This window comes from Phalacrocorax carbo, chromosome 9 (genome assembly GCF_963921805.1).
Source record: "Phalacrocorax carbo chromosome 9, bPhaCar2.1, whole genome shotgun sequence".
NCBI classification, from domain to species: domain Eukaryota; kingdom Metazoa; phylum Chordata; class Aves; order Suliformes; family Phalacrocoracidae; genus Phalacrocorax; species Phalacrocorax carbo.
In genome coordinates, this window is record NC_087521.1 from 20977281 (window position 1) to 21203645 (window position 226365).

The 226365-nt window shown below is 43.5% G+C and overlaps 2 protein-coding genes and 1 long non-coding RNA gene across 4 annotated transcripts; 2 read left to right on the plus strand and 1 right to left on the minus strand.

Annotated features, from left to right (window-relative positions):
- Nucleotides 1-34398: 34398 nt before the first annotated feature.
- Nucleotides 34399-48223, plus strand: CHGA (chromogranin A). The gene is made up of 8 exons (XM_064460611.1): nt 34399-34620; nt 34987-35033; nt 39043-39136; nt 39568-39636; nt 41831-41929; nt 43571-44077; nt 44525-44988; nt 47675-48223. Exons 1-8 carry the CDS (start codon nt 34413-34415, stop codon nt 47756-47758), a joined length of 1572 nt encoding a protein of 523 aa, XP_064316681.1. The 5' UTR covers nt 34399-34412; the 3' UTR covers nt 47759-48223.
- Nucleotides 48224-51125: 2902 nt separating this feature from the next.
- Nucleotides 51126-210079, minus strand: ITPK1 (inositol-tetrakisphosphate 1-kinase). 2 transcript variants are annotated; one of them, XM_064460612.1, is made up of 11 exons: nt 209920-210079; nt 209418-209596; nt 171351-171375; nt 130222-130347; nt 116811-116928; nt 73385-73483; nt 71453-71493; nt 66586-66751; nt 64285-64352; nt 62652-62814; nt 51126-57048 (listed from the first exon to the last, which is right to left on the minus strand). In XM_064460612.1, the coding sequence occupies exons 2-11, from the start codon at nt 209510-209512 to the stop codon at nt 56726-56728; spliced, it is 1224 nt and encodes a 407-aa protein (XP_064316682.1). In that variant the 5' UTR covers nt 209513-209596; nt 209920-210079; the 3' UTR covers nt 51126-56725. The 2 variants fall into 2 exon arrangements, with proteins under 2 accessions (XP_064316682.1, XP_064316683.1); XM_064460613.1 differs by lacking the exons at nt 116811-116928; nt 130222-130347; nt 171351-171375; nt 209418-209596; nt 209920-210079 and adding an exon at nt 73745-73832.
- Nucleotides 210080-210215: 136 nt separating this feature from the next.
- Nucleotides 210216-211883, plus strand: LOC135315024 (uncharacterized). Its single transcript, XR_010374461.1, has 2 exons — nt 210216-210583; nt 210931-211883. It is a non-coding gene; the product is annotated as an uncharacterized LOC135315024 (long non-coding RNA).
- The last annotated feature ends 14482 nt before the right edge of the window (nt 211884-226365 follow it).

A 226365-nucleotide genomic window follows, 5' to 3' on the forward strand; every position in this document is an offset into this window, starting at 1 on the left:
GGCCGTGTGATGATCACACTGTGCTTCCATGAGTTGGTGGGTGAAGAAGCTGGTGGCAGCAAATCACTGTTGGATGCAGTTTATGGTGCTGAATCTACTGGCAGCTTGTATCTGGAGGTGCCCACGTGAGCCCCCGCAGCAGGCGGTGAAGCAGCCCTGTCTCAGGATGGAGCTGAAGCATGATGCCCAACACTCAGGTCTTGCAGGAAGAGGGCAATGTTCCTGAGGCACTTTCTGGTTTTGCAGAGATGTGAGGAAGCACCATAGGGCTGGTGTAGGAACATGAATATTCAAAGGGACCATCTCTTTCACAACTCTGCTGTTACCTGGATTGAAAGTCTGCATAACACAGAGGTCTGGGAACATTTTGGAGCCAGTCGTGGGGGAAGCTTCCTTCTGTGAGCTACTCCTCTCTCTTTTATGTCTGGCCTAAAGTTAGGAAAAGCCCCACCCTGAGTGATTTCTGCCTTCACTGCTGTGATGTCTAACCTAAAGGCTTGACAAAAAGGTGGAGCAGTTGGTGGTGAGCTGTGACTTAAGTCACACAGTCACCTGTCCACATGGCAGCTCATAGCTGTGGCCTGGGACAAGCAGTTTACCACTGCATCAGCTCTGGAAAAGGCTTGGCCTCCAGGGCCAAGTCACCAAACAGCTCCAGTCAGACTGGCGGTTCCTCCACTCCAAAGCCAACAGACAGAAAGATCAAAGAAACAACCCCCAAACTCAGAGCAGGGTTCTGTCCCCTTGCTGTGCATCCCTATACTTTCACCACCATCTCTTCACAAATCAGATCGAGAGGACAGTCTGCCCAGCCACAGGTGAAACAGGTTGCGTAGCTGCTCAAAGCTGAAGAGTCCCGGGCTGCCTGCCACTCACCACTCTCTGCCAGGCTCCTGCCTCCCACTGCCTAGAAGGCAGATGCAGCCATGGAGCCATGTGGCAGACTCCCACATGACTGCATCATTCATCATCCAGCAGCAGCAAGCTGCCCACTTTTGGCATGGCTGGTTGTACAAGCTGCCTTGTGGCCTCCTAGCATGAAAGGGTGCAGCACATTGCTAGCAGAAGCAGTAAGTGCTCTGCTCCCTTCCCTGTTTGCCATGCCCTAGTGTCAGGTATTACCATGCTGTCCCATCCCTCACTGCATGTATCCCATTAAGTACTTGCTTCTGGCAGACCTTAGGAAGCTGTTGCACAGCAGGGAAGTGGAGGAGGTAGGAGGGTGTGGGTGAAGGGTGCAGCCATCAGGCTGTGCTCTCAGGGTACCATAAAACTAATGCATTGCTTTATATGGCTGGGGAACCACTTTTGACCTTAAGAATTAAGAACTGGGATGCTGAAGCGAAGAAGAAAACTCTCCGCCATAAGTATGAGCTCATTAGTAACTTACTGATAGTAGCTCAGCCACATTCAGGGCAGAGGATGGTGACCCTAGCGTGGCTTTGAAGGGACCTGAGTGATTGGCAGCTCATATGAAACACTCAAATTCCCCACATTAACCAGCACTCTAGGTCTGCCATGCTTTGGGTCCCATGCTCACCTAGCAAAGTCACTGTACCAAATTAACACAGCTGCAGAGATGAATAAAAATGTGGACATTGATGTGCCTGTATTGTAAAAGAGTCCAGTCAGGCCTTGGAAATCACACTCCAGCTGATGTGCCAGCAGCCCCTAGAAGGTCAGAGATGTCAATGTGAGCAGTTGTGACTGTGACTTAGCCCTTCCCTGGGTATTTTAGACTATTTTATTCAACTGTTCACTTAGCTGCTGGAGCTCTTATAGGAAAAACACCCAAATGAAATTCCACTTCTGCAGCAATGACTCCAAGATAAGAGCAGAGAGGCCTATTACTCATGTTGTTGGGGAAAACAGGTAAAGACAATTTGCTAATTTGTGGTGTCCAGCTAAAGTGCACAGCTTGAGTATCAGCATTACTGCACAGCAGAAGTTCCTGCTCATCTTCTCTGGACTTGTGGCTGTCTGGCTCTGCTTAGCATCAAGCATAACAAGTCCTGGACATAGAGTCCAGAGATGAGGACACCCAGAATGAAGGCTGATTTTTAAGAAATACATGTTTTAAGCTATATTAACCTATCTGCACCATGTTCCCTAGCTGTCAAAAAGGAGTGTAGTAGCTGCATGCTAACGATGTGATTAATTCTTGCTGCTATTACATTTGAATAATGTAATATTCAGAAAGTTTGGAAAAATGGCATTTTTAATTTCAGGTTGTTTCTGTTAGGCAAGGAACTGAGGATGGAATTGTGCATTTCTCTGCCATATCCCACTGCTTTGCCAGTAAACCCAGTTCCTGCTTCCCACAACACCAGTGACTCCAAACCACAGAACAGAGGTTTCTCGCTGACAGCTCCTGGTCCCTTGCTAACAAGCCCTCTGCCCAGAGCTTCTCTTTCCTGCCTGATCCTGTAAAGATCTCCTTACTGGTCTTGCTTTACTCTTCTCCCACAAGGATCAGAGTTCCTTTCTGACTCAGACAGCGGGGTTTCCCTCCTGCATGCTCCTGGATGGGGAGGTGGAATGGGTTAATGCATGTCCCTGAGGCTGAGAACTGAGAAATGCTCTCAGTTACAGCATTTTAGGTGTTGTCACTGGCTGCTGCACTACTGAAACTAACCAGCAGCATGCAGTATGCATGTCCTGTCTTTCTCAACCCTTTAACAAATTCAGAGGCAGTTGCACTGCTCCTATCTAAATGGGGATGTAAAAGGGGATGGGAGCTTTAAGTGTCTTTTGAATCCCATAGACCTGCTAAAACTCTTTGGATAATCTTAGAATATTATCAAAAATATATTCATACAATCAGCTAATATCTCTACCAGTATGGATGGATTTTCCCCCCATTCTTCTATGTGTGATTTAATCTCCAAATATAGTATTTATCTGCTGTGGTGGGAAGGAGCTTATTCTGATGTTTTGACTGAGTCTAAAGTCAGGCATGTTTACCTTTACCTATTGTTTCCAATAATGCAGTGTTCCAATATTTAGACCTTTTCCCTAAGAGGCTTTTCACTTCTCCAGAGTTTGTTCCTGCAGCCTCACTTGTATTGTCAAGATGCACAGAATGGAAAATACACAGACTCTAGGGTGGGAAAGAGCCATGTTTCCTCTCCAGTCCTTTGAGCAGCCTATTCCCTGCCCTTTGCTTCAGGTGACATTTGATTTTAGCCACCAGCTGATACTGTTTCCTACCCAGGCTCTTCTGTTGGCTCTTGTGACTGAGACTCTCTAGAATTTTCCCACCATGTGGTTAATTATTTGATTTGGGAATCCTGAATGTCACAAAAAGCCCCCAGACCTCCTGCGTTTGCAGGAACTACATTGCGTTTCCAAGGAAGTGCTAAGCCCAGTTTGAAAGCTATGACTGTTCAATATATTCATCAATGACTTGGATAAAGGGACAGAGCGTAACCTCAGCAAGTTGGCTGATGATACCAAGCTGGGAGGAGTGGCTGATACACCAGAAGGCTGTGCTGCCATTCAGTGAGACCTGGACAGGCTGGAGAGCTGGGCCGAGGGGAACCTCATGAAATTCAACAAAAGCAAGTGCAAGGTCCTGCGCCTGGGGAGGAACAACCCCATGCGCCAGTACAGGCTGGGGGCTGACCTGCTGGAAAGCAGATCTGTTGAGAAGGACCTGGGAGTGCTGGTGGACAGCAAGCTGACCCTGAGCCAGCAAAGTGCCCTTGTGGCCACGAAGGCCAACGGTACCTGGGGTGCATTAAAAGGAGTGTGGCCAGCAGACCGAGAGAGGTTATCCTCCCCCTCTACTCTGCCCTAGTGAGACCACATCTGGAGTACTGTGTCCAGTTTTGGCCCCCCAGTTTAAGAAGGATGTGGAACTCCTTGAGCAAGTCCAGCAGAGAGCTACCAAGATGATCAGGGGACTGGAGCATCTCCCTTATGAGGAAAGGCTGAGAGACTTGGGTCTCTTCAGCCTGGAGAAGAGAAGACTGAGGGGGGATTTCATAAATACCTATAAATATCTAAAGGATGAGTGTCAGAATGATGGGACTGGACTCTTTTCATTAGTGCCCAATGACAGGACAAGGGGCAATGGGCACAAGTTGGGACACAGGAAGTTCCACCTCAGTATGAGAATAAACTTCTTCACTGTGAGGGTGCCAGAGCTGTGGAACAGGCTGCCCAGAGAGGTTGCGGAGTCTCCTTCCCTGGAGACATTCAAAACCCACCTGGACATGTTTCTGTGCCCCCTGCTCTAGGTGTGCCTGCTCAAGCAGGGGGGATGGACGAGATAATCTCCAGAGGTCCCTTCCAACCTCTACCCTTCTGTGATTCTGTGAATCTCTTTTTTTGAGAATCTCTTGAATCTTCTCTTTTTCACTTGAATTTCCACCTGCCTTGGACAGGATTTGAACCCATCTGGCTGGGTCCTCTGGCTGCAGCACACACATATACCAAATTCTGCTGGGAGCAATGTTAATATGCACTCATTTCAATGGATAGATATCAAGGTATTTGCTGGAGACATGAGTGTTGATGTCACTGTTAATTCATGCACCTCATTACCCTACTCAGAGTGCTCGAACTGCACTGGGAAATGTTGCTGTAATTAAGACTCTGGAGCTTTTTGAGAAAAAGTAGTAGAAGCAAATGAAACTGAAGGGGAACTGCTCTCAGCTTCTGTAAAAAGCAGCAGTTACATTTGACTTTTCTGCCAAGCCAGAAGAGCAGTGTTCGACATATATCATTGATTGCTTGGAAGCAAATTATGAAGCCAGACCCAGAGTGGTTGTGTGAGTAAGTGTTGGCTTCAGGGGGACAATACAGCGTGCAACAGCTGAGGCCTTGAAGTGTTCTCTCAAGGAAGGGATGCTGTGCCAGCAGGATGCTCTGGGGCACGCCAGGTACTGTGCCCATGCAGCCTCCCATAATATGTCACGGTGCTGCTTTCTCTGACATTCTCCTATCACAAAAGTGATATGCTAACTTGACAACCCATGCTCCATTGCTTTAACCTGGATATAGGTTAAACAGGTAAATATACAAATACTCAACCAGAATCAGAAGAGGAGAGGATGCATCCCTTCTCCTCCATCCTAAACTCTTTCCTCTAACCTTCGTTCGTTTACTTATTATTATATTAAAGATCAGTTAGATAAACCCAGACTTGGTTTTGTCAATAATCTCTGTTTACATGGTCAGAGAGCAGCTGGAGATGGAGACCAGGAGGGAAAAAGCTGTTTTCACTTCCCTATCAACATGAGATGGTCAGCATTAAAGAGCAGAAATTAAGATCTGTCCTGACAGAGCTGGCATAAGGGTCACACCTTGGCAGAGATGTCACCCATCCTGTAGCACTGTCATGTAACTGATAATCTCCTGATACTATTACACGCAGTGCCATCATGACTGTCAACTTTAATTAAGCACACTCCCATTTGCTGTGTCCTTCTAAACATCGCTCCAGGGCCACTGCTAATTCAGTGTGCAGCCAAGTTTCATCAGGAGGGTTTTTTTTTTTGCCTTGTTGAAATCAGATTTTGATCATCCATGGTTGGATTAGCTCAGCATTTTTGTGCCTGCAGTGAGAAGACTCTTTGCAGTGCAGCAGAGGACTGTGGTGGGAGTGGGTTATCCGCATTCCACCTTCCCCGAACTCTCAGCCACTGCTGGTGCTGCTCCTGTCCCAGCTCTTGTGGGGGCTTAGAGGCAGAGCCCCCTCCCTCCTCCAGGCAGAGATGAGCCATGTGAAGGGGTGCTGGGCACCCTCCAGCAGCTGAGCTGTGGGGACATGGCCACCACCAAGCATCTTTGCATAAAACCTTCAACAACATTTTCAGCATTTGGTGTCTTTCAGCCTTTGCCTTCACTTTATTGTGCAAACATGAATTAAGCATTAGGACACCTCTGTTCTGCAAGGACACCAAGCACTGATACAGCCCTGTGTTTTATTCATTATAAAGAATTGAATCCTATTACATAAAAAATTCAAATATTAAACCGTATTATATGGACATGTAGGGGATATATGTCTGTGTATTGACATATCCATTTATATATCCATATATATATATTATCCATTTATATAGGTACAAAGAAAGCAAAATTAAGTTACTCACCCAGCCTCGTACAGTAAATTTGCAGCTGAGTCAGGAGAAGCACTGAGGAGATGTTATTAGTCTCTGTTGGTTACATGGGGAAGCTAAGAGCCTCCATCCAAGGGTCAGTTTATGTCTGCAAATTAGAACTGTTTTTCTGAGGTGAGGTTTTTCTAATATTTTGAGAAGTCCCTCGTCACCTGATAAGAAAAAGCTGTTATGTCCTCTTTTTCATTCTTCCATGCAGTTCTTTTTCAAAAAGTCATCAAATGACTGGTCCTGCTCTTCTTAGCATGTGAGCTTATCTGACTTTTCCTAAGCTGGACTTGGTCCTGCTTGAATGGGTGCCTGGCCCCTGCTAGCATAAAGACCGCAGCTGGAAAAACAGATAGGGGGCTGGCAGGAGAGCCGGGTGCAGGGTCTCACCCCCCAACCACTTTCATCCCTCACTGTAACAAGCAGGAGCCAAATTGTGCTCTTACAGCCTGCTCCCCTGGCATGAGGTGCAACCAGGGACACCTTGCCTCTTGGGTTTTGTGAAAGCCTGGATGCACCTGGCTGCCCAGAGTAACCCTGGGTGTGTTTTTTTCACTTCTAACCCATACTTTTGGGATGGTTGAACAAGGTGTTGTCTGCTCTTCCAAAGCATTAAGGAGTCAGGCAGAAAATGCTACTTACTTAAAAATTCAGCTTCCCGCATCCCAAAGATTGGCCCTGCCCTTCCCTGTCCAGAGTGTAACTTTTTATTTGTGCCAGAAAAACTCCTCCACCTCTGGCTCCAGCCGAAGTTACACTAGGAAATTTGCCCTCAGCATTGGCCTGAAAGAGCTGATTTCTAGAGCAACATGCTCTGATTGGAAGATTGCTAGCCATTAGCGGCTATATTAGCCCTTAGTTAACTCTTCCTAAAGACCAACCCTGGCAGTGATCTTATCTCTCCTGGACACTCAAGTGCATATTCGTGGAAAATACTCAGAGGGTAGATGAAGGTCATCACTGTCCACAGCACTTAATTAAGGAAAAATGGCTATAAGGGCAGTAAACAATACATTACAGGGCTAATGGCTTCAACAAAGTGTCACGTAACTGTGAAGGGGAATGGCTGGGAGAACATGGGCTTTGTAGGGAAACATGAGCTGGACTAGCAGTGTAGTATTCTCTTAGCTGAGATCAGGCCCAGTCAGCCTTTGAAGGACCAAGTACTGCATATATCTAAAGGCTATTTAAATGGTGCATTGACAACACCCTTGTGGTGTTCCTGACACCTGTTGAAGTTGGACAACCTTTTGCAGGGAAAACACCTTGCTGAAAAATGTGTATCCAAATACAGTGAAGCTATTCAGAAAAGGGCAGGCATGTAAAGGATTCTCCAGTGCAGTGTTGAGTTTGGCAGTTTAACAGGCTATAGTTGGAGCAGCACAGATGGGGTGATATGGGGTTTGTCCTCCAGAGGCATCTGTAAGAAAGGATGGCATAGTTGCAGCCCAGTAGTCTGAGGATCCCCTTGTTTAGCCCACCTTTTTTTTTTAATACCACTCACATTCAGCCAATAGAGTGGCTAAAAATTGGTGGATCTGAATGTAGAAATAGGGTCAATGGGGGCCCAGTTTGGATGGAGAGGTCTTTCTGTTTCCCCAGCCATGAGACGAGGAATGAGGTATAAGCTCTTTGTTTCATGGAGAGCTTCAAACTTCAGACTGCACAGCTGTGGGAAAGTGCAAAGGCCTAAGTACCATTGCATTACAGCACTGATGTGTGAGAACTTGTTCCATTTCAGAAAGCACTCAGGAGACAAATAGGCATTTCAAACTTTAAAGAAATTAGAAAGGACAATTTCAGAATAATAAATTTAAAATATGACCTGAATCTTTCATGGGTTCATCACGTGTAGCAAGAGCTCATTCTGTGTTGCTTAAGAAATATAGATTCCTGCAGTGCAGGGATCAGCACAGTGGGATAATCTTGAAGATTAAGGAATGACTTGGTTTTTCGTTCTGCTTTTGTAGTCGTGACATTGTGGCTTGGGTGAAGTATCCAGGCAACAAGCCAGTCTTCATGATCAGCAGTATAATACCTGGCTAAACAAATACTTCACACACCCAGATCTAATGAGGCTGGTGCTAGGCAAAATGAACATTAAAAATTTAATTAGTATATGCTTTTTGAAACACCTTATTGCTGCTGGTGTATCACCTGCTACACCCAGCATGGTTCAGGGAAGGCTGTAGCCAGATATAGTTACAGAACATCTGCTGAAGAACAAAGTGTGAGTGTCCTCCGCAGGGCAGTTGCACCATGCTGAAGGGAGATTTGATGCAATAGGAAGAGCCCTGGCTATAACCCCACATGCAGCACATCTTGCATAAGAGTGTGGAGGTCAATGCAGTGTATCACCAGAGTTGAGGGCAGCTCTAATCATCTAAACTTCTCAGGGTCAAATAAATTTAATCATGTGTAGCCCTATTTTATCCCTCCCTCTGAAAGGCAGGTGGAGGAATACAGTTTTTCTCCAAGAGCATAGTTTTGATGTTGGCACACCTCCAACCACACCACCTACACCTGCATGTGAGCCAGGAGGCACAAACATTCCCAGGCACTGGCTTGTTTAAAACATCAGCAGACCTTCCTCTACTTGCTTGTCACCTGGGAAGGAGCTTCACAGCCATACACTGCAAAACCACTATTGTAATAGGCTTTAGTTGTGGTAGATAATGTTTGATCAAACTAGTTACTCACCAAGGTGAGTCTTGCCCTAATTTCTCAAAATCATTTTGTGTGTTTGCTTGACCATAAGTGTATGGTAACTATTGAATTTGAAAGGCTTGTTGGGCAAACATGCCCTGATAGAGCCTGTACAAACTGCAAAATGTAGCTTAAATCAAGTGATTGCGTTTGAAAACCAATAAAGTTGCTATGTGTTCTTTGTACTCCCCCAGTTCATTTCACAGATACTCATAAAGCAAAAGATTTAATTAGATGGTCCTTTTTGTTAGTTGATATTTACTGTATATGCAATGGAAAAATAATGAAAGTGGATGTACACTGAAAAGACCCTGCTCCAAATATCTTATTAGCAACAAAACAAAAGCGAAGCTACTAGGCTGAATTTATTACTGGTGTAGTTATATTTAATGCCATGAGGTTATAACGACTCTGCACCTGAGCCACTGAGCCTCAAAGCTCTTAGTGTCTAAACTTTGCAGCAAAGGGAGTGATTGTGATGCAAGTTTCAGAACCTATTTCTATGGCTGTTTGGGTGATTTTGTATGAACAAAGGCTTTTTCTACAGTTTTCACGTGTATGCTTCAGAAAGGTTGCTAACATGCCTGCCCAGCTCTCTGCTTTCCCCCCAAGAGGTGCACTGAGCTTTGTGATCAGAGGTGCAGGGACTGGATAAAAAAGACATCTTGCAATAAATACTCTATGCAGGTTTCCTAATGAGGAGCGTTGTTAGTCCTAGCTGGAGTGTTTTAAACCAGGGAGCCTTTTCTCAGATCTGTAGCTATAAATGCTAAGGAAGGTTAGAAATCCCAGTAAAATTTGAATTTTGTGACCCTCTACCAAAAGGCTTCAAAATTCTGGTGTGAAGCTTGGAGTCAGAGTGTGCCCAGAGCTGAGACCTGCCTTTCTGTGCCTGCTTCTCCCCCAGGGGAACTGCTGGTGTGCCTCTGCCCAGAAACCACAGCAGCTCTCACAGGGAGACAGATGTGCTCAGAAGCCAGGCTGTGGGTCCTAGGGGAAAGTGGGCTTGTTTCACTCACCTGCTTAAATTGGTCTTGTTACCTCGACAGAAGTAACATGACTTGCTTTCACAATAAGCAAGCTGAAAGGTACAGAAGTATTACAAGCCATACAGGAAGGTGAGAGCCTCCATCACCACCAGAAACAAAGGTACCAGAGGGTGGTGTGAACCAGTGGGCTGCAGCATCAGACTGGGCTCAAGTCTTGGGTTCCTGGTGATATGATCAGATGTAAACTCAAGTTTCCTTTTTGCCTGTCACCCAGTGACCTTAAGGCATCTCAGCTGTTGGACCTGGAGGAATGACTCACCTAATCAGTGTTTCTTCCCAGAGTAATTTTCCCTGAACATCTGTGCACCTATACTCATACCTGCCACGGCGTGGTAAAAAGCAGCAGATCCCTCTGTCCCCTCTTCTTGTTCTTAAATCCAGCTCCTGCTGCTTTCCCAATACAGATATCATACATGCAGGTTTTCTCCCTCTGCTGGATCTTCTCTGAATTTATACACCCTCCCCATTCCTCCATGAGCAAATTCCTTCAAGCTCACATGACCTGCCTGATAAACCCAATGTTTTCATAACTGGCAATGTTTTCTAAGTCCCAAAACTTGTTCATTGTACTTATATCCACTCCACCTCCCAGGTTCTATGTAACTGTTGATGCTCTAGAGGGCCCATTCATGACAAACCAGTACCATAGATGGCACACTTGGCATGAAAGCAGCTCAAGCCACCTCTTCTTGTCTCCTTCCCCTCCACCCTGCACACAGACTTCCACATCATCAGTTCTCAGGGTTCCTCAAGTAATTTTTGGACCCAAATTGTCTCAGTTTTGATCTTCCACAATTCACCTGTATATACACATAGAATCATAGAATTGTTTAGGTGAGAAAAGACCTTTAAGATCATCAAGTCCAACCAATAACCTAGCACTTCCAAGTCCACCACTCAACCATGTCCCTAAGCACCATATCTACACCCCTTTTAAATACCTCCAGGGATGGTGACTCAGCCACTTCCCTGGGCAGCCTGTTCCAATGATTGACAACCCTTTCAGTGAAGAATTTTTCCCAAATATACAATATAAACCTCTCCTGGAGCAACCTGAGGCCATTTCCTCTTGTCCTATCGCTAGCTACTTGGAAGAAGAGACCAACACACACCTGGCTACAACTGCCTTTCAGGTGGTTGTGGAAAGCAATAAGGTCTCCCCTCAGCCTCCTTTCCTCCAGACTAAACAAACTCAGTTCCCTCAGCTCCTCCTCATAAGGCTCTAGACCCTTCTTCATGTTTGTTGCCCTTCTTTGGCACACAATCCAGCACCTCAATGTGGTTTTGTCCTCTTGAATTTTACCATGCAGTAAAATAAAACAAATAAAAGTGCAAAATCAAGTTCCCTGTGTTAAATAACCTCCACAGTGGTATTCCTGCAAAGAAATGTAACTTACCACCAAGTCATCTGGTGTCATACCATGCATTGGATACAGCTTATTTTAAGGCATTAGACCTGAATGAGGCCTGGAGGTGGCTCCTGTTTCACTCTGAAGTGCTTGAGGAGCTCCTGCTCCTGATTTAGGACACTGAAGCTGGCACCTTTCTTTGAAGTGGTAAAATCCAAACCCAACAATTTCAGAACTCTAATTCAGAAGACCATGCCCATCCTCTGTGTCGTAGCTTGAAGCAGCCACAGTCATGTTCACAAGCTGAAGAAGGTCAAGCTTATTTCTCCCATCCAAGTGCCCCAAAGACCAGGCTAAGAGTACATTCTGCCTTGCACTCATTCACTCAGGCTCCAAATTCATCAGTGCCTGCTCAGAGAAAGGTGAGGTTGGAGTGTCCCTGGCCTCCTGTGGCCAAGAGACTCTCAAGGTTGTGGGAGTCATGGCTTTGAAGTCTATCAAATGAAAAGAAGCATTAAAACAGTGCTTTCATTTTTTTTTTGGAGGAGGAAGTGGTCTAAATACTTGTAGGAAAGAGGCACTGCACTACTACTTGCTCCTGTTTTTAACATGAAATTGTAATTCTTGGTCAGTCTTTTCCTGTGACAGATGCACTCGACCCCTTAACCAAACTAGCAGTAGTTTGGTACAGGCTCCAAAGGAGGTAAAGGCCTGAGCCATAGCCAGGCCAAGAAATCCTCTAGTTTCAATCTGTTCTCTAAAAACCCACAAAGGAGTAGAGTGACACAGTAAGCATTGATGCATATGAGCTTGGAATACCAATCATGTAATTAACACATGAATAGCAGTTGGCTTTTCCAAGACTCATCTATCAAGGAACAAAGTTGTAGCTGCAAGGAGTCTTATGCATACCTTTCCCACTGCATGTAATTTGACCACAAGCCAACCACTTCATTCCATAAATATGACAACCTAAGTGAGCCTTCTTTGAGCTCTCCCTGCTAGGCAGCCTGGCTGCATGGCAGTGATCTCCCCTTGAGCTGGGACACCTCTCAGGGTTGTTCCCTGAGTCAGAGAGACCTTTTACCAACAGCAGATCTTTGGTAAGTGACTGACAGCATGCTGAATTAATACTAATGAAACATTACTAATCCATGTAACAATTAAATATTAATTACTATAAACTTTGTATAGATAATTCCATTAGACATAAACCATTGTCCAAGTCCGAGACTGAGATTGGACCTAGCTGCACCTAAGCTCCATCAGGAGTAGAAAGCATTCCAAACTCCAAAAGTCCACTCTGAAACTCATGACTCAGTTGGAGGGTCTTCCTTACCCTTTTTGTCCCCAGTCTCTGTGTGAATCATTCTAACTCAATTCTAATTCAATTTCCCTTTGTATGTTTCTTCCATGAAGTAATTAATAAGGTGAACCTTGGCATCAATTGTTGAACCTTTGCAAACCCATGTTAAACTTTGTTAAATTCCATCAAATTCATTGAACTCTGTCAAATTATTATTTTACCTCAATAAAACATATTGCTGTTTCTCTCTTTTGAGTGAGGTGCATTCCACTCATTCGTGACAAACTGGCATAGTCAGCAGGATTCTAAATCAGGATTCACAACACTTCCACCTTTCTTGAGGAGATGATGCAGGGTCTGAGGCCCAGGAAGGTAGCGGGTCTTGTCCTGAGTCAGGTACCCAAGCTGTCTCGGGGATGAGTCTCTTGACAAAACTTTACATCCCTGTCTTAGACACCTAACCCCCACCCCATACATTATTATATCAGGAGCCTAGCTTTATCTTCTGGCTTTCATTCTGCCTTCACCTAAATCATGTCCACATGTAGCTCTGAGCTTATAGACAGGGAGATGAGGTGCATTAGCAGGGATAGACCCTCAGACTGTTTAATCTTTTCCTGAATTGTTTGTGTTAATAAAATAATGGATTTCTATTGCATGGCATTAACATCACACCTTTCCTAAGTCCTGAGATCTGAGAAAGCTATAGAGAAAGGGTTAATGGCACCACAGTCTACAATGAAAAAGAAGAAGGAGGTTGTGTTATAGAGAGGTAATGATCCAGCAGAGACTGAAACATCCACTGTCATTTTCCGTTTCAAACTTCCTGGAAAGGTTGATTATAACCAGATGTTGAACACAGTTAAAATATATAACAAAAGAATTGGAGCCATGGAGTGGAATAAGGAAAGAAGAGCTTAAAGAATATTTAGATTAGAGAGATGTGTTCCAGCCTGCAGAACCAGACAAAATTCATCTGCAAGGCTTAGGGACCTGTCCAAAGCCATTCCTGAGCTATTTGCAATTGCTTTTGAGTAGCTGGGGAATAAGAGGGACAGGAGAGGAATAAAAGGGGAGCACTTAGTTCCTGTCTTGCAGGGAAAGCCAAGGAATCTAAATCAATCTGCTTAACTTTAATTCCTGGAAAGATTGCCAGAAGAAATTATCAAGCCCTCAGTTTATGATCAGCTACAGGTTAGTCAGCTGATATGAAACACATTGCAGGGATTTGTCAAGAGGAAACTGTGTCAATCCAGTTAAGCCTTCCCTCTTTGGTCTAGTGGTTAAGGGAAACGGACTTAATTCTAGGAAGAGTTTGGACACTTTCCTACAGAACATGCTCAGGTGTGCACTAGGGAAACATGGGCTAGACTTCACTGTAAGAACAGACCCAGTTAACTGATAAACTGCAAGAGTAAAAGGTGGGCCAAAGCACTGTAAGACCCGGGGGATGTGCGCTCAGACCATGTCTGACCAGTGTGTGAAAGAACAGTTTTCATGATGGGTAAGGGAGTGCAGTTATAAGATGTCTGAATAAAGCCAAGCTTTTAGAGCTTGCAAGATATCTGGAAGGCAGGCTTATAATTCAAAATTATCTTGATGACTAAGAAAAGTGCTCAGAAATCCTCAGGATGAAATTGAGCAAGGAGAAGAGCAAAGTACTGCAAGCAGAAAAGAGAAATCAATGCACAACTACAGAGAGATCCACAAAGAAGGTTCAAGCAAAATAGTAGCAAAAAACTGGATATGAGGGGATGCTGTGCAGCTATTGCAAAAAAAATCAAAATGGGTTTAAACTGTTTATGAAAACACTTGGGCTGGAAATTAGAAGAATATCTGTGTCAGAGGATGAAATTCCGAAACAGCTTTCTAATAGATGTAAATAGGTAAGGAAATTCTTTCTGGGTTCAAGACGGAAATGAGCAATTTCTGGCAGTTTAATTGTCTGTTGTGGTTTAATGCCAGCTGGCAACTAAGCACCACCCAGCCGCTCACTCACTTCCCCCACAGTGGGATGGGGGAGAGAATCAGAAGGGTAAAAGTGAGAAAAATAGTGGGTTGACAGTTTAACAGGGAAAGCAAAAGCCACACACGCAATCAAAGCAAAACAAGGAATTCAGTCACTACTTCCCATGGGCAGGCAGGTGTTCAGCCGTCTCCAGGAAAGCAGGGCTCCATCATGCCTAACAGTTACTTGGGAAAACAAATACCATCACTCCAAATATCACCCCCTTCCCTCTTCTTCCCCAAGATTTATATGCTGAGCATGACATCACATGGAATATCCCTTTGGTCAGTTGGGGCCAGCTGTCCCAGCTGTGTCCACTCCCAGCTTCTTGTGCATCCCCAGCCACTCACTGGTGGGGTGAGTGAGAAGCAGAAAAGGCCTTGACTCTGTGTTAGCACTGCTCAGCAATAACAAAAACATCCCTTTGTTATCAACACTGTTTCCAGCACAAATTCAAAATATAGCCCCATACTAGCTACTATGAAGAAAATTAACTCTATCCCAGCTGAAACCAGCACAAGGACTTACTAGAGGTGGCTGCAAGAGCATGGGCCCAGGCTGGGTGACCCAGGAGCTTCCTTGCTGATGTCCTTCATTTGCTTCTCTGTAAGACATAGTGGTAGTTACATTGCTCTTGTAAGGCTTTGGATGGAGCTGCTGTCTTCAGCCTTGAGAACCCGACTTTGTGGAAGACAGAGGAGATGGGAAAGACCCAGGACACAGCAACAAGAATGAGAAGTTTGGAAAAAAAACCAACATGAGTGTGAGGAGACACTTGGTTAATTTACAGCAGAGAAGGTTGGGGAGCAGGCTGGGGAAATGGGATAGCAATCTTACAGCTGCACAGGATAGCCAAAGAGCAGGCAGTTGTCACCAGTTTTCTATATCCCATGCTTGACAGCCTTATCTGAAGCAAAAAAGATGGAAATTAGGAGAAGAAGGCAACTTTCAAAATTCAAGCATAGCTAAACTTTCAGATGAGTTCCTTTGAGTGTAAGGCCCTGCTGAGTGGAAGATTTCATGTGTCCATTAGCCATGCGGCTGTCAAGCATGGCTGGGGTACCTCCTCTGGCAGGAAGGTCCTGCAGTACTTAATCCATCTTGAAATCAGGGACAGGTTCAATGGTCTTTGAGAGATCACTTCAGCCTGGTGATTTTGTGAGTCAGTCTTGTTAAAATTAGGGTGAGGTTGTGCGATGTGTACCTGAAAACATGACAGTGCCAATAGGAGAGACTTTAGTGAACTTGGAGTGCATCTTTCACCTTCTTTGGATCCCCACAGCTGCATCGGGTGGTATTTTCTTGAAATTTGCTCACACACCAGAGGTGCACGGGCAGTGAAAATCCAATATGGTCTCGGTCCTTGGCTGAAATAACTTCTTTCACCATTTTCTTTCCAACATAGTTTGAAGAATTATTGTATTTGAAATCAGATTCAGAGCCACATCAACCTTAGTCCTGCCCAGTACCTCAGGGTATCTTTTTAGTTTGCAGGCCTGAAACAAATTCTTCTGGAAGGATAATAATTGGCACTGAAATGAGAGGGGAAAAGGTGATGGGTGCAAGGAAGAGGGTACACCTGGTGAGCCCACGGTCAGAGAGCTCTGCCACTGTCCCCGATAAATTCCCACACAGAGGCTAAAGCTTGAGGGGACTATGAAGTACCTAGGATCTAACAGTAAATGATGGCTAAGAGAAAACTATTGTTTTAATGTTTGCAAGAGTGAAACCACAGTGGGTGTTAACACCAAGCTTCAGAGTTTAATGATCTCTGGTCACTCTCCTAATAAATAATTTTCTTCAATTAGCCTGCCCTGTGAAATGGCTCTGACTTGTTGGACCCTTTGAATGGGCTGATGAATGTTCTCCCAGCTTAATGACTGCCCATAACCTTGCTGCTCCCTCAACCAGTTGTTCATCACTGCCAGCTCTTTCCCCCTTCGGGAGGGAGGCCCTGCTACTGGAGCATTCTAAAAAGATTATTCTGCTAATTATTCAGAGGTCATTAATTGGAAGGTGAAGCAGGCACCGGCTCTCTGCTTTGAGCTCCCCGATACTACAAGAATGTTCCTGTTACACAAAAAGCATATTTTTTTCTTCCCCAACACTTAATCTTGTAACAGTCTTTGAAGGAAGGTTTCAGCTCCAGCAGATGTGCTTTGTTTGTAAGAAATGGAATTTTTCTTCCTTTTAATCAAGGGTATATTCAATAACCTTAGCAACCTGAAGACATCTCTCCTGCCTTTTCCCATGACAGGCTGTGTCATGAGGGGGAAAAAGCAAAAGCAGCTGCCCAGGAGATCCCAAATGGGCAAGTCAGCAGCATCCACAGGCAGACACTGCAACTACCCACTCAAATACAGGCAGGTTTTGCCTGAAAAACTTGGATTTTTCTTCTTCCCTAATAATCTCAGGGGGTTGTAGAAATAGAGACAGATTAAAAGTCACCTGTGGGCCGGATAGAGGGTTTTAGAGGAATCATGGACTCTGAACATGCCCCTCCACTTGTGCTCTCACTCAGAGCTCATCACTTTATGGAGAAGGGGGCAAATCCCTGCAGTGCAGACCTCTTCTGGAGCCGCTCTGCTTCCCTCACTGGTTTTGTTTTGCTCTGTACAGAGCTGCACCACAAGCAGCTGCAAATATATTGTTAAAGAGTTGATGAGGAAAGGCTGAAACAAGACCCCAAATGAGTTGCACACAGATATGACAGAAGGTGAAACTGTGGTTGCAAACCAGTTTTGCAGGTGATAACTAAGCTATTCTGGGTAGTCAAATGTTATGCCAATGGCAGGGAACTTCAGAGGAGCCTCACAGAGCTGGTGACTGGGCAAGAAGGTGGCAGATGAGCTCTGGTGGATATAAAGCAGGTAATACAGCTACGGGAAAGATAATCTAAAAGTGACAAGCATCTGAAATGATCAGTGGGACAGAGCACCTGAGAGAGGCTGGAGGAGAAGCACAAAGGTTGGGACACTTCGGTTTAGAGAAAAGAAAGCTATGGGAAGATATGAGCGGGATTACAAAATCATGAAGGTGGAGGATAGGGCTGATAGTTCCTGTAGCACTAGAAGTTAAGCATCTCTAGATAACCAGTGGGAGACTGCATTAAAGCCAGTCTGCACAGCAGGCTGTGAACTCTCGAGCTTGCTGCCATAGGAGCCTGCAGAGGCAGACAGGACCAGCAGGGTCAAAAAGGGACCAGGTAAATCCCAGGACAGCAGGACCAGAAACATATATCAACATGGCAACAAGAAAAGATAAAGTTAGGGATGTGCCACCTGCCATCCATAATCCATCAGCTGGGAATGCTGGGGGAGCATAAAGGGACCACAGAGAGCAGCTGCTTTTCCTGAATAACATCTACTGCCACTGTAGTTTTGGAGTTTCTTTTAAATTACCAGGAGAACAAGTGGTCAGCCTCCCTTTGTCACAAACTTTGCAGTCAAGACTCCTGCAGCTGGGTCAGCACAACCTAAGTGCCAGGGCTGAGCCCCATGAGGGGAAAATAACATCATTTGTGCCAGGCAGGATAGAGGCAGGAGGCTTGGCCAAAGAAGCCCTTTGCTCAAGAGGTAGGACATTTCTTAGGGACTTCTGTTCTTACAACAAAACTCTCCTTCTGAAGAACTGTTTCATTTTTAGTCCCCAAGCACAGCAGCCTGCAGAAAGTCCAGCTGAAGTAGCCACGACAGTCTGATGTGAGAGTCCTGTTCACCACACATACGTCTTCTGCTTCTCATGATGGGAGTCAAGAAGTGGAGAGTCCTCAGGAAGAGATCTTCAGAGAGACAGAAAGATGGGACATCTGCATAGGGGAGTGAAGCCTCCTCCAAACAAGGGATTTAGCTCTGTAGTGCTTTTGCTTAATACAGCCATTGGTTAATCTTAGCCTCTGCTGAATTTACAAAGAAACTCAAAAGCTACATCCCTTTGGTTAAAAAACAATCCATCCTTTCCTCCTTATTTGATATATAAATGACTTCAAATATGTATTGTTGGATAAACTCAAATAATGCTGACTAAAGGAAACCTATGTTTATTTAATAAGGGAAGAAGTAGATGGCTACAAGAAACAAATTACAGAGGAGGCAAGGACTATTTGTAATAAATGCAGGAGTACAGTAGACACTGTGGGTTTCCTGATGCTGTGAGCTCTCTTACCAAGGAAATATTAGTTTAGACATACAAACAGGGCCTCCCCTGGAGTCTGGGACTCTTTGTCCCTAGACTGGCTCTGGCAACTCTGGTTGAAAGCACTGCCTAGAATTCAGTTTGCAGTGGGATTTTATTGAGAAAAGCTGTGTGCCTGGCTTCATCTACTGCACAAGGCTCAGGTGAAAACCAGCAAGTTTTATTCCAGCAGAGGTGTCAGTTCAAAGACGGTAAGATTGAAAACATGGTTCCCACAAAACAACATTAGAAGACGGATTTGGGAAGATCCCCAGCATCTAGGTGTCACCCAGCACATTTCTGAGTCTCCTTTGGCTGCAGGACCCCAGGGGTAAGACAGAGGTTGGTGCCTGCAGAGGGCTGGCTCTCACAACGCACTGATGCTGCATGGGCTCATGCAGTGGCAGTGCTGTAGAAGCATTTGGACCACTCACATCATCAGTGACAAAAACTCTGGAGTCAAGACCACGTGGTGGGGCCGTTAAAGGGGACTAGGAACCCCAGGTTTTGTTAACTCCACTGCTCACAGAACAACTTGTTCAATCAAAATGTGCTGTGGGGAGCAAGTCCCTTCTGGAGAGGCACCGAGGAAGGTGCGTGACAGTTGTCCTTATCAGCACATCTCTTGTTGTCTGGTCTGAGCCTGACAAGACCCATCATTCTTTAAATCATGCTGTTCGCTACTAATTCCATTTCCAGCCCTGTAATTGCTAAATATCGCTTCATGCACATATTTATTTGCTCCACAGTTACTACCAGGCCAACAACCATTAGCTACCCAAATGCTGTTTGCCCAGGCTCTGGACCACAACCTTGCAAATTCATCAACATTTGCAGTTAAAGAATGTAAGTGAAAAAATACTCAACCTCAATCATAGAAAGTAAAAAGCAAGTTATGGCTCCCTGAGGACTTGCAGAGTGCTTTGGCTTAGGTGGTTGAGACTCCTTTGTTTACTAATGGAAGACAAGGGCCAGGATTGCAAACATACTGCCTCTGACATGGGAGAAGGCCTTTGCCGTGGGAGCAGGTGTTTTTGGGGTGAAAGCCAGGCCTGCCAGAAGCCGAGCATTTGGGGAAGGGTAGGATCAACTGAACTTTACATTTTCCAGATGCTTCAGCCGATGTTATTGCTTGTAACACAGAGGATTTGGAAAATAATGAGTTGTGTTTAAAGAAGCCTGGAGAACATATCCAAAGTAAGAAGACAAGGAGCAGCACGCCAAGGAGTAAAAGGTTTCTATTTCATTTGTGTATCAGCTCTCTATTAATGATAGCTGTGTGGAGAGATATAGCTGTAGTTCCCAACGACACAGAAATCCCCTCTACCCCTTTTGCTCCGTGTAAGTGAGAGATAAGATTATATCATGAGCACTAATGCATTCCCACAGCCCCAGGGACTGCTTTTGTCACCATTGAGCACCGCTGCTTTTTCAGCACCTTCCCTGCTGCCATTGGCATTGTTGATCCATTTTGTACGGTTGTAGGGAAAGTCAGTCCCTCCCTCTGCACAGCAAAACCCCCTCACCAGCTTGGAAGGCTTGGTTACAAAGGCATTATGGAGACTGGCTGCAGACAAATTCTTGGCACTGTGACTCCCAGCTGGAAAGAAAGGTGTGATGGGAGGAGCAGCTCTGATTGATCCCACAAACCACAGGCTGGAGGTTGGCCATGTTGTCCCAAAACATGAGAAGAGTGGGCTGAAGCCACCAGTGAAGTGCTGGGTAGATGTTTTGTTCATTAGGGAAAGGTGGAGCTGTTTGAGGCACTCAAGAAAGACGCATACTGGCCACCAGTATCTCAGAGTCAATTTGGAAGAGCCTTTCTGCCACCCCACAGGTAAGCCAGCCCTGTATGCAGAGTGGCATGGTCCCTGTGCACAGACTGGGACCTACAAGGGGCTTTTTTCCTGCTGTTTGGGTAACAGGTGATGCTGACAGTCCCTGGAGACTCGCCACCCTGTTTTAGAGACTGCTGTGGTCCTGCCTCGTGGCAGCCTCTGCCAGCAGCCCCCACTGCATTTTATTCAAACATGTTTCCACACACAGAGGAGATGCTGGACCGGAGGATGCTGAGATCCTGAGACTCCTACAAGAGTAGTTTGTACCAAGAGCTAAGCGTGGTCTGCAACAGGGACTCCCATCCTTTGAGCAAATTGCACTGTGCCCTGGCTGGTGGCACCCTGGGAGGCCCTGCTTGCCTCTCCACCCCACCTTTGAACCTGCTGGGGAAACCCAGAGGGCTGACCACATGCAGCACTGCACACCTAAATGATACTATGGTCTTAACTGGTGCAGGCAACAGCTCCAGTGAGGATGGTCATCCCTGCCACGGGCACCCCATGCCAAGCAGACTTAACAGACACCAGCAGCCTTGGCACCACCTTTTCCTCCCTACCTTTCAGAGAACCTGGCTGTGGTGAGAAGTATCTCCAGCTCTTCACCTTTTCAAAGTAGCTGTGATAATGCAAAGCAGTGCTACTATGCAGGTAGAGCATCCCATCACTCTCCCTTCAGCCAAACAGCATTCACACTTGCTCTGCAGCATCTGCCCCCGAACAACCTGGGCCACTGCTCTGCCAGAGGGAACTTGGGCCCCTTGGCACCTTCCAGCACTAGGAGACGGGTTCCCAAAGTGCATGTGCTTCAGTTCATTGCTTCAGGGTTCACTCTTACCCCAAGCAGCTGATTAGCAATTCTGCAGCAGAGAAACTGTGCTGCTGCATAAGCTGGGTTTAGATGGTGATCCCTTTAAAAGGAATGATCTGTCAGAACAGCTTTCTTAAATCCTGAGATAGATGCTGCTACTTGCACTAAATTGTTTTTCTGTGTATTAGCTATTTAATGGCATTAGCATAATATGCCTCCCATTTACAGAGGAAGCGTTTATCTCTGTGGTTTCACCAAAAAGAGGGCTTGAGTAATTAAAAAAGGACAGGATTGCTGTGAGGATTTGAATGTAAGTGCACTAGCAGATGCTTCCTGATCCTCCCAACAGAGTACATCACTTTTAATAAACTCAGAACAGATGGCTGACTGCGGTGGCAGAGATGATATGTATGAAAGTGCTCTGTGCTCCCCAACCAGCCAACTCTGTCCTCAAGCTTCAAAACCCAGAGGGGAGGATCCTCACCTGCAGTCTGCTGCAAAGCTCCCTTCACCTCAGGGGTGCTGTGCTTACTCATTGCAGCTGAGGAGCCTTCCCAGGGGTGTGCAGGGCTTCTGCTTCACGAGTCCTGTGAAATGCGATAGACCTGCTTGCTGGAATGCAGAGCCCATAGTTAGATTAATTAGGCTGCACGAGAAGCAGCAAGAGATAAAGTACAGCTAGTTAAAAGTTCAGGTGTTCCTCTTCTCTCCCCTCCATGGGAGCCAGGTCCTGCTGATGGCAAGCAGGAAAAGCTCCTCTCAGTTCAAAAAGGTGTTGGCTTGAGCCAAACCTGCAGGACTGACGTGACCTCTCCCTGAAACATTTGTTGTACCAAAATTGCCACTAAAACTGTTTATGTGTTTGCCTTATCTCTTGACCAAAAGACAAGATGAGGAATCCATTTAAAATAGGAAAATTATAGAAAAAGAATGATCAATGCTTTCTTGGGGTTTTCATTTCTGGGCCCCAGAGCCCTCTCCAAAGACATGACGTAACAATGGGATTTTGTCTAAGGAGCAAACTGAGGCACAGAGCTCTTAAATGTGTTGCAGCGGTCATGTGGGAGGGAAATAGTAAAGCTGAGCATAAAAACCAGGTCCCTCAGCTTTTATTGCAAGATGAAATGTTTCCCCAATTTAATCATGTCCGTTACCTGATGCATCACCAGCTTAGTTAGTGCTGGTTCGATCCAAACTGTGTAATGAGTCACCTGACTCCTTCACACCTATTTGCTGCCCGATGTTGCTGCCGCCTGGTCTCACTGCTGGCAGTAATTGTAGGAGTTGCCGGCTGGCAGGTGAACAGCAGCAAAGTCCACGTGACTACTGGAAAGGAAAAACGAGCTGTATGATTCACTAGAAAACAGAGGGCAATTTTCTGGCAATGGGGAGATGAGTTAAGTAGGTCTTTCCCTGGACTATTACTAGGAAGAGAGAATATTTGTCTTGAGGGACTGAGCAGCTCTGGTGTTTCTAGCAGCTATTTCAAAGGCCATAGAGGGAATTAGGTTAGCAGACTGACTTCTAGGTATCTTTACCAATCTGCAGCTCAAGCAATTTAACCAGAGGCAAATGCAGACCCAATTCCATAAAATGAGTTAGGTGTCATGACCAGTGCTGCAGATGGGGAACATCTGGGATCTAGCGAGCAAAGTTTCCAATGTGAAATCCTTATGAAGTTAAGGGCTGGCATAGGAAGCTGTGCCCTGCTTTCATAGTAAGAAATCTAGCCTTGGTGCAGCCTAGCAGGAAAACATAGGGGGATGAAATACTAAGTGGAAACAAAGATCTGTGCTGAGACTGCTATTAAAACATCCCCTTTTTAGCCAAAGCACAACAGAAAAACACTTGGATATTCAGCATAAGGCGTGACAGACTGGCAATGGAGTCCAAGGGAGCCTCCTGGAGAGGGTGTTAAACCTGGAGCTCAAGAAATAGTGATCCAGGTCCCTCTTTACACTCCTACAAAGGCTTGGATGAGCCATAGTGGGTCTTTGCATCTACTCTTCTGTAGGTTAGAGAGGATACCTATAGCAGGCAAGCATGTAAAGCTGAACATCCCAAGTTGCACATTAAAGCAGATGAGACTTCTCTGGTGTCAGCGAGGATGGTGTGGGGACATAGTGTTCAGAGCAAACACAGGATGCAGTTAAGCCCTTCGGAATTAAAATCAAAGAACCGAGTCAGTGGTTTTAAGGAAAAGTGGATGGGTAGTAGGAAGGAGACAAATAAAATGTCAGGTGGGATATTTTGGATACAAGAAAAGAAAGCATAGGTAATGGGCGTTATTGAAAGGAACAGAGAGGTTTGGATGGTGTTGCCCAGGGTGTGTGGATGACATGGTCCTTGGCCAGCACAATCCCTGGGTATCACACAACCTCTGATAGCACTGAGCATAACCAACAGCCAGCCCTTCCTGTTGCCCACTTCAGTAGACATCTCCTATAAAACCCTGTGTTCTCTCATTTCTTGTTCAAAAGTAAAATATTATTGCATATTGGAGGTATGAAATTAAGATAACTGCAGTGTGATTGCTACTGGGGGGGTTAAAAATACTTCATAAAACTTAGTGTCTGTCACTAAAATGGAGGCTTTGCTGTTGGATGAATGCCTGTCTTGGGAAGTTCTTTATTTTAAGCATCCATTTATCACTGTAGCAGGGACCATTGGCTGCAAGAATTCAGTGACTACAAAATGAACTTTCCCATGAGTACATACTCATCATTCAGCTCTAATTATCCAAAGAAAAGTTTCAAACTAATCCATACAAGAAAAACAGCAGTGTCACCCCAGGATGTTAATAGGAATAGAAACGCCAGGTCCCCTGGGTAATATGGAGGAGCCCTGTATTTTCTTGAAGCACATAATATGTTTCTAAGGGTTTTGAAACAAAGCCCGTTGCTCCTGCCTTTGGTCATTCCAAAGTCCACATGAATCCTAGTGAACTCAGGAGTGGATGTGAGGGTTACAGTTTAACAAAAAAAATGAGATTAAATGAGACATCCAGCTTCTTGTTATTCACCTGATGATCTTGTCACAATAGTAGTAAAAATATTCCAAGGTCATTTCTGGTGGTAAGGGGATACTTCTAATATGGAAGATGAAAATGAAAATATTCATGCCCCTCAAAAATGGGGAAGCACCTTCTCTTGTTGGATGGGGCAAAGTGAGGCATAGGTGTCAGCCTCTGGGCTGGGTAAACAGAGCAGCTGGCATAGCTGAGCCAAGACTCCTGCTCACTTTTACTCAGTGCTGCCATTGCCTTGTTTTGTGGTGGTTTTGTTTTACCCCTGAGGGTCTGACTTCTCTAATTAGCTTTTTTTTGTTACATAGGAGTGATACATAAAGATTTCCTTTTCTCATCTCTGGCTAAATAGAGGATAACAACTTCATTAGACAATTGAGTGCTCTTCCAATCAAACAGCAATACGTTGTCCCCTGGGAGCTTTCTTTAACCACAGAACACAAGCAGCTGCTCTAATTGTGCTGTACTTGAGGCCCCTGCAAGGGCAACCAGGGCTGCTGCTTTTTTCTGATAGCATCTTCAGAGCAGAGCGGAGGGAGCTCAATAAATTTCCAGTGGGCCCCTCTGCTTACCCACCTCTTCCAATTAATGGAGCTACTGTCAGAGTATGAAAAACTATTTTTCTGCTTAAGTCAAGGAATAAACCCCAGAAGGCTGATGATTTGAAGCACTCAGATGTCAAATTTTAAAATAAAATTAAATGAAAAACTGGAGTGCTTGTGGTACCCAGCAGTGTGTGAACAGAGGTGGGAAGGTCAGGACTGAACACCTCTTTGTGGCTATTGTATAGTGTGTACCTGCTGTTTATAAAGGGTTAACAAATCATCAATAGATACAATAAGCATATTAAAAACATGAGTAGCCTGTTATCCAGATGGCTATAAACATACCAGTTGATGGTAGTATAGATGGTCTTCAGCACAGTTATAAATAGAACTGATCAAAATATGGAAAAGTGTTTCTGCAAAATATTTAAATGAACTGAAGTTGTTTTCAGTTGAAAGCTTTTGATATATGTGTTTTTGTACTTTAAAAAATGCTAGACAAAAATATCCCATTTCACTTCTGCTTTTATTTGTTAAAAATATAATCAAAATAGATAATGACACTTTGTACAATGAATTTTCAAGGAGGGAGCTGAGTTGCTCTCTGATGCACTGATCCTGCAAAGAGTTTCTACACCAAGATTTGGGGCATCTTTACCACTGTTGGGTTTACAGCTCTTTCTCCACTTTCACAAGAAAATCAGTGCAAGTCAGGTCTGCAACTACATATATTGTTGTTTCTATTGCTGTGACACCTAAAATACCAGGTTTTAGTCTGTAGCATCACCTGTTCAATATTTCATAGCTTCAAAGCCAGAGAGGCATATGGTTTTATCAGGCTGAATCTACTGAAATGGACAATAAGCACCATCCCTATGTCTGGCAGCAGAAGAAAGAGAAACTGGCCAACATGTACATTGACAGCAGTGTTAAGCCAAAATAAATCTCCAAAATTATGGAAGAGTTCCTAGGCAGATGTGTGATTTGTTATGGTTCCTTTCAAGGAGGAGGAGATTCCTGTTAAGGTTTTGCAGGAGAACGTGAGCTGCCACAGATGCCATTTGTGTATAGACCAGAGTGAAAGTGAGTAATGGTATGTCTGTGACAGTGATGGAGCTGAGGAAGGACACTCAGATCCTTCACACTGGCTTCCTGCTTTGATATCTTCAAGAGTTGGAGAAAGCTGTAGCTGTCATAAAATGTAGCTTAGGTTTATGTTATTGGAGCAGGACCCATATGATACAAAGAAAACAGTGGCAGGCAGGGAACCTCCTTTCTCATGAAAACTGCTAAGAGATTCCCCCCTTCTGTGCAAGGATGAAACTGTGGCAGAAGGGCCCTATCTCAAAAGTAAAGGGACACCTGGGAAGAGCATGATCTTCCAGCTCCCAGATGAACACAGTAGCAGTATTTTTCAGCAAGAAAGCTGATTTGTTGACAACTGATACACCTAATCCCTTGTGCTAGATCCCACAGAGGCAGCTGTGTGGAGACATGGCCCTCTGAGGCTCTCTTCCTCCAGAGGGTTTCTACACAAGTGATCCTGAGCCCACGGACAACCGGGGAGGGACCCAGGCAAGCAATAAATGTCCTTCTCAACTGCTGGGGTGGCTGAGGGAGCACTGGGGACCACTATTCTAGTGGCACTTTCAACCAGCCTGAGACAATGGGCCCTTTGACCAGAACTGTTTTATACGTGTTGCTTCTGCAGATCTTTGACCTCTGCCATGTGTGAACCCTCGTCACACAGAAGCCTGCTTCAATCCAGAAACTATTTCATTTATTCATGAAATACCACTTTAGATGAGCTGTGTTTCTTAGCTGGCTGTTTGCCTTGTGTTATTGGACCTCTAAGACCACAGGGAGCATCTGTATGACTTGGCACTAAGTAAAGCAAGTTGACAAGGTGCAGGAGGTTCCTAAAATCCAAGGAGCCCACACATCCCTGCAGGGAGGTCCAGAAGGACTTACCTTGAGAGGTCAGCTCTTGCAGCAGCTCAGAAGAGCACCTATACCTGGCTCTCCCCATCCTGGCACAAGGCAGAAGTTAAGGCTGCACTGAAGCTTCTAAGCACAGAGATGATGCAAAGCCAGTATAGGCAAAAGGAGAGTCATCCCTGATGCCTGACAGTCCCTTTCAAAGCAAAAGTAGGTCTTCTACTTTGATCCACCTATGAAGTGTTGCTCTTGGGTTTTGGAAACATTATAAATTATTCTAGCTTTCCAATATAAATAAGGGTGTTTCCAGTATCTATACCTACAAGGAGTTTGCTCCTGTAGCATTCAAATTCAAACTCCCATCAATGTGACTGCATGAAGTCCTGAAGCCCTCTTTCCAAGAGCCTCCCAAAGGAAGAAGGGCCAGACCATGCTCCCAAGACCCATAGGTGTGTTCTCTGCTGCTTGCATCTTTCCACAGAAGAGTACAGGAAACCTGGAGTAAGGATCTAATCAGATGTTTTGCAACCATTGCCAAGATTTGGGTCAAGTAGTCTGCTCACAGACAAGGAATTATTAGGCTTAATAAGCAGTGGCTGACATGACCAGCATTTCCCCTTCGAGTGACCCAGGAGAACTTACCCTTCTCAGCCACCACGAGATGCAGCTTCAGTAATTAGGAGACTGCTTCTGCTCAGGATTTGTCTGGGCAATCAGGAGACTTTCTAGAGCTTTTCACTCTCCAAGATTTTATATTAGCACAGGTTTAGGTCTACAAAAATGTCCAGCTGAGCAAAGCAAACCTGATCCGTTTTTGGTGGCTCACCCCATGGATATTCAGAGGGAATAAAATGTTGAGTCTGCTATTATACATGGAGAACTCAAACTGATTTCCCGTCTTTATTTTTGGTTAGGAATAACATTGACTGATATGTCTTTTTTTCAAGACTTCCTTGGAACAGCAGTTATTCCTCCTTGTAGCTGACATCCTCACTATTACCTTTACTCCTTGTCTGAGTACACTTAAATTATATCATTGCCTCTAGGAAATGCATCCCAAACTCAGAGAAGGAAGCCATGTCAAGGACTCAGACCAAAACTCACTGAAAAGAGTAAGAGCCTTTCTATTGGCCTGAGTATGTTTGGGTTCTGGCTCTTAATGCACAATTTGTTTAGAAATGCAAATTACAAATTTGTTCCTTACTCTTCCAGTAAGTGAATACTCTTCTACTAGGTGATTCTATGTCAAGCAAAACAGCTGCAACGTTCCCCTCAGTACAGAAAGTCATGTACTCACTGCAACTTTAAATACAAAGTGAACGAAGCACGCGTTTATCTTCTCTGCCTGGGGGAAACCCTTCCATTTCTGCTCCCCTGGGGTTATGCATGACAGCAATTGCCTCTTACATGGCATGAAATACGTACAAGGATTTCGCCATGTTTGTGGTTGTCTAGCTGCATCCATACAACAAAAAGCTGTTGAGAGCCAGCAGATGTTTTTTTCAGTAAAAAACCCTGAAAAACAGAGAGAAGCACAATCAGGATTTTCTTAGGTTTTTTTCATCCCCAGCAGAGTAGAAAGCATGGCTTGTCCTGAAATATTCCCACAAGCAGTAGCAGAGTCTAAACTCAGCTGAGTACAAATGAAGAGATCTCTGCAAGGTCGGCGGTAGAAGCCCAAATCCATCCCCCCATACAGACGAAACTAGGGGGACAGAGAGCTTCCTCATGATCCCCCAACTTTTCTTTGGGCTCATCTTGCAATGCGGAAGAACCTGTCTGGACCATTTTGTCTGCAGAGCATGTGAATGGGGCAGGCTCAGCAGAGGCTCTGCTGCATTTGAAGGTGCCTCATGCTGCTGTCCCTTGCTCTGCAGAAGGTGATTGCTGCTCCCCAAGGAAAGGCACTGCAGCCCCTGGTCTCCTGTCAAGAAAAAGCGTTGGTCAGGAAAGAAACCTGAGCTCCTGAGGGGTGAGGTAAAGCCCAGTAACAGTAATTTAAGGTTCTATGGCTGTTCCTCATGCTGCTCTGTGCTGATACTCTCAGGCAATTTAACACCTGAAAGGCTACCTCCTCCTGTTCTCTGCTTAGTATAGAAGGGAAAGGTTTGCTTTGCCTGTAAAGAGAACATTCATTAACTGGCATTAACATGCAATTTGGTGTTCGAAAACTGCCTTATCAACAGAACATCTGAGGTAAGAGCCATCTGCACTGCAAAGGCTGCCTGCAGCTCTGCTCGGGCTGTGTGGAGAATATTCTGACCCTAACCAGGGTGAATGGTTGGAGGGAAGGGACCAAGGTGCCAACTGAGACCAACGAAGCCTCAGTGGGAGTCTTTTTGCTTGCCTCATCCAGGCTGAGTCAGATTGCCTAAGACAGGCTGAGACCACTCTACTACTGGCTTACTGCTGGAGTGTGTCTAAGACCTCCAGTCATCCTCCCTACCATCTTCACCGTGTCTTTTGTATGAGGGAATAAATACATCTTGAAGGATACTGACTCCCAAGACATCTGTGTATGGTCATTTCTAAAATGAAAAACAGGTATTTCAGGTATCCCCAGAAAGTTTCTGCGACACTAGTAAGTGAAGACTTAAAAAGCCATAGTGAGAGCAGGATATACCTGCAGTTCTTTGGACTACACTATCGGTAATTATATGCTGTAAGTAATTAGGTTGTGGGACTCACTGGCTAGTAGCCAGGTTTTGAGGAGCCAGATGAGATCTAGATGACTGGTGTTGCTTCTTTTAGAAAGGAGATGAGTAAGGGAGAAATGTAAATATCTATGAGATCCTCACTGGCCTAGGGAAGACAGAGTAACTTTTTTCCAGCTTTTAGCATGAGGATAAGAGATAATTTAGAACAACAGATGAAAGATTTTTGCAGTGTTTAAGCGAGCCGTGGCACTTACTGCTGTAAGAAGTCCTCAGGCTGAGCAGGTTTGAAAAGAGACTCTGTTCAGAGGGTCATGCAAACTAGCTACTTCTAATTAGCACTAAAACATTGTGGACCACTGTTAAACGTCAGGGCTGATGCCCAGTTTAGGATCATTCCTAAACTCCGCCTTTAGAAAAAAAAGTCTTTTTAATTGTAACTGTTTTTTAATTAGGGATTTAGTCACTTAATCTTCATGAATTGGGAAAGTTAGCACAAGTACATCTAACTTGCATCTCAACAAAAACCCCCTACCATGATCAGAGCATTTAATCAGTATGCATGCTCTGGCTGTATGGGGAACCCAGGAGACCTACATACCCCTGTGCCTCACTTGGTGTTCCCTGAGCAACAGGCCTAGAGTGGATGGACAGCTTGGAGCACTTCAGGAACGAAGGAATATAGGTGTTTAAAGGCAGAAGATGAGGAATAAGATTAATCTGTACAAATCTGACTACCAGGCAGTCATTTAAGGTACAAAATCCGGGATGATGCTGGTGCTGATTGAGGGTCCATGTGTTAGCTGTGAGCTGCTGGCAGTGTGGAGGTGGTCTGGTGAGCTTACAGACCCCCAGAAGAGAAGTGCAGGTCCAAAGACCTGAGTCATTCTTGACATTTTTCTTTCTTAGCTCTCATGATTCCTGTTAGTGCCTGCAAGGCAAGAAATAGGACTATCTGTCTCTCACTTTGGAGGTAAGTAAACATTAAGCGCTATCAACGGTCTTCTCATTAACTTGTTTTAGACCATTTTCAAACTTAGAAAATTGTTTTGTGTTATTTACTATGTACAGAAGCGTGACACAGACTGTGTTGTCACAAGTCAAATAAAACCATAGCCATGGGCATAATCAGTAATTTCCTGAGGGGACGGTTTGAGATCACTCTGGCTGGAAAGTACCTCCGTCTCCACATCTTTTCTTACTGATTCAGTGGGGCTCACAGGAATCAGCGAGGGCTTTCCCTAAGTGCCAGGTGAGCTGACCAAGACATTGGAGAGGTATGATGTTTTCCAGAGTGGTGTTTGAATAACGTTTAGAAAATTTTTATTGAGATCCAAGCTCAGGGTGCCCAGATGGTATTCTGTGATTGCTACAGAGGCGTCTCTTCTCCCAGTAGAGAACATACTCCATCTGCCCCAGTGAGAGCTGTGCGTTCCAGGCAAGGATGGAAATGGATAGGCAGAGCAGTAGCTACTGTCAGGATTGGGCACAATATTGGGCTTTTTTATGGGGTGTAAGTAAACCTTTGAACAAGAAAATCAATTAATTTCAGGTTGGTGCAAGCACAGTCTAGACTAAGAAAATCAAAGCAAGTCAACATCTATTTGCCTCTGACCTGAAAAAGAAGAGGGAGGACTGCCTTTTAACAGCATAGATGGATATTCACAACAGCAGTCTGTGCTTTGAAGCTCCTTTCTATTTACAGGCAGACAAGCAAGGCTTGTAAGAGGGAACTGAGAGGCAAGTGTGATTGACTAACATGTGGGAAAGAAGAAAGGTGTGATGTGGGGTTTTTAATAGACCTTGCTACTAATTTGGCAGCGTGCTTACATTCAGGTTTTCAGTCAAAGAGTTATCAATTGATTTCATATTCAAGAAGCTAACTGCTGCCTATTTTTTGCTTAGTGATCTTTTTTGTTAAGGTGTGGGTAAAAGCTGTGCCTTGGCTTCAATCTTTTTTGATATCTTCATGAAAATTACACTTTTTCTCTTTTTGTGCCTCAGTTCCCAGACCTGTAACATGGCAGCAGTCTGAAATGCAGTGCCAGTATTTCCAAGCACAGGAGAGGGGTGAATTCTTAACCCAGTTTCAGCCAAGAAATTAGAGAACAAAGCTCTCAAAGTAGCTTAGAGCTATACCCCAGATCCTTTGGTTTTAGTTTCTAAAGTCTGAAACAAAAAAAAGTGACTCTTATGTGTTGACTGAGAAAAGCACTTAAGCCATGTGACCTCTTGAGCAAATGGCCTTATGCATAGGAGGATATTCCTATACCAATATTGGCTTTCAGGCTGGCCCTCTTGTTCGCTCAGCTCAGAGCATGGGTAATGAAACAGTGCTGGGTGTCTACGTCCATCCATCCAGCCATTGCCACCTTTTTTTCAGGCTAAGAAGGTAAATATCTTTTTCCCACCACATTAACTCATCTCTCTCCCCACCTGCACATGTTATGTTAGTGACCACAGGCATATAATGATATATGGCTCTTCACATTCTCACCACAATTCATGCACTAGAAATTGGGCAGGTATAAGGAAAAATGGAATCGCTCTCTACAGACATAAATGCATTTTTTGTAAGACTGGAACTGGTCAGAAATGTCCATCATCATCACTTTGCTACCCACTAAAGATCTACTCCTATTCTCCATATACTAAAACACAAGGTACTTCAGAGACTTACAAATCTGATCCTCCCTTGAAGTCTGTTTCTGGCATTGCATTTCTCTGAGTGGAATACCTTCCACTTCTTTATTTGATCACTTTTACTATTTGACACAAATCTTTCCCTGATATGCTTTACTTTGACAGTTCCTAATATAGCTGTGCCTAATGAGACAAATTCCAATAGCAGAAGTACTGATTGCTGGATTAACAGTTTCATATCCATTTTCTTGGGGCAAGAAATAGAAAAATTCATCATCCATTATATGCTGCTACAGTGGGAGAATGCATGTCATACCTGGAAAACATTTAGTTTCTCCATTGCAAAGAACTGTATGGATGTGAGCCCACATCTTGAGAAAGAGAGAAAAAAATATAGTCATGGACGCTACATAGCCTGTGACATTTCTTAAAAATGGGCTCGAGGGAAGAAACTGGCTTCATGTAAGAAAATGGATTAGAACTGAGATAAATTATTGCCTCAATAAGATCAACATTTATATGTAAGTATAAGTAAATATTGACTAAGTAAACATAGCCTCATAAGCAGATCAGTCTGTTTCTCTCTTAGGAATACATAGGAATTAACAAGCTTAATAATGTTCAGTATTTCAGACTCAGAGACTAAAATGCTCTGGTGTATCCTGAAGGAGTAAAGGGCCATTGTATGTGACACACTCCACCCCCACACCCCCCAGTAAATAATTCATCAACACACACACAAAAAGCCCCAACCCAACAGCCCAAAAGAAAGGACGTCTATTGTTTCTGGAGGATGCAGGTTCCCTGTGCAACAAGAACTGCCATGGGTGTTCATTTCATGGTCTTGTAAACATGTAACTGTCAATCAATGCCATCCACAAAGCACTGTTCAGAGGATTGGTTTATTTCCAGATCTCTGCTATTAAAGAGAAAATGCAACAGACAAGGGGAGCTTTGGTTTTGTATGAATGGGCTTTTACAATTCAAATGTGCCTTTTGAAGCACGAATTAAAATCCCATATTAGAGGACATTTGGGAGCACATTGCCATGTGCATATGGAAAGAGACGGTGAAAATCTAGAGCGAAGTCTGTATCCCCTAGTCTAATAGAAAAGTTCTTGTCATCTTAGAACAAATATGTTGTCCCTAGCTCCTTGGGTGCAGGACTCCCCCGTGAGCAGAATAAGGAAGGGGGGGGACGAAGGACAGCGCATTTTTCTGATTTTGGTTTTCTAGTATAAGTGCCTGGCTTTTGTGACCTCTGAAATTCATTGAGGGATAGCACGGAATAGGAGACCATTGTCCTAAAGAAGCACTGGCGTCACTTTTGAAAGAGAATCCAGCTGTCTGACCTGACAGACTCTCCATCCAAAGAACAGACAGACATTTTGTCAAGGGCATGGAAATGCTTGTGACTAAGAATGGTACAATTTTTTCCTTCCTCCCTCTCCTTTGTCAATGAAAACTGGTGACGAGGTAATCTTGGTTGCTCCAACTTCAGAGTGCTTAGGGTGTAGGGTGATGCTATGGGTTGTTATGAACCACTGAACAAAGGAGAGCAACCTATTAAAATTTGTTGCAGATTCACAATAGCTGAACAAAACACCCACCAGCCTTTGCTATTTACCCCAAGTGATGTCCTACTACTTAAAAATCTTTCATAAAATAGCTGGGACTCATCATGTCCTTTGGCAAACCGGTTTCATGGCGACCAGTTCTCTGGTTCTTGAGCAGTCTTACAGACACTCCTATCCTCTGTGGAGATGTTTAACAGGCATCTAAAAGCTTCAGTATCTGTTCTAGACTATTTGTCTAGGTATCTTCTGTGGTCAGCGAAAGACAAGGGCACCCCTAGAGGGCAAATCCACCTGCAGGCGGCTCTGCTGGCTGGGGTGCACGAGGTGACTCTCACCATTGACTACTGGAACACACAGAGAGGGCACATATGCGGAGGTGCTTGAGGACTGCCAGCGTTGGGTGAGGCACTGGGAAAGCTATAGCGTGGAAACACACCCCACAGCCAGCCCTCTCCTGCTGAGTGTGAGAAGAAGGAGCGGCTGGAGCCCGGCGCTCTGCTGCTGGAACCCTTTGCCCGGGCAGGCGGGGGGGGGTCGGGAGGATCCCGGCGTGTGGCTGCTCCTCCAGCACCCGGCGAGCCGTGGCGGCTGATGGGAAGGCTCTGTGCGCGGGGAGGGGGGAGAGAGGAGGAGGTGGCTTCCTCCTGACGCCATTTCCGAGGGGCTGAGATATATAAATGAGCCGGTTGCTGCAGTGCCCCATCTGGGATCCTCAGCCAGGGCACTGCCGTAGGCACGCAGGGTGCTGGTCCCACGCCGGCGCCTCGCCTGGAGCCCCCGCGCCGGGACTGACGCACCTTCGGGCCCCGTCTCCGTCCCCCCTCCGTCCCGCCCGCACCATGAGCCGCCCCGGACTGCTGGCCGTCCTGCTGCTGGCCGTGCCGGGTAAGTGCGGCCGGGCCGGGGCCGCGACCCCCGCTCCCGCCGCCCGGAGACCCCGGCAGCGCCGCCCGCCTGGCCGCGCGCCCGCCCCGGCCCGTCAGCACCGCGGACAGCGCCCGCCGCAAGGTCACGGCCCGCGGCCGCGCCGGCCTGGGGACTCCCTCCCCTCCCCTCCCCTCTCCTCCCCTCCCCAGGGAAGGCTGAGGGGGGCACGATGCACACATTCAGCTGCCGCACTGAAGGACCACTTCCAGCAGAGAGAAATGCCCCTCTTCACCATTCCCATTTTTAGCAGGATAGGATTTCTCAGCTTGTCTCCCAGTGGAGGGGAATAATCTCTCTTTTTTTTGCCCTCCCCTCATTTTACAGGCATCTCCCTTCCTGTGACAAACGACATGAATAAAGGGGACACTAAGGTAAGGATGGGCCTGTAGTGGAAGGGGCAAGTGAAGTTGGAGATGTGATGTTTAACCTCCATGTAGCTGGCTGGCTTTTGGCTGCCCCTGCAGAAAAGCCCTGTAGGAAGTGCCAGGGATTTGCATGAGATCCCTGCAGCAGGATCCATCTGCCCCCTCTCCCTCCTACTAGGATTTACCCTTTGTGCATCCACCTGTGGGCACCTGGGCAGGAGGGAAGTCCCTCAGGATGTATCAAAGGGACCAAACAAGCTTGTCTGGAGAATGGTGGGGCTGGGGCTGGAGGTTGGACACTCCCCAGTCCTCCTACTTTCAGCTTTTCAAAGCTCCCAACAGGAGGTGACTCAGGTTAGAGTGGGGGGAGGCATGATTCAGGAAAGGGCATCACTGGAACTCTGTGCATTTGGGGGGGTGTATACATCTGTGTTTGTATGGCTGTGGGGTGTGTGTTACTTAAACATGCATGTTACTGAAAAATAGGCAACTGGCTACTCTCAGATTGCTAATCTGTCCTCAGCTGCTGCTCAGCCTGTCTGGATCTCTACAAGCAGTGTGGGACTTGGCTGACCTCTCCAGCCTTCTTTTATAGGCTTCTGTGCATACACCTGTGTCATACCTCTCTGACATTCAGAGCTGCACTTTGCAAGTGTGGGCACTCCTAACAGGCTTTTGGCACCTTTGGGTAGGTGTGCTTGCCTGTGTTTACCTGTGACAGACCTCCCTTTCCTGATATTGTAAAGCCTATAATCTTTCAGACGTGCTGAACTCTTAGCTGCCCAGATCAAGATTTCTGCAGAAATTAATGTCCAGAAAGGAGACACCAGCCTTTCCCCCACTACCTCTTGAATGCCTTTGTTTCTTGAAATCTTCTAGCCACATCATATTTTTCCCCAGGGAGTAGTAGGGGAGGGCACTTGTACAGTGTCTCCGCCTGTTACCTTCAGGGCAAGCACCATGAGATATGCTTCCCTGTATCCTATCAGATGTGCCTGGGCCTGGAGACCTGTTGTTTTGTTAAGAACTTTAGCCTGCTTAGCCCTTGCTGGGACTAAGCCATGATCTGTGAGCCACTGGGTGCCTGCTTCAGGCTGTGTGCTGCTAACTGAGAAAGGGGCACTTGCCCCTTCAGCTGGCCATGCCAGAGTAGGATGCTCATTCGGCATCTGGTGGGACAATCCATTAATTCCACAATTTTCTTTGTGAGATCTATTCCCCAATATGCTTTGTACATAAAACATGGCACTTGCCTGCAAGCCACGTTTAGCTTTTGTGGAAGCTGGTGCAACTCCATGGGTTCCACATGGGTTCCACTTCCACTGAGGAAGAACTGTCTCCCAAGCCTGTCTCCTCCCTGGGTACTGCACTGACACAGGCTCTAGCCAAGAGCAAAGTCAGACCACACCTTTCTTTTGAGTTTTGCTGCAACTGGAAGAAGCCATTAGGGCTTTTTCACCTTCACCACCCTCTGGGACACTGCATTTCAGTGAAGGAAGTCCTGGTTGCACAGGACAGAGCAGGGCAGGGGTATCATTACCTGGGTACAGCAGTGAGCACTGCAGCACTTCCTACACACCACACTGCTTTCAACATGCTCTGTGCCACCTGCATTTGCGGGTGGCTCAGTGCTGTGAAATGGGTAGTCAGCATCTGCAAGCCTTACCTGAGCAGGTCATCAGACTTTTCTTCCACCACCAGCTTTCCATGGGGAGTGGAACACGACCAAAGCAGTTACAATATCTCTGGTGCTTGCCCGCTCTTGTGCTTGAAGGACGCTATTTCCTACTTAGTGGCATACGTTTCAGAAGGGCCTGAGCCCTTCACCACCAGAAGTGGTGAAGTTTGTCCTTGTAAGGACATGATCCTTTGGGGATTTCTTTGTAGGGACAGTATGAGCAGCTCTTAAGGATCTAGTTACATGCTCACAGTTAGAGGATAGTTATGGCAAAATTCCAGTCCAAGTTCCTGCACTGGATTAGTTACATTCATTTGGAAAAGATCTCCTTCATTTTCTGATGCAGGCTGTTATTTCATGACCTTGTGAAGTCTCAGTCTGCAAGACTTGCTTTTCCAAAAAGTCAAGGAGAGTGTTTTAAAATGACTGCACTCTGCATTTCATTATGTTACAAAGTTCCTCTGCAGAGCTGGCCGTATTTCTGTGGTGACTGATGTGTTTCTTTGTGTTCAGACAAAGACCTTAAATCAGCTTAGAAGTCCTCAAAAAGCTTATATAGAGTCTTTCACTGGACCAGGTTTTTATTTCTCATGCTGAGAAAGTCCTTACTTCTGAAGTTGCATTGAATACAGCTGCAGTAAGTGGCTCCAGAGATTGGGAAACATGGGAGGAAAGTATCAAAATCTGGGGTTTGTTCTATTTAATAGTAGAGTGAAGTTACTCAAAGTCATCTAAAATCAATATTAATGGCTTGCTTGTGGTACAGAAGAATGATACCAGGGAAATTTCCCTGCTTCCTTTTTGTTAGATCTTTCCTGTAACATTTTTAATCCAGCAGGCAATCCCCTCAAACTGTGAAAGAGTTAAGAGTTCAGCATTTTATGGTTGTGATCTGCAAAAGCAGAATTCTCTTCACACAGGTTTTATTTGCCCATTCCAGATGGTCAATGAATATATCCAATTGCTTGAATGAGCAACATTGTAGATGACTGGGAATTGCTGGCTTGTGTTTAATTTCTACTGCAGCCGCAATGCTTTGCTCTCCTGAGAATGGCACCTTGTGAGGGAGGTCAGGGCTCTTAGGGCTGCCTGCAAAAATCACCAGAAGAAAGAGGTTTAGTCGGTGAACTTTTGGCCCCCAAGGCTTACTTGTATCCTTTTTTTCAATGTAGCCTCTTTTTTTTTCCTCAGGCATTTGTGAGCCCTGCGTGCTTTTTGGGCTGCTTTATAAATAACCATCCTTTTGAACAAAGCAGCCTGATTCCTGCACTACTAACTGGCACTGGACTGTAGTAAATGCTGCTTTCCCTCCAGTGTGACCATTTGGGTCTACCATGACCACACAGCAGGGATCCTGGTGGTGTGTCTCAGTGTGGCAAGGGTGCCTTCACCCCTGCCAGAGGTGCCACCTTGCCTTTGTGCCTCTGGGTTTCATTCTTCTACCACACACACGGCACTAGGTGATCCCTGTGGTGCTGCAGTTGCATGGGTGAAGAGCTAAGTCTGCAATCTCAGTATAAGTGACAAACTAGATAAATAATGCTTCTTATTTCACACCAAAGCAAAGGGCTGCTGGAAAGGGCAGGCCCAGAGTTCATCCTGTCTGGGAAACCGCCTCAGGCAATTAATTGCAAATGCTTCAGAGGGAAGTGTGGGAAATTCCTTGCTTTCAGATGACCTGCCTCCATGAACAGCTCTTCCAGTCTATAATAGATGGCTTGAACACTCAAGTGCAAGGTCAAACACTTCTCCAGAGTGTATTGTCCTTCACTAGGGCTTAAGAGCAGTATTTCTCATCCATGTTCGAAAGTACAATTTGCCTCATGTCACCTGCCATGCCTGGCTGCAGACTGTGGTGCCCTTCTCAGGACTCAAATAGCTTGCAAGATTTCAAGGCCACCTGTTGAAGAGCTTGACCACTTGTCACTCTCTATAACCTCTCAATGAGCCCTTTTATGAGATGCAGGTTGAGATATATTGACTTAAAAGAGGATGTTTTTCAGCTCTGTATGTATATACCCACATCACCTTTAATCTCCTGATGTGCCCAACCTCTGCAATGGGCTGGAGTCATGAGATCCTCAGCTGAAGTGTGTGTCATGTTGAAGAAGCTCTTTCCATTGCCACATGTCATTTGCTCACCTCTCAGTGTTGGGAGGTACCTTCTGTTCTTGCATTAGGTTAAAAAGGAACTGAACATTCAGTTCTGGCTCAACCAGAAAACCAAGAGGATCTGTGCCATCATCTGCTGCATTTTAGCCTTGGTAACAAATAGATTAAAAAAAAAAAAAAAGACAATAAAGCAGTGCTTTAATTTGTATTTTTGTCTCTTTCCAGGTGATGAAATGTATTGTAGAGGTCATCTCTGATACTTTATCGAAGCCAAACCCCCTGCCGATCAGTGAGGAATGCCTAGAAACACTCAGAGGAGGTACAGGCTCCGATTTAATGCTGGGTATCAGCAAGAGCAGCTCTGGCAGAGACACAAGCAGGGGCTGGTCCTGCCCTTACACATGCTCTAGCACCTCACAAAGGGTCCCTGACACACTCACCTTCCTTGTGGTCACCTCACCAGTCAGCACCAGGCTGCAGAAGCAGGGATGGAGTTGCTGCTCAGCCCAGGCCATGTGTCATGCTGGCACTGCAGCTAGGGAAGGCACTGGGTGACATGAAGTTGCCTGGTTTTCACAGGACCATCTTGTCATCTTAACCACATGGTTAAGAGATCTGGCAGCAAAGCAGGACAAGGGAGAGAAAAGAGTAAACAAAGAGGGAGGTGGCATTTGGGGTTGTTTTTCATTTCCTGGGGCTGGGGGGAGGTTGTCTTTGACCACCTTCTGTACCAAGTCTCCCCTGTTGCAGATGAACGAATCATTTCTATCCTTCGCCACCAAAATTTATTGAAGGAACTTCAGGAAATTGCGGCTCAAGGTACGTTTTCACTGCAGTTATTTGGGAAGAGGGGCTTTGTCTGTTGTAGCTCCTTGCACAGTTTGTTTTTGGTTTGTTGTTTGGGTTTTTTTGGGTTTTTTTTTTTTTGTATTTTACAGTAATTTGACATCATATAAATGTGCCCCAGGAAATCTAGTTCTAGGATTTCCACTAGAGACTGGGTGAGTGAGGACAGGAATTTTCTTATAATAACTCCAGTGTGCATCTAATGATTTAAATGACTGTTAATGTAACTTGGTGGCAATGCAGAGTATAGGCATTTTGGGGTGGGAGAACCCTAAAAGGAAACACCATAATTTAATCCAACAAATAACCACTAGCTCCCAAGCTAGAATGAAGGACAAGAACACCTTTGCTGTTTGCGCAGCTGGAGTCTAGCACTAAACCCAGGTGTGGCAGAAGGGAAGCCTCACTGTGCATTGAGCAGGACTTGCACCTAAAAGACTCTGATGAAAGCCCCCAGTGGGGGTTTTCCTGTTGGCTTCCTTAGGTTGAATGCACATTCCTTCGGTTTGCAGGGGTGTGGGCAGCTCACCACTCAGTGTGGGAGCAGCAGCAGCACAGAGCTGGACGAAGGGGTGTGCAAAGGGGAAAAGGGCTATTCTCAGGTGCCCAGGTCCCCAGAGCTGGTGTGCAGGTCCCAGGCAAGGCTACTTCAAAGCCAGTGCAGGCCCCTCTGCCCAGGTGGCCTGGCTGAAGCTGCAGTAGGGCTCTCCCCAGGCTGCAGGAGAGCAGGTCCCAACCTTCTCTTGCCCTTCTCCTTGGAGTAACCCAGCTGGCAGCCCTCCCTCTCCAGGGCATCCCTGTGCCCTGCTCCTGTTTGGCAGAGCTGCCAGGGATGGCTGGGAGACAGTGCCACCAGACTGCTTTCAGAGCAGGGAAGCCACACACGCAACAGGAAGAAAGGAGAGGGAAAATTCAGGAAGTCAAGATTAGGAGAGAGCCCCATGTAGCTCTCAAAGCAATAGTTTGGTCACTGCCCAGATCCCACTGGTGGAGGGGCTAACTGGGCAGTAACTGAAGACAGGCTCTGGGGATGCTCTGAGGATCCAGAAGAAAGAAACCTGTGCCTCTTCAGTGTGCTGGGCTGCTGCTGCCCAGGCACGCCAGAGCTGTGAGCAGGAGCGCCCAGCTATCAGACAGGCTGTGCCATACAGCACGGAGTCCATGTGTAGGGACTCGTTTCACAGAGGTGCATCTTGCTCCACTCTTTCCTTGGCTTCAGCCCATCATACCATTTTGTCCTGGAGTAACATGAGCTCTAATCTACAGATAACAGTGACTGGGGATGGGAGAGTTGTGTAGCCTGAGGGAAAAGCAAAGGTCCTCTCTGTGCTGGCTGCAGCTGGCCCTGCTCAGGCTGGAGAGGCCACACCATCTAGCTCTGCCCCATGTAGGGCTAGAGAGGCCTGGGCTGGCAGTGCTGGCTCTTACCTTTTCATTAAGGCACAGAAGCAGGTCATGAGCTGGATTAGGCAGGGCTTGCTTGGCTTGCAATTCCTGTGGGATGGGGCTGCCTGGGGAGTGCTGGTGCCTGGACAGCTGAGCTCTGACCTCCAGCTTGGCCTGCCTTCAGACAACACTTTCTCCAGGGTGCTGTTTTTGTCATGCTGGCTCCATAACCCCAGAGGCTAAGGTGTGGGGCCCTGGGGCCCTAGACCATCCCTGGAGCGGGAATGAATGCTGCTCCTCCCTCCCGGGGATTGGTGGGAAAGCAGCGCCTGGGGAGACGGGACCCCATGACCAGGCAGGAGGGCACAGGGTCTCTCAGTGCTTGCCTCAACAGGAGTATGTGGGCAGCATCTGGAAGGAGGAAATTTTTATCCTTCAAAACCCTGATGTTTAAGTCTTTTGTTGGCCTCAATATGCTGCAGTTCAGCATCTCTTATTCCCTAGCTCTCCATCAATATTAGTTTTCCTAGCAACCCTGCTTCTCTGTTTGTTTAGAGACCTTTTTCTTTCCTGCAGGTGATGTTTTTGATGGTGTTTTGTTACTGCAGTTGATTCGCATACCCTCCAGTCTTGTTTCTCTTCCCAGCTCCCCTTTGGCAGATTTGTCCATTGTAGAAAATACGCATATAATTATAAAGGAAACAGAACTATTTTCCTACCTCTACTTTCTGAAACACAGGAGGGGATGTTGCCTTTCTGTACTTTTTGTCACTTGACGCAGGTGCCAATGAGAGAACTTGGCAGCAGAAGAAAAATAGTGGTTTTGAAGATGAACTTTCCGAAGTCCTTGAAAGTCAGAATGACAAGAACAAGCAAAGAGGTCAGTGTCAGCCTCCCCCCACCCAGGAAATCCAGGTCAGGCTGTAAACAAGGATGTTCTTTCTAACAGCCTTGATATGTCCATCTGCTTCTCATTTAGGCATCTTCTTTGATGCTGCCGCTGACACACACAAGCAACCCGGTGTTTGCTTTGTTCTTACTTACTAGCTTAAACAACATGTAATTTCTGAGCTATAGTAACTGCTGATGGTCAAGTTACCAAACCAATACTGATCTTTTTCACCCTGCTGCCAACACTGTCACTCACTCCTAATGCTTAAAATGAGTCACAGCCAAGGAAATCCCATGCTGAAAGACTCAGTGATACAGGCAGGAGCAATCCGGCTCTGCTCCCACCACCCTTGTTTCCAGGCATCCACAATATTAGGTTACGGGTCTCTCAAGAGAAAATTGAACTTGGGATAAACACAGTGCACACACCCACAGAAAACACCTGCATCTTGGAAAGACCACATTCAGCTGGGATTTCCCCTTGTCACTACGCTCCTATGGCCTGGATAGAGACAGGCAGTGCAACAGAAAGGAGGGATTGGCCCCTTCCCTTTCCCACATCAGGAATAGATGATGCCAGTGTGGGGTGAGGTGATTTCTCATCCAGCAGCAGTACCCCTGCAGAGGGTCTTGAGCAGGCTCTGGGCTGTGTGGCTGAGCCATGGCAGTTCAGCAATGACACGCCATCAGCCCAGATCTGCCCAAAGCGACAAGGATCAGTACCCCCAGGGGCTGCTGCTGCAGCCAGCACAGCCAACAGCCAACAGAGAGGACAGGTGGCACTGGGTCTCCCTCCTGCCAGGGCAGACCTGAACCTTTTGCACCAGCAGTATGGAGACTGCACAAGGATGAAGCATGGCACATTGGGCCGTCCAGGCCTGCAGGCAGCCCACTGACACCAGCGTGGTGTCACTGGTGGTCACCAGCCCTACATGACCAACTCGCTGCATCCCCTCACCCCAGCACACTCCTCAGCCCTCCTTGAGGCTGTGCTCGCCTTTCCATACCCATCTGGCTTTTGCCACTGCTCTTTAGCTCCCCATCTTTTCTTTTGCAAAGTGATTTCTATGGCTAACTGTGTTAAAAGAGACCAGTCTCTGACACGGACAAGAGCAAATACCCAGCCTCCATTAAGCTCCTGCCGAGTAGCTGCTTTGCAGAGCAGAGCTGGCCCCACCCTCCCTCTGGCTCACTTGCAAACAGCCCTGGCTCCCTCTTTGACCTGGTGGAAGAAATAAGGATGCAATGTTAGTGCAGCACGCAGAGCAGGGAGAGTTGTGCAAGTGCCGTATTATGCTCCTAAATAATTCCATTTTACATGCGATCTGGATTCATGTGGGGCAAGTTTGTTGCTTGCATCTCAAGAGAGGGTGATGAGGACTGTGCTGCAGCAAGGCACTTTGGCATATGTTTAACGTCAGCCTTGCAAGTCTCTCCAGGAGAGCAGGCACCAGTGAGAGCACCGCATTGCTTGAACACAAGCATATGTTGAAGTGACTTGCAAAAGGATCCATGGGCTGGTTAAGCAGATTGCTGAGCGGGGCTGAAGCTCCCTGAGAAAAGCACAGGCTTTGCTGTTTGTGAAATGAGCTCTCAGGAGATGTGTCGCTTCTCGCTCCTCCCTCTGCAGATGCGGCAGGGAAGCGCTCTGAAGAGGAGCAGCCCACGGGGTCGCTCGCTGAGCTGGCAGCACAGCAAACCCAGCAAAATGAAGATTCGAGAGAGGACAGAAAAAACAGCCTGGAGGAGAGGGACCCCAGGTCACGGGATGCCAACCCTAGTGAGAAGGAGGATCAGGAGGAAGCAGAGAGCAACGAGATCAGGGACACAGAGGATGCCCGGCGAGATGAAGCTTTGGACAATCACATCAGTAAAGACTTCAGTGAGGATGAGCAGCAGCAGCGAGGGGATGAAAAGGAGCAGCCCAGAGGCCTCAGGGACAGCCTGGAGTTCAAGGATGAGGGAGAGGAGCCATCCAGAAAGGGCCAGGAGCAGAGCAAGGAGGCAGCAGGGGAACGTGTGGAGCGGGAGGATGATGGAGGAGACGATGCTGCAGAGGAGGACCCTACCGAAGCAGAGAGGTCACTTGATTTGGCTGAGGAGGACGAGGAGGCTGAGGAGATGCAGGGAGATGACAGTACGTATCCCAGACGACTGCACTGATACCTACCCCGGGGTGAGCTGAAAGCACTGAGACAGATAAGAGGCTTTAAAGCCTAAAAGTTCAGGCAGGTGCTTACCAGGTTTACAGAAATACCCCCGCTGACAGCCACCCAGGCCCCTCTGCAAGCACCCGACTGTGTGGGCCCACGCACAGTGGGTAACACAGGCCCAGCAGCTGCCTCGCTGCCTGCTGCTCAGTTTTCATAGCACCGGAGGACAAGTAATTTGTTTTTCTTGAACTTCCTGTATGGTTTTTGACTGCTGCCTCCATGCCTTGTTACTGACACGGTGATGTGAGAGTGGGTGTTTCCAGAATGCTGAGAAAATGGTCCTAAGTCAGAAAACCCACCTTGCATCATCCCTGAAGGCTTGGTTCAAAGGTTAACATTTGTGCTCACTGTTGTGTTTAATGCTCTTTCAGATAATGATGATGCTCTGGGATTTGGCAAAGATGGGCGGAGCTCTGAGGAGGAGGAGGAGGAAGAGCAGCCCGGGGCACTCAGAGGAGGAAGACATCACCTGGAGGATGAGGGGATGCAGGAGGAGGAGGACACCTTCCAGCTCAGGAATGCCAAAAGTGAGGAGATGGAGGAGGAGTCCTCCAGGGAGTGGGAAGCCTCCAAGAGGTGGAACAAAATGGATGAGCTGGCCAAGCAGCTGACATCAAAGAAGCGCATGGAGGAAAATGATAGCGGGGAAGACCCAGACAGGTCCATGAAAATGGCATTTAGGTCCCACAAGTATGACTTCAGTGGTCCAGAGGAAGATGTGAGAAGGTCATGGAAGCATCACTCAAAGAAGGACAGCAGTGAAGGAGGCTTCCCGCTTGCTCCCATGCCCGAAGAAAAGAAGGATGAGGAAGGCAGTGCTAACAGGAGAACAGAGGTTGGTGTACATAGGCTTAAGAATAAATCCCACACAGTTATTACTTGGGAATCCAAACTATGCTTGGAGATGTGGATGGTACCTTGGTGTTGTGCAGCCAGCATTGGCTCTCTGTGACATTAAGGAGATGCTTTGTGACCTTCTAGTCATGCAGCCCTAGGTGTTATGGAGATTTGCAAGTGGCTGTGCCTTTGGTTTTTATACAGTTCTAGTGACTAGTGCAAAAACATGCCCTGCCCCAGAGTCTTAAAAATGCAACAGGACTTTAGCACTGGCCTATGTTGGACATGGTGAACAGAGCTATATCTGGAGCCTGGGGGTCGGTCTTGTGTCCCAAAGTCCCTCCAAGTCAAAGGGAATGCTTTCCCTGGCTCAAGGACAGAGTGAGTAGTGTTAGACCTCCTACAGAGGTAAGCCAGGGGTGCAGCTGTGGTGAGAGACCTGGGGCATTGGAGTGGAAATGGTCGACAGATGTAGGAATACATCTAAGCCAGGTTTCCAAAGTCAGAGACCTCCTTCCCTGGTATGTTGCATGGTGCAATGTGGTAGCTCAGTGCCTCCCTGGCGGCCAGGAGTGGCGGTTTCAACTCTGTGCTGAGATATTTAGGACGGTGCAGGGGGCTGAAGAGCGGGGCTGGGCTCTGCGGGTGTTTTCTCTGAGACAAGCCATGATCAGGTGCCTGGGAACAAACTCGGGAAGCAGATGGGTGAAGCCAGTTTACTGCAGCTCTTTTGCCTTCAAAACACCCCTCTTGCCTTAGTTACGCACCAAGACATTGCCCAAAGTTTGACCATCGGCATCCCTTCCCTTGCTGAGAGGTCATCTCCAGTTGTGATGGTTCAAAGCAAAGCCAAACACCGAGCAGGGATGCAGCGGGTGCCTGCCGAGGAGGTGGACACCTGCCCCATCAGCACCACCTGCTCATGCCCCAGACCTCTCCCCCAAGAAAGCTGCTCCCCACCCGCCCCTGCGAGTGGCTCTGGGGTGCACCTTGTCTGCAAGGTGGTGGACTCAGCCTCTGACTGGGAAGGAGGTTGCTGAATCTGTAAAACTGCTATGTTTACAGTTGCAACAAGACTTTTTGGCTTGTTTTTTTTTTTTAAACTAGATCAAGGCTTCTGGCAGTCAGTGAGGAGGTGTCAGATCAGGCACCCAGCAGTGAGGGAAGGGAAGGCACAGGCTCCAGCTCTCCCAGAGCAGCTGTCATCCTGTCCCCTCTCCTCACTTTCAGGCCACATGGCCATGTGGCTGGGCCAGTGAGGCCAGTGTGGGCACAGCTAGGGGCCGAGAGTGCTGTCCCCTGCACTTGCTGGGGCTCAGCCTGAACGGCCAGGCAGGAGCAAGAAAGCCAGGGCACATGGGCACAGTGTGAGGCAGTGGTTTGGGTCTGACCTCTCCTCTCTTCAGGTGCTGTGGAGGGCAGAAGAGCACAATTTTCTCTTTCTGGGGGCTCCGGTTGCAGCCAAAGCTCCCCTCCAGCAAGGCAAGCCTCAGCCAGCTGCTCCCTGACTCGCTTCAAACAAAACACACTGGAACAGCCGCTTGGGCTCAGTCTGGCTCTCCTGGGTGCTGGTGGGCACCCCAAGCTGCTGGCACACTGCTGTAGGTGGAGCCTTCCCAGGGGCTGAGCCAAGGGCCCTGTGGAGGGGCAGGGTGACTTTTTCCTTATTCAGGAAAACAGCTTAGGGATGAGAAAAATTACTTTTTTTTAAACATACTTCATTTTTTTCACACCAGCCACATACGCAGTGCAGGCCAGTGGCTCAGCGTTGGCCTGTGCTTGACAGCTGCTGCAGGCGGCAGCAAGGCTCTTCTCCCTCTGCACAGGCAAGGGGCCGTCACCTCAGCTCTGCGGCCAGGAAAAGGCACTTTTAGCACTGACAGCCCCAAGTTTTTTCCCACAGAGGCTGCTGCTGCGCTGGGCAAAAGTGTGATCTGCAGCGAGCCCCAGGTGATGGCAGCTGTGAGGGACAGGCAGAGCTGGGTCTGGGAGTGAGACAGGGCCTGTTGTGTATGACCAGAGTTCAGGCAAAACCGTGCAGTTACCAATCTGAGTACCCATGCTAAATAAAGTAGCTTCAAGTAACAGCATAGAAACACAAGAGCCACTATAGAAAGGCCACCAAGCAATGGACAGCTTGAACCTTTATGGAAGCCTGATAGCTTCCCTAGTCACTATTTTCCCAAATGGAAAAGCCTCTTCTGGTACTGGAGGTGCATGTGGACACCCAGCATGGCATGGGGAGAGGGAACACTGCCGTCCTCTCCACAAGCAGGGCACAAGTGCAGCATCAACAACTGCATCAACACAGGCACCCAGTGCTGCTGGCAGCGCCCACCCCGGCCCCAGCTCACTGGCAGCCGTCTCCCTCCAGCCCCACACTCTGGAGGGAGAGACCTGTCAGGGACCGCCCTGCATGGCAGTGGGGCTGGGGAAGGACAGTGGCTGCATGTCTTGTCCCCATCACCAGCTGCAGTGATTTAACATTAGGACAGGATTAATTAGTTGCGCACAGACATCTGTCCAGAGGGGCAAATGCAGGAGTGGGCTGAGGGGATGGGGCGAGATGGGACTGTGCTTGTGCCACCGCTGGCAGCTAGCCCCAGGCAAGGCTTTCTGTAGCTCTGGGGCACGAGGGCTGCCCACCCGTGGCTGCTGACGCATGTTGCGGGCTTTCATTGCAGGACCAGGAGCTGGAGAGCCTGGCTGCCATCGAGGCCGAGCTGGAGCGCGTCGCTCACAAGCTGCACGAGCTGAGGCGAGGCTGAGGGCCCCAGCCCTCCCCACGCAGGTGAAAGCCACCACCGCCACCCTCCTCCCTCCCCACCACATTTTCATGTCCTGATTTAAATGCAATTAAGCTGGAGCAGAAGCATCGTGCCTAGGAAACCGACTTTGCTAGCACCCAGGCCTGCCTCCCTCGCTGTAGTATTGTGCCCATCGCCGCTTCTTCACCTCACGCTCCCATCTGCACGGACGCCCACCCGCCCGGCTGGGCACCGGTGGGCACAAAGCGCAACTTACACGTGTATTTTCTGTCCGGGTGGGGTTTTTTTCCCTCTGTTTTTTTAAAAGACAAGACAGCTTTCTAGAAAGTTCTCCTTCCACCGGTAGTTTCACTGGGTAAAAAACTGCAATAACTTGTTATCTTTTGATTAAAAGCTGAAAACTCTGACTGTAATATATTCTATATAAAAAATTTATCTAAGGAAAAATAAAACTGCAGTGGGTTCCTTCCTTTGTTTTGGCAGCTTCAGTCTCGGTCGTCAGCACACTGCAGGGCTGGTACGGTCCTGGTGGAGAGCGGGGGGATGGAGGCCTCCCCTCACCACAGACACACTGTGATGGCGTTTCCCGCCTCACCCACGCTCCCCTACTGCTGCCTGCCGAGGCCCAGCATTGAGGACACCTCCCTGAGCCCTGCAGGGCTCCCCCCGCCCGCCCGGGGACCAGCAGTGCCATACAGCCCAGCCCCGCTGCTGGCTGTCCCGGGTGCGCTTCAGTGAGACATGGGTCACAGCTGTAGTGCATTGATGAACACGGAGTTGACCAGAAAGAAAACACTGGGGCAATGCTTGACCAAGACAAGCTATTTGGACAATGCACGAGTGGGTTAAAAAAAAAATTAACGCACGCCCCTCTGGCGTGTTGACTCGCAGGAGCCATGGTGGCCTGCCGGCACAGCACTAACGGGCAGAACCCTCCCCATCCTTTGGGCTTCACGCCACACGGCAGCTGGAGGACTGGGCAGCGCCTGGGCTGGGGAAGCTTGCCCCAAAAGTCTCTGAACTCCAGTCATAAGATTTTAGACTTTCTGTGTGTATTGGCAGGAGAGGAAAAGAGTCTCCCGCTGCCAGGGCTGTATCCCACCCCCAGATTGTCTCCCATCACCTGCAGCCCACAGAACAGTTGAGATGCTCATGGAATGGCTGCCAGGCTTTGAACTTGACATATTCCTTTATTCTGCTAAAAACATCAGTGCTGTTGTCCTGTGGAGTGAATTGCACTGGAGGTGGGCATGTGGGGTCCCTTTGGCGCAGGAGGTGTTGCATGTCCTGAGCTGTCCCCCACACACCAGGTGAGCTCCCCCAGGGAGGGCTGGAGGAGCTGCAGAGCGGGCAGTGCCCCTTGCCCCCACCCTGGGCAGCCATGCAGCGGCAGAGGAGGTGGCAAGGCCAAGGCACAGCCTGAAAGCTGCCCTGGCACAAGGCACGAGCTGGGACAAGGCACAGGGCAAGACCCTGGCTGGGGAAAGCACATCCGAGAGAGCCATGAGTCTCCCAACCCCATCCTGAGATTGCACTCTCGTTAACCTCAGGGAAACACGCGTAGGAACAGGAATGAAACCAAAGCCATTCCACAGAAACAGTACTAAAGTGTCAGTTATTAGGGAGTTAATCTAGCTGTGAAAGTCACGTTTTACTTACTGATCTTCATTTAAATTTTGATTTGAATATCGTATTTAGTTTCTCCTCTTTTTTTTGTGGCAGAGTTTCTGCTGGTAGCATCACCCATAGAACCATTCGCAACCTCAGGACACATCACCATAAATCCAGAGAAACCCTCAGCCACCCACCCCACCCCTGCTAAAACAAACAAAAATATCCAATTCAAAAAACCAGTCCCAAGCCCAAGAAACCAAACAGCCCACCACAGAAATGCAGCCATCTTCAAGGGAGTTGGACAAGTTTTTCCACAAAGGATGGTGGCAGCAGGCAGAGCTTGTCTATTGCCGCTGCAAAATCAACAAGAGGAAAAATAATGTTACTTGATGGAGCTACAATAAATACTGACTTAACTGGATTTTCAACTAATCACAAACATTTGGGACCCTAGGACTTTCTCCAAAGGGAAAGATAGAGTTCAAGGCCTGAGCACTGGGCCTGGGAAGATGCCTCACCAGCTGGTAAATGCTGCCCCTCTCACCAGCTGTACCTCTCTGCTCTACTGTGTGCCTCAACTCGCCACTGCAGGGCTTGGCCTTGGGGCTGACACCAAGCGCTGATCCCCAGGTGGTGTTTACATGAGTGCCCTTGCTGAGGGCGCTTGTTGCTTAGCAAAATTTAATGCTGCTGGGTGAGATATCTATCTTTCCTGCACTAGCCAGAATAGGGTCCCGATTAAAAATGCTGCTAGTTTTAGAAAAATCAAGAATTCCCTATCCAGGATGATGAAGGAAGAATCAGCCCAGAAGTCTATGCTAGGAATAAATGCCCAAGTACAGCAGTGGCCTAAATCCCAGTGATGTTTAGCTGTGTTATATAGTAAGTTAAAACCAGCTGACTTCCCATTAGTGTTAGATGAGAAATCAAATAAAATCCTCCTGGTACAAGGTGGTCCAAAGGAACTGCAAATAACTGCACTGGGGAAGGATGTGAAAACCAAATTCTCCTGAGAATGGGCTTCCCCCAGTGAGCTGCTCACCTTGCTGCTCTATCCGCTCATAACGAGAAAGCAAAGTAGAACTTGTTATAAGGCATTTATTTTCATTATGTGTTGGAAAGGGACAATTCTGTCTTCAAAACAATTACAGAGATAATGCCACAATATCTACTGCATATTGCTTTACTGTTGAAACCAAAATATTGTCTAAAACAGGTGCTTGACAAATGAAAATTAATATATTACTATTGAAATCAATGCTGTTAGATGAAAGCACCATCTTCATTGTCAGATCTGATCAGTCATGCAGCTGAAGATGCCAAAGAGCAAGTACTTTTGGTTTTTACAGTAAGCCATGATCTTTTAAGGGTTTATATAATTCTATACAAATTTAAGTACAAAATGGGAATTATGTTTCAGAAATCAGTGAACAGGGCTGAAGCGCATCACAAGAAACACTTGTTTACACTGTACAGCTGGATTTGAACACAGATCTCAATGAACTTGCAAAACCTAGCACACACACAAAATGGTCCCCGAGATTCAGCCGTGCTTAGGTCGGGAGCAGTGCTGCAGAGTGAAGGAGAATATCCAACACCATTCACACCTGGAGGGCCAGTTTTCTCAAAATTGTCGGGACTCCAAGGAATTGTTGTTACTCAATTTTAAGAGCCACTGCATTTTAGTATGCGGTTCTCACAAGGCTATACACAAGATGTATCAAATATTGAATCAGAAATAAATAATAAAAGATACTTCTAATACATCTTTTATTTTTAATTTTTTTTTTTACAGCACTGACTTTACAAGAGGATAAACAACTCATTTTTAGGGGCTGCTAACATCTGAAACAAAGAAGTCACTATTTTATACTCAACATATACTCAACCTTTTAATAACTTTATATATGTATATATGACTTTTCACACAAAAAATGTTAAAATAATTTATATCTAAAAACTACTGTGTGAAGAACAAAGGAGGAAATAAAATGTGGGTTTCCTTAAAAAGGGTGAAAAAGGAAGACCTGATTTTCATTAACTCCATTCACTGTTTCAGCTATTCCTGGAGCTTCAAGAGATTTCCAGGCCATCAACAAAAATCTTCCCAGCACATCGGGAGCCCTCTGCAAACTCATGGCACGCTGGGCAAGGTCACCTGCTAAGGAGCTCATGTGGCCCACAGGCATCTGCTAGTGTCAGCCCCTCTGGATTCAGGGTAAGAAAGGTGGAGAGAAAGAATCTTCCCAGAGTGCTCTTAAAAATACAGAGTGAAATTCTGGACCACTGGTATCACAATGTCCACTGGCCAGGATTTTACTCCCAAGCCCTACCTCTCCTTGCCCTCCTTCTGCATCACAGATACAGGACATTTTCTTACAGTGGATTTTTTATTTCCACAGGAAAACTGCCCCCACAGCAGAGCTGGGCCAGACCCCAACAACAATCTGCACACACAGAGTGAGAACGATTCCCTTTCCTTGCTACAGATGCTACTGTGCTTGGGTTGCTGAGGAAACGCTCCGACATCTCCAGTTATACCTGGATCCTCTCAAACTTCAATCATCTTTATTAATTTTTGTGGCCATGTAAACATGACAGAATCCATGGAGGATCTGAAACCCATTCAGTCAAAAGCTCAGGTGTTGATGGCCTGGATCCACACACAGTGAACAGGGAAAGAAAAGGTAGTGAAGATGTGGAAAGTACTTCTCTCGTGGTTACAATCCTCTGAAACAGGTATTAAAGCAATATTACAAATAAAATCAGCAACGTGATCTGCAACGGCGTGTCCTTTTATCTATGAAAGCCAGCGGAGATTATATTAAAGGAAATATTTTAACTTACACAAAGCATTTTCACATACTTCTAATTACAAAACACGCAGTTGCAACACCATAAAGTAATTGTATACTGAATACAGAAATCAATACATCTCTTACTAAAAAGGAGAGAGGAAAAGAAAATTAGCAGGGTAATGCAAGTGAACTCCTGCGAGTGTGCACATGGAGACACTGCTACAAACTCAAAATAGACTTTGTTCACTAAAAAACCAAAATCCAAGATTTTCCGCACAGCTGTGGAAGGCAAGGCTGCAAGCTAGTGTGAAAAAGCTTGACTCATCACTGCTGCCAATCAAAGACTTTGGGAAACCAGTGTTAGTGAGAACTGATATGCCTGGTTGTTTTTTTTTAATTCAACGGAAACAACAGAAGCATTTTTCCTTTGTTTTGCTCTTTTTTGCCAGCTAATTCATACACCTCTGGCCCCACTTATTCTGTTGCCTTTGGACTGTATCCTGCTTCCGTTATCTACCCACTACTCCACCTGGTTGTTCCCTGGCTGGATACAGCCCGCAGTTAATCTGGAGAACTTGAGGCTTTATCTTGAGCAATCCTTGTTACCTTGTGAAGCCTCAGGGTCAGGTTCTTAATTTGTACTCATCTATAAAAACAAATTATACTGGCAGTTTTCCACCTGAGCAACCTGCTACGTACCTCCTCTGCACAAACATTCCCACATTGAGGATGGAGATCTTTAAACAGCTTTATCATTCCAACAGTCTGAATAGTATTCATAAAAATAGCGTATGGCATCTACCAACCAGCCTGGTCAATCAGCTCCTACAGCACAAAGGCTGAACAGTCAGACATGTGGTTAACCAAAGGCAAAACAGCATTGGCCCAGTGGTAGTTCTGCGTTACACAACCACAAGTGTCAGCACCGATGCTCCTACTTAGGCTGCATTTCTGCAGTTGTTTTTCACATGAGAATCAGGATGTTCTGGTACAGTCATTACAAACCCAAGCATAACGTGGCAAAGTCAGCTGGCGGGGAGGAGGATGGTGATGGCTTTACATTGCAGGCAGTAATAATATCACTCAAGTTCTCTTCAACAGGGAAAAACCTTCACCTACTGAAGCTGATTACATTACAGTGGAAACCAGAGTCCCACCTCCTCCATCACATTGACACAAAACGTGGAGAAATTCCAGTCAAGCTAATGGTGTTCTTGTGGTTTTCTAACAGTGAAGCAGAACAGAAATATATCCCCAAGAAGCTAACTGGCGACCATGTAATTTTAATGTAATTGCTCCCATCGACACAGCAATAATAGCTGTGCCTCTGACAACACAGCAGAGCCTTTTCTAACCCACTGTGACAGAATTCAAACAGACATTATGGAAAATCTCCCTCAGATTGTCCGCAATTTTAAGAGCAAGGGCATTCTGGTATGTCTATTATTACTAGACTCCTCTACTTTTACAAAAAAAGACGAGACTGCAGAGTATTAACTAACTTACTGTGAAGCTTATCTTAAATCAAAACTATCCTGAACTTACCAAAGGAGGCAGCAATTCAGAAAAGCACTTTAGCACAGGCTTAATAACATATGCATGCTTGAACGTTTTGCAATAATGTAATTTTATGTCTGGATACTTGGTAATTTACAGTTTTGGCTTTTAAAAGTTGGTCTCCTGTAATTTAGCAACGTTCTAGTATAAGAGCCATAACAACAATTTCTGCAAGGAAGTATAGTAGTACAGCACTTGCATGGTAATTTATGCGAAAACTCTATTGTAATGCCACATCACAACAGGTACCTGCATATCTGCACCTGGTAAATTAAAGTGATACCGATACATTTGATAAATAAAAAATAAATTACAGACTAGGGGAAAAATGTCACTGATCACACCAATGACCTAAATCTGTTTTCTAGTTACTGCCAAGGTCTGGAGTAATATTTAAATATAGTATTTCTGCAAGCCTCCAGAGAATTAGAAAATAACTTCTAACAATCATTTGTAAACAAGTTTAAAATGCACAATTATATTTCAGTAGTTTATTTTGGAGAAATAAAGCAGTGCAAAATAGGCCAACCAAAAATCAGAAGGCAGCCAAGAAAATAAAATTCTTTGATGTTCTAACTAGGAAACAGCATACAGACATTTCCATTGGATCCAACACTCAGATTCATGTAAACATACTTATTTTGAAAGGTCTTGAGTTACTAACCCAGTTTTAACATCATTGCTTCTTCCTCACCACCCAATTAAAAAAAAAGCCAAAAAAACAAAAACAACCCCAAGCCATTGTAATAAAGGGAGCAAAAGGCAAGTCTACAAACACTCTACCAGCTGGTTACAAGAAAGTACCATACAAAAATATGCACTGGCAAGTTCCTTCCTGAGGGTATCTTTTGTTACAGGTGTAACATAAAAACACTTTTTTATTTTAAACAAACAAAAACAAACCCCAAACTGTAGATGCCAACTTTATTTCAGTCATGGCTTTACGAAAGGTTTGGTCTAACATGAATTCTTCTATAAACCCTTACCTATGTACATCTGGCTCACTCACACCGCAACCACCTGCGAGCTGCAGACAACGTGGGATCCAGCAGCCTCAAAACATACAAGGGTTGTGAAGTGTGCCCAGCTCAGAACTGATCTGCAATAGTCGAAGTTGGCTGCAATTATGGGCACCCTGGAATTTGACAGACACCACACTCACATGGTCCTTCCAGTCCCTACAGAATTATCTTAAAGTTAGTAACCCCTCTAGAGATGGAATAATCTTCTCTTGTGTAAATCATCCTCAAAAATCCAATCCCGGCTACAGGAAATTCCCAAGAATGCAATTTTGGGCACAAACCCAATCTCTTCTAAGGAAAAACCACTGTTTGCACAAAATAATTGCTTCACAAAACTCTTCAAAACTTTTTCCCCTCCAGGACTGGTACCATCAGGTAGGGCGGTGACATCTTTTACACAGTTTACTCCTCTCTCCATGGTCTACCTGGGCTTTAAGCTCTAGATCCTTTCCTTTTGAGTAGGTATCTAACACATGACACTGACCAAACAGGTACTAAATGCTGCAGTGATGGATGCTTTACAAATACCTGCTATAGAAAGACAGAAATTCCTATATCTGCAAGCTAGGAGCTTAACTAAGGACATTTTCTTAACACCACCCCTCCTAAACATATTTTAGGGCTTATATGGGGAAGGGAAGGCCACTCTATCTACCAAAATAGTGTCTCCATTCTCAGCACTGACAGACTTGGATACTTCCAGTTTAGTGTTCAGAATTGGAAAAAGTTGCGTGAATTTTCAACAGCAAAAGCTGCTGCCATGCTAGAAGATGCAATAGAGGGTGAACACTGTGGATTTACTGCATGTCTCAAGAGATACAAATTGGCTGTGCTATAGTTTACCAATAGTAAAAAGCACTCCTGTAAATTAACACACGCCTCAACTGGCAGCTTGCAACAAAATAATGTGGTCTGTAAGCTCGAGCTGTCATGTACTTGTGCCTCATACAAAGGTACACAATTCTGCTTATATTTAATTTGCAAAAGAAAAAAAATGCACCTCAGCATGGATCTGTGGAAGGCAGCAATGGTGTTGCCCCTTAGGATGTGCAGATCAGGTGTACTGCTTCAAGGAAAATGTGTGGCTCTGCCAGCCTTTTTCCAGAGCTGTCCCAGAGTCCTCACAAGTGCAACAGAGGGAGAATTAAATTCTCTGCTAAGAGATGCGCTGCTTCCATTAACTCTTCTAGGATTTCACCACTACCAGACTATTGAAAGGATGACATTTCATCTACTAAATCAACCTAGCTATTGGCACCCTGTCTGGATCAAATGTGTCACTGCTGGCAAGCGTGGTTAGAGGCTGCTTTTGACTGAAGCAATGACGGCCAGGGGAAGAACTGCAAAGCTGGAACCAGGGTGGTCACCTCAGTTCTGCACCCTGAACAACCGGTCTGCTCTGCCCCAGTCACAGTGCCGTGACTCTCAGCAAGCTACCTGTCAACATTTTGACTGGTCAATGTTTCAAGAGATTTGGTTTAGTGATGCTGAAGTTGTCTTAGCTTTCTTTTGCAATGGCCTACCTGGAAAAAAGGGAACAGGGAATATTTTAGGCAAAAATCTCTAGTACTGTTACATTCATACAATCCATTTCAATATTATTATCTTCTTGATACCATGAGGTCCGATTTTAAAATGCTGGTCACCAGTGATTACAAAGAACAATAGAAATGAAAGAGCAACCCTCCTGCAATGAAAGGACTAGTGTTAAAACCCACGTGTGTGTAAACTCACTACAGATTTGCAACTGGAATCCGATGAAATGGATCTGAATCACTTTCTTGCTCTCCCCCTTTCAGTCCATTTCATCAGCAAATCAGGTTAAATCAAATGAAAGGTTTTTTTTTTTTATTTTGCCTTTTTGTGTTGGATTTTTTTTTTCCATTTTTTTGTAATTGTATTGTTACAGCCTGATCTGGTTCTGGAACCACAATTTGTATCCCTGCAGCTTTTTCTCAGTCCATGGCATTGGCAAGTTATTGAGAAGAAGCTTTTGTTGCCAACGTAGCGACGCAGTGCTGCTGGAAGCTGGGTGATACTGCCGAGTTACAGCCTAGTCTCTGGTGTTGCAGTTTTACTGAGTTGTTGGTCTCGCTTTCCACAATCCAGGAGGAGTCTTTTCCCATGACGCTGAGACAGCCTGTGCTAGCGCAGCATATCCGCTCGTCCATGATCCCGCCGGTCTGCTCTGCCAGGAGCTTGCTACGGTTGAGCTGGGTCACCTCAGGTGCCTGACCCTGCAGGACAGCAGCTATGTGGTTCAAGAGATCAGTGAAAAATTCAGAAACACCCTCATAACCTGAAAAGAGGAAAAATGAAGGAGAAAAAAAAAAGGCAGTTAAGTAATTTTCTAAGTTCTTCGAAAGGCTTCTTCTGCCAGTTTATTTCTTAGGCTGTCCTTGCCCTCTAAGTTATAATAAAAAGGCTTCTTTTCCATGACATCATTTCGAAAGACTGCACAAGCAGGTTAGCATAAAGAGGAACAGAGACCCTTGCAAAAAATACTCTTGTTCAATGAGAAAAACTGTCACCTTTCAGATTTTCTGTTTCTTTTTCCTCCCTAGTATGTATGTGTATATGTAATTTCAGGTATATTCTATCATTTGTTGCCAAATCCAGGTTCTTCCAAAAGTTACAAACTCTGTGGTGTAACATTGATCCTTTCCATCCTGTTTTCAGGTTTACTACCAAAAGTAGCTCTAATGCAGTTTCCCTGAGGGTCTGGACCCTCTCTGGAATTTGCCTAGCAATACCCTCAGGGAAACCTCAGTGGACAGTGGGGCTGGCTTTATACCCTACAGAAAAGGCAACTTCCCACTCTGTAAGAAGCAATGTGATGCTCATCTAATCTAACCTAACTTAGCACTTAAAACATGTTCCCCACTATGAGCAATGTCTGAAAAAACACTCAAGGGACAGTAAACATACATCAATGACAGAGTGTTTGGTAGAAACATCGATCTTTTCTTTCAGTACTGAAATACACAATGCACTTTCTGCATGCAGAGTTTAACAAGTTTCCTGGTTAAAACAGTTGCTCAAATACCAGAAGACACGGCATTTTTGTTGACACAAAGGGTGGCAGTAGGTGTACAGAGCTTCTGGATCTATTTTAAATACTCTGGTACAGGCACAGTTTTATCACTGCATTCATTTTAAAACTGAACCAGACAAGCAATGTATCAGTACAATGTCCTGAAATGGATCTTAACTGCTACTTCATTACCTAAAGTTGTTAATTTGATTTAGTGTTTAGAGGTGACATATGACATTCAGTGTATATAACGGGCTAGGCTGATTGTTTTAAAATGTCTATTAAAAAATTCTGAAGGTGATCTGGTATTGATACGGGAGACTGATGCAATAAATAATAATTTAAAAGTCCCATGTGAATAGCACATATTCACACAGCAGCACATGAGCAGAACCAGAGACCACAAAGTAAATGCACATTTTAAAACACTTTTAGTGATGTGATCACAGGGCAGAGGAGTCCCTCAGATCCATAAATAATTAAATTTTAATCTGCATTCTCCTGTAAAGATCAACTTCCTTAGGCGATAAAACCCCAACTTCCTGAAAAACATAAGGGAAGGGGATAATTTCACCTTAAAATAAATGTAGTGTTTTTATGGTGTATTTATAACCCATTCTGTAATGAATTAACTCTTACTTAGGCTGCTACATTGCTTTGCATTTTATTGTACTTGGTCACAATTCTCCTAGATACTTACCAGGTCACACAAAACACTAGCAATGTGAGACAGCAGCTCCCAGTTTTCCGTTCTCAAAGGCCCTTAAACACATTCACTAAACAAATTGGCCATTTCAAAAAGTCAGGTTTCCCAGTGCCCCACACGAAAATCCACTGGTCGGCAGGGGGCAACTAGGACTCTTAGGGCCGGTCATGGGATCCAGAACAAGATCTCCACCCCTTTGACAGAGGTGCTTGTTACGCTTCCTTACTTATGTAAAAGCCACAGGATTAGCCTTCAAATCTACTCAGACTGCTTCAAACATCCCAGGAATAAGCCATCTCCATAGTGACAGCTTTAATATTCAGAGAGGAGATCCATAGTACCTAGCGTGTTTTGTGTCTGCCCACTGAAAACAAACCAGCCTTGTTTGAGGGCACCCGGCAAACTCAAACAAGTTGCTTTAAATATTTCATGGGAATAAGACGGCCAGTTATTCAGTCCTGAAATCAGCAGATGTTACAGTGTAAGGAAGCTGTATGTATCAGGCAGGCTCCCTCTATGCAAGCCCTCTGTGCACTGGGTGGAAAGGTCCAAGTAATTCTGTCTGGTCACTCAGAAGAAAGTTGACACACTTCTAAAAAAAAAAAAACCAAAGAGAAAACCAAGGAAGGAAGGGAGGAAGAGAACCAGGGTGTCTCAACTTTTGAGCCACATGATGCCTGGGGAAGGCTGCAAACTCTGTGGATATTGCCTCATTTTGTTCACTGGCTGCTGCTGCAGGCCTCTCAAAAAAAGGCAATTGTGGGACATCACTGTACCGTGATGGTAACAAAATCAAGAAGGGCAGATCAAATTACACCTTCAGAAACTCCTGGCAATGAATTCAGGGTTTATGTCACACAAGGAATCAGTGGGAGGATATAAGTTTAGTACTCCTCAAAGCACAAGTTGCATGAATCGTGCTCCGTCCGGCAGGTACTATCCTAGCACCACTCACTGAAACCATTTTGGAAATGCCCGTCTACAAGAGGCCTGAATTTTGCTATGTTGAAACAGTCTCCAGAGCCCTCTGGCTGAGCATGGATAGGAAGGATGTCCACTTGGCAATGTACCCAAAAACAAGTACCTGTCCCCCTGAGCTTTGTGGAGTCAAGAAATGCCTATGAGCATTTTTAAGTTACCATTAGAGATGCTACCTGCCTGATTTTTAGGAAACCCTCCCTGACCTGGCACACTCTCTGTTTTTCTGCATCTTCCCTTGGGCAGAGAGAAATGGACAGCCCATGTCCTGTGTTTGTGGCAGCATATTTACACAAAGTGCACATCTAGATCTGATGCTTCCCGGTGCCACATATATGCACACAGAACCAGCAGTTCATCTGCACTCATGACAGGCTGCAAAACATGCACAGCAAGCTGCTGCTCATGCTGGATGAACTCAGCCACGGCCACCCTGCAGCAGGCTATGAGGAGCCTTTTCTCTCAGTTACCTGAGGTCAGGCAAATATAAAACCCACATGCTACATGACTGTGCCTAGAGTTAAATATCTCTGCTGGTAACCACAGCTAAATATAGTCCCGGTGGTTTTCCACAGAACAGGAGATGCAATAGACATTTATCTTAAAAATCTTTTTGAAGAGTTGCTGGTGCTAATGGAGCAGATAACAGGTGATATACTCCTGCAGGTACATCTGCTCTCAATTCTGATGTTAAACTACTCTCAAGATGTCACCCATGGAGTGGTATGTGCAAATGAGCTTCAAGCCACAAAGGACAGCACACAAGGAAGCCAAACCTCTGGGCAATTGGACAAGACTTTGGTCCGGCTTGGCCCCAAGCCATAGCTTGAGCTCCATGAAAGAGCTGTGAATACTCCTTAAAAGGCACTTCTTCCTCTCCCTTCCCCATAACAGTGGTGCAGAGATAAAGTAGCAGGTCCCTGAAGTGCCTAACTTGACTCCAACTCGGCTCTACTGCAACCCTTGCAGGACAAGATGACTTGAAGAAGAGGAGCAAGGGAAAGTCCCTTCGTGGGACTGCACTGAGCCAGGAACAGTGAGATCCCACCGCTGACACAGTCCATCAGTGACTCATTTGAGCAGGGCTGAATTTTAATTTCTGATTAGCAAGGTACTGGCTCCATCAATGAAAGCCATCCCTTGAAGCTGCTCAGCCTTTAATTGTATTTAATTGGAAAAGCAGCTGCCTGGGCTGAACATGCTTTTAGGCAACAGAGTATTCTGTGTTGAGATGTAACTTTTCTTCTGTTGTACTTTACCCCATTGCTTCTTCTCTGACCTCAGCAGCCCTTGAGAGCAGCTCACCTCTCCCAGTTCTGTACCTTTCACAAATTTGAACGCAGTTTGTCACCCCCCAGCATTTTCTCTTCCGTATGTCTGGTCCCTGCTGCTATCTCTAGACTTTCTTCAACTAGTCTTCAACCTATCCCATGGCGATAAAGCCAGTAGCTACCTTCACTACCCACAAGTTCACCACCAAAAATATCTTGTGTCAGACACAATGTAGACCTGTGCACAAGAAGCTTCCCTGTGCTCTCAAGCCTCTTGCAAGGACTAAACTACTATTAATTCAATGTCCCTTCAAAAACCAATTGTTGTGCAGACTGAAACACAGGACTTGGGCTGAATATCAAAAACTATTGCCTTAGGGTAGAAGTAGAGCAGAGCATGAGGCTTAAGGCAGTTCTGCAACCTTCTGCCTCAACAAGAAGACATTACTCCTCTTTAAATACTTAAGTTTGCCGCTAGTTGTTCCCCAATCTGGACTTTTCAGCATTTCAGGAAAAGGGGAAGTTCGGTCTGTGCAAAGTACCAAATCCAAAACTATGAAAAAACAAAACCCCCAAAACACCAAACCAAAATGCAGGATACAGGATTGCAAAAGAATATCCAGCATCACTGACTTCAAGACCCAGTGTCTGAAATATAATCCCATTCATAAAACTGATTTGGCTCCACCTGACATCCAAATTAGGTTGTTTCACTACTCTTGGCAGAAGACTCTTTTCATAGGTCTGCAGACTGCATCAACACCATATGGTAGACCCAAGCTGCAAAGTGGCCTGAGAATAGCAGGGCTGGAGTTTTTAAAGGAAGCCAGTCACTGTGGAGACAGACAGGCCAGGCACTACAGGGCAGTAGGGGGACTGAGGACCTGGACTGAAAGATTAAGACTGGGGGCTCACGGCAAGATGTCTAGATGTAAAGACACCTCAGCCATATTGAAAACTCAAAGTCTTCAATGACAAGTTAAACAAACTGTAACAGCCTGTGCATGTGTCTGGAAACAAACTTCACTATTCAGGTAATGAGAGGAGGTTCTCAAAGAGAAAAACCCCATGCGAAACAGCATCAAATGAGATGATGTATTCTTTTCCTGTGTTAGGATACTGAACTTAGCACAAGCGACAGACCATTATTGCCTCCCATTATACACACTTAGAACTCTTTTTAAGAATTCCAGTGGTCAAGGAACTTTTTTAGTTGTTCCCAAGACATATACCGCACTAAAAAAAGTGGAGGACAAATCTACTGGTTCTCACATGCTCTATTCTATCGTTTTACTCTAGGATCCACTTATGAGGACCTGCAAGGATATCTAACGCTTTACAGCAACTTCTGTGCACCTACAATTTTCTCATCTTCTATCTGAAGATTCTATCCTGGTGTTGTTGATTTTGTGCATAAAATGTCTTCTCATGGGGAATCAATTTGCACAGGAAGAGATTTTCAAGGGAACAGTTTGCTGCTTCCACCCCCTCAACACTTTTAATGGCACAGAGTCTGAAAAAAAAAGAAACCTTAAAACGCTCTCCTAAATAGAATTTAGTATTCTCCTTTTCATCTTCGGAATGAGGGACGGGTCCAGAAAGGCCAGGTCCCAGCACACAGTCCCATGCCTCAGTTCCTGGGCATCCCTTTGCAGGGAAGAGCATGGCAGCCATGTTACAGCTGGCCACTAAAACTTGATCTCCTAAGAGCTAATATTTTAGTAGCACATTCCATATTCAGATTAGGGTTCTACCCTTCTCAGATTAAACAGTATCTGCTCTCAGAACAATTTGGCTGCTGCTCTCCTGTCGCCTACCTCGGAAGCAATGATGTGAGACACCAGCAGTAAAACTTCACACTAAGCAGGCACTGAACGGTTTCCACAAAGCATGAATGGAAAGGCCTTTCTCACCTGGGAATGCATTTATATCAATGACTGCATGCTGCCCAGTCTGATTGTTGATGATGATATCAATTCCAAAGAGGGAAACTCCCAGAGCTTGCCTCAGCGCCTTAGAGATTTCCCGGATGACGTCGTCATTTGGCCGCTCAAATACTCCTTCGATTTTATCCAGCTACAGTGGAAAAAGACACATTACTAAGGGACTCTGATACATTCTTTTTATAGGGGCAAGATTAATTTTCAGAGGTTTCCAGGTGCATATCCACCAGATCTAATTGCAAAGAATTGGTGGCATGAAACAGAGAAAGACACCAAAGAGAAACTGCTTTTGTAATTCAGAATCCTACCTCTATTGGAAGTTCACCTGCTCTAAAGCACCTACTTCTTCATCTTCATACTGGTGCAGCTCCTCAAGAGCAGTATAGGAATGAATGGAGAATCAGACTCGCTATTTTAAGTGCTAGATCTACACCTTAAAAAACCAAATACAGCTGACATGTTTAACCCTGTGCTGCAAATATTCTGGATATCATTCTGCTGTTTCAGTGTAGATTAAGGCCTATGTTAAAGGACTGATAAGCCACACTCTGCTGTTAGCTTTATTTGAGTTATACTACACAACTCAGCTTATATATTCATGGCACAGGCTAATTCAAAGGGGATATTTTTACATGGGTTTTCATGTGTAAGTTATTCTACAAACATTTATTAGGACGAGTAACTCTGTTTATTTAGGTCTGGAAGATGTAATTTTTCTCACTTTTTAAACAACAGGTTATGCAGCAGAAGTACGCTGTTATGCCTACAGAAGCATGTATGGAATATGTATGTGTATGAGAGAGATGGCAGGTAAACCACAGGAGCTCTAAGTTTGAAAGTAAATTTAGCCATAAAGGAATTTATGACTAGCACAATTACAGTTTTAATTTTTAGCATGCCAATCAGTGTTGCACACAAAATTTAATCATTGCCAACTACAAAACTACTCCCCAGTAGAGCCTGTGAAACAGAAGAGAATCTGAAGACTCAGAGATTGAAAGGACCCAGTCCTGTAAAGTGACTTTCTCAGCAGTCTAGCGCCTGAGAACTTGCTAGGATTCATATACACAAAACTTATTAAAAGGACTGGCAATGCAAGCATGAAACTGTGCAGCACTGCTGGACTTGGAAGAGACCCAGAAATGGTCCCATAGTCACAGCTCAGGTGCGTCACACTACAGACAGCTACTGGCCCTCTGTGGCCCTGCCCAATGCAATTTCTCTGCTTGAATTTTCACCATTTGTCCTTCCTCACAGAACTGAGTCCCAGCAGGATGATTTATGCTTATTAAGCTCTCTGGACAGGAAAAGGCCAGGTATTTGCATTCAGAATCTCCTTCTTCCCTTTGCCTAGATTAGCTCTGGGGAGTTTAGGCCTGGCAAGCAGCACAGGCCGGCTGTGTCAGTGCTTCCTCACCGGAGCTCGGTAAGGAAAACCAGAGGGACACACAGTTATGCTGGTTCGTTGTACCAAACAGACCTCAGCCTGCAACACAGAAACAGACAACTTGTGAAGGAGAGTCACTAGCTACTAACACTTTGATAAGAAAGGACAAGATAGTTTTCCAGCCGCACTAGAGGAGAAAAGATCAAGTGTACTTACTGCTGTTAAGACTGATGAGGATTCTGGCTTTGAAACATTGTGGCTGTTGAAAAATATTGATTCTCTGTCTGTAATTAAAAGAAGGTTGTAAATAACTTCATATCAGATTTTAATTTCCAACGGATTAGTGCAAGGAACAGTAGATGGCACTGCAGCCCCAGCAATCTAAGTCTTCATCATTACTAGGCAGTCTCCCACCACCCGCTACACTCACAGGGTCTCTCCTGCCTGGCACTTAGCTGCCTGCACAGGCAGGGACCCATCGTCGGGTCACCCACAGCTTTTGTACCTCAGACCACAAATACATAGAACTGCACAGGATTAACAGAAACCAGTTTCCTTTCCTTCACCAGAGCCAATTAACTAAGTTCAGTAAGATTGTTAATTTCTATGAATTTGCTATACTCAGAGTGACAGTTCCAATGGGAAGGCATGTGATAGAAGGGAGAAGCTGCATTCACTGCAGGCGGTAAGTAGATCGATAGCACCCAGGCTACACTGAGATCCCTCTGAACCTGGGGAGGGCGCTGACACCATGAAGGAAAGCAGTGAATTTCATGGTCAGGACCTTCCCTCCCTTTGGAGGCACCACAAAAAAGCAGGAGACACCCTGAAGTGACAGAATCCACTAACGAACCACAGTAGAAACCATGGGGAGAACTGTACCAGCACCTCCTGCCCCACTCTGTGCTGGAGATTTTACAGGGAGAAATCCACCACAGCAAGTCTCCCCTTGGCATTCCCACCACAGCAGACCAATGGCATCGTACAGACAACCTGCATGGGAACACCCAGACCAAAGTCTCAGCATGCAGGTGGCACCAGCAATAGTATTTCTGCTATGCTGGTCTCTCTGAGTGGACATTTAAGAGCAGCCACAGGGCCACATACGATAAATGTGGAGGAGTTGTGAAAAGCAAACCTAAATCCACTCAGCAGTCTGGCACCACCATATACTCTTCTTGCCTTTCCTCCCATTTATAAAGGCCCTGTACTTCCAAACAATCAGCTCCTGGAATGCCTCACTGCCAGCAGACCTGCTTAACTGTCAGATCTGCCTAGTCAGGTGCCTGTAGCACAGCCCCCTTAAACTCTCCCAGTGAGGGTAAGAAAGCCAGACACTTGTGCTAATCTGCCCACAAAACTTATTTTTATGTGGGGCTTCCAGACAACTTTCAAGTCTTACAGTAATGGATGAGACATTAGCTAAGGCATTTTTAGAAAGACGCCTTAAAACGTTCTCTTCTACCAAAAGTACAGACCAACTGTCCTAACAGTTATACAAACACAGATTCTGGCCTACTTAATTTGATCAGGACATAAAGCAGACCTAAACGTAAACACAGGCATACATACCTACAGACAAGGATTTTTGCTGTGATTGTCCTATACATATACACTAACAAAATACATATTTGTGTGCAGAATGCAATGGTGAGCACACACGGACACGCTAAGATCAGCAGAAACCACTAAGAAAAGTTACAAGAAACTGGCACTTGTTCATTCACCTCCTTCAGTTTGTTACCTTCTCCCCTCCCATCCCCACCTCTTGGATTTGCCCAGTTGCAGGCAGATCATGCTCCCATCCATGCCCTGCTAATTCCTTCTTGCTTCTGAAGGCGTACAGAATGCAGTCCTTGGGAAACCAACTTTTTTTTTTTTCCCATAAAGGAAATTTTAGTAATCTTTAACAAAAACCCTTGAAGTGCTGCTGTCTAGTGTCATATAGGAGGATCACTGTCCTCACTGATAAATCCATTCTCCCTTCCCCCAACGCAGCTGGTATCTACAAACCAAAGAACACTTCCTACCAAGGTTTACAACACTGAGCTTCACATGAACAGAGCGGCTCGCTTAGGGGAGAGCACAAACGATCTTTAAATTAAACAGATACATAATCAAGGTAAAAATAGGGAAGGGAAGTTTTGAAATGGTGGAACCCAGGAAATTCTCTCCAAAGCACATTAATAACAAACCCCGGTACAAATGACATATGAACTTACTGTGAAATTAAGAGTTTCTCTCCCTCTCCCCCTTTCCATACGACGTAAAATACTTTCTAACAGGTAAGACTCAGGTTACCACTGCGTAAATATTTACTATACAAATGTCACTTGTATGTATTTCAGAACAGATGAGTTATCTCCCTTCCTATTGAAATAATACAGAAGAGGAAACATGGTATATAAGAACCAGCTGCCTTCGCTTCAGCAGCCCTTTCAAAAATATTTTTCTTTTAAGCTGTTTGCCGCCAAGGCTCCAAAAACTGATGTTTCCTTTTAAATTGGCACTATGTACCTGAGATTCCCGCAGAGAAGTTCTTTAAAGATGGTCTTTTCACCACTGTGTAGGACTCCCCGACCACGAAGACTTTATACAGCACGGCATTGTGATTGATGAAGCTCTGAATGACGCAAGGGGGGTGGACAGCTTTCAGGCCCTCCTGGTTGAAGATGATTGCCATCTGGAAACACACACACAGTTGTGCACAAATCTTTCAATAGTTTCACGCTTACCCACCACCTGACTAGGAGCAAGGGGGAATATCAACTGGTGGATATACATTGACCACGTGTGAACTCCTTCTCAGCAGCTAGTCCTATTACATTACATTTCATTTCACTGACACACAACTCTCCAAACACTATTGGCAGTGCAGCTTTCATTTTCAAACAACATTTTCTTGTCAGTTCTTTGCAATTTAATTTGCTGCTTTTAGTTAGGAAGCTACTGCAACTGCAGGTGCAACAAAAGGGTAAAACGTTTGACCAACACGGAGGACAAAGTTTGTATTGCATACAGGCATGTAACATGAGAACAACAGAAGGAATAGCTCTGCGTACTAACTATATGAGTTCTTCCCCACAGCTCTATTACCTGTGGTTTGGTTCAGTCCAGTTGCAATGGCCTAAGCACCAGGGTTTCACCCACATCATCAGAGAACTTCCTCCAGACTCTAGTAGTTCTTACTGCTAGTAAATGGTGGCCTAATTATTTTCTTGGCTTGGTTTCACTCCATTACTCCAAATGGATAGTCCCCTTGAGAGAAGGGACTGGAACAAATATACCAAAAAGGAAGGTACTTATCGGGCCTGAATGATGAACAACAGCTACCTCAAAGAGCATGGAAGTGATGCTGGTAGGTGCGTGTAAGTACTTTGACAAGCCAGCATATCTTCAGCACATGTTACACTGCTCTTTCCATTGATCCCTCCATTACCATGCCTACATGCATATATAATTATAATAATCACAGTGCCCCATTTTGCAGGTTTGCTGTTGGGAGTATGGATGCTGCCATGGCTCCTGTGCAGAACTGGCAGCAAGCACCAATCTGTCACAGGCTGATGAAATGACTTTATACCAGGTGCCCCTACACAGCAGTGAGGGTAAGCTTAGGTTTGCTCTCCATCCTAAAAGCCCTGAAAAAACTATGGTCTAGTTATCTGAATATTGACCTCTCTTCATTACTCCAGTGATGCTGGGCCTTATTATCCATGGTGGCAGAAGGGCATGTTGACAGTCAGGTCAACAGTGAGGACTGTTCAAGACCAGAGAACCTGACATACGTTTTACCTTCCTTTCTTCTGGGCAAAACTCCCTCCCACAGGTAGGCATGCTCTGGTTAGAGCACCTTCCCCCTCTGAAGAGCCTTGAAGACAACAGCTAACCATCCATGTCTTGAGCCTGATGCCTACCTCAGCCAGTGCAGGATGCACATTTGCCAAAAAAGTTCCTAAACTCTGACACAAGATTTGTCTTATGCCTGTTAATATTTTCACACTGGCCTCCTTGGACCTTGTATTTTACTTTGGGATGTAAGGCAGTCTGGAGAGGTTAACAGAATTCCTGTGGGTCCCACAGTGACTCCACAGTGATATACAGAATAAAATCGGAGCTTCCTGCTGCAGCGTGGTGCAGATGAGTTATATACTGCTTGTTCTCTCTTTCCATATGCCTTCTGTCAGTTTTTTGTGCTTTCTGAGATTAGCTGTACCTTAGTTAAATCAGGATCACTGGAAGGATTTTACAAAGAAACTTTACCACTTTTTGCCCTCTCTCATATTATATATGATCAGCCACTCATTTGATGTACACTGTACTTTCAGACTGAATTCTCGCTAACATCTTAGTTTGTTCCTGTAATAAATGTAGTAAATATAATAGGCTTTGCTGTTCAAAAACATAACCATGGTAAATGATGTACTGATTACATGTTCATAGTTAAAAGTCTAAGCACAATTTTGCCCTTACTCCTCCTTATCTGGTAGACCACATGAGATCACATAATTGCACGCATGCACAATGACTCAGTAGATGAACATTTCTGAATTCAAGTCAATGTGTGCATTCAATACCTACTTGCAGCTGATATTCTTACTCTGTCTCTGTTATATCAGATGCTATCTATCTGACAGCACAGACTGAATTTGTGAGTGGTAATAACCTGTGCAAGAAACCTACTCTAACCAGCAGAATCCTCCATCATGATGATTCACAGCAACATCACCATCATACCTCACTTGTCTCTCACTGGTGGCAAGACTTCCTCCTGTATCGACTGTTGGCTTTATGATATCTACAGCATCATACAGGCAAAAACTACGCTGTTCCTATCCTTCAAGTGCTCTCTGCAGATACTAGTTAATTAATCCCCACAAACCACTCTTTCATAAGATGAGAGGGTACTTATCATCCTATTTATGAGTTTAGAGAGTTTATCTTCTTGGCACACAACTGACCCAGGCTACTGGAAACCATATGAAACCTCTCTTCTGCAACGCTCTGTGCCGAGAGCCCCATGGATGAGCACACAAACCATATAATTCCCATGGTGTTGCGTTATGCTGGTTCACTGCGATGTCTCACGGTTTTTAGCATGCATGAATACAGCTCCAAGATTTCGCTTGCAGGGTGCACAGCTCTTTGTCGTTTAGCACAGACCTGCTGTGTCTAGCATTAACATGGGAACAATACTTTATATGATAATTTCCAAATAGCATTCCTCATTATAAATGCAGAACTCTTTTGAAGGCAAAACAAAATATTTTGCACCAAGAATTTTTACTGATAATGTCCTTAAGGAATTCAGTCTCAAAATCCACAGTGATTCTCCGCCTTTTCATTCCTGTCTGCTCAACATCTAGAAAAAGTCATTCTGGACACATTTCTTCAGTTTACGGGTCTCAGTGATGCCTCAAGGCAGCTTTACCAAAGGTCAGCTATGTTCTGATCGGCTGGCAGTGAAAGAGGACAACCTTCAGGCACCACCTCCATTCAAGTATAACGAACAGTGCTGGCAAAATGGGGTTCAAGTGCCAAGCTGGCCAGTGTGACTTGACAGTGCAGAGGCCATGTGAATTGTGGGGCACCACGAGAAGACTAACAGCATCTTGGCTTAACTGGCTTGCGTTTTCAGAGCTGGCACCAAACACAAATTCAAGCCTGCACCTTCAGTTGTTAGCCAGTACTTGAACCATCTGAATAGTCAGCTTGTGAAGAAAAGCACGTTTCTGGCTGGGCTGGGCTCTAGTTCCAGTGCCAGCTCTGCAGTGGGACTATCTCCACAGAAAATGAAACAATTACCAAAAGCCAAAGGAGGAGTCATTAATAAAACAGGTAACAATTTCTTGCTTCTAGGCCTATGCTCCGACTTTTAGACAGCCTGTACTGTAAACATAGTATTTATTGTACACTTCCCTTGCCATTATAGACCATAAAATACCAATTACAAGACAGTTCCTCTCTCACCATAAATACACTTTTGGATCACTCCTGATAACACAGCAACTCCAAAAGTGACTACTACTCCTAACTATGTAAAGTACCATGCAAACCTTTAGGCTTTTTTCCAGTGGTCCTCCTAAGCTCTGGTCTTAAGTTCCTGTGATAAAGTGCAGCCTACAATTGTATTTTAGTCTAATTTTTGCTCAGAAAATGGAATTCTGGCAAGAGGCTGAGGTATGTTTGCACGGTACAAAAGAACAGCAAAGATTCACCAGGGGAACCAAGTCCAAGACTGACTGGGCAAGCACTGAAAGGCTCGTGCATTTCAGGTTACAGCTGCAGAAGAGCCCTCTACAGAAAAACCAACAGGGAAGCTGGAGTCTTAAATTAATTCACAACTCAGTCCCCAAGTGTTCTTGGGAATGATAGCAAAAATTTATAGCAGCTGCTCCGGCAAACTAACATGACTGACTGTCATGCTTGTAAAATGATCCAAGCCAAGGCCTGCATGAAAAATCTAGCTGCATTTTTAAAAGGAAGTGTCGGTCATTCAAGATTTCTGCTGTAGACATTCTGCTCGTCTAGATTTACGTTTTACTTCTTCAGCTCTCAGAGATGCTGCAGCAACATACTGCATGTTTCAGGAGCAGCTGGGAAACCTGGACTGATGACCATGTTGTTAACAAAGGAAGCCAGGCGTTATGAGAGCCAGCAGCGAGGGCTGGATTCTCAAAACTGAGCTGTGGTGAGCAGGAAGGCAGGAAGCACAAATGGAAAAGAATTAAAACAGGATTCAACTCGCCTAAATTTAGAGGAAGCTAGGCTCACAGGGAATGCACTCCTTCCAGGAATACACAACCTGCAATTGCCTTACAGGAAGGAGGGAAAGCAGATAGTTCTACCAATCCTGTTCTTCCCACAGCTCCAGTTGTGTTATTACAACTCAACATGCCTAGAAACTGTCTCTATTTGCTATTCCCTTCCCCTCAAGGACAGGAACCAGCTGGCCTTCACTCATACTTCTGCTTCATCTGCAGCACAAAATCATTTCTCACCTGTATCACATACATATTGGAAGAGAAACATGGTCGGGTAGAAACATCACTTAGTGTGACCTCCCACCAAAGGAGAGGCTGAAGGAGATTCCTTGCAGACAGACCTGAATGAAGACTACAAATTGCTAGAAGCAACTAGATGATAGAAGCTAGAAACTGTTAGAAAGAACCTCCACGTCAAGAGGTTAAAGTCATGTTCAACTCAATTTCAGATAAATCTGAAAAAAATAATGGTACAATTAAACACAACAGACAGGTGGGGGAAGGGAAGTCATCTGGGCATAACCCTCATTCTGCCTATTACAGGATCAGAAAGCATCAGCCAAACCACCATGGGGGGACTGGAAGCAGGGGGATGATGCTGCAGAAGTTTTTTAACTCACCTCATGAGAGTTGGTTCCATGGGCCACTCTGGTTTTACAAACTGGGTAAATAAAAAAGAAAAAACAATGCACCACTGGAACAGTACACACAAAGCCCTTATAAATCTGTTCCCACCCAGACATGCAAACACTGGAGTTCACCAGACCAAGGCATTGACTATACCAGATGCTAGTCACAGTCTCTGCTTGAATGGTGTCCTCCATTGCTGCAAAGCTTGGCTTGCTCCCAGCTCTACTCTTTCAACCCCTCCCTGTAACTAAGGTGTAAGGGGAGGTCATTATCAGGGCTGGTCAGAGGTGCAAAACATCAGCTAAGAAATCAGTAGCAGTCCTGGTATTGCCATCCTGCCTACTCAGAGTGCATCTTCACAAGTATGTGATCTTGCTTGAGGCTGGAGCTACTTTACCTGTGTACAGGTAACACAAAACACGACTGTTCTGAAAACAAGGGAGCTGGGGCACAGTGGAAACCAACTTCTCCTACCTCCCTGTTTCTGGGGAATAGCAGGAAACCAAATGGGCTGAACTAAACTAAGATACAACATATTTTTCTCAGGCAACCATAGAGGGGACAAAAAAAGTAGAAAGAGCCCAGCAGTTCTTTCTCCTTCATATTCTTTGTCTGCTCTGTATATCCTGGTTCTCACCTCCGTCCTAAAACCAGCAAGAGGAAAGAAACAACATACTTCTGCTATTACAAAACCAGAGAAGAGCTGAAGACCCTGGGACCCACACAATGACTAGAGCTGATGTTAGTTATATGTTAAGCAGAGATGAAAACTTGCAAGTAGCAAGGGGGTGGATAGGACAAGACTTCTTTGGGGGTTGTTGGAAGAGTCAAATTGCCAGGGAAGAGGACAGACAGATATGAAAGGCAGATGACCTGCACCACAGTCCAAAATAAGTTGGTAACTTGACATTCTGGACAAGTGTTATGTCTCACAGACACATGCTCCAGAAAGCAGGAGCGTTTTTTAAAAAAAGAGAGAGGGGCAAGGGGGGAGAGACAGAAAAAGCACTCCCACAATACCATGTTATATTGATTTTCAATTTTATTTTTGAATTCCATTATCATTTAGAGAGGTTGGTTCAGGCCTTCTGAATACATGGGCTACGCTGCTATGAGCACTAGCCAGCCTGTACTGAGAAGACAATGTGCATGGGTGAGGAAGGGGGTCAAAGCCGTTCAGTGGGCTGAAATTACTGCTTCGCAATCTGGCTTCAGGAGACCCGTCTCACCGGGGAGAGCGATGGCAGGAAGGGCAAAACTTGCTTTTTCCATGTGACTTTACCTCTGAACCTTACAAATGAGGCAGCACCAAGGGAACAAACATTGACTAACCAATTCTGCTCACTTTATACTGCAAGGAATCAAAGGAACTAATTAAAACACAAGCGCCCCCGTGAAACTTGCTACAAAGCACAAACAATTCACAGCAGCTGTCTGAGGCTGTGGGCCCTTGGAGCCTGCTATCTGTGGTAATTTTTAAACTCTTTCTTCTGCCCTCTAGGATTATATTTGTGGCCTGGACCAGGGAAAGGGAGGGGTGGGTGAAAAAGGGGGCAATCAGCAAGGCAGTGATATTCTCAAGAAAAATAATGAATGCAGCTGGCCAGAGAAACTTATTGCACAAGTTCAGGGCAAGAGGCTAAGTTTGTTAGAACTATTAGCATTTCCTAGGAATGCATGTTTACTGTAGCGAGGTGTTTAAAGTAAGGAACATCAATAAATGGCAAAATAAAAGCTGACAGGGAGAGGTTTTGTTCCACATTCCAAGCAGATTGCTTCAGAGGATTTGTTTCAGGAAGGTTTTAACATCCCTGACACTCTGGCAATGAAACCCACACCTACAGTTTTGGCTACATCTTGGGGGGCGCATGTCTAATTTTCAGAACCTACTAGAAGCCCCAAGGAAAAGCCCATGTACATACTGAATGGGAATGCCAGTCCATTCTTCTCTATAAGCTGCAAGGTATCTTCTCCACAGGCACCTGTCAGCTCCATAAAGGGTGGTGAACAGATCCTCTCATCTGCAAGACAAAAGAAAAGACTCAAATGGAGATGAGGGGTTTAGCTTCTTAGCTGCATCATTACCAGCTCTCTCAATACTAACTGCTTCTTGATAGTCAGCTTTACTTTAACAGCTGATATTAAAGCACTGGAAAGATTATCAGCCAGGCCTGAATTTGGGTTTCTGGAAACATTTCAGAAGATGAAAGGCCCAATTTTCAGATAATCTAAATGGAAATATAAAGCCCGTATTTCCACAGTTAGGCAGCAAAAATGGTCACCTGCTTTGGAATATGTAGGTGCACAAGGCTTAGCAGTGACGCGAAAAGCAGCTGGGATCTTAGCTCTTAACATTATGCCTTCAAGCATAATTTTCTAAAGCATTTTACAATATCCTGAATGGTCAGCAAGCGTGGCTGGAGCAGGCAGTCTCACAAAGCCATCATTACTGTAGGCCCCTCAGATGGCAGATTCCAGTTTGGATTTACTTCAGCCAAGGTGCCAGCCATAGAATAGATCCCACTGTCTGTTGGGACCTCTCTGCCTTGAAAGCAGTGCTCATTTGGTCTGGCAAAGCCAGTCAGAGCACTGCTGGACACTGAGACACCTTGGCAAGACTGCTCAGTGGACTTTGGTTAAAGAGAAAAAACACGGGAAACCACGGTAAAATTTAACAGCATTGGTCTGCTCCAGGGTGTTTCTGCTGACGTTGTGCTTGTTCATGTGGGGTTGCAGGAAAGTTGGGAGTCAAAACCTAGCCTTCTTAGTGACTCAGTAGGTTGAATTGCTTTAGGAACCACACCCTGTTCACTGTAGGAGAACTTTGATTCCTCTAGGAATGCAGCAGGAATGAGGAAAGCACTGTAGGACTCAAAGTATTTGAGCATAAATCTCTACTGCTCAAGAGGGCTGGGTTGCAATTTCAAGTGCAAAGAGAACCTTGGCTTCAGCCATGGTTCTGGGACAGGTCAGCAGGCCCGAAGACTTTGCGCACATTGACAAAGTCAAAGCAAGAACATCACTCAAATAAGAGCAACTATCCAACTTAACTCCTCTGTAAGCACAGTCTTAAAAGTACTACCTCCATGGAGTTTTAGCTGTGGCCAGGTTAACTCTGGAGTCACAAATGAGTTATAACTCGAGGTAGCAGCACAACTTTGAACTGCAATTCTGAATGGGTCTGCCAGCACTTACTTCTAAGACTTATTTCAAGAGAAACAGCGTGACACCTTCCTCCAAGAAGCAACTGCAGACCAGCACAAATGATGGGAGCAACTGTATATCAAGTTATACCAACCAGCAACTTGTCTTGATAATAAGCAAAATGTGACTGTTATTACTATCCTCATCTATCCCAGCGAGAGCACAGAATACAAAAAGGTGGAGGCTATGCTGTGCAGATAGTGCAGAAACTGAAAAGTACATGTAAACTAAAACCCCAGCAAAACTAACTAGATACTCTGAGAGAGCCGTGCATCCAGAAACCACTTGATAAGCCTTGTTTAGATTAATGCTTTCACTTCACTTTACATATACATTTATGCATGCTCCCTTACACAAACGAGAAAATTGGATCACTGAAAGTAACAGAAAGGCAAAGGTCTCTATATTTTGGTATACATATCTCAATACATGCTTCAATGCTCCGAGCATATTTGAGAACTCTGGCCATTAGCAATACTGTTGCTACAAGAAGTTTTCCGCGAAAAGTCTATTTTCATACATCCTAAAAGGAGCAGAAAGATTGATGTTTTGAGGTTAACCTCTACAAAGCTAAACAAAACATCCCAGACTTCAAAGCTTTCAGTTTGATGCTATGAAAACAGAGAGCACCATCCAAAAGTGACAGGTACTGTAATATTTACAAGCCTCTGCCAGAGCAAAAGTTCCTTAGTTGGATGAATTTAAGGAATCAGATTTAGTTTACAGATACTTGGGAGCAACTTTGGCTTGGCAGCTCTCCCACCCATATGCTTAAGGCTCACAAATAACTTTGCCTTCAGAGTGCAGATACAGAGGGGTGTGTGGTTCCATCTCATTTCCCTCCATTTCTCTCCCATACAAACAGGAACAGGAGACAGAGAGGATTCAGTGTTCCTGATGATTGCATGACACTTGCATGGGGAGATGAAGGAGGGGGCAAACTTTGTACAAAGTTCAAAGTGACTTTGTACTTAGAAAAGACCACCTGGATCAACAAAAAGTAGCAGAAAAGACTCTTAGCATCTCAAAGTGCTCCTGCTGGCTTTGCAGAGCACTGGCATTTTCTCCACCAAGAAGGCAATTCTAGCCCACTGAAGCCTCTAAGACAGACAGTTAATTTACAGCCAGACCTGAGGACAAACAAACCCTTGCTCAGCTCAATATTTCAGTATGGCCTACAGCTAGAAAGCTGCTGCTCTGAGTTTAACTGCACACACACACTGCATTTCTGAAGGTAGCTGTGGGTATAGAAAACATCTTCCAGTTGCCAGTGATGATCCTCTCCTCCTTCCCAGGGTGGCAAACAAATGCTGAAGCTTTCTCTCATCACCTGCTACCAGAGTGACAGCACACCTCCTCTACACTGAAGTCTAGGACAGACCTAATTCAGTGGCAATCTCAATGCTGTTTTACATCAGCATGGAACTATCCCAAACAATCCACAAAGTGCAAACGAACACCCTGTGGTATGTTGAACCCTCTCCTCCTGCCGAGGTAAGCAGCTTTAGCAGGATCTTACAGAATTGTGGTCAGGCACTGGACCCTTGGCCACTGTCACTGCTTCTTTGCAAACCAGTAGTGACCAGTCACCATGGGAAACCATTGCCAGAAAGGACAACAACAAATATACAAACAAATAAACATAAGACTCTAGAGGTGAGAATGGGCAACATGAGTCTGGCCCCACTGCTTACCCCTGGCACTGACACTACAGCCTAACTCTCCAGTCTAAAACCAAGCAATATTCTCATTTGCATCAGAGAGCCTTAGTGAGGATGAAGCACTTCTATATGAGCAGTCTGAGAACTATTAAAGTATGAGGCCACAGCTATGGCATGCCTCCCACAGAGCTGCATTAGCCGTGCACCACTAGCAGAAGTTACTCTCTATGTGGGTCAGGACACACAGCTGATACAACCCAGAACCCACGCGAGGAGCCGATGCTGTTGCTCTTCTACCATCAGTACTCAGCTCTGAGCTGCGCATTGGGATGCTGCTGACTGGAAGATAGTTCTTCTAAAACAACAAGTTTGGAAAAGAATCTGCCTCATCTTCCATCCTTGGCTATGTGCAAGTGCCCTTCATTCCCAAGAGATTATTACAAATGCAATTTTTATGCCTTCTACTTTGAACCTGAAATGAAAACTCAGAAACTCAGGCACTTCCTCCCTCCCTTTGAGTACATACACTGAATCACATGATAAACAGATAACCATAGTTATTAACCCTATCTTCACACAGCCTTTACTGAACCAAAGATATCAGCAGGAAAAATGTCTCCACAAGTCAAAGGACTGCTGTGATATAAGAGGCTGTACGTTTTTATAGGGTACACTTAGAGATGGTATTTCTCTCTTTTTCCAAGTGTCTGGTAGTCTCTCAGAGACCTGCCTTTGAAATATGACCAGGACTCCAGATGGACCATGTCAGGTCCAGAACTGCCAACTTAACAGCAACAAGGAAAGACTCTTCAGATCAGGAGACGGCTCAGTTCCCACTTCAGACAAGTCCCAAAAGTATCTGTAGTATTTTTGTTCTTAGAAACAAAACATCATAATTAAATTTAAAAGACAAAATGCTGTCACTGTGTTCCTCCCCTGTATTTGTCCTCATTTTTGTTGTATGCCTTGGCACAAACTTTGTGGTGTCTGCTTTCTGTATTTTCCTTACATTATTCTCCCTTTTCTTCAAGATTATCTGATCTCATCGGCAGCTCCCTCTCCCCTCTTTTTTACTTTCTACATTTTTTATCACCCCATCCCTATTTCTTCTCTGTGATGGTCTTTTTTTCAACTGTCATTTCCATTCTTCCACCGCTACCTATACTTTAACCCTCCATCACCTTTGAATGGAGATCACGGTTGGGACCATGTTCATTGCTAATGCAGGGGGAGCGTTTGCAGTGGGATCTCTGAAGACAGCAGGGGAGCTGGCACTAGCAGGTCGCAGGTGACACGCAGCAATTGCCTCCCTCTGCAGTGTGTCGAGGCAGCCAGCTCTGGCACGTCTGGAGGAGCTTTGTCAGAGCACTGCTCCATTCCCATGGAGTAACGATGTTGTTATGAAGGTGGAAAACATGACTGATGAAGGCCAGTTTACAGGATGAATAACACAGCTGACCAACAAGGGAGAAGTGAACGAATACGCAAACCAGGGATTTGGTGCCAATGAGGGGATTATTCTGGATGGATTTCAACAATGGTGACGGAAGCAATGGGATGTGAAGATGAGGAGGATGCAGACTAAATACTGGCTGGAGAAAAACTCTTTTTGGCAGTGAGAATTGGTAGAGATCTTTATACCTGAGACTTGCTTTAGTAGGAGATGTTGAACAGTGCTCCTCTACCCAGGGCCTGTGCACCACTAGTGGCCTGCAGACAGACTGCCAAGCAGTCATAGGATACCAAAACCCCCAAAAGGAAGAAGGCATGAAAAACCCAACACTAAACACACACTCCAATACAGCAGGTAGGCAAAACAGATACAGGAAAAATAAGAGTAATACATGGCTGTTCCCGACTGAACCAAGTCTTACATGATAGTAAATGGAAACCACCATGACAGGGCTGTGCAAGACAGTCCCTGGATGGTTTTCAGTGAGGGCAGGTGGTCCTTGCACTATAAGAGGTGCTGACACAGAGGCAGCTATGAATCACTGCAGGGAATAAAATAAACCATAAGAAAAGATGAATCATAAAATAGTTTCCTATTCCAATTTCTTTGCTCCTTACCATTTTGGAGAAGTATGACAACAAATAATAAATCGCACACCCAGCGCTCTGCATTTATACATCAACAAACAGCATTTCTTTGTCTTCAGAAATGGAGTTTAAAAACAGAGTTCATGGTCAGAGATTTTCTGTGAGGACAGCTTAAAACCTGCAGGTAGGAAAAAAAACCCTGAGGAAGCCACTGCCCATTAAACTTCAGATTTACAGTCTCAACATGTCTCCATACCTAGTAATTCACCATCCTTCACTACTTAAGCTAGGGATTAGGAAGCAGAGCAGAGAAGAACAAGTATTAATTCACAGCACCTATTGCCACGAGACCATGACTCAATCACCAAACATGTCCTATCACTACATTCCCATTTGCAAAGTGGGGAGAAGAGGGGGGGCAAGAATATCCTATCTTCTGACCAGGCTCAGTACTGTCTTATTAGCAGCATCTTCTCTGTTTATACACAGAGAGGAGCACCAAATGAGGGGCACGCTGAGGAGAAGGGAAAAGTAAATGAAGTTGGTACAGTGAAGTTCTGAAACAGGTGGAGGGAGGACGCAGTTTGTCAAAGGAGCACAAGAGGAGGCCTGGAGTCTCCCAGGCATGCAACAGATTTGGCCTGAAGCACTTGAGTGTGTGACCCCTTCATTTTGCTAAGCAATTACAAATGGCACACAGCTTGTGCCCGAGTTGCTCTCTGTGGCTGGAAAGGCTGCCAGGATTATTTCTGAAGAAACAGTGTGCGACCTCCATATCGCACAATGCCCTATGCAGAGAAACAACAAAGCCACTCCTGAAAAGTGCTGGTCTCTGCTGTAAACACCCATTAAGATAAGGAGAAGAACATCCATGTCAAAATCAGGACTGGCTCAGGTCAGTCATCATCCAGCGCTCATGGAGCAAATGTTAAGCCTTAAGCTGTCTGGAAGATTTACAGCACACCGTATCAAACTCTAAACTTCCTAATTTTTTGAGAGAAGCCACTTTTTAATAGAACAGTTGGCTGTGATTTGGAAATACTTAAGCCCATTTAAAAATAAATATTTTTTCAGTAAACTGTGCTTCATTGTAGCTTCCACCAGCTTGCACTGCCCCACTCTGCTCCTGGGGGGATACAGAGGATGCACAACCAGGGAACCGTCTTTTTCTACTAATACAATAAGGGGAGGAAATCTGAACTTCCAGCCCACCCCTGCCTCCTAAGTTCATTTTCAAACAAAAAAACAACCGGCCACACAGAGGAGTCGGCAGGTTCTTTTTTTAGCATGCAGCCAAACCTTATCTTGAAGGTATCATAATTTCAATCACCACATGACTGGGTTTTTTTCGCCCTTCAGAATCCATTTAATCACTGTAAACTTATCATAGCTTTGGACTGTCACTTCTGCTAAGGTCAAAAGTTGGTATGTCAAGGAGTCAGCCAAGCTAAGCCAACCCACAACTTCACAGCAGCCCAGCCTCTATCATCTGGAAGTATCCTTTTCTCACTCCTCGCTCTAGTAGGTAATTTTTCAGCTGAAGCTTCATAAACCCCACAATTTTACAGAGTGACCAATCAAGTTTATTCTAGCACTTGTGAGATGTAGTAAAAATACTCTCAAGTCGTTTTCCCGTCCCCTCAGACATGTGTGTGCATGAGGAATATTGGCAGCACAGATTTAGTTCAAATGTATGTTGATCTGTACTCATCACTGAAAAATCAACCCATAACTGAATACCCAATGTGTTTGCATCTGTGGAGGGAAAATGCCAGTTCTCATGATAAAGCAGCTGTATATTGGGGACCATTTGACAGCACATTCCAAAGACACAAGAGGGCAGAGCAGACTCAGCTTTGAGGGCACAAATTTAACCTTACCGTGGCTTGACATACAAGGAATTGTGCACTGAATATCCATGTTAAATGGCACATCTGCACAGCAACAGTCTTCAATTCTAATAAAGTGGTGATTTTGAAGCATCTGAGCAGCTAGTGAGGAAGTCTCACAACTGAATAGAAATGAAAAACTATTAAATAATTCTCAAGAACTCACCATTTCCATGCAATTTAGGAGTGCTAATTATGGTTTTTGAACCTGATTGAATTCAGCTGAGATTGGAGAGGAATGATGATAAAGAAGAAATAAAGGCGAAAATCAAAGTAAAGCCAACCTGATGGAGTTTTTAATCCCAGCTGAACTCTTCTCTAGAGACAACCATTTCACAAAGCTACTGTCTGTACAGGATCCTCCCTTACCTTTTAGACCTAGACTTTCCTCTTATGCCTACTTTCCTCAGCAAGCAGGAGGCTCCTTTCTGAGTCCCGAGAAAGGAATTCATATAATCTCTTGGGTGCTCTGGTAAAAAGAGGCAGGTTTTGCAAACAAGCATTCAGCTTACGTATGGTGATGGAGCCTCATAGGTACCCGGCAGTAGAGGAGTACAGCTACAGACATGCCTTCAGGTAAAACAGACTTGTGGTGAAACTCATTCATTGACACAGCCCGATAAAGCCAGCTCACAGAAATGTAACAAGTTAGGAGGTGAAAGATTATCTTGTTCAGGAGACAGTAAAGGCTGGGAGATGTGCGCTTATCATCAAACAGCCTCATTTTTCAGTAGGTAAGAGCCGTTACCCACGACCTTGCAAACACAAGGGGCAGGAAGTTTTGCAGCTGAATTTAAAAAACTCAAGCACAACTCCTCCCCACCCCCCAATTATTAAAACATTACTTTAGGTGTTTGAAAAATGCAGCATTTTGGCTATGTTTATACACTTACTGTACACAAAAACCTAAAGTCTTCTTCCTGCAGCTCAGGAGGATTACCCAAGAGACTATCTACCAACTTCAATTCATCCTCCTCCACTGTTTTTCAGGTTTCTCAGTAGCATCACATGCAAAGGCTCTTAAGGAGGCACTGTGGCACGCCTGACCACCGAAAAAGGAGGCAAATGGACCCACTTTCCAGGAGAAGGAAATATGCCTTCTGGTGCTTCTTAGACTCTGTGTAAAGAACAATGAAGGCAAAACTCTCTGATGTAATGACAAAGGGTGGAGAAAACCTGCTAGAACAGCTTTTGTTGAAATAGTAACATTTATTCCTTAGAGCACTGAAGCTGTACCGAAACTTGAGGCATCATGTTACAGGCTGGAGTGTTTCCAACATTACAGGACGAATGAAAGCCATTTTCCTCATCAAGTAAAAAAATGAAAGAGATTGTTTGGCAAGCTCAAAGAAGACTTTATCTGCATTTTTACCCCAATAATGTTCTACTCAGAACCCTGGCACTGAAAGTATTGATATCTGTGAAACCCTAAAGGGATTTCCAGAAGAAACACAATGCAAAATCTGCTTTGTATGTCTGCTCTATATTAAAATGCAAATGTCAGGTTCAGTGTGAATACGTGAACCCTGATTAAAGCTAACTCAGCTATCTCTAAACAGTAACTTGTATCTGCTGTTTCATAGGCTTACCCGTATATGTTGGATACAGGAATGACAGTTAGAATTGCCATTCTGAAGCAACAGATGTCTGTGATTTTAGTATTCTTACCAACATGGACTACCCTAGTACACAGAATGATAAATCAGTCTCAGAACTAAGAGCCAGTGTCCAAATACAACTCCTTCCTCTGAAATACAAAAGGCATAATGGTCCAAATGCAGCTTATTTCATGTTTCCTCTCACAAATACTGAGCTAAAAACTATTTAGACTAGTACAAAACAATTCCCAAGCTAAACACTCATCTGCAAACTACACACCTCCAGGACAGGAGCCGGTGGGTTACTGGTTCACATCCCCCTGGCCTAGATGGTGGGTGAGAGCAGAAGATAGAGGTCTGCACTTCCCTGTACAAACACACAGCTTGAAAATGGCCAGGAAGCACCAGATTTTGTGCAAATATATTGCTATACACTATGTGCTGGAGCTTGAAGGAAAGGTGTGAGCACCAGGGCCCTCATGTGCTTGAACAGATAATGTAGCATCAAGGTTCCTCATAACCAGCTGATGCACATGAGAAATTCACAGCACAGCGGCAGTTTGCTCTGTGCAGAGGGATGCTAATCATACCTAGGAATCTAAGGTGAGCCTTGAAGGCCCAGTGCTGAACTCCCTACTGATTTTATTTGCATGTAACTCTACTGACTTAAGTGAGTTACTTCCTCTCGGTTGAAGAATCAGTCTCTCTGTATCTTACACAGAGTATATCGTCTAATAAAAAACACCAGTGAGTAGATTTATGGCAGGGGCATGATGACAGACATGACAGAGGCAGCTTTTTCTTAGAATCATAGAATGGTTTCAGTTGGAAGGCACCTTAAAGATCATCTAGTTCCAAGCCCCTTGCCATGGGCAGGGACACCTTCCATTAGACCAGGTTGCTCGAAGCCACGTCCAACCTGGCCTTGGACAATTCCAGGGATGGGGCATGAGAGAGTTCGTTTGCAGACATTAGAGTACCCAGAAGAGTAGAGTCCACTGAAGCTCTTTATAGTTCTAATCTAGGAGGGTTGATGGCCCTTAACCAGATCAGTTTAATGAGCTTTTGGAAGCTAAATCCTGGGAGAGACTACACAACGCATGTCCCACGCTTTCAGTAAATACCACTTCCAATCTATACATGCTGGGTCAGAGGCAAAACAGCAGCCCACAAGGAGAGTGAAATAGCAACAAAACTCCCTTTGAGAGAGAAAGGCATCTCAGGGCCATGCTGGAAGGGGCTCTGACAGTACCAGCCAATGCCCAGATCAAGCCTCCATAGTACAGCAGGACTCCTGCAGTAGCTGTGCCACAGATCGAGCCAGGGAGGAACAGGGCTCTTGGCTCCTTTTCCAGACCATGCCACCAATGATAGGGCAAACATGAATAACTACCTGCTTTTTATTACTTTACCAACCACATGCGTGTGAACACAAAGTGAAGTGCAAGAGATTACATGCAGAGGTATAAAACACAGCAAGATCTTGGGATAACACTGAATAATAGGAGAGGCATGTCACTGCTGCTGCACCACTGAGCAGGGCTGACAGCAAGCCTATGGCTTAGCAACTCCAGTCAGCTATGTTCTGGGTCCACCTCTGTGCTGTGAAGCCAAAAGGATTTTCCAGAGACTTGGTGACTGTTGGTTTGATTTGAGTTTCATTATGTAAAGCAGCTTCCCAGAACACAACTATACAACAGCAATGCATCTCTCACTGCCCCAGGGATGAAACATAAGAACATGGTATTTCAATAACAATGGTGGAAAAAACTGTTTAGTCTGAAACAAATATATGTTTAAACAAGGATAGAGAAACCTAAGCAGAGACATAAATACCAACTCAACAACAAATACAAATGATGATCGGTCCTAAGTTTACATATAACATGTGGGAAACAGGAAGGTAATGCCATGCCCTAACACTGTCTTTGCACAGGTTAGCAAACTTCTCTAACACATGGGGGACTTTTACCTTCTACACTGCTCATGTTCAGAGCCTGCACTTTGTGGTGTGGAAGGAAAAACAAAAAATGAACTTTTTTTTTATTAAGCAACATTTTGTATTTTCAAATGAAGATCTTAAAGAAGACCTGTAGCCAATCCTGAAACACTTCAGAAAAATGTAATTGTGAAACACTTGTGTGGCCTTGAAGGATTCTTCTCTGCATTTCTTTGTGATGGCTTAACTGGAATACGGTGCGCCAACCAAGGCTGCTGCCTACTACAGGGACCGGTGCAATCTGATGACTTTTCTGCAGTGGGGTGGATAGGGCCCACTCCAAAACCAATGAGAAGAAATTACTTTTGGGAGAAACAAGCTATGTGTACTTTAAACACAAGAAAGAAAAAAAAATCAAGGACCTAACTATGTGGGAAAGCTTTGTCGGTGTATGTTTTTCTGTTATAATTATCTTAGAACAACTACAGCAAAGGAATGCACACACACCACTTTGTTTACATTGGATTAGTTTCTTCCGTTAAAAAGTCTTCAGACAGCCCTGTACATTTCTTTTCCTAAACAGCTGCAAAACACTCTGGGTAGATACTGCAGGGAACACAATTCCCACACCGGATCCCAGATGATCAAAACACTGTGCAACACACCTGTGAGAAGCTACTGGGAGGCAAGGACCAGCAGTCCTTACGCGCTACCCCAAAGCCGTGTTGTTTTAGGGAGCTGACACTGTTTCCTCACTGCTGATGTGCACCAGGATTCTGCATGGCACCATGAAGAAAAGGTGGTGACTGCTGAATTGGAAGGAGCATGTGTCCCAGCTTGGTATTTCTGTGGATGTTATCTGCTGAGACAGCAGTCTGCTAACAGTATCCAGAACAAAGTGGTTTGTTTCTATTTTCTCTTGTGCTGTGAGGCTGGGTCTTTGGCACCATCTTTGGTGCAATCGATGCCCAAGTCCTTGGTTTGATGCTGGCAGCCAGAAGCCTCCTATTCCCTGAAAACCTCATGCTTCAAAGCAGCAGGTGCAGCATTTGATCTCCTCCAATAATACTTGGGCAGGAGGGGATGGCAATAAAAAAGCAGCAGGAAGAAGGACCACTGCTCCACCAGAGTGGAGTCCCTGACTGATGCACCAGCACACATGGCAGCACCAGGAGCCAGGCGCCCTGCAATAGCAGCCTCCTGAGCATGGCTGTGAGCTCCCAGAAACCATGTGCCTACAGATAACGGTGATGGAGGGGGGAATTCATCTCACCTAAATCCAGCCAACTTGTCTATGCAAGCTGTCCGTGTACCAGCGCAGTCAGTGGCAATGGGCACATTTCAACGGTGATTTACCTTATACATTCAACAGTTTAAGATTAATCACTTCTGGACATACCTATCTCTGCCCACTGATTGCAGAGAAATGGAGACTCCTAGTACTGAATACACATGCAACTTTTAGCTAGATAGCGTTAGGTGCAATGAATTCTCCTTTGCTTCCAGACAATTCCCGTTACAAGAACTGTTGCTACAAAGTAATCTTCCTGTTTTTCTGAAATGTGCATTCCTGTCTTGCAGAGAACAATGCTGACCTGTATAGTCTGAATCCACAAAGAAATACATATAATTTTCTGGCGTCAGTCACTACACTGACTCCTCATTCATGAACCTGCTACCATCTCCTATCAAAGAAGCACGACAGCAAGGGTAGAGATGTCCAATGCCCTGAAGGAAAGCCCAGGAAGAACAGACAGCTTGTGTCCGATTTCCTCAGTTTATATCTAGCAACAGTGGCCAGGACAAATAGTCTCCTGAATCATACTCTCCACTTTGGCAAAGATTAGCTCCCAAGTAAACTTACTAGTATAATTTTATTTGTTTAAAAGGGAGAGCAGATACTACTACCCTGGTCCACCTGACTGTAGGTGTGCCTCTGGTTTCGTCCTGGGCTCCTCAGTGCATGCTTGTTGATGCTTATTGAATCTTTTGCTTGTAACAACAGCCCTGGATTACACTGCCTGCTCTTGCCTAACTGGTTGGTACGGACTCACACAGTGAGGGGCATCTTTTTTGTGTGTATCTATTTGTACTGCGTTGGGCTGGAAGAGTTGCACCAGCCTCTGCAAGTAGTTCCCATCTGCTGAAATAAGGACCAAATGTATGGAGGTATACATATTTATTTTTTCATTGGTTTATCCATTTAAAACTTGATATAACAGCTATCTTTGCAATGTCTAAAATCCAATTAGTCAGGATTTAAGGTGCACAGGAGATGCTTCCCCTGAAAATTAAAGCATTCTAAAAATTGCTATGCTGTCTACATATAATGGCCACTTCTTCATTCATCTTTTTTATCCCCTCCCTTTTATGACTGCACCAAAACATTCACTGTCTAGGCCTTCTCATCCTGGGGGTCCTTTAGTTAAAGGACTGCTCCCAGGTCTTCGAACACATTGCTGGTTGTCCTTTTTGTCCACCCCAGTGTCCCACCTGCTCTTCTAACAGATGACTCAGCCCTGTCGCCACCCATGACCTTCCCCTTCCCACCTATGCTGCTGTCTTGTCAAAAAGCTTTCTCAAGTATAAACTCCTTCCGTGACATTTCTAAAACCACATCCTTCCTCAAGCCCCTTTCGCCAAAACTTAAGCTTATACAATAATTTTTTTCCTTTCCCTGGGTGGCTGGATCCTTTTTACATCTCTCCTCATTAATCTATCTAACAAATTGAAAGTTGTAAAGCAATGTTTTACATTTACTAGCCATCTCAATGAAGTACATGTGGAAAAGCCAATTAATACCTCAAGAGGAAGGAGCCTCAAATATCATGAAGGAATTGAAGAAGACTGAGCAACAGCATAGCTGCAGACTGGATCATTAAGACAACAGGCACTGACTGAGTGCAGGGAGCTGTGTGGGAAGCCCTTCGATCTCCCGGTCAACTGTCCAAAATTCCCTAGACTTACTGCACTTGTGCCAAGAAATACAGGGGATGCAGAATTCTAGAAGGCTAGACTATATCATATCCACCACTTAGCTACTCAACACACAGGGGACTGGGAACCCTATGAGTTTGTAATGAAATAACAAGGGTTTCCCCTTTCACAAAAGCCAGGGACAGGACGCGTGACAGTGACTGAGAGACAGACCTTCTGGAAGATGGTCCACACAGACACATCCATTTAGAAAACACTACCATACTTTGCAGCTCAGAGTATCTGATCAGTGAAGAGGAAAGTTCCCCTTCTGCTCTGTATCAACTTCCAGTTTTCACCAGATCCTTTCCCAAAGGAAAAGGAACATCCCATATCTTCAGGGAATGTAATTCTTTGAGAAGTAAATAGCTGCAAAGACTTAGAGTACTTCATTTGCACCTGCTGACCATCTTCCAACCCACTTTTTGGTGGGTGTCACTACTGCAAAGATAGGTCAAAATCCTATGCTTTACTTAAATTCTTTTGTGCAGGACATATATAAGTACTAACAGGATAAGTAAAATCACAGGCTAAACTCTATTCTTAATAATGTTGTAAACAAAGAAGTATGAAAGACTACCCAGTCAGAAGAATGCTGTGTTCATACCATACCAGTTGTAGGATCTGAACTCTGCTGTGTAGGTGGATTAGAAAGTTATGGAAAGAGCTAAATTCTTGGCTAATTTTCAAGGAGAGAAACATTGCTAAGCTCAACAAGCTAGACAGCTCTCAGCATGACCCATCATGGTTTGTATAAAACATCTTTGATTTAGTAGACATGCTATTTCCTTTTCGTCTGATCTATTTAATGACCTTTTTCCAGGCTTTGGGAATCTGGGTAGTCATTTTCTTTTTGACAGACTGAAAATGCTGTAACAAAGTTAGGGCGACAGAAGACATTCAGAGACACAGCATTTCCAAAACAAGGAACATATCCGTAGGTCTGGGAAAGCTAAATACTTCAAGGGCAATTAGCAGATTTCTGAGACATGCAGTCATGTCTTTCAGTCAAAACTTTACTAATCTGCTTCCTAGTAGATGAAAAGAATTAGCTTGCATTTCCAACAATTAAAAAAACCCCACAGAGTAAATACTAAGATTAAAGTTTTCAACTAGCTAAAATGAAGACGAAAGAATGCTCATAGAAAATCCAGGCTTCTGTCACTGATATAGAGTTCATTTATACTAACTTTTTCAAATATACAAAGTTTCACATGCATCAAAGATTCTTCCAGCATCCCTGGGCTATCCAATGAGAGTTTCATTTTACTGCCATAAAAACTGAAGCAGACCCTCAGTGAACTGACCAAAGCAACGATGGGTTTCAGCAGCAAGCTCTGGCTCAGGATGTACCGGCAATTCTCCCAAGCTCTCATACAGCACTCCTCATTTGGAGGTCTTTCCCTTTTTACAAAGGCAGCACTCGTCACCGCTCCATTTGACAGACAGTGAAAACAAGAGACAGCCTGCAGACAGGGGTGGAAAATCTCATCTTTTGTGCCTGACTCCATCTGAACCAAGAACTTACCAGTTCCTGGGCCTGTCCTGAGTCACCAGCCATTTGCAATGTAAGAGCTGAATGAGATTTGTTGAGACATTTAAAAATACAGAAAGGAAACAAATATTGAAGTTAAAAAGTGCAATGGAAAAGTTTATAAAACTAGGACCAGCACATAGAGTATGAGTGTTTTAGTTTATTCCAAGAATGCAGAATGTGGTCCTAAATAATGTTAGGATTTGCAAAGCTACATAACACAGACACATAGCTCAAGCTTTATATGAGATTTCCTCATGTGTCTGGAAGCTCAAATCCTTGTCCATTTGTTTGGCTTTAACTTTATGTTCTTGCATTGTTGTGATTACTAGAGATTGCTTTTTTGGCCTTTGTGCCCACAGATGATTTAATATAATTGTAACTGTGCCACCAGCACCGTGCAGTTATCCAAACGTGCTCAGTTCTGTAGACCCTCTCAAACACAGGGATCTGCACGTCGGCACTCAAAGCACTTCAGAAACAAGCGGGACACGTGCTTGTACAAACACATCGGTTCTCTGGGGTGGGGAGGCTTTTCTTCCGGACTTGAACTCAGATTTGGAGAAGATGAGATTATGCAAACACAGGACTTCTGAAACCATGGATTTGCCCTGACAAGAACATTTTAGCTTTCCTTCCTCTTCCCCAAGGCCAGCACTGACGCCATTCATTAGCAGAAACCCGAGCTCCATGTGTTAAGCAGCAAAGTAGAGCACATACAGCTTTTCTGAGTGATTTCTCCATGTTACCAGAGAAAAGGGCAACAGAAGACATTAGGCCACAGTGGATGGGGTGCTACGGGGTCAACGATATGCTAAAAAAGCAGGAGCGATGTACGTCCTGTCTCATGGGGAACAGCCTTCAAAACCTGACCTCAGCAGCTTCTCTCTGAGATGCAATGTGGAGGAGGATGCTGCTGCTTCTCAGTGCTGCTGAATTCAGCTCAGCAAGAAGGGGAAAGTACTCAGGAAGGAATGCTGTGTATGCCAAACAAGGACGCATTAGCACCCTACCGGGACACCACCCGGGCAGTACCAGCATTTGTTTTGTTCCACTAAGTCTGACTATTAGTCACATTTATGCACCCACTGCAGCAGCCAAATGCTGTAGTTAGACATATGAGACTTGTACAGGCAATTCCAGAAACTCATTCATCCTGTGCCAAAATACAACGTGCTGCCAGCTACAGAGGAGGATTCTCACTGCAAGAGTAGGGGTGATATTTTGTTTCCAAAAATGTATCAGGAGTCAGAGGGGACACAGGACCTCAAAACAAGCAGGAATGTACCACAGCTCAGTCTGACAATGCGCTTGTCCTTGAGAAACCCGTAGTTTTAGCAGAATAAGCGGAGGAAATGCCCTGAGCGCTCCTTGCAATGTCTCCACAGGAAGAGGAATCGATTCTACTGTTGAACTGAGAAAGTGGAAAAAAAGAAAAAAATCTGTCTTCAGAACCAGAGAAAGACAGCAGGTGCCAATATTTTCCAGTCTTCAGGCATGTAACATCAACATTTCAAGCTTCTCTGTCAAGTGTTTAATAATAGTCTCTTTAGGTTCCTTAGGAATTGTCTGCACAGCGTATAGCAGAGTACAAAGGCAGGAAACAGTTGGGAGATTTGGTGCTTTACTAAAAGGGGAAGCAGAAAACATGCCAAGTTTCTTGTGAAAAAAAAGATGATTGCATATTGGGTAGTGCTGCAAAGGTCACAGCTGCGATCCTGTCGGTGGTTAGGCTATCGCAGCTTTTGAAAGTGCCAAGGAGCCACAACCAAGACAACAGGGTACCAGCAAAGAGCATGCGGCAGTAAGCCTACCTTGCTCATGCACAAATCTGTCACTACTACTACTTGATTTTCCAGACCCCTTTCATACCAACACACAGATGAGGGAAGCATCCTGTTTGCTTCATTCAACTGAGAGCAACAGTTCAGGATTCCAGGTAGGAACAGGCAGTTTTGAGCAGAGAGAAGGCAAAGTTTAATAGGACACATACCCTGCTGCTCCTTCTAAATGAGGACATGATCTTGGTTCAGAGCACTTAATACAGTCATTACTGGACTTCTAGGCCTGCACCAACTAAATGCACCCTGTAGAATTAAACACTCTGATTTCCTTCTTTTAGCCCTCTTTGGGGCACAAGGAGAGAGGCTTTACACTCCATCAGACTCACAGAAGGTAAGTAATAGTTCCAGAACTGAATGATGAGGAAATCACAAAACCAGAAAGGCCCCTCCTTACCAACAAGCCCTCATTGTTCACCTGCATTTTTCTAGTGTGAGGCTGAGGAAGAAGGCAAGAACCCACCCACAGTTCATGAGACAACATTTGTGACATTCACACTTACTTCAACCATAAGCTGTCCATGACAGTACAGCAACTAGCGCGTGGATGTGCCACTGAAACAACCTGTGGGAAACCAATGCAACCACCTCCCTGGAGAGGCTGGGGGCTTGATCTTCCTGTGGTGTCAGGACTGAATCCTACTGCTAAGGCCAGCAGAGGTAGGCTGCTTCCTAGACAGATGTAACCTCCTAGCCATAGAGGGCAAACCAAGTGAGATCCTGAGGATGGCGGCACTGCCACAGCTTCCGCTGGCTAGAACAAACCCGAAGATATATCTAAGCCAGGGCATGCTCAGGGCACACAGATGATATCTCAGCATCTTTTTGAAACTGTAACCCTTCTACGCTATGTGCTTAATTCAATTTATATTCTTCCCCCATCAGGCTGAGCTATATGCTTATTTGAATTTGCTTTTAAATCTACAGGATGACCCCTGCTCTGTATGACAGGAAACAGTAATTACATTCATTTTGGCAATGGTTGTTGGTCTGTTATTGAAACAAATACTCTATCCCCAGTGCCCGTTTCTTTCTGCCCAAGTAAGAGAATATTCTATAAATATATCCCTGTCAGCTAGTCAACCCACTCATGTTATTTTCCGTAATATTGGTGTACTTTTATAGCTCTTCCCCTATAAATACTTTGCAAGCCTATCTCAGACAAGAAGAAATTAGTTTTCTGTATGAAAGGCAAATAGTAGGATAGATGTTCACATAGCACAGTGAAAAATGAAGCATTGCAAATACATCACCGCCAACTGGGCAATTACAATTTCTTCACTTGGAAGAGTTTGAGAGTTAGGTATGAATGAAGTTACCACCCTTTCCTTTCCCCTTTCTGTTTTTCCTACTAAGCAGGAAATCCCAGAAAAGCCTCAGAGCCCACTTTTAATAATGTATCTTTCTAAGAACAAACTTAAGATTTTTAAAGGATTTTCATTTATTACAGGCCGTGATCACTTCCGCACAGGCATGTACTCATTCTACTTCAGCTTCCCTCAAAAAATACCAAAGGATTTTAATTTAATTTTACTTTTAACCTTTGCATCCCATTTCAAGAGTACTTGTACTCTGCAGCATAAGTCTAGTCATTATGTTCTGCCTTACATAAAGCTGCCAAAATCCAGGGTTAATCTGCAGTCAGCTAAATTTCAGACCGTTTCTTCAGGAGAACACAGCCCAACAGTGGTTCAAAAGCTGCTCCGCAGCACAAGGTGGGGTCTTCACAGGCAGTATCCCACCTCAGCCAGCAGGTACAACCTGCAGGCACCAGCACCATCTTTAAAATAACTTCACATGCATTTAATTCCAGACACTCATCAGAGAAGACTAGAAAGATGTCAGCTGGCTTTTTATTTCAGTACCAGTTTCATATTTCAGTATGACCAATAGGAGGAATGAGAGGGGACAGGCCTTGAACACTCCATGTGAACCAGCTTATGGGTTTCTAATTTTCCTTATGCCTTTAGGCTTATCCTAGTCCACAGGAGAAGAGTGGTCTCTCTAAGAGACCAAAAAGATTCTTCTAACTGGTATCAGGAAGGTGGTTTTGTTCGCCAGGATGAGGCTCATCCTTTGCATTCCAGGTTTGCAGAGCTCTGGGATGTTTCCAAAGGATGGAAACTCAGATGTGTAGCTGTAGCGATGGGGTACGTGTTCACACTCCCCAGTGGAAATTGTTCCCTAGTATTCACCTTGTTTCTCTGTATTTTATTTTTCCACTAGGTTCCCTACTTCCTCTTCTCCTTGGTCTTTGCCAGAGAGATCTTCAGCATCCCTTGCTCATTTGTTTTGCTTTTGGGTTTTTTCCCAGCATCAGTACACCACCTGACTGTACTAAGGCAAATCAGCAGAGACAAAGGCTAGTGGCAGATGTCTAGGGAAGAGTATAAAACCACAGAAAGCTTACAATGACATTGTCCATGTCATACCCCATTGCAGCAGCCATTTAGGGACTACTTCAGGAAAGTAAAGGGTTTATCCATTCTCAGCAGGTTTTTCTGCCATCAGTCTAATTGTTTTTTCGAACCGACACAAAATGGCATTCATAACATCCTGTGGCACTGAGTTTCCTTGTTTAGCTATGCAGTACAGGACAGTGAAAATGTTTGGTGGGGATTTTCTGGGTGTTTGGGGTTTTTTTTTTTTGTGAAGCTTACCACCTACTACTGTCATATTTACCAGAAGAAACAACACACTGCTGTTCCCGTTCATCATCAGCATGCTGCTCCTGATTCACACAGGCCTCCACTGTGCTCCCCTCTCAGCTGCTTCAGGAAGTTTTAAGTTCTGCATTTCAGTTTGATCAATCCTTTGCCAGTGAAGCTACTATAGTGGGGACAGTAAAGAAAGGGTCTGCTCACTATAGTGAAGCATATCGGTAACATAGTGCAAGTTTCTGTCAGAAAATCTTCAATTTTGCCTGCAAAGACTTATGCTGAGTCTTTACTAGCACAGGCAACCAGATGATCTTGTACTTATTGCACAAGACTTGGAAGAAAAAAAAAGAAAATCACACTTCTCTAAGCTTGCTTTGGGACTTCAGGCTCTTTAGGTTGTATTTCAATGTACCAGCTTATTGTATAGCCCTTGTGAGGCTAGAACAGCCACCTTCTGAAAGAAAACAAGATATTTGGTTGGAAGAAGTTGGAGAAATGCAAAAGAATACAATGCTTGTAGATACAGGTCAGATTTTGAACAGTGTCTCCTATACAAACCAACTAACAAACAAGCCTGCACTAAACCAATAAGCCTAGTTATTAAGAACTAGAAACTGCTCTAAAAAAGATCGTGAAACACTTAAAAGTTAGCTTTTCATTTAAATTTTCTTAGTTCAGAAGATAATGCATATCAGCAGAATTATAATGAAGACGAGAAGCTGCACTTACACAGTTACAGAGCATTAAACATACCACATTCCTTTTGCGTGACTTAGAAACCTAATCAGAGGCCTTCATCAAAGAGATATTCTGTAATACCTATGCAGTTAATTCAGGTTGTAAATCCTCCCAACCTTTGTGTTCAGAAGGAGGGAGAAGATTCCTGCTCCAAAAAAGCGCTGCAGGCCCAGCTCAGAATTTGGTAGTGCTGGTCAGACTCTGACTTGCATCCACAATTGTGTCTAGGCATGACTTTTCAAAGACTAGTATGCAGGTAGGCAGGGAACAACGTTCAAGTGTGATGCCTGCGGAGAACTTTTTTTTTTTTTGCTTAACACCCCTTTGCCCAAATACACTACCTACACCCTCAACCCCCCCAAAAAAACACTTGCCTCATTTAAAATAAAAAATGCGATACTATTCATGTTTTGTTCATCAATTCCAATTAAGAACATAGGCAATAACATATAGCTGGAAATATTACCTTTAGGTTAACTATAAATCAACAGTCAGATTTTGTAGATGGATTGTTTTGAGGGTTTTCTGTATTTGCTTTGTAGCAGCAGGTGTCTGGTTTGGGGCTCAGCTTGAAGAGCTCAGAAAGCTGCTCAGATGCTGGTTTTTAATCCTGGAGAAACTCCCTACAGCACTCTTGCTCTCCCTTCTCCCAGAGGAGACATGCTCAGTAGATTACACAGGCATCCCCAGTCCACTGCAGCGTCAATGGAACAAGATCTGCCTAACTCCCTTTCATAGCCCATCTTCTTCCTTTTACCTTGAAAAGGAGCTGTAAACTCAGAGGCTGCTATGATTCTGAGATAACACATGCCCAGCAATGAGAGCTACCCCATTACCAGGACAAAGATACAGCCTGGAAGAAAAGTATGTTTCTCCTACATCACACAATGCTCTTGGCTAGATGCAACCATGATACAGAAATAACCTGCCCCCCACAACACAGCACAACACACAGCATGCTCTGCACAACGAACACAGAGGACTACTGCCACTTTTAGGCTTTGCCTGCTACAGCCGAGTGTAGTATTTCAGGATGTTGTAAGACTGAAAATCAAAGCAAACAGACATCTCTGGTCTCAGTAATGTCACTTGAATTGGTAATTACATCAAACGCGTTGGTTCTCAGGAGAGTCGTCCACAGGATGACTGTGGGAATTTGGTCAATGGGCATTTTCCCATTATGGAAAACCCTTCAGAAAGGGCACAGTTGTTCTGTACCATAAAGGTCAGCATTGGCAAAAGATACTTCAGGAGACCTTGTGACAAATGGCAGACCTATCCCAATATTATATTATCCAGCCATCAGCTAGAGACGTCTCAAATGGTAAATGCAGTACAAAAATAACAAATCCTGTTTTAGGAACAGCAGTTCTCTGGTCAGCTCAGTCTACCAAAGTTTAGCTGCAACTCTTCACAGACACATATATTAAACTTAGTTAAAAAACAAATCTACAGTCTGGTTTATTTGAACTACGTTTGATGATGTAGCACCAGCCCACAGACTTCCCCCCCGCCCCCCCCCATCAAACTCTAACTTTAGCGTATGTAATACTTCATTTTGTGCAAACAAGTCTTCCTACAGGATAAGGATCATCACATTAAAATATCATTAATTTAAATTACCATGCTATCTAAACTCTAGATATATTGCCCAGCCCTAAAGATATGTTTTGTTTCAATCTACAAAGCAGTCTCTCTCTTCTAGACTGTTTTTGAAAGCCATGACATTTATTTAACCCTAATGACAATCTTATAAAGGAGAAAGCTAAATCACACCACTGAAAAGGTAAACACCAAGTTCCCAGCGGTGTTAATCTTTCTCTGATCCCCTCTTCCAAGAGGCTGCTCCTTGCAATCTGATCAAACTTGAAAGCCCACAGTACTTTTGGAGATTAGCTGGTGAAACAGAAAAGAGGAGTGAGTGTTAGGGTGGACAGCAAGTGTAAGAAAAGCATTTTATTGTGCAAATTTCTTCACATTCGATCCCCATGGCTCTTTTTATGAAACATGTTTTATATTGCTTGAATGACAACCTGTGCTGAATTTCTGTAACCCCTCTTCTGTCAACAGTCAAAGCCCAGCACTGACACTGGCCTTAAATTAACAATGAGGAAGCAGAAGATAATGGAGGAAGACAGGCAGCCAGCAGTCCCACAAGGGCTCTTGCATCCCCTACGTCATGTAAAATACCGGAGTTATTTCTTGGCTTAAGGCAAATTGAACAGAGAGGGGCTCTAGAGACAGAATGGGACACCACAATTTTCCAGATGTTGACACATGAGGATGGGAGAAAAACACTGCTTCAGGTTTTGGCTACTTTTGGGGATTTTGGGATCTGAAGTTAAATAGCATCTCTTCTCATTGTTCTTGCTTGCCAGAAGTATTCTGCAATGGTGAGTCAAACATCACTGTCTGATTAAAAATCAAAAGATTAGACATTAGACCCTGTGCATAACACAGAACTACCAAGTACATACAGATCTACTGCTGGTATGGAAGGACACATGTATATTGTGTAGTTAACTCAGGTTACAGTCTTAACTCATATGACATGAACAGAGAAATCTCTGGCTAGGTTTGGAGGTACTTTAATTCAGGCATGGGTTAGATCTGAGACCCCACTTTCACCCCAGCTTCTTCATAAACTTCCTGTTAAGATGCAAATTAAAGCTAACCCTCAAATTTTATTAAACACTAAGTCCATCAAGGGTTGCGCTACAATCCTCACAATCCTTCTATAAACAAATTTACTCATTGACAAGAGTGACTGAAAAAGGTATATGGTTCCCTGGAAGTGCACAGCCTTGGGCCACATCTTGGGACACCTTGGCATGGGGCACAGGGGATGGTCGGTTGGAAGACTTCATGTGCATACGGCTATAGCGCGTAGCATGGATGTTGCTCCACGGCTAGGGTTCACAAGAGCCTAGAGAAGCAATCCCGCTGTCACCAATACATCCGTCTTTATACAGGTTTGTTCTCTTTCATTAAGAGAACATAAACTGCACTGCTCCTTCCCCAGCTAATTGTGGAATGAACTGAAAATATTTTAAACTGGCAAATACTGAGCAGGTCAGAAATCCTCCCCAGTGGGGGCACAACTGGGTACAACTGGCACAACTAAAAGTTAATAAAATGGGAAGGGAGAAACGTGCACACATTTCCAGGTACTTAGAAGACAAACAGTGTCTGTCAAGCTCTGCAACCAGATGTAGCGTGTAGCTAAGGCACCTGCACTCACATATTGGAACATTTTGTCTGTTTGGTTTTTTTTTTTCTAAGAACAAGCATTCTCCAGTGGAATTCATGCTGTAGTTTTGTACATGTGTAAAACCTAGAATTAGATGGTCTCAGGTTCTCTTACAAATAACCTTGTTTGATGCTTGCATCCATTGAACTAGAGCAGCTGTTCTCCAATTGGGTTTTCCTTCTCACTAGGGTGAGAAGGGAGGTATAGTATGAGAAGCGCTGCTTCCAGCACTGCTGACACCTGGAACTGAGGATAAACAATCAAAAACTGCTTCATTTGCTCTTAGTAACCTCTTTTAGCATGTTATTTGATATGGACAAAGTAAACAGATTTAAAAAAAAAAAAAAAAAAATCTTTTTCACTGTTTGTTCTCCTAAAAGTCTAGCTGCTACGGCCATGCCCTGACAGGAAATTCTGACATTTGAATATCTGTTCTCTCCCTACTTTGTAATAACTGGCGTTCAGTTCTAGCAAATAATTTGTTGAATTATTAGGTTGTAAATAGCTTCACAAAAATGCAAAACTGGGTAAATGTTAATTACTGACTTTGTTTGCAATATCCCTTTCAAAAACCAGTACATTTATTCTCACGATTATTAATGCAACAGCATTACACAGCCTGAATTTCCTACTCCTAACTGAACCTGCCTTCTCTAACTCATGTTCCCTGCATCGTTTTTAAGGGAAACTACCCTCCCAGAAAGGATCTCTGTTCAATCTTATGTTCTTAGATCATGTAGCCACAATGAAAAAAGGAAGGCAGAGAAAAGACAGGACAACAAAAGGTCAGAAAACGGAAATTCTTCTGCAACAACATTCTACATCAAAAGGCAGTGAACTTGCAGATCTGACCCACAAATATTAGTTAGAATCAAATCATCTGGATGAGAAGTGCTGGAGGTAAACCAGGATGCCCTAAGTAATTCCATTCATCTTCCATGTGCCTTTTGCTAAACAAACTACCCCTACTGTATCCAGACTAGGGGTAACTCAAAGCATGGCTACGCACCACAATTCTCACCTGACGTGTAGCACAGAAATGAGATCTGGGACCTGCCAAGAAAATGGCACACTCTTAAAATGAACACTGCAATCATTCTGCTTCTTAAAATCAATACATGTACCTTCCCACTCCAGTGCTCTAGCATAATGACAGCTCTACAGGGGTCCCTGGGAGCAGGCAGGCTGGCCTTCCCAGGGACAGAAGGAGCTGGGCACCCTTCATGGGAGACAGGTCTCACTCCTGCAGAGCTGTCTGTGCATTCCTGCCTTGCTGTTCTGCACACTGTAATTTTCTTCACTCTTGAGGTTTATTTTAAGGTCTGAATTAGGTTCTACGGGGTTTGGCTGTTAGTAATAGGTCTAGCAAGCTGCACTTCTGTTTCTTAGCAGAAACAAAATTCACAGCAGTTCCCCGTACAATCCTATTTTTCAACTTGAAGCAGGGTGTGCAGGACTAAACTCTGAGACATGAAGGTGATCAGTCAGGCTGAGCGACTGGTGGACTGCGCACTGATGACATTCATCACTTAAGAGAAGAACCTAAGGCAAAACTGGGATTCATGGAAGCAGGGATTTCTCATCTCTGAGAATTAAGCCAAAACATTCACTTCCTAATTATATCAGTCCTGAGATCCCCAAAAGGCTTTCTGGTGTATGCTTCAGAGTTCAACTGCACTGCTCACTTCCATCTCATCAACTTCACTTCAGTTTGCTTAGTACAAGCTTGCACCTACACTAATATTTGCATCTGTGCTTTGCTGCACTGACACCTGCAAGTTGTATGTGATATCCTAGGAGTACTGTTCATAACTGCCCACTGTCCAGACACCCCATCCCCCACTTCAGCATCGATCTTTTTTCTTTTCTTTTTTCCTTTTTTTTTTTTTTTAAGCTCAAATACACTTGGATTTTTCTGTGACCAGAACATTTCAGTCCAGAAAGAGAACTGTTGGGTCTTTTTGTTTCAGTCAAGATACCTGGATTCAGGAAACTGACGACAGCACAGGTCTCACCACCCTGAAGAACTCTGCCTCTCATACCAACAGTTTATCTATGCTTTTTTTCCATCCCAGTTATAAAATATACATTCTCCCAATAACTACAGAACAACCAGGACTTTCATACCACTTGGTGGTATGCCTCACGCATTTCTCCAAAAGGGCTGTGAAATCCAAACTGCAAAGGACTGAAGCATTCAAGTCCAGGCGTATGCTCAGAGCACAATGACAGATGATTAAGATATTTAGCTTAAACCTTTTTAAGGCGTGCAACTGTAGAGGTGCAGTACCAACCCTCCACATTTCACAGCTGACTGAAGAATTAAGGAGGATTCTCCTCAGCCCTCCTTCAGATTTGCGTAGATATTGGAGGAATGACAACTAAGCCAGAAAATGATTGAAGTGATGCTATAAAAGCAGAACCTAAATAGGTTGAGGAACTCTCATTCTAATCTGTGTTTTTATACTCAATTTTGGTTTGCTCTGAACAAATCCCTTATGAACTGCATGTCAAGACATTTCTATAATGATCAAGTGAACAAGTATTATTTATGGCAAGATTTATGTAACTACCTACACGTGGGAAGCTCAGCACAGTATATTTTTAGCATCAGATACTGCAGGCTTCAAAATAATGACGGAACTTGAATGTTTAAAGAAACCAGGTCATAGCTCAGAATTCAGCTTTCACTAAATGCTGTTTTTCAAAGCATCTCCTCTGTACACAGTTACAATGAAAAGCTATGTGGACACCATGGAAGCCTTACTGTTTTCCCCTAACATTGTAGGATCATTTGTATTACAGGGTCATTGGAAGATGAGTATTTTGAGCACTGTGCAAAGCACATGATAAGAGGTAGTATCTCGCTTGGAAAAGTTTCAAACCAAACAAATAGGATTGATGAAGGACAGAGGTGTGAAATGAAGAAACAAGGGGATGGAGAGATTAATACCTACCCCGGCACCACTGGAAAGCCTTGGCACAGGCTCAAGCCTTTCAAGCTTAGACCCAGTGGAATTCCTCTACAGGTTTGGCTTTAACAACGTCAAATCTCTTTCTGTACTTTCCTGGCTGACACGATACCCTTGTTCTAATGGAGATAATGGTGGTGTAGTTCCTAGATTAATCCTATGTGCTCTACAGCCACTAGAAACACAAATCAACACCTCAGTCTTTAGAAGTTGCAGTACATGGTGTATGCAGTAGGGAAAAAATAAATCACATTACCAGAACACACACCAGAAAACATTCTGCAAAGATCAGTTGGGTTTTCTTAAAGTCAAAAAAGAAGAGAAAACCTACTTACATTTAGGTTTCAAAGCAAACAAGCTTCCCTATAAGCCTGAACAAGCATTCAGTGCGGGTGGATCTACCTTTACAAAAAGAAAAATGAATTTTCCTATAAAGGGGTAACCAAGTATGGAAAGGTACTATAAGAAATTCTCTTGGAGAAAATAAAATGAAAAACAAAGACTGCATGAAAGCACAGAAGGAAAATGGATCAAAACTAGCTGCATATGACTAGGCAGGTTAAATTCAATATGAAATGCATTTGTTTTACTCTTCAGTTCCAGGCAGACTTTTACTTTCACTGCAACTAAACAAACACTAATGATTTGATGCAATTCACTAACTTATATGGTTAAAAAGATACCTAAAATTCAGTGTATTTCTACTTAGGAGATAAGTTTTGTATAAGGATTCTTTCTTATTCCTAAAACAGAAGGGAAAAAAAATGTGACTGTAGAATTAGATAGGGAACTATGACTGGTTTTTTTTTCCTAAAGACAAAATTCTTGTGGTAAGTCAGAGATATAAATAGGGAAGATAAGACAAGTATTGCCAGCTTCAGAGGAGTGTGTGCATGTCTAGATGGGATTCTCATCCAGTAAACGCCTATTATGTTTTGAATCTCAGCTCTGTCTCAATCTGAGCTGATTTTGTTTGTGCCAACGTTCAGGCTCCAACAAAAGGTGAAACAGCCAACACACAAAGAAATCTGTGTTGTTAAAAGAAGATGGTATTTCTTTTTATGGGTAAACCTGACTGTGAATTAATCTGGACTTGAAATTAGAAGGGATCCTCAACTACTTAAGCACCCAGGCTCTTGAGCCACCTGCCAGCTGGAATAAGGTGGGGAGAAGATGGAAAGCCTGACAGCTCTTCCTACTGGTTCACTCTAGATTTCTGGCATGGTCTGGATGGTGAAGTACGTACAACAGGAGGGCCAGGACTCAATAAGCCTGGCCGTGTTGTGTGTATTGATAAGCCTGGACACTGAACTAACACAGAAGGTCTAACTTCCTTGTAGGAAGAATAAAAAAAAGAGGAGGATTTCTGTGCATAATCTGTCTTGCTGTGTTTTGGGGGAGATGAAGGTAGCCTCACAGGCACATATGTACCACTTGCTGAAGCTGTTTCAGCTACTTTTTATCTTTTACTTCAGCTTCTCTGGCCTTTCTGTCATTTTTCCCAGGCTGAGGTTTAACATGATGAAGGGTTCAGCAGCAATTATTTTATTTGCTCTTCTATCCCATGCCCCACAAACATACACTCCTGCCTGCTTATTTCTGCTTTCAAGCCCTGGCATACTGCCCTCAGCTATACTTGGATAAGTATTTGTGGGACCATGCTGGAAAACACATTGGGGAACCAACTCAGAGGAAAAATAAAATAGTGACTAGGAGGGTGGGAGCAGGTTTTAAAAGATGTAGTTCTCTGATGCAGTTCACTACATTAACGAGGAGGGAGGGATAACAGGACATGGCAAAAATAGCTTAGATGGCTACGGCTGCTCCACGTGATCCATGAAGTCAGTCCCAGGCAGACAAACCCTCAACAAACCAACCATGTAACGTCCTCCACCCAATGCCCGCCCCCAGAGAGCAACATACGCCTGTGTTTGACACAGGCAGCATTATTGTTTCAGCTACTCTGTTACATAAACAATTTTGAAAGCTTATCCAAGCACTTAAATGGTGACACTAGTTACACACCTTCAGTCTGTTTCACAAAGGATTTGTCCTAATTCACAACAGTGTATTTGAAAATAATCACTCTAAGGAATAAGGCAAGAGGGAAGAGGCATAGCATTGCGTGATCTTGGCTCAGGACAGGTATGCACTTGCAAAGAGCTGCATCCGTGGAGCAGTTCTAGCCAGAGGTGCAATTACCACCTGGAATGGTTGCCTTGCCCCAACAGCTGCACAGATGTAGCTACACATACTATAAAGCTGCTTTCTTCTGGTACAGTTCATCCTTCCTCCCACACAGGAAGTTGTGTAAGAGCATCCACATTAGAGCTGTCATTCACTAGAAGGAATGAAAAGCACCACTCCTAATGTAGACAAGCCCTCAGACCCTCCTAGATAGGACTCTCCTATAGCTCCAACCCTGTACCAGCGTTGAGCACAGTTTGTGTTTTACTGTTGCATAGAACTAGTTCACAGCTATAGTAAGTCCTTAATGTTAAGTTCAGAACAAACCGACAAGCCAAACTGCCTGCAACAGGGCTCACACTTTTGTCACAGGTGTGAAGCAAGATGCTTTTCAGTGAACCATAAAGCAAGGCTCCTTCACTCTCACCTCATACAGGTGTCCAAAAGAACAAGTCACCTTTCTCCCAGGGACTCTTGGACCAGCAAGCTATGGAGTGAGAGTGGGAGAAAGGGGGATCTCCTCCAAAAGAGGAGATATTTTCCCCCTTTTCTTCTTCCCCAAATTCTGAAATCTCAAAATTGCTGACTTCATCACCCTTTTTAGGTTCATTATAAATGATCATTTTTTCAGTGAAAATAAAATGGATATTTTCTGATCTCTTCTAACATTACCTTCTTTCACACAGAATCCCAGGTTGGAAGGGACCTCAGAGATCATCTAGTCCAACCTTTCTAGGAAAAGCACAGTCTAGACAAGATGGCCCAGCACCCTGTCCAGGCGACTCTTGAAGGTGTCCAACGTGGCAGAGTCAACCACTTCCCTGGGGAGATTATTCCAATGGGTGACTGTCCTCACTGTGAAAAATCTCCCCCTCATGTCCAATCGGAATCTCCCCAAGAGCACCTTGTGTCCATTCCCCCTTGTCCTCTCCATGGGACTCCGTGTAAAAAGGGAGTCTCCATCTTCTTTGTAGCTGCCCCTTAAGTACTGGTACGTGGTGATGAGATCCCCTCTGAGCCTCCTTTTCTCAAGGCTGAACAAACCCAGCTCTCCCAGCCTATCCTCGTATGCCAGGCTTCCCAGTCCTTGGATCACCTTGGTGGCCCTTCTCTGGGCCCCTTCCAGCCTGTCCACATCCCTTTTGTATAGTGGGGACCAGAACTGTACATAGTCCTCCAGGTGTGGCCTGACAAGCGCTGAGTAAAGCAGGATGATGACTGCTTTATCTCTGCTGGGGATGCCCTTTTTGATGCAACCCAGCACCCTGTTGGCCTTCTTGGCCACAGCAGCACACTGTTTGCTCATGTTGAGCTTCCTGTCCACCAGCACCCCCAGGTCCCTTTCCACAGAGCTGCTCTCCAGCCAGGTGGATTCCAATCTGTGCTGCACTCCTGGATTATGTTTTCCCAGGTGCATGACCTTACACTTTTCCTTGTTGAACTTCATAAGGTTCTTGCTGGCCCACTCTTCCAGCCTATCCGGATCTCCCTGCAGAGCAGCTCTCCCTTCTGGAGTGCCTACTTCCCCATTCAACTTGGTGTCATCAGCAAACTTCATGAGGCAACACTTGATGCCGTTATCCAGATCGCTTATAAAGATATTGAATAACTTTGGGCCCAATATCGATCCCTGAGGGACTCCACTAGTGACAGGCTGCCAGTTTGAGAAAGAGCTATTTACCACCACCCTTTGGGTGCGGCCTGTCAGCCGGTTCCCCACCCACTGCACAGACCCCTTGTCTGGGCCATAACACTAATTTCTCCAGCAGGAGACTGTGGGGGACCGTATCAAAGGCCTTGGAGAAGTCTAGGTAGACAATGTCCACCACCTGCCCCACGTCAACCAGGCAAGTCACTTCGTCATAGAAGGCCACCAGGCTTGTCAAGCACGATCTGCCTTTAGTGAAGCCATGTTGGCTTTTCCCAATCACATGCTTCATTTGAGTTGTGATGGCCCCCAGGAGGATTCGTTCCATAACTTTCCCAGGGACTGAAGTAAGGCTGATGGGCCTGTAGTTACCCGGATCCTCCCTCGGGCCCTTCTTGTAGATAGGGGTAACATTTGCCTTCCTCCAGTCCTCTGGGGCATCCCCCGTTCTCCATGACTTCTCAAAGATTATGGAGAGTGGCCTTGCAATGATGTCAGCCAGCTCTCCCAACACCCTCGGGTGGATGGTGTCGGGTCCCATTGATTTGTCAAGCTCCTGTAGTAATTCATATACTAACTCTTCCTTCACTGATGGTGGGTCGGTGTTTGGATCAATCGGCAATTTTGTTCCCAAAGCCTGGCACCCAACAGTGTTAGTAAAGACAAAGGTGAAGAAATACTGAAAAAAAAAATGCAATTTCAATCAGCTCCAAGACAGCATCTAGGACATTTATTTTGCCACAGCACAGGACATTGAGGGGACACATCACAATTACAGGATTGCCTCTATTTCATAAACAGGTCATAAAACAGGAAGGCATACAAACATTGTGGGGCAGTGTTGGAAGATACAACACTTGGAATGACTATAAAACCTAGCAAATGTAGAGTTCTGCACTCCCCTAAGCACTTCTGCTATCTAGATAAACACATTTCAAGATTTAGCAGTTTAACTAACTGGCAGCCTAACAACTGATTATAAAACTCGTTGTCAAAATTAATGATAACTGCAATAAAATATCAGTGTAGATTTTAACCCCAAAATTCATACCAGACTCCGGGTTGCAAAGGCAGCAAAACAACCAAACAAGAACCCATCTGCAATCTGGCATACCTGCACGACAATCTAGAACAGATCTATGCAACACCAAAGAATTTATGGTAGAATTCATTTCCCTGTAGCAAAATACAAAGAAAGGGCATTTGAACTGGCTAGCTTTCTTGGTGAAAGCACGCCTCCCAAACTGCATCTGCCTTCCTGCCAAAACCAGCAGGTTTTAAAAAAATATTTTGTTAAATAGGAACTAAAAAACTGTCCCCCAAGAGCAACAACAGCATCAGCAAATTACACAGTACAAGAAATCAGTTGGTGTGATACACTTCTCTCCTTCTAGAAAACCAGCACTAATTGCCCAACGCTGAAGTAACTGCAGTTTATCTCCCAGCAAATGCTTGCGAGGATTCCCAAATCAGCAATTAGCATCTGTCCCATTATGCTCCTCTGCCTAATATCTTATGCAAATTATACAATTTATAGCTTTAAATTTAATGTGCGGTTGCCTAAATAATGCCACAGGGCAAGAGGAGCCTGCTGATTCAGGAATGCATAGCTCAGCTGCCTCACCCTTGTGAAGAAAGCGACAAACTCATTCCACAAATTTCTCCACCAGGGAAGAAGTATTTGCTCCTGCTGTGCCGTGTCCACATGAACAGGTGCAGCCAGCCCACAGCTTCTCTCTCGGCATCCCAACAGAGCAGAATGAAGCCATCTTTGGCCCAGAAGTCATATAGCCAGAGTAATGTGACTGTGCCCAGCTAAGACATACTGATTTTTGTAAGGGAGCACAGCCAAACATATTCAAGTCTGGCTGCACTGACCCATGGAGACTTTACCCCAATGGGAGCCCAAGACTACTTGGACTGCTTAGCTCTTACGCCAGCACAGGTAAGCATAAATGTTACCTGTCTCCTCCTGAGCTGACCCCGCACAGGACAAGTATCTATTAACATTTCAGCATGATGTTGTTAAGCTCCCTGACTCAAGGTGTTAGCAGTTGATGTTGATTGTCCTTCAGAATGAAAAACATTAGGAAATACTGGTCTGGAAAGACCCTTAACAAGTTACCTACCCCAGTCCCACTGCATTCAGGCAAGATGAAATGCTAAGACCAACACTGACAGATGTTTATCTAATCTGTTCCTAAAACCTCCAGTACAGGAGGTCCATAACTGCTCCATTAGTTTGCCCCAGCACTACAGTAGCCTTTCAACCAAAAATTTTATCATACTTACCTCCTCCCTCCCCGGTGTTCAAACAGCACACTCACAGGCTTCCCAAGTGCTCAAACCCTCAAAAGGTTCCCCTGGTGAAGCAGGGAAGTTTGTCTGGCATTTTAAGAGATCAAGAGAGTAAGCAGGGCTGTCATCGATGCCCTGAATCTCAACAACAAAGATCAAAAATGCCTGGTTCTTGGGCCTGAGGCTTTATGTGCTGGATTTCTTCAGGAACATCAGGTACAGCAAGTCAAGCTGGACTATTTGAAAAACTTAAGTATCCCTGCAGATTTGGCTGCAATGAAACTGCACTGGCATTACAGACCCCAAAATCTCAGTGCCATATTCTGGCAGAGTTCAGAAATTTCCCTAACATATGCTTTGCCTGCAGTGCTGCATGTTGACTAGTGGTATTACACATGAACCAGGACTTAGCACAGGATGGGGTTCAAATTCAGTGTCCCTACTACTCATTTGGATGGGCATCTTATTCTATCACACCAGCTTACTTAGTTGCTGGTATGTTGACAAGTTGTCAGTTAAGTGAAGAAATTGCTTCAGTGAAGTTGAACTTTCTCACAGGACCAAGATCTTAGCAGACCTTCAAACATAAATAAAATACAAATCAGAAAGGACAAAGCTCTTCCTGAATGTTAACATCTTCCATTGCCTTCTTAGTATGTTTAGCAGCTTTTAGACAAGAGAAGGACCTCTTTCAGAACATTCTTATACTGACAAAGTGTAAAGATGCCTGGTGGGTAGATATCTGCAAGACTGACACTCTGCATCTCCGCAGGATAGATTTCATTGCTGGCTGCTCACCGGCACTCAGAGACAGAGCAAACACGCCCACTGTGTCCTCAAGCTGCTTAAGAAGGACATGGAATATGAACACTCCCTCACGTAGGAATCCCAATGCCGCATCTAAAGTTAACACACTCAGCAACAGCTGAGTGCTCACTTCCTCCTTGCTCCAGCAGACACTAAAGAAGGTGGCAGCTGAGCTGCAGCAAGGGGGAAAAGCTGCAGCTATTCTGATCATGGAGCAGGCTTGGTAGGGTGGGCAGGAGTGTGAGACCTGTGAAGCAGTATCTGTTCAATCATTTTTATATTTACACTGGAGATAAATTTTGCAGCCAGTCAGTCTTCCTCATGATTTTGCCAGGCAGCAAGGGAGGAAATGAAACAGGTGGTTTTAAAAGTTGAAAAGTCCCAGTGTGTTAAGTAGCACCCTGTTCCAGACAACGCACCAGTGTGATGTGGGGGACAACCTCCTTGATCCGCTAGTGGAAGAAGAGCCAACAGACAAACTCCTTCAAGTGTGTTCAGTACCATTAAGTCCCTGTCATGTATTAGAAGTGCCTGCCCCACAGTGCCACAGCTCTGTCCCCTCATGCACACCCCCTTGCCTTGCTCCACAGGGATTTGTGTGGGCTTTAACAGAGTGGAAGAGAGAGCTATCAAAGAAAAATAGTCATAAACATATCATCCAGCTATACTTCTGAAAGAATAACAGCTTTAACACATCAGGCTGTATTTGAAGGTCACATTTAAGATGTGCGTGCTCATGATAGTTAATATAAAATCCCAAGACTTTATTCACAAGACAGTAAGAGTGCCAAAATGTTGCTACTTTTACCAGGATTAGATTTTACACAGAATTAGAAAATGCTTTAAATCATCACTGCACTTTCACAGAATCACAGAATGGTAGGGGTTAGAAATCAGTTAGAAAGACTGAAGCAAAGAAGGCATTCAGTAACTCTACCTTCTTTGCATCCTGCATCACCAGGGCACCCACCTCATTCAGCAGTGGGCCCACAATTTCTCCAGTCTTCCTTCTACTGCTGACGCCTTTGAAGAAGCCCTTCTTATTATCCTTGACATCCCTTGCCAGATTTTGTTCCACGTGGGCCTCGGCCTTCCTCATTGCATCTCTGCATACCCTGACAGCATTTCTATATTTCTCCCAAGTGGCCAGTCCCTTTTTCCACATACCTCCCTCTTCCATTTGAGTTTCTTTAGAAGCTCTTTGCTCATCAATGCAAGTCTACTGGCTCCTCTGCCTGACTTCTTCCTGCTAGGGATGCACCGATCTTGACCTTGGAAGAAGTGGTACTTGAATCCCCACCAGCTCTCTTGGACCCCCATGCCTTCCAGAGCTCTAACCCCTGGGTTTCCTCCAAGCAGGTCTTTGAAGAGGCCAAAGTTAGCTCTTCCAAAGTCCAGGGTTGTAATCCGACTTGTTGCCCTGCTTCTACCACGCAGGATCCTGAACTCAACCACCTCATGGTCACTGCAGCCAAGGCTACCCCCAACCCTCACATCCTCAACCAGCTTTCCTTGTTATAGTAAAGGTCCAGCAGCACATCTCGCTTCATTGGCTCCTCCACCACCTGTGTTAAACAGTTACCCTTGAAGCTCTACAGGAGCCTCCTGGATTGTGCACACCTTGCTGTGCTGCTTTTCCAGCAAATACCAGGGTGGTTGGAGTTCCCCATGAGGACCAGGGCCTGCGATTGTGAGGCTACTTCCAGCTGTCTGCAGAAGGCCTTGTCAACTTCCTCTTCCTGATATGGTAGCCTGCAGCAAACACCCACAGCAGTGTCAAACGTTCAGGCATTCCTGCTTCCTGGGTGGTAAGAACTGAACATAGGAACTACCAAACCAAATGAGGACCACAGTTCAGCTGGTACTGTGCCACTTCCATTTCTGCTACTTGGCAGTGGATTTCAAATCAGAGGAAAGGGAATATATACTGTCTCCCAATGTATCCTGTGTTCAGAGCTCATAAATGGAGTTCCTTTCTAATACCCACCAGTTGGTACCATATATCCCAAAGCACAATAGCTTGTAAACCTTCTAAACATAACCATGAATGTTTCCTACCTTTTGGTGCCAGCTATGACCTTAGTTGATATTTTATGGCAACTGTACAGATATTCAGTGGAACTCTACCCTGACATGGTAGGAAAGACAAAAAGGAGGTTTCTCCACTTACTCATATTTGGTTTGCTCATATTTTGTTCCATCTCTGCTAGCCCCAGGTTGATCTCACTCTCCCCTTGTGTGGCCGTCTCTTGGCACCAACCATGTCCCTTTTCTCCAGGATTCCTTTCAATTTTAATGCATATTTTTAAATTCAGGAAAGCAGAACTGAAAGCAGTCTTCCATGGAAAGAAAGCATTTTATTTCCAAAACTGTATGCTCAGTATCTTCAATGCTATTTTTGGCCACCATAATCTTTTTGTTTGGTTCTGTTGGCATGTTTTCTTTTGACTACCGAGGCAGAGGGGGCAGAAGTTTCCAGTGAGCTACTCACTGTGACGCCAAGGTCCTTCCTGAGCCATGAGTCAATGCAGAGGTTAACAATGCATGAGCTGTCCATATTATTTCTTTATTGGCCCAAGAGACTGCAATAAACCGAATCTATCATCATGCTGACTCTTCACTGACTTTTGGTACACCTATCTCATATTGCATTGTCTCCCATTGCCTGGAAAAACTAAACAACTTGGATTTATCTGAAAAATTTGCCATCCTGTGTTCATCCGCCCTTTCCAGAGTTTTATTAATAAATGTCCTGGAATGCCACTAGCATGGGATGCTTGAGACACTGAAAGCAGTTTATTTATCTCTGTCTTTGGTCTCTGTCTTGCACTTTCAAAGGAGAGGTTTGGGGTTTTTTTTAAGTTATTTCAATGTGCTGACTTGTATCCAGCTATCCAATCTTGAGCTGACAGCTTCGAAGAACTCTAATAGGCCAGAAAACCTGAAGGCAACCGAAGCAACATGGCCACAGTGCCATTTGCAACACACACAATTTCTACTATTCAGATGATTTTACCCTGATTTAACAAGCAGTGGTTCACTCTCAGCATACAGGACTGCACAAGTTGCATATTTGCCTAAAATGGCAGGAGTTCTGAAACATGCTCCATGTACACTTTGCCCACCAAATGGGGTACGACAACATATGCCTGTAACACTACTACTTTCTCAGCATAGCATCCTTCCGTCTTCATGGAGCAAAGCTGTGTCCTGTGGTATCAGTTTTGCTTCCTTTACGCAAGTGCAATATAGTGACCTGAACCATGATTACTGACATTCCAGAAGACCTGTCTCCATACAGCCATGCCAGCCTATGGATGCATTTGGATATCTCCATTTCCACCCCATATCCAGCATTTACACAGCAGGGGGAAAAAAAAAACCCACAACACAAACCATGAAATCAGCACTCTCCAATCACTACTGTAAGAAGGGTACACAAACAGGAAGAAAACAGAGATGTTAGAAGTGTATCAAATGACAATGACAAATCAAATAACCTTGTCTAGGAAGACTATCAAGCAACTCATCATAGGAATTTGGTTCCTCTCAATCATAACAGCCCAGGAAGTGGTTAAGTCACCATCCCTGGACGTATTTAAAAGATGTGTAGATGTGGTGCTTAGGGACGTGGTTTAGTGGTGAACTTGGCAGTGTTAGGTTTACGGTTGGACTCTGTGATCTTAAGGGTCTTTTCCAGCCTAAATAATTCTATGATTCTATGAACTATAAAAGAAATATCAGATCATCTCAAGTCCCTCTCAAACAACTTTACACTTGCAGCCTCTTCCATTCTAACTTCAGAAAGCCACTTGGAGAATTCATGAGACAGAACCAATTACTGCCATCAAGGAGCATAAAGGCACTCGAGCTTTCATTATTTTCTTTGTTCATAAACTCAGATGTTGTTACAGCTGCACAAAGCCAGCAGGTAAGTGAAACAGGAGCTGATAGTACTTTAGTCTGGATGTTAATGGCCCTGGTAAGGGAAAGCATCCTCTTCATGTATCCCTCTGGTACTGTTATCATCAGCTGACCCTGTGCTACCCTGATAAAGCCTTAAGGTCTTGCTGGGCTCTTCATGAGGAGAGATCAGATTCTAACCAGGGGTCTCACATGTTGGCTAGATACTTGTCTGAGGAAATGTGAGGGATGCTACTTTTCTTGTCCATGCTGGACTGCCGTAACACATCTTACAATAAACTGCTTCTTCAGCAGCAAGTGACCTCAACACATCACGGCAGAACAGGAATAATGTTCTACCAGCTGAGTCCTGGTTTCCAATTCAGATGAAAGGTCCTATTTTTCAAGACTTATTTCTTGACCTCTGACCTTGTGACAATATGAGTGGAAACATCAGGGAAAAAGACACTTGCTGCAACAAGTATTCCCAGTTAGTGTTACATTGATATTGTGAGCAGCTTATCTTTCATTGCCCCTTCCTAACTTTTTCTAGAACCCAGAATCTTAGGAAAAGTATATTCTCATGTTGAATGCCAGCCAAGCAAATTTCTGCTCAAGAGGATCGGAAGAGCTTGAAATACAACTGTGCTGGAATTTAAAACATCCGGTTTATTCAGTGAAGACTTCCTCATGACAAGAACTCCTGCTCCTCCTTTCCTAATTCTGAAGAGAGAATAATCCTAGAGAATTAATCAATGTTCTGTTCTTAAAATCCAAACTGTTTCTTACCTTAGAAAATCCTTTTGTAAACTACCTTAACAAGAGTGATCAATGGTACAAGGCAGGAGATTCCAGGTTCTCTTTGGGGCTTTCCGCCTTCTTTTTCTGCCACCTCACTCAGAACAGAACTAGTCCTTTGGAAGCAGATATCTACTTTAAATTTCAAAGCCAGGGCTTGTTTATTGTAACATAAACATGTCCCTGTCCCTCTGTCAACAGCCCTCCTAGACAAATGAGTGAGCTTTTATGAGAAAGATGTCAGGTGACACCACCACGGGTCAAAAGTCCCAGAGTCTTTCCAGTTTGAAGGAGCAGGGCTGAGACCTACGAAGTGCTCACCAAGCTGGGGTACAGAGTACGGCCATGTGCAACACTGCTGTGTGTTGATGCGCTTTGGACAAAGTCCTTCCAGTCACACAGAATATTAATTCCATTCCAACTACTTCCCTCCATGCTTGTATGCTAGTTTTCAGACAGAAATTAAAACGCAGTGAGAGAACACGCATCATTCTTGAAGCAAGGTAATGAGACATCTGTTTGCATGTGTTCTTGGTGGAAAGAGAGCATACAATCAACAAGGGAGACTTTTGCATCCAAAAACTGGTGTGGTTATTTGCAGTAGCTAACATCAGGCCACTAACCTAGATGCTTTACTGATACATAAGATAAACAAGTGAGCCTCAGGTGGGTAATTTAGATTCTTTAAAACCAGATTTTTCCTTTCATTTTAATAGGAGCTTCAAATACAAATACAGGTGCCTGAAGTTGACCTGTGTGACTATTCTTCTCCCTCCCATTGGGCCAAAACTGTTATGAAAAGCAGGCCACAAAGAGTAGTGTCCACAGTTTCAAAAGGTGATTGCTTAGAGCTATGTATATACAGCTATATTCAGGCACTTTTAACTGGGTGGTCTGATTTTGATACGTTCTGAGTATGCACCATTCCAGCAATGTACGTGTTCCATAACTTCAAAAAAAAAACCAAAAAACAAACCAGACTACCTACTTTGGTATTGAATTGAAAATTTCCAGTTTTCTATTCAACATCAGATCTACAATTTCTGTTAAAACAATACCTCCACAGATTGCTTGGCATCAGAGACTCACTGTATCAGAGTATGTGTATTGATATCTGGAAAAGAGATTACTGCCCAGAAAATGTGGCATCTAAAGGGAAGAGAAAGGCAGATGAGTGTCAAGAGAAGAAAGAGATGCACAGGGGTGACAAGCTGTGCCCAAGATCACACAGCAAGTCAGAACCAGCCCAAGCAGAAAACGCAGAGCCCCAAATCAAGTGCCTTACATGTTACATCATGCTGAGCCTCTCTCCTAGTCAAAAAAGTAACATGCAGCTGTTCAAGGAATATTTATAGACAGACAGAATCTAATAAAAAGAAATTGAGGGGAAAAAAGAAGGATGATGTGATCTGTTCCATAATACCCCCCAAAATCAGAAAGGAGCGCACATACCAGCAACAGCTTCTCATATAATAGTAAACAGTCAAACATAGATTATTTTGATTCCATGCTGGGATAAAAATATCACAGCTGAAGGGGTTTATACTGTTTAGAGTGTCCCAAGAGAATAGTTTCCATACTTCCAAGAAGACTGTTAGGAGAGAGAGAAGTTGCAGCTTCACTCATGCAGTTTTCCTCTTTTAGGGGAATCCCATAAAGACTAGTGTCCATAGAAATTTTAGATTTGGAATTAAATTTGAGAATCCAAGATCAAGAAGGTTTTTAAATTATGGAAAAAAGCCAGGTGGAAGTGGTTAAAGAAATGAACTCTGGGGTCTGCAATACCTGAGTTTCGAACTTTATTGAAGAAACCTGGAAGTCACTTGAGACAGCAGCAAAGGAATCTGAGCAGTGCTCTACTAACTAGGTAGAGCACTGAGCGATTAGCATGTTTACCTAAGTTTTGGCTTAAAATCCTTCAGTTTAGTTTACTACTTCTAAGATATGTAAGGAATTTTAAAAGCTTTTAATCTTCAAACTAAAAATGTAATGTGAAAAGGTTAGTGCCTAGTCACACCGATTATCTGTTACCATCTTAAGCATAATTTTAAAAGTCAGATATTGAATTCCAAGGCTGTAGGGACCACAGCTTTTTAACACTGCAACAGATAATTCAGCTATTTTTCATGAAGGTTAAAGCTTAAAAAAAGGCTGACACAGCTCCAACCATATAATACCCTGCTAAAAATGAAATTCCTATTAAATACTGCTCCTAATCTTTCACCAAACATTACAGAACCTGATCTAGAGCACTTCTACATCAGAAGCAATTCCTTACAGATAAGTAAACAAAGCAATACAGCTGCTAAGAGAACTTGACTGCTATACCAAAAAATCTATTCAGTGATTTATTTCAAGATAGACCTGGCAGCTATATAGGACATGGAGAATGGAAACTTTATTTTTTCAAGTCTTTTTAAAAATCTCAGGAGTGAAGGTTTCAGGATGACTAGCTCTTTTAGAGCTTGTACTCAAAATAACAGAGAACAGGAAAAAGAGGAAGTCACAGCCCTGGACAGACTATTGCTTCCAAAAAAAGAATCAATTAAAATCAATACTAAATACCTCTTAAAACTTCCCCCCCCCCAAAGAAGAGAGTCCCATTTCCTTCCAAGGAAGATAACTATACTGAAGAAAATAACAATCTCTGCAAGTCACCTCAGCAACTGCTAGTTCCATGCTAGCACAGCAGGTTCAAGGGGAATCCTGGAGCAGGTTGCCCAGAGAGGTCATGCAGTCTCCATCTGTGGAGGTATACAAAACCCAACCTCTTGCCTAGTTACTAGTTCTCCTCCACCTTAGTTCCTTTATTGGCCACAGACTGTGGTAGCAGAGACAAGGAGTCTGCCACAAAGCATCTTTCCAGCCCATTCTCATGAGGCTGGATCAAAGTACTTACCACTCAGACACTTGACTAAATAAACAGCAAGCTATAGGACTTTCAGAAAGCCTAACAATGTCCAGATGCCCAGTTTTATACACTTCAAATATAGATTCCCTTTTTCAGAAAGCATGGAGAAATCACTGTCAAAAGTACAGGCAAGGCATTAACTTGGATATCTGAAAGATAATTACATTTAAAATTAAGCTGTTCATAGAACATGGGGCCCTACTGCTGTATAATGCAGTCACCTCAGCAACATCTGCCATTTTCAAAGGTGCAGGCAACACAGAGGGAGGAGGACTTGGCACTGTACAAACTGGAGTCAACAGAGCATGTACTCATCCTCCCTTTAACCCAACTGGTGCAAATCTTTATTTATGATCTTCAGCTTGCACTTCATTTCAACCCTGTAGATCTTACAAGAACTGTATAACTAAAGACTATACTTCATTTATAGTTACTTTAAAACATAATTCACATAGAGATAATGATCACCTGAATCCAAAACTAGTCTGTAAATGAACACTGAATTTTCTTTTGGAAGACTTTCAAAAGCAGAAAATTTCTCCTTACACACATACTCAACCCTCCAGAGAGTTTATGGCATTCCCTTGGAAGGGATCATCCCCTGCACTGAACTCAACCCATCACATCAATTTTGTATCCTATGATAAACTGGGCTCTCTAGTTACAGCTGAAGACTAGGATAGTATTTTCTTGGTATGACTTCCATTTGGAAATTCCAGAACAAAAATGATGTGGGTTTTAAGATCTCATGCTATTCACAGATGTATTACTTCTTGTTTGAGTTTTCTAAGTGCACATAGCCTTGGGATATGACAGGAGAGCTGCAAAGTAGAAAACACCGTTTAGCAGGTGAAAACAAGGAGGGGGAAAAAAAACCCACCAGACTGTCTAGAGAGATGTAACTTTTTTCTCACTGCAGATCATTATGTGCAGGAATACAGAGGCTGATCTACTTGGGCCAGAACAAGAAGTCAGCCAATTACTCAGCTCTCCTGAGATTTTCCCTGCTAAATACGAAGTTGGTTCAAGGTCTCTGTCATGATATTTCTGATGATGAGACCGAAATAAGATGAGCTGGGGGCACACACACACAGGGACAGGAGAAATATGGTCACCTAACACTGCAGTGGCCAGTAAGAACAGGTTAAGCTTTTCCTTACCTCATTCCTCAACTCTATTAGCAGCTTCTCCTTAAAGTGTCAGTTTTAACTGAATGCAAACCTACTTTTTTCTTTTTCCTCCTTAAACATTTCTTCCTTATTCTCATCAGTTTGACCAGAGGCAGCCAAAATATGCACAATACAAACTACTTGCAAAAAACTGGATGCTCTCCCAAACATATTGTTCTCAAGAGATAACAGTAGTAATACCAACAGCAATTTAAGGAAAGAAGAAAAAATAAAAAACCCAACAACAACCCCTACTGAATGTCTCCACTGCTAGAACAAAATCCCAATCATTTCCTCAGAGCACAGGTTTCCCTCAGCACCTCTCCCACTCACAAACGGCAATAACCACTCCAAAACAAAATCCTTTTAAACTAATTGAACATTTTATCTTAAAGAGATTCCAAAAGACAAGGGAGATTGCTGCAAATTATTAGTCTTATTTTTACACAGACGTTGCCAGTGGGGTCAGGCAGGTCAGATGTAAACAGTATGTCTATAAATCCACAATTATAACAATACAAATTGATGAGCTTCTTATCAGCCCATCAAGATAGTGGTAACACAATCACAGTTACTTCCAAAAGCTACTCTAGATTTAAGCCTAAAAGCCAATAAATGTGTTAAGACTATGACAGTAACAGAAGTAGAAAGGGAATGAAAGACTAATTTAACGCAACAGTTACAATGGTTAAAATTGTAAGATACTAGAATTATTCAGGTTGGAAAGGTATGACTTCTAAATGTGAGAATGCAACTCAGATGATGCCAATTAAAGGCAACAGTCTATGTCAGGTAACTAGCCAACACCAGAAGGGCATTCGTGTTCCTCCTAGCAACTAACTTGTGCAATAGGCTTCCAGTGCTTTCAAAGATCTTAGGCTCTATTTACAATTTAATTTCCTTCAGTCCTCTCCAAAACCAACTTTTCTTCTTCCATAAATCTCCTCCATATTCAGGCCTCAGGATTCTTATGACAAGCTGCTAAGTTTGTACAGTCATTTCAATTTACCAGCACGCACAAAAAGACAATATTTTCCAGAAGATTTCTGGGAGTGCTTACTGTAGTGAATATGCTCCCCATTAAATCTAAATCATATTTTTAACCAGATGCAAACCTCCTTTGTATGCATGGAAAAAGAAGAGCACAGGATTCCAGAGGGCAATCCTGTGACACAGGAATGCTTCAGTTTGTGCTCCCATGGAGAGACAAAACGCAAGGGGCCCAAAACCACTACTTCAAACCTCACATCCAGCCCCCAGAAGCCAGCTGCTTCCTTCTTTAGAGTCACAATAATAGCCTTCAGGGAGAGCAGGTATTGGCCTACCTTGCATGTATGCCTCTATTTGCCGAATTAGCTCATAAGACTTTGATCGGTCCAGAAGTGTACGAATAGCCGGAAGAGGGTCCAGGATAATGGTTTCTGGATGAGCATCAATATACTCCTGCAAAACAAATACACAGCAAAGAAGAAAAAAAAAAAAAAAAAGGCATTAGGTTGGCTGAGGAGTGTGGACAAATAGCGAGATGGGGAAGATAACAGACAACATTAAAACCTCAATGTCCAGCCTCTTTTCAAGGGGAGGCAAATGGACCTTGGCAATGCAGGAAGTCAGATGGCCTAGACACTGACATTTGAAACAAACACAAACATGAAAGCTGTTTTAGATGGCAAATTTCTCCTGTGGACTCACCATCTGCATTGGAACCTGTGCTGCAACCACATCAACTCAGAAGGGAGCCAGTGGCAAAGTGCCACAGCACCAGCTGTGAGCAAGGCTCATAAAAGCAATTAGGAGAAGAAAGACGACACTCTGCTATCTTGGGGTCAGTCTTGCATTGAATTACTGCACGTGAACATCACAACTGTCTGAAGTAAGCTTAGAATTACATCTGGGTTCTTTAATGTTGTTATTATTGCTGTCCTCCAGCTGGGCTGAAGACAGTGTTAAGAGATGGATGATAAGGGATGGATTTTTTTCCTGGCAAAGCTGAAGAGATTGCTGCTTCACTGTGTCTCCACTGAGTTTTGAAAGCATGTATCTTGCTAATTCTCTAAGGTCATACTCTCCTCTCCTGACTACAAGAACAAAGCAAAGTTAACGTTCTCATGGATCTTCATCTTGGGAACTGAATTCACCCTTCTCTGAGGTCACGATTACACTACTGCATCTTGGCCATGAACACAGACATGGCTGCCAGGTATTGCCCTGGCAAACCCAAAAACACTTCCTTCTGTTTCTCAGAACAGAAGCAGAATTCCTTCATATTGCCCCAGCCTGGTCCCATAAAGTCAATGGGACAAACAAGCATCCATCTTACCCTATCCAAAATCAGAAAAACACTTCCAAAGTTAGCATCTGCCTTTGTTTTACCTAACTTCCCAAAGTCATCTTTACGTTTCCACTTATTTCTTTAAATCCATTCAAGCAAATGCATGGTAAATGCTCCTGCAAGTAATGGACTTCCATGAAGTCCTACTTCCTTAAGATGGTTACTTCAGAGAACAAAACATACTCCAAAAGATGCTTAGGAGGTGGCCTCAGGAGATGAATTGTACTGGATACTGAGCTGGAGATAAAAGAATGGCATCGTCTGTTCCCAGCAAGTGATTTTGCTCCAGATATTGACTGGGGAAGCAGACTTCCTCCCCCCGCTCCTCCTAGCGCTGGCCAACTACTGCTTTCTGCTGACTGCATAGTCTGAACTGATGGTTTGCTAATAGGGGATTATTCTTTTGAAGCTAAGAGGATCTGCACTGGGGTTTAATGAACGCACTGCATCACCTACAGCACACATGTAGCTTTCCTTCACAGGGTATGAAGCACCTTTCAGTGGCAATCCATCTGTCTGATGTATTTAATAATGCCCGCAGAACACAAAGAGTGAATTCTCCAAAGATGTGCTCAACCTTCCTGCCACTTGGGAAAAGTAAGGGACAGAGCCTCTCGCACAGCCATCGAGACTGTCAGCCCCAGCTGTTGTCTCACCCTTGTAGTGTAGCCTGGATAAAAAGCCTCTTCAACTCACTGGAGCAGAAGCTGGGTTCAAGTCATTAATACCCAGAACATACAGGGAACAGCCTTCATGGGTGTCCTCCCCCAGTACTTCCAGAGCCTCAAGCAGAGCAGCCAGCTTTCAAATACAGAGTAACTAGTTACCTAATGCATCTTAAACACCTACATGTGTCTATGTGTATGTGCCCTTTTACGCAGCACCAGAAGACACCTTGTGGAGCTAGGATGATTGAGTGAATAGGACATTAGCTTAAACTTGCTGATAATGAAACTGTACTCAAGTATCTCAACATATCTAAAGCATAACAAGACAGCTCTTTTGGCCCCCCTGTGCCTCAGCTTAAAAGACAGGGAACTATCACAGTGTGCATGTTCACGAGCACACCAAGAGGATGAGCACATTACAGACAGCCAATACCCTGGCGGGGTGGTGGATAAGTACGCATGGTAAGCAGACTGAACAAGCCACAGCTCCGAAACATGACTTCTGCAGAGATCTGAGAGCAAACTTCCTGTAGCGTTTCTGATGTGTGTACTTGCTCTTTCACACTGTGGTGACCACCACCCCTCTGCCTCGACCAGTCTCTGGTTCCACCTTGAATTCAAGCTCCCCATACTTCCATCCTGGCCCAGTCCCTACTCTGTACATACTAATCCCTCCCCTCACGCATAGATGCACCCTGGCTTGTGGTCTCCATCCCCTTCACTCCCCTCCAAGGAGGGAACGATTTTTCCCTCTCCTAGCTCCCTGTGCACCTTCCTGAATTTTCCTCATGTTCATAAGGACTATCCTCAGTTCCTTGGGTTAGGTGTGTTCCGCTTGTTATGTTGGCTCATGCTAGTCTAAATATTTCCAGAGGAAGCCTTGCTTTTTTTTATGCTTTCTGTAAAGAAATTCACAGTGCTTTATTTATAATAATAGCTCAAAACCGTATTAAATGATCATCCAAGCAGTAAGCTTGACACAGCATAATGAAGTTTAACAGGAATGAAGGCATGATCCCAAGGCCATTCTACACGAGGCAACGTGTCAACAGAAGTGAGCATCTTAGCAGACTTCCCAGTGACTGATTTCTCATCCTGTTGCCTTAAGGAGCCTCCAAAAAAACTCTGTAAGGCAAACATGAAATAACTGATGAAGATGAAGGAGGCGGGGGCTGTTTTCCAGAAGCCATTTACAATCTGGAGGACTTTAGCAAACTACTCTAATGTCGAGAAGAACTCCATGGAAAGTAAGGCGACAGCCCCTTCACACACACATTAAAGAGCCTGAACATAAGCTTTCTTTATAAAACAAGGACATTTCTCAGCATCAAACCTATTTCAGGTACTATTCTCCAGCTCTTCTCCATTTACAGGCTTAGGTACTTGGACAGCCAGAGGCTGTCAGCAGGGCAGTGAAGATCTGCATCATCTGAGTAAAGGAAAGGACTGTGACCTGAAGTGTCTCCTAAAGCTAGTCTGGGGATGGGCTACAGTTCTATCGTTTTAACTGAATCTAGAAATGGCCTCCCCTTTAAAGCAAAGGAGTCTGTCAATGCAGAACAAGATGAATGTATTTGTATAGGGCATCTCTATTTGAACACAGCTAGTGCTTAACTGCTGAAGCTGTTTAGGGGAGAGGAGGAGTCCTTGTAACTCTGCATCTCTTCTCACAGTATGGTGTGTTGCTTGGATTTCCATCACAAAACATTAACTCTGCATTCAAAAACAGAACCATCAAGCTGCACCAGGATCCTCAATGCCCATGTATCTGCCAACTCTTTCCCAGTCTCCCACACCTCACATCAGTACATCACTACCACATGCAAAAGAAAGAGTTCCAGTATCTATGCACAGAAAACTACTTAAAATAGATAACTGCTGCACACTCAGGCATCACATTTAACTGAATATGTAACCGTGAAGATCACTTAACAGATTGGGAAACTCTTGATGTAGCCTAAGTAGCAGCACTCTTCCCATAGCACAGAATGGCTCCACTATCAGAAATACAGATCTCGATGAATACGAAGGGTTTGTGGCTAAGAATGTTGATAGCGGATGAGCTACTATTGATATGAACTTGAAAATGGACCAGTTGCAGAAGGAAAAGAGAAACGCTGAAGCCAAGAGAGGGTTTTCAGTACAGCACAACCTTTCAACTTTCAGTGTTCAAATCTTCTCTGGTCATTCCAACAAAACAACTCTGCGCTCTCCTTTGATGGATTTACCAAAGACTGGTATCCAAGAGCAGAATCCATCAACCCAGGCAGACTCCAACAATCTGGAGGATATTTAGGCTTCCCAACAGTATTTTGAAAGGGGTCTGTCCTTGGGCTGCAGTTCAGCTTGACCTAGACAACATCTATGTTTTCCTCTTTCTAATCTTTGACATAATAAAAGCAAACAAGAAGAAACAAGGACTTTTAGCAGATCCTCCTTTGTTTGTATTCCAAGCTTGGCATTCAGTCATGCTCTGTACCAGCCCTGTTACTGGCAGAAGGCCAGCAGTGGAACTTGAAATCAGAGAGACCAAATATTTCATGCTCCCTATTAAATACCTCTGGATATAATCCAGAGATTTAAAAAAAACCAAAACCCGACACTTTTCTTGAGAAGCCTGTGTATGGATGAGAACAGAATTTGTCATTTTACCCAAAAAGGTAGCTAATGATTATTTTTTTTTTTAGTATTTTAACAGGAAGTTGATACAGTATCTAATGCAAATATTAGGTCATTAGATATTAAGAAACTCACTGACTCATTGACTTGATTTTATTACTAAGTAATAAAGCTTCTATAATATTTGGTTTAATATTAAACAAAAGTTCCACATTAAAAAATATTAGTAAATGAAACAGTAATAGTGTTTGTGTTTTCACATGTACAGAAACATGAAGATGACCCCTTAAGACAACAGACCAACATTTTCCAAGGAGGAAACAGATATAAAGACACAAGCTTGCCTAAAGAGTTTGCATTAGATTCAGACTTAAAAGTTCCTTTTTGCCGTATTGGGCTGTGATGGTCTCTCTTCACAGACACCTCCTTCCAAAATGAAATGTGTTGGCAAGCTGGATCTTGAACACACACTCAAAGTTGTTTGTCTCTAAATCTAAGAGAGGTTCCTGCAGTGGCTGGGAGGGATGAGGGGGTGGCAAGGGGAAGCAGGGACAGATCTTCGCTGTTACATTTCTATTCACCGTACATCTCAAAGCAACTTCCTGAGTACTCAGCTTCCCTGTTTTGCCTTCAAAAGTCCACCACTGCTTCTATCCTACCAGTTAGCACTTGAGTGACAAATTTTTAGTTTTGCCTGCTTTTGAGGCTCTTCAAAAATGAAAGCCAGAATTATTTTTCAAATGGGAAAATGCAGGTATTGGCCTGTGAATTCAGGTGCAAATAGACTGTTTCAACTTTGTGTCTCACCCTATCCCCACCAATAAGAAAAAAATATTACTAAGATTTTATCGTTTCCTTTGCTTTTTCACTTGCCTTTTCTCAGCAAGGCCTGTGAAAATAAATTTGAAATGTATAAGCATTTTCAGAATACAAAGCTGAAAACCAGGAACAGAATAGGCTAGTATTTAGAAACAAAACAAACACCCCAGCCTTAAAAATCTACTGGCATAATCTCTATGAGTACATACCCAAATCACCTTCTCGCAGCTGAGACTTCTGAAGAAAGCTATCAGTACATCAAGGCCAATGTACTTCTCCCCTTCCAAACAAGAGCAACCCCCTAACCCCTTGCCTTCCAAAATATCTCCCTAATTTTCCTTCCTCCCAGTCCCAAACCATTCTAAGAAAGCTTCTGAATCAAGAATAGAAGAGCCACTCCTGAACAACTAGAGTGGGAGAGCCAACAGCTGAAGGGCTGGGGAGAAAAAACACTTTAAATTTTTATCAGCATGATAGCAGAAGCCTAGGCATAAAACCTGCTCCCAGTCTATCTTTTTAAGAAGGCTAATGCAAAGAGAACATGTTTGGAAAAAGCTCTGAAAGACAAATTAATAACCCTATTGATTTCCCATCACTTGCGATATCATTTTGAATGGAACACGCTAGTATAAAGCTGCAATGAATGAAGCTACTCAAGCCTTTGTACAGCTATGACAGGCAGCTGCTCAGAGATTATTTTGCTCTGATCAGAGCATAACAAATATTCCCCAATGTTTTACACAAGCCAAAACATGATCACTTTTCAAAGTCATAAACGTTGTCTAGAAGGCAGGAACTGGGGTAGTTTGGTTCTCTTTCTTACCAAGAAGACAGGAACTGGAGCACCAGCAAGTGAAAGGGACCCTTGGGGTCTATGCCTCTTCCCACCTGACATCCCTCCAGGTTCCTCTGGTCAAGAAGGAACCACCAAGGACTATAATAATTTTCTGACTAGACAACAAATAAACTATGTTCAATCAGTTCAGCCCAGTGTTACAGTGGGTAGGAAGGGAGACTAATCATTATCTCTACAAATAATCATCATCCCCAAAATGAGGATCTAAGTGTCCTCCGAAGCAAATGGAAAGATTTCTCTACTTTGCACTTTGTGCACTACACTAGGTGCTGCACACAGTCCTCATTTCAGCTTTGGATGAGATCACTAGGCACTCATCATTGGTGTCCAATGCAGTGCGGAACAGTTTGCACCCACCAATACCCTCCTGAGAAACTGCAGTCCAGACCACACCCAACTAGCATGAAGACCTCAGAAAGCTCAGCCCTAAAGGTCTTCTCACTTAAAAAGTCCACTGGAAACTGGCGACTCCTCCTTGCTATTTTCAGTCTCCTGTAATGATTATTTTTTACAAGGCAATTGAGAATGATCATTAAACAGCAAGACAAAAAATGGCACTCTAAGAGGCTTCTGAGTTTATTAGCGCTCTCCACCAGACTGTACAACGGTTCATCACAGACTCCAGAGAGCAGGCACACAGACTGATGTAAATGTGAAGCCAGTATCCTCCTCAGCTCCTGCAGATGAGATGGTCAAGGCCTCTATAATATGGCTCAAAAAAAAAAAAAATTATTCTTACAAAGCTCATAAACGCAGCCTGGCAGATCGTTGTTCCTCCTGTGGTCAAGGATACCTCGCTCCCTGCTTCCTGGAAGACGGTTTTATGGAGCCAGCAGTAAGACTGGTGTCAGGTATCATCTTGCTGTTACATTTATATTCAATAGCAGGAAAATTAGCAGCATGAATTTTGCCCTGTTTGGTCTGGTTAAGACCATCAGAACTTTTTCAGTCAATTTAATGAACATTAAGGGAACCACACTATTTCCACTTGTGTGCAGGTGCCAGAAACCACGGTGTTTATGCAACATCACACACCTAAGTAGCTCTTAGAAAATGTAAAGTGACAACCGTGCAAGTTGCTTATTGATTTCAGTTTTTTTTAAAAAAAAAAAAAAAGGTAAAACAACAACCCTATGCCATGCACTTTATAGAAATGGATTCTTAAAATTTGTTTTTTCTAGGGAATATACTTAATTTCTAATAGTTTTCAAGATATTAAAAATAATACAGGACAGAGGTAGACAGGCAGCAATTTCCTGCCAGTTTCTGCCCTGTATACAAAGTTATGTGAGGGTATACCCTTTAAACACACTTTGGCATGTAATTCAATGCTGATAGACCTCTCCTATGCTCTGCTGGTTCCTGGGTACATGTTTTACTACAAGGAAAGTCTCCTGTGTGCCAGCGATGTGGTAAAACTCAGTCACATGTGCAGAACCAGAAGCCCAAGGCCTTGATTTACTGGGGAGAGGATATCATTCAGAAGCCTGCTCACAGGTGTCCTTGCCCTCTACCTCATTCACTAGAAAAAGATCCTCTCCCAGTTTGGAAGCCACTGAGAGAGGATCTTTTTCTAATGAATGAGTTTTGAAGATACTGAGAGATTATAATTCCATACTCACAGTCAGAAATCTGTGTTGTCCAGTAATGGAAAATTACATTCTAGTTCAACTACATGATTGGGGACAAGTCATCCACTGGGCTACGCTAAACTGCACCCTATCTATAAAGGCAAATCATCAGACATCAGTGTGACTATTGTAAATTGGTCTGTAAATCAGATGTCATCATGGCATAGCTACTACAAATTCATACCAGAGCTCCAAACAGAAACAAACAAAACCCAAGTCCTTATGACAGCCATTCTGAGTTGACCCTAAAAGGCTTCTTATATTAATCTAAAAAGGGAGTTAATATAATTTCCTTTAATTTACAGCTTGCAAAACAAGAACTTAGGGATGTAAACGGGATGGTCTAGATCACATAATGAAATTGTGGAAAAGCATGTGACTGAACCCACTTTCCAGGATCCCCTTCTAATCCTTTAGGCATTATACTGCACTTCTTTGTAGGAAGATGGCATCCTCAAAAAGACTAGGCTAATTAGATAATACAGCATTTACTGTACAACCAAGAACTAATGACTGGGAGAGAAGAAAGAACATCAAGTTCTCCTCTAACGTTCTTGGCTTTTTTATTATTGTCGTTTGCGGTTAAATTTAATATTCCTAAAAATGAAGGCCTTGAAGGCACCAGACAGCTGGATCCAAGCATTTCGCAAGAAAAATTAAGCAAGTTTCGTAGCATAGCCCTGCAACAGCCTTTCTAGAGTATGCCTGGACAAAGCTTGCCCTTATGAACACAGCAATGCTTAACTGGAATTAGGCAGGGTGTTCAAAAAAAGACTAAACCCACCATCAACAGGGATATGAAATGAAGATAAAAATGTAGAGCAATCCTCAAAGCATGAGCAGAATTCACCACCGTCCTCTACACAGAAGATGCTGGTATAAGACAGTGCTCTGTATCCATTGGGTGCTTTTCACCCCATTTATTTCCTTCTTATGCAGTTTGTACTGTTAGTTGAAAAAGTTCAACTGTATTTACCAATCAAGTCAGGAGGCAGGGAACTATTTCTTCTCCATCTGACTTCCTCAGAAACTTATCCTCACTTCCATCTGTCTCTACTACTTAAGCTCTAGAAAAATATACATGGAGCATGCACCACTGCAGAGAGAGGTCTTCTAACGATACACTTGCTTATTGGTTAACAGACCTACTGACCATTACAGGGTGCTGACTTACATGCAGCATATGCCCCAGGTGTGAACAATACATTTGCTTTCTACAATACTTAACGCACAATCCAAATTTCCAGTATTATCAACATTAATGTTTCAATTTCCCATCAGCCTTATGCAAATTAGCTTCATAAGAACCACAGTATTATTTTTGCTTGAATACTGATATTTACAGGAAAATTATGAAGTCCATTATTAAGAAATGAAGACCACTTTATGAAAGGGTGGTGGTCAGCTACGGCACAGAAAGACATAAGCTTTCTACAGCAACAAAACAGCAGCAACAGTAACAGAGAGAAGGCTGATTTTCAACCCTATTATCTAGTCTCTTGATTAGTTATTTCTGTTTAACTCTACTCTACTGTAACCCAAACCTGTTCCAGCCCAACTCGTTTCCTCTTTTGTTCTCTGTTATTCTTAGAAGGCAGCAGAGACAGGTCTGCAAAAATATCCAGTGTCACTGAATGCTTTTGTGTGGTGCTAGTATTTAAATCAATTTATCCCTATGTAAATCCTACAGAAAGACTTTGACATGCTGTATCAAATACCTCTGTCAGCACGCTCCATGACTGCCTAGGATCAATGACTATTCTCACCTCTGCACATCAGTTAGCATGTCACAAGAAGCATATCCCTGGTCCGAATCAACGACTCAATAGCTCACCCATTACTACATCTACTGTATGAGATTAAGGCCATGCTGCCAACAGAAAACTCAGGCACAGGAGACAGGGGAGGTAATGTTAACACAGACAAACTTGGCAGTATGGGACAGAAGAGCTGGGTCAGGAAACAGAGAGCAGTAAGGTTTGTTTGCCCCAAATCTTAAGGGAAGGTTTCTTACTGGTTTCCTTCAGAGACCACTAAAAAGAAAGCGCTGTGATTTCCAAGATTAACAAAGATAGCAAGAGCTGCAGCACAGTCCTAAGAAACAACACAGCACAGATGCTACTCTACAGCTTCATCTAACAGGGGATCACCTTGAATATGGTGACACTTGTGATTTATTATTTCTAATGGGATGGAATGAAGAGGAAAGGCAAGGTTGAATTGTTGAACTTGCACACAAGGCTATACTCAAGTAGATAAAGTAGGATTTTAGGGCAGTGTGAGTTTGGTTGTTTAGCTTTTATTAAGGCTACAATTTAAAACTGTTTGCAACAAGTTGTTCCAGTTTTGACACAGGAGGAGTTAACCAGCCTATGAGATGTGGGAACATTTCAGTAAATTCACTGTAGGACATGGACAATCACATCTTGGCAGCAATTGTGAAACAGAAGCACAATGCACTGCCTCCAAACTCCAAGGGCACAATCTGACAGGTGAGCCATACAGGAATGACAAGGAGGCACATACACTAATAGGTGGCAGTTGCTGACGGGCATATAACCAGAGGGGTCCCAGTGCCACAAAAAACCATGGTACATGGGATGTTAATACAACTATTTCTCAGCTGCTCTGAAATGAGGCAGCTCAGGTGAGATTTGCCAGCACTAGTGAAGGTTATAATATTGTCTGAGTAAGAACACCCCTGTAAATCAAGGGTCTGCAGCCTTTTCTGATGCATCTATCGCTAGAAACTTCCATCAGGAGCATGGATTGAAGACCCCCCCTGGGACTATACCTGGTTTTCTCATTAGTTCGGCTGATGCCTTCACAATAGTCAACAGGCTCCTTCCCACCTGCCCAGCTCCCCCCATATCCCAACCTCCTTATGGCTGAGGGCTCAAGAAGTCCAAGAGCAAACAGCCACTGAAATTTACACTTAAACCAGACAGCCCTTCAGCTTCCGCCCTGAATTCAGGCTTACAGCCTAACATGCTGCAGGAGGGCACTCCTTTAACTGTTGTCAGCTCTTGAGGACCGTGAAGACAGCCCTAAGCATGCAGGTTGCACTTAGTCTGCAGGGTGAAGAAACAGCACCAGGTGAGCAATTGATAGAACTGGAGTACCAGAGAGAGCATGAACAGCATGACCAAAAGCTCCAGGTGGTAAAATCAATGCCATCGTGCATGACAGTAGCAAACAGATTCAATAAGCCTGACAGAAATGTACAATTCCTTCAAGTTTTGCAAAGCTTTTGCCTACGGTCTCCTGTTCCCGCCCCCACTGCCATGTACACTCTGAAAAAAAAAACCATAAAAACTTGAGATCTCTGCAGTAGGCAATTCTGTACTGAAACTGAATTATATCTTACTTTCTGAAAATAATCCAAGCTGCACTATATAAAATACCTTCTTCCTGACAAAAGCTTAGAGAATAGAAACTACATCCCCACACATATTCCTTATTTTTATGCTGTATTAATTGTTTTAGGCAAACTATGATTTCTAAAAGTTTAAATCAATATTTTCACTTCAAATAGTCTGTGAAAAAATATTGCTGTATTTATCTATCATTTGAAAGAAAATAAATCCTGTAGGATCAGTGATATATTTTACCTTACAAAGCTCTGTAGAATTTGGGAATTTTAGGAGAGACTTTGGGTGGGGGGAGTTGGGTTTTTTGTTTGTAGCCGCAGTTTTGATTGGATTTTCATATTTTTCATAAGAGGATGTTTCTGTTGTTATTTTTAGGCCACTGCATCTCTATTGAGGTGATGATATTATCTTCCAAGTGCTATCAAAAAGACCAAACAAAGAGCAAGTCCCTGAATTAAAGAATAAATGGGTATTTATCCATAATTTAATGTGGATAATAGATAATACTGTTTCTCCTTCACAACTCTCAGAATCTATCCCACAAACTCATTAGATAAAAATCATATTTTCACCAAGACTTTCTAACTTAAGTATCTTTACAAACAAAGCTTCAATGTTTAACCTATAAAAAATTATGGATTAAGTTATTTAAACGGTAACAGAGGTACACAGAATTATCTCAAGGTATAACATTATGATTACTTTAAGAAATCTACCAGGGTAAGGGATTTAGCTTTAACAGGTCATTTTATCTCTACCAGTATTCCAGCAGTGCAGCAGCTGTCACACAGACATGAGAACAGCCCATGAAGTTCTCAGCCAAAGCTCAGGCTCTAGCTACCCTGTTTCATACTGAACTTCACCTTGGTGGTTAAATGCAGCTTTAGGAAAATGCATCCTCTGTACTTATTAGTGTTTCCTCCAGATCTCACTTCAATACTTGAGAAAGTATCAGCTGGTGACCTTAAGCTATTAAATACAGTAAGTTGACTAGCTGGAATTCTTATTAAAAATATTTCATATCCATTGAAGAATTCTTGCTGGGGAATAAAAGAAAGATGTTTTAGATACTAATTGCACTGCTACACACCAACTGTTGATCTACAACTGCTTGCACAAGGTCCATGTTCTACCACCATGTTCTCCAGGAGACAAGGGAAGTGCCACAGTATTACACAGGGCTGCTCTCTGTCCCTCATAAAGCCTGGCCCCCAGGAATGCATGCAACAATGTATGGATGGGGAACAAGCAATCTCATGAGTCTTCATCAGCTGTGAGCAACATAACACTTGTGCCCTTTTGCCTCTTTGGTCATCAGTTTTTCCCATTGATAGGATGGGTATATTGTGAAAAGCAAACCAGTTAACATCTGAAACAGGGAAAGACTGTGAGCAGAAAGCCCCTGAAGCCCACCTCTCCATATACTTCTTTGGACATTTACAAGTTTCCAGTGCTGTGGGAAGTGGATGCCTGCACTACTTAGTGATGAACAGTCATCTACTATTCAGAGAACTGGTGCCAGAGGGTCAGACCCACAAGTCAAACCTTTTTGTCTTCTGTGTGTGTTTGAGCAATACACAGGTAGGAGGAAGCAGAAAAGCTTTTTAACTAGAGCAAAGAGAATATTGACTCCATTAAGTAAAACATTTTCTGCATTACTAGTTTTAGAACATTGAACAGAGCAAAGAGAATATCATTTCCCAAGAAAGCAAAGTTGTCAAAATTGCAGAATTTGTCTGAGCAGTTTTTCCACCTGGCGTAAGCATATTCCACAAAATTCTGAAAATATCTTTTTAAATTTTGCTTCTCTTTGAAAGAGAAGACTATACCTTTAATCAAAGATATCCACCAGAAGCAACACCTTTTAAAATGATGAAGGTATGCTTTATCATTTTCATTGGCATTCAAGCTGCTGATACGAATTATTTGAGAAGACAGTTCTCTGTACCTCTATGCCCTGCACATTTCTGACCTTCAGTGTAAACTTAAAATAATTCATAGAACAGGATTCTCAGCACTAGAGGACAGAATCACTCATGGTAACCTTTATGTTACAGAAATTAGCATTCCAGGAACTAGGAAGACACGACAGAACTGGGCCAAATTAATTCGGTGGCTTATGTTGTGGAGAGATGCACGTAAAGGACTCTGCAAACACCTCTTTGCGAACAGCACTCATCTGCTTGGAATGACATCAGGACAACATTTGGTGGGAAACCAGTTCTTACAAACTTCACCAATACAACATAAACCTGCTCGAAGGTGCAAGTCCATTTTAGACTGACAAAACTATTTTTGCTGGGCTATCAGTAGGAGGGCAGCAGTGTGACAGGGAGCTCTTTTCATCAAACCCTAGTAACTGCACAGGTAACATTGAATTTGCTGCACCAAGATAATACTCCTGCTTAAAATGCAGAAAGACTATGAAAGAACCACCTACCTGGAACCTGTGAACCAGTTCCAGTGACTGGCTGTCATTCTGGTCTGCTTCAAGGATGACATCTGTCAGTTTATGTATGATCACATCCAAAGGGCCCTGATCTTCAATGGGTTTGGTGAGGTCAAGCTGAAGAAACCAGAGAGAAACCTTTTATTAATACATGGAGGATCTGAGATTCTTGTCCCTGTCACCGTCCAAGGTGTTGCTGCCACACAGAAGGCATTTACTTTATATGCTGCCCTCATTTTGGCATGTTACTGAAATCCCTGAGAACTTATATTTCACTGAATGTCAGAAAACTTTACTCAGACATTTATTTCTCAGCAGTGTAGATCTAATTCCATGAAAAAGCAGTGAAGTCATTGGCAAGCACCCTTCATCCAAACACCTTCCTGTGCTTCACCTTGAGCCAACATTTCCCTCTTCAGCTCTCTTTGCCGGTACTTACACATACATGCAAAAGGAATGAGCCAACGAAGAGTATCACTACTAATACAAGGAATCCTTCTGTGCCCTTCACCCTTTGGAATTGCAGCACTCAGGACAGTAATACAGATAACACAAAAGCAAGTGACTCAGGATCTTAGCAAATTCATCTGCTGCAGGGACAGCTATACAGTTGGTAAGAAGGAGTACAGCTCCCAGAGCACTTCCATTAGCAAATTCTGGCAGTTAGCTGGATAGGGGACAAAGATTTGGGTGGGGTTGCACAAAGTCTGCTCCACACAGCATGGGAAGACACAGAAGTGGTGGCGATGTGTCAAGGGACTTAGTCACCAGTACCAAGACAGGGTTCAAGGAGCAAGAGGAACCACCTGTACTGGAAAAGGATTGGGTTAGGGATCTCTTGAGGAAATCTTAATATGCAAAGAAGGCTACTGGACCTGATGGGATGCATACAAGGGTACTAACTGAGCCCTCACAATAGCATTGGCCAGTTCTGAGTTACCAGACATAAATCAAAACCGTGGAGATTCCAACCACATCAGGTAAAGAATTCCACCACAAGGACAGTCTGGTTGCAGCATGGAGCCCCACAGAGGCTGTAGGATCTCCATCCTGCAAGGTTTTTGAGACCTGGCTGGACAAAGCCCTAAGCAACTTAGTCTGAATTTAATGGTGCATCTGATTTGATCAAGGTGACGTACTATGGACCCCTAAGATCCCTACCAACGTAGTGATCCTGTGAAGCTACTTTTCAGATTTGAACATTGTACAGCATAAATACCAGAACTGACTCATGTTCTAGCCAACACACCAAGCCGCCCACAGCACAAAAGCTGCCACATCATCAAGCACTGCTCTTCAACCAACCGTGAGATCTACTGCATCAGTGGTGATTTAGCCTTGTAAACTTCAAACTGGGAACATCTTTGAAATGACAGACAGATGTCTGCTCACTAAAGTTAGCATCTGATTTTACAGATACATGCATGCTCCTTTGTGTTGCTGCTACCCCTTTTCTTTAACTCTGGGAGAGAAGGGGGTGGGTGGCACAGGAGGGAGCAGAGGGCTGGGCAGAAAAGGCTGTCAATGCTCTATTTCAATAGATGCCCAGTCTTCACTGTCTCATTATCTTGAATTTTGTCCTAATAAAATTTCCCACCCTCCAAAAATGGCCCTGCTTTGCATTAAGGAGTGCCTTAAAGAAGGTAATGATAAGACAGGATGGCAGGAGCTCAAGCACCAATGAAACTAAACCAGCAGAGATCTAGCAGCCTTATAAAAATTTGCTAGTTGGTAATCTAACTGATCCATTTAGCCGTATTGCTTTGTTTGTGTAGGCACTCTTATCTGGGCAAGGCTTACTTGAGCAGAATAACTGAAGTTACCTATGGCACAAACGCAAACCAAAAGACTGCCAAATCTTCCCAACAGAGATCACCTTTCCTCGCCCATCCCTATATGCTCCCACTAACAGCTACAGGTTGAGGCTCTAGTACTGTCTTTGAAGTACTTAGATTCTAATACAACTGGAAAAATATAATGTGAATCTATCTTCTGAGGAGACTAATAGAGGCACTCTTCTCAGGTGGGCAGCAGACTCTACATGCAAAGATAATGCAATGTTAAAGACAAACGAGACAGACTTGATGGGGATGCTCGGTGATTGGTAAGCTGTGGCTGGGTGAGGCAGTCCACAGAATGTCTGGCTGTCCTGGCACTTATATTTTTTACTCCCACAAGTAGTGCAGCACAAAGGCTAAGGGTGAGAGTTAAGCGTCTGCAAAATTAAGGCAATATGAAGTGAACTGCAGCTTGGCTAAGGACATTGAAGGAGATAATCTAATTCTGCAACCAAGTTCCAGAAAAATCAGTTAATATCCTTAAAAGAAATCTCAGATGACCACACTACTTTTCCTGAGGCTTTTTTCATCTGCTTATCACATCTGGAAGGAAACAGAAAAACAAAGGGTCCATTTAACTAGGTCAGAAAGTTCCCAGTTGCCAAGGTACAAAAATGTGAATTAATCCATTTCAGGACTTCCAGTTTGAAAAACAGTGAGAAGCAAATAAGTATTTGAGATTGGTTGCCCCTCTACATTATTTCTGCACTTACAGCTCAATCTGCACTGAAACATTCAGAAACAAGAAAACAGTCCTTCCCTTCAGCCTTGACCCAGGAATAGAAATAAGCCTTCAAGGCATATCCACGCATTTTCAGCACAGCGTTTTCCAGAAGCATAAGACATCTCGGCAAGGTAACTTCTTCGTAACAGCTGTGCCAGCTAAAAGCAACTGGCATATTTTGAGAATGAAACCAAATGCACCTACTTTGCACATCTGAAAGTTTTAAAAAAGGGTCTCCTGTAATAGCGCTCTGCTTCCCCTTCACCAGGAAAGCAATGCTAGAAATGATAGCACACTAAGGCAGCTCCTCTGGTAGGAAGTTCAATGACCACTTCAGTTGGCCCAAAAAGGACAGCAGGTACATTTCAACCACATAAACCTTCAAAATTTGATCCAGTATTTTGTGGATTGGAGGATCAAAATGTTTGCAAGAATAAGTTCTCTATGTTCTGGACCACGCTGCGGAGAGCAAATATTCCTGGGCTGTGCGGAATTTGGAAGAGATCCACCTTCCTTTTATATACCAAGGAGAAAAAAAAAAAAGTAAAAGAAAAAAAAAAAAGGTTTGAGGGGAAAAAAGAAGCCTTTTTAAGTGGAGTATCAGACCCGAGCAGAAGTCAGTGAAAGTAGAGTGCAAAATTTCTGATGGCCCTCTGCTGAGACAAACACTGATTCATTGTTTGTAATCAGCTGGAATTTGAGCCCTCCTACTTCCCTTCTCTTTCAGCATCTCTCTCTCCAAACGATCTTTGCATTTGACATGATCACCCAAAGGTTTGTTTTTGCACAGAACTAACACCATAGCAACAGAAGTGAGAGGAAAGATTTATCAGCACCAGCTTGAAGAAACAGAGAGATATGGCTAGGGTGCCTTTTCTTCTGTGAAGTAGGCTATAGCCTACTCTGCTTGCCCTCTTCTATATTTGAAAACAAAATAAAACCAAACCAGGTATTGGCTTTGTGGCATTAACACTTACCATCAAAACCCGGCTGAAGTCTGGTGAATGACATGGAAGACTGTCAAAATGGTACACAGAAAATGCCAAATACAAGGCATATGCCCTTCCAGGCCCTCGAAACCCATATACGGAAGAAAACAACCTCTAGATAAACGTTCTTATCATAGCTGGCTGTAGCTAGCCTGCTCACCTTCTAATAGAAAGACTGGCTGGGAGTTAAAAAAATGCTCCAAGCTTAGAAATGTCACAGTCTGCCCCATAGCATTCCCAGAGCATCCACTGGGGAACAAGTTATGGGCATACAGAGCTCCATCTCTGCCCTCCTCTCCCCTTTCCCTTTCCTCTGTCCTCCAGAAACAGCCAGCCAGCGCATTATCCCAGGAGGGCAAAAAAAGTTTATTTCCATTAAACATAATTTGTTTAAAGTTTTGGGGTTGTTTTTCTCCAGAACACTGGCAATCCGTCTATATTGCAGGGACAGGGCGAGTGCCTGGCAGAGTGCCATGGCTCTCCACGGGTCCCAACTACAATCCCACACGCATGCATTTCTGGAACCGTTTTTAAAAATAAAGCTATGTCCAAGTGAAAAAAATCTGGATTTGTTCACTGGGGGGGGAGAACCCACAAAAAAACCCAACCCAAACACAAGTGCAATTGTTGGATTTAGCAAAAAGAAATATCATTTATCTAAATGATTAAAAATAGTTTTGTATTTTTTGTTTTATTCAGTGTTTCCAGTCCATGCTATAATCAACTGTATTTCAGAATCTGGCTGAGCAGGATTTGTGTTTTTTTAAAAGTTCTTCTTCAGAAATAGTTTTTGGATCATCATTCACACGAAACGAAGCCTTAATACCAACCTGTTGTTCTGTTCCCTAAATTGAAGACAGATCTGTCTGCTGCTATATCCCTAATGAATTTACAACTTCTCTCTCCATTTCTATTCATCCTCACATTTCTCTTAAAATATTTTCATTTTAATAAAAAAACCAAAACTCATAAATCTACTGTTTTAGCGTTTTGCTCCCAGTCTCCAGTTGGCTAACAAAACCCTACTCACAAGGATGCTACACTAAGTTCTTGCTTTGTTTCAGTTTTTATTTGATGCGTTGCTTAGCAGCAACAGAATAGGAGTACGTGTCCCTCCAACAGCAGCCTGTCATGCTGCAGGTAGAAAAAGCTCGTGAAACTTTCACCCAAAGAAGGTGAATGAAGATAAAGAGAAAATGATCGTTCTGAGCCTTCTCACTAGGCAGATACGGCCAAATCAGACATTATCTCGAGTGCTAGAAAGCTTAATAAAATGCCACAAAAGGGAGAGAATCTGTCCAGTTTTCCAGTAGAGACCTGTCAATGCTCTGCTACACATTGTCACAAGTCACAGTTCAAAAGTCCCTTTGTGGTAATTTAAGCGTTTTCCTCTCTGTGAACCAGACATACAGTACCAGCCTGACCTGACCTTTCTGCTCCCTGACTTCTGAGGCTGTACATGGAATTTTCTACACAAATCTATTGTAGCCTGTTACTCAGATACTCAGTTAAGGCTGCACTGACCCCAAAACGTGGGGTTTATTTCCATCTTAATTGAGCTTCTTAAACTCCACTGCACATATACCTTCAGGTTTTTAGTCATCATCCTCCTCTCCTGAGGCTCTTTTCTACCCTGTATCTTCATCACATGCATTTATATCAAAAGGCTTGCAAAACAAAGCTTTTTAAATTCTCCCCTTCCTCCCCCAGCCCCAGTGTTTACCTTTGCTGTGCATCAATGCTGAGCAAGTCATAATGAAAAAAAGCCATGATCTCTGGGTTGGAAAGCCAAGACTTCAAGCTGAACCCTGACAGCTGATGTATTGGTGGATGCTGTTCTCTTCCCAAAAAGCTTAGAGATGAAAGCCTCTGAACATATCTTACACACTCTGAAGAGGGAAGGGAAGCAGCAAAAAAACCCAATAATGCCAAGTTCACTGCTTCACCTTATCGTAAAAAGTAAGCAAAAATACACAGGATAGTCTAATTACAGGAGAGAAGGTGCTTGTATTTTAAAGGAGGTGGGGAAATACCCTGAAAAGAAATCAGGAAAACAGTGGTGCATGTCCATCCACACATGTGAGAGCTACTCATGCAGAAGAACAGCAATAGAAAAAAATGGTGCAGAAGCCTAACTGCTTTTCTGACAAACCAAGCAAAATCCACAGGACCAAACAAGACCAACATGTCCTGCTTTCCTAAATTAAATCCTACAGGAGCAGTCCAGTCCTATCGCTCCACCAGACTACACTCTCACAAGCCCCGCCGTCAGGTCTATGCAAGTACAAAACTGACACAAATGACTCCCTGCCAAAGCCCATGGAAGGTGACAAAGTATACATTGGTATACATTTCCTCATGAGGAAAGACATCGTGTTACCTGGTAGACAAAACCCAGGTATTTTCACTGATACACAGGCTCTCCATAGCTCCAAAAATATTCACGTATTCAAACTAAACAAACATTTACACATTTAAGAGAGCTCCTCCACATCTCTCTGGCCAAGCAAGAAAGTGATCTGGGCTGTCATCATGCACAGCTAGCACAAGTATTCAGCACTTGCTGCTGCTGCTATCACGGCCAAAGAATACTGAGGGAGAACATAAACCCCTCTGTGCGATGGAAAAACCAGTTCTGTCCCACTGCAAAGGGCAACCATGGACCTGACCGTCAAGGGCTGTAAAGAAACAGCAAAGAGTTCACCAAGAGGCCCTCTTTTCTCCCTCCACACCCTCCTTCCCCAGCCGTCTTTCTCTGGTGCCGAATGAACTTGCACGTCCTGTTGCAGCAGCGGCAATCTCAGAAAGGAAATCCGCTGCAGTGAGACTTCCCTCCTCGGCTCTCCCCTCACACTGACCGGAGGAGAAAGCAGCACAGCATCGGTAACAGTCGCCACATCGGAGGGGAAGGAAATGTAGCTTGGAAATACCCTACCTTTTTGCTAGTCTTCTTGGAATCAAGGTACTGAAAGACCAAACAGCTTACCTTTCTACCGCTGCAGGATGCTAACTCTACGGGCCATCTTTTGTTGCTCTGCCCAACTTAGCTTAAGAGAACCAGCGACGGAGAAGGGAAGCATGTCCCACGCTGGGACACGTCGCTCAGGATGTCAGGTGGCAAGATATGCCTAAAGGCGACGAGCAGCACAGCATAGGCTGTGAAGCCCTGCTGGGTTCCCATTTTCTCAGATACTGAAACTTTAAATGCTTGGCACTAGTTGCCAGAGAGAATGTGCGAGCACTTGACATGTTTTCAGGAGTTACACACTGCTGCTCCCCTGGAAGCTAGGTATGATCTCTGAAACATCTGGGAAGTTCTCACTTCTAGCTGTGTTCTAGATAAAATGAGATAAAAGGAATCTCATAGCTTTTTCTTTTTTTTTACGCTACATGTACTAACATACACGGACACCATTTATGGATTACTTACACAACAAGATAAACTGACTGGCCTTTGCATGTTCAAGGCTTGTCCTGCAGTCACGGAATCCCCCAGGACCTCGGCGAGCATTGCCCCCCCACAGCCTCTCTACACGCTCCTACAGAAGTGAGCAGCAAGCCAGCACAGCTGTCGCCTGTGCTGTAACAGTGACAGACAGTGACTCCTCAGCAGGCAGAACAATGCTGGGACAAGTTACTGCATCTCAGTTACTCAAACACCTCCCACTGCCCCCCGACCCTGGCATAAAAACCTCCATCAAGCATCACCCTCCTGTTAGCACCAAGTTCCCTGCACTTCTTTAAAAGCAAAACAAGAAATCCCATGTTTGGGCTATGGCTAAAGCTCTTCACAGCAGTGATTTTCTTTTCAGTAGAGACTTTTTTTTTTTTACCCAAGACTGGAACTTTGTTATTATATTGTTTTTGACTTAAAGCCCAATGCACAAAAAAACTTTTCTAGAAATTAAACTGTGACTTGGCTTATCTCTTTCTCTTCTGTACAGTACTTTGGCAGTTGCAGAAAGTTCTTTCCAGAACTTGCAAAGATGTGGGAACGGCTGTTTCTGAGCATGGTATTAACCCAAGAGCTCATGTCCCATTAGGGCTGGACTGCAGCGAGCAGGTTTTGGTATGCAAGTGGTTAAGGAGTTCAGTCTTGTTCAGGGATAGTCTGAAAGGTGATTGCTGGTTTTCAGCACTGCAGAAGGAATAATCAACATTACTCAAATCCAAAAAAGCCTCCTGCCAAAGGTGTCTCCTGAGGTCATCAACACTCCCATGGATTAGGAAGGGTAGCAGAACAAATCCAGAGATTAGCAGAGGAGAAAAATTTAACAGAAAACGTGTGATACAGGAGGATTAGCACTCCAAAGAAGGAAAGCAAGTTACAGAAAAACGAGATCCTAAAAAGAATTCACAGTCGGTATAACCTGCTGCTGAGACTGCCTTGCTTTACTTTCTGGAACTCTCAAAGACAGTGTTCACGTACACCAGATTAAAAGGCTACATGGGTAATCCCAGTAGTGGAAGGTATGGGAAAATTACAAGTGGTTCACAAAATTTCTGGCTCACTTCCTGAATTTAAAGCTTTGGAATAGGCAGATCAGATCCAGAAAGACTAGAAAGACTTTACAAGGAAGATTTGTAATGTTTCTTTGAATGAACTGGGTCAGCTCTGGCCCAGTTATTGAACTGACAGATCAATCAATCCTGTAGGAGAACAGACACTAAAAGGGGAGTAGAATAGAGAAGCCATCCATGGAGAACACTCCAACTAATCCAGAACACAAGACATACTGCAGCGCTATAGCCAGTACAGCCCAGGTAAGCAAAGGGAGGAGGGTGAGAGGGGTGTACTTCACTTCTCCAAAGCTTTCAGTGCTTAATTATATCATCATATAAACATTCAAAACATCAAGATCTGACAGTACTGCAAATACCTTTTTTTTTTTTTTTTTTTTTAAAGTAACTACTGGATACAGAGAAAGTTAAGGTGAAGGAAGTGTGCTCTTCTGAAATTTGCTCTTGAAGTCATGTACACATGCACTGCACAACCTCCCTCCCTTTGGCTGTGGGATTAGACAAGTAGAAAAGCTGATATGTAAGAAAAATCCCCCAGAAAGCCTGGCTACTACCCTTTATCCTAAGGGCCGAGGAAGCTCAGCTGTGGACTTGCACCACACAGCTCAGGCTCAGCTTAAGGATAATTCTTCAGCATCACCTGTCACACATCAACAGCAGTCAGTTCTCCTGTGCGCGGAGCTGCACTTCCCAAGAGATCGCCAATGCCTCTGCAGAAGTTCTCCCCTCAACAAAGCTTCCAGAGGGCGTAGCAGAGAGGCACAGCCAGGCTGTCGGCACCCTCTTCGTTTCTGTTAGCTACTAGCCGCAGGAGAGCTGGATTTCTAGGTGCATTTCTCTTCTTCAAGAGGCTCTGGATGATATCAAGTTGTAAACAAATACAGGCAGCATCCAAAGGACGTTTAATCCAGTCTGCTCATCACTTTGCTGAATTTATGTGGTTTTTATTGTGTACTAGGGAGTTTAAACACATGTGGAGAGAGCAATAGCTGTCAGGGTAGAAAGTTTTATGCTCTTTATTCGCCCCCTGCCTAAACTAATTAGGATCCTTTCTGAAAAGAAAACAAAACTGAAACATATTTCTCAACAAAAGATCCTCCTTCATCGAAACATATTCTCATAGTATTGCTCATGGACACTGGGTAGCTAGTAATGTTTGTGCAACTGAAGGACAGAGGAGGGAGAAGTACACTGGAATATGACAGGGAAGAAACAAAAGCTTTACTAGACTTAGCCTAAGGGGGAAATAAAAATGAGTAAGGTGGCTTTTAAACAAAGAAAAGGCCATGCTTAGGTTGGTCTATATCATATCCCTATTCTGCATGAACAGAAATCAGACGGGAGACCATGAAGAGCTAGAAGAGTTTGTGTCATGCCCTTTCATCCTGTTCCACCAAGTATTATTTATGGGAGGAAAAAGTTGCCTTTTGATTACAAAGCATTATTTCAGCTTGAAACCACTGGTCCCAGTGAGACAAAATGATGAAACTGTTCTTTCCAAGGAGGAATTTAAAGGCGTTTGAAATGGTCTCAAATGAACACAGCCACAAAGGTAAAACAGTTAGTCCATGAATTCTCAAACTGAGAAAGAAGGACATGGGTGGAGATCACAACCATCATGGACCCCCCGCTCAGGTGCTGCACTGCTAGAAGGTATTGGAGAAAGGAGCAGAAAGTGAGGCCAGGAGAAGGTGGCAGGGACGCAGGCATGGCTCTAACAAGTGGAAAAGGAGCACGGCAGGTCTGATGCACTGCTTCAACAAACGCCCTGGCAGAGAGAAGGTGATCACAACTGCAAGGTATCACTCCTTTTTACTTTCTACCATGCCTGACAAGGTCGTCACAAGCACTGCATGGCTCAACCATGCATCAGACGTCTTTTCCCACCCAGGTGAACTGTCTTCCAAAACAGCACTTGCCCAACACATACAAAGAGCCACTGTCACAGGCAGAACATTTTAGATAAAATTCCTTTCAAAAGAGAGTGATAAGAAGTCTTGCTTTTGCTGTGCTGAGGAGGTGTGACGATCTCACAGTATTATTTGGACATAGTCAGATATTAATGAGAATGAAAACAAGAGGAACGGTATCATTAGGGGAGATCAGCCGCTTAAACTCAGGAGAACAAACACTAGGACTGAAGCTATGGTGAAGCAGGAAATCTAACAAAATTTAGTAATACAAAGAATACTACATCAAGCTGGCTTGGTTTAAATTACAGGATAAAATGGTGTACGGGTCAAGCATTTTTTTAAAAAATTATATCAGGATGACAAATTGATAAATTCAAGGAAGTAATTGGCAAAGACTTCTGAGCTGTGAAAAGTTCAAGGATTTGATCATAAAGGATGCTTGGCATTTCTTACAGGCATGCCAAATAGTGGCATGTGTTTTGGTAATACATAAAAACCAAGAAAAATTGGGATCTCTGTGCAGCAAGTGAAGGTTTAATATTAAAGATAACATAGGTATGGCCCCAAACTTTACACAGATGTTTGGCCTCAGTTTTCAGCAAGAATAAAGATGCTGACTGTGGAAGCAAGGCAAGTTGGTAAACAAAGATGGGTACAGACATATCAATGGGTACCAGCAGTCAAAGCCAGAACTCACAGAATGAGATTCACTTCATCTCATTTTAAGGAGGCGATAACTACACTGTAATTTCAGGCTTCTTGCAGTCAGAGAGAAGTAAGTATCATGATGCTTTAAATTCATCTAGCCTGCTTTACATTCCTATTCTAGGATATGAGGAATTACACCTGAAATATGCCTGATCAGAGGGAGCCTAGTGGAGTGGCACAGATGTCAGATGACTCTTCAGATTTAACGTGCTGAGGTTAGGGGAAGCTGCCTCTCTCCCATAACTGGATATTTAAAAAAAAAAAAAGCCACAAAAAACCCAAACAACCACAAAAAAAACCCAAAACAACAAAAAACCTCTAGAAAACAAAATCCAATTAACCAAAATATAGCATAGGAAATCACATGGTCATGGATCCTTAAAAACTATGAATAGGAGCACTTGGGCTAATGCAGATTCTTCGAGTGTTAACCACTTTCTGGCAAGCAAAAGCTTACCATAATCATAAATACTGCTGTTGCACTTGAGTACTGCTTTACTTTATGCTATAAATGTGCATTCCGGGTTGCACAGTATGAAGAGAAATCTGCTACCCAGGAACGTGTATGGACCAGGAGTTCCCTAAATATTCTTTTAGGAACAAAAGAACTAGGAGGTGCAGCAAGGGAGATCAAACAGAAGAATTTCAGGTTTCAAATTATTCAAACTCACATTTCACTTCCATCATCAAGCACTAAGTGAGCAGCACACAGGCAAGATTAAAAAAAGACCATCAGAAACATCACCCAGGAAGAAGCAGGCAAAGAACAACTTTGTCACCGAGTTGTAAATCAAGTCTGGCACAACCCCGAATTCTGGGCTCAGTCCTCACCCACCTTGACTGACATACCTTCCTCACCAGATGGAAAGGGAAGCTGTAGCTCCTTCCTTGGCAAGGCACCTGGGCCTTGCTGGAAAACTCTACAAGGATCCTGCAGGTACCTTGTCTCACTACGTGGGTGCACTGACTTAAAGGAATATCAGCAACATGATATAAGGCCAGAACTTCATTGTAATTAGTTAATAATAGTTTCAGGTGCTATCTCCCAAGCCTACCATCTGACTTAGTGCTTTAAAATGACATTACCCACCCTACACTATTCATTTTGTTTTCCCTTTCACTGTTTGAAAGGCTCAAGCGAACAGGAAAATGACTTCCTATTCAGGAAAGATGGTGAATGCAGCAGTAATTAAATGAGCGACAAAAAGAACAGCTAAAATTGTAGCTCTTATTCCTCACTCAACTCTGTGTACAGCAATCTCAAGCATTCCTGTCATAGGAACAGGTAAAACATCCTCTGAAAATAGAGTCTATATATTGTTGGTATGCTTTCCACAGACACCAAATCCCAGCCTTAGTATTCATACTCATTTTAACAGGCAAAGATGGAAAGGGGAGAAAATAGTTAAAATATAAGAACACAGCTAGAGTGTGAAAAGCCTGTCTGTGTAGCTTATAACCTCATGACAGAGAAGACCAGATAAACTCCTAGAAGGTCTCGTGTGATAACCTAGTTTCCAAAGCATGTTTGCATGCACTCTCTCTCCCGAGCTCTGATATCAAAGCACTTGTTTTGACCACCACTCAGCAGTCTGTCAAGACACCCTAACAACTTCCTACCTCCCTCTGCTGTTTCTTGTCTGTCAGCACAGATGATGCTTCATCTACCCTCACTTTCTTTCCTTCTTCACTCTTTTGCACGGAGGTAGCTCCAAACTCCTTCTCAGTTTCACCTTGGCATCTCTTCTGCACTGCTTCTGCCCAGGCAAGACCCATCCTGCCAACTGACAGAGAGCTGAGCCCAGCTCCCATCTGCCCCCAGGCCCCAGCTCTACCAATCATCCCCAGCAGCCTCTCTTTTGAGACTTTGCTCTTTCTTCCCTTAGTTCTGCTTTTCACTGTAATTGAACCTCAAGCTCATCCTAGTTTCTGGTTTTCTACCTCTGGCTCTTCCCTCAGCCTCTGCTCTTGCTCCTGACCCATTTAGCTCTCTGAGCTCCCCCTTGCTGTCAGTCTCTGTGAAGAATATCGTCACCAAGCCACCAGGTCCACTGTTTAGAAAACAGCGTCAATTGTCTCAAGCTCTCCCCCTCTTGCAATCCAGACCTTGCAGATTCCTTGTATCCCTCACCACATCTCTCTCCTTTTGGATCAGAGGGAAGCCCTCCTCTGCTCATCTTCAAATTCTTGAGCTTATTACCTGGGTCGGGGCAATCTCCCCATATCAATACAGGCTGGGGGATGAAGGGATTGAGAGCAGCCCTGCAGAGAAGGGCTTGGGGGTGCTGATGGATGAAAAGCTTGGGGGTGCTGGTGGATAAAAAGCTGGACATGAGCGAACAGTGTGTGCCCGCAGCCCAGGAAGCCAACTGTATCCTGGGCTTCATCAAAAGAAGCATGGCCAGCAGGTCAAGGGAGGTGATTCTGCCCCTCTATTCTGCTCTGGTGAGACCCCACCTGGAGTGCTGCATCCAGCTCTGGAGCCCTCAGCACAGGAAGGGCATGGAACTGTTGGAGCGGGTCCAGAGGAGGCCACAAAAATGATCCAAGGGCTAGAGCACCTCCCCTACGAAGAAAGGCTGAGAGAGTTGGGGTTGTTCAGCCTGGAGAAGAGAAGGCTGTGGGGAGATCTTGTTGCAGCCTTTTAGTACTTCAAGTGGGAGTACAGGAAGGAGGGGGGCAACCTCTTTAGCAAGGCTTGTTGTGACAGGACAAAAGGCAATGGTTTTAAACTAAAAGAAGGTAGATTTAGACTGGATATAAGGAAAAAATTTTTTACTATGAGGGTAGTGAAACATTGGAAGAGGTTGCCCAGAGAGATGGTAGATGCCCCATCCCTAGAAACATTCAAGGTCAGGTTGGACGGGGCTCTGAGCAACCTGATCTAGTTGATGTCCCTGCCCATGGCAGGGGGGTTTGTTAGAGGTCATCTAGTCCGTCCCTTCCAACCCAAAGCATTCTACGATTCCCTCCTACCTCCCATCCACCCACAAAGCGAACTTCCACTGCTCACTTCAAAAACCCAACCAGTGCCCTTGCATTTTCTTCCATCCTACTACTTCCACTTCAGACAAGCTTGCCATAAACATTTACAAAGCTTTGCCATTACTAGACTTCACATCCCTTTTTCCAATTCCTGCTTTGCTGGAGGGACATGAAGTAACTTCTAAACAGCCAAACCCCCAAAATTCTCCTGCTTTTCTCCAAAGGGCTACTTAACTCCGCCTACCAGCTTGACCACACATAGATACAGAGAAATATTGGTGTGACATTGCAGCTAAATTAACATGGCTACACAGCTGGTGAGTGAGGACACGCTGAACTATTGAGGGCAGAATAACATTTACAAAGACCAGCTGAGCAGAGAGGCATCTCAGCTGAAGTAGGGCCTTGGTGAGTAAAAAAGTTGTTCATAAGAAGTGTAGCATGCACAAATACATTCTACATATCTTTTTTTACATACATACATTCTGACCTCTCCAAAAGCCCTTGTCAGAGAGGATATACATATGTGTTTTCCTCCTCTGCTTCCCTTCTGAACTAGTTAACTTTCACTTAGGATATGGCACAGAAGAAACCTCCACGCATTGCCACTCTAAGCCATCTGCTGAAACTGACAACTTAATCTTGAGCTTCTAGGCATTTACCCCATAGTCCATTCCTGCCACTGTAGTATTTAAAAGACTACATTCTGGGGAGGAAAGGGGGCTTGAAACCATTACAATGCAGGCAACTGACATCACAATTAGAAGGACTCTCCAGCACTAGCCCTTTGTGTGATGACATGAACTCTTTCCATCACCTGTGCCACACTCAGGAGCCAAGCACCTCACCATAAGCAGTCACCTCAGAGTTGTCTGAGCAGAAAAAAATGAAACCACATATCATTGCCAGCACAGCTTTTACACCCAGAAATTTTCACATACAATCGAAAAAAAGAGACTGATGACAAAACCCCTTCTACGTGCTTCCTGACTTGAGTGTTTGTTCTTCACTGTTAGTCTAAACAAAATATCTTGATACCTTCTGGGTGCAAGCACACTTGAAACTTTCAGGACAAATCTCAACTTCCAGATGAAAAATTCTTTCCTTATTGAAAGTAAAAGATGTGAACAAGCTTCCCATTTTAATTTATGGCAACAGTCACATAAGAGTCAGCTTCATAAAGCTTCAGGGAAACTGTCTATTTAGTGAGGATTTTAATGGACTATACTAAAAAAAAAGAGCAGAATTTGCCCCCTTTGCATCCCCCGTCTTACTGTACCTGCTCAATCTACCAGCACAGACAAGCTGACTTAATCTCAGACAACTAAGAAAAAGAGTTCCTGCAGACGAAGCCTACTCTGTGCATCACAGCAGTGTAAAAACTGCTTCCCAGCAGGAGGCTGCTTCCTCTAAGTTGTGTTTCAATGTGAGCACAGCCGCATTCAGCCAGGGACTCCCACCAGAAGGCAGTAGATCCAGAGCTGTCCAATTCCTGATTCTCACCTTACCAGAGAGATTTAAAAGGGTGTTTCATCGAATTTTCTGACCATGACTTCCCTCTCCACTGCTTTGTGTCTAAAAGCCCCCTTTATTTACCTCCATCCCTCCCTGGCAGCTGAGGATAACTGCCAAACAGTCAGTCTGCATGGCCACGACTCGCTGCCAGCAGCCCACAGGGCCATCCCTCTCTGCTGTTTACAGACAGGAAAGACCGAGGTGTGTGACCCAGCTGGCCCCTATTAAAGATAATGTTATCACAGCTCCAATTGTTCCTGTCTACATCTGCTGGTGGGAGGAAATAATTGACTTGTCTGAGCTGGAACAGGGGATGTTGGAGAACTATGAATCAGAAAGCTGCTTGTGTCAGGAAACTTTGGCCATATGTTGCATTAATAAAGGGGTTTTTTTTTCCTTAGCTGTGCTAATAAATGGCAATTTACTGTTATTTCTCCCTACTTCTTCCTATTCACATGGAAGCGAGAGGGAGGGTGTGGGGGACATGGTGTGGGGAAATGCAGAGACCTACATGCAAAACCCGAGGTAAACCTTCCCAGCGCCTTGTATGCAACTGCAGCCATACACAGCATCTAACACGTACGAGACCTGCACCACCGTGAAAACATAACTGCTAGCAAACAGGAAGCGCTGCAGGATCTACATGCATGTCCTGAAGTGCTGAACTCTAAGCCAAGGCCTCAGAAAAACACACAAACCGAAAAACAATGGAGGCATCCTCCACACCGGCTTCCTACTGACCTACACCAGGACCCACTGTAGGGCCAGTTTGGCTGTGGTTGCAGGCACTGGGAGTGCCCTTCGGCACTGACCTTAAAGGAGTTTTTATTATACACAGCAGCATTTCAGAGGAAAAATACTAGGACTATACAACATTACAACTTGATCAGTTAACTAAAACACAGTAAACTATGCTCCAAGGCATCATACTCGCCTCGAGAAGGCTTGTCTTCTGTGTCCCATTACTACCAGCATTACCTTTATTCGTTTTAGCAGACTGGCTTCCTTTAAGCTCCAGTGCCTGCATTCACAGGTCCGTGCTCTCACATCTGGAAGTTCTCCATCCAGGTCGTCATTTAAGCCCTTCCAAGTTATTTCCTCCACCATACATTTGTATCATTGGCCCATTTTACTTGGTGTTTGAATACTGGATCAGGACATCACAGAGATGCTTATGAAGCTACAGCAGCTGTGAGCCTTACCAGAACAGAGGTGACGCCCAGGCTCTTTGATTATGTCACAACTCTGAGATTTTCAGTTCTCTGGACCATCAGCCAAACTCAAGGATCCTGTAGGTTCTTACAGTGGTGTGTTTAGCACAACTTGTTTCCTCCACTTTTGCAACTAGCCAGGAGCAATCTGCTACAGCTTCCCAGCTGCACGGCAATACTGTAAGCTAACTCACCCTCCTGCGGTTGATTAGAAGTGCAAAAACATCTCTCAATGCCGGTTATTTGCTAACTGTAATACCAAATGGTCTACACGATGTCCTGTTTCACTTATTGACAACTCTGTTGTTTCCTCCTACGACAAACAAGCCATGGGACTAGATGGCTCTGAAATGCAACTTTTTGCAGGGGAAGCTCTCATGGGAGAGAACCCCATCCTGCAGTCCCCATGCTCTGACCAGCTCTCCAAGGATGCTGAAGGTCTTGGAGCTGCTTCCCTGTGACAAAGCTCCACATCGTTAAGTGCAGCTACCAAATACTCCTCCTTCAGCAAGACAGGGGGAACCAATCTCTGAAAAAGCAAACTGTTTAGGACAATGACTGGTGGTACTGGGTTTGGTGGGGATAGAGTTAATTTTCTTCACAGCAATCTGTCTGGCGCTGTGTTTTAAACTGGTGACAAAAGCAGCGTTGATAACACACCCATATTATAGTTACTGCTGAGCACAGTGCCCAGGCCTTCTCTGCCTCTGAGGCTGTGGTGGGCAAGAGGCTGGGACAGCTGAGCCTATCTAAGCAAGCTGAGCTGCCGGCTGAAGTCAACCCACCACAATGGTCTACAGAGTATCTTCCAAATTTGAACTCAAGTTGCTGATAAACACAGATTTAAAGTCATGTTATAGGGTTAAAATTAGAAGCGAAAAATGTGTTTCGAAACATCTGGCTGGTATACGCCAGGTATTTCTGTTGTTTGGGTAAACAGTGAAGCTCTTTTTGAAAGTCCCCATCTCTACACAACCGTAAGCAGACATACTTCTAACATGGAAAGACACAGAGACTGCAAACTTATAACTACATTTAGGATATTTATGGCAATGTGACATTTTCAGTCGTGCAATTTAGAAGAAGGAAATGCATTTCAATATTGATGGATCTTGAATTTTGACATTCAATTTTTTTTCCCTGTTCCATTTTTTTACTCCAGTTATTTCAGCTGTTCAAAGCTTTTCACATCCCCCATGAAATATTTAAAATACACTGACTGAATTAATATGCCCTTCCCAACACTGGTACAAAATCCCCCTAGTTTATGGCTAAGAAGATGGCCAAGAGACATTCCCAATTTCCTAAGAAAATGAGTGGGCTCTCTGCTAATCACACCCTTAGCTAGGCCACGTCATTACTTATGACTCTGACTGCTACACAAGGCCTAGCTAGAGAAGCCAGGCCAGTGCTTGCCTTGAGTGACAGCCAACTGTGCAAACAAACCCCTTGCCCACATGGTTCGTGTCACTGCTCTGGTACCATGAGCTCATCAAGGAAGGGGGTTACACAAGTGTATGTCGGGGATAACCAGCCTTCAGCAGCGAGGGGAACAGTCTTGTGAAGTCAGCTGCCATTCAGAGCAGCAAGAGACGGACCACGGCTGAAGCCTTGTTTGCATTGTCAAAGGAAGTGAGTGTTGCAGGCACGGGTTACGGGTGGACAGAAAAACAGAGAAGTCATTTGGTTTTGATGAAGGCGTGTCTGCTCTGAAACAAATATTGAAAGGCATACATAAAAGTCTGGCTGAACTGCTTATTCACATTCTCCTAAGTGAAATTTGAGTGCAAAAATTTGCTCAAAATTGGTAAAATTTCTCTTCTGAACCAGATAGTTTAACTAAAGACAAAAATAATCTCAGAAATTTGTGTGAAAGCCTAGACATTCGCCTCACAATTATTATAAAAACCCCAAACATAAGGAAAGAAAAATAGCCCAAAGCATATAATTCTCAGGTTATGAAAGAGCCCATCAGGCTGGGCTGTCTCTCTTTAATAAGTCCAGGTCTCTAAAGAAAAACTCAACAGGGGGGAGAGGGGAGATGGAGAAGGAAAGGCTCAAAATAAACAAGTGTTATTCAAACACTGCTAGATCCTAAATAAAACACAACAATACTGACCAAGCAGAGACACAGAAGACCTGGCATGGCTCCAGAACACAGTAACAATTTGTCATCTTTGCCAGAAGCAAGCAGCAGCTGGGGTGCCACTTGGGGGGATAAAATAGCACCATGCTACAGTTGGAGGATTACTCCCAGGAGCAATGCAATACATAAGAATAAAAGATAACAAGTTAGATGAATAGAGAATATTTTCAGAAAGGACTGAGTATTCTTTAGGAGAAGTGTGAAAATCAAAGATGCAAAAACCTGCCAACATAGTTTTCCAAATTCCCTTGAGAGTGAAAATGGATCGACATGCAAAAGGCTTCATCTGAATCAGCCTGAAACCCCGTGAGGAAGCCCTGGAGGGCAGATCCCAAAATAAGGGAGATGCCCAAACGGTATTTTGTGAAAGTAGAGTATTTTCCTAGGAGTGAACGGGGAGCCTTCAAAACACTCCCCAGAGTTTGCAGATGATTATACACACCGCAATGGGAACTTCTGAGTGGCAGAAAACATCTCAAGCATTTCATAACACAGCACGGGAAAGAAGCTGAAAGCCAGCAAGTGGTTGGTTAGTATTTATTTATTAGTAATACCTGCTTTAAAATTAATGTTGCAACCTATAGATCTGCTCCACAGCAAAATCAACCTTTTGGGGAAAGGTGTAAGACTGGAATCAAAATATAAAATCCTTCACAGCACTACATGCTCTGTAACATAACAAACATCGCTGTGCTTCCTACCACGTGGCTGCTTCAATAATAATATACTAAGTGAAAGCAGAAGTGCAGATGCCTCAGAAATATACCCCTGTGGTAATATAATCAAACATGCAAAAAGGACCACACTAGCAATACAGGAAGCTTTTCTACTGCAGGGTGGGTATGGGAGCTAAACTGGGAGAGACTTCAAGTACAAATGGGAGGGAAGGGAGAAAGAGGAGAACAAGCTTCTACGGTATGACATCAAACTTTACATAAAGTAAATTATAGCCCTTTCTAAAACACCATTAAGTCAATATACAATAACCCAGCTAATGACACAGAATGGAAACAATTTCTTTTCTGCACCTTTCAAGGCTGCCAGGAAAAAGAGCACTGCAACGCTGGAAGGAACATGGTGACCAGCAACAAAAAACAGGCAAAAGGGCTTGATTTCCACCAAGAAAGCTAAACATAGCTGAGAGATCCAAGGCAACATAAGGACTCGGTTTCCCAGGTCACATCTAAATTTATTCAGGTACCTAAATTTCCTAAGTGGTTAGTTTGAAACTCTTTCGTTACAACCTAGCAAACAAGTTACCATAAGATAAAGTCTGGATTTACAGCTCATGACCAACACTGAAGGTAGGTAACTGTGGAGCAACCCTACTTTCACCCAAGGTGAACAGGCGGTATGGTAAAAGAGTATCAGTATCTGAAAGGTGCTTTGCCCTAGAAAAGAGATAATGCTTAAGATGAGCAGCATACAAAATGGGTTAACTAGGACTGATGGGATGAAAAGAACGGAAATGTATGGGCTGATTAGCAGGCAGACTTCCTGGCAGACAAACGTGTTAGACCATGGAGCAATCTCCCACAGGAACTGGTGAAAGCCTGACTGGTTGTAGCTTTTTGAAGAACTTTACACCAAACAATAGCAAAACATAGGAAAGAATGCTGCACTTCAGGGAAACAGAGCGTAGGTATTTCCACATCCAGAGCCCCCCCCCCCCCGAATTCAACCAACCAGAAAAGCTTTACGCAGGTCTTGTTGTAACTGGGTCCTCTCTTTGCCACAGCAGCTTTGCCGCTGTGCAGGGGAACCAGGCCTGTCTCTTTTTGCAAGGCAGAACCAGTTCTGCGACCATAGGCTGCCCAGCTCCGATCTCTGCACTGCCTGCTGTCATCTCTGGACCACGTCACTCTGCAAGATGTGAAACTAAGACGAAGAAAAATTACCTTTTGCATCTGAAAATGACTGACTTAATCCACCCTGTAGAGACTGCAGGCACTTGCCACGTCCTTAACCGAGGCAGGCTTGCAGAGTTAGTGTTCTGGTATATTAATATGTTGCTTACTACAGACAAGTGCCACTCAAGCTTTAACTAGAGCTTTCCAAATAAATCTGCTCTGAAGTTTAACAAGCCCTTACACAGCTCAGCTCACCAGTGGCATTCACAATACAGTAAACAGCAGTACATCTGAATACACTAATAATACAAAAAGACCTGCGGTGGTTAAGAGTTCAACTCATTAACTATCCTGTAGCTATACATGGCCGAGTAACCACTGGTTTATTAGCTGTGACCTATAGCTATTTACAACGGGACATACCAATGTAAAGGTATTTTGGTAAGTGCTATGTGCTGTAATGTACACTGGGGTTCCAGGCACTTCCTTGTATCAACTACCAACAATTAAGACTTTTAGCAGTCCAGTTCACTTCATGAAAGGACAAGAGCCTCTCCCTTCACACAGAAACTTAAAGAAGTTACTGTTTTTAATATTTGGCAAGTTCATAGTCTCTACAGCATGTGCACTTTGACACCAAACAGGCTACCAGCGCAGTCAGGAAACGCCCTCTGCAAACGTAACTGATTTTATTTACTGTCTGATAAGAGCTTTCAGAGGCAGCCTTGGCTCACCAGTAGCTAGGCAGCAAAGATTACAGGACATGCACTTCCATCACACATCCTCAGTGAGGTATTTCAACACTGTGGGCACCTATATGTGATAAAGACAATATAAGAGACAGAGGTAGGTCATGAAAAGGAAGCCCTGTCATATTTATTACCGCAATGAGTAACTGACAATAAGACTTCAAGGCTCGTCATCCTTTCTCACTGAAATGTGTCATCGTTCTTTGCCTTCCTCCCCCTATGCACCCTGCAACCAAGGATGACTCCGGAAAGCACAAGCACTAGAGAATTCATCTCCAGACAGCACTGGCAATGAGTTCTATGCTGTGGGCAGGCTCACCTTTCGCTTTCCTGCTAACAGCGGCAATTTCAATTTTAAATGTTATTGCCTGTAGACATAAGCAAAGTGGAAAAGTAGCCGAAACATGTGAAGTACCATTAAATTTATTGAGATTATATGCAGCAGAAATCGTTTCTATGATTAAAACCAACACATGTACAAGACACTTCAGTCTTATTTTATGCAGCTGATCCTAAAATATACAAGAAAATAGGAGAATGAGATTATCCAGAAAATTTCAAAAAGGTCCTTATGCTTATTTTGGATTCACCTTATTCTCACTTGCCAGTTAGTGGCACAGACCACCCTGGAACAAAAATTAACCACTGCCTGTAGCACCTGCAACAGGGTGCAGCATGTGAGAAAACTCCCCAAGTAGCTACAACTGCAAGAGCACATTCCTAAAACAAACTGATTTTGCAGGAAATCTCACAGAGCTGGTGTTGCAAAACAAACAAAACTCAAGGAAAAAAAAAATGGCAGAAGGCAGCAGCTGGAACCATCAAGGCTGGTATAATGGAAAATCAGGTACTCTCCTGCAGAAAGGGCAGCGTATGCTGGCACCAGTGGAGCTCATGCACTGCAATCTAGTTGTATTTCCACCGCAGTGGTCAGCTTCAAACAGCCACCTAAGTGTGAGGGATGCTTGAAGGCAGCGACAAGGACAGGAGAAGAAAAGTGGCTTCTCTCTCTGCTGCCCAGCACTTGGCAGGGCAGAGGGCACCGATGGTAGAGGCTGCACCTTCAGAATGAAAGAGAACAATTCTCCAACAAGGAGTTTTAAGCCAAAAAAACTCCACATGGCCATTAACCTCACATATCATTGTAGCTCTCCTCCCCAACAGATCACTTTCCTCCCCTCCTCTTTCTTTTCCTAGCGCCTTCTAGTCACCTTTTTGTCCTACGGTCACTAACAGACCGGTGCCCATGATACAGGACATCTCTGTCTTTATCAAAGCAAATTGGCAACAAGTGGTGATATGTTATATTAACTAGGGAAAACATGCTCTCATTGTGCAAAGGTGTGCACCAAGCAATAAAGGGTAAATATAAAATTCAAACTCTGCAGTAATTCCATTGGGAAAAGTGTTTCACTACCTCTCAGAGGATCTTAAAACCTCTTCAATCAGTTAAAGACTCCTAAATCCCTGATGACATTCAGACCAATACTACTAATGAGGCAAATTAAGGCCCAGAAAAATTATCCAAAGTCTCCAATGTGGGAATGAAAACAGGTACTTTAACTGCTTGGAACACACACCACACACTCGTTTAAAACATGTGTGGCCAGATTCTTGTTTTGCTTCCTTTAACCAGCCGTTTCCCCAAGGCATAATAAAATCCAGAGATGAGCTAGCCAGCCTGACCACTCCCAAAACCTGCATCACCCCACCATACAGAGGGACCAACTTTCCCAGCCATTCATTTCCCCCATTGGCTCTCCCCTTCTGCTCCAGCAGGATGCAAGTCACTGGAAGGTGTACCTCCATTCCAAACCCTGTGCTTGAAGGCTAAGAAACTAAAGCTTATAAAAGGCAACTTGCCAAATGCTTGACCCAATGTCCCCCTGGTGAATCTGAACCACAGTTAAGGCAATGTTTTGGGGATCAATAGGCAAGTGTAGAAAAGGAGGTTACAGCATGTTTTGCCGCCTCCTCCTCCTGGTAAAGCTTCCAAATTCTTACTCTCCACAAGACAAGTGGGAGCAGGAGACAGAAATACAGATGGAGCCTGTCAAGGAGAAAAAGAAGTGGAGATTCACCCTGCAGCAGAGACTAAGAATATATACTGAAGAATTCAGCTGTTTTCTTCTCTGCTGAAAATAAATGTCTCAAGTAAGTGCTTCAAGTAACTTTTAAGTATTAAAAATAGTTTGTGAAAAACGGGTGCCTTTCAAGCTGTCTCCTTCTAGGGAAAAGTTCCCAGCAAGCATGATGAGAAATAACTAAGACCTAACGGCAATTAATTTCCAGCCCATCCAAGAAATTGCATTTGATCATTTTTATTTACATCTCAAATTGACAAGACAGCTAGACATAACCTAACAAACCTGCTACACAAAGGTGACAGCAGCAGAGTAACAATTTATTGGACTTATTCTAGGCTCTTTAATTTGGTTAGATTTACTTTAGGAACCAACAGCAGGAGAATTATTTTTACCAGGGAATATAAAGTTTCTCCTCTGCATCCTGTGCCTGCAGGAGGGATGACCTTTGCCTTCTTGGTAATAAAAAAACTTTTCTTTCCCTGTCTTTATGTTAGACATACCAAGCTCATGACATTAGTCTGCTATTTCAGAATTTTAAGTTGTCCAGAGTTTTGGATAAAATGGGTGGTATCCTCAAAAACACGCCTGGGACTGCTCTATCTACAGTATGTGGTATTTTAAAATGCAATGGGAGATGTGGTTGTGGCATGGTCACACACTTGTGTTAGCCTGAATCTTCCTAAGAAAATGAACAAAGGAGGACACAGTGGCATTGACTTTGGTCCAGATTAACACCATAACTATGTAGTTCATGCTCTTCAACAGATCAACCAGTCCACGTGGAAAAGATGCCACCGTTGCTACCCGTAATAGCTAATCCTGCAGCCCCACTTTCCCAGCTACACCAATGGAGTGCTCCACAGCTCCTGCCCAGAGCCGCCGCCTCCAGCCACAGGACATACCAGACCGCAGAAAAGGCTTTTAACCTGCATGGATCTTGACACTGTAAAGCTAGTGTTGTTTACATGACTGGCCCAGTCCCCTCTGGCAAAACCAAACTAAGCAACAACCCACATCAGCCATGGATCAGTTAAAACATTAAACTCGACTATGCAACGAGAACATCCTTCAGATCCTTCCTATTACTTTTCTTATGCCTTGGTACAGACTCACCAAACATCCTGCTGAAACCCTGCTTCCAAAGAGGCAAGGATTGTCTCTATACTATTAGAAAGAGCAATTTCTCACCCCTTCATCCCTTGAAACTCCTTCAAAAAATCATATCAAAAGTGCAGCAATAAGCTGCTGGTGGGTTTTTTTTTCTTTATAGGGGCAGGGGTTCTTCAAGTCGCCACGCTACTTGGCTTCTATATTTACGTCTGCTAAATTTTACCAGTTCCCACAGAACTGAAGTCCTTCACTGAATACTAAAATTATATCATCTTATGGGGAATACCTTTTAGTTTAAAAAACAAAAACAAAACACAACCATTCCCCCCCTCCTTCCTTCCCCCCCCCCCCCCCCCAAAAAAAACAAACACTATGCGTTTTCACCCTGAAATTTGTATTACTTCCTCCTTCCCTGCCCACATAACTAGCATGCGTATGGAGTACACATGTTCCTTCTGCATACAGTGGTATCTCATTAACTGCAAAGGAAAAAGTGTGATCACTGAAACATTAACAGAAATTTCTCAGTCTTTGAAGCTACTAGGAAAGAAAAGGTTAAAAGCTTCTAATTTTAGGTTTCGTGGGCTTTTTTGTTGTGTGTTGTTTGGTTTTTTTTTATTTCACTAGAGCCATGAGAAACACAAATACCAAAATCATGCTATTTTGTAAAGTATAACTATGATAACCTCACTGAGACTGAAATTCTCCTGCTGACACACAGGCTGTTGCATGTGGGATTTTGTATATTTTACTCTGAAGTTAGAAACAGAAAAGTCCCTCAAAAGCGGCCAAAATGTTCACAGAGAGAAAGAGACCAATGGATTAGCTTCAGCACAGGGACCCAAGAGGTTCCGCCTTCCTGTGCCCCACAACCAGCAGTCATCCATGTATGTTCGCATAATTAAATAATAAGAGGTCTCAAGCAATCCAAATACAAGCAGTGCAACAGTAAAGATGGTCAGAAAAGGTTCCAGCTTTGATAATGGAATAATGGCATTAATTCAGAAAAAATTTTCAGCTAAGGGGTTGTTGGTTGGTTTTTTTGGGGGGTGGGGGTAGGTGTGTGGGTGTGTGTCAGAAAGACAGAACAGAACTCACACACACACAAAAGTTTGTGCAGAGTGGGTTACTGCATTCATGTTTACAGCCAAAGGAAACAGCTAGAGCATTTGGCATTTTCCATGAACCTTAATAGCAGCTGCCCAGCACCTCTGAAAAGCAGGCTCATTACTTCACAGCTTAACCTCAGATTTCAGCTACAAGAAGGACCACTATGATCATCTGACTTGTCCTACGGCCCAAGCCACAGAATTTCTCCTCACCATGACCTCCATCATAACTGACACCCTGCTGAAATACCTTTGTGAAAATAACAAAATCATTATTTTAAACAGTTTCAACTAACTGTGAAGCTAATTTGATACCTAATAGTATCTTTTAATGATTATTTCCTGTCGACTACATCACCTCATTTCCATTGCAATGCTTGCAAATTTCGTGTTCCAACTACACTTTCTATGCCATTAAAAAAAAAAAAAAAATCACCTTTCAAAGTCTGGTGAAACACAGGAAAATTTAGTGCTGGCAGCAATAGCTCTGCCACGTTTTTCTTTCAGAACATTACAGCTAGTCTCAGGCTGTAATTCAGCGTTCAGCAGTAGCCCAGTAGGCAGCACTCCACACGGAGGCTGGTCACAGGACACTACTGCAAGCGTTCAAACATTCAGGCTTCCACCTTGGGCTTACAGCTAGCACCACAGCTTACAACCCAGGATGTGCTGGGGGCAACAGGCGAGGTGCAAAGCAGTCTTATGCCTGTCTTGGTGCAACAAGGTGTGACAAAACCAGCAGCGTACACTGGTACACAACTAGCAAGGAGCAGAAGGGGGCCGGGCAGTTTAAAGGGGACCAGCCTAATAGCAGGAGGCTTGCCATTATCAGTGCTCTCTCTGCATAAACAGTCATTCAAATACTATACTCGCATGGAGTAACAGATTTTGGGTGGCTCTGTGGTCACATACAGGCAGCAACATGCATGATCTGCCTCCCTTTGCACTGCCAGAGCAGACGTAACCCGGCGCTGACAGGGATGTTGCCTGGCCTCACTGATGTGGCACAGGACTCGAGAGGCTAGCAAGTCCCACAGAGAAACAAAGCCAGTCCTCTGCCACGCTAGCATAATTTTGCAACCTCAAAATGAAGAGCTGGCTTGCCTCCAGCCAACTTCAAGTACAAGCACAGGACAGGCCCCAAAGACGTGTCCTTCGGTACAGCCTGTTCTGAATACCGCAGCCCAGACGCTTGTGAAGGGGAACAAAGAAGGATACCGAGCCAATGCAAAGAGTGGTTTGAAGTTTGAAATTTGCTCTTCAAAAGCTCTGTTCTTCAGGCTTAACCTGCTCATGCTAACTGCAGAAACATTCAGCTCAAAAGAAGTCCCATATGCAGAGCTTAAACAAATGAGACAGTAAAACTCTATAAAATAAGGAACAAAATGCAAACCAATGACCAGCAAGCTATATGCATCCTTGACATAAACACGTGTTTTCAGCATGGAAATAAAGTGACTTGAACTTTTTGGTAGACATGCCATTGCTCTGTTTCGAACGACAACACACAGAAAAGCATCATCTAAAGTTTTTAGAGCTAGCCTTAATAAAACACATACACAAATATTATTTTAATGGTCTTCAGTTTTAGAACTAGCTAGTATATAGTTTATTCTTTTACCCATTTGTTCCTTGTCAAATGCACAGCTTTTGAAATAGGTGAAGTGACAAACACGAGGCAATACATATTAAAGTAGATAGGTGTCCACTGTTCCGCACAGAAATCAGTCAGAAGTCTGCTATGTAGTTCCCAAAACCAGTCTGAAATGACAGGAAACCCTGTACGTGCTTTTAAATGCAAACAAGTGCAGTGTGGGCACTTAAAGTTCTAGTCACAACTAATGGTTTCTCATTCCTATCAAATGTAGGTTCTTCAAATCCCTGACTGCTGCAAGCATCTGCAGAAAGGACAGCACAACCTTAGATCATCTCTTTACACCATGCACAGAACAAGACAACCAAGAGAGGTTTGGAATGACCTACCCAGTCACATTAAACAAACTGTGTGATAACCCTGCCCAAAACAGACTACATGCGTAAAGGCATGACCTTGCCCTATCTCCTTATAGCTGGTTTATCTCAGATAAACCCATGACCTTGACAACACAGTGAAGTGTGATTTTCAACATTTGTAGTGTTACAAATGAAGTAAGCGTGCAGCATGACAACCTTCAAGTCAGTGATGTATGATACACTGAAAAATCTCAGCCCCTCAGTGTTAAAATATATTATAGACACAGTTTTGGTTTTACAAGCCGAGAGAGAGAATTCAGCAGACTGTTCTCCTGTTGAACTGTTCCAACTTACACTGCCATACAACAGACCTGTAAGTTTGCAGTTGAGGAAAGACTTGAGGTCCTTTGCTAAGTCAGCCTCCCTGCTGTAGCTGAAAATATCACCGCTCATGCTCAGCACTGTATCTTCATACCTTCCTTACTATTAGAGTCTATTTACACAGGATATTTTCCAAGGAAAAATAACAACATTCACTGTTTTCTCCTCCTTGAAGACACCAGATTCTAAGGTCAGGGGACTAAGAATTTGAAGTGATTGCAGTAATACCAGTAGCAACAAACTGAATTCCACTGAAGTCTCACATTTTCTATTAAAACTCAGATCCATGTGCAAATTCTTTTAAAACTCAGGTAGCACTAGACCTAAATGCAAATATTGCAGTTTGGTTTCTTCTTGAAAAGCTCAAGAATTGGTAGAATTTCTTCAGCCCACATCCCACAATCAGAAAGAACAGTTAAAAACAAACAAACAAAAATCCCATTGTCTTTCAACACTCAGCATTTCCCCCACCTACCACGCACCCCCTTGAACCAATAAGATCCAAAACCACAATGCCAGGAATGTCCCTGTCAAGTTACTGTTGCCTGCCAAACACAGATATGGGGCTTTTCCCATGTATTTGCTGTCTTTACCTCAGACCCTGAGATAAATTTTTTTTTAAAAAATAATGTTTCTTATTGCATTCAGCTTTCACCTCCAGTGCAAGCTAAGTCATTTAAGTCAAGCAAGTTACTGGTATCAATATACAATAATAAATGGCCTGAAATGTTCAGACATTCAGACTTGAACTTATAATCCCCCTCAACCTCAGAAAGAACCCTAACCCTAAACAAGATAAAACCCCACCACTCTCAGGAAGAGTAATGCTGATTATTAGAAACAGCAGAGTCTTACAGCATTAGCACACAGCTGTAAAGCTGCAGTATCAGTCTAGATCCCAGACCCCTCCAGGGAACTTTAATTCCTTAGCTATTACTTGGTGGAGGACTAATTAAGAAGATTCAACATACTAAAGTGTGAGTTGCTTTCATCTCAAATAGTTGGTTCTATTTTAAATACTCAGGAGATGCTCCATTACAACAGCTGCAGACATCTCATGAACACCTACAGAAGCAGAGTATCATTAGATCAGGATGACAAACATGTAAGTAAAGACTGAAAAGCAAAGAATTTCAAACAGTGTCCCACAGAAACATGGATCTCTTCAGTAAGTGAGCTGCTTTGTTTTCCTTTAAAATTCTATTTACTTGCTGTTTCTGGGTGCTTCCTCATTGTTTTATGGTTCATGGTACTAGCGTGAGCATGTCACAAGCAACCTCACTGTGCCATAGGCTGTTGCTAAGTGATCCTCTGCAAACACACAAAGTTCTTGAGAGAAAATCATAAACAGTCCTGAGGGATTCAATAAGTTGTAGCACATCAATCTTAAGAAAATTTATAAGAAATTAGAATTCCCAATCATCAGCAACTATTCTTGGTACTCCTATCTACTGAAGAAAAATTAAATTATGTCAGCTCTTCTTTTAAACATTAACTTGATGGTGTTACTGCACCAAAACTTGGCAACAGACAGACATATGTGAGCAGTAACAAGGACAATCTTCAAGACAGCATTTCCATGGACAGATTATTTTTCATGCATGATTATGCAGTATTTACATCGCAATTCCTTCCACAAAGCAAAAAAGACAGCGTAATATTACTTGCTAATCACTTATGCTGTACCCACTCCAGGAGAGCCTTGGACAATTGTTATTTAAAAAAAAAAATCCTCAAAAACAGAGAATACTCAGCACTAAGGAAAAGGCAAAAGCATATTCATTTATTTGAAAAGGACACGCGAAAAGAGTCACAGAGCCGAGAGCTATAAAAATGCAAAACAGACCCCTTTCTGGCTGATAAGAAAGCACAGGACACCACACAATAACCTCAGCTGATTCGGGACTACCACAGCTTAGCACCTGCATGAGAACAACTTTCAAGTCCCAGGTGGCTCAAGGGTGGTGGGCTGGCCACACCTGCCTTCTAGAAGTGCCTTTGGTTTGAGCTCAGTCCCTCCAAACTGAGCAAACTGCTCTCCCACAGCAATGCTACAAGCAGGGGTGTTCCAGCTGCTTCCCTGGGGTTTCCCTGGGGCAACCTCAGGGTAGGACACTCCCTCCTCCATTACTGTCTGGATGGGTCCTCCTTCCACACAAGAGTGCACACTGGGACTTAATAAATAACCAAAGCCAGGAGTGTGATGAAAGCAGACCTGCTGAAAACATCATTTAAAACTTCTTAGTGTCTAAGTCAGCACTTTGCGCCATTTAAGAAAAAAAGGAACTCAACAATGCACTTGAGACAGCTGGGAGAATGCATTTCCACTTGCTCTCTAACTTTCCACAATACAAACTAAACTACCCACTGACTATGGGGTGTTGCTATCCTCTCTCCTTCCTTGCACTATACTTAAGTTGGACCTACTCTATACCAATACAGAAGTAAAGAGATGCTACTGAGCTGCTGTACAAAGGGCTGTCTACCCTAAATTAGTAAAAAGATATTACAGCAACCAGCCCTTAAAAGGCACTGCAAGACCTGGACCATACTGGATAGACTGAACACACTCTGGCCCTAGCAGCTGTATACAAACCAGAGACCAGCTGTCCCAGCTCAGGCACAGCACTACCACACTGATGCAGCATACAGTGCTCACAAAGCCAACGCAGCTTTTGTGTGCATCTTCTTCTACAGGCTCAATCGAGAAGATCCAGATTTTAGGAAGCACAGAAAGAATTAGAAATGCACTGATCTAAATCATACAAGCAGGTTGAAGAAGGTAAGAAGAGGACCAGCAGGCAGTAACACCTAAGACAAACAATCACAGCATTTATCAAAAGAAAGCAGAGAACTTGAGCATTCAACACACCTGTTAGGCAAGACTCACTACTGGGTGTAGTTTCCTCACTTGGCAGGAACTGAAAGCAGTGCGAGGATGGTGCACTTACTTTGTTGGCAGGAAAAAGGTCCTCTGGCCAATGCAGAAGTGTCACTGTTAGAAACCCACCAGAAACTTAAGCTGCCTTTTTTGGCTCAGAGGTGGAAAAACAATCAGGAGCAGGGACAGGTAGGAGGCTCTGTCACAGTAGGGAGCAAATGTTATCTCTACCTCCCTTTTAGTCACTTAGTTCACTGATAACCAGCCATTAAGGCCTTGAATGGTATGCAAGTCATCACAGGAGGCTCATGAACATCTAATCTGTTTTGACTCCATTTCAAACTGCTTTGTACTTGAAGTTATAACAAAAAAGTTCTGTTTCACCCTTTATAGCTGCCGTTCTTTTTTCAGCCACTTAAGGCTGTTATCATAAAGGAAAGGGTATTACAAGATAAGCTCATCTAGGTCACAGGACAGAACATTTTCGAAGCTAACCTGAAGTACAGAAGATCTCTGCAATCAACAAATTCTCTATAGACTGCAGTCAGCTTGTCCTCTAATCTTTGCCATCAGTAAGTCAATGAACAATTTTAACACAGTAACTCTATGCTGCTGAGGTTACAGGACAGCGGAGCTGTGCAATGAAACTTCTTGTAGAAAAAAACCCCCACATTTTCAGATGCACTTAGACCTTTGAGTAAAGGAAGCTCTTGGCTCCCATCAACCATTTACTACAAAGTAAAAAGCTTTTCTCCATTTGCAAAGTTGACCAAAAATTCCTCTGCAGCAGTTGTTTCCCTTACATTTCAGTCTCTTGCAGTATTAGCTCAGTCCCAATGGCATCTTTTCCATCCTATTTTCAGATGATTCTGTCAAAATCCTGTAAATAACTTGTTCACATTTTGGCAAGGTACCAGGAGGAGGTTTTTGGTTTTTTTAATACTTACCTGATAAACACTCAAATGAGAACACTATATACAGATAAGTTAACATGTATAGCAACTTTAAATTAGATACAAACCCCCTTTTATTCAGGGAAGCATGCCAGCTGGGAAATTAAATGAGGGAGCTATAATTTATTGAGGCAACCTCAGGTTGAAAAAATTATTAGTGAACTCAAAGACACTGAACTACCCTGGATCCTAAAATAACAGCCAAAGAGTAGGTCAAGCGATGTCCATCGTTTAGCAATGACAGAAGCAGTCTATAGGTTGTATATAGGTGTAGTTTCTGCTCTCCTGCTCATAACCTCTATTGTGCTATTTTTCAAAGACAAAGTAGCCACACCCATGGTTTGATTTAGGTTTTGTTATTGTGACTGAAATGTCTGATATCTTAATGACTGGTTGACAGCATTGCCTAAGGATCCTACAGGTCAACAAGCAAACTACAGAGGGCAAGTTCTCTTGACATGCTTTTAGTCATCTATAATATGAGCAATAATTAACTCTTTCAACGCCTTTACAAAAATAACCTCAACATAAGAAAAGAACAATTAACATAAAATGTACTACAGCATCACCATTTCAGTGACGAATCTATACCGGAGGCAGGTTTGGGTTTGCTTTGGTTTTCATGAGCAGTGAGTCACAGAGTGCATCTGGACACTGAGCCTCCTAGGATCAGAACCACAGAACTACAGACAGGTGAGCAGGAGGAGAAGCAGCTGAGCACAGGCTGTGTCTACCATGAATGAAACTGCCTCACAGTGCTGCACAGACAGAGCTCGGTGGCTTTTGTGGTTCCTCTGGCTTTGGGATTTATACAGATTCATTACTATATCAGTAACACACTATCTTTAAATATACTAATGGTATCATCCCCAGTATAAATCTGAGCAACAGAGATACATGCACACAAACCTTACAGAGGAGGCTTGTCTCCAGGCTCTCCCCCCCACCTATGGGAAGAAAGTTAACTCCTGCCCTCAACCTTCTTCTCTTTGAAAACGGCTTTCCAAGAGGAGGGATTCTATTTCCACCACTTGCTGAGGGACTGCTTCAGGCAGATCATACCCTTTGGTATCCAACAACTGTTTTGATCCATTTATTAACCCTTGTTCCTGGCATAGCCAGCAGAGAAACACACCAATCTCATCTAGGAAGTTGCAGCAGCAGTCTCCTTTTTGACAAGTCATGTGAGGATGGAGGGATGAAAAAAAAAATTAAGATACTGCAGCTCTCAAATGTTCCATAAATGTGACCTTGTGTTAAAGAAATACATTTTCTGCATAACCCATTTCTACCTCACTTTTGAGAAGCTATGCTTCTAATAATCTAAGATCCTCCTGGCTCTCTCCTTTCTTCCTCAGACTGAAATCCTACATTCAACAATTCCTATCCTAAGCTATTTATTGCACTGCTTTTGGTAACAGTGCAAAATTACCTCTAGCAGTATGTATTCTCAAAAACTAGACAAAGACAGTGATTAAAAACAAACTGTCAAAAAGCCCACCAGTGTTTTCCATCTATACGCTAGGTCAATATAAGTGATATTGCAAAATAACAACCAAAGGTACAGAAAACATCTACAGCACATGCAGAAACCCTTTCTATCTGATCTGCCTACCTTTAGACATACAGCAAAAAGAGGTCTACACTGTTGCCACAGAAAAGAAAAAACAGATATATTCCCTTCACCAGAAATGCAGAGTTACAGTGAATTGATAAATATTCCTTCTAGCAAAGGACATAATTCTTAAAATGCAGTGCCCCTTGGAGGGAAAAAAAAAAAAGTAGTGGAAAGAGGTCCAGCTATTCTGATTAAGTTGAAGCCACTCTGCTTGCTTCTGCTATAATTCCATTAAGGCAATCAGGTTCAGGAAAACATTTCCAGGTTTCACTGTGTTTGAATGTGTCCTGTTTTATATAGGGGCAGCTGAAGTACACGTGCTAAGAGTTTCTCTAAGTTAAGGCTAAAGGCCAAAACCAGGAAAACCTAACAAACTTTAGGGCCTAATGTGTCTGAGCACCAGGTCTTACTGGAAGCCCATTCAATCTTGTGGCATGAATACGTTTACCTCATTTAATTGTGAAGTGCCAGAAGAGCAAACAGCATGCAATAGTCTCCAGATACAATTATCCCAGGTCACAGCTAAGATCAAAGGAGTAGGTAACTTTTGCAGAAGCTGGAGAAAGGAAGAGTCAACAACATACACTAAAAAGACTCCCCCAAACTCCACTGATCATCTGCAGTCATCTGGAAGGTCAGACCTACCAGCGCCCTCACTGAGGAAGGCAGGCATACAAATAGTCTCCTTTACTGTTCTGATTATATTTTCTCTATAAAGCTTTGGTTCAAAGCAAGCAAGTCTGAGCTACAGTTGATACCAGTCATTGCTCCCAAAGGAACATCGCTGTCCCTGTGGAACAAAACCCCAGGACTGAAGACAAGGTTATGACTGCTGTCACAGGAATGAGCCTTGCAGCTCTGCTTGAGCAGGAGAATTGCATAATTTCACCCCCAAAACAGACAAAGGATGGGGCATTCAGCTGGGAGAGGACACATCAGTACTAGGGTCAGAGGTACAGTCACCCTTGGCACTGTATGAAATTAACTCCCCATTCTTCCTAGTCGAAGAAAAAGCTTCAGAAGGAAAGATCAGAAGAGCTATGTGCATATTTGTACTTCAACACAGACTTCACAGTTTCAGCAAACTGCAAATGAGACAGATTGGTTTTAAAATAAGGCATTTCCTGAGTTTTGTATCTCCTATCACACTCCATTTGCCCTGCTTTGATATCCCATCACAACACCTGCATCCAGTGAGACGAATAATCCTCTTGTTTAATGCAGCCCAAAATTAAAGCCTGGTCTTTGTTGGCCCATAGGCACCACTGCAGTATTCATGATTAATAAAAACAATATCTACTGTCATTTTGTGCAAAGTGTGGGACTGTATGCTGCAAAATATTCCTAGTCAAAAGGAGGCAAATACAGAGGGTTGTTCCCAACATTTTGGCCAGGGTCTTATTTTTGTCCGTACTATCTCAAGGAGGGATTATTAAAGCTTTGCAGTTCACAGAAGTATCTGGGAAGACACTTACACACTGATGGCTAAGAGAATATTATACACAGCAGTCTACAGAAACTACCAGCCCCCATTAATAGCCCTGTTTTCCTTTACACACACATCCTACTCTAAATCACCATTCAGATATCTCAAAGCAACTTAAATGGCATTCTACTACAAGGAATATTACCTTCATTAGGAAACAGAGGTATACTTTGTAAGGGAGCTGCCCAAAGTGGCTGCACTAAGTCACAAAGCGAGGCAACTCCCCACTGCAATCTCAGTCCCATTGTAGTCACCAAAATCTTTGGCAGAGGTCCCATGGGGACCAGGTTTCCACCCAGGACATCCCAACTCCCAGCAGTTAGCACTGTGAGGAATCACTGCCTCATCACTACATGCCAAGGAGTCAGGAGAAGACAAAGGGGCTGGGCAGAGCTGCCTCCATGGGCCAAAGCAGTACAAGCTCAAACCTGACAGCCATTCATTACACATTAGTTACAGATTTCTGAATCTTAGTAATGTTTTCACTCGCCCAGGTGACTGCAGAGCCCACACCTCTTCCTAGGCCACTGGGATTCACAGTCATAAGAAAGCAGTTGAACCAGTCAGTAAGAGGCTCTCTCTGAGCCACAAAAATTTCTTTGTGGTTCCCTCATTCACTCACTAAGAGTGAAAATAAATCAGATCTAAATGCATTTTGATTTGTTTGGCTTACTCTGCCTAATTTTTAAGAATAAGTTCTTATTTATTTAATCTGCTTAATCCACATGATGGAAATGTTCTGTAGTTTTCTTTTCCTCCCCTGCCCCTAATGATGTGTATTTATTCTTCCCCACTGGACCAGAAAGGGCCACACTGTACCTAACTGACCAGTCTGCTGATGCAATATATAGCAGCATGCCAAAAACACCGCTCCCTGCACGGGAACCTGTGCTTCGTTCCTGCTCGGCAGTGCTGCTTCTTAGGTACCTAAGAAGGTCTCACATAGAGGGATCTCCCCTACCGAGAAAAGCGAGAGAGGATTCTGACTGGGATTTGTTTTTCCACAGTCCTGCTATTTCTGGGGCTGAAGCAGAGATTATTAGAGGTTTTTTGGAAGACCTCACTTTGTGTGCTTAGCACACTCTATGTAGCACCAAAACTCAGAGGTATCAGGATCTTTAGATTTTTAACCAGCAACCCCCCACCTTCAAGCATGTGCAAAGTGCTTAACACAATCCAGACTGGGGAGGGTTGGAGGGCTTCTGTAGCATCATTTCCAAAAATGCATTCAAGGCAAAGCTGTCTGCCATCCTCAGGAGAACATGCATGCCAGCCCCTCAGTAAAGTGCATGTGAAAATAAACTTTATTCTCCCTATACTAGGAGAGCCAACTCTCTAACATCTCAACAACACTGCTTGCTTTGGAAGCTTTCCAGTCACATCTTTCTGTATACTCTATCAGATATATATTTTATAAGCTCCTTTTCTGTTAGAACACTGCTTATTCCATTAATACACTTCATGTGAAAATAAACCTCTCCACATTTCAGGAAAACAACAGTTCCCTGGCAACAATAAGTGGAAACTGTTGTCGTTGGTATTTTACTTTGATTGAAGAATTTAAAAGGGCAGGGGAGCGGACCCTCAATTCTCCTTCGCAGTCTTCAGTAAAACCCACAGCTCAAAGGACAGTTTTCTTCTCCAAAGTAAAAGATTGCAAAATATCTCAATTCCAATACAGCCGAAGGAAAAAGGAAAAACAAACCAGCAGCTGAGACCATTGTACCTACTACAATCAGCTGTTCCACACTGAAAAACATGTTGTCCTCCATATCCCACTGCTATTAAAAAATGTGCAGCTTGAAATACAATGACTAATCCCACTTTTATAGCCAACTGACTAGAACATCTTTCTAAGATAAAAGAGAGCATTAGCGTTCATTCAAACCAAAAATACCCACCAGAAATAGAAAATCTTTGCTATTTTAAAATTTTTAAAATGTGAGCAAGAGCTCTAGGAAAGCTTGGGCGTGGAAGTGTGTGAAACAGATTTGAAGTTGCGAGAAATACGAAGGCTCCAAACTTTGTCACACAAAGACTGAACTGGCAATTTGTCAGAAGCCAAAGGGCTGCAGCTAATTATTCTGGATTTGCATAGCTTGTGAAACAAAAATAAATGCATGTCCCCATCAGAGGTACTTGTGATGGTTTCCACTTCACTGCACATGTTTTCAATCTTACATTCTTCAAACTAAGCCAAACAGATTTTTCCCGAAAAAGAAGGTAGATAGAGGTGTTCTCTCTTTCCCTCGCCAGTGTACTAAGTCATAAGAAACTGGATACTTTACTGGCTAAAGAACAACCACCAACTTGAAATTTGGCCCTATTTTGGGGGTGGAGGGATGAAATATTTTTTGGGATGGAGGGGTAAAATTGAACAAACCCAAGCTTTTATTTAAAAAAAAAAAAAAAAGAGAAACAGCTTTACCTTTTAGAAACTACCCATGCCCCTTCTTCGCTAAGTTCTATTACTAAAAAACATAATTTTGTTTAGAAATTATTAAGTGGTGCTTCAATGTAAACATTTACTGGCAAGTTGCCCCAATGCTAGTGCAAGAACTGCTCTGCCTCAGCCTTGCCAGCTGCTGCCTACAGGCCACAGCAGATGGGCTTCGGTCATGTTTGTCACCTGTTCAGAGCATCCTCTCGCCACCAGCTCAAGCCACTCCAGCTGAGCAGGCAGCTGCAAGGGGCTGGAAGAGCTGGCAAGAAAAAAAATGTAGGGGATGACAGGGAGCATCTCAGACACCGAGAAAGCCCCCTACAGCTCTGACTGGCCTGCCTCTTCTGGACTGGCCTTCCTAACTGCCACAGGAACCGCAAAAGCATCACAATCAGAATTATTTTAATTGCAGCCTTAAGATTAAAGGCAGCTGAATCAGTGCTGCCTTTCACTGAAGAATGCCAGCAACACCAGGTCTGCTGACCACCTTCACCCGCTCTTCCCTTCGTGCCCCACAGAAGAGCACGTGGAAGCCCCAACACTGGGCAGCGCGTGTCCCCACACCCCTGCTGAGACAACTCCTGCCACGCAGGCCTGAGAGCACGGCTCCCAACAGCGCTGGGGCCGGACAGGAACAGGCTCCCTACAGGAGCTTGGGTACATCCTTCAGTCCTCCCTCCTGCAAAACTGGAACAAGAGCACTTCCTTACCTCATGGGGTACATACAGGTAAGCACTCTAATTCAAAAAGCACTCTGTTACTCTGGCGATGTCTACTTTAAAAAAATCAAGCAAATGACCTGCCACAAGGTAAGAGATACAGCAGAGTATTCTGTTAAAAGCCCACATCTAAAAGCCAGAAGACATTTGATTTTTTTCTTGCAATACAACGCTGGTTTGTAGCTGCCCCACTGACTTGCATTTAGGCTGCAGAAAGCAAATCTAGATCCAAAACACTGCCAGACCTTAAACATGCTGCTACTCAGAGTTCTGCCACTGCCCACTGGGAAAACAGAAATGAGCTAACCTGTTCGTGCTCCCAAATGTTTGGGTACAGGCTCAGGCTTATACTGTCTTTGGAACTTTCATAACCTTGAAAGCTTTATTTGATTCATCTACTGTACTATCTTTTAAGCCAGATAGCTTGATGGATGTTACTCAATTGTACTATATAATGTCACACATTTCAGCTCCTGTGCAATGAGTTCACTGTGAATTCTCATTATGCTAGAATTTAATCAGTATTTCTAAAAACCCAATTATTTATCACCACACAAGTTGAGAGGTTCTTTGTTTTCAATGTGATGTTGAATAATGTCTTACTGCTGGATAAAGGAGCATGCCTGTTTAGTATCCCACTGCCAGTCCTATTCTTCCATTATTTCTCTTTGGAGGATACGCATGTTTCCCCACTCAATAAAAACAGAAAGCTGGAACCACTCCTTCTGCTGGAACTGAAAGTTTCAGACAAGACAAAAACACAGAACTTGAACACAAGTCACAGAATCTTAATTGCTGTCTAGCAGCAGCTCACTGATCATCTGTACAGCGCAATTAGCCTTAAGAAAGCCAAGTAAGAGGATTTCATTGGTCTGGGTAAAGAATACAGGACCATTCTAATTCTTCACTGAAGGAAGGAAACAGAAGTCACAAAGGTGCTTATCTGAAGACTTCCCTTTAGTAGTAGGGAATTCTTTCCTGCTCCTGTGCAACATCTTTGGAAAAGAATAATCTGTTGTCTGTTCAGACATCAGCACAAACCAGTCCATCGTGCTTGCTATGTAGAAGACAGTAACTGAACCTTACCTTCCAAATCACTACTTGCTACTGGGGAAAGCACATCTATGTTCAGAAAATCTTTGAATTTATGTAAAGAAGAAAATAGATAAATAGCCTCTGTATTTTTGTGTTTTGAGTTACTTGTCTACTGTCAGGTGTAAGAGCTGGTTTCTCTTGAACAGGATAGGTTCTTTAAAGGAGGGGAAGGGGAAATAAATCAAAGAAACACTGCTGCTTAACAGAGGAAAACAATTCCCTCTGTCAAATAAACTTTGTCCAGCAGATCAACATCAAGACATCCTCCACCCAGAAGCAGGCCTAGCAGGACAGATCATGCAAAGTGACTCAAGCAAAGTTTTCTATTAATGCTGGGATGAGAAACAGCCCATTTCTGATACATCCCTTACTGGATACAAGTACATGCATCAGGATATATGAAGCAACACGCATGTGATACGCAATAGGTGATCACACACAGCGATCCATCCTGCTCTAGTAGAGCAGCAGGCATCAGTGTTCGAGGTGTGCCTTTGGGGCACAAATTCCCAGTATACGTTAGTCTGACATCTCAGCTATGCTGTGAAATTTGAGACCATGAAGTACTTTTACAAAGTCCTGTCTAGTTCTGCCAAATGTTTCCCAAGATGCTCTTCCATTAAAGAAATCCTTTCCCATTGTTTTGTGTCTATCTGATGACTAGCCATTACACAAACATCAGAAGACTAACAGGCAACTCATGGAAGAACAGCAACTTTAATCCACGAGATAAAATGGAATTTGCCCTCTGCTCAGCTAATCGGTACATCATTGAATTCATCTCACACAGCACTTTGCTGCTTAAATGTACAGTGCAGGCACAAGGCACATAAAACAAATGCAGACGGTGGATTGCAATACACTGAGGTATTATTGAAATAATAGTGTTTTCTAGACAGTGACACAAATATAGGCTAGTTTTCTCTCTGTGCTGCTTGTGAAGCTGTGCTTCGCAAACACTGGTTTGTATTTATCAATCTGGAGACGCTATTATCACAACTGATGTAAGAAGCTGCTCCTTAGCTCTGAGCAATATGAGGTATAAGTAAGGGAGATGATACTGTCATGGTGAAAGGTTAAATGCAGCCAGTAAGGTATATGCCTTCTTTCCTTGTAATTCCATGCAGCTCTCAGACAACCACACATACCTGAAAGATAAATTCTCCAGTTTGATTAGCACTGAGAATTTTTTAAAGCCTTTTCTGATAGTGGATTCTTTAATTGACAAATCAGGGCATGTTTTGGGGTTTTTTTAAGTGCTTTTCTCCTACTCCTTGCTGGTGTTGAGAAGCATCTTTCACACAGATTTAAGAGCAGACTCAACTATCAGTGGCTAAACACCCCATTTTCCTCCTCTCACTTCCACCCTCTCTATTGAGGCAGTTTCATCTCTGCTACTGAGATATGAGAAAACAAGTATGAGGAACACACTGACCACCTTAGAGTACAAAATTAGCACTAGGTGAGCATCAGCAAGAGTGAAACCTATGACACACAGCTCTTCTAAGTACACAAAATAAGCCAGAAGGAAAGAGCATGCCTCCACTTTGATCTTTTAGGGCCACCGTGCTTTATGTTACAGCTGTCAGGGTAACATAATTCCTTTCCCAAGTTACCATCATCCTTTTAGTAACATCTTGGGTGAACATGACCATTCAGACCCGGGAAAGAACAAATGTAGCCAACACCTGAACTTATCTGTAGATGGGCTATAGCTCAAAGGCACTTTAGTATAATTTCTCTGCTCATTGGGTTACAAGAACATTCCTCCTGCCATAACTTTTTTCAAAGGCCAGCTCCTGTTTCTGTTAAGCCTGACTGTCCATGGATGCAATAAACACAGAGTAACTTCACCTAATCAACTATCAGATCTTATAAATTAACAGACACAAGAAAAGCCTAACTGCATTCCCACTTTCACAGGGCACCTGTTAAGACTAGATGGGCTCAACACATGCTTCAACAAAAGGGGGATCCTCTTTTTCCAAACAGTATCCACAGCAGAGAATTGAATGGAAAACAAAAATTATTAAGTCCAGCTCATGTTGACATCTAAATGACAGCACTTAAAACTAGCAAACCTTGTTTTTAAGAAAATAGAGGGGGGGGGAAAATTCAAATATAGTTTTTACTCACCTGTACTACTTCTACTCCTCTTTTCCTGGAAAAGAAAAGAAAAGAAAAGAAAAAGGAATGGTTAATGTTGGAAATGTGGGGAAAATGTAAAAGCAAACACTAATGGGAAAGGGTTACTTCATACTAGAATGCAAACAATAAAAAGCTGCACTAATGATCCTGATTCAAATTCAGGAAAGCACTTGTTCAATTCCATTCCCTGCCCAGGAAGCACTTCGGCAGCTTCTGAATCATGGCCTCAGCAGTGGATGCATACTAAACAGCTACACCACTGGGACTGATAAAGCTCCTAGGTGAGCTGAGGTCGGGAAGTGGGTGATGTTAGGGAGGGACCATCTCAATTTTAAGTCAGTTCTACTTTGCTCTTCATTTCTCATCTGCCCTCAGAGTGTACGAATCGCACTACAGCACATTCCACGTGCTTGATAGAACTTTGATTGTGATCCAAAGATACACGTATAAATGTCAGGGAGAATGAACACAGCACCTTGCAGCCATTTATCCTCTTATTTACCACCTTGTTCCACCCCTCTCATCTTGGTACACAGAACGATTCCCAGAGCTACACACACAGAGCGACTTGCACCAGTTGTTCTCTGCTTGAAACCCTTGCCAAGAAAACTTTTGAGCTGTCCCATGGCTTGTCTTCATCACAAGCACAAAGACACCCAGCCTGGATCCATGGACTAGCCCTGCAAACAGAGCAGGAAAGGGGACAAAGGAAGGGTACAGGCACAGGTCAGGTTTAGAACAGAGTGACTGCCCTGCAGCTGGAGCACCCTGCCCAGATGTGCCATTCTGCTGAAACTCCACCACAGATACATCCCCACAGATCCACCGCTCAAGACACACAATCCATTCTGGAAGTAGTGCCTCAAAACCACAATTATTTCAAACTTGAGCTGGTGACTGGTACTGCAGTGTGACAGACAGACTTAACTGTGCTGGCTTCAGCAGAGGCAGCAACCCTACATCGTGTAGCTGTGCCCAATGAAAAGTTAATAAATTATACAAGCAGCCATGCAAGTAAGCACGTACAGGTTCAACCCCATAAAGCGAGTATGCTCCATTGTCCCAGCCTGAGCAAGCATCAAGCTACAGGCTGGGATGGGAACACTCTTCGTGCATCAGCCCCCAGTGCTGTGGTTTCCTCTGGGCAGAAAGGGGCACACACCGGGTATATGAGCAGGGAGAAGGACCCAGCATACTGTGATACCCTGTTCTAGATGGCAGGCAGTCTGGATGTGGGGACACCACAGAGTGCAGTGCCCCATGGTTTAGACGCGTCAGTGGACTTCAGTTTAACGACGTGTAGTCAGTCTAGCTCCTGCAAGAGCAGACATCAAATACTTTGCATCTGTCAGTAAGGCCCAAGCCTCTGAACACTGCTTTGGCCATACGGGCATCCTGAAATGCCAGGGATAAGCAACTAGAGAGGTCTACTAATTATACACCAAAATGTTGAGAACTACAACTGGTAGAGCTAATTTAGGCAGATCTGCTGAGATAGTCGTCTGCTCTGCTGGTGTAAGAATTGAGATTCAGGTACATGCAGCCATACTATGCTCACTCATTGCATTTGACAAGTTACCAAGCAAAATAAACCATTTCTGCTCTAGTCTTGAGAGAACTGAACCCCTGGCACAAAGCCCAGCCATCCCTGCCCCATGCCGCCCTCTCAATATACACAGGCTATTTAAATACATTATAACCTTCTCCTCCTTTTGAAGACATAGGAAATAAACTTAAAAAATCAAAAGCCTCAGCAAGCACAAGACAGGAATCTCTCTTCCTCGTTCTAACTAAACCCCTGTGTGAAAACCAAAGACCCTTTTCGGGGAGGTCGCGGAGCAGGACTGCCTAACTCTGCCCTCAGTGCTTTTATATCTAAGAGCATCTGTGTTGTTGTCCATAGTTGCAACTGCTACACACTGCTGAATACACAATGGCTCCTCCAGTTTTCTGCCCGATACAGTAAGTCTTTCTTTTGGGAGGCCATTACAAAGATGTCCAAAGGGACAGGCAAGCAGTCAGCATCTATGACAGAAAATGCTTCCTTCTGCCACTTTACCAGTCTGGAGTTTCTCTGGCCTAGAAGCAGCATGCACTGTACAGCCACAACTGAGAGCTCATCGTTGCTCAGTAAGGAAATTAGAAAGAAAATGAAACCAAGCACGTCTTGCAGAGAATTTCAAAGCCCTCTTGCAGATAACAGTAGCCTGTAAGTGGTGGGTGATTAATATACTGCCATTACCGCGTGGGAAGCATGGCTGTGGACTGTCACCTGAGGCTGGCCAGATGCGTTCCAACTGTGTTTTGAGAAGAAAATATGAATCTCGTAGGGAAAGAGTTAATAGCCAAATTGTTGACACAGTGAATTTCACACAGCTAAGCAAGATAAATAAGAAATATTAGGTGGGGAATGCTTTTCTGTAAATTAGGGCAACAGCCTACTCAGAAGCATTCCAAGTATTGTAAGCTAAAACTTAAAATAACCAAACGAGCTACATTTTTGCTGTGTTTGCCCTAGAGTAAACAGAACAACTCAAAACTGCCACTGAAATACACCAGGCTTCAGACAGGACCACTCCAGAGCCCCTTGAAGAATAGAGGCTGATGGCAAAGGCTGCATTTCTTGCCATGCCTGCATACACACTGAATAAGCTTTGTTCTACTTTGTAGAAGAAAAATACTTGCAAGCCGGTGGCCAAACCCACTTGAGAAAGAATCAGTCCAGGAGTTTTCTATAATGCCCCCAAAATGGACTTTGCAAATTTACTGGGGCTTACCGAAATCAATCGTGCTGCCCCAGCAGACGGGACGAAGCCAGACCAGCACACAAGCAGGGAGAGAAGGGGTGCCTGCTGTTGAGTATGATGTCACACATGCTGAAAAAGCTACGGGAAGGAGGAAGCAATGACCAAGGTTGGCTTGTAGTGCGGTCTGTCTTCCCCTTTTTCAGAAGGGGGAAGGGAGGGTCCCCTTTGGTTACCTGAAACATGAGAACTTTTGATACTTAGGTCCAGGGGACTAGAAACCACAGAAGCATGCATATTTTGAGGATCAGTTAATTTGGGGGAATCCTCTACCAAAATAGCTTTTTTTTAAAAAATAAGTTATTTTAAAAACAAAAGGTATCCAAACAACCAGGACATCAAGCAACCACGCACCTCAGTTCTGGCATTAGCTGATTCTCCACCTCAAAGATTCCCCAAGCCAGTGACTCCAGGCTTTTCAGCCAGGCAAGTCACAGCTGCAGGCTCAGGGCCTCAACACATCCCTTACGCAACCAAGCATGCAATACCATCTAACCACACTAACTGCCTCACATCACATGTAAAGGGGCTTGGGGATAGGCACGGAAAGAAAGCTGATCCTACACACAAGAAACTCTGGGACCCTCAAAAAATAAACAGAACAAAGCCGGCTGTGGGCCACAAGCAGTTCCCCAACAAGGGCCTGTCTGTGTGGACACTCAATGGAGACAAGATGGTTGCTGAATTAACTGCTCTGGGAGTCTGAGAGCACCATGGATCAGCCACCATTCCTTCTTATGATGCTTAAAAAGCTAGTGAGAAAAACACATCCTACTGCCTTGGTGTACGTTCTTTTGGGCTGTTTCTTTAGCAGAGGACGGGCTTTCCACTAAGCTATGCCGAGACACGCACCGCAGACGCACTTAACAAACGAGGTACTCCTCTCCCAACGCAAAGCACAGATGGGTACAGGACTGCGGCTCAGACACAAGCAGAGAACTGCAAATTCTGCAGACAAGCCAGACAAATGAGACAGTTAAAAAAAAAGGAGAGATAGAAACACGTGTCCAGGCTAGGCAGAATGTTTCCAGAGATCCAACACCTGTTTAAAAGGTGCTGACTCCCGGGGGGGGCTATTTCACTTGGAGCATTGACCACTGCTCTTGTGTCCCTCATGGTGTTGTCCATGACCTTTCTTTCTTTCTTTCCATGTAGCTTGAAATTGAACCACAACCTACCAGAGGAAGGGCTCCCATTCCCGGCTGGTGTGGCTGCCTCCTGACATGGGCAATAGCCTATACGAAACCCACAGCAAGTCTTTTTTTTTTTTTTCTGAGGGGAAAAAGATAATTATTAGCTGTATTTCCCTCCTCCCTCCAAAGGGGCAACACAACTGGGTCAATGAGAGACTGCATCTGCCTGCTTTCATTGAACAGATGTTTGAAAAATGGTCAAGTTCTAAACTATACTCCCAGATGTCATTATTTTTAAACTACATTTAATTCCAAAGATCATCTAGACAGGGATCTTGTACTCCACCCATGGGCCCAGGAAAAACAAACAAACAAACAATTATTAGCAAACATTAGAAAACCTCTGGGAGAAAAAGAGCAGGGGGAAAAGTATTTGAAGGTGATAAAACTAAAAACCTAACTTACAGGAAAGCGTCACGGTCTTCAACTGGCATAGTATGCCTAAAGCTATGGAAACCTATTCAGGTGCAGCACAAACTACTGACCGGTGCTTCTCATGTTCCCTTCCTTCAGCACACAGCTCTGCTGAATCACACACTACAATATTTAAAGGAAAAAACAGAAGTGTTTAACCACTGCATTAGCCTACAATAGCGAATAAAACCCAGAAGCTTGTTATGCTTATATATAGTTCTATACCTGAAACCAGCAAACAACTGGATAATACAAGCCTCACCATATGCAATAGCAATTAAAATAATTACCATGCAAGTTGACTTCATGTTTAAGTTCGAATGATGTATGGATTTAGAGAAGAATTCAATATCAAGTTACTAAAAGCATGTTAAACAGTGTTTTGGAATTGATGTTTTACCACAGCCTCAAACTATGTAGATGAGCTGGCTTTTGGGGTTGGATTTGGTTTTTTTTAACTTCCAAAGTAAACAGTTTGGACTAATTCCCCACAGCATCTAGGACCTGAACACTATAGTGAATGACAGTTAAAAGAGAAAATTACTATCAGATCGTATATTACAGCCATGGTTAAATTAAGTAAGAGATTTTTGCTGTCTGGTCTGAGTGACAGATTGAAAAATGCCAAACAGAATTTACAATTTCAAAAGTAAAAGGCAATCTTTATATCTGTTTTAATAGCCTAAGAAGTTATTAGTGCATGCAGTGAAGCTCATTTTCTCACACAGGAGAATGCTTCACCTACACAATTTCCCATGTAAAAAAGCAGCAAATAATAATTTATTGTTTTGATATAAAAAAATAAAAGCATTCTCCCAGAAAAGCATCAAAGGGATTTTTATAAATATTAACGCATCAGAGCAAACAGCTGCAGCCACTAAGACTTTGCACCACACTGAAATTATCAGACACAGAGGAAGGTTCTGGGCAAGCGATACCAAAGCAACACTGGCCATCCACAACCTTGCAGACAGCTTGTTTCTCCTCCTGGCACAAAGGCAAGCTCAGCTTGTTTGCCTTGGTATTTCCATCAGCAAAATACGTTGCATTTCTGTTACTAAATATTTGTGAGGATCCTGGTGATTATTTTTCACCACTGATAGACAATAAGGTGGAGTCTCTCAGGGAAGCAACCAAGTGGCAACCCCAACACAAAGGTGCTCACTGTCCAGGGCCCCCGCTCGCGGCCACAGCCATCAGTGCACACAGGAGTTAAATGAGGGCGTCTAAAACATGGCAAGATGGGGATTTTCCATGGTTTGGGTTTTTTTGGCATACAGTTATCAAGCAGGGAATTAATCAGAGTTAATTTTACCAATTTATATCCAACTGTTCTTACCTTTCAGCAAGCTTTTCCCCTTCAGTAATCAGTATTTTGGAAAGATTTATGACTGAAATAGGTCAAAAGTTGGTATTTGGGGAAGGGAGTCCTCAATTTTCCTAGTCTGTAAAGCATCATAGATCCAAAGAAGAAGGGAAATAAAGTACATCTTTATAATCTGATAGCAATATATAACATAGTTTAGGGGAGAAAGGGTCTCACTTAAAACTCTAACTGCCCTTTAGATGGGCTGAAAAAAATGAGACTTTGGGCTGTCAGAGGGGACCTTTTAAGTAGAAAAAAAGCATGTAGGGTAGCCACATTTGTGCATTTCTTGCTTGTTTTTATAAACAGGGAATGGTCTGAGCAACAGGAGCCCTCATACATCAGACACTACAACACCATAAGTGATTTTCACACCACCACCCCATTCACACATGACATTTGGTAGAATCATCAGATCTCCCCCACATCTTCAAAGCATTTTATCATCCCATTTACTGCTATAGAAGTGCTTCTTGGAGTACTGTATCAGAACAAAGTGCTCCAAAAATGACTAGGAAATAAAAGAGGGTTTTGGTGGGCAGCAGCAGCCTCACTCCAGCATTCACCTGCAGCACCACAATGCTTCCACGCACTGCAAATTCCCACCACAATACAAACATTCACCAGCATCTCACAGCAAAGAAACAGCTAGAAACCCACTAAGCCCTTAGTCTGCAAGAGCAATGACAAACTGAAGCACCCAACATCATGACTTCAGAGATTCAAGTAGCAGGGATGGAAAAGCCACAATGGAAAGAAACCAGACACTAAACAGAAACTAGAGGAAATGAACTGCTTTTTGTCAGTAAATATTAAGACAAAGTTTCAGCAATGATTTAATGAAACATTACAGGGCTACTAATTTCAGCATTAAACAATAGGTTTTGTAGGAATAAAATCTGTAAATCCCAAATCATAAAAGCCATAAAGTCATCAAATATAAACTTGAGAGGAGCTGTTTTCTTTTTAAACTACGCATTCAAGTTGGATTAGTGCTGCTGAGCTCTGCCAGACTCTTTTCTTGGAACTAGTGACCCCAGGTTCTGGGAGCCCATACTTGCTGCTTTCCCAGCAGGGACACAAAACCTTTAACCACAGTCTTTCAAAAAAAAAAAAAAAAAAAAAAAAAACAAAAAAAAAAAACACACACACAAAAAAAAAATAAAACCACACCACAACAAACACAAAACAAAAACCAACAAACCTCAAGAGCCATCAATGGGAAGGAGGAATGATTAACAGCTGCACAGAAAAATTATTAAAGGCAATGACTTATTCGTCCTACCAGACATTCAGAGACATATTTAGTACCTGATGACAATTATATGCAATTGGGCAGGGTTCAGCCATCAGCCATAGTCTTACACCACCAGACATTATCAGATCCTGTTCCCAGCCATGGCAGCCAGCCACACCATGTGATCTCTTTATAAACTTATTAAAAGCTATCTTCAAACCAAGCTGTTTTGGCACTCTATCTTCCATTACAAGACATTAATTTCCCAAAGGTCAGAGTCCTTCAAATTTGCATGCAAAATTGTTCTAGCATCATCCTTTGGCTTCATGAAACTGCTTGCGTCTTTAAGCACTGCAAAGAGCATGCATGTCCTCTCTACTCCCAGCTCCCTTTGTCTCCCTGTGACCCTGGTCACCCCAGTGTTAATATGACCCTCTGCAAAAAGCAAACACATGACCCATCCCTTTCCAAAGTCTTTCTAAGGTCACAAGACACTGATAAGTGAAAAAGACCTGAAAAGAGGCAACAGAATCATGAGGCAGAAGACAGCATCCCTTCCAGGGACAGATATGGTATTTATCTTTTTTATTTTTATATGAAACATACTAACATATGAACATACTTATATTTTACAGACAAATGAGCAATAAACTAATGCTAACAGGTTTATAATCTCAAGGATGCTTAATATTGCATACTTGCTCTCCAGTGCTATTATACATTCAATTAGCAGTCACACTGAGGCAGAAGCTTTCTACACGTATTGATAAAACTTCTTGGTACTATAACCATAAAACACTTAGATATTTTGTTCTCTGAAATCAAGCTTCTAAAACTTTATATTATTCTTAGCAACGCTCCTCCCATATTAATCTAAGCCATCAGTTACAAATTATTAGTGTCTTATTCTCTTAAATCACAGAATAAGTCACTAGTCAGCAAAAAAGATTCTAAAACCTTCCATCTTCCATTGCCAGTGGAGCCCCAGAAATCAGGTATACCGATTTTCTTCATCATCAAGGGAATCTTCACGCAACTTGGGCAAGAAGGACAATCCTCTATTCACTAAAACGTACATTAGTTAGCAGACTGGTATTTTGTTTACTTCTGACTCTCCAGATATTGCCTAATTGCAGGAAAAACTATATCCCATTTCTTATCATATATTAAGCTGAAATAGGAAGGCAGACTTTAGTGTCTCCTCAACTCCTCCAGTACTAAATTGGAATGTAAGGCAAATAAAACCATATGAAAGACTTGCCATTAAAAGCTACCTACACTGAAGCAGAAAGGACAACTCACACTGCCTCAATGGATGAAGATTTCAGTGTCATCTCTGGATAATGCTGCTAGAACTGCTCCAGCCTGAAAGCTCGTGGGAAATGGATATTTCCACTTCTCCCCTGTGCCAACGGTGGATCTAATAAGCAGATAGTATTCCAGATGACACGAGTCATCACCTTTTTCACTTCAAAGAAGAGAACACCCTATGTGCTCAAAAAGCACATCATAGTAAGCAACTGTGCGAAATGGCATTAGAAAGGGCTGCCAGAACAATGCCATTTTAAGAAAGTTAACAACAAATTAGGACGGTCAGTCACAGTCACACGAAACAAAGAGCAGTAAATGTGAAGAAACATTCAGGGACCCTGCTGGCAGTTAACTGGAGGTATTTACTGTTAGAAAATACCCTGAAGCTTTTGCGGCTACAGCTAATAGATTTCTTATGCTGAAGATCCTAAGAGGATTTACAGATGAGGGCACACTCTACTATGAAAGCATGGCAACCTGAAAGTGCAGGGCTGCAGGTTCAGTTCAGGGATAAAATTTCTCCCCTGCGAAGCAGCACCATCTTGGGAACCTCCTCATCACAGCGGGGAGAGCTGGCAGCACATGAATTCTGCAATGACAGACTGACACAGCTTTCTATTTACACTGTATGCTGGCTGCCTTTTGATGCTCTTCATTAAGCTTTGTCCAGCAATCTGCAGAATTCTTCCTACCTTTGCATGGGTCTTCTCAGACAGTTCCAAAACCAAACTAGCTAATGGTATTAGTCAAATATTCTCTTAGACTGAGATACCACTGCATCTGAAGTCAGTTGCAGTACCACGCCTCCAAACTCTACCTGTAATTATGTTGGCCTCTGCATTGCTTCTGAGCAGTATCAACTCTTGAACACAGGGGTTTACCAGTAAATCCTTGAACTGCATCAAACAAGATAATCAAACTTCCTGTCTGTCAGCCTCCTTTCAAAGACCACATCTTTTGCAACAGGAACTAAGAGTTAACAAGTGCTGAAGCAAAGTGTAGAGTTGAATCAACACACACACGTATGCTTCTGCCTACCTACCTACAAATCTGTCTAGAAACTGGATCCTCACCTAGCTTTAAACTCCTCAGCTCAGGTACTAAAAGCTATTTTATTGTGGCAGCACACAGCTTAGTGTAGACTGCAGTGCTCACCTGAGGATGTAGCAAACTTCTGGGTTTTGCAGCCAAATTTTATTTCTCCCTCTTGAAATCCCCTGAACTGTTTTTTTTAAAGCTATCTCACTGGTATCAACTTGTACTACAGTCAAAGCTAGACTGAACTGCAGGCCTGTTCTGACTGGAAAAGAAAAACAGGTAGAGAAAGGCAGAGCAGGGGTAAGAGAGTAGATCTTTTTGTTCCAGCACAGGCAAGGCTGTCAAAGCGAATGGGGAAAAAAATGGTCCACCCCTCATCTGTACTGGAAGGCCAACAAAATCAGGTTTCTCATACAGATATCCATCTAAGAGGAGAGCAGCTCTCAGAAATAAAAAGATTTAAGCCAGATGCAAGGAAGCCTTGGGTTTATTCTGGGGCTTTCTTTAGGCTCCTGCCTCACTGTTCACCGTGACCCAGCATGAAGTTACTTACTGTTCAACATGTGTTTTAACTTATGCACACCAAGGCTGGCAAAGTCTGCATACATTTTTTACAGAGAGCTTTCTCTCAGAATTGTAACAACTACCAAATGCCCCTTATTAAAACAGCTACCTCCCATGTTTTGGTTAATCAAATATATTCAAGGTTTCTTGGGCTTTTAGAAGGCCAGATGAGGTTTACAGTGGGACAGCATATATTTTTCCCTTCATTTGAACAATACAGAATGACGACATATATTAAGACAGCCAGAAAGTTGTTCCATTAGCAGTTTTAGACTTAAGCACTAAAAATCAGATTTAGGCATCAAATGATTCTTCTCTGCTTTTGCAGATAAGCTGTCCAGATCACAATTATTGGTTTACCAGTATTAATGCAAATGGCATATTCCTATCAGCTACCAAGCAAGGTTAAAGAAACAATACAGGGACTTGGGCTGATAACATAAATCTAGCTGTATTTACTTATCTATATATCTCACTATATCTATCTATCTAGAGAGAGAGGGGGATCTTCAGATTAAATATATTTACGTCATGCCCTACATATAAGCCTTCCCAATACCTCCCTGTTCTATTAGGACAGGAAGAATTCAGACTGAAGAAGTGCAACACATCTGCTAAGCTAACCTACAACATGCATAACTACTGACAGCCGCTGTCTTTTTTTTTGTTTGTTTGTTTGTTTGTTTGTTTTTTTTAAGAGGGACGCAAAAGAACAGAAGAGAAAAGATGACAAAAGGTGAACTGGTTTGGTCTCTCAAGCTCTCATAAAAATTTTGAGTGCCCCACTTATCTTCACCTACAGTAAGCAGACTTTCTGGAAGTGCCTGGCAATTGCCCTCTGAGAATCTGACCCCTTCAGGACTTTTCTATGGCAGCTACCTAAAACTAAGTCACTTTTAACAATTTTGTTGGAGCTTGCACACAGCTACCTGACAAAAAGCATACAGAAAAAGAAACCCTATTAGAAACAATCATTTACCAGAACCATCATCCACAGTTTGTCTTAGCTAGACCATAATCCCTCCAGGCAGTGCATTTGTACAGCATCCCACACCATCAACCCAGAGAAGTACCACAGCACTCTGGGGTTCCAGCAGGCAAATCAATTCTGATGGCAAAAAATGGTTCAAGAAATAGTGTGTATTCAAGCCTCTGGAAGTTTTGCAGAGAGCTTGTGGGTCTCCTACCAAATTGATGCTCAGCATATTAAGACTGCTTCGAGACATTTCTTGTAACAGCGAGGAGGCTTTGAAGAGAAATTTTGTCATAAACCTTGAAATCACAAGGATGAATTAAAAGTATCGGGGGGAGGGGATATCTCCTTCCTACAAATGCTTTTCTACAAAGGGCACAGGTATGGCAAGCAACCTAAAAAGCCCTTCTGTGTCTACTAGATTCTCACACGCTCAAAGCTCAGAATTGAGTTTCTTAAACAGAATAATAGTGAAAAAAAAGGTACTTAGACTTGTGTCTATGCTAGAAGCTGCTGCTTCCACACCCCTCCCTCTGCCCCCTCCCCATCATGCTCCAGGTGCTCCATTTACTTTCACAAGTCTTATCTAGATTCCTGCCTTCTACCTAAATAAAAGCACTCTAGTGGCTTGCCTTGATGTCCTGAGAAGGAGCTTCAGCTGCTCTCATCTTCAACACAAGCGTGCTGCACAAAGACCATCAGTCCAGTATAGCCAGTGAGACGAGGCTCTGCTGGGCCCCAGGCTGGTACTACAAGTTCTGCAGGTCTCCTGCACAGCGCAAGGGAGAACGAACGCACACCTCCACTCTGCTAAAACCACAGGGTACAAAGAGAAGAGCATGCCTGCCAAGCCAGCTTTCATCTAGAAATGGCTTTTAATCCACTAACCCTGAAACCAAACGCTGCACATCCACTGCAACTTTCCAAGATTTTGGCAAACAGCCTTGAATAAACCTTTTTGGGAGTTTTTATGCAGGCCAGACACCCACTGAGACATGCACGAGAAATGTGTAATACACATTTTTTTTTTCTCACTTCTTGGATCTCTAAAAGAGACTGGGCATTTTTTTGGCAGAAATAAGAGACACATTTAAGTTCAGCAGCTTGACATGCAAAAATGAGTTTATTCATCTCCAGCCAGGCTTCAAGTAAAATATATAGGTGTCTGGGGCTTTTTCCTTCATGCAAAACTCGATTATAAAAACAAGACAAAGTTAATGCAAGAAAGTTAACATATCTGCTCACTGAAGAAACCTGACTGCAGCTTTTTTCCCCTCCCCTCCATAAGGGATGGCCTTAGAGTTTTGGCACTGTACAAGTCAGACACCAAGTCTCATTAGCTCTGAGAGCACTTGTGATTTCTTGCCTCCTGCACTTACCAAGTGACCACTTTGCATATGTAAGAAACAAATTTTCCTCTTCATTATGGAACCGGAGTCAGTCATAGATTCATAGACGTAACTGACAACAAGAGTCTATGCTGAGAAGTTACTGTGGCCAGCTATACACACTGTCACAGATACCAATTCAATGTTTCATCAGGTTAAAAGGACGTCCATAGAAAGGTTTAGCATGAAATAATTAAGAGATGTTCCTAGAAATCTTTTCTCCTCAAACTCTGCATCAGTTTAGGCTAACATAACTCAGCCAGTCAGTTTTTGTTTGTTCCCTTTGAGATGCATTTCAAGCTTTTAGCCTTTAGTTTGGCTGTTATTTTAAAGAGGACTGGCTGGTTAAGCCCCAAATAAAAAGCTGGCTAAAAGGAGTTCCAGTGTCGTCTGAAACTGGGTTTCACTTTTATTTCACTATGCAGCTCCCCCAAAACTTATCAAGAATAAACAGAAAAGCACTTGGAATCTGAGAAGTGCAATTCTGCAACCTGGAACCTTACTGGAGGAAAAAAAAAAAAAAGATGTTCAGCAGAAAATGCATGGGACAAATTAAAGAAATATAAACGGGATAGCTTTTCTCCACTTGAACAGATTCAGATGCCAATACCAATAATGGGAATTTCCTTCCCCTGCAACTGACTCTTCTGCTTCAGTTTATGTCAACATAGATCACAGAAAAATTATTCTACTTTATTTGGAAGCCTCATTAGAGACACTTGCAATAAATCAAAAGCTTGGCTTCCAACAACTGATGATCATATTGTTTTAAAATATTCCATTTACTGACACATGGCCAACTTCCCTGAGACGCAACAGGATAGAGCGATTGCAGTGAATTGTCTTGGTGATCTGCACAAATCACACATGATCTTGGAAATCAAATAAAACATCTGCAACATGCAATATTTGAGTACGGTCCTACCTACAAGAAAAGGGATCTAAATGAGAGACAACAAATTAAAAAGCAAAACAAATCAACAACAACAAAACAAAACCACCACACATAAAGCCTGGGCAAAAACTTTACCAAAAGGTTCAGATAAGAGAACAGAATTTTCCATTAGTCTTGTTGGATGGAGCTGCAGTTTGAGGAGTTGGAAATCCAACACGTGGAACAAGGTACTGCTGCCAGCCTTTTAACATCAAGGCACCGTAGGTCACCAAGATTCACAGAAATACACCAAAAGCTTTGGGCAGGGATGGATACAGAATTGTTATGCATGGATCAACCAAGGTCAGAAAGTGCAAACTTGAAGCTGGAGCAGAGGTTAGACAGTGAGACAAAAAGTCTCCATCACTCACAACAGTTTCTGCACCCAAAAAGGGCAAAACACTATCTCCGGAAAATCTCCACCCTAGCTTGTGAAAATTCTCTGTCATGGTGTCTAGACCACTTCAGAAGTGCATCTATATGTGTGTGTGTTACAAACATATCTATTTTATCAGGCATTTGATCTGCTTTAATTACACTGAAGTTTGGTGTTAAAAGAAGGATTAAAATTCTCCCTATTTCTTCCAGTCCATAGGCTTCTTACTTTAAAAAGTAGCATATGTACTGGTCTGCCAGAACACCCATATTCTTGTTTGCTTCAGTGGATTGCTTACAGTGCAGTAAGAGAAAGAAAAATGCCTTTTATAAAACACAACTACTGCCTGGTTTTTATCCAAGCTGTTAAGACAAAATGCACATCCCTCCATAAGGTAAAGTGAATGAGAGAGACAGTAGTTCTTCAACATAAATCCTGTTTGCTTACAAGAAATTTAGAGCATCCTCTCTCTCTAAACCTAACAGAATCACAGAATGGTAGGGGTTGGAAGGGACCTCTGGAGATCACCTCGTCCAACCCCCCTGCTTGAGCAGGCACACCTAGAGCAGGGGGCACAGGAATGCATCCAGGTGGGTTTTGAACATTTCCAGAGAAGGAGACTCCACAACCTCTCTGGGCAGCCTGTGCCACAGCTCTGGCACTCTCACAGTAAAGAAGTTTTTTCTCATGTTTAGCTGGAACTTCCTGTGTCCCAACTTGTGCCCATTGCCCCTTGTCCTGTCATTGGGCACTAATGAAAAGAGTCTAGTCCCATTGTCCTGACACCCACCCTTCAGATATTTGTAAGTATCGATGAGATCCCCCCTCAGTCCTCTCTTGTCCAGGCTGAACAAACCCAAGTCTCTCAGCCTTTCCTCATAAGAGAGATGCTCCAGTCCCCCGATCAGCTTGGTAGCTCTCCGCTGAATGTGCTCAAGGAGTTCCACATCCTTCTTAAACTGGGGGGACCAAAACTGGACACAGTACTCCAAATGTGGTCTCACTAGGGCAGAGTAGAGGGGGAAGATAACCTCTCTCGATTTTCTGGCCACACTCCTTTTAATGCACCCCAGGTACCATTGGCCTTCTTGGCCAGAAGTGCCCATTGCTGGCTGAGGGTCAGCTTGCTGTCCACCAGCACTCCCAGGTCCTTCTCAACAGAGCTGCTTTCCAGTGGGTCAGTCCTCAGCCTGTACTTGTGCACAGAGTTGTTCCTCCCCAGGTGCAGGACCTTGCACTTGCTTTTGTGGAATTTCATGAGGTTCCCCTCGGCCTAGCTCTCCAGCCTGTCCAGGTCTCACTGAATGGCAGCACAGCCTTCTGGTGTACCAACTGCTACTCCCAGCTTAGGATCATCAGCAAACTTGCTGAGGGTACACTCTATCCCATCATCCAGGTCGTTGATGAATATGTTGAACAGGACTGGACCCAGCACAGACCCCTGGGGAACACTGCTACGTACGGGCCTCCTACCAGACTCTGCCCCATGAATCACAACCCTCTGAGTTCTGTTGTTGAGCCAGTTCTCTATCCACTTCACTGTCTTCTCTTCTAACCCACACCACCTTAGCTTGTCTAAGAGGATGCTATGGGAGACACTGTCAAATGCCTTACTGAAGTCAAGATAGACAACATCCACTGCTCTCCCTTTGTTGACACAGCCAGTCACACCATCATAGAAGGCTATCAGGTTGGTTAAGCATGATCTTCCCTTGGTGAATCCATGGTGACTACTTCTGATAACCTTCTTTTCCTCTACATGCCTGGAGATGACCTCCAGGATTAACTGCTCCATCTCCTTTCCAGGGATGGAGGTGAGGCTGACTGGCCTGTAGTTTCCCAGGTCCTCCTTCTTGCACTTCTTGAAGACTGGAGTGACATTTGCTTTCCCCTCCAGTCCTTGGGCACCTCTCCTGTCCTCCACAGCCTTTCAAAGATGATGGAGAGTGGCTCAGCAAGAACATCGGCCAGATTGTGAGGCTACTTCCAGCTGTCTGTAACAATTTTTTCTGATCAGCTTCAGCCCTTCTGCAGGCACCGCTTTGCCAAAAAAGGTCACCTTCAGAGCTCTGCATTGGGCCAACACCCACAGCACATGCCTTGCTGTCTCCTACACTCCTGACCTTCCATGGCACATCTTGTTGCTAATCTCTCTCACACAGACACACTGGGGTACGTGCACACAGGGTGCTCTAATTAATCCTGCCCTTGCTTTTTTCATAATTTACCCTAGACAGCAGCTGTTACACCCTTCATTTCCACTACTAACTGAGCACATGTTTGAAGACTACAACTTTTCCAAATTTGGCCAGAGCATGCAGGAGCTGATAATATACAACCCCCAAAACGCTATTACATATTCTCACCAGACGCCGTTGAAGCCCAGATTTGGATCTGCTGGGAGGTCTACTACACTGCCTAACTGGAAGAACTGGACAATTTCTTGGGCCTCCTCAGATTTTCTAGAAGCTGCCTTGACAAGCTAAATCATACCATCACACTGGAGCTCTGTTACTCATACCCTCATTCTCCCTCTCAGAAAAAAGCCAACATTTCAGCTGCATCTTTTACATTTGTTTCTCTGTATGGACTTATCTAGATTCTCTGGTACCTGCCCCTCCCCATTACAACACTGGTGTGACCACAACATGCTGATGAGTTTATAAGATAACCTAAATCCCTGTTAAAGGGAAAAATAAAAAGCTAAATTTCTATTCTAACCTACCAAATTACCATCGACCTTATCATTGCTAAGGAGGCAGATGTATGAACAGCTGATACAGCTTTTGAGTAGGAGCTGGAAAGGCAGACACAAAGGCACAGTAGCAGCTAGTTGTTTTCCTCCGGGTTATTTTTGTCTGGCTCCGCCCTCAAACTCACTCTTCAATCCCAATAATTGGCAGCAACTAATTAGAAGGAAAAATGCAAGCTGTCTATTAAATGTTTGATTAAATGTTGATTACATGTTTGATTAAACATGATCACAGAACAAATCTCTCCTGGACAAGTGTACTCATTTTCTCTTGCTACCTTCTTTTGTTTGTAGATATAAGAGATAAGAACTGTGGAGATGATGGTATACCACACGCTGGGATTTCAAGCCTATAGATGACTGCACAACACAAGGCCAGGAGAAGCTGATCATTCCCTCTGCTGTTTCAGGTTGCTTTCCATGTTGCGCATCATCAGATGCACACTGTTAACTCCCCATGTTCTCTTTGGGGCTTTCACACTTGACTGGGGGGTGTCATATGCAGGATCAGCTCAAAAATACTGCCAGAATTACATCACAGGTTAATTGGAGATACAGTCAGCATAAAAGAAAGGGACTCATAGAAAGGTTACAACTTTCTGTAAATTGCTGTAAATCTGAAATATGTACAAACACTTGAAGAATCATTATACATGGAAAAAGATCCACGTTAAATAACAACTTCAAATGATATTGAAAATTCTGGCTTAGATCCTTGAACTACATCTGCTGAGGAAAGTGATTTCTGTTCATCTCATTCGCTGTCACTTAAGACAAGAGATACCAAGTAACAGTTAACAAAAATGACTGAACCATATAATACTATTAGGATTTTACACACAGAGAAACATACACATTTACCTCTCAATCTTTTAGTAAATAAAAGTAACATTTGCTCAGAATATTTGCATGAATTTTTGACTGCGAAGGCAAAAGAAAACCCTTGACCAAATGTCTGCTTTTACACCCTGCTAGCACATCTATCTGCAATAGCAAGATTTCTTATCCCAAGAAGCATTTTTCCCAGGCAGCATGTTTTCACAGCTCTTTGCACATCAGATCCCTGCAGTCAGCCGTGTTTCATAAAGATAGGAGGCTGCTCCACACCCAGCTTTACGTAACCCCCTTGCATGCAGTCGCTCAGCCTTGCTGACTTCACCCTCATGCTGGGTGGGTATTATCTGCCTACTTGGACTTGAAGGGCTTCATGCTTGGTCAGCACACAGTCCAAGGTGCTACAGTAAGGTGCAAAATACACAGGTATCACCTTAAGGGCAGAAGCTATTCCAATTTAGCAAAAATGTTGCTCTTCAAAGTCTTCCCAGCCCTTAGGAACAGTAACATTGTGATGGTTATAAAACGATAATCAAAACCTTGCAAAAGTTGCACTTTAAGAGGCCATAAACTGTCATTATCTTATTTGGACTACACCCTTACATCTCAATGAAACACTACATCACCCCTAATTATTTTCTCTAATTAGTTTCCAGATAAAAGTAAAAAAAAAAAATCTAGGATAATAATTTTTTTCAAGACTAATTTGAACACCTCCAGTTTTTAGCTCCATCTGAATTCTAGCATCATCATCCACAACGTGTAAAAGAAGTCTTCCTCCAACCTGGCCTGCATGCCTCCATACCACCACCCCAAGGCGGACACCAGGCAGACATCACCCCAATCCCATGGACAGCTCTCAGACCTGCAAGGCTGCAGACCACCCAGCACCCTCCACAGACACAGCTGACCAACAGCCCATCAATGTCAGTCTAATGGTACTAAGGCCAGCCTTGATTTTGCAGCAGAACCCTCTCTCAAGGCCCAGCTTCAAGGGAAGATCAGTTTCAGTGTGAAGTACTAAAGTGCTAATTTTTTGAACGAACAAAAAGCACTAGCCGGCATATTGGTCAGCTGTAACACCTACAGTTCCAACTGCTGATTTCTGATGGGCTGAAACACCAGCTGTGTGCCCCGGGGCACTTTTAAACCACAGACCCTGCTTACAGAGGTACACTACAGCTTTATTTATATCCTTGTCTTACTTCAGGTTATTCGGTCAGAAGTCCAGAAGTGATGCTGGATAACAGACTATTTCATTATGACTTTATTCCACTGTTTTCACACTGTGGTGTTCTCCTTAGAGAAGTCCTAGTAAGATCATGCCTAGACTTTAAGGAAGACTTTCCTTAGTGAAGAATAGCTTCCCTGCCTGCATCACTAGGGGGAAAAAAAAAAAAAAAAGCCTACAGACAAACAATTAGGAAATGAAAGAAAAAAAATCTAAAACTGCATTTTTGGCCATTTAAGGCTATGAACTGAGAAAGAATGAAAAAGTCCTTATGTCAAAACAAAACAAAATTTTAATATTGTTAAAAGCAGGAAGATTTCTTTTTCAAGTATTTGTCTGTAAAATATTTCACTGTAATTAAGGCACTAACCCACAAAGTTTATTGTTAGGTAGGATGCAAGACTATTTACAGATGCTTCTAAAGATAACCTGCATGCTAAACTTGCCATTAAACTCCTCCCTCTGCCCATACACAGAAGAGAGAACATAATATCAAAGACGAAGTTTCCTTCCATTTCTTGCTCATATTTTACCACTGTCTTGGTGCTAGGATTGCTCAAGATATATTATCTAATGTCTCTATCCACCTACAGTCGTACAGTTCTTGTGCTGTAATTTAATGGCAGTAAGCCAAACATCACCAGTCTTGCACCTTCCTAGTAGTGTAAGTAGACACAACATGCTTATGCTGTTGAGCACCAAACACCTCCACTGATGATGAACATGCTAGGAGAATATGGGTGACAGAAGCTGTGGATGAAGCCTGACATTACAGACACTTCACACAGCACTACTGTTTCTTACCTCCTTTCTGGGTTTTACAGAGGAGCTTCATGAGCTTTTCTTTGTAAGGTGCTGCCCCTTGAGATGCAAGGTGCAAGTCTGCTGTTGTATCAGACAGCTGCAAGATAAACACTGCAGGCTTCTATCCTAGGTAAGATCCACTAGAACCAAGCAGCTTTTACTCAAACCACTTTCACGAGGCAGTACTATATGCTAAATCCTCTGATTTTTGTCATCTCTCATTGTAGGTCTTTATCAAAATAGCCAGTCAAGCAAAAGTATTGCAGTGCCATGCTGCTTTACCTTGGGTAACAGCAACCTTTCTGTTGTTGATTCCATGACACTAAAAGAAAAATCACTGTAAGTCATTTAATACTTGTACAGAGATATTAACTGGACTTGTCTGGAAGTGAGTCTTACTTAGGAAACTACTCCCACATGCACACATTAGGATCATATGAACAGTTGTATTCTATCCATCAACTCTTCCACTTGTTATATACCTTTCAGATAAACATGTAACAGATGACAGCTACTTCCAAGTAATTAAGCTACAGAGAAGATTTCCAAGGTGTTCTTGAATAACTAGCTTAGCATATTTTCCAAGAACTGACACCATGACATAATTGAAGCTACAGAGCACCCCTCTAAACTAGTCAAGCTGTTCCTCCGGAAGCTCTCCTTCATAGCAGAAGTTTGTATTTGTTCAATAAGCCTGAATACAAAGGTGTTTTTAAAGAGCTAAAGTTAGAACTCAATTTTTCAATGCAGGGTTTTCAAATGAAACAGGTTTCAAAACTGATAACCTCTGAGAAGGACATACCAAGTCCCATCAATGCCTCAGTCAACACATCCCAGGGACAGGAGGCTAGGACTATAACCTCTGTCTCTCATACTAACCCTCAGCCTTTCAGCTGATGCTTCATACCCTCACACCTCAGTGCTCTCAAACACTCCTTGGAGAAATGAGGCTTCTACTGGCTGCATCCCACAGGCTCACACTCGACAGTTATCCTGGCCACTTCTGCTTCTCACTCCTAAAGGCCCACCTATCCTGCACTCCTTTTGTGTGGAAAGAACTTCTCTTCAGTCCTTCCATGTTCATTCTGCAGTACCCACTGCCTTCATTTGCCATTATTAGAAACCTTGAACATGATATCTGCTCGTTCTGGGACCCAAAGACAGCAGGCTAAAGAGTCCTCAGCTTTCCCAGTCCTTGCCTGGGAAGGCACTGCAACCACCCAGCCCCTCTCTCACTCCAGTGATACAAGACAAGGTGGCAGCTGTGGTCCTGCCCTTTCTATCCTCCACAGCAGGGCAGTCTGCGAGGAGAGAGAAAAGCACCTCCTAGGGACCATGGTATCCTTCATACCCAAGAAAACCAATAGTGAGCTTCTGGATGCCAGTCATCATTTTGGACATCGTCTGCCATCAACTGGCACCTGCATAGCAACAACAATCCTCAGTTTCATAGCTTCCGTGCTTATGCTCAAGATGACAGCTGGATTAGCCATCCTGGGCTACTACCATCACCAAGTACTCCATTCAGAATGGGAACTACTCTAACAGCCCTTTACCGCTTACTATATACGTGCCTAATGGTCAAAGCAGTCACAGCTTTGCTTAACATCATTTCTTGAACACAAGTGGGACCATACTTAAATCTTTCCAAACGATTTCCAAAGCCAAAAGGAAAAGACCACATTAAAGTCTCCTCCCACCGGAAAAAAACTAAACCAAAACTAAAAAAACCAAACACACACCACTGGAAAACCACACCTTAGAGAGGCAAGACAGAGCAAGCAGAAAGGCAGTGTCCAGTAGGTCAAGAGCATGGGAAACCTACGGGACACTATCAGTCTGAGCCTAAAATAAAGAAAACCTGTAATAAGGACCTCCTGAAACTGGATGCATTACATCAGGGAAAGAAGACATTCCTAGTCCACATGTAATTCAGAAAATCGTAATAAAAATAAAATAGTCTCACAGCAGGACAGTTCAACAACATGAACTTCCTTGAGTAGGAGTGGGAACAGAACCCCAACTTAAGTACATGTAAGCACTCTTCCTGATCTGAGGCAAGGGTCATGCACTACCTCAAAGCATCACGCAGCCCGCTCTGATCACCACACCCATCTTCTTTCCTAGATGTGGCTCACTGCTGTCCATTTGAAGAGCAACCAGGAAAGGCGGTACAGGGCCTTGTAGTCTAAAAAGCCTTCATTCTGGTTTGGACATTTCTGTCTCTCCTGTGAGTGAGATCACTCCTTGAAACTTCCGCATATACAGAGAGATTAACTGAACACACTATGTTCTCCAGACATCTACAGGACTGAAAACAGTATGAGACAACCAACATAGAGTCCACCTTAAAACACTAAGCTTCGTCTAAAGCAAGTTAACTGCCCCCCTTGTTTTCACTTGGGAGTGTTTAGATTACACTCCTCCGCTTTCACTGCCAGGATGTGATCTGGCCAGTGGTTCACAGCTACATCCTCACCTGTAAAGGAAGACAAAAACACTGCCTGTGCTGCTCGTCAATCACTTGAAAGAGGTATTCTGCTACTTCTCAAGCATCATTTCAGAAGATATATCAAATGATTCTATTTTTCACAAAATAAATATGCAGTCTTAAAATCTCCTAGGAGATCCAGGGCCTCATTTAGAGGGCAAAAAATAGTTTCTTAGTATAATGGTGAACAGCAGCTTCCTTTAAAAAAAAGGCTGCAGAGCGTACCTGATCTTTTAATTTTTAAATAAGCATGACAAAGCCAAGCTGCTATCCACTTCTGATATAGCCCTCAGCCAGCCAATCATTCAAGTCTGTCAGACATTTATTACAAGTAAAATTGCGTATAACAAACACAAAGGAGTAAAGACTCGCTGAAGAGCCAGTCCCAGTAAACAACCTGCAGACATGAAAGAAAATTAATCACTTCTGAGAAGTGATTTTCAGTTGTTGTTGTTCACAGCTAGATACTTAAGTTACATAGTGCCTTCTTAGATAAGCTCCTATAAGAAGAATAAGAGACTCCTACTTTTTGAGAGCTTCTTTTTCCAAAGTTCCCATGTTAGGTAAACTCTTATCACTAAAAAACCCTCCCATTAGTCTCAGAAGGTTTAGGCCTAAGCTCAAATTTATTTGTAGCTTCCAAAGTTTTCATTTTCTAGTGTTTCATCAGGTTTTGTGTGCATTTGGTAAATGGTAACTACTTGCTCTACCCACAGGGTTACAAGGGCCTTCTTGGATCTCGGGGACTCATGCAAGAAGCAGAGAAAAAACATAGGAAGAAAACAACCCTTATCACTATCACAGTCTCTTCTCGACTGGATTGTTACACAGCCTCCTGGCTCCTTCTCTCCTCTCTGCTTTTCAAACTATAACTCCATTTTCACCACAAATTAAAATGACCAAGTTAGGAAAGTCAATGCAAGATGATGAAATCTTAGCTTGGCAAAAGCTGAGCAATCACTTGCTCTGTATATGATAAACTGAAAATATTTACTAGTTAAATAGGTCTGAGAAAGAACAGCAGTTAAGAGACAGCTAAAATTCTTAAAACACGTTGGGTTCTTCAACAACTGGGTTGAATGATATTTCTTTTATATAAACCATCAGTAAGGACCAGACAATTTTTAACAACTCAAATTTTTGATTTTGAGCCATGCCTCTGAGTAGATAGATGTGAATTAAGAGCTGCTGACAAGTATCAAGATAAAGTAATAAATACTTTGACTCTCCTTTGAGATCCAATGATCTACGAGGAATTTGCAGTCAGTTCCGCCACACAACAGCATGGTGACAGGTTTTTATTATTTCTGCATTTGACAGGTAGAAAAGGTATTATATTGGGAAATTCACTGTTTTGCTTAAGTTACAATGAAGCCTACGACAGAGCCAAAAGCCAAGCCTATTTTGTCTACCCGGCTAATACCTGATTCAAGAGATTTTTCTCTATTCTCTTTCGGACCAGAGCATTCCTTGATTTGGAAACTCCCTGTACAACTCCCACCCCAATGAATACATAGAAGAAATCAAAATTTAAACACATTTCAATTGCTTGCAGCTCATCTATGTACACCTAAGACTCTACTCATATTTCAAAGCTGTCTGGGCAGAATGCTTCAAAAACCCCTCATAGTCAAACTATACATTTACATTACAGCAGGAAAGAGCCTTCTCTCAGGTTTTTTGGGACTGGCCTTGCAAGAATGCCTCCGAGTTCCTGAGCTAGTGTAGTCGTCTGACACCAAAATCAGACCTTTTGAACAAACAATTTAATTTCTTGAAGTGTTGGAGGGGAGGGAAAAAGCCAGGGAAAGAATTTTCACAAAGACATATAGAGAATGGGAAAAAAAGTTAACCCTTTAATAGTGTTTATTTCATCAAAAGGAGGTCAAGCTTTACTGAAAGAGAACCTTCATCCCTGTTCTTATAGAAGGCTCCAACAACTATCCCCAAAGTGGCTGCTGAAAACACCCCCACAAAAACATTAGTGTTTTAAAGACCAAAACATATTTAATCAAAAACATTCTCCAGCACAAACCTTCCTTTACTGTAATGTTAGCAGCAGTGCTAGGCTGCTACATTCTGTCTGGACCAGCCCCAAACAACTGGCAATCTACTTTGATTTAATGGGAGAGGGAACATTAAGATTCTACATGGACCACATGCATCTTCCACAAACAAACATTTTGTGTTTCAGGTTTCACTACCACCAGCAGCAAGTGGGCTAAAGATCTATTCTTACTGGGAGCTTTTACACCCACTTATCAGTCTACATAAGAAAAGGTGGCAGCAGCACTGCGTAACAGGAAACTCAAATACTATACATAGTCCTACAAAAACATTTCAAATTACGCTACCGGATACTTCCCTGCGTCAAGGAGGCATTCAGAGCACTTTCAATGGCATCGTGGTGTCATGTTTTAATTACTACCTACCATGCTTTTGATTCTTGGCCATCAATCGTTATTATCAAGCCATTACATCTCTTAAGTGCCTTCTGTCAGTAGTTAGGTTGCAACAAATCAAGCACAAACCAGCAAAAGTACCCATGTGTTGATCCCAGGTTTGCCACTGAGAACAAATTCAATTTCCATTCCTGTCTCTCAGGCTTTCCATTAAAAAAAAGAAAGTCTGAACACCAGGTATATCCAGTTCGTAAGGAATCCAACAACAGAAGTTTCCAACAGCTTCAGAGGGAGCTGGATTAGGCCAAGGTCTGCAAATCTGCTCAGCTCTCGCCAAGGTCAAGAAAACTCAGCACCTTAACAAGTACGAGCTTTTGAGAAACTCGCCCTAATTCATATGCAAGGATTATTATTTCAGGAATAAGCACTAGTACAAAGAACTTGACCCCCATCTAACTTCTCCACAGAACAGATTTAGAGATCTTGATCTTACACACAGGAAACAGCTTTGCCCAGAAGAAATCTGTGGTAAAACTGCATCAGAATAAATGACTTTGTTTCCAAATTCTTTGCCCAAGCTATGAACCAAGCATTTTAATTAAGGTCTCCTAACTGTAGTTAGTGTAATTTGAGGTAGGGGGCAGGGAGGAAACATGCTTTTCCACAGTCCACTCATACCAAAACTGACAAAGAAAGAAAAGTAACTTTAAAAATACACGTTAGCTGTAGCACATGCTCTACCCGTGTTCTGTGGTTTCAGTAACACATTTTCTGTTTGAAGAAAGCCCTCCTGTCTGGTTCTACAGACCTTTTTCACAATGGCAAACAAGAGAAACTAGGAACAACGGAAAATTGGGGAAGTTATTTGTTAACATACAAACAGCCACAGCACATCAGACTGAAGGTTCAACCTACTCTGCCTCTATGTGGCTGTTTGCTCTGTTCTATAGCCAGACACAAAACAAACATCCCAAAATACTGTTTTTCTTCAGTGATCTCTTGCAATCAGAGCTACACTGTTTCATTACCGCTGCAACAATAGTAGAGGAAAACCTGCCAAAAAGGAATGGGATTGAGCATTACGTTTTATTATTTATAAAACTATTCAAGACAAACAAGAGATCAAATCACAGCACAAAAATATTATGCCAACCCCTACCCAAACAATACCTATTGTAAGCCAAGATGCAGCACTATGCTGATCAGGAAACTGCTTAACACAGTAGCACAAAAAGGACAAAAAAGTTTTACTACAAAAGCTGGCGGTCAGCACAGTACACATGGAAGCGATACTCTGCTGCAACCATAATTTTGTACTATGCGTCTAAGTTTATTTTTTACTTAGAGAAAAAAGACAAACTCCCCAATGACCTTTATCATTCAATCATTTCTGGCTCCTTCCAGCATCATTCTGGGCTCCAAGCGTCAGGTTCCTAGTTGACTCAAATGAGCACTTACACCCCTCCAGTCTCTTTGAAACATTCACTATTAAAACACAGCAGCTGACCAGCATCAATCAAGTAAAGTCTTCTCTACTCTACAGAGCCTTCTCAGGGCAAAATGACCTGATATGCTAAAGATCCATGTGGTTTAATTACAATACCCAGCAATAACCTGTTACATACTTTCAGGTAAAGATAGCCACGAGAAGCTTTAAATTACATTTAGGCCAGACAATAGCAAGATCCACTGTTTTGACTGCACAAAAGCAAGTTCTGATCCACAAAAAAGCTCTACCTTGAGGTGCAATGCTATTGGAAAACAGGCAATCCATCACTAGTAAGCAACAAAAGCGATGAAGGTCAATGCCTTATAGCATACATCAAGAGTAAAGCTACAATCACATTGCACTAACAAAGGAATCAGAAGGAAACTAGCTAGAGAGTTCTTGAAACAAAGCTATCCCCAAACAAAAGCAATTTAAACTTGGTGATGTCTATGACCAAAAATTTTTCCCTCTCCTGAATTGTGAATAGAACAAAATTCAAAGCACAAATTCTCCCAGATGCTGAGAACTGAGGGATTAAAATAGCATCAGAAAGAGAAAGAAAAAGAAAATGGAGCTTCAACCCCTTATCTAGCAGCAAGCCTCTACTTTCTATTCCTCAAAGCATGCTAAAATTTTGGTTCTATAAAGGCCAGGAAAAAGGTCAGAAAACCCTACTCTCTTCAAAATTCGCTCCAGCCTGGATAGAGTTCCCTGGACTTTGATCTATTCCTTGAGACAGAAGGAAAGATTACACCAAAATGTCAAGCCCCAAAGCCAAAACATAACCCCATCCAGTACCTGTCCACCTGCAAATAGATCTCTCCTCCTCCTATAGCCCCAGCTCCCACTTGCAGTCCATCCAACCAGGAACAGCTAAAGGTGAAGCACAAATCATCTTCCCTCCATAGATTAAACCAGCTTTAAAAGGTGGAAGTTTTGAAAAAGAAAACTTCTACTGAGTGACAAAGGGTGCTGCTCGATTTTATCATCACATACTCTTTGCACAGCACATGGAGCTCCAATCCAATGCACTGACAACAATACTTCTCCCCTTATGCTTTCCCCTTTTCTGCCAGATACAGGGTGCAGGTCAGCAACTACAAGTACTATTTTTTTTTCTACCACCAGCCTTTCATCAAAATAGTAGGCTTGCTTAGTTTCTTTTTCCCCTTCCTCCCTCACATACACTTCCACACACTTTTACAGGAGTTTTCTTTCAGTGCTTAAAAACTACCAGATTGACAGCTCCAGTGAATTAAGCTCCCTCTTTGTCGGCAAAACAAGAGCAGCACCACAGGCAACCTCAGAATAAGCTCCCTCTATCCTCCTCTTCCCACCCTTCTAACTATCAAGTGTATCTGAATGCTGAGCTTCGCACACAGCTCTATCAGACCAGGGGGCCTTGTAAAGAGTCTCTGATAATGTGGTTTACCCAGACTATCTCACAGGACACTAATGTTAAAGCCACATGTGATGGAAACTCATGAGTCGACACATTATCAGCATGCACCTGTGCTAGAGAGCACAGTAACTCTAAAACCATGAGGCTGGTCTGAGTGCATGCAAGTCTGTGCTTAAAGACTGACTGGCAAGGAAAATCTATTTCAGACAACAGTGTGAAAGAATGCTGAGTTGAAGCAACTCTTAAAGCCGTACTTGAAACTACAGAAAGGCAACGTTAACTGAAAACCAACAGAAAGACCAGAAAAATTCAATGCTCTCAATATCTGACTAAAGATAGGTGCAGATTTTATTTGAAAATTAATTGTACTTTTGGCATAAATGCTACAGAGTTTCTGTTCCAACTGCAGTACTAATATTTTACTTTTGGAAAGTGCTCCTCCACTATGTTACCACTTAACCTGGTCAGGCAGCAAACATAGAAAGGACACTCTCTTCAATTACAAGGGGTTTGACATACCCTCTGCTGCTGGTTGTCACAGATTAGCATGGACTAGATGAAGTTAGAAGATGACTCCTAAGCTGTACCCAGCTTTTAGTTGTTGTTCCTCCTCCCTCTTTTGCAAGTGTTTTTTTGTGTTTTTTTTTTTTTTTTTTTTATCTTTAGCAGCAAAGTCTTTTCTCTTTGGGGAGAACTTTTGACTTCTGAACTTACAGCATCTTGACTGAAATAATTTTTTTTGAATTGGTCAAGAACCAGAGTGTTTTCATAAAATGAACATGTATCCATACACTTAAAAATAAGTAATGCCTATTCCTTTACAGGTTAAAAAAAACCACAAACAACACAACACAGCAGAAGCAACTTTGTATTTGCTCATGTTTTACTTACAGCAAAACTAGAGAAAAGCCAACACGTGCGGATAGCCTCCTTACATTCCTGTGATGTCAGGAATGAAAGTGAGTTCAAAAATGCATTAAAAGGTTCATGTGGAGCAGATCCATCCGTGGCTATTAAACACGGTACCATGGACACAAATGCTGCCACTGGAGTCTGTAAACTAGTGAGTGACAGAAGGCAAGCGGGACTGCCAAGGGGAAGGTCAGCTCATTTGCTCTGTGCCTCATACTTCCTCTAAGCATCTTGCTACAACCATCGTTCAGGTCCTGGCTGGCCAGGTTCAGGTCTGTTTGGCTGGCCCCACACTCTTCAGCTGGCCTGTCAACCTCTGAGCAGTTAGGGCCCCTGCTACAACACAAAACATACTCATGAATTTCTGCAGGAGTAACCTCGCCATTTCCCTGTGCTACCCTCTCACCCTTCAAATGGTAGCAAGGAGGGCCTGTATGGGATGCATTGGTCCTGGACTCCAGTGACAGCAGGTGGAGAGGGCTGGATCCTCAGCCCGTAAAACCTCCTGAACTGAGATGAATTTTTGTAATACAAAGGAACAGCACGTTCCCGAACAAAGAAGTATCTACATGCAGCTGTATGACATGCGGATAGAGCTAAAGAGCAACAGTTATCAGTAATTACCTTCATCTCCGCAGTTTGTTTTTTAACTACAAGGAAATAACCCAGATTCTCATTGAAACACACATGTTTAAGAAATAACACAATTCAACTGAGTTTAAGTGGTCACTGCTGGACTCACTAAAACATAAGGTATTGCTGAAACAGGCAGTGTTTCGTAGCCCACCTACACAACTGATGACACTTTCCATCCTTGTAGCGAAACCAGGCTGACATGATAAGGAATAAGCCTAGTCATTTACACCAGTTCTTATAACCACAAAAGTCATTTTGGAGTGGCAGGGAGAAAGGACTGCAGCACTGGGGCTGCTGATGGGGCAGGCGTGGCATGTCACAAGTGGACCTTCATGATATCATTTCCTTCCAGCGCCATTAATCACCCAGGCATCGCTTGTTCTATCACCTATTAACCAGTTGCCCCAACACGCAGATAACTTTATCAAGGCTAGGCAGTGAGAGTCATTACTAAGCACTACAGCATGCAGTGCCAAAGGCCTGGTTTCCAAAGAATCCTCTGAACTGTTTCCTTCTGGTGTAAGAAAACACATTACACTACCACATGTACTCATCCATACCTAACATTGGGGGCAAAGTTAGAGGAAGTAGAAAAAGTCAACAGCACTTTAAAAAACACTATTTCAGAAAAGGACAACTATACGGCTTTTGGCCAAAACATTCAACTCAAACAAGGTCTCTTAACCAGGCCAATTAGCTAAAAATCTCAAGGGGGGGATCAACTCTTCAAGGGTAGAGACTCCCTCAAGGTGCACGTGTTTGTGTTTGCCCCATCAGACCATACCACAAACCTTCAGAACGATGGCCAGGAACATCCCAGCCTCACAGCTCAAGATATGGTATTTTGTCTTTTACTACAGACATGTCTGATTCAAGTATTTTTCTTCCTTTGCCAGTGGCACCGCGGAGAATTCAGTTTCGTGACGCAATGCCTCGGGATCCAGACCAAAAATGCAGAACCATTGCGTTACAGTGGGAAAGGACTGAAGATGGCTTGTTAACATGGAGGAAGAAAAGACTGTGAGGAGTGTGATGAAAAATGAAAATAAGCCTGGGATTTTGAGGAGGAAGGACCAACTCCAAATTCTTCCAAGCAAGCATGACTCCGCAGTATGCAATAAGACAAAACAAGATGCATTATAAATCTTCACTAACTGGCATCCGAGGGGAGAAGATTAAACAGCTCAACATGAACTGAACCTGCTTCCAAGTTCTGGGCCCAGCTCTGCCAATTACATTCCTAAAAGTGCCGCTAGATCTAGAAACATTACTTTCTCCACTCCCCAGACCAGACCCCTGGGAGCCCGCAGAGTGACCTCAATGAGCGCACCCCCTCCTGCCCGCACAGGTAGTAGCCCAGCTGTGGGAAAGAGCAGACTTCTGCTTTGGTTCCCAATTCACAGGAATTATTTGACAGAATTTGTTCAAGTGGCAATCATACCCCGGCCAAAATAGCCCAAGCATTGCAGCTGGGAAGAAAGAGAACTACAACTGAGGATGTTTTACTTGGAACTAAAGGACATCCCCCCCTCAATGAAACTCAGTCATTTTGAAAGCTGTTCTTAAAGTGTATGGTTGTCCTCCAAATAGGATTTCTCTCTGCAGAGAGAGAGAATACTAGCTTGTATTTGTGTAGTATTTGGACAGTATGGAAGTATCAGCAGTTTCCTCCTTGATCATATAAATGGCATAACGCCTTCTGAGGAGAGTTAAAATCCATCAGCACAAAACAAACCATTGTTTCAAGGACTGAACACTGAACTCAAAAATGAGAAAAAGATAACCAGACAGAAGAGTGTTTGTGCCACAGCACTATGGCACAGAAATGTCCAGCACAGGTGCTTATTTTATCTATTATCATGCTTATTTTAGTGGGTTTCACATGCTCTCCTTCCTTGTTTCCTTGAAACATGTTCAAGAACGTCACCTCACCAAAAAGTGTCAACTGTTGAGATGAATAGCACATTATCTGGCCAATATCATGAGATACACTGTCAGTCAGTGCTTCCCATGTGCAGTACATTAAAGCACAGCAAACACTTTCCATCATCTCTGACACCCTTCTCAGGCTGAGCCTATATATTCAAAACAGCTTCACACATTTAGACTCTGCCTAGACTTCCGAAGCCACAATTCCTGAATTAGTAAAGGGACATCAAGCTACTTATTGTACACAAAGAATTGTTTCTCAGGCACCTTCTCTGCTATTAAAGATTGGACCAAACCAGGGACAACAGAGAGGTCAACATCTCTGCCTTGCAATGGGACCACAGGCCCACGTTATTCCATCATGTCTGTCCAAATTTGTCTTAGAAGTCTCAAGCAACAAATTACACTGCTTGCCTGGACAATCACAGTATCTTTTCCACTTACCTATCATCCCTCCTTCTTGGCACAACTGAAGCCTGCTACTTTTTTTTTCTACCTACAATGGAACTGGGTAATACATTTTTTGGGGGTGCAGAGTTGGGGTTTTTTCCTTTTCTTTTTCCCCCCTATAGCAGCTTTTTACCGTGTCTGAAGATCTATATCCAGCCTCCTTTATGTTGAGTAAAGCAGTACAACACACCATATGTTCAAGACCTCCAATCCTTATCAATGCTCTCTTTTGGGCACTTTCCAGCTCATCTGCCTCTTCCTTGAAATGCTGTGCCCCAAACGAAAGGCAGTAGTAGGTGAGGCTACTGCAGCAGCCGCCTTATTGGCGCTGCGCAGAATGCAGGCATTACTTCATGTGCCTTGTAGGCTGTGTTCCAACTTATGTACCCCAAGATGGCATTTGCTTTTTTTTTTCTTTTTGGCAACACTGTTAATTTGTATTCAGCCTGTGATCTGCAAAAGAATGCAGATATTTCTCTGAAGAGCTGCCACCTGACCAAGCTTATTATTGTTCCTTTCTGCATATCAGTTCAAACAGGTTGTGGTAAAGGGATGTACTGTAAGGAGGACGCAAACTTCCTGAACCTAAGGTAAATGATTGCTAGAACACAAAACACAGTCGCTATGAAAGGGTGATTGTTATAGTCACTTCTGCTGCCGAGCGGCCGCGCTCTGTGTTCCCATGAAATGATTCTACAAGCATAATGCAGTAAGGTTTTTGTGAGAAGGATGCCTATCAGTAAGTGCTCTAAGAGATTAAGAAAATGCACACATATCCAATTCTTCTGGGACGTAAAGTCTTCTCTGCAGACTACTGGAAGGAGGAGCAGGAACACAGAAATAGAGTGAACTTTTCCTCCAAGAAATACACAGGTTTTTTGCTACTACCTTCAACACTTTTTCACAGCTTGGTATAGTTTCTACCATTAGGCTAGCTGTAAGGTTTTGTTAGATCCAATGTCAAAGAAACTTACCCACCCATTTGCCCCCAGTTATTTCTCATGATATAGTATTTCACACCAAAACAAGCAACAATGGGAGCTATTGATCAACATACATACATTTTATTTTTATGGCTTTTAAGGCTGTAAAAACTAACTGGCTCAAGCCAAGCATTTAACAGAAGTAGTATTTAGGGTTTTTTTGTGGGGGATTGGGGTTAAAGAAAATCCCCTGAGTTCTTCCTGGAAAAAATATGCAATACAATTCACAGCCTGCTATATAGAGAAACAGATTAATTTAATACCCTCAAACCAGCATTATTCTTAAATCTATCTTAAAACTCATGTTTAGGTTCTTGTGCACAGGCCACGGCACAAGAGAGACCACAAAGTTTAGAAGAGAAAGAGAGTCATACAGATCTACAGCACCGACAACAGTGTTTACCATTTTATGGTAGATTTACTAAACAGAATAGCTTCTCATACCTGCTGAAAGAAGGCTTAACTATCTGTCACAGATATGAAATAGGCAGAAATTGAAGAATCAATTTAGCTTAAAGAAAAGAAAAAAAACGAGCAAGTTCGAGTGACATGGAAATTTAAACTAGACATACTAATATTTTGGCAGGAAAAAAATCATTGGTTGCTATGTTCAGCAGATTGATCTGGTACCAGCATCAAAACAGCTTCATCATAACTCAATAAAAAAAAAAAAACAACCCACACCAAACCAACCCACCACAGTGACCTGTCATACCCAAACGGTCTTCAGTACAGGTGAAAGGTGCCCTAACAGGAGCTCATACCCAAAGGAAAGTACATCTCCTTGCATAAAACCCAAACCAAGACCTGCTGACCTGATGCAGCTAGCAATTCAAGAACATGGTCTCGTTTCACACCAGTCTTCAGCAGTGGGTAGCACCTGGGAACCAAAACCAGATCAAGAAGCCTTAGCTTCCTGTGTGTCAGTGAATGCTATCAGTTTGTCACAGATGATCTTCCAAGGAGAGGAGAAGACAATTCGGCTTGCTCGCTACAAATCAAGACAACTGGGCTTTACTAGACGGCATTCTCGATTACCTCACTTCCATCTTCTTCTTTTGTGGGCAGAATTTGATTTTCTCAGAATGTCTATAATTTCCTGAAAACTTTTGCTTCCCAGATGTTCACCCTGCTTTTATGAAAAAAATACAGCACAATAAAATATGTCCATAAATAATCTGGACATGATGATGTACAAGCACAGTTCTTCTGTCTGTCAAATCACAGGATTTATCACAACACAAATTACATCTTTGGGCAACTCTTCAACTCCTTTTCTATTCATTTTCTACATGCTATAAAGAGGAAATTCTGACTCACTATGTATACAGCTACACAGAAAAGCTACCACATTACCATGCAAACTTATGAGTTGCATATGTGAATGCTTTTGCCCAAAATAACTGAGAATTAGCTTACCATTCAGAATGGGGTGACTTTAAATTATCTCCTCTTGGATGAAGCATATTTCACTTCATATAACTAACTGATTCACATTGCCATAACCTTACTGCCTCACATCTTCATGGCTCCCAGGAGAGACTATATTAACAGATGACATGCAGAACAACTACTAAGGAAATGGAGGCTTTTATAGAGTGCACAGCCATTTGTAAATGGCTGTACCTCACTGATCTCAAATGGTGTCAAACACATACAACTCATTTTCTGAACAGATACATGCATTTTTCTGTACTACCATTACCACTCCTCATATGGCATGAGCAACAGGCTTTTTATTCACAACCTCCAGAGAGACCTGGTAGTATATCTATGCATATTCTGTAAAAGGATAATATGGGTATCCAAAAGCCTCTACCACTGTCTGCAATTCACACTGCAGCTCTGTCATCTTGGTAATGGAACGGCGCACCTCCATTTCCCTAACCTTCTATTAGTGCTCGTGCACCTGCATGGTGACAACCCTTCCGAGGTCAACATGATGAGCGGGGAACTGACTGATTGAGAGTCTTTGCCAGTTGAGACAGAGGTCGAGACCAAGCAGCTAGAGGAAGAAGAAACTGTTCCTCTCAGCAGTGGCAGGGACAGAAGACAGTATCAGAGCTACATGCTTACATGACAGACTCCTGAATTCTCAGTTAGGAGTCCCTAGAAACTTGTCTTACTTTTTAGCAGGCTATAAATATTTTATATTTTGCCAATAGCCAGCCCCCTAAAGCTCTGAGACTGCGCCATCACCCTGGTGGAGCCGAACATGAAGGCTCACAGGAACATCTACTTGAGATGCACAAACCAGACATTTGCACACTGCAATCCCATAAGGCGCCCTAGTCAGGGAACTGCAGCCGCAACATATATGCTAGCATGCAGATAATACCAAGTTCAACAAAAAGCATGGTGACCTAGCAGTTTTACTCAAAAGCACAGGACAGCCTGGCAGTAGGAGCATCTTAAATTGCCTCCTGACTAATAAATTCACTGAGAAGCCTGCACTGAACACCCTGTTCCACACGGAAGAGCTCACAGTGCACACCACAACTCAAATAGGAATGGCCTCTTATCAGCAAGGCTGAGACAGAGACTCTCTTCTCCCCTCTGAAACTGTACTGATGCACAGAAAGGAACATAAAAGTTTTACTCCACCAACAGCTTATGTAGAAGGGAGTTGCTGGGTGGAACTGAAAACCACTGTGGGAAGCAGAGACCAGAACTGAAGGACGCACCTCATCCCAAAGGAACGCTCCTGCCACGGTGCTACAGACATAGCACGGAGGATGGCTATCCTGGCACTGGGGAGGGAGCTTGCATTCCTCTCTATACACAGTGGCAGGTTCAGCCAGAGGATCAGAGTGAGCTTGGCTCATCTTCAGGTTCAGTCTCCCTTGGGAGACACCAGCTACAGGCTTGAAACTGGGCTTCCCACTTGCCAGGCAAGTGCTCTATCCTCTAGGTCGACAGCTGTCAACATGTTATGCAGGGACCACTGATCCTCTGCAACCGGCCTGTGAAACCACACTGCCTTTTTGCTCACCACACTGCTCAGAAGCCTGAAAGAGATGAAGAAGCACTAAGGGCTGCACTGGGCTGTAACCCAACAATTTGGGGAACCGCTGGTCTGGCCTATAAATGCGGAGGTAAGTATCACTACAGGCACTGCTTTCATCTCCTTGGCCTACACCTGGAAGGCACAGCCAAGGCCATTATGCTCTATGAAGAACATAGATCTGGTAGTGTGTACTTAGGGTGCACAGTGAGGACCGAAAGTGCAGGTGAGCTCAAAGGCCTTTGATTCAAGGAAGATTACCTTGTGGAAACAAAGCTTAGGCAAAAGCCCCAAGACACCATGTTCAGGCAGGACAACTGCCGTGCCAGTCACACATGGTACCAGAACTTTATGTTACCAAGTGAAAATTTTAAGAAAAGAAGGTAGGTGCCTCTTAGTACTGTAGTAACTAAACTAGAAGAATTCAGATGCCAAAATTTAACAGGAAAATCTACTGAAACCCAGCAGCCTAAGTTGCACTTTAAAGATGGATACAAACATGAGGAAAGTATTTAAGGTTCCTGCCCAGTCTTTGTGGAGCAGAAACCTGAAGACAGGCCTGCCTATGCCCCAAAGCAGCACCTTAATAGCTGGGCCACTCACACTCACCCATGTCTCATTTCAGCCGGGACAATGTAACAACATTTCAGCTTAGGAGTGCTGCTGGAGACAAAACCTGGAACCAATCTTAAGAAAGCAGTTCAGCACTTAGACTGTGTCTCAGAGGATGGTTCAAACAGATTTTGAAATGTGTGTCTGTGTCCCGTTTAGGACACAGTAGAAGTGGCAGTAGAAGTGGCTGCACTGACAGGCTGCAAAGTGAAGACTTTTCACATCCTAACAATACTCCTGATTTAAACCCAGCATGCTTCAGGAGTCCATTAGGAGACTTCTCTTACTCTCCCGGATTATATAACTGCTTCATTGCAAACCCATACAAACAAAATTGGAACTTCATCGTCAGCCAGAAAGTATACCCTTAGGCAACAGGCATATAAATTCCAAGTAACAGTCACCATAAAATACACAGAGCGGACAGACAGACACAAAGTCCACTCTAATGCATGAATCACTGTACAGGAATGAGTACGCTTGCCTTATTTCCTACCATACACAATATTTCTGGTAAGATGTATGTTGAGCTTGGCACCACTTTTTCTACAGCAACAAAAGCTTACAAACACACAAGTAATCAAGTAAGTATTATGCATAAAATACTTAAAATCTTTGACTAAATGAATGCAGCCTCCCACTGATGTCAATGGAAGTTACTGGGAAGGAAAACAGAGCACCCAAGATATCAGTGCAAGTTGCTCCAGGGACTGTACTGATCTTTAAACCAAACACTTAACTCCACTTCTACAGAAAGGCTAATATTAAATGCTTTTAAAAATATCAAAGCATGACTGAAAAGATATAACTACCCTGTGTGTGTAAATGCTACTCAAAGTGAGCTTAGCCTGTACAGAATGAGACAGCCTAATTTTCATCAAGAAATTAGTAACGTGTAGCAAAAGAGATACTTCGGGGTCAATTTTCACAGCACTGTGAAGACCTAAAACTATTAATAAATTGGTACAGTACACAAAGAAATTGTAGATCCACGTTATGTAACACAAGCATAAGAATTTCTGAAGTAGAGAAAAATGAAGCAAAGACCTAGTCAAAGAGATACAAGGACAGTGGAAGGCAGAACGTCAGTTTTGGAGATTCCTAAACACAAGAAAGCATAGCACATAATACCAAGAATGAAAGACAAATTACTACAAAAAGGTTTTTTATCTATTTTCTGAGATTGCCCTTAGTTTCTGGGCACGAAAAACAGCCTACACCAAAATTCGGGGCCCTAGAAATGACGTTTTTCAAATGCTTATTAAAGTGTATTTTTGAGTGTGTCAAAAGCTAACTGAAAGTCTCTCGGGCAAGGTCAAAGCTTAGCATTATTCATCAAGTAGCATTTTGTTTGGAGAATCACAGGAAATTTAAAAATACATTAAACCAGAACCTGCAGCCTTTTCTATACTTCAAAAAACTCTACTAAGTTTTTCTGAAGTTTGACAGAGAGGATACAGAATGCCAAGAACACAAACTGATGTAAAAGCTTCTGCCACTTCTTCAAAAGTTTTCTGTTTCTTCTGCCTCCTTTGCCTTTACAGAAAGGAGCAAGGGCTGCCAACACAAATTTCACAGGGACGGGTGCTTTTAGCACGACATGCTTTAATAACATGTATTTGAAGTCTTGTAAAATACATTCTGCAAAGTTTGAACAGACTTCACAGAAAACAGAACATGAGTTACTTAGAATATTTTTCAATTACTAAAATTGATCTCATACACTTGTTTTAATATTTATTTCATTCTAATAGTTTATAAGCTGTTATTCATTATCAGAAGCTTTAATGCATGTGTTACCAGACCTTGGACCCACATGGAGTTTACATTTGCAATTAAATAATAAAATTGTGTAATATACTGCGTATATTATCCTCGAAGTTATTCAGATAAAGTCTAATTACAGCTTATCGAACTAACCTTTTCCTCTGGGACTGCAGAAAAGACACAGTCATACCACCTTCAGACATTAGATTCACATCTCAGGTGAATACAGGCTCACTCAGGGGCTCATATACCCCAATTTCATGTGTTTCCACAGGGCATGAAGGAAAGTTATTACCAGTCAGTTTGACTCTTCCTAATAATAACTCGGCTTCAGCTCCAAATCTTAGCAGGGTCCGCAGAGAATCCAAATGAGACTATTTCACCGGGAATACCAGAGACCTCTTGGGCAAGCAGCAGACAGAAATCTATCCGGGCAGTAAACCCGGGCTGTGCCGGGCCGTCACTCAGACACACACGGACCGAGCCTCCCGGGCGCGCGCGGCAGCCGCCCAGGTAAGCGGGAGGCAGAACTCCGCCGCGGCCCCGGGGACAGGGCCAGCCCTGCCTCCCCCAGGACTCGGCGAGCAGGGCCGGCTGAGGGGAATCACGCACCCAGCAAAAAACGCCCGAAGGCCGGGCAGGCCACGGCCGAGCCCGGAGCAGCCCGGCCCGGCCCCGCTACGCCCCGGCCCCATCCCGATCCCGGGGCCGCCGCCCGCCCCGGCGCTCCCCGCAGCGCGGCGAGGGCCGCCTCCTTACCGGCACAGCTCGGCGAAGGCCTGGAAATTCAGCTTCCTGATCTTCTTCTCGCTCAGCCAGTAGCCCACCCGCTTCCCCTTCAGGAAGGTCTGCATGGTGCCGGCCCGGGGAGGCGGATCAGCCCGGGGCGGCGGGGGCAGCCCGGCCACAGCTCGCACTCGGCGCCTGCCAAGCAACGGCTTTAAGGGAAGAAGAGAAAAGAGAGTCAGTTGTTCCCCGCGGAGGACGCGGGCGCTGCCTCCCACCCGCCCGCTCCGCGCCGCCGAACCGAGCCAGGCGCAGCCTCCGCCGGCGGCGGCGAGCGGCGTGCAGCCCCCGCAGGCCTCGCCCGGCACCGGCAGGCAGCTCACCCAGGCGGGCAGAGAAGGTGCCTCTGCCGGCACGGACGTTGCTGCCAGCCCCGGGGCGGCCAGCCCAGCGGGCATGCCACTGCTGCCCACCGAGCGGCACCCACCGCCGCGCCCCGCCGCCCCTCTCCCGGGCCGCCTCCGCCCGCACGGACCCTGCCGCCGAATCGCCTCCGCGCCCGCCCGCTGCTGCCGCTGGTGCTGCTGCGGGGCCGCGGTGCTGCTGCAGCCGCTCAGCTCCCCATTTGCCCGCTACTCGCAGCCGCCTCCACTTCCTCCTCCTCCTCCTCCGGCTCGTCCCCGCCTCTCCCCACTCCCAGCCCACAGCACGGGGGCGGGCGTGTGGGTGGGCGACCAACAGCAGGACACACCCGCCGCGCCGCGGCCCCGCTCCCACCGAGGGGCCGCGCCCGCCCCGCGCGGCGGGCACAGTGCCCGCCCGCTCCACCGCCGCCAGCAGGGGGCGCCCGGCGCCGCCTTAAAGAGACAGAGCCCTTTTCTCCGGTTGGCCCGTGAGAGCTGTGCCAGCGCGGCCCCTGCCCCGCTGAGGGCACCGCGCCGGGCCGCCCTCTGTGTGGGCCTGGCGTTTGCGTCACCCTCCCCTGCGGCTCTGCCCGCCGCAGCCTGCCGGCGGCACGGCGGGGGGCACTCTCCGGCCCCTCCCCGCGCCGCTGCCTGCCGGAGGGCCCGGGGCCTGCCCGCCGAGCGGGGGAGGGCCCGCGCCGCCCCGATGCCTTGCCCAGAAAGCGGCTGCCGGGGTCAGGGGAAGGGAGCGCGCTCGGCTGCCTGCACTAAAACTCAAGGAAACGCTGCGCCCAGGTTCTTATTTAAAGGGCTCCACCGACCGCGGGGGGCAACTCCCGGGCGGGCCCCCCGGCACCGCTGGGGGAGCCGCGGGGTCCGGCGGGGCCGCCCCTCCCGCGGGCAAAGCCCAGCGAAGCGAGCTGCCCGCGCCGCCTTCACCCAGCCGCTCGTATTTCCTGTTAGAGTGACTGAAAACGGTTATTCAGTATAAAGGTGTACATCTTTCACGGAAAAAAAAAATTCCAGTAAACGTGAGCTTTCCCAGCAAAACCAAGTATCTCCCTTCCTCGAGCATCTGGCAAGTATCTGTGAAGATTTATCAGAAGTTTCAATAACAGCTATTTATTTCACTTTTTTTGCAGGAGGCAGAAGGCCGGCAATCACCAGCATGAGCTGGCATCCTGATTCTTGGGTTGTGCATTCCTAAATGCCGAGGCAGCTGTTCTGTGCTTCATTTCAGAGGAAGAATGTTTCAGTCTGAATTACTGTGGTATCTCACAGCACAAGTATAATCTTCCCATCTTTGTTTCTCCTCTTCATCTGAAATGAGTATCATCCAGCCTGAACGTTTTCCCATCTTTTTGCGAATGGAAAGCACAGCTTTTGTAATAATTACGTCTTTCACAGAAGGGTTGGCAGTACCTGCAGTCCTGAACCGAGATGCAGATGATGCTCCTGCGACGATGCTTTCTGTGAACCAAGCTCAGAGCCCTGTACGGTGGAAACTGCTCAGCCAGTTCTGCTGACTCACAGTGCCACAACAAATGCGGTTTAATAACTTCAGCAGAGTATCGGGGAAGTAGTAGAAGCATCCATTCAAAGGAAAGAAGGGGGAAAGCCTTAAGAAATGTGGAAGGGGTCACTGACCTAGAGAGTAGGTAGAGACTATTTTACATTCTTGTCGTTATTTACAGGAACAGTGAAGTCATCCTAAACCAAGAGTGTATTAGAAAGTAGGTGGGGAGTGGAATCGCCTGCGAACAGCTCATACCAATGTTTTTTGAAAACGTATACAATACTACTTTTTCTCCATTTGTGGTGGCTTTGAGGACTAAATGTTTATTTTTCTCCCTCCTCTTAAATTATTTGCCACGGATCTGTTATAACCTTTGTTTTTCAGAGCACTTTTTATCTTAATCATATTCACTGTCTTGTGCAGTTCATTAGTTAATGTAATTAGAATTAGTGAATGTATTTTGATAGCGTGATTCCTGCTGCAGAACGTTACACTGATATTTAAGCATTTCAGGGAAGTGTGGTAACTTCAGGAAGATTTGTAACTCAAAAAGGCCCAAATACAGGACTTTATCACGCATTATCAAAATTAAGTAAGAATCCTGAAACAAATTGATTTGGGTTTCCCGGGTTTCATTTTGCTTATATCAGGGCTTTATTTCAGCTATTGTTTCACTGGACTTACTTTAAACTTTATTAAAATTTGCATCAGTGTATTAAGCTCAAAATTTATAGTTGTATCAGAATGGAATATGAATGTATTGAAACATTACCTTAGTGAAGCCATCTTCCTAAACGATTTCTTTCTGAAAGTTTTTTCTTTAAGAAATGCCACCATTTCAGACCAATTTAAAACATCATCTGCAGACAGAAAGATTTATTAACTTCTTTCCAGATATGGCAGAGCAGGTTTTTGGAGGTGTTGAGCATTCTTGGCTTCTGTGGAAATGAAGCACAGGAGCTACAAAGGAGGAATCTGTTTTGCTCCAATATAGACAAACTTGAATGACATGTATGAAAGATCAGATTCAATCTTAGGAATGAGAAAGCTGGTAAATTCCTTCATTTTAAACTGTCTTTTTTGAATCTTGCCCCTTCAACAATTTCAGGTGTGGGAAATATATTTCATCTGGTGTGCCACTCTGCTGCATTTTGCTGCACAATGTTGCTAAATAAATTACAATCTTCTGTTTACATTGCAGAGCCAGTTCAGGCAATGCCAAACCTGTGACCACACAAAGCCCCAGGGTAATGTTTACCTAATTCCTGATCAGTAGCAAGTTGACTATTCCTGTGACTTTCTGTGGCCCAATGCCGTAAGCTGCAACTCAGGAGCTGCTTCATGCTAATTAAAGGGGCGAGGTTTGATTAAGATCTTGAGCCTTCTGGCAATCAGAACTATCTTCCTCTTCATCTTAGCTTCAGCTACAGGTCAAAGCAGGTTTCCCTTGTTTAGCTGGAACCTCTCACACCTTGTCTTCTAACCCTTTCAACAAATACAGGGGCTCAGACAAGGTTGGACACTTGCAACCTGGCACAAGTTAGTGAAATTCCACAGGATTCATTTTGGAATAAGATGAGGCATCTCCATTCACTTCCTTAGTTATGAAAGTATATTTTCTTAATGAAGGATTAAGAGCAATTTTAACAGGATCTTTTGTGAAGAATGGAAAGAAGGTAGTAAAATGATTTTCACTGCCTGTAATTTAAGCTTTTTCCATTTTATTTCTTATTATTACAGAACAGATGTTACTCTGCTGCAGATGGTAGGAGGAAGGGCTGAGCCTTACGAACCAGGACAGGCCTCCCCTTTCTCTAGTCAGTCAAACCACTGAGTCAGATCACATGCTAACATGGCACTGCTGGCATGAGGCTGTAGGTGGGAGGGAGCACGAAAACCCATGTACGTGCTGCACTGCAGCTTCTTGCCTTTGAGAGACTCAAAGAAGAGTCCTGGTGCTGCACAGCACTGGGTCTGGTCATCACCAGTGGGGCTGCTAGAGAGAAATGCATGAGAAGTATGATGGGCTGCCATTTCCTCAGGTCTCTGCTATATCTACAACTGATTCATTACCACAAGAATCATAAAAAGGTTGGGTATGACTTTTCACAGTGATTCACTAGAGGATGCATGTGAGTGAAGCCAAGCTTCTCCAGTTTATGGTAATCTCAGCTATTGTCTGGAAACTTTTCCAAATGTACTCTGGACCAGCAGCTTTAAAATTATAAACCAGTGAAAGTTAGTAGCAGGGGATGAAAGCTCATTTCTGACTTTTGTGTTCAAAATCACAAAGGCTAACTCTAGGCAATTGACATGCTTCTGCCAGGCGCTGTAGGGTTCCTGTAGTGGCTCACGGGAAGGGGGCCCCTCTAGTGGCTGATTCAGTCCAGCTTCATTCCTCTGAACGACCCGTTGCCCATAGAGACTGCACAGAACTGGCCTCACTAGCTGGAAATCGAACTGTCATTTTACAGTCAACTGAATGAGGCGTTGCTGTTTAGAGAGGTAGTCCCTCCAGAAACTGCCACTTGTTTTCACCTTCTGCCGTGCCCTCCTTTACAACAGCCCAAGCCCTCATGTGGCTGAGCATGAACAGGATCGGGGAGCTAGGAACTGAGCTGGACTAAAACTCAAAGTTGGCAAAAGTGTTTTTGTCTTAACGCAAACCAGTTCCCCAGTTAGATCACCATCCTTCTTCCTACCTGTTTATAGTGGCATGAGGCAGAAGGCAGCGAAGGGGCTGGAAGGAGGAGGCCAGGTAGAGAAAGCACTGAGCTGCCTCTTTTGGTGGCAGTCCCATTTTTAAAGCAGCAGCAGAACAGGTAAAAGCACGGTGTTCACCCATGCGACTGCTCCCTTACTCACCTAACAACCTATGTAGTTTATACTGCAGTATTTTGTTTTTATAAAGAAAAGAAGGACTAGTTACGACTGGCTGAGACTCATCAGTATTTCTGAGATCTTGTGGAGAGCAGAAGGAATTCAGCCAGAACAGCTCAGAAGCCTTCCAAAAGAGGGTAACAATGATGCCTGGCAGATGACCAGATCTGTGGGGGCCAGTGCAGTGCTGTTCAGGGATTCCTGACCTAACTCTCACCCGCCCCAGTGGAGTGCTGCTTGGATTGTTACCTGTTACGCTGGTAGCACAGCAAGGTCTTATGTTCCAGTCATAAAGACAGGATAACTATGAGCTTTTTGAAACTGCAAGGAAACCACCATTATGAGAAGGTATGCCTTACTTTATGCACAGCTCAAAAGTTTGGCTATCCTGAGCTCTGATGAATGTACATGCTGCAGGAAAGTAAGAAAGGGTCCGGCGGTCAAGCTTGCTTGCCTGCTTGGCTTGTAGCACTTTGGGTGCAGACTCTGTATGAGGTCATAAGCCAAGGAAAGTGTATTATCAGTGAACAAAGAAATTAAAACCACAGAAAACATGTGGCCAAGATGCAAAAGATGGAGATGTCCTGTGCCAGTACAATTATCTCAGTATGAGTAGATTTTTTAAACTGAATTACATTTGTTAGTCAAATCCCAAGTGTGGATACAGACTGTGCTGCTATACGTTTTTGTAGCTCTTATGCCTTCTGTTATGGGAATAAGCTACATGGAAATAATACTCATGCAAACTCTTCCATTACAGACACATGGAGAGATTTACCTACCTGATTGCTTCAGCATAGTTAAAATGATTCAAACTATGTGAGCAAGTAAGTCCTGAAAGATTGTTCTCTGAAGAATTTGGGTGACCTGACAGTGCATTAGGTTTGGATTGAGACTTGGATAAGGATTAGGCTGGACTCAGGTTTGCTCTGCCCACAGCGCCATGCTAACAGAGTTACTCAGGTTATAGGGTTGTTAGTTTTTTAATCAGGTAGTTTTACGTGCCTATGACAATTCTGGGAGCATGCTTCTAGCAAAATGAGCCATCTTTCCACAAAAATATCAATCAATCAATATATTTTGTGTTGCTAGAATTTAGTATTTTTTGAAACAACTAGTTTTAAAATGATTAGTGTAAATAAGACTGACATGGATGTATAACTCTTACGTATCAAGTGACCTGGACATAGAATCACAGAATTGGTTAGGTTGGAAAAGACCTTTAAGATCATCAAGTCCAAGAATTAACCTAACACTGCCAGTCCACCACTAAACCATGTCCCTAAGCACCATATCTACACTTCTTTAAATACCTCCAGGGATGGAGACTCAGCCACTTCCCTGGGCAGCCTGTTCCAATGCTTGACAACGCTTTCAGTGAAGAAATTTTCCCTAATATCTAATCTAAACCTCCCCTGATGCAGCTTGAAGCTGTTTTCTCTAGTTCTATTGCTAGTGACCTGGGAGAAGAGCCCAACACCCACCTCGCTACAACCTCCTTTCAGGTAGTTGTAGAGAGCGATAAGGTCTCCCCTCAGCCTCCTCTTCTCCAGGCTGAACAACCCCATATTTGATTTCTACCACTATTATCCCATATTTTGCTGGCATACATCTGTCTTTGCCTGTTGTGTTAAGAACACATTGTTCCAGATGACCTAAACCACACGTCCTCATTCCAGTGGTCCTTCACTTCCACAAGTTGTTTGTGGCTACAGCTGAACCTTTTAAACTGCTAAACTAAGAAAACAGGAAAGAGAAAAGTCTGATGTGGCCTGCAGTGCCACACCATCACTTGCACTTTCTTCTCATGCTCATGCCTCCACAGATTGAGGACCCTTTTCCTGTTTTGTTTAAATACTTCCTTAAAGTTCATTGAAAGTTTACAGGCCACAAGCCTCAGAAAGCAGTTGTGCTTTCTGATTCTGCAAGCTCACATCAGGAGACTCTGGCTTTTTTTCTCTCTGGGAGGGGCAGCAATTTTCATCTTTTCAGAAGTTACATGTGTAGACTTACGAGGGCAAAAAGAATAGATGCAGAAAAGCATTTCCAAAGCCCATGCCAGCACTATTCCAAAGCCAACTAACTGTAGCATATTAAAGAAAAAAAAAAACCCAATCCGTCTCCAGCATATAAGCATGTTGTAGGACAGTCCTCATTTTTGCCTGTGACGCACTCACAGAGCAAACTCATGCTCCATCAGCAAGGTTTAGAAATGTTTTTTTAAACAACCCCAATCCTAACCAAAAGGAGCTTCCCATAGACAGCCAAGAGTTCTTAAGGACATGCCACAGCTATCATGAAGTTAACTGAAGATACTACCAGGAGATCATCTACAGACACAGCTGGGAAAGCCCTGCTATGAGTTAGGTGCTATTCCTTTTGTGCTTGCAAACTTTTCATACTTAGGAATCAGTGGTGCACTGACTTGACTCCTACTTAATACTGTACTGGTAGCAGGAATAGAACCTGTCTTGCTCCACCAGTCACCCCCATCCTTGGCTTTTTCCCACTCAGTGTGCATTTCAAAACGTTATCCAGTCTCAATACTCAGTAACCAAAAGAGGCTTTTTTTTTCTTCTGGCTAAAATACCAGTCTCGTATCTGTACATACATCTCCTCCACATTACCAACATTCTCTGTCTTGTAGCATCCCATTTCTACCTCCTACTACATGCAGCCCTTCTGAGGGAAGAGACGGTCATGTAGAGAAGAACTGGAAATTCAGGAGAGAAGCAAGTTACAGAAAACAGAAGATAATCAGCTATAGCATAAAAAGGAAAAAAATGCTGGAATAATCAACTGAGCCCATCATTTGGTTATAGCTCTGAGCTTTTACTAGATGGTCAGGCTTGTTAAGTGAGATATATAGCTCATTTAAGATCTCAAACTTCCAGACATTGCCTAGATCCTGTAAGACACTTGCAGTTGCATGGATGATAAATTCTATTAATACTTGTTTGTTGTACCACTGTGCTATTGAACTTATTATCTTACATACTTGGTGCCAGTCAGTCTGTAAGTAAAACCTAGGCAACGAGAACATCAGAATGAGGGACATGTTATAATGCCATAGCATCATTATGGAGCTGCCTGGACAGGTAGCGCTTCCCAATCATTTTTCTGACAGCTCACGGGATGCTTCCCCAGACAGGATCACTGCAGATATTCCTAGAGGTTCTGTGCCTCATGTTAATATATCCCATATACAAGAGCAGCATTTAGAATTGAACATACAATTCCTATGCTACCCATTGGGATTTTCCCTTCTTTCAGAGCTTCCTGGGGAAAAAAAAAAAAAAAAAAGATAAAAAAGGACTGTTAGTGGCTGAACTGATGAAGCCTGCTTGCCTTGTGCCTCAGGTTTCTGGTGTGACTCTGAAGAAAGCTTTTCGCAGGGATGGTAATAACCCGTGCCTATGAAGACTCCCACTGTTTGTTAAGGGGTGAGCTCACATTGCACCTTTTCCCTCCATCAGGACACAATTTCCATTACCTGACTGCCAACTGTCCCAAATCATATAGCAGTTCAATGTCTCAGAGAGGTCTATCCTTCTGTGTGATTTTTTTTTAAATTGTGCAACAAATCCAGGTACGTACACGCTCCCTCATTTATTTATTTGGGAAAACAATCTAAACAAAACAGATGGGGACAGATTAGAAGAATGCCCTTCTTTAACCCTCAACACTTTGTGTAGCAGTTATTTCTGTACCATTTAGCATCAAGCCTATGAAGCGGGATTCTTGTTCAACATGGAGGCCTGGCAGGGGAAAACAGGGGGAGAGAAACATCCTAAAACAGAAAAAAGAACTCATGCCACCATGTAGACAGAGGAGGCTTCAGGATGGGCCAAGGAGATGTCATAAAAGCGTTTCAACCACTAGGCAAAGAAAAGGCCTTGTGGCAAAGGGTACCAGACACGGTGCCAAGGCAGACAAGCTCTCCAAAGAACACAGCTGTTCTGTGGTCATATTCAACGTTCTAGCTAAAGCCTACCTTGTACCGTCTTTTGGTATTGTCAGATCAATAATGGGTTCGTACTGCTTCAAAGTTTCACTTTTGAAAATAAATTCAGTTGGGCATAATTCTCCCTAATAGCATTATAATCCTAATAATCACAGAATCATAAATGCATATGCCTTTTATGTCATGAGGCTTATTTAAATTATCATTGTTCACGAGGTAACATAGCTTCCTGCCCCACAATCCTGCTTTGCAACCCTGGATCTCTGATGAGCTGGAAATTTTAGTACAGGCAGGCATCTTCTCTGTCAAAAAAGTCAAAATAACTTGAAAGTCTTTCCTGGCTCTGTTTCCCAGCCTTCACTAAAATGCTTTCCCTTATTTTCCCATACAAAGTGCAAAGCACAGCAACATTTCTAATGTACAGAAAATCTTCCTCAGAAACATCCATCCTTGTTATCATACCTCCGCTATTTTTTAAATCTCACAAACACATAAGCTGGAGTCATTTTATGTCTACTGGGACTAAAGAGTTCTCTCTAGAAAGTGGTTTCATAAGCCAGAGAAGTAGAAGTTAGCCCAGATGTCTTGATGGTAAAATTGATTGCGGTTTCAGGTGGAATTTTGGCTACACTGCAGTAAAGCAAGAAGCTGCTGGAGGGACTGACGACAATTTGTAGGACCTCTTCTGAAGATGATAAGGCCTGGATCAGGGTGGGGAAGAATGAGATATAATAGGCATGTAGGTCTTGTCAAAGGATCACACCTACTCAATTCTGAGATCATTCAAAGCTGCATTCTTTGTTAATAATCTCCACTTGCTGTCAATGACAGTAGCCCCAAACAACTGGTTTACCATCACTCTGTTGTTCGCCCCACAGTTGGGGAAAGGAGAGCTTCCAGGTATCATGGACTTCTCTACAGTGATAAAACTCTCATGTTGCTGGCTAACATTGATGCTTTGGGGGTCATGTCTGTGCAGATTTCCAGAGAAGTGGCATCTACAGCTTATGTTCTACTGTCCTTTCTGATCCTCCCAGGTTAGTGTGGCTGTTCTCACCCACCAGCTCAGTGCTGGCTGACCAAGCCTCTCAACATTCTCACTGTGTGAAGCCACTCCAGAAAAATATCGTGCTGCCTCATTTTACTTTCATCTTTTACGTCTACGGTGGTTACCAAGATAAAGATTTTCCACTGCCTGGGAGGCTGTTTTGCCAGAGCACTTATCAGTAGCGCTCTGAGAATGTGCAACAATCTGAGAATGATACTGGCTGGCTAGTGAAAAAGAAGCAAATGACAGAATAGAAGATGAAAAAAACCTAAAATTGTAACCTCTGCTTCAACACCCAAACTACGATAGGTTTTAGTTTGTATCACAATCCATTGCAATAACATCATTAATGCACTGAATTTGCTGGTGAAACATTTCAGCCAGAATGCTATGAACATATTGCAAAGAAGCTCTGCACTATGTGGAGGCATCATTTTGCAAGGGAGGTACTCTAAGTCCTATTACACAAAGCAGTATAGAAACACACATTCAGTGAGGCATTCATTGAGGCTAGGTACTTTTTCATGTGGGGGTGTTGGTTTGGATGCACTTAAACTTGTGAGAGTCCCATACCAGCATATTTCTTTACCTTTTAAGTACCTTCACATTGTCATGATTATGTTTACATTCTGTTGGTGAAAGGCAAACAGAACACACATTTGTACGGAAAAGCAGACATATCGCTTCTGTAAGAATACCAACAAATGTCGTAATAGATGTGCTAAGATGGAGACACTTAAATATTCACCAGGAACTTTATTACAGAGCATGGTGCAGGCATTACTGCCTGAAATTTCATTTCATGTAGGTATAAAAGCAGCAGCTTACAAACTGCACAGTAAGGAACAAACTAGATACCTTTTGTTTTAAAGATTTGCAAATACTGCTGAATTTGCTTTTGTTAAATTAAATGCAAATACTCACCAATAAATTAATTAAATTCTCTTTTTGAGAGAAACTGTCAACTGCTGTTAACACCTCCATTCAAATGCCAGAGTCATTCTGGGTCTGTGTGCTGACCTCCAGGAAAGGCCTCTAGCACAGGCTTCAGAAAAAGTAAAATTCAGGTAAAAAGGTAAAAAGCTAAGTGAGCGCTTAAAAGCTTCCAAACTACAGTGAACTACATTTTATGTTCCACTAAAGTCCGTAACAACAGGAGCCCTCCATGCAGAAGAGGATGAAGATTTACCTCCAGTTGATTAAATTTATATGGAAGCCCCCACAGATGCTGGCCTTTCAGTTGACCCGACATCTCTCAGTGTGCACTGGAATGGGTAAAGAGGTCCTCTCCAGGTATGACACTAGAACTAACCATTAGGTACTTCTGTCATTCAGCCTACCTCTGACAATGACTTTCCATTGCCTCAGACAACTCTGGTTTTCAACCAAGCCTAGATTTTCTTTGTGTAGGGACTGAAGAGATGGGAGAACTGTAAGGAATACCTGCTGTATGAGGCAGGCAGCTCAACAGCCAACAGAAACATGCAGCTTATTAGTAGAAGAGCATAAGGTATCAGTTTTGGTTAGACTAAATAAATACCGTCAGTAAATGGGAATGTGACATTTTGAGGCACCAGTCACTCTCAGGTGCCCACCCAACACAATCCTTTCTATTATTTACATAGAAAACCGAAATTGTGGGGTTCAAGAATAGGCAAAGAATATGTAGAACAGTTCTGAAAATAAAGCCATATAAGATTACGGTTAGGAGACAAACCAGTGCGCAAAATCTTCAAGTAATAAAATGTTATGAAGTGGCTAAATATTAGGTGATGGAAGTATTCTAGAGAATGAGAAATAATAAAGCTTTTAACCACAGAATTAATTTAAGTGATAGAAAAAGGAAGATATTGATATTTCTGTAAGGGTGTAGGAGTTCTGTTTTTTTATAATGTGTGCAAACACTTCTGTGACTAAGAACTCATCAACCCTTGTGTTATATGGATGGCTGTCTTACATGTATGACTCTTGCAGTACATTTTAGAAGCTGATAACTATGTGCTAATTCCTAAGCTCTAACAGGACACAGGAAAGAGGTTCCTAAAAGAAGACAGACAGACACACACGTACACAAACATTTTTTTTTTAAATGAAAGCTTAGATACAGCAAATCTCGAACAAGATCCTCTCTACCTCCCCCAGACTTCCATCTTGATCTATGTGAAAAAGCTGGGAGCCTTTGAATGTGGGAAAAGGCCTAATCTGAACTGTGTTCTTTCAGTGTTTGTTTAGTAAAAGAAAGTTATGCTTCAGGAAAGTCTAAATATAGATACTCCCTGCTGCACACAGTTCACAGTCTAAGCCAGATAGACACAGCCTGTGAACTGGGAATCTCAGAAGAGACGCTAACTACATCTCTTTAAAGTCATTCTATAGTATTACTGACTTGCTTCACAAAGGCACCACAGAAGGAAAGATAATTAGTGGAAAGTGGAGGGGGGGGGGAAGCAAGAATGTCATCAGAACCTCCTCTCCTGAGGACAGAGCTGTCACTCCCTCATGTGGTCAGATGTTTCTCTTGGAATATGTGTATGGAGGGAAGAAAGCGGGACAGTGCATATCTCTAATGGGTGACCTTCAAAGAGGATTTTTTTTTAAACTGTTTTTTTATTGCTGATGGTTGAAAAGTAACTCTTTTAGGCCAGCTGACCAAAGCCAGCATCTTTGGTCTACAGGCTCCTGGTGTGTTAACCTGTTTTGCTTTTTAACATGGGTGACTTTTCAGTTAACTTGTTTACATGAACAAACGTGTTGGCAGCAGTGAACTCAGCACAGAAATTCAATAACTGTTACTTTCTGGCAGCATGAGCAGACTTTAGCTGTAATCATGTAAAAGCAGATTTCTCAGAAGTTTAATGGTAGCTTTGGAAGTGATTTTTTGTCATATATCATTTGTGGAGATTTAGTTAAAATCAATAAACTGTAATGAATAATGCTTTTGCTGAAATGCAGTTTATAACTGAAAACTCCTTTGACCAAAATTCTGCAGGATAGCTCTCTCTCCTCCTGGATCAGTACAATTCTGGGTCATATTGCCAGAGCTGTGAGATCAATACCTGCATTGCTTCTGCATAAATTGTATTTATCCTCTGTTTAAATAAATGCCACTGAGAGAAATATTCAGTCACCAACCATCTCTGCTGGTATTGTTTTAGTATGTTTTGTCAGTTCTTGCTAAACTTTGAAGCCTCTTTGTAATTGGCTGAAAACAGAAGGCAAAAGCAAAGATTTTATCTCTTTCCTGAAAGAATTATTTTGACTGTAGACATGAAACTTATATATTCAGTGGTAACTGATAAACAAGGAGCATCACTGTAACAAAGTCAAAAGGTTCAGTCGAAAATGCCAAGGCTCTTCTTCATGAAAGACCCAGTTCTTTAGAGGCACTCTGGCAAAGGGTAGTAGTGCGTAATTCTACCTTTGGCAGGCGTTTACTGTGGATGTTTGGGAAAATGAGATAGCTACTCCATTTGTAAATATCAAAAAGCTTGTTGGAAATATGGTAAATATTTCTAGAACCAAGAACAAAGTATGGCTGGTATTCAGAGAACCTGGATAACATGATCGCCTGAAGCTTAACTCACATGTGGCTGCTGCTAAGAAACAAAGGCTAGAGCACAATTTCAGGAACAGAGAGCTAAAGATCAAGGTAATTTAAGGTCCCAACGTTTCAAAGTATAAGAAACAAGTCAAAGGAGGAAAAGACCACCATGGATTACACACAGCTCACTGTGTAACTCCGCTTCATGTGGTCAATGCAGCCAAAACAAGCAAACATAATATTTCAATTCAAAATGAGTTAAAATAAAATACAAGAATGCCAACATATAGAAAAGCATCTCTAAATGCTCCCAAGCAGATGTTTCCAACAGAGAAGTTCAAAGAAAGACAACAGTAAAGGCAAAATAACCACCCAACAAAAACCAGAATCAGAAGACTCTAGCCTTACTTTCAAAAGAAACAAGAGTCATACAATGCAAAATAAGAATTCATAAAACACGAAATAAAGCATACAAAGTTGAAGCTGAGGGATAATATCTCTGACTCACAAATTATAAGAAACTGATCAAAACAACTTATTACATCACAACAGGATACTAGGAAATTCACTGCAACTACATGTAATAAACAAAACCACTACAAGCTGCAAAAACACTGAGCATTCATTCACTCACTGATAAAAATTCACATGAGCACTATAAACATTGTTATGAGAAAAAAAACCCTACAGGCATTATCTTTCCCCAATATGCCTCCTCAGTTTTTCAGGTGTGTTACTTAAGATTCACTAAAAAACCCTTCCCTTCTGGATTTCTTTATAAACGCAGTACTAATTCTTCTTGTAACACATAGGGGAGTTTGCCCATCTGGATCTGAGGGCAGATGCCACCTGAGGCTTGGGTTTCCTTGTGTGTTTGCTTTCCCTGATCAAAGCAGTGGTTCTTCAGTTTCCTCTTCTGCATCCTATACCTTCTGACCACAGGAAGAAATGGGAGCCTATTAGGGTCTGAAGAAAGCTTTCCTTTCTGTTGGTTGTTCTCCTCCATAAGCCAGCAGGTAAGCATTTCCAAGGAGCAACATGTTTTATCCCTCACTCCTCAGAAGCTTAGCTCTACCCCAAAACTAGTCTAACCTTCTTGGCTTAAGGTTAGGTGTGATCTTTATAGGACCAACACATGGGCTTATGCCCTGTTCTCCTTCTTTATGACAGTTTTCTCCTTGGAATCCCAATGCATATGGACTCCCTAGGGATCCCAGGTCTCTGGCCAAGCGTTGAACAAGATTACAAAGGAAAACATCTGGGAAGGTTGTGTTTTTGATGAATCAAAAAGTCAGTGTCCTACAAAGTAGAAGGCAGATGCCTTTTTGAGAGAAATGTTTCTGTAATTAGATCCTCACTTCTTGCCTACTTTTCAATAATGAGAACCTGCCTATGACTATGTTAAATCTTTATGCACCCAAAGAATGCATGGTGCATTCTATCCTTCAGCTTCTGCCTTCCATTTAGAAGCCCAACTAATTTTGGTTTAGTAATTATCTCAGGTCTTCTACCTTTGTTCTTCTCCTTTGGCCAAAATCTAAACCTAGTAAAGATCTTCATTTAATACTCCTATGAAAACTTTGTTTGACACAAAGATTACAACTAACCCTTCTGTTTCCTATTGTCAGCCCTCATTCATCCTATATTCTTTATCAGTACCCTGAGTGCACTAATAGGCCTTAACAGCCCCAACAAGTCTCACCTGCCCTCCACCCATGGGCTCAGGAGCCCCATTTAAGCTGAGCCCTGGGCTCTTTTTTTTTTCCCTAACACTAAAAAAATCCCATGATTAATTCTCTAATTTTAGGCCTTAACATTAAACATTAATTAATTTTGATTCAACAGACTTCTATCTTCTCATCCTGTTTGCAACCTGGATATTACCCTTTTGAGTCTTCCCAGGTGTATGTCCCCATTTCAATATGGAGAATATAAGTTGTTCCCCCTTATTGTTACCAGCCCTGATGCCTGGAATTTAGCTTGAAACCCCTCTAAAGCTGAGAACAGTCACTTCTTGTTCCACTACTTTTGATATTATTCCTCCCCCCTCAAAGGCTGCTGCTAAAAAAACCCAGAGAAACCCTCAGCTGAGTTATTTGGTGTGTCCCTTCCTATACTATGCCAAAGGTTACGCATAACACTGAATTCATGCAAATTGAGATCTAGCCCAAAGATATGACAAATCACTCTGGTGTTATACCTTAGCTTTCAAAGGCAGCTTGTGCTTGCTGTATCAATTCCACAATTTTTTTAGAACTTTCTCTTCATAACTGTAATTTCAGGCCTACAGTTAACACAGAAGAAAAGATCCATAAACCAAGCAGGTTAAATCCTAAACCATCTTCCCTTTCCAAATCCAGCCCTTCAGAGGACAGACTTGTTAAGTAGGAATAAGCCCCACATTTCACTCTGCTTTCTTCAGAATCTTAAGTGCAACTACAGGCTTTAGACGTAGGATGTATATCCACTGCCAAGCATGTATTCACAGAGCCACATATCAGTTCTGACTGAAACCCTTCTCTTTGACATCTAGGGTGGTATTTTAAAGGAAATAGGTTCTATGTGATAGCTATTCCATTTCCCATCATTAGCTCTATCCCAAGTATAAGAAAATGCAATAAAGCTGTACTTGAGTAGGTGGCTTGTCAGCTACACAGGAGGTATATTTTCTTCCAGATCAACTGGGACCTCACCATCTGTAAGAAGGGAAAGAATGGCATTTAGTCAAGAGTGGTGTCCCAGAGATGATTAGCTGTACGCAGTTTTTCATACCGACATCTTTTATCGGAAGAACACTAACTGTTTATTTAAACCTCATGAAAGATTATGAAATCCTCATTCAACTGAAGTAGAGTGCAAAACTTCTGACTTCTGAACTGGGAGGCAGGGTCTCACCTGGCCTGCAAAAGGTTGGCTTTGCCTGTGGTGTTGAGCACCATCTAGTGTCTTCACAGTGGCCAAACAGATACAGTTTGAGCCCTTAGTGGAATGAGCATCAAAGAAGGGGGAAAAAAAAAAAAGCAACATGGCTTAAGGTGAAGTTGCCCTGTGCCAGGGAACTTATTTCTGACTTTTGTGGACTCCCAACCCTCATTTTTCTCCAGTAACATCTGCAGCACCGTGCATTTAGTCATCAGCTCTCCTGAATAAAATCCAGAACACTAGTTTCTAACATTTTAATTGAAACACCAAACAGAGCAGGACAAGCCAACATAAATTTAGTTTTGCAGAACCTACCATATCCCCCAAGAAAAACGGCAGAAAATCCTATGCGTATGTGTTTGTTGACACCCAAACAAAAAATGTCATTGCTTTAGCATCTTTCTTATTTGACATCCCTTTTTAAAGTCTCTTTTAGTCGTCTTTTTAACTATAGCTGGCTGTGTGTGAATTGTGGCCACCACTGCTTCTCTGTAACTTTACAGGACAGAATTCGGTGCTGACTGCCAATGAGTCAGTCATTCCCAATGCTAATGGAGAGTAATAGTCAAGGTTTTGACAAATCAAATGGATTTGAAATCTATTTTGCTCATAGTTGATTCAATTTGTAAAGCAATTCAGACAGAAGTTACAACAACTCCCAGCAGCAGTATGAGAATACAGTAGTTTCCTCATGACTCCAGGATGT

What these genes read in the sequence shown, in the direction of transcription:
- CHGA (XM_064460611.1), top strand. Translation starts at nt 34,413, where the DNA reads ATGAGCCGGTTGCTGCAGTGCCCCATCTGGGATCCTCAGCCAGGGCAC. An exon ending in CCTAGAAACACTCAGAGGAG is followed by an intron (nt 39,137 to 39,567) that starts GTACAGGCTCCG and finishes CCCCTGTTGCAG; the next exon opens with ATGAACGAATCATTTCTATC. An exon ending in GTGCTAACAGGAGAACAGAG is followed by an intron (nt 44,989 to 47,674) that starts GTTGGTGTACAT and finishes CTTTCATTGCAG; the next exon opens with GACCAGGAGCTGGAGAGCCT.
- ITPK1 (XM_064460612.1), bottom strand. Translation starts at nt 209,512, where the DNA reads ATGCAGACCTTCCTGAAGGGGAAGCGGGTGGGCTACTGGCTGAGCGAG. An exon ending in GAGGAGTAGAAGTAGTACAG is followed by an intron (nt 130,348 to 171,350) that starts GTGAGTAAAAAC and finishes TGGTTTCTTCAG; the next exon opens with CTTGACCTCACCAAACCCAT. An exon ending in TGGACTGGCATTCCCATTCA is followed by an intron (nt 71,494 to 73,384) that starts GTATGTACATGG and finishes TTATTTACCCAG; the next exon opens with TTTGTAAAACCAGAGTGGCC.